The sequence below is a fragment of the Vidua chalybeata genome, chromosome 3, assembly GCF_026979565.1.
Source record: "Vidua chalybeata isolate OUT-0048 chromosome 3, bVidCha1 merged haplotype, whole genome shotgun sequence".
Taxonomy (NCBI): Eukaryota; Metazoa; Chordata; class Aves; order Passeriformes; family Viduidae; genus Vidua; species Vidua chalybeata.
In genome coordinates, this window is record NC_071532.1 from 89540627 (window position 1) to 89800837 (window position 260211).

Below are 260211 nucleotides of genomic sequence, written 5' to 3' on the forward strand. Positions count from 1 at the left end.
ATTTCTGAAATATTACTTACTAAAACATCTTTTTCATAACTTTTTATATTTAGTTTAGTACATTTTAGATGCATTGTCAGAGTTCATTTCCTGCAGCTGTTTTTTGCAATCCATGTAATCCATGCTTTGTCTGTTATAACCCCTCATAACTAGCCTTTGTTTGGTATATTACACATGTAGATATACCAAACAATACTTGGCTCACTATTGTTTACCTTTTCATCAATGACTTGGATAAAAGGGCAGAGGCCTCCTCAGCAAGTTCCCCAAGGACACAAAGGTGTGAGAGCTGGCTGATACCCCAGAGGGCTGTGCAGCCCTTCAGAAGGACTGCAACAGGTTGGAGAGATGGGCAGTGAAGAGCTGTCTGAAACTCAATAAAGGCAAATGCACGATCCTGCACCTGGGGAGGAATAACCCCAGGCACCACACAGGCTTGGGCTGAGCTGCTGGAAGGCAGCTCTGTGGAGAAAGGTCTGGGGGTCCTGGTGGACAACAAACTGTCCCTGAGGCAGCAGCATGCCCAGAGGGTTGGCAGCATCCTGGGGTACATCAGGAAGACCATTGCCAGCAGGTCAACAGAGGTGATCCTGGCCCTCTACTCAGCCCTGGTGAGGCCACATCTGGAGTGCTGTGTCCAGTTCTGGGCTCCTCAGGATGAGAGAGACATGGAGCTCCTGAAGCAGGTCGAGAAGAGGGTGGCAAAATGTTTTAGGGATTGGAGCATTTCTCTTATGAAGAAAGGCTGAGGGAGCTGGGCTTGTTCAGTCTCAAGAGATGACTGAGAGAGGACCTCATCAATCAAAATTCCTGAGTTAACAGGCTTAGAAAAGTATCTGAATATGAAGATAAGACAGTGGAGCCAGGGTCTTGGTGCCAAGCAATAGAACAAGGTGCAATGGCAGAAACTGATGCACAGGAAGTTCCAGCTGAATATGATGATGTCTTTACTGTGCAGGTACAGAGCAACGGCACAAGTTGCCCAGAGAAGTTGTGGAGTCTCCCTCCGTGGAGATATCCAAGAACCATCTGGATACAGTCCTGTGCACTGTGCTCTAGATGATCCACTCTGGTCCATTCCAACCTGGTCTTTTATTCTGTGATATCCTTTGTGATTTATGCTCCTTTAAAATTCAGTTTTTAAAATAGAAAATCTGTTCTTAACTCTACAACTGAGCTCTATACTAGAATTGGGCACTGTGAATCCAAGTCAAAGGCAAATGTTGTGCACTCAGAAGAGATTCTGCTTACTTAGAAGCTGTATAGCAGTGGCTAACAAGTAGTACATACCCTGAAACCATCTGGTTTTCATTCCCACTAGGAGGACCCACCTAGTCATTTCTGTGCTGATGTAACTTCTGAGGTATTAAAACTCATGAGCAGGCCATTAAATAATATTTATTTGCTGGGAAGTCTTTGTGTCTGGAATTTTACTCCTGTGCTGAGATGCAAAAGCATGTCCCAAACTCTTTATTGTCCTGATGATATTCAAATAGCATCCTCTTCACATTTTATATTATTTTTTTCATCAGCTAAGACACCTAGACGAGTGTAAGATGATCCTAGCAGAGCATCTGCTAAAGGCAAACATTTATCTGTTCTTCAAATCTGATGATTTAAATCTGCATCTAAGACTGAGGCTGTATCTTTCTTAACTATGCAGAGATTTTGCTAGTGTCAACTAAGAGAGGTGATTTAGCCAAACTAAAAGGTGTGAATTACTTCCATGGCATCGCCAGCCCTTCGATTCACTTAGAATCAGAAAACTCTGAATGCCACTTAAAGACAGTTGTTCTCTGTTCTCTTGATGTAGCTACACATTCAATACCACTTGGATGATGTGGATGTGTGAGGAAGGAGAGACAGAAGAGGTAGAAAGAGAGAAGGTATTCACTGAAAAAAAGGTGATTACAGAATAAATATTTTCACCCTTCAGTTTCAGAGCAAAATATTGCAGTCTGAGCAACTACTGTGGTATTCTCCAGGGCTCTGTGAAATATATTTACTGTAAAAGTATATAATTGTCCTTTTACTGTATAAAACAAAAGAAATGAAATGAAGCTTCAATTACGTCCTTGGCTAGTGAAGTTCAAAGGGGTCTCCTTTGATGTTCTTGTCATACTTTATGCTACTACTGAGAAGACTCAGGCACTGTCATCTTTGTAGCTACCCTTCAAGTAGTCACCACCTGCTGTAAGAACTTCCCTCACCTTCACTCTGCTGTGCTGAACAAGCTCAGCTGCCTCAGCTTTTCTGTTAGGCAAGGGTTTGTAAAGCAACCAAGACTGTGGAAAAAGACTGTTCCACTTAAAACCACCTGCAGTAGCTGATGAAGAACTGAGCTGGATATGTGTGAGAAAACCATTGACTTAATTACTATAAAAATACAGTAATCCAAAAAGAAAATAAAATTATTATAACCAATGCTATAGTGTCTAAAAGTTTCTATTAGCATCAGACACTTGCTGCTTTTAGCACTATGAAAACTCAAGGTATAGCAATTCCTTATGAAACATTTTTTTTTCAGTCTGTCTCTTTAATGCAACAGTTGTAGGAGTAATTTCCAAATTAATATTTTATAGGAGTTATGGGAAAAGATATCTAGTTTGGTCCTGTTAAAATCCATACAGACAAAAAATTCCTGAGTTAACAGGCTTAGAAAAGTAATGAAGCAAAACCTCCAAACTTCTTTAATCCTTTGTTCATTTTATTAATTCCTGGCCCTTTGGCCCTTTTCCCTTGTCCAGGCCCTTTTCAACTGAGTAAAACTCAATCACATGATATCAACAGTCCATAGGAGACACCATACTACTATAGGTTAAGGTGCTACTCTGCACCATCTTCCTATTTTTCCCTTCTATTTCAACAGAAATATTCCCAGGGAATTAGATGAAGTGGGAAAGGTGTTTTGGTCTGATAAAGATAATTCTGAGTGCCTTTTCTACATGAAAAGGTATGCAGCCATAACTGAAAAGTGGTTTTGCTACTAAACTACCTTTCAAAATCATTTTGCACTTGAGAGGTAGATACCTCCGATTTTTGTGTTTTAGTTAAAGTAATACAGTGTCTTGTGCAGTACAGCTTATATCTTCAAAGCTGAAAGCTGATCAAATGCAAAGTTTTTAAAAGTTAAGAATGCTTAATACGTAACAAAAGTCTCTGTTACTGGAAGAAATTCTAAAGCCCGAAACTTACCCTAAACTGTGAAAAATGTGAGAAATAAATGCAAAGGATAGAAATAGATGGTTACAATTATTTTATTCTGTTTCAGGTTGCAGGAAAAAACAGTATTATCCATTCCCACAAGACCTACTGTCAGCAGGTGCAAACACTGCTGTCCTTCCTGAATATTTTAATTTTTTTCCAAGACACAGGAGCTGGGATTTATTTCTAGTAAGTGCAGCTGAAATAAAATGGAAGGACAGAAATGTCATGACAAGCAATCATTTTGTATCATGGCTGGAAGAAAAAAAAGACATGCTTCATAGTTACAATGTCAACCCTCACAATTCAGCAAGGGAGGTGGGATAATAAATGGGCAGAAAGCAATAGGGCAGAGTAAGAAGAGTGAAATAAATGACTGGAACAAGAATTGGGATAAGAATAACTACATAATTGAGTGAAAGACGTAATACCTTTGTCAAGAAGACTTAACATTCAGATTTGAAGATTTACATCAAATATCTCAATAAGGACTGTAAGAACAGGTAGGTGAAGTGGTAACGTTTTTAAATGGGAATTTCCATTAGGCAGGTGGATATCATATTTAAGCATATGTAATGACAAATATGTATTGAAAATTTTGGGTAGAGGAGGGGAAATGGGGTGAGAACTCTTCTGTAAATACAAAGATTGCATGTGCCCTTTATGTTGCGAACTATGTATAAATTTATTTTGTATTGCATATCAGATATTACAGCAACTCAGAAAGAATATAGGAGTTGACAAAAAATTGGAAAAATAAGACATCTTGGTTAAATTTTGCATTAGGCATGCTGGTTTTTTGTTTCATCACAAAGTCTGTTGTCTTCTACAACAGCATCAGTCTTAGACAAAGAAGAGAAACTGGTAAATACACACTGATTGACAGATTTTGCACTTTTCAGCTTCAAATAGTGGAATTCCCAGGATACCTGAGTATGCACAGCAAGCTTGCTGATTTTCTCTCATATAACCTAGGAAATTCCCTGCAGTGGTCTGGGAAAAGAGTGTGTGAAGAGTTGCATGCTCTGTCCTCCATAGAAGATGTTGCACAAAGAGACAAACAAGTGAATAATGGAACGGTTGCTTCACAACCTGCCACACTTAGCTATTTTTTTATACATAAAAAGTATGTCATAGGTAAATTGGGATGTGACATATAAGAATAAAAGATCTGACTCAGCTGTTAGCAAACTTTTCTCTTTTTTGACTAAAGGTTTCTTCATCAAGGGAAATAATTGGATTGCTATAAGGTGGACTTGGGGAGTGGACTAATGTTCATGCTATGCAAAATGATCATTTGAATCAGCCCCAGAGCAAACAAATCAAACCACCTTGGCAGTAAAGTTGTTTTCAAGAGTAAAGCTGTTTTCAAAAGGTCACTTACATTTAGTTAAAACAAATATTTGCATCAACAGATGACTTATTACTACCTCTAGAAGTGAAAAAAATCTTTCCATTTATTGAATATATGCTGTAAAAAGTACACTTCTCTGATATGCAACATCATGAACATAAAACTCATGTCACGAGAAATATTTGTGGCAGTGAGAGCAGCAACTATCTACCTTAACAAGTATTTATAACTTATATAATAGATGTAATACATTTGACAGTATTCATTTCCTGTACATAACTCAGTATAAAGGACACTGGATGTAGGTCCTGTCCCTACCTTTACTAGTAATCAGCAGTTGGACACAGATCAAATTCTATGGTTAAAAATGATACATTTTGATAACAAAAGTCCTATTTCCATAGGAAGACATCAAATTTTAGAAACGAATACACTTTTTGTATCAACTCTTCAACCTTTGGTTGAAATGGAGAATATCTTTCTTCTCAAAATAAATAGAATTATTTTATTTTCTAAGTCCTTTTTTGTTGAAAATCTTTCTAGTTTTCACTGATACAAATATTCATTCTATTATTCATTTTCTGTGTTTCATCATGTATAGAGAGGAAAATACTTTGAAGTTTTTTGCCTATGCCATTGTATGTGCTTAAAAAATAACTTCCAATCTTTGATTAAATTTATTACAAACAGAATTTGAAGAAAATGTATTTGTCAGTACTTTTCTAACTTGTTGAATTTGTAGTCCCATTTGCAATGCTCTTTCCAATAAACAGGTACATTTTATGTTTATTTTTATAACCATATGTTTATGGGTAAGCAAATCCAGATGGCTTTGTCTTTTCCTCTCCTGAAACATCCAGTTGTACAGAGGAACACATCCTAAGAGAAGGACAGTTACTCACAATTGTGGATGCCCCATTCCTGGCAGTGTTCAAGGCCAGCTTGGATGGGGCTCTGAGCAACCTGATCTAGTGGGAGGTGTCCCTGCCCATGGCAGGGGGTTGGAACAAGATGATCCTTGAGGTCTCTTCCAACCCAAGGCATTCTGTGATTCCAAGCAAGAACCTGAAGCTAGGAGTTATGCCCTCTATTTTTCTTTGGGTACATGGCAGAAATGTCCTAGCAAAGGTTGAGGTCTGGTGACACTATCTGGTAATAACATGCAGTGTGTTGCTGTTTTCAGAAAAGCAGATCAAAACTGATCAAAATATATGAAGCACTGGGTTAGGAGCTGGGAAGAGTCACAGTGTGGTAAGTTAAGTAAAGCATATGTTTGGCTGAAGGACGGAACAATTCCAGCTCCTATGATCCTAATTTTAACTTGATAGTTTACCAGTTAGAAAAGCCTAAATCTGAATCAGTGGCACAAAAATCAAAAAATCTTTCATGAGAATACATTTCTGGATCCTGAATTCTCAAGCAATTACTCAGATGACTGTATTAAACTGATCTGAATTTTCTCAGAGTATGAGCAACATCCTTCCTAAATGCATGCTCAGACCTGGTGATACAGTCCTGAACTGGATTGCTCCATAAGGGTTAGAACCAGCATAGTCACCAAATATTTGCAGTAAAAGCTGTAACCACGATTATTATGGCAATCCTCCCCCCACCCTCACCTTAGAACTAAAAACTCTAAATAGCATGAAACAGGAAATTTCACAATGCACAATGCATTGTTCAGGTAGGTGAAATCTATTCAGGGAGGAATACACAACACATTAATATGTGGGTGTCTTTAATTCACAAGTGCCTTATTTGGTTTAATAAAGTGCATTTCTTCTTCCTTGCTTCCTTTAAGAGCACAGCAACTCATTGCAACTGTAGAGGGAAACACAATAACATAGGACACAATGGTCAATTAAAATTATGTCCATAGACCCTAATTACCTGTATTTGGATTGGCTGACAAGTATAGCAAAAGTACTGAGCTAGGCAGTTTGACAGGAGGAAATATCAACATTTCATAAATTGGCTCCATTACTGTCATATTGCAGAACTCCGGAAAAATATTTTTGCGAGCTCGTAGTGAGTAGGATATTCAACAAGTACAGAAAATAAAAATTAATGTTTCCATAATGAAAATTAATTTGAAGTGTGAGGCCAGAGATACTGGAAAATAGAGGAGTAGGCCTTTAAAAGAGAAATTCTGTTTCCAAGTGAATTACATGCTACACATCAGTTGTTAAGGCCATAGTGGCAAAATGGCAATTTATATGTCTATTTTTATTTTGTTGTTTTGTTTTCTGAGGGGTTTGTGGGGGACTTTTTTATGTCTCCAAAGTGATAAACAGTCCTGATTCAAACCAGTCTTGCCACTTCATTCCCACCTGTGCACAAAACCTAGTGTGAGCATACGTCATGGTGGTAGGATCATATTGATTCAAAACAGGAAATAAGAGTGAGAAAATACCATTTTACTTAGACACCTTTCTTTGTTTCTTCTTAACAGAAAAGAATAAGTTTTTGAACATACCCTGTACCCAGTTCCTTCCAGTGCAAGTTATCTCTAGAAAGACTGAATCCCACTTTGTTCTCGTGTGTCCTACAAGGCTCATCTAAGCCAGCTAGCTCTCCTCAGGGCCCGCTGGGTGGAACCAGGAGACAGGCTGTGCTTTTGTATTCCTTCATGCAGAGAAGAGACCTGAGGCCAGACTTGGAATCAAGGTCATAGAATGGCATGGGTTGGAAGGAAACTTTAAAGATCATCAACCCTCCTGCCATGAACAAGGACATCTTCAACTAACACAGCTTGCTCAGAGACCCATCAAAACCTGACCTTGAATGTTTCCAGGGATGGGGCATCTACCACCTTTCTGGGAAACCTATTCCAGTGCCTCATCACCCACAATGTAAAAAGACTTCTTCCTTATATGTAGTCGGAAGCTATTTTTAGTTTAAAACCATTACCCCTTGTCCTATTGCAACAGGCCCTGCTAAAATGTTTGGCCCCATCTTTGTTTCAAGCCCGTTTCAGTAATGAAGGTTGCTCTAAGGTTTTCCTGGATTCTTCCGTTCTCTGTGCTGAACATCCACAAGTCTTTCAGCCTGTATTCACAGTAGGAAGGACTCCAATTGTCCTTCTGGCTCTGTTCTGTACCTGCTCCAAATGGTCCATGTCTTACCTCTGCTGGGGACCCCAGAGCTGGACACAATACTCCAGGTGGGGTTTCCCCAGAGCAGAGGCACAGAAGCACTTCCCTTAAACTGGTGGCTACCACTGCTTTTGATGTAGCCCAGGATGCAGCTGGGTCTGGATGAACTGGATTAGCAGTTCAGTTGCCCAGCACCCACCAAGGGGCAACTCTGTGAGGAAGTACCAGCGCAAGAGTGGGAAAGGCGCCGTGTCCTGAGTGTAGCAAAGTGCCTTTCTGCAACCAAGAATCAGTTGCTCCTCCAGGTCCTTGTGGAAGGTGAGAGTTACCTGGGTGTCTGTGTAACTTTGCTAAAGGGAAGTTTATAGAACTCTGACCTACAGACTTTTTCCTGGGTTTGAGCCTTGATTATTCTGTCTCAGAGGCATCCTCTCTATCTCTCTCTCCATCTTTTGGGATCATTCCCCCATTACACTTAGACATCGTACTCTGTCCCAAACTTCTATTTTCCCCATATTGGTTTGTGAAATCTGGCAATGTCAGAGTTGTGGCTGGGATGTGAATATTGTCACCTGGCTGTGGACTGGAGGTAGCCTGCCCAGTGGCAAATTGGTGTCAGCACCACATGAGCCACACTGAAACCACACAAAACTGAGCGTATGCTGGCTTTTAATGAGTTTGTTCAAACTGCAATCAAGATGCCTGGCAAATGCCCAGAAATCAAGACTATCCAGGCCAGAGCTACTGATCTAGTAAGGCTGTCACTGGAGTGGTAGAAAGCACATACGCCTACCTTACTCTGAAAAATTTGCAGCTCAGCTTTCTAGCTTAAGCTGCCAGCAGAGACACATATGACCTAAAGAGTCAAAGGCTTTTGTGCTGACATGGGCAGAACCTTTGCGTGGAATGTCAAACACTGAGCTGTGGATTCCAGCACACATGAATGTACCACAATCTTGGACACTGCCCAGCTCCTCTTCAAGTACCTCGCTCTGCACCAGGTATTTGGGATGCAGGAGCCAGGCAGAGCAAAAATAACGGGATTTCCACTGAGTATCAGTGAAAGCTGGCAAATGGTCATGTCAGTAATTGAATTGTTTGCAAACTGAGGAGGAAAGGGAGAAAGTCCAGATAGGATAAAACGTGATCAGAATAACAGCTTGCTGCTAAGCAGCTAAAAACACAGGCTATGACTCCTGGGAAGTGAAAGCTGGAAATACAGCAATTAAGGCCTTTATTTAGAAGTTAACAGGCAAGTACATGCAACACTGTGTGTCTTTGCACAATCAAGTTCTAACAAGTTAAGAGATATCCTTCAAAAAAAGCAGTGGGATGCATGAAAGGAAAGTATTTGTTGTTCCTGTTTTTGAAAAAAGGTCCATGGAATTGCATTTGTTAAATGGGATGTGACACGAGAGGAACCATGACTTGCATGAAGGACTTTTTTAGAGTGACACCCTAAAAACAGTCTTTTATCAGCACAGCATTGTTTTTCATTGTTCAGGTTTTTAATCACTGCTATGGCTGCAAATGTTCATGAAAGAGTGAATCACAGAAATTACACAAATGTTTAGGTTTTCATGCTTATTCACTTCATACTTGTCAGAACAAAAGAAGGGCCGAGTATTTGCCTGCAATGCTTCCCAGCAGCTTTACTGCTGTTGCAGTGCCCATCCTTTCAAAGGAGCAATTTGACCTGTCCCATTATTTCTGTCACTTTTCTTGGTTTAGGATCTGAAAGACAAACAATACTTGTAGCTTCTCAATCCCGTCTTCTTTTAACAAAATAGAAAGACAAAATGGAAAGAATCTCAACTAATTTCATCTCATTAAATCTTCTGGCTTTCCTAATCTCTTTCTATGACACAGAGAATAGAGAAACATTAGGGCCTTAAATTAACGACAGGATGAGTTAAAACCCCCTCAATGTCAAAAGCAAACAAACAAAATGAGGTGACTATAAATGAAAGCAAGAAAAAAACCCAGAACAGTGTAACAGCTGTTGATGTGGTTAGAATAAAGCCAATTATTCTATGAGAAACAATTAAATCAAACAATTAAGCAGGAGGTTGGCATAAGGCAGCTAGGTAAAGCCTAGGAGTATGGGAAAGCAAGCAGGTTAAGCAGGTTTTGCTGCTGTCTCAATATCCCTAAGGTACCTGTGGATAATACTAGGCTTGCCTTGCTCAAGTTTCATTTGAGTTACATCAGAGATGCCAAAAACTGGCGTTGTACTTAACGGAACAGCCCCCTCCCTCCCCAGACTCCTGTTATTGATCATTGTGAAGACAGGGAAGTCTTCAATAAATGTTTTCTTGCTCAGATGACATATATGAGCAATGCCCAAAGAGAATTCAGTGGGAAGACTGATCTGAGGTTCCTTCCCCTCCTGCATTTGGGAGAGAATCTTTACAACTAGCTCGTGTCTACTCACTTACTCATTTGGTTAAAGATTTTCATTACTAATACAATGATTGCTGCTTCCTGCATTTGAGAAGGCAAGGTGACAATATAGTTCAAAATTATTCCACCAGAGTTTAATTTGGATTATCTAACTATGTTTAATATGTATGCATTTGTGAAACAAAAGCAGCCATTCCCATGCTCATTTTAAAGAAGGCCAAACAAGAGGTTTTAAATAAATATAGATAGATATCTAATAAGGAGAATAAAAGAAACAGAATAGTTTTAGAATAGCATTTGCATACTGAATATGCATAGAGATGAAAAATATTGACTGTGTACAGAGGAAAATAGTTCTTTCTCATTATCTCTTCAAGCATTAGATTATCTAAGCATCCACCTCCATTCCTCATTATATGAAAGCAGTTTACTTATTCATTTTATGTTTATAAACCCTTCCGGACTACAGTCTAATGTAGGATAAAGCACCTAATATTTTTCTAGGCTCTTCTGTTCCTTTCCCAATCAATATATTCCTAATAATTTTAAATCTTTTCTGTTCTGTGTCTTATTCAGTGTTTGATTCATATAAATTAGAAGGTTACTTTACACTTACTTCCCATAGCCAGACCTGTAAAAGCTGAATAAGAAAAATAGGCAAAATATGCAATGGGCTAAAATGAAAACAAAATATACAAGCTCTAATTAGTGTCCATGTCCAGTAATTGGCCTACAGCTTTCCTGTTGTAAAATTAGTTGTTTATGCCATTTTATTAGGGATCTATTCATAAGAAGGTGCATTGGGCAAAATTTGCTGATCACAATGTTTTTGCAGTACCATGAGAGACAATCCCTGCTGCAGGTGTGGATCCCTGGTGGTTTTACTTTAGACGGACATTCATGGTGGTCATAAGGGGTCTGGAAAGGCTTGGTATCCAAGAGCCACCTGGAAAAAGAAAAGATAACTGTAATCCCTCTTAGTAGGATGGGGAAAATTTGTCTGTTTTGGGGACTCAAGGGTGCTATTAACAGCTAAACCACAATTTTTGCATAATTTTGATGTGCTAGTTGTGCTGTACACCAATTTTCCCATATTTACAGGTGAGGCAATATTTGCTAAAAGAGAGTGTTCTAGAGATAATGAATTAATGCTTATAAAGAATCAAGATTTTCCAGAAGGTTTACACATGGCAAGTACTTGAGATACATCAGGTATCTCATGACAGTGTATTTAGTTGAAAAATGTATTTTAAAATGAATTTTTTGGGGGGGGCAAAGAAATATTGAATTTTAAGATAAAGCTTTCGATTACAAATCTGCTTCTTTTCCAGGTTTCAAATGCTCCCTTAAAAAAAAAAACGAACAGCCAACCAACAAAAAAACAAACCAAAACAGACAAACAAACAGAACAATTTGAGCAAATGTTTAAAATATTTCTTTGATCTTTTGAGAATGAAGAGCCTCACATATTATACTTGAGTTTGTAGTTCAAGGTAAGTTTGTGATACCATTAGCCTAAGGTTGCTTATGCTTATTAAAAATAAGAATAATTTAAAGACACTATTGCATGGGCATTCAACCTCAATGGTGTATGTAACATACCTTTTTTCTGAGACTAACACTACAGCTGCCTAGACTTCTCCTGACAAATTCTTGCCTAATCTTTCCTTAAAACTTTCCATTTCAATTCAATTCCTTTCAAAACTGTCAGAAATTATCATCCTACATTTGGAAAACTTATTTAAATAATTAAATTTTATAATTTAAAAGAATGGCCTAAGGGTTTGGATGTGTGTGTGGGGAAAACAGAATAAAATCAAATATATTAAAATTTGATAAGAAAGTAGATCATATTTTAGATCTCCATGTCAACCCATTTAAAAATTGGCTTATCAGAAATTTTAGAAACTGCAGCATATAATAAAAAATCCTTTTTTATTAACCATACATATTAACCTTTGACAAAGACAGAAAAGAACTATCATGCACATTATTCTGAAAATATCATAGAATTAAAAAAATTTGGAATATTAATTTGAGTTTAGGTCATATCTTAAACAGTGAAATAACTATTAGGTATGAGGTTCTATAAAATACTTGTCTTTTTCTATTAAGTCTTTATTTTAGAAACAAAAATTTGAGGTTAGAGTAGGGTGAGGATGAGATTTAGAGAAAGAATGCTCTTTTTTCTTGCCCTCCATTCCATTTTTAGCCCTCCATTCCATTTTTATGAATCTGAAAATAGCATTATGGTAGACCCCAGGAAGAGCTGAAATGCAAGTATGATTTTTTTAAAATATAGATTAAGTTGTATTTGCTAAATGTTTGTGCAGAAATGCTAAGTGAGAGATAATTCACACCCTTTTTAAATTCTATGGCTTCTTGTCAGCAGCTGTTAATCTGAGATGAAGCTCACAGGAGGAGTGGAATGTGCAAGCTGTAATGGTTCTGCCAGCATCAAGAGTGTAGGAGGTGTTTAAGAAAGAGCCAGCTCTAGCAGTTTTGGCACAGGGTGCCTCACTTTGTCTGTTTTTCCTTAATGATACTCTTCAAATTACTTGGAAGCTCTTCCCACATGTAATTAACCAGCATGTTCAGGACAATTAGATGAAGAGTTGTCTGTATTACTGTCCCTTACCCAAAACTGTATTTCCAAATTATAAGACTTGCTTCCCGAGCAGGACCTTGACCTTCAAGACATATGTACCCTATGCTCAACATAATGCAAACATATGCCATGCATATTAATGTTGAAAGGCACGTTGCTCGCCTACTAGTCTCTCATGCCACTCAAGGTGTGTCTTACTAGTTCCAGCTTGCAGGAGCAATGAGTTTTCATTGATATGCTACGAGGTGCTAAACCAGTTCTCACTATATCTGCAAATAAACAAGCACAAGTAGAGATATAGATACATATTTTATCCAAGTGGAAGCCATCACAGAATGCTAATCCTCAGAAGTGACAGTCTCACCTTCTCTGTGTGCTGTGCTTTTAGAAAAAGATCCATGTACCTCATTGCGTGTAGTATAGGAATACAGCTTTCATTTCACAATCAAAATGTGGCACAAAACCTTCCAAACATTTACAGGAATGTGAAACCTGGACACTGGGGATTAGTAACTGCTCAGTGAAAACTTCAACTTATCAGTGCCTCAGGAAAATTGTGATTAACTTATTCTCTTTCATATTCTGGTCAAAACAGTAGCATTGTAGAGAAGTACAGAAATACCCTAGGGATTAAATGAGCCCAAATCTGAGGTGAACCATGATCCTAAATTCTCTTTCTATGTCAGTCAACAGAGTTGTATTAACTTCCAAAGAGGTTCACTAATGCTTGTGCTCTCTAGGAATGCTGACAGGAAAAATTTATACTGTGGACTCCATAGCTCCACTGTGATACAGAGCTGTAGACTGGAGGGGATCACTGACATGGAACAAGTTTGTCACTGTAATGCAAGTTATTGATCTTCCACAGATCCTCTTCTGCTCAAGGTCTAATAGAGTTCAGAATCAATACACAGAATTATGTACATAAATCTCTTATAGTAAACTCCTTCCATTCCCATCAACTCTCCATTGTGAGATTTTCTATTACCTTGAAGGCTCCTCAAATTCCTTCTTATTTTTATTCATCATCCTATCATGAGGGCTATGACTTAACAATACCTCCACATCCATTTAATCCAGTATTGGTCTCTCCTTTTTTTTCAGTGGTACAATAATTACAACTTTCCCATTTGCGCAAAGGTGTGCGTTTAGGCCTTTAGACCTTTTGTGAAATGAACTTTTCTCATTAAGCAATGAGTTTTAAGTAGACATAGCCATCATTCAGTTGTCAGGGTAACAGAGGATTTGAAAAAACTAGATAAAACAAAAATACAGATAATAGCAAGGACATTAATTATCCTGCGAGTATGTTTAGTACATTCTCTCCTCATAGCTTCAAAAGTCCTGTTTATCCAGTTTTTGCTCAAGAGATGGGTACTTTTGCATAGCAACAGACAGAGTTCAACCTTTTAGTATCAAGTCCTTTTTATTATGCATTTTACAGAAAGTTCTGTATGTCATATGTCATAATGCATGGGAGAAGAAGGAATGGGAAAGGGGTGGTTAATATGTACAATTTAGTTAACACACAGAAGAATTAAGTTCTGAAACCTCCGGTCACTATATCTCTTCCTTTAGTATTGGTTCTGCTATTTCTAATGTAAAAGTCATGTACATATAGCCAGTTTAAAATTAATATACACCATTTGATTTCATAGGAACTATTTTTTAGCTGTTTGCTACTATGTCTCCCATGAGGAATTCCTGGGAGGCAACTGTGTTGTCATGAGGCATCTGCTCTTCGACCTGTTTGACCATGAGGTGCCGCGTTGCGTTCTTCTCCCCAGTGCCAGGCAGCTCAGGGGAGCCCGGCCAGGCTCTGCCTCTCGGCCGGACCGGGGTTGCCGCGTGTCCGGGCTCTCTGGCTCTGAGCGCACTGGCGTGGGCTGCTGCGTTCTGTAACTGGCGCTGGGAGGAGATAAAGGGGCGAAAGAATGGCACACCTTGCCTTGTGGTTTGCTGGGGGAGGTTTATTGCCACGTGGTTGCCGCAGTGGAGAGCAGCGTCCGCTCCTAGTGCCCGCATGGGCAAGATGGCGGCGAGACAAAGGAACCATGGGGTTTTATAGGGGGCGGGCAGACAGGGGCGGAAGCCCCCCTCGCCCAATGGGGACAGGCATCGGGGGGTGACGTGGACCATGACAGCCAATGGGAACGCAGCAGGGGTGTGTACAGGGTTCCGGGACGAATAGGAATATAGGGATGGGGTAACTGACACAGAACTCTCAGGAGTGAACAGGGGGTGGCCACAAAAATGACATGAGGATGCTCCTACGGCAGACAACCTGGAGCGAACCACTGTGCGGGGAAATGGGGGTACATAGAACTGGCTAACTAACATTATTAAAACCCCTAACTAAACCAATCTGGGATGCAACAATGAGGCGCATGCTCTCATGGTGCTCCTGCTATCTTTCCCCCTGACTCACAGGGTTGCAGTGGTCATGCTTGGATAGTCACATTTTGGGCAGAACATGATGCTCTAGCTCCTCATAGAGAGCTCAGATTTTGAATTACTCATGACTCTCAACCTGCTTCTGACTGCAGTACCTCTGTCTGTCAGTGTTGGTCCTGTGTCAAAGATCAAAACTCCGTCAAGACTGGGTGATTTTATTTCTCTGAAAAATGTAACTACTTCCCTAAGTGTAACTCTGGGTTTCCTCAGCAAAGCCAAGAGTTTTGGCCTGTATTCTATTCATGATTTAGCCTGTTATCATGGATTCCATTAGCTTTAAAAGCTTGTAAGACTGGATCTGCTGCCTTAAAGCAGAGATCAGCATCTTTGTGAGTTTGAGTTTTTGGGTCTTATCTTTTTCAGAAAAATGTCAGTATTTTACACAGAGTGTTGTCCCCTGAACATTTCTGATTTCTCATTTCATGTTAGCACAGATATAGGTAACTGGCTGTGCTTTGTTTAGAGCAAGGCCATTTGTGACAGAAATAAGACCATTTTCTGACAAGCCAGTATTCGTCATTTACAGTTATATCATGGATTGTTCTGTATGTATCCATCAGCCTATGTGTTTCCAAAGAATAACAATGATGCTTTTGACTGATCCACTAAATGGGATTTTAGCTGTCTTTAATCTTTGAGAGAACATGCTTTCAATACAGAGATGCTTAGTATTAGGTGATTTGTATTAATTATATTGTCATCCTGTAACCTTCTGTTAATACAGATTCAGATCCACTCATTTTGTCATTTTACTGACAGTTAATAACTAATTTTCAGGCTTGACATTCTCTGGTGACATAATTCAGTCTTTCAAATAATAGAGCATTATTTTTATTTTATTACCACAGTCCCTTGGTCAATATCTAAATATTTATATAGGTATAAAAGATCTTGTTCCCGTGCTAGATCATCCCCAACTGAGGTTATGACTCAAAATAAAAAGACTCATCATCTCAATAACTACTCAATAAATATTTATTTTCACTTGTATGACTACCAAAACCTTGCCACAGAAACTGAATACAGTAATTGTGATAAAATATACTCCTTCCATTATCAAACCTGCAGTGATCAATTTTAGTGGGGATTTGCTAATGACAACTCCTTGACTTCTCTTTCTCTTCTTCTTAACAGTATGTAAGAGATGAGTTGCAAATCAGAGTTCATTTGTTCAGAGTTAATTTTTTGCAGCAAAATATATGTGAACAAGAGCTGAACATTCATGCAGTTTTGTTGTTTAGGTGGGGCTTCATTCCACAAGTTCTCATTAAAATAAATGCTGCAGAAATATGAGTTGTGCTGTGTGTTACACAGCAGGAGTCTGAACATGAACTGCTCAAATATCAGGAGATCATCTAGTAAGGCTACAGTGACAAATGAAATTTGAATGGGTTTTTTTGTTGTTGTTGTTGGTTGGTTGGTTTGGTTTTTATCTTTTAATTTATATTCACTGTTTCCAGTATCTCCATGTGGCCAGATCTATGTGAAGCCATTCCAGGGATCCATGCTCTGAAAGTTATGGTGAATCCAAGCTGCCCAGTATTTTTGTGTCATTTCTGCAACTAGGCTGCTGGTCTCAAGGGTGCTAGATGCTAGATTAATCGGTTTCTGAAGAAGAGAGTAAGGTATTTCTGACAATGTCTTCTTTCATAATAGAAAAAAAACATAGTGCTTTACTTATCTGGCAGAACGAGAGGATTCATTTCTTCTCTCTCACAATGTCCCAGCCCATTGAAGGGAGCAGGAATTATGTTCTATTTCATTGAAGCAAAAAATTTATTCTAAACTGAAAGAACACATAAAAGTGAGACCAAAGTTCAAGCCTTCATGCTTAGCTACTTTTTTTTCCAATGGCCAAAATAATTAAATTTATTTTAGAAATATTTTTATTGAATTATTTTAATAGAAAAGATATGGTTTAAATTGAACGTAAAGTATTTTATATTTATACTTACTCTGGGTTTTTTGCTTAAGAACTCATTGGTTTCCATTCATCCTAGCATGTATCTTGCAGAACTTCAGACATGCTTTTCTGCTACTATTGCAAAAAGTCAGATGTAAAATCCATCCATGATTTCAGATTGTTGTGCATTTGGAGCTTGATTTTGAGTGCTCAGTGACCTGAATTTTGCAAAGGACTCGTAACTGCCAGGTAGGACACTGACATTTGAAAGAGGATTTGTTGGTCAGTTGACTCCTGAGTGTTTTCACAGCTGTGTTACAGAATAGGTTGTGTAATTGCAGTTTGCAAAGAAGTCTGCTGTTGAAAAGTGGTATTTTTATCCACCAATAGACATTCAAAATGAAAAATAATCAAATCATAACTAAACAGCACTATATGCAAAAAGACAGCAAGATGTCTAAACGTGATTGGCTAAGTGTGGTCATACACACGTGGAGTGATCCACGCCTCTTTTTCAAGCTAAACTAATAAATCTGCCCAAATACATTAAAAGAATTGGACTAACAGCACTCCTAGTCATTATTAGTGTAGAAAGTCATCAAGTTTTCAGTCTGGAAAGATGTACCAAATGTGACATAATTCATAAAATCAGCCTAAATGTTTTTTGGGTTTTTTTTAAAGGAAGGTTCGGAGAGGTTATTTTTCATTTCCATAGAAACTGTTGCCTCCTTTAAGTGTCTTTCTCCACTCCTGGGAATCCTTCAGGGAGACACAGTTAATTAGAGTGGACTCCATGGGGACTTCTGTCACATCCTGTGATATCCCCTGTTGGTTTTGCACCCCACAAGGCAGAATTCCTTAGGTAACTTGAAAAATCAAAGTGTTCTGAATCTTGTAGGAAAATATACCTATTTTTTTAAAATGCCAAAGACATGGAAATAGAGATGAAAGAAAAAAAATAGTTTCATCCTTCTGATGCATGCTATTGTTTCATTGACAACTGCATGATATAGGAAATTAAATTATAATTATTTTAAACTGACTTTAAGTTTCATTTCTGACTCAACAAAAATAATATAGCACTAAGTTTCTTATTTGTAAGAGAGTTTCTTTGCATGTATCTCTCAATTTATATCGCACTTTATCCCTCTTTTAAGTCAGTTTACATTTTTAGAAGGTTTTTCTGAATGGAGTAAAAAAAGTCTATGCCAGCATTTACAAAAACAAAAACAAAAACTTAAATACTGTTTAAATTTTTTTTTAAGTCATATGAAGGATGGTTAAATGTTGTGTATATGTTCTACAGAGTCACTTCCTAGTTTGAAAATGGCTGAATCTTCAATTGTCACTAATTTGTTTAGGGAAGGTAGCAGAAGTGGAGGAGGGAGGAGCACTGAAAGGACCACACTTATATGTGGGTGGTCAAAGAGAGGGCTGGGAGAGAAATGATTTGAGCAGTTTTGAGTGAAGAGAGGGAGAACTGACACAGCAGATCACTCTCTTAAAAGCAGGATGACAGAGGAGACCTGAGGGACGCTGAGCAAGAGTCAGAGTCAGAAAGGTCCAGGAACATCCACATGTCTGGGTAGAAGAGAGGAGTCTGTATAGTTTCAGAGAGAGATTTCTGTGGAAGACTGGTTATATCTGGGGAAGAGGTAAAGGCAGGGAATGCTTTCTTCCCTCTTTTACTCAACAGCTTCTTTCTTTTGTGCTCTTCTAGGGCATAAGAGCAGTGCTCCCCCTTCCTGTCCTCCTTACAGTTCCCATTAGGAACAAACTCAAACCTTCTTCCTGGGCCTCTGGGACGTCTTGGCAAGGTCAGAGCTGTTTCCTTTAAGACCAAAACAGCAGCAGGATCCTGCTGCTTTGAGTGCATTGGGATGAGTGGCATCAGAGGAGCTCTGGCACCAGAGGAGCTGGTTTGTGTCGGGGTCTGCTTTGCTTGGAATGACCCCAAAATCATAAAAGTCCTTGTTCCCTAGCCCGACGCAGCCAAAGAAGGAGCCTGGAATGCGTCCAATTGCGTTTTCAAGGTTGTTTATTTCTTCTTATCTATAATATTCTTTCTCTGACTTGCTGAGGTCCGTCCAGAAAGGAAGCCATGGCTGTCTGCCCCGAGCCTCGGGCGGCTCCCACATTATATACTCAAAACTACGTGTTGTATGTTCACAGATTTGAGCCAATACCCATCACCTATGTTAGATGGTGAATCTCTACCTTAAACCAATAGAAAAGTGTCACCATCACACCAAGACATGGAGGACAAGATGAAGGAGAAGAAGTCTAGGACACGCCCAGATTCCTCCATCTTATACCCCTGAATCACATTCTAAAAACCCCAAAATTCTACTTTTCCATCCTGTATCAATTCAAATATCACACTACTCAAACCCTTGTGGCTTGTAATTCCTCATATAAAATTGACAGCTTTTCGCACAGGCTAAAATCAAAGCCACAGATGTTTTTGACTTCATGCCAGGGTCTCTGAGACCCCTGTCAGGGTCTCGAGACAGCCAGGGCAGCAAGAGGGATGTCCTGGACTCCGACAGGTTTGGACTAGAGAAGGCAGGAGGATGTTTTAAACAGGGCTACCAGAGCCACACTTCCCCGTATCCCAAAGACACTGCTGCTCCCCTTCACTCAGGTGCCTATCAAGCCTGTGATCCAGAAAAAATTCTGGAATGCAAATACCCTATATATAATCAGCCTACAGTCTGATTCCCCCTGGGTCCCAAATTCTTTCTGCACTTATAGCACTTCCCCTCAGAGCCTGGGTCCTTACAGGAGAAGTGGCAGGGCTTCAGGAGGAAGCCTCATCCTGTGCAACTGACAGCTCACACCACAGCAACAGCTGTAACTGGCGAGTGGAAAATGTGGATGTGAATATTTTTGGACCAAGGAGAGAATTCTCATTTCTGGATAATAATTTTAAGGCCATTGTTACTAGGAAAGAGAGTAAGACTTCCTGATACACATCTTGGAAAAAACCCACCAACAATATGTTTTTGATATTTATGAAAGAGAAGATATTTATAGCACTATAAATCCAAAGTGTAGTAGGTACCTTCTATCAGCAGGTGACTGGCCAATAAATGTTGCAAGACAGACTATCTTTGAAATTTCCTGTCTTGACTAATTCCAGACTTCTGTATATACTGGCTACTGAACGCTGCTGCTGCTCTAGACTGGAACCACATATGGATGTCTTTTGATCTATAACAGTCATATAAATAAATCCCTTTGGGGAATTTGGGATGAGGCAGAGAGAAAATTAGTACTTATGAATACATTGTGTGTGTATATATATATATATATATATATACATAGACACATACAAGTAAAATCTGCCTATTTGGGGCTTATTTTAAAAGTTTTTAGGAAAATAAATCCTGAAGATTAGGAGTTCCAATCAGATTGCAGCTATTGTATACAAAGATTCTGAACAAAAGCAAGCAAGATAATTTTATCTACATAGTTTCATTTGCTATGAAAATAAAATTTTATTAAAGAAGAAATACCGTGCTGATCTTAGTATCACTTAGATACTGAGAAAACAACTTCTTACCAGTGGAAGCTGTTACCAGTGAAGATAGCATTTAGCCAGAAAAAGTAATAAGGGCTCAGTCTTGCAAAAACCAGAATGAATCCCAAGTTACTTCAATCTCAGAGCACAAATGCTTCCAAGCAAGTTAGGGCCTATTCCCAGCAGACAGCTATTGCTGAGGAATACTTAGGAGCAGTAAACGGTAACACTCTTTGGTTTGAAGAGGTAGTCTAGCAGAAGGGTCTCATTTTCTCTGTGTTCCGCTTCTTCTTTCTGTAAAAGCATGGTCAGGACATGAGTGCTTTACTCATTATCCCTCATTGCAGCTGGATCTTCTTGTACTGGGAAAGGTAAAGTGACCTCTATTAATTTACAATTCAAATAAGAGGCTATTTGATCTGTTTTGAAATTACAGGCATTAGGAAAGCCTTATTTATGTTAGCTTTTGTTGTGTGAGCCTTAGTTATGTGAGCAGAGAAGACCTGAGGTAGACCCTTCAGAAACTCCCTACCTGCCTGGTTTAGGGCATGTTGATAACTTTACTCTTGGAATAAGTAAATCTTCATCTTTGTTATGATATGAAGACAAATTTTCTTTCTTACAATTTCAATCACCTAGACTATATCCAAAACAACTCACCTCCTTATGCTTCTGGCCCTACAGGAGGTAAGTCTTGGAAATTAAACCCAAAGTTTTAATATAGGCAGATCATGGTTGAGCATCAACATGTTTAGGTTTACCTGTGACATCTATCTTCACAATTTAGCTCCTTCAATGCTGCTTTCATCTGAACCATTGTGGTGGCAAATCAATCAGCTCACTATCCTGGTGTGCTGTGCCTGCGGGACACCTACAGCAACCGGGGTCAGACAGTCCCCAAGAACCCAGACCATAATATTGCAGGAGGTTTTGAATGAAGCATTCTGCAGAACTTGCTGAACTCTTGCAGAAATGCTGAAAGTTAAGGAGTTGAACCACAAATATTAAAATTCATCACAAATTCATAATTATCAATTGTGACACATACCATATGCACATCAACAGAGTTTATAAAATGAAGAAAATACACTGGTAAATTTAAGAATAATTGTTACCAAAATATATCTACTAAATATAATTCAAGGGGTAGTTTCTCTCCATTGTTCCATTGGCTATTGTGTAGTTCTTTGTGAACATGTGAGAGGCAAAGCAAACCATCCAAAAGATTTGCTGCAGGCATTCCTTTCTTCACTCTCTCCACTGTGAAATATTTTCAGCTCTTGGCAGAAAGCATTCTGACATTTGCATACATAGAGAAAGAAAAAAGTTACAATTCAATACATTAAAATATGAAAGGAAAAAAAAAAGGAAAATTTGTGCATGTTAGGTTTCGGCCTTTAATATGTGATGGACGGATGCTACAAGAAAATAGATGCAGTTCACTTTGGAAATAATTTTGTTGGTCCACTTGAGCATTTAAAAAGATAGCAAAGTCAAAAAATTAAACCATTTCAAATCATGCTCAAATGCTATTTTCCAGAATTGTGGTGGTACCTAGGCAGTGAAATCTGAATTTTGTTCTTTACTAAGTAGAGTTCTTCAGGACTATTCCTAAATTACTACAACAAACAACCTTTTTTGAAACACCAAATACTATCAGCTTCAAAAAGCATCTGAGCAAGAGATGACTAAAGATCCCAACAGAACTAAAAACAAAAAAGGAAAATAAAAGAAATCAAAGTAGAACATCATTTAATAATTCCCATGTAAAAAATACAGAACAGAAGTAATTAGAAAGTGATTCTATTCTAGAGGTCAAGTGGAGAAAGATTAAGTCCTCAATAAATATCAAAAACAGTTAAGGTGATTTTCAGGGCTATTAAGAACCGAGAGCAAAACAGAAAGTGCATAATTTTCTGTCAATTTGTGAATGTTCCCACACATTTTAAAGAATCAGTACAATCCTGACCATAGTTACAATATAAATCAAAAGGGCAAAAATAACATCTGAAGATGTGTTTAGTAACTCAAAGAGTTACTAAAAGGATTAAAACTTATTGGTAGAAGGCAACAAAAAGATTGTGATAAAGATCCAGAAAATCACAAGCAGCAGAGATTTGGAGGAGCTGTGTAGGGATGGATAGTTCACTATTTGTCACAGTATCTTGGGGGCAACTAATGAATCTTAGTTTGTGAGAAACAACAGGAGTAAACTAAATGGCTTACAAGAGAAATAGGAAGAATTAAAACGAAAATTGGAGCTTTAAAATAATAAAACTACAGATACATCTCTGCACATATCCTTTCACAAAGGCTTTGAAGCGCTTAATAGTATGGGCCAACCTGGAGGCAAAAGAGAGAAAAGGACCTGCAGGAGACTCAAAAGCATGTGAAAACTGCTAAAAATAACAGGTGTCTGGGACAGCAGCTCAGTACTGTTCCTACCATCCATATCAATTTGTTTCCAGTAATCCTCCAGGCAAGGCAAGGCTACAGCTATCAGAAAATGCCCAGGAAAATCTGAGGAATCGAATGAGCCAGGGATTATTTCCATTATGCAACCTGGACAGATCTGGGCTGTTTGGATAAGGGAAGGAAGTTTAGCTGTGGCAGGCTGTGCTACTCCACTTTCCTTAAGGGTCACATCAGACCCTATTTTTTGTATAGATCTATGTGATCACAGGGATTCCCATTAAGCTTTTGGTAGAGCAGAAGGCATGCTTGGCTTTTACCAAACTGGAAGAAGCTGGACAGGGGATCCCCAAGACTACAAAATCATAAGAGATATAAGATGAAATGTAGAGAAGAATATAGGCAGGACCTCAGTAGAATGTTATAGCAACGTGAAAGGTTTCCCTGTTGCTTGTCCTTGGGGCTGTGTGCAAGTGCCTTGTCACTACAGAAAAGGGAGCTGGAGCATAGAGGGACTCATCACTACTGTCTGAGTGGAAACAAAACCCACACCACTGTTCTTAAGTCAGGTACAAGAAGAATAGATATGAATTGAAAAAAACCCCACATTTTCATGGCTGACGGCCTCTAGCAAGTGGGTTATTCTGCCCCTCCAAAAAACAAGGTTGTGGGGTTTTTCTCTGTCTTAGGTTGCACTTGGTCCTGCAAGTGTCTTAATCATCCCCCTAGGAGAGGAAGTCAAAAGCCTGGGCTGCTTTTGACGTCCTTTTGACACTTTCTGTCCTCCTCTTTAAGATCATGCAAAGACATAATTCTTACTAGAGTCTATACAGAACTCAATCATAACCGTGCAATATTTTTTTAAAGAGTAACCTAAGAAGAGCTCCTTTGACCCACTCATTCATTTTTCTTAGTTTCAAAATTTGTATAAAGGAAGAAAGAAAGTTGCATTTTCAATTACATATACTTGAAGTAGATGAATATTGTTGGATTTTTATTGACTTTATTAAGGATATTAAGAGACATGAAAAGTGTCATATGTGGAGATTGTGCATCCCAAAGCTGGAGGACCTCTTTCTCATATGTCCACCAATTTCAGTAGGTTATCTTTTTAAAAAAAAAAAACCTACCAGCCTAAGAAATAACTGCTTGAACTAACTCAAATTGCATCATTTTAACCTCTTTGGACATCTAAAAAAAAAAAAAAAAAAAAAAAAAAAAAAAAAATGACGCTTCTTCGCAATATGTTTAATGTTCATTTCTACCAATAGGTGTGGAGGAAGTAATGCTCTGAGTACTTTTTATTTTGTGGTGACACAAAACTGCAAGTGCCAAATAACCAAATAACAAGCACACAAAATTTCTGATGAAAGAAGTCAGCAGAGTCCCATGCTACTGAAAGAGAGGAGGTGTTAATTACAGACCTTATGGTTACTACAGACCTGCCAAGAAATAATAAATATAATATTCAACTTCAAATGCATTATTTCCTGATTCTTACACTTTCAGATATTTAGATTAAGGGTAATATTTCATGTTAAATTCTGTTTTATCTGCAAATACAAGGAGAACATAAGGCAGTAAAAAACTAAATTCAGTCTTATCAGAATTAGAACTTATTTAGTTCATATTAGAACCTATTTATTATTAAAATATCCACAGACCTAAAGACAAAAGCAAGCTTGAAGCAGACATGACACACAAAGAGAAGCCAATAGAGCACCAATGAGTAGTATCAATTTTCATTCACGTGCAGCAGCAAGTCCAGCTCTGGTTCAGGTGTAAAGTGCTGGTCCCAGGGTCCCAGTGGCCAGCTGTTGCCCCAGGGATCAAAGGTTCAGGTTAGGGCAGGATTTAAGTGCCAGCCTTCCTTCCCTGTTTTAGAGAAATGCCACTTCATTGTGACAGCAGTTGAAGGCTCCTACATTCCTTTTGAATGATGTGTTTGAGGCCCTAGGCACTGCTAGTGAGTACCTTCAGTAGTGCTCCCTTGTTGGATGCACTTTGCACAGGTAAAGGCTTACTCTACCCAAACCTATTTGGCATTCAGGTGAGGCTCCTAAGTGCTCAAGTCTCTTTGAGATGTCAGTCCTGACTTCGAACATCTCTTACACTAATTATAACAGCCATGTGAAGTTTAGCCAGAATTTGAGTAGACTAAGTCTTGTCACTGAAACTCCCTGGGAATTCCTGTACACAGCCTCTTTATTAACATGGGATTAATTTAAAGTCATTGCAGCAATCTTATAGTTAAAATTCCAATCTAAGTGACATTACCTCAAAGACACTTCCAGAAGATGATTCATGTCATGTACTATGTGCACCTCTCAGATCCTCTTTTCTCTCTCTTGGTCATGGAAGGAGCTTAGGTGCCACACACTGGCTATAATAATAAAAGGAAAAATAGAAGAATTGAATGTTAAAGCTATTTAACTTGACACTTTGGTTTCTTGTAATTTGTTATGTTTTGTGTATTAATTAGGTTCTTTATGGGAAGTGTTGTTTGTTTTGTTACCCATAGTCATTAATGTACTGGGCAAATTGTCATAAGCTCAATACTAAGACAAGTCCCTTTGCATGTGGAAACTTAAACCTGTCATGTCCTACTGGTGCTGGTTTCAAATATTACATCTGGCTGGAAGTAGACTATTTTAAAGCACAGTTTTTAGAAAGAGCAGAGGAAAGCAGCAAGTCAAACCACATGAGAGAGTACAGTGAGGAGAGATACAGCTTTATGCTGATAATTTTATTCTTTCAATGTCTAGTGACTTGCATTATCCTTTCTGCAGCTAAAATTCCATTGGGTTTATATTAGTTAATCAAACAGAAGAAGTCAGTTATTTTCCCAACAGGCAAAGGATTTTTTCTGAAGGCCTTTATGTACAAAAATCTAGATGCATCAAGTTAGCTGTTGATTTTCCTTGAATATTTAAGTACACATGCAAATTACCTCAGAACTTTCTCTATAAGAAAATGGTCATATAAAATAATTAAAAATTAGTTATCAGAGATTCTTTTTGCCAATAGTTTATTCTGTTTTTATTAATAATGATACAGTGGAAGGATTTAATTAATACATTAGTACATTAAATTTATTAAATACATATTTCATAAGTAATGTAATTGAAGCCTGAGGTTGGTTCAGATTCAAAGAGGTACTTGAATTCTATTTTTGCTACCATTTCTTGTGTCCTTCTGCTGTTCTTCAGCATAGTTTTAACATATTATTATGGATACACCAAAAAAAGGGAAGATTCAAAATATTCAAAAAGAAAGGAGAATGATTCCCACTGATTTTTAATAAACTTGGTACTTAACTGTTATTTATGTCTATAAAGTATTTTCTGATATTATTTGAATCAAACAAAAACTAGCATGTTCAAACCCTAACAAATACAAGCAAACTTGGTACCTACAGGTCAGGATTTTAAACCTGCATGCCGTTTTGGTACTTTTATAGTCTGCTTGTACATCATATCCAAGCTTTTAACAATAGATATGCCCTTCTGTCCTCACAAAAGAAAAAATCTTGGGTTAGTTATTTTTTGTTTTCCTGCCCCAGCTCTGAAGTGCATGGAAAACTCGTGCTGAATTTTAGGCTATCCCTATTATCTAGTCCCTAGAACCAGAGGGTGCTCCACTGCCTTGTAAAACTATTTATCACTCCCCTCTGCAGCTGGACAGGAGTGAAAAAATAAAACAAAGGGTTCATGGGCTCATAAGGACCTGGAAATATCACTCATCAAATACTGTCATGAGCAAAACAGACTCAAATTAGAGATATTAGTTGAATTTATTACTAACAAAATCAGAGCAGGATAATAAGAAGTCAAATAAGAGCTTAAAAATACCTTACCCCCACTCCTCCCTTCTTCCCAGCTTGACCTCCTCCCCCAGCAGCACAGTGAGACAGGGAATGGGGGTTATGATCAGTTCATCACAGGTTGTTTCTGCTGCTGCTCAGGGAGAGGAGTCCTTCCCTGCTCCATTATGGGGTGCCTCCCATAGGAAATAGCTCTCCATGAACTTCTCCGATGTGAATCCATCCCACAAGAGACAGTTCTCCACAAACCGCTCCAACATGGGTCACTCCTCCACTGGGTGAAGTCCTCCAGGCACAGCCTGCTCCAGCATGGGTCACAAGTCCTACCAAGAAACCTGCTTCAGTGTGGGCTCCTCTCTCCACAGGTCTACAGGTCCCTGCCAGGAGCCTGCTCCAGCACAGCCTCCCATGGAGTCACAGCCTCCTTTCAGGTATCCACCTGCTCTGGCATGGGTCTCCTCCATGGGCTGCAGGTGGATCTCTGCACCCCCATGGCCCTCCATGGGCTGCAGGGGCACAGCTGCCTCACCACGGGCTGCACCACAGCCTGCAGGGGAATCTCAGCTCTGGCACCTGAAGCACCTCTTGCCCCTCCTTCTCCAGTGACCTTGGTCTCTGCAGAGCTGTTCCTCTACATACTCTCACACTGCTCTTCTCTGGTTGCAATTGCATCTGCGCAATCATTTTATTTCTCTTCTTAACTCTGTTATCACAGAGGCATAACCATAATTTCTGATTGACCCAGCCTTGACCAGCAGCATGCCCATCTTGAAACCAGCTGGGTTTGGCTTTGCTGGACATGGAGGAAGCTTCTGGCAGCATCTCACAGAAGCCACACCTGTAGCCACTCACCACCCAAACCTGGCTGCACAAACTCAATTCACTACCATATGGCTTGAGGTATTTATTCTTTCTCCAGAAGTCATCCCATGCTGTAGTGTCATGAGTTTGGTTGTTATGATTCCAGTGCACTTAGTATTAGAGTCCTGCTAAAATAGATAAATCATACTTGAACTCCCAAAGATCTGCTGGAAGTGTTCAAGTAATATAAGAGACAAAATTTATTTTTTATAGTTTTTTGTGGAAGAGGTTTGGGAAACCAGAGTAACTTCAATACCTAACAGCCTAGATTTTACCTGAAAGCACTTGGGAGATCTCCCATATGCTGCAGGAGTCAGAAAGACTACTGGTTATTAGCAGTCCATAGTCAACAGAATATGCCCACAGTCTCTCTCCTACTCTATTCTGGGGTGCTACATTTCAGACAGAAGACTTCAGGATGTTAGCAGCTGGCTGAGGCAAAAGATTTTTTTTTTATTACTTATTTATATACTAAGATATTGATCATTCTCATTCATTAGAATTCATTGTAGAATTTGCCATCCAAATGGAGGTTGATCTGAGCCAACAATGTATCTTTTTTCGGGTACTTTATATTTCACTAACTATTAAAATCTAGTTTGCATTAATCTATTGATAATTTTAAGTGTAAAACCAATCCTCTCTAAGGTCAAGACATCTGAAATGGTAAGAGAAAAAGAATGGAAAGATGAAGAAGAGTTAGGTTTCTACAGCCTTCAGCTTCCGTAGTAACAAAGGGATTTGTAACTAAAGTTCACATAGTACATTTCAGGAGAGAATATAAAACATCATACAACATTTCAAAGAAAGTTGGAAATGTCAGAAATGCATTATCAGAAGAAACATGATAAAGGTTAATCAATAGATAATTTTTCTTTCTGATGCTTTTAATCTGAGACATTTCTAACAGAAAGTGAGGTATTTTATTCTGTACAACCACATTTCCCTAGCAACAGATTTAGACCCACCTATGCCCAAGTGGGTATTCAGAACCCCTGAGTCATTGTTAAATTTCCCCACTGTGGAGCCTCTCCATTCCGAGGAGGCTGTAATCTGATTTTAAGACTCCACCCATGGGAAATATAAAACCCCACAGCCCTGGGTCTGCTATCTCTCTCTCCTGTCTGCTCTGGGCTCTGGGCTCTCTGGGTTTTGCTCAGGCTCCCGGGCCTCTGCCCCCCTGCTCCCCCTGGCACAGGAGTGGGACGGGGGTTGAATAAAATGGGCTCCCCTGCTAAACAACAGAGACTTGTCTGTTTTCCCTGTTGCTTCAGTGGCAACAGGCTGGATCACAATCGTCACTGTAGCGACATGCTGCTACACCCCATGTGGTATATAAAAAATTCCTTATTTCTTGCAGATACTGCTTTCTCACTATCTATTTATCATGAACCAGTTTCCTGATTTATATTACTCACTTTACGAAAATTATTTTTTCCTGTTAAATTTTGACAAAATAATGAAATCAATCATCATACAATTAATTTTATCCAAAGTCTGCTGGTTTGATTGTATAGTGTTTAATCAAGTAAGGAATGATATCTCATAGGTAGCATTATTTGAAGTTGAGCTGATGAGCAGAGCAACTGGAGAAGCCAGAAAACAGAGCAATAACAGAAAGGTAATTGGGACAAGTAATGCAATGAAGTAAAAGCTGTGATGAAAACTGAGGCAGCAACCCAAAAATGCAAAACTGAATGTTAACACTGAGTAGATATAAACTATTCACACAAGGGCTATCACCTGAAACGTGTTCAATTTCCAAGTGTTCTGAAAAGTAGGGATAGAGCTGAAGAAGAATGGGTATTTGAAGGAAAAGCAGATAAAAAACAAAGTTGCAGGTATAACTGAGCCCCTGCAGATACCTGCTGGAAACAATGCCTGAAAAACAGATATGTGTTCAACAACAAAAGATTTATGAGCAAGACCAAGGTCTGTGGTGGCTGGTAGAGCAAAGAGCTGTTGGCTGTCAGATTAAAGGATTAATCCATGTTATTTCTACTTTGGCACAATCACAATGAGTCACAGAAAGACACCAACTTCAATAAAAATTGAGATGGTATTAATATTTTTAGTGACAAAAAGAAACATTCTGAAATACAACAAACCTTGTGCTGCCTTTTGTTCTACCATATCTGAGAGGATGGAAAGAGAAAATACTACATGGATAAGCATGAAACTGCTCCTAAAGCATACTCTTATTTTATTTGGTTTTTGCACTCCTGTGTGTATCTTCCAAATACATTTGAGGCATTTTATTTTTCTGGGTAAATTTCTTTCATTTTTTTTTTAATTTGTTGTATATTTGATACAACAGTAGGAGGTTTTGTGTTCCTTATTAAAAGGCTTCACCAAGTATACTGTCAAAATACTTGACATCAATCTTCATAAGTATTTTGTAAGAATCCTAGAATTAGCTCTTAAACAGCTTTCAATTCAAAAATCCACATCAAAGTAAGTCTGCTAACACAATATAGATACCTTGTGTCAAACCAGGTAATTTCTTTCCATTAACCATACACTGAACTTCCCAGTTAGATCTATCAAGTGATTAGTTTCTTTTTTTTTTTTTTTTTTTTTAATTGCAATTGATAGCACAAAAGAGAAGATAGCAGAGAAAGCTGGAAAGTAGCATAGGTTTCAGATCAGAAATGAGTGTGCTTCCTTTTAAGATCTGCAGGGAAAAAGCAAACTTGAATGGAGAAAATAAGTCATACACAATAGTATGGCCTTTGAACCCAATTTGACCCAACATAATTCAACAGGAGCTTCAAAGGGTGATTTTAATGATGACCCACTGTTCTGGGAAAAAGTAACATAGTCAGCTGGTTAGTTTGCAGAAGTTATTAGTGGAATATTATTTGAAAGAATTGAGGAGTTTTCAGATAAAATATATTTGCTAGTTACTAATTCACTGGCTGATGACAAAGTAAAGCACACACCAAAGCCATCCACAGACAATTTGGTTTCCTTATGAAACATAGACATGCATAATAGAGAAATAATGAGGGGGAAAGTTCCTTATTTTATATTATAATGAAAGAAAGAAAGCAAATGTTGTTTCTGAATAAAACTGTGCTGGCTGTGGTGTTCAAGAAATCTGTTTTTCGTAAGCAATGTTGAGCTTCACTGCCAAGAGCCTTGGAGGACAGCTGAGAGTGTTGGTAGTATATAACATTTTTACAGAAACATTTGTTTTAACTTGCAATAAAGCTGCAGATATTTAAATTACTTTAAAAGTTAAATTAGTAGCTCATTTTTTGGCTATGACCATGGATCTGCTTTATTTCCATCACCATGGACTTTGCAGGAGCTTCCCACCTCTGTCCTTGTACAAGCTTCTTGCCTTCTCCTGCATATCCTTATATGTTTTCTTTGTTTATATATGGCTTCTGGTTCATTATTTGTCAAAAAAATCCCATGGTTTTCTTCGTCCTAAACTGTCCACTCTGCTAACAGGTACGTTGTCAGTGTTTTTAAAACACCCCTACAGCTATTTGAAACAATGTCCATGGTGCTTAATATTGGTAAAGTCCCAGAGATATCATGTGAAGTTTTCAAGTGAAAGCAAGAATCTCAATTCAGGTATATGCAGCAAGGGAACAAAATATCCAACTAAGTCAATCTCAAAGGTGCAGCTACAATGGCAGCCCATTTGCTTCAAAAGAAGCAAGATATTTGTTTTTTCATTGCTGTTCTGTGAAAACATCATTGTTCTAAAAAAGGTTGTTACAAATTTGACAGAGTGATATTATAACATATGGGGTTTTTACATGTTAACATGAAAACTTTGTGCAGATACTTTGTGCAAAAATGCAGACTTCAGCTTCTGTGGGAATTTTGCCTGGCTGAGTTAGTGTTTCATTTCTTTAACCCAAATTTCCTAATGATTGCCTCTATTTCCAGTTTTCAAACTTCTTCTGCATTTGTCTCGGACCAATACTAATTAGGGTACTCTCTTTAAACTCTCATCTGCTCCACCAAGTGTTTTAGAGGATGCCAAGCACACCATCCAAATTTTGTGTGCAGCTTCTGCCATCTCCTGTATATCTGTTTAATCTCTGGCAGGTTTGCAAAAAGAAGGCAAAGAGGAATAAATTAATGTTTATCAGCAAAGCCAATTAGAAAATCACAATGTTAAAATCAACAGATTCTTCCTTCAGGAAAAAAAAAATCAAAACAAACAAAACCAGAAAACTCCTGTTCATTAAAAACTAATTGTATGGAATATATATTTAGATGACGAAAAAGCTTTTCTTTTTACACTGTGTTATTTTTACAAGTGGCAAGTATTTAACAAAAAAAGCAAAGTGGGAAACGTTTGAAGAATGTCTGGTTTGGGAGATTAATATTTTATTTACTTGGTGCAGTGCATTATGGTAAAGAGATCTCATAAAATTACATGAAAAATGACAAATTTCTTGTTTGCACACCATTTGAAATCAGTATTTACAGTTACTACAGAGATCTGTCTAGAATTTTGTTTCGATTGTTATTATGAGACTTCCCAATCCTATTAAATGAGCTAAATACCAGCTAACCCAAACCCCTCTGAAATTATTGTGTTATTTATCTGCTCAGACAAGAAATCCAGTCTCTCTTTCCTGCACACATTCCAGGTCGCTTACAAATGAGCTTTCTCTTTCTTGTTTACAAGAATTCTCCTGAGCTTATCTAGCAAAAGGTTTCACTCTCAGAGAAGACAACTTTCCCTCACATAAATCATCTTCTCCCTGCGTTGGGCTCATGTACAGCTTCCTTCTAAGATCCCCAAAGAACCAAGAAGAATTTCATGAAAAGTAAGAAGGAGGAATTTGCCAATGCATGGAAGAGATAAAGAACAAATGTTAAACTGCAGTCTCCTTTTCTGCTGCTGATTTCTGAGGACAGGTCATGTTGATTGGCATTAGATCGCAGCCTGTCCTGCTCTTCAGAGAAAAAGCATCTAAGCAATAATTCAAGAAAAAATGGCCAATTGAAGATGCCACTATTTTTTATAATAAGAAAAGACATTTTCAAATGGTTCAGAAGAGCAAAATGATTACTCTACATTGTACATTTCAAGGATTCCAGAGGAAATGAAATTTTTCTACATGAGACCCAAAATCTACAGTAAGTTCATCTTTTAAAACCCAGTTTTTTCAAAAAAGCTATGTGCAAGACTGTGACCCACCAATCCCTAAGTAGTCTAAGAGAAGAAGGTTGAAGTAAACAGCAAAGAAACAAAGACAAACCTAGCGTCTAGCCTCTCACCCACATTTCTGCCTTGCTTCCCATCTTCCCAGGAAAGATGCAGATGATGAAGAATCATAGTCCTAAAAAACTTTAACGAGGCAAACAGAAAAAGCTACTTTGAATTTTTCCAGAGCCCCTTCCCCCTTAAGGTCTTAATTACTGGATAAAAGTTCATCTAGCAGACTAATGGAAAATTAAGCATAGGAGAAATGAAATCTTGCCTTATTTAAGTCAGTGGGAGTCTTATTATCAACACTGACAACAGCAGAATTTCACACAGGATGTTTACTCTTGCCATCGTGGAAAATAGGTCAGCACTTTTTTTTTAATGCTCACTGGGAGCCATTGAAGCAGCCCAGTACACCAAATCTTTCAGCCTGATCCTTGCTGTGTCCTACAGTCAAAGTGAATGTGAGCACATCTGTATAGGCAGAGGGGACAATAGTCACATGTTTCTAAGATTGCTTGGACTTTTACAAATGGGAAGTATTAAGAGACTTACATGAACATTATTACTTATGCCTTGCATATACGTAACCCCAAAATTCTTTGCAGACTTCAGTTCTATGAGAATTTAAAATTCTGTTTTGAGGTGCTCCTTTTTAAAAACCATCATCCATTTGACAGCACAAGGGTCCCTTTAAAGTAAAAAACACAATGCAGACAATTTTGCTGCTTTTTTATATATACGTACTGTAATTTTTATTCAAATAATATTGAAACAAAATTAACATTCTAACTTGAACTGTCAGTTTGATGTTTGCAGCTTTCAAAAGAGAAAAGCTGTAAGCATTAAGATTCAAGAGCACAAAGAAATTGTGACAAAACATTTTGTCAGAAAGTAGGTATTGTTAGGTATTAAAATTCGACAAATCTTTATTAAATAGAAAATATGCTATCTGACTGAAAATGCACTACTTGCTTTTCCTATACAGGTAGATGTTAATGTTCCTATACAGATGTTCTTAAAATCTTCCCCCCTAAACTGGAGTAAGGAGCAGTAACATTATCAGTGTTCAATGAAAACACAAAAATACTGGTGATCTTAAGCAACAACTTTCTCATAAAGGGAAGAGGGAGGGGCAGGCATTGATCTCTTCTCTCTGATGACTACTGGGGGACAGAACATGAGGGAATGGCCTGAAATTGTGTCAGGGAGGTTTAGGCCAGATATCAGGAGAAGGTTCCTCACCCGGAGGGTGGTTGGGAGCTGGAACAGGCCCCCCAGGGCAGTGGTCAAAGCATCAAGCCTGACAGAGTTTGAGAAGCATTTGGACATTGCCCCAGGCACGTGGTGGGATTTTTGGGGTGTCCAGAGCAGGGACAGGAGTCAGACTAGATGGCCCTTGTGAGTCCCTTCAACTCAGGATATTATATGATTCTATGAACAAGGGTATTATTTATACAAATCTTTGTGTCATTTAAAGTTCACAAAAGCTGGGACACAAACATCAATTTCATGGTTTTGATTAAGATAATTATTTTTGTTATTTTATTATTAAGATAATACTTAACTTTTAGCCTGGAAAGCTGAAATATAAGCTTTTCTAGATAAACGTTTCTAGGGTGACTCCAGAAGGGCATTCTTGCAACAGGAATGTACTCTGTAATTGATAGAGAAAAATAAAAAGCAAGACAGGCACAAGGGAACTCTGTGTTCATAGGCTCTGCAGATTGCATTTCCCTCCATCTTTCTCTCTCTCTCTCTCTTTCTCTTCCTACTCTGTTTTTCCATTAATTTCTTCACCCACCTTTCCAGACCAAATCTTTATTGAATAGGAGATGAACTATGCTGTCTAGATTCTCACTACTTGGCAACAGCAGGAACAGCAGAAACCTTGCCCCTCTGAGGTTAGTAACTAAAAGGCATCTGTTCATTTCAGAATGAGACATGATTCAATATATTAATTCAATCTATTAAAAAGGCAGGATATTTTGTTAAGGAAACGTCCCTGCCCATCTCTCCAGGAGCCACTCTGTCAGTCACACTCACACACCTGAGCTGGGACCGAGGCCCCTTCACAGCTACACCCCCACACTCGCACAGTCACACCAGGCTTCAGCAGGCTCAAACCCAGGTTTCCCACAGCAGTCTCAGATGAGCCAATCCTTAAAATCATTTAATCTTGGTGCAGTAACTAAATAACACAAAACCAGCTCAAGCTGGTGCCTCCAAAGAGGGACCTCAACAAAAGGAAACTCTGGGCATCTATTCCCTTACAGTCCTCACAGACACAGCAAAGTCCTAGGCTGCTGCCATGGCTCTGAATGTCTGGTCCCCTGGCCAGGCCACAGGTCCCCAGGCCCTTCGTTGAGCAAAGTGTCAGCAATTCCTAGCCTCTGGCTTTGGGCTTGGGCTCCCAGAGCTCAACCTGCAGCTTCCACTGCAGCTGCTCACGGAGATACCAGCACTGAATGGATCCCTCAACAATCTGACTAGGGGTTTTATTGCTTTATCTTCTCCATTATGATAAATATTTAAATTTTTTTTCAGCATTATCATCTATAATAACACCTGTTAAAACATGTAAATCTAAGTGATGCTTTCTTCAACAGCTAACTAGTTTCTCACTAATGACCATATCAAGTTTTAGGAAGAGAGTTCTTTTAATCTCAGTTTCTCAAAAGCCTTGAAAAGAAATATTGCTGCTATACTTAAAGTTTTTCTGTTTTCTGTCAAAACAGACACCAATGTTTTCAGAAAAACCAAGTAACAGATGTGTTAATCAATTTTTATTTATAAGTATACCAGATTGGAGAAACAAGGGAGTCTTTACTCAGTGTGGGTATGGATGACACTAAATTGTGTTTTATCATGCTTAGTATTGTTTTAACAAACAACACTGTAGTGTTCATCCAGTGGGAATTCATTTCGTTTACTAGGCTCTGTATTTGAAATCCTGTATAAAAGAAAACTTCAAGGGAAATTGTATTTTCATTAATTTATACTTTTTCCTGTGAAGGCAGTGAAATTTATTTGCTATATAGATCACAGCACTTCATTGTGGCAAGACTTCTATAAATGAGGATAAAAGAAATAAACAACAGTTTCCTGAAAGGCAATTCACAAATAAATACCATATATCTTAATGGATATTAAATTAATATATCTTCATATATACAACCCATGGTCATATGTTATCCATTTATTTATTGTGCTAATATAATGGCCATTACAAACTAGAATGCATGTCTGGATAAATGAATATTTAGCCAGTTGTTTGTCTTATAGCAAGATCCAAAGCATTTCAGTGTACAAGGATGGTATCCTAAAAGGAGCCATCACTAAGCTGGACAAGGAGTGGACAAGGACACTCCAGAGGAGTCATTGCCTTTGAAAAATTAGGAATTGTAGCAACTTTTACCAAGATGAGACAATTCCACAAGCATTTTTTGTGTTGTATAATTATACAAGCTCAGCTTGTCCCATTATATTTTTATTCCCTAATGCACTATAAAGCCAGGTGCTCTTCAAAATTTTCTACATTGATGTAGGAATTTAAACAAAGTAGTCCATCTTCAATTCAATTTCTCAAATTTATGGGACAACAGAAAGGTGAATATAGACATCATCTTCCAGTGAGTGTCTACATGATGGGGTCAAAGCAATGAAGGGAAGCAGATTTAGATACTGTCCCACTCCCTTAATGACAAACAATTGAAGCACAGCACATCCCTGATTGAGTTGTCTTGCATTAAAATTAAGACATAGGTAAGAAAGTAGAGAGAGTACTTTAGTTAAATAAAACAGAATACACTAATCTAGGAATTTTATCATAGTGCTAGTAAATAAAACTAGTAATTTATAAATGACAACCTTTCTAGCTACATATGAAGGAGCTAGACTGTTGAAATGTTAAAACTCCGTTTTAAAACTCAACATTGTTTTGGAACCTCTCCCTTCACTTATACCATTCCCTTCAAACAGAAATATTTCTTGGGAAGAGTGAAGATCTCTAAGTTTGCCTATGCATTTGCTGGAGAAAACAGTAAAAGTAATGATGATTATATTATAAAATGTGAACTTTCTGACTGATTTGCTTTTTCTGTGACTATTTTAATATTGGTCTTGAGAATAAATTCACAGTGTATTACTTATTGGACAAATATGGTGAGTGCTAGAGCAGAAGAGACAGATACAAAATACGGAAACTCTTAATTCTTCATAGATCTATATCATACATAGATTTTATCCATTCTAAATACATACAAAAGAATTGAAATTTCTGGCACATTGGCAGCAATATTGCAGAAGGATCTCTTTTTTGGGTTTTTTGGGGTTTTTTTTTGGGGTTTTTTTTTGGTGGGTTTTGGTGGGGGGTTTTTTTTTGTTTGTTTGTTTGTTTGTTTGTTTGTTTTGGTTTGGTTTTGTGGTTTTGTTTTTTGGTTTTTTTTGTAGGAATACACAGAGAAGTTGCCAGGTAATCTTGGTGGAGAACTGGCCACGCAGAGACAAAAAAACGGGAAGAACTGGGGAACTGTCTTCCTGAAGCCACAAGAAGTCAAGTAAAAGAAGGAAAATGAAGCAGGTCTCTCATGGCTTACGTGAATCCCAGCTCAGAGGCAGTTAAGAAACAGAATCCCAGAATCATTTAGGTTGGAAAAGACTTCTAAGATCAAGTCCAGTCATTAACCCAGCACTGCCAAGTCCTTCACTAAACCACATCCCTAACTGCCACATGTCTTAAACACCTTCACAGGTGGTGACTCAACCACTTCCCCATTCCAGTGCCTGATAACCCTTTTGGCCTAACTGTTTTTCCTGCTTACTTTTTCTCCCTTCAAGATATTAGAGCTGTCAAAAGATAATGCAGCAGATGAAGCATTTTGTAAGGCACAGCAGAAAAACAGACAGTGACTACAGCAAGCAAAGGGACATTACTGAAAACCATTACTTGTGGCACAAGCACCCACTTTAGTAGTCAACATATGGCATGTATGTGCCTGCTGGCCCAAAGTATTTCCCTGCTGCTCTTCTTGCTGTGACTAACCACAAGCACTGTTCTAATTCAGGAAGTTATCAAAGGATACAAACTCTTGTTTATACACATACCAGTGCTGCTGGAACAGAGCAGGCCCCAAGGAGAAATTATTTAAGCCAGTACAACTCAATTTCAAAACCTTTTTAAATGTCACCCAAGAAAAACTGATGTTGGAAGCCAGATACATGTGTGTCTGAATAACCTCCCTTCTATTTCAGTCACAAGTGTGACAGTGTTTTGAAAAGTAAAATGGGAAAACTGGGAGTTCATTGAAGAAACTGATACACATGTTTTTGACAAAGGACGAGATACTCAGTGGGTTCCTTTGCAGAAGGTTATGCACAGATGTGTTTATTCCCCATGACTTCCCAAGTGAACACAATTTTGAAACAAGGAAGATAGCTTTGTTTTGTGCCAGTTCTTATTCTCATTAAAAGAAAAGCTCAAGCTTATTGAGCACTATCTCTTCTCTGGCTTCCTCTCTTGTATTTTGGGACGGAATAGGTGACCTCATATCCCAGTTCAACTCATAGAGGAAACTGGTGGGCACAGCAGGGAACCAGTAATAGTTTTATAGTCTTTTCCAAAGGAACAGCTGCCACAATTACCTCTGCCTTAATGCCCTTTAATCATTAATATACATTTATATAGGTATATATGTGAGAGTATATATGTGTGTGTGTATGCATATATATATATATATGCATAGGTATGTGTATATGTCTATATATGTTTATATACACATTCTATTCTATTCTATTCTATTCTATTCTATTCTATTCTATTCTATTCTATTCTATTCTATTCTATTCTGAAGGGCAGATCTCTATACAGGTAGTCCAGGGCAATATGCAGAAAGCAGGGAAAGGAGATTGAAAGGGGAAGGTGGGGTAGCTTCAGGTGAGGCTCTCCCAGCCACAGTGCCAGGAAAGGTTGGAGATGCTGGAGCCAGATGAAGTGCCAGGGAGAGCATCAGGAGAAGCACCATGCCTGGGACACAGAGCACATGAGAGCAGAAAGGCAGCAGCTTGTCATGCAGCTTCAGGAGCGATTCAGCACAAGGCTGAGCAGGGCACGGGTGCAAAGGTGGAAACTCTCATGTGTCCAGAGAGGAGCCTAGGGGAGCAAGGTGCTGCAGACATGATGGGTCTGCCCACAAAACCCTCTCAGAATCTAAGCTCAGTGACATGATGGGAAATAGTAACTACCTGTGTAAAACCTGAGACCAGTCAGGTGTCCTGGGGAGCTCAAAAGGTGAGTGTTCACCTCCACACTGGAGATGTGAACTGAGTATAAAGCATGCCCTAATAATGTGTTATTTTTGTAGAGAGCCTGTGTTTTTCCATCACAGTCTTCTTTCATGGTATAGAATATAATCAGAGAATGCATTCCCAAAGCTCTGAAGTGTCACACTTATCAATGTCTCTTCGAACCCTGACACAAATGGTTGAACTGCAATTTGTAGCCACACAAGCTTATAAAAGATCCTGTTTTGTGAACAGTAATACTCACCCACAGATCTGTTCTCAGCATTGCAGTCAATTGGTACTATTTGCTACTGTGGAGTCATTCACAGAGCCAGTTTCCATTGCTACATGCCTACCTGATGATTCTTTACAATACTGTGATACTTAGGTTGCTGCTAGTAGCTTATATTAGAGGTGATGTATAGCGATTTCAAGCTTTTAAGATGCATATTTCCTAACGAGATTTTTTTTGGTTTATCACATTTAAGTTTGCTTCTAACCTACTGTTTTTGAATGATCTCACACTTCTTTTCTCTCAATTTTTACACACACACAATGGAAACTATACAAGTGTGTGGTAACACTCATTTTTTTTCTCAAAAGTACCTGAGTTTTTAAATGCAATTTGGTTATAAGTCATTATGCCTTGGAGTTTTCTGGTTCACCATAATTTACTTGGATTCTCCACATGTCTTTAACTGTGTAGTATGCATGAATACATTCTGCTTCCCCAGCAGCTCCCTATTTTTGCTTAATCCCAAATTGGTTTCCTTAAGGGTTAGATTATGGACACAAACAGAAGTTTTCTTTACTAGAAGTAGGTTCTACAGACATTCAAGTGTAATTTCTCAAAGCTAACTAGCAAGCAGATATGTGAATTCTTGAAATGCCCTTGCAGACTTGTGCCTGGACTGGGGAACTTCAAATGCTTAAGGACTTTTCCATTTGCTTCTGATTAACTCCACCTGCCATTTATCCACACCCAATCTGAACTATTAATTTATCCCACCGGCATACTTGGCATGAGTAAAATATTCATAATAAAATAATTTTGGTTTTAGGTCTCTTTTGTATTTAAAATTTTAATTCTGAATACCTTTGAAAGCAAGAAACTGATATTTTAGTTGTTATTTCTGTAAGCAATAGAAAAAGAAAACAGAAAGAAAGAAGAAAAAAAAGTGATTTTGCAGGCCTGGATTATGCTTGATACACAGTTTTTGCTTATGCTTAATACACAGTTCTAATATGCCTATCAAGATAAGCTTCTGGGCTGATGTAACCTAGAGTAATGGCCCTTGAAAAAAAATGAACATACAGAAAAGCAAATATTGGTAAAACAAAAGGGTGCTGGCAAAATTATACAAAAAATATATTCAGTACAGTGTTATGCTTTACACAAAACTATGAATCTGTGTAACCAACTAAGGGATAAAAACTTTGATAAATAGTATTTAAGTTCCCACATGAACAATAGTAACTAATATCACATAGCAATTTCAAAATGACTAAAGTTGCATTCTTTGGAAAACATGTTATTTGCTACTCCTACCCCATATGTGGGTCATGCAAACAGGGACAGTTTTGAAAGACCTCTGCCAAATACAGAAATTTTCTCCTAGATTTTCAGATTGCTTGCCTTCTTCTGACAAATTTTAATCTCTTGGTTTTTTTAATATTTGAAGAAAAGTACCGTACTTCTAAGTAGGTCTGTATTTTCCTCCCCATGGACATTTTGACTTTTCAGATATGACTGTAAAAAAAAATTAATGATTCAGTGAACTTAGTCTTCTAGATCAGCCATCAGCCACAGACAGTTCCACTTGTCTGTGTGGAAATGATGCCTTGAAAAGGCTGACCTAGAACAGAGGCTAGACCGAGTTAAAGAATAAAGTAGGTATTTATTAAAAGGCCTCAATGGATACACCTTGGGCAGCACAAGAGCCCAGCCAGGGCTACACCCCAAATAAACCCAAAATGGTCACAAAATGGGCGACCAATCATGAGGTCTCACACATTTATAAGTTTTGGTCCATTTGCATATTGTGTAGTTATGAAGTCCCATCCTTCTTTTTTTTTCTCTCTTCAGTCCACCGCTGTTCACATTCTTGGGTCTGAAATTTGGATTGGTTGTCCTTGGTCCTCATCTAGAGAAGGATTTTTTTGTCTCCCTACTCTGTAAAGACAGCTTACAATCTCTTAATATGAACCTCAGAACTACACACCAGAACAGCACAGAATCTGAAAAATTTAGACACTAAAATTCTAGACATCATTTCCCCCCATGGGCTTGGGCTTGCCTTTTCTCAGGATTGTGGTCATCTTTAGGCTTTTCTAGTGATTTACCAAAAGTATTTTCCACAAGTGCTTTCCACATTGTTGTATTACTTAGCATGGTGTAGAAAACACTGTGGTGACTCTGACACTTCTGCTGCCCACTCCTTGTGATCTCAATTTTCCAACTCTGCACATCAACTACTCTATCACAACAGCCAGGAAAACCTTGCTATCTTGTCAAATAACAACTTTTTCTTTTAAAAATTTTCAAATTATGCTAGTGTTTCAGCTGCTTTCTTTACCCTCACTTTACTGCCATGTACTGTCCTTCTTTCTTCCTTACTTCTACCTGTTTACCTAGGAAGTCATGACCAGTGTGATGGTCAGTACCAGCAACTGGAGCAGGGCTGCAGCCTCGGGAGCGTGCGTGTCTGTGTGTCACCAGCTGGGGAGACTGGGACAGGGGCAGCTCCAGGTCACACTGCATCTCTGAGCCCAGCTGTGCAGGATCTGCCTCTCACATTTGTGCAGTGTGTCCCTGCCTGTGGCACATAGATGACCTCCCAGGCCTCTTGCAACCCAAATCATTCTCTGATTCACTGATCAGATGTCAGAAAAAATTGGATGGAGATTCAGATATTTCGCATGGTTGCTAACATAGCAAAAGCATCACGGAGACCTGATTCAGTGCCTGAACCCTGCAGCTCATCAAGGAATACAGTAGTACAACCTAGGGTCGTAAAACCTCTGCTTATAATCTAGGTTGGGTGTTTTTTGCATAATTCATTTTACTTCATGATACCTGAGATCATTATGTTCATGATGGCACAAACTGCACAAGATTTATGGGAAGGGTGGGATGCCAGCTGAGAGTCTTCCAACAAATTATTTTTACAATGCAGGTTTCATTAACATGAACGGTATGAATCATTATCATGTCAGCTTACAAACAGAATACATGCAAACAGCTAATTTCTTTTGTTTGAATGAAAGACTGTGACAAATTCACAATTAACACAAAACTGTTGGCAGTTACTTATATAAAGCTGATTGCTATGACTATAACAAGTGACACTTGATTCTGTTACAATGTTCACTAAAATTCCATTTAATTTAACACTGAGATTCTCCACCTAGAACATAAATCAGACATCAGATGCTTCAGAAGTAAAGATGATAATGAGGCAGATGTGACAGGACTATTTCTGTTGAATTTCTTTGAATGTGTCTTCTATTCCACCCTCTCACCTACTTCAGTCCAAGGATTATCTCCAATCAGCAGCTAAAAGCAGAAAAAAAAAAAGTCCCTAAATTTGTAAAGTACCTGGGAAAATCTGGCTGCCTTCATTTTGAATCATAATCTCCATTAAATCTTTATCCCAGTAATTTCTTATGGTAATGTAGTGACAATTAGTGAGTCAGTAAAAGCTCCTGCTTAGCGCATTTTTCAGAAAGCTCATAAGTCTTGAGTATAAATAACACTTTTCAGCTCACAATCACTGCTTTGTGCAGATACAAATTTTAATACTCATTGCTCTTTTTTAAAAGGATGCCTGTCAATTTAGAAAGATGGAAGAATAGAATAGAATAGAATAGAATAGAATAGAATAGAATAGAATAGAATAGAATAGAATAGAATAGAATAATAGCTTTCTCTCATCTTTTATGAAGGCCTTTGCTTTCATTCCCCAAATCCCTTTTTAAAAGGCTAATTAGTCAGCTATCAGATCAGTTTTCAGTTAAAGGACATTGCAAGCTTGCCTCTGAATCCTCTTTCTATTTCACAGGCATTGCTGAGAGGTGAAAAGACAGTGTCAGTGGTTCTATCACTTTGCTGCATTGCAGTTCATAAATGATTTGAAGAACCTGAAGAAAGGTATGATGCAAATGTGTGTAGAGAAAAGCAAGTCTTTCTTCATTTCATGTGTTTGTACTGCATTGCTTCCAACTGCTCTCAATTTCACAAGTGTTTTATGTAGGCTGTAATTGTCAAGGTCAGTTTTTACCATGTTTTGGAGACAGAAACAAGAAAATGCTACCCTTTATTTTCAAAAAATCTTCCAAATTGTATCAGGTGGATTTTATCTTTTGATTTAATGTTCTTGTAAGGTCACCTTTAAGGTCATTTTGTGCAAAGCAGTATGTTCACTGACCTGAGTACTGAGAGGAATGAGAAAGGTGAAAAAACTAGAGAAAAGCTTTTTTCCATATTGCAAAATCCTGAAAATCTGTGTCCTTTCATATTAATTGACACTGCTTAAGCTCCTTATTTTATATCTAAATAATTAAATATTCACTGTGGGCTATTAATGACCTGTTAGCACAATTCTCACACAATATGTGGTTTTGCATGGTTTTGCTCTTTCTTTGCTTATTTGTTTAACCTGAGCCATTTCAATTGTAATTTAATGGTGGGGAGGTGGTAATGGACCAGAAGCTTCTTAAGATCTGTTATACATGAGGATGTGCCCTTCTTTCTAAGTGGGTCTGTCCCCACCAGCTGAGTTTAAAACCACTCTGTTTTGTTAAATCACACAAAAACAAACATTACATGAACTACAGGAATAAACAATCATATTAAAAATATTAAAAATATCAATAATATTAATATTAATATACATTGCTATTTTTGTCATTGGTGAGATGGATATGGAGCTAAAGCATTAATTTCAGCAGGCCTGTCTGGTATATAGTGGCTTCAGTATATATATCACAATGAAAAATGGAGATTATTTGTCCAAATTTAAAGTCAATCCTAACTGATAGCTCTTTAAATCATATGGCCATAAGTCCATGAGAAAGATAATAAAGATGACATTCACCCCAATTTGTCTGTATGGCCATAAGATCTCATTTTCCTGAGACAAAGGAGGGGAAGAAAAGCCACACTACTACTGTGGTTTGAAATACTCTATTTCAAAGTCCATTGCTTTCTAACAATTTTTTCCACTTCTGCTTAAGATCTGGGAATTTATCTGGGTTTTTAAGTAAGTGCAAAAACCTCACCCTTGCTCAAAAACAGCGTCAGATCTCTTTAAAGTATGGGAGACTAATGCCAAACCTCTTCCTTGATCGTGCTGACATTCCTGTAGCTAGGAAATGCTCGTCAGCCAAACACCTGAGCTGTTGTTCTGGAGTTCAGTCAAAGAGTGAAGTGTCACCTGCATAAAATCCACGTGAAGTTCATCTCTGGAATTGCCTAAGCCAGTCAAAGCTATAAGTACCATCAGCAACGCTTTGAAAGAACTAGTCAGAGATGCTCCATTTTCCAATTATTGTGTGTAATTAGCTGGATGGGAGAAGAAGAACAGGTCCTCAGCTTTTCCTGCTTTAGTCAGATCTGATTGTCTCCTTCAGCAAATACCCCACAGGAGCAAGAGATGGTGACTCCTGGCTGGGCACCTCGCCCCTCTCTGGGCAAAGGTGTAACATTATGCAGTGCAAAGAGAAAGATTGGTGGTGCTGGGAGGGAGGGATACTGGTTCTGTGAGTGTGCTGGATGAATCTGGGCCCTTGGAATTTAGGTGCATTAAGTTTATGATGTCTAATAAGACAAATTTCTTAAGCCAGACTTGGTCTGAGCATGTGTACATCTATGAACACTAGAGAATTTCAATCACTTTGGTGTAAAAAAATGTACATTCTAAATTAAGCAGCTCATGAGCTATTATTCAGCAATATAATTTTAGACATGAATTCCTATAATATTTTAATTTGTATTTTAATTACTGAAAGCCTCACTTTGGATCTGGCCTCTTGCTTGTTTCAAGTTTCCAGCAAGAATTGCGGCATATTCAATTAACATTGTCTCAGTAGGAAATAAGCCTTCCAGAAAAATTTTAATCAATACTCTGGTCATCAGTATTCAAGCCTCCAGTGCTTATTGCATATTCAGATATTGACTGAAATGCTTTGTTAAGAGAAAGGCTCTGCTTTCAGTGCAACACTAAGATAAGTTTTGATAAAAGCTTCTGATCTGTATTCTGACCACCATATTTAATATGTATCAATTGTTTGTGGTGAAGTCTGGTGGTTAATTGATTGTTCTGAAGACAACAGGAGGACAGTGTTCTGATTACTTTGAGATGGAAAAAAGTTGCATATGTATTGTTTTGTATTTTCAGATGAAAGTTGTCTCAATATTCCCCCCAAACAGGTGAAATTTTGACATTTATGTACTTTTATATATTCTAAGATTTTTTAATTGTTGCCTTTATATATATATATATTATTGCTAAAAAGAAATTATAAACATAAGGTTTTTTTCTAATAAATTTAAGTGACATGAGAAACATTAGAACTACAGAAGAAATTTACGTACCTCAGAAATTCATTAAGTGAGATACTGTAATTTAAATCCCTTATACTGCCTCAAAAGAAAATCTACTATGCATTTTTAAGTCTAGCTCTTTAGTTTTCTGGATGTTGTAGTTGAGACAAGATTATGCATTCATCTTGATACACATCTGTCAAGTAATTTTACAGAAATGAAATACAGGGCAAAGACAAACTAGTGGTTGCCTTACGGCTGTATTAAAAATAAGGCAGAAAACTCCATCTTGCAGAAAAACAGAGCAATATTCAACTGGTCTTTTATCCTTTAGACAGATTTGTGTCTTTGGAAGGGTGTTAAAAAATGATTGTATGCCTAATATATAAAACTAAATTGGATGAGTCTTCAGTTAAATTTGAACTGTCTCTATAGTATTTGTATGTGCATTGTCTACTTGAAGAATGAAGGAAATTATCTATTGTGATTGATACCAGTCTGGTTTCTTTTCAAATGGGCATTTTACAATCTAAACAGCTGTCATTTTCCAGCTACATGACATAGCAGGCTGTGTGTGTAATATGATGTTTTGTCCTTCTCCACAAGGTGTAAAACCATCCCTTACAAATGTAATCCATTTCTATATAAACTTTGCTCTCCTGGCTGGATGATTCAGCCTGCAGAGGGTGCAGGGCAAGCTCAGCATCAGCCTGGCTGGGGACTGTTTTATCTCACTGCTACTCCAATGCCCCTGACTGCAGCCTCCAGGTACCACTGATCACAGAGCCTTAAAAAAGGAAGGTCAATATGTTCCAAAATCCTGTCTCTTATTTCTCTCTCTTGTCTCTCTCCTATTGCTCTTAACAGTGCTCAATACACCCAAACCCAGTGCTCTCGTTGCTGGTGAATCAGGAGAGGTCTGTTGTTGTTTTGGGCTACTTGCAGTTAAACTGAGTTTTGGGGCTACCTCATGGTCTGGTACCTGCCATGTGCTGAGGCCCTCAGGAGTCAGCCCAGTTGATCTCAGCTGATCTCTGCAGTCCCTCCTGCCCCTGCAGTCTCTGAAGTGCTCCATCCATCACAGGTGTAACTGCAGCTGTTTCTTTCAAGGCTTCTCAGACTTCTGAAGTTTATAAACAGCTGAGTAATACCAGCAAAATAAAACCACGAAGTAATACCGTGTGACATCTGTACAGAGTAGTATAAAGGTATGGTTTGAGCAGCTGTGTTGTAAGCAGCTACAGTGAGTGGTAAGTAGCATCTTCCACTGCTGGGACTTTTCTGCCAGGATTTTTTTTTTTCTCATTCAAACACTTTGGAAGAGTCACCCATCTCCTATCTTGGAGCTGCCTAGAAACAGTCTGGCAGTCTGGCATATCCAAAACACTCTGCCTAGAGGCAGCCTTTCAAAGGTGCTTCACTCAGAGGTAACTACTACTGTGTTACTAGTACATTACTGGTTCCTACATTTGAAAGCTATCTCTAGTACTTTTAGACTGCTTATCAACTATCGAACACTAACAATGAGGCTTTAGTGACGAAGCTTTCCACATGATCCGCTGCAGCAGAGCAAATCACTGCCTTGTAAACAAACCACAAAAATGGAGGTGGAATGCAGCTTCCATTGGACTAGACAGACAACATCAAGCAAGATTTGAAAATTAAAAATTGTTACTGTTTTGTGTGACTCTCTGAAGAAAAGGTGGAAGACAGAAATCTCAAAAGATATATTTTTAAATATTCCCATAAACTTTAGTAGTGTGCAATCACTTGCTCCACTATGCTGCAGAGTTTAATTTCTACAGGACCTTTCAGAACAAGAAAATAATCAAATCTTTAGAACCATATTTAGGATTAGATTTTGCCTCTAGGTACATCAATGCTACACAGTTAGATACAAGTTTATTTATATTGCATCCTTTAACCCTGTGAATTTTACATAGGAGTAATTTCCAGTCAAAACTATGGAAACCTAACCTGAATGATGTTAAAATTAACTACATTTAAACAGCTAGATTTCTAAGCAGTCACTGGAAAATCCTTGTCTGTTGTCATCTTTCCCTTTCCCTGCAAGGATGGGGCACTGTTTGCTTTGTGCTTTAAAAGGGTGAACTGCAGTGTAAGAGAGCTGCACCTAAGCCATCTCAGAAACTGTTAGTAACTGAAATGAAAGAGAGATGAAGATATTCAAACCTCATCCAAATTCCTAGCTTTTTGTTTTCCATTTTAACTAGCAGTATCATCTGTCAGTTTTTTTAAGGAGTATATTGGCTAGGGAAGTTCATCTGTATGTTCATACATTTTGGACTTTATCCTGAACCTGTTGCTTGAACAGCCAGACTGAGCCCAAATTTGGTGGTTTGTGAGAGATTGCTTTCAATCTGAGCAGGTGGTGATGTTTTATGGTAGAGGTGGTAGCAGGCAAAATCAGGAAACAAAAAGCAAGTAAATTAATACAAATAATCAAAACACTGAAAAAAAAGAGTTCTTGATAGCTGTCAGACTGCAGAACGGAGGAGACTGAATACAAGGTGACATAATCCAATTCAGAACTCAATACAGAGCGACAATGTAATGACACAGATGCAAAAAAACCACCATAAACCAAAACTCAATTAATGTATTGGAATTCTGGGCAAGGATTTATGAAGAAAGCAAAATTTTAACATTTAAATAAATGGAGAAAAGTCTGCTAAAAATGTGAGCTTTTCATTTGAACAGCAAATTCAAAGTGCTAAAGATTACTGAGAAATTGTGGTAGGAATCACAATAGGGTGTTAGTGCTGAGCAGAGGGAAAGGATCATCCTGTGGACCTGCTGGTGTAGCCCCCAGCTTTTCTTGCAACCCACCAGGACCTCCAACCCTTTCACAGAGCAGCTTCCCAGCTTTCAGTGCTGTGGGACATGGGTCCCTGTCAGCCCATTTCTTCAGCCTCCACTTATTGACTATTCCCTCTAACTTTGTGTTACCCACAAACTTGCCAAGAGAGCAACCCTTTCAGTCATCTAGGCTATTAATTAAAACATTATACAAGTACTGATCCCAGTATTGTTTATTTCTGAAATGGGATAAACCACCTTATGCCCTTTTTCCTTTCTTTTGCAATCTAACAGCCATTTCTACAGCTTTTTCCAGTGCCCTGACTGTGTATAGTAATTATTTGCTTTGTGTTTCCTGATTCAATCTCACACCTCTCCTATAAACCGTGACCATCTGTTTAAATTGAGATTGAGAGATATTATTCACATCCTGGCTTTATTTATCAGTCTTGCAGATCAGAAAAGACACAATTATGATTACGGTTGAAAACCAGCCATCACTGCAGAAAATGCACATTAACCAGCAACCACTGTATCCCCAATACATGGAAGAAAATATTAGTGAACATGGCTCCTAAGAAATACTTATGCCAATGGACTTGCCAGCTTACCCTTAAAGGGACTCAGAATTTCTGTGGGGATCATTTTCAGAGTTATCAAGGCTTACAGAATGCAATGGTTTACAAATGGACATGTTGAATATACAGAAGAATTGAAAGATATGGTCAAGATAATCCTGTGAAGCTATGATGGCATGAGACGTGTTTGAAAGCATTTGATTCCACTGGATATTGGCCAAAATGCTTGTCTACACAATAGTAACAATTTAATCTAATAATACTATAATGTATGGTTTCTGTTTTTCAAATATATTAAAAAGAGATGCGTTTTCATATTACACTTTACAAGGCACGTATTTCAGATACTTGACAAGGAGTAAATTTTTTCCTAAATTACAAATTGATACACATAAGTCATGTGGTATAAAGAACAGTAAGTTACAATGGTAAAAAATGAATTTTCTTTATTCTTAAATATGAAAAGTACACACCTGCTGAAACATTGATAGATCTGTTAAATAATCAGACAGATTTTATTATTTCCTGATAAAACAATTTGATGCCTGTCAAAAAAGCTTCAAAATATTGTGCTGCATTAAGAAGTAATAAATACTTCCACATTTTTTAAAGAATGGTCCTATATTTTCATATAAACCACCATGATTCAAGAAAACATCTACTGAGGAACAGCTAGCCAGGAAATCTGGTGGCTACAGGTGAAAATCATAATGCAGTATAAAGATTGTGTTCATGACTCTAGAGCATAACAACTAAGGTGAGTGCTGTTTTGACATTCTCTCTCTGACAACTCACAGTTTACATTGGCACATCAAACTGGAAGAGTGGAACCACTCAAAAGTACACAAAAAATGTAAACATTAAATTAGTTCTTTTTGAAACACATGCATTGATGAGTATTTCTGCTCAGAGGATGTGTGGCCTGGCAAAGCACTGTCAGTGGTCTACTGTGTCTAGCAGTGCATTTGAATGTGTATTGTGCCTGTGAAACATCAAAAGCTATAATACAGCTTAAAAGCAGATATTTTTCTTGCTGAAGGTGTTTAAAATAACTTCACCAGCTGATTTTAATTAGTGATTATATTTTCTGATCAGCAATACTAGTTTTTTAATTTGTGCTGCTCTTAAACAGCAACAAGAAATTAGTCTGCTCCGGGACTCCACTGCACTGTCCCTATAAAACATCTCCTAGCATTTAATGGATGTTATGGTTAAGAGGAATATTTTTGTCTGAATCCTGCTTGGGCTGTCTATGGTTGACATGTCTGGACAATGCGTCCTTTTAAATATCATTGTTCTGAGCAATCTAACCCAATTTATCATTATATCTCCAATAATATACTATGGCATAATATAATTATTCTTTTTATTTATGAATTTTTTCGAAGCATCTTGGCTAGGTATTTGTCAATACTGCATGAAGGTGGTATTTACTCTGCCTACATTAAGCATTTCAGTTTAGATCCCTAAACTGGCAGCCTGTTTATCCTAAGATCTCCTTTCAGTGAGTAGTAAGATAAAAGCATTTTAGGGAATTTCAAGCATGTCTTCTTAGGGACTGAAGTTAAACATTTCTGTCCATAAATTATATTGACAGAAAGAGAGACTAGACTTATAAATCAGGGGCTTCATGGTACATGGCATGAGTACTCTTCTTATTTCAAAAGAAGTGAAACAAGCACTAAACTTTTTCACTCTAAAAATAAAACAAATCCTCCCCCCAAAAAAGGTTTTGAAAGTTGCTGGTCATGTAATTCATATATTTTCAGTTTATCTTCTTTAGGGTTTTAAAAGCCAAAGTGTTTTCTCACAAGAGCAGAGGAGACAATAAGTTCTAGAAAATCAGTAGTTTCACCAGTTTTAAGTATCAGCTTCCCTTTAAAATTTGAGACATGATAAAGCCCAACAATATTTTTATATTTTTGTGAATTACTACTGATTGATGTGCTATTCTATACTGTCATGAGGAAACAGGTAAAATAATAAAATAGTAATAAATTAAGTGATTTTGAAAGGATAATCCCACTTAAAAGTGTCTTTCTTTAAAATAAAACAATAAATATTTTCATCTCAATGCATGTGTCTAAGAACAGTTTCATTTACAAAAGAAGAATTAAATCAATATTGATTTCTGAAGAACCATTGAATTGATGATAAAAGGTTTAATGAAAATTTTACTACAAGGTTTTGTGTAGATCATCAGTCAGGTTGACAGCCCAAATAAATAATCCTGTTGTTTTTAAGAATGTGAGATCCCAGTCTTTGGAATGACCTACAGTTTTCTTTCCAATATCATGACATTTTAAAAGAATGACATGTTTTTTAGGTTTTATTCAATTTATTTATCTTTCCATTTCCTGATTTTCTGAATGTCAATTCTGTGCAAATTTGTTTTTTGAATACTCTAAAAACCCCCAAAACCCAAACTGTTTATTTTTCCATGTTTGACAGGTTTTATAAATAAATTACCTGGAAAAAATCAGCCCACACACAGATATTTGTTTTGACATAATATAGAGCAACCAGATATACTTAAGGTTCTGGATTTTCTTTTATATATTACTGTAAAATGCAGGGGCTTATTGCAGTCCCAGGAGCACAAACAGGAACAATATGGAGAAGCTGAACTAGGACACAGATATTGGCTTTCCAGTAGTGTGCAACTAAACCATTGGAGATAAAATAGGCTATAGGATTTCCAGGTCACCAGTCATCAAAATATTTGACAGGTCTTGGTCTATTTAAGAATCTGATATAATTGATTTTTATTGCTTGCAATCTTTTTTCCACTTGCTTTTATTACAGTAGGAAATCAGACTTACAAGGTAATACCTGTTTCCCTGAAAAATTGCATTACCTTTGTTTCACATATATTCATTATTAGCTTGTTCTTTTGAGACTTATTTTTCTTTTCTCTAGGGTTACAAAAGAGGGCACAAAGCACTGGTTCTAATACCAAGACACTTGATGACAGACACATCCTTGGTGGAAAACAGACTAGAAGTTTGTCACTATAATGCAATCCTTAAAGTGTGTTCTATAGCCATAAAGGACAAAAATGTAAATGAAATATCTTTAATTTTAATCTGTTTTAGTCAAATGGAAAATCTTGCATTATAAAAAATACTTTAAGTAAAAAGATAGAAAAGCATACTATTGAGAACAGTGAAGAAAATTTAAGGAGTGATCAGAGCATCCCTAGTGGCACATTAGCAATAAAACATTTAAATAACAACTCTTAATAAGACACCAGACTTGACTGAGGAGCACAACGCATGTAAAAATGACTTTCAGTACATGGTGGTGCTTCATTTTGTCTAGAAATTTTAAGAAAGGATTTTGTGAATGAATAAGATATTTCAGAGAAAACCATACAAATTTCCCAGTTGTATATGATTTCCTTAGCCCTTGCTGTTAGGTATGAGACCACAAAGACATTTCAATCCTTAATATTCTCAACAAGTTGAAAATGTGTCCTGTTTGCAACGCTCAGGCATTTGTCTCTGAAGCATATTCAGGGAGTGTACCCTGCAATCCGTGCCCAGCAGATGCTACCTTGTAAGTGTTATTCAGGAGCCTTATTCATGCCCTCATTTGTGCCTTTCTATCTTGTCTTCATGTGCTGTGTTCACCTACTGGATGGTCTGGCAGATGTGAATTATTCCCACCAACTGCCTAGCCATGTCCATCCATCTCCAAATGGAAAGCTGGCGCTCATAACCCTTTTTTCACTGCTCAATCCCCTGTTTGGTGTTTTGATGTTTCATTATGCTTACCAGTCTGCCACAGGAATTTCAGAAAACATGTCATCTTGGCTTTCACGTCACTGCAAACAAACTGAAGTTAAAAGCAAAGATTACTTTGACCTGCCTTCTGCTTCTGCCACTGGAAGTGGATTTTTATGTTGTGGTATAATCTTCTTTCAGTGGAGGTTGCCTCTTCCCACAGTTCTGTGCCCTTTGGCAGAGACACAGACTCAGTCAACACGGCTGCTTTTCAGCTCAGTGCTCTGTGGTGGGTGACCAAATACCAGTGGTGAGTTGCCTTCACGTTGTAAGATTTGAGGTTCTTTTACTGCAAGATTTTGCCTTAAAATGGTGACTCTTTTTGTCATCATTCTTTAGTGAATGAGGCAAACAGTTGTAAATGTGTCATAATGCACGATCTGACAGGTCAGGGCTGTACGAGCTGCATGTCAAGGCACAATTTGGCCTTTGAATGTACAAACATCTGAAATGCAATGCACATGAAGGAAAGGGCAATTGCAGAGGAAAGAGATAATGTATTCATTTTGTTAAGGCAGCAATGACTGGCAGAACCTTAGAAAACAGCAATTTGCCCACGCTCATTGCCTTGCTTAAATCTCTACTAGATTGGGCTTCAGTGTACTCACTGACAAGGATGGGGAGTCTTGGAACTCCAGTTGCAGGAAGAAAAGTGTTCTTATAGAACTGGGCTTGCTTTCAAGATATACCTAATAAAAGAGAGCACTAAAACAGAGTTTTAAAAAGAAGGAGAAGAGAAAAATAAAACAGAGAAATTGGATTGTTATAGACAACCCCAAAAATGCTGGTTTTTGATGAGGAAAATGTTGCATCCTGGGTTTGGGTTCAGATTAGGGGTTCTGATCTTTGTTAGTTTGCTGGTTCTGTGTACCCTCGTGCATCCCCCGTGCTTTCCCCCCTGCCTGCGGTGGTCAGCTCCAGGCTGCCTGCCACTGGAGCTTCCCCCTGTCACTCTTGTAACCACTCCCTGCCTACTCCTGAGGATTCCGTGCCCGTCACCCCATTCCCGCAGTCCCACTTGCCCCAAAGCCCTGTGTCCACCCCCGCCATGTTCCTGTTGGTCGCTGTGGCACATGTCACAGCCACGGCATCTGTGTTCATTGGGCGGAGGGCTCCCATCCTCCCCTATCCCTCCCCCTACATCCTTCCGCAGCTCCCCAGCCTCGGTGCCAGATTCGTCCACGCAAGGTTGGGAGCGGGCTGTGGCTTCTCCATCGCGGCTCTTGCAGCCAATAAAGCATCCAGCCGCCACGCAGACGGATTTGGACATTTTCTCTGCCTTTTCGTTTCTTCCCTCGCACTGACGGCAACGTGCGGCCAGCCCACCCCAAGGTGCAGCCGCAGAAGCGCCCAGAAGTAGGGGCAAGCACCGGCCCCAACGAGAAGCTGAGGCGCCCAAGCTGGGTGCTCAGGAGCCAAACGGGGCTGAGAAAAGGAAAATACTGGAAAATACTTACATTTTGAATACCTATTCAAATTTTGGATACTATGTATATTCCTGTGAAGGTTGCAGAAGATTATGCTCAGATTTCATACATAATATGTTTACACAGTTTACATACATCTGACATAGATCATTTAGAGACCAAACTTCAACTCTTGAATGAACTGGTTACCATGGGTTAAAAGATCAAACCTCTAGGAGATAATATATTCTGCCTCAAAATCTTAAATGTCATCAAGATACAGGAAAATAGGAATCTAAAGATGACGCTTCCAGCTATTTCCAGATCCTGAAGTAATATTTGATTCAGTTCTACTGTCCAACATAGATGAAAGTTGAAGATGGCATTTATAATTTTAGATAGATTCAGACATTTTACAAAGGTTTTGATATAGGTAACTTTTCACCTGAAATGTAAAAACAATAACTCCCATGAAAAATTTGTCTGATCATTATAATGGAGAAAAAAATTGAAAGTGACAGTGCTAAATATTTAATGGCATCAGTTACAGAATGGTAGCCAGCATGTCATGAACATTAAAACAGGACTGTGTTTTTTAATTTAGAAAAAATAAAAGAGAGTAAACACTCTGTCAAGCTTCAAGGATATTTGAGACCCCCCCAGTGAGTGACAATTGTGCCTGTATTTATATATTACATGTGAAAACATAAAAAGTCCCTAATAGTTACTCAAATTTTGGGTCACTTTTTTTTTCTGTGAAAATGTCTAAAATAGCAAACAAAAAAACCACTAGAACATCATAGAGGTCTGGTGTTAGCTCAGAGGGTACAGTCATTTAGAGGGCAAAGTTTCATTCTTTGCAAAAAAAGATAAACTAAATCATCAAAAAAATTTTAAATTATTAGTTTTCTGTTCATTTCAGTACCTGAGAAAATAGAATTTTACAGAAATTTGACCTTTATAATTACTTTTATAATTAATAAGATTTATATTTTTCAGTATATACCAGATGCATGCAGTTGTATCAGAAATGTGTTCAATGGCTGTAGCTCTAGCTGATATCAGTATGTCACCTTGTGTAGTGCTGCAAAATTAAAAGGAAATTAATAAATAGCTGCAAAAAGTCATCAAAGCAAGACCGAATTGACCAGATTTCAGTGGAAATAATACATAGAAAAAGGATTTAAGGCAAAAAAATAAAATAATAAAAAACAGATTGCATCTAGCATCACACTTGAATTCTTGTTTATTGCTGTATCTGGAGCCCTTCAGTTTTGTATTAGAAAACAGAAGTAGAAAAAAGTTTGTTACACTGGAAGGAAAGAAACATTAGTAGAAACACTTGCTGAAAGATGCGTTTGCTCATTTTATACCACATTTGACAAAGCATTCAAATAGAAATTAAGAGGGGATGATATACACTTAGCTTCTTTCAGAGAAAAATAATGTCTGGCAGCAACAGGGGTGAGCACCAAGGAGGCTTGGAGCAAGGCCAGGAGCTGCCCAGGGTCCCTACAAATTTGTCATACAGCTTCAAACAGGTAAATTTCTTGCTTTTGCAAACCTACTGCTGCACAAATGTCAAAGAACTTTTAAAATCTTGATGAAACACCGCTGTATATCTTGTTGGTAATGCTATTAATATCTTTAGTTAATACCATGATAAATGAGCTAAAATATGTCAGATAAAAAAGTAATTTCAAGGTATCCTTTCTCTCCTAAAAGAAATGTGACTTCAGAACCCTAGGCAGAAACAAAAGAAATGTCTGGCATTTCAGTGTGCCTGTTGAACACATCCATAACTTGTGAGTACTAAAGAAATTTTGCAGAAGGCAGAAATGAAGGCCTAGGTAAAATGGTGAAGAGAAAGTTTGGATTTGCTCTGCCGTAACTGCCTGTAGTTTGTATTTGTTTAAAACTTGCATATACTGAGCTTTATGCATTTCATCTACAGTAAAATAGTATTTTAAAAGTGGGAAATAATGCAGCAAATTTTGTTTCAGTCAGTTCAGGCCTGGTCTGTCACTGGATGAGGTGAGAAAAGGGAGCACCATCCTTGCTGCATCAGGAAATAGGGGTACGAGTGTCAGACCAGTATCTCCCCAATTCCAATTCTTATTTATCAGACGAGGTATTTAACATTGTTTGCATCTGACTTGGATAGTTGCTAACAGCAAGGTGATTATAAATGGCTATTTTATAAAATTTTAATATTTATTCTCATACAATTAGGTTATTATAATTAGCTTGTTCCTATACTGACATTCAGATGGTATCAACTGTTTGAATTTTTGATGCTAAGAACTGTTCTGAGAGAGACTATTACTGGGATTTTATTTATTTATTTTATGAGACTACAATTGTATTTTCTGGCTCGTGGTATGTCTTACTCCAATTTGTTTCAAAGGAGTTAATACTCTTGGCCATAAATACTTGCAAATGTATTTATAAAAACTCAAAAAAATAAGGTTTTGTACTTCTCATTTCACCTTACTTTTTCTCTACTGTTTGAGAGTATTTTGTGGGTTACTCAAATTAGTATAGATGTCACTGCAAATTGCAGGGCATTGAAAATGGTTACTTTTACAGTTAGGGACATTTTTTGTTCAGTCATGAACCGACAGCAAGGACATCTCCCAGGACAATGGCACCCTCAAGACATGGTAAGAAGATAAACTTATAAGGATCTGACAAATTATGAAATGTTTTTTTTTTTTTCTTTACTGAGAGATATTAATGAATCATTCATGAGTTTTAGGGTTAGGGCTTCTTCTTTTGTGAGAGTATCAGATGTCAAAATGATAAATTTTAGTCATGCCTTAAGCAATAGCAAGTAAAATTGTAAAAAAACCTTGGCCCATCTGACATTATTTTATAGCTCCAAAGTATTCTGGAATAAAAATATCCTTACTAATTTTAGCTTAAGTGCTAAATCATGGTTCCTTTCAATTATTTACTTTTGAAAAGCATGCATAAACTGATTTCAGGTTCTGTGAAAAAGAAGAAATTAATCAGATTTTAATTTATTTCTATAAATGGCTTACCTATTACTGAACAGTGTCAATAATGGAGTTTTTTTTTAAATAATGTCTCTTTAACACTTGTTTTGATATCATAGGTTCAGGTAAGATCAGTATACTTCTCTCTTTTACAGATTCTCTCAAGTCATCCATAAATAATTCTAAGCAAAATTTCCCAATCCTCACATGATATTTCCCTATCCATATATACGAAAAGAATGGTCACCATTAATTTATCAAATAAATTATTTCAATCCTACTGCAGGAGAGAGCCATCCTAAAGGAATATTCTCCATCAAACTTCTTAAAGCAGAGATGCCAAAATGAGGCTGTAGCCAAACGAGACATCTTTATTATGTACTCTTCCATGCTGGCTCTTCTTGGATTTTCTTTCTTAAACAATAAAATAACTGTGGTCAGTAGCTTCAGTTACTGAGTTTATCAGCAGTGGAGGTGTTATCCATAATTTGATAAGGTTCTCCCTGGGTTAAAAGAGGAGGACTTACTTTGGCAAGAGGATTATATCAATTCACGTTTGCAAAGGTTCATTTCATGTGGAGAAGAGCCACAAAAACGATTGCTATCTAAGCCTTTAGATGAGTCACAATGATTCTTTTTCTTTCCCTCCTGGCTTATGGATTTCTATGCAATTAAAAGCCAGACACTCTGAACTAAATCAAACTGAATCAGTTATATAATAAGTCTGCTATTACAGGCTCTGTGTTCCGGGATCTGGCCCAAAGTCTTTAGATAAAAACCCGGCGCTGGAACTTCCTTTGTAGAATGTTATAAGGCAGGAATAAGCACTAGAGTGCCCAATTTGGAAAAACATTTTAGTTTCTAAGTACAGAGATAAAGTCTTCATCTTTTTTTCTTCTTCAGACAGAATGAAAAAAATTCAGCAAGAATGAAAAAAGAAAATTGAGAGCTGCTACTCAATAGATGCAATCACTGATTAAGGTAACTGACACATTATCGTGTGGACTCACTCATCAGTGACTTTTGAAAGATGCTGGAATTTTCAAGTTTTTTTTTAAAATGTGAATTTTTTAATGAAAATATTTTGATATTTTTGTTGTTACTGCTGCTATTTTTATTTTGGGTTTTTTTGTCCAAACTCCAAATATCTGTCTTTTAATACTGTAAATTTATTAACATATTATGATCTGGAGACCAATCCTGTATTGTGACAAGGTGCCTTTAAAGAATATATATATTCATATGCCATTAACTGTCCCTGTAAAAGCCAGCAGACAGAAAGACCACTGTGAAGAAAAAACGTACCTCTCAGATACATCATTTCAAAAATACTGCAGCTGTGGATTTGTAGCTTCAACTCAGTTGTTTTCCTAGGAGAAAAGTATTTATATGGATAGAGGAATTAGCATTAAGGAAAGGATACTCTCACTAAATTTCAGATAACCTGAAGAGCAACCACTAAACTTTTCACAAGTGCTAGGTACAAGAGCAGCAGTACCAACTAGCAGATGAATGAGGATGTTCTGCAGATAGGATGTAAGGAGCAGGATTATCCAGTTGGGATCTTGCAGCCAATAAATTCATCAGAGAAATCCCTTCCTGCACTGAAAACAGGTTGAGATCTTGTGCATTTTGAGTTTGCAGATTCTTGTGTTTTCACAGGAGAAAAAGATAAGTCAGGTCAGAAGGAACATGTGGTCATTTACTCCACCCCCTACTCCTGTCTTTTTCATTCTTTTTAATTTTCTTTCTAAGTTATCGGATAAGGATTTGGCTTTTTGCTTGCCTCAAGTAAATTTTTTTTTTTTTCTTTGAGCTGCTGCCACTGTACAAAGATGAGACAGTAAGAGGCAGGGCACAGAGTGCAGTTCCTGTCCACACGGGGAGATGTGAGATTACTCAGTGTTAAACTCTTGTAGCTATTGCTGGGGCATATAATGCACAGGCTAATTTCATAGAATCATCTCATCTCACAGCAACAGTTATTTCCAACAGGACTTATGGAATCTCTTCTGCATGCTGTATCCTTCAGCTAAGATGGCAAACAGGAATACCTTTGAGAAAGTATTGCAATTATTGTCCATTCCCTGGCTTTTAGAAGTGCATGATTGCAACTAAATGTTTTGCCAAAGTTCATCTGTTTTCGGTTTTTTTATCTTCTTTTATTGATCATAGACATTTATACTGCTTATTTTTTACTACGTAGTCCCTTTTAAATTAAGCCAAATTTTATTCAGTGGCTAAAGTTGGGTTAGTCTAAGCACTTCAATCAGCAATGAGAAAGTTGTGCTATGATGTTCCAAAAGTGACTATGCATGAGATAAAAACACTTTGCTTTTATCAGCTTTAGATTTTCAACTCTTATTTTCCCAGGATGACCTATTTCTTATAATACAAAAGCTCAGCTCTTACAGTGCATGATTCACAGTGTGATTTGTGACTGTTTTATATACCCATATCCCACGTCCTCTTACTCATCAGCTTTACAAAACCAAGCAGTGAAATCCTGACCTGATTGGACTCAGTGGGAGTTTTGACATTGCCTTCCATAACACTGGGATTTCACCCAGGATCTTTGTAGCCTTTAAATGAAAGAGCCTTTGGTCTTTTCTTTTTGAGGAGGAGGAAGAGCACCGAGACACAGGGTGAGAGTGGTTATGATTTAACTAGATGTATCTCTTCTATTTGTAAGACAAAGCAGTCAGTAAAATCAGACAGGGCATAAACGTGAAGTACTCAGAATTTACTAGGATGGGAACACATTGGCTGGAATCTGCATAAACATTTCTTTTGCCAGAATCTATAAAGACCTGGACTTAGGAAACCACATTGACTCATTTGGCTTGCCAGCTTATTTATAATTTTAGTGTCTATTAAAGAAAAGCCAGGCCTGGTTAATAGAAGTTTTAAATTAATCAGAGGTGAAACACAGTTATCCAGAGTTTTAATTTTAGAATTAAATGAAAGCATTTTCCATTCCCATTCATTCCTTTATGTCCCATGACTGATGGACCACTTTCCTCTCTGTGAGCATGAGCATAAGGAGTGGGAGCCTGTCTCCTGCTGGGTTGCTGTTAGAGAGTTTTCTAATATCCCTCACAATATTTTGTGTACTGGATGGCAATGCAGAGGCAGCAAAATGAATACAGGGTTTCAGAGTAGGAAGTGCACAGGACACAAGACTTGGCCAGTGCAACCATATTCCTAAAACTGATGTCATCACCAGGATCACACTCTAAAACACCCTGCTGGAGCATGCTAACAGGGCAGCTACTCCATTGCCTGTGTGCTGATGGAAAATTGCTGCTTGGCCAGTCCTATGAATGATTCCCTATTTTCACTCCCTTTTCAGTTTGTAAGTCTGTCAAAAAATACACTGAGACTGAACAACAGTGCTTTATTGTTGAGGTGGCACATAGAAGTCACATCTGATGTATCAAAATTGAGCCTTAGAATTAATGCAGCAAAACATGTTTTCAATATTTCTTCCCTCAATTCCTCAAATACAGTCATATATTGATTAAACAATGAGCAGCATTCAGCATGAGGTAAGCAAGGTGCTAGCAGCTCCCTGAGCTGAGTAGGTTGGCCTTTATTGCTTCATCTGTTTTGCTAAATTACATTGCTCTGTGACTCTATCAGCCATCCCATGCTCTCACCTCTCCATTCCATTCCATTCCATTCCATTCCATTCCATTCCATTCCATTCCTTTTGACAATTATCTTCCCTCAAGCACAGACATACATGTAATATGTATATAAATACCTCACCAGCTTTATTAAACTTACAATGCCTCTGAAATGCTAAGGGTTTCCTTATGTTATAGATAGAAATGGAAGTTCACAGATAGCAGGGGTTTTTTTTGGGTTTTTTTTTGTTTTTTTTTTTTTTTTTTTTTTTTTGTTTTTTTTTTGGTTTTTTTTTTTTTTTTTTTTTTTGCTTCCCTTGAGAGCCAGGACAACAATGTGCCAGAATAGAATCAGTTGCCAATGACAGAAATGTCACCAAATAAGATAAATAAAATTTGATTTTGGGGCTGCTTGTTTTTGAATGACTGTTCAGACTGTTACGACCTTTCTCTTACAATGAGGTCAACTTTCCCTGCTCCAGTGGAGATACCACTCAGTTTGTTCTGAGTGCCAGTCCTATGAACGTCTGTAACATGTGTTAGAGCTGCTCTGGCAGCAGCTGAAACTAGTGACCTGGTGGGCCATGGTGGAGAGCCCCTTCTCACAGCTGCAGACAAGGATGAGGGCTGGGATCTGGGCACCCAGATCTCCCTCCTGACCCCTCACTCCTGTCAGCAAAGGCAATAACCAAGTGACCAGAAACAGGCCTTCTGGTGGTTGCTGGTTAAAAAGTTCAGCAGTTTTATTTGACCAAAGAAGTCAGCATTTTTGTCTCATCTAGGTGCCTTCAGGGATCAGCAGCAGCCAAAAAAGACAAGACATTTTCAGGATCAGTTTTGGAGCCTAACTCCAAACTCAGCTGAAATCCTGTACTAATTTTGGTCTCTTGCTTCATTGATTCTTTTCTGTGATGTGGAGAAAAGTCTTCACTCAGCCTTTACAGTTTGGGAAGACACAAGGAAATTGCCACAGATTGTAAGGGCTTGTGGCAAAGCCTTACAGTTAGTTAGAAGGCTTTTTATTGATTGAGCAAACTAAATTCAATTACTTATGCTTCAATGACTTTTAATAACAATTCCGCTCTTTCCCCTAACAGTTTCTTGATTAACATTACTTGTAAAATTGAGATGTTGCCTTTAGAGCTTATAACAAACCAGTGCTTTTCAACTCCCTGCAGTGCATGGACAGCTTCTATATCCAGATTTCCATATTAGGATTCAGGCACTAACACTTCACAATACCTTGTTACCTGGCTTTCCTGGAGTGGAAGCATGTAGGCTTTTTATAGGAAGATGGGCATATTTCATTCTTCTTGTTGGGGTCCCTGGGTAAAGAAGGGAAGAACATTCAGGGGCCTACAGCAAGCCTCAAGAAGTTTCTGGAGTCACACATCTTTCCTCCCAACTGCAGATCCTGTTCAGAAGAGTTAAAAGTAAGTCGCAGTGATAACAGGAGGAGGAAGCAAGAAACAAGGATCCCTGATCCTCTCCTTGGGATATATTTCACATTAGCAGTGGATGAGAAGCAAGAAACAGTAATGACTTTGGGAGCTTGATCTGTATGCAAGACTCAACCTTACCATCTAAAAGATTTAACCACTAATTCACTGATTCATATTCCTTGCTTGTTTTTCCTCTAAGTCTTAAGTATGCTTTTGAGTCTGGCACTTAGATATATAAGACATGCTTATTAATATAACAGCTATCTGAGGGGCTCAAAATGATAATTGTTTTGACCTATCCCACAGTGATGGTAGTAGTAATTCAGAAATCACTTCAATGAGTGGCTGCAGTAATTTTTGCCTGTAATTTTTGATGTTTGCCTGCTGAGCATAGCCCTTATCTTTGACCTTGGCATCAATGAAGCATGGCAGATCCCACAGGTTTTAAGAAATTATTACTTCAGTGACCTCTATTTGCAACAATGGAGCATATTTTCTCTATGCTATAACATCAATGGATGTTCTAGATTGTATTCTTCATCAGTTACAAGCAGCTCTTCTATGCATTTTACTTGGTTATATTCTGTCTTATTGGTTACAACATAAACATTTGCAATCAGTTCTTCTGTGTTATTTAATGCCTTTTCTCTTATTTTGCAATGAGGGGTTGGACACAATCAGACCACAGTTTCTGTTACATTTTGTTTACACCATTTTGTCCTCAATACCAAAATTTACTGCATTTACTTTAATGCATTTGTAATGAAGAAACACTAATCATCCTTCTAATATCAAACTTTATTTGTATAGTTTAAAATTACAGAGAAGTCCTAAAGGTATTTTCCATAAGTTTAGAGACTAAAGCATCCCTCAGAAAACAAAATTAAAATAAATTGTATTTGTTAAAAGTACTTTTCTTGGGGGACTTTTGATGCAAATTATCTCAGTCAGACCTTTCATAATCAGAAAAAAAAAAACCAGAGCAATTATACTCTTTGTAAAGAGGCGGTGTCTCTTATGCCATGAGTTATAACTGATATAACTGATAAAGACTCCAGTCTTCTAGCTGAGAGCAAATCATGGTTAATGGCTATCCATTTCAGTTATTACACATTTGTTGGGTATTCTTGTAATTTGGTTTTCTGTATTTTCAGAAATTAAATCTTATGCATAGGGATTTGAACTGTTGACAAGAATATTGTTTCTAGCACTATTTGGTCTAAAAAAATCATTTAACACTGTGGAACTGGATTCATAATTTTATGAAAAGAAATTATTCTCCCCCTCCAGCCCCATGTACAATACAGACTTTCATTAAAACACTTCCAATGGGGTTCATGATGTTACACACGTGCTTACAAGGCTGCCCCTAACTCCTTTACAGTACTTTTGAGGACACCCATTTAATTTTTTCTGTTTATTGATCCTTACACAATAACACATGAAGCAAGCATTCAAGTCTGCGAAGACTCCAGGAGGAAGAAGCAAATTGGCTGGGTACTGCTGTATGGTCAAAATGGCTTCTGTCTGACAGAGGGAGAATCCTCAGACTGTATCCTAGCCCACATTTCACACAATTTGTCTTCTTTTTTCCTGCCAAGAAAAAATGTCAGGAAGATCATCTGGTGTGATAGATGTGTCCTATAAAACTGATCGAGTGGGAGAACTTGAATGATTGTAGGTTAATAAGTTAATAGGTTAATGAGTTTCAAGGAAGACCAGGAGCTTATCAACATAATGAGCATGCAAATCTCTAGTGAAGGGGGAATTGGTTAGGTAGGAAAAGGTGCAGCAGTATCAGCAAGATTTTAGATGCACCTACACTGAAAAGAGAACTATAACAAAGTAACAAGAACAAAAATGCATATATGTAACACATATAAGAATGTAAGCAACATTATTTCAGCACCAAGACTATCACTCAGTTGATCATTTCTATAGCATGAATGCTGGTGAATAATGCCACTTATTAAGAAGTTTGGGGTAGAATTTTATATATCAAGTTATATGCACTTTCACTAAAACCAAAATATAATGACATTTCGACTCATTAAATCTCTACACAATAATAGAAGGAAAAAAACCCCAAGAATATTGCCGTCCGGCATGGTCTATTGCTGGCTTCTAAATTAACAAGATTGAGTGGAAGAAGCCTTTAGGGAAAAAAAGAAAAAAAGGAAAAAGTGTTAGCACCATCATCTGACAGATAGGCTTTGATGTTAATGGCAGGTTTCTAACTCCCGATTCACTTCTAACTCCTGATTCACTGAAGAAAGAGAGTAAGACTATACAACAGGCAAGCAGGACATGTCTTTAGATCCAGGAAGTTAAGACATAGCCAAAGAATAACGTTTTCTTCAGTTCTGAAAAATTTTGGAAAACTGGCAATATGGCAGACATTAATCACAACATCATGCAGTGGTTTATTCCTAGAGAAAAAGGGAGACAAAACAAGAGGAGAGGCCTAAAAGCTTCTGCAATGGTTGTAACTTCAATTTTCAAAGTATTAGAAAGAAACAACTTGAAAACATTGTCATCTAGAAGACACCAAACTGATAAGTAATAATGTCAAAAAGAAATCCTGATGAACCAATTAAATTTTTTGACATGACAGCAAACCTGAGAGTTGGGTGAAAGCAGATATTTTGAATTGGACTTTTGACCCTGTCCAACAAGATATTCACTTGACTTCCTCCAAAAGCACACTCCTGATTAGCTTCTCACAAAATGGATAAGTAATTGGAGAAAAAAAATTTAATAGGCCAAAAGTTAAAGGATATAAGTATTACAGGGGGATTCTATGGTTCCATATTCTCAAACATTTTTACTTATTTAGGTTCCTATTTCACTAGGAACCTAAACAAAATACAATCATTAAATGTGCAAGCCATGTGTGGTTGTGAGCTTACTGTAAGTGAAATATGAGAATGAAGGATCTTGACAAAAGAAACAAAAGCAAACAGCAACAATCAAAACAAAACTAAAAACAACACAAACAATAGGGAAAAAATCTACAAAAATCCTGTTCTAGACAGGAAATAGTGACAATCAGAATCAAGTATACATAGCAGTCAATGACATGTCATATCAGTGCAAATTAGAATTTAAGTAATTACTGTTTACAAAAAGATATTCAATTGTAATTAAATAATGTTACTGAAATACTGAAAGTTAGAAATGGAATTGTTTAAAATGAATCACAGAAAGTAATCATTCTGCTCTTCTCAGCAATGATATGACCTCCCCAGGACTGCCGTTTCCAATTTGGATGTTACACAATCAAAAAGATGAGCCCTTAAGAATTATTAGACAATAAATGTGGGAACATAAAAATGTGATTTGGTTTTTCAGGAGAAATCTTTGGGGAAACATAATGGCAAGCTAAAAAAACTGCTGAAAAAGAAGGAAGGGGAAAAGCTTTTTTCATGTCTACTGAGAATGAAACAAGTAGTATGGACTAGAATTGCAGCAGTGGAAGTGTACATCAGACAGGTGGAAAAATATCTAATGGGAAAGACAGGTAAGTACCAGAGTAAATTGCTTCGCAATAATGTAATCTTCCTCTGCAGGCTTTAAAAACCTACCAGACAACTGTCAGGACTAGTTTAGATATAGCCAGTCTTGCCCCAAAGTGGGGAGTAAAAATGAGATGGACTTTCTGATTCCCATCTCATTTCCTGTGATTCTGAGAAAAATTAAAAAAAAAAAAAAAAAAAAAAAAAAAAAAAAAAAAAAAAAAGAGCCTACGGGTTAAAAACAGTAGGCTACATTGGATAACTTGTGTCAGTGTCATCAGAGAAAATACTTGTTTCCTGCTAAAATATGTGTGCTTTATTTACATCTTATGCATATTTTAAAATTCAGCATTAATTTCTTGGTCTACAGCATATATTCCAAACTGCTCAGTTCTGTCCTTTTAGCACAACCCAGTTTGTGGTCCTGAAAGTTTGATAACATTTCTCATGCAATAGAGTGTAGGGCTTGTACAGTGTAACTAATCAATCATACTGTCATCCCAAATGTTTTCAAAAAGACTTTTACTTGAATTACATACCTTTGAGGTCTAAAGCGATATTCTCTATTACTGTGAGTCCCACTTGAGCTTCTTCCTGTGCTGGACTAAGGCCATCTATGACTTCCTGGGTTTGACATCATATTTTGCTTTTTTTTTACTGAAAGTACACATAGGCTGGAATGAGCTGTAAATTCTGCTTGCCTAATGGATCTCTATTCTACTAAGAATTATGGTCACTCAGCTGGAAACATATTGCTTTGTTATCTCAATAGCATGCAGGCAGTTATTGCTTTTTGACTGTGAATTCTGTTTCTGTACCTCTAATGTGCTTGTCCTCATGGCAATTTCATTACAGAAACAAAGAGCTTCACATTATTTTGGTTTATAATTAGGAAGAATAGTGTTCCATAATTGTTCAAAACCTCTAGGCTATTACTCATTGGCATAATTTGACTCATGTTCCATGCTGCAGAAAATGGCATAATCCAAGCCAATTGAATTTTCCCTCTCACGTTTCATTCAAAAGAATAATCCAGCCTTCATAGGTGTAAAAAGAAAACAGTGCTCAGGATGAATGTATGTGTTTCTCCTAGCCACAGGAAATGCATAATGGAAGATCACTTAGCAATCCCATATGATTTTTTTCAACATTCTTAATGGATCCAGTAATAATGCCTAATGCATCTTGTCTGGCAGGTTTCAGTACAGGTGCATTAGGAAGAAGCATAAGAAACAGTATATACCCAGTGATTCCTCCTAGTATACTTTCTTCTCTTATTAATTTTATTAATTATATTTCTATTCAGAAATATTCTTTTTTCATATAATTGATTGTCAAACACACCCTTTATAAAGAAATAATATGATTGTTACTAAGCAACAAGTTGGGGGAATGCCCCATGAAAACATTTATCTTTTATATTACTCATTATCGGAAAGGAGAGGAATATTGTCTGCATTAAAGTCAAATTTCTCAGTTTAAGAAGAAAGAACAAAGTTTCCTTTTTTTTTGTGGTTTTAATACAATTAGGGTATTGTAAATGTTGCCTCAGAAATGGGAGCCACCAGCTGAACAAAGAAAGTGCTGCCATCTCCCAGCCAGGTAGATGCCTGTACATAGTTTTTCAACTACATCTTTTATACTTGCCATAAACTGTCTTGCAGGACAATGATTTTGAGACAATCTAAAGGGACAGGTTCTGACAGTACCCAGTAGTACTTTTCAGAGCAGCCAAGGTGTGCTAGCATGCTCAGGTTAGCTTAAGAGCACTTTCCAACAGGTGCTATGTAAAAGAGGGGTCTTCTGCTTACTGTCACCAGCCTGGAGAGTTCCTTGGCAAAAGCAAAAGAGGGAGGAAACTTGGATATTTGGGATCCTTAGGGAACTTGCAACCGATGCAACAGTACAAGTCAGACATCAATGAACAGAAAAGAAGGAAATGCAGTAACTAATAATGTCACTTGGTCATGTCTGTGAGAAGAAACAAACCTCTCTGAAACACCCTCAAAATTCCTTCCAGATACAGCCTGGAAGAGAGACACCTGTACTTTCACACTCATGATTCAGATCTAACTAATGTTCAGATGCAAGAAAAATTGTAAAGAGCTAAATCCAAATAATTTTCAGACCTGACGCAACAGTTTAGGGAGAAGCAGCAGCACTGCTGATGCACACTAGTAAGTTCTTCATCTACACTGACCTGTGCCCACACAGAAACACAGACTAGCCTTACATTTGGAAACCTCACACCCACACATCTGAACAGACTTTATGAACCCCTTCTCTTAGAAGAAAGGTGGAAAAACAGCTCAGAGCACAAGCAATGCGTGATGTTGGTGTTTGAGAAACTGCCACATTAGATTAGGTTCTAACACAGGAATGAACCTTAATAAATACTGTTGCTTACAGTGCAATCAGCAGTTCAATTCACAGGTGCACTTTTTTACTGCACAACTGGAAACTGGACTTCCCAAGCAGAGAGTGATCAACAGCTATGAAGTGAATTTGGAACTAAGGAGAGCTGGGGGGAAAATGCAGTAAGAAGGCTAACTACATGAAAATGGATTAACAGAGCTTGCTAAAGGAGCAATGTGACTGAAGCTGCATGTGGAAAAAGAAAATGACATTTGAGAGAAGTCTCCTGAACATAACTTTGCTCAGGTATCTAAAATGACTGAGATTTTTCTGCAAATGCCTGACCGGTAGGATGGGAAGTGACTGAAACAGTATAATAAGAGGGAGAAAGGCAGCTGGTTGGGCCTCACCTAGCAGTAGACTTGTGTCCACAGAATTACTGTGCCATGGTTTATTATTTAAATGCAAATGCTAACATGCCAGGTAGCACCTTAGTGAGCTGTGTCTTGGCCACACACTCTTTCATTAGAAACTCACAAAAATATCTCTGTGGGTGGACTCAGTGTGAACAACAGAATTAAGGACATTTAATTTTTTTTCTTTGGATTACTTTTTTTTGGAGAGGGGGTTGGCAGTGTGTCATAAATTGTTCTTAAAGTATGTGTGAGGTCCAGCAAACACTCAGTGAAAGGTCTCAGGGTATTTTTATAATTTCCCCCCAGTGTGACCCATTCATTGTGCAATAAGGGGTTCTTCAGCCCTAAAAGGAAGTAAAATAAGGTTGGCTTCTGCTTGCATCTTTATATTAAGTTCTTACATATTTAATTAATATCTTTATGGATCTTCTACCATTAAAAAAAGCTACAGCTGGCAATAAGTTATTAAGGAAGGATTCAAGCTCATCACTTAAAAAGCCAAGGTAAAATCAGTTACAGGAGAATGATGTTTTAGAGAAGTAAGAACTATTTAAGAAAACATAACCCTAATTTAAATTGAGCATTAAAAATTCATTATAATGTATAACTATTTTTCTTTTAAATGCCAGATGAATTCCAGGGGTGTTCTACTGACAGTGTACTTGCCCATATCAATACAGCAGAATCACCTGTTTTCTACCAGACTGCTGGGTAACAGGAAAGTAACTTTTCTTCACTTTTTCCTCCATTTTGAAATAACATTCATGTTTCTGCACCTTATGAAGGTTTACTGATCAAAACTTTTTAATATCTTCAAGATATTTTGAAGATTATACACTTGACACTTGGCAATTTGATATATTTAATAATCAGAATTAAGAAATCCACTTGGGAATATTGAATACTTAGACATCCAACTCTACATCCAAAAATAACAATCAATAAATTCTCAAAAATACATAGCTAAAAAAAATATATAGGTGTATATCTCTCCAAGGCACATAATAATACCTTTCTGAAAGACAAAATCCGTTTGAACCAGTACAAATGTTCCATGCAACATGTTCTCATATTTCAGGACTTTCTATTTATATTCCTAACTAAGAATTTTGGAAGTTAAAGGAAATACATCTTAGTAAGACACTTAGTGCCTTTTGGCAATCCCCTGTTTCGTTCATTTTGATGAATATTTCATAAGTGTGAATTGTAAGACCTTGATGTAAGATGAAACATAAGTGTCAAATGCTTAATATTAAAATACATATTAAACAAGAAACACCTCTCTTTCCTTTATGTCACAGCTGTTGGATTTATATGTTACAGTATTTTTCCTACTTAGTCAAAATTACAATAATGAGAAAAATTATGCTCAATTGGATGACAGCAGAATCATTCAGACCTATATGACCTCTCTCAAATATATCAGGACTGTTATGAGCAAGGATTGCAACCTGGGATATATCTGTGCACTGTGAGGTAAGAGAATAAGTATTTCTTTCTGTATGTGGGAAACGAAAGTGCAGAAGAATGCTGAACCTTCTGCAGGATGACACAAAGAGCACTGACAGAAATGAATTCCGAGGTTTTCAGGCTGGTAACTGTACTATACATTTAGCTTCTAAACTGAAATGTAACTTACCTTGCCACCTAAAGCCAGCTGCCATGGGATCATTTTATTACAGTGAGTTGGGAATGAAACTCCCAACTCTAATTGATTATTATCGTTTTATGGGAAAGTGTTATTATAGTTTTATGGGAAAGTGTTATTATATTTTTATAGGGAAGAGATGATCATGATGATTCAAAAAAGCCCTTTTCTATTTCAGTAAGAAGGCTTCCTCTAGGTCCAAGCATATAAGAACTCCTAGTAGTGGTGCATCACCTTTAATTCGTCTTGAAGAAAGGGCAATGTAGTACCACCCAAAACAGGCAAAAGTATATTTTAAAAATCCTGTTTATTCAATCTTTTAATAATAGAATAAATGGAAATGCCAATAACTATTGACAGAAGTCAACTTGCCACAGCCTACTACATTATTTCCTTATGAGCATACCATGTTCACTTACACTAGGAATACTGTCCTTACTGAATCTAAGAAATAAATATATATATAAGAAATGCACACATCTGGAGTGACACATGCTTTTACATTTTATACTTTACATCCTGGAGATTTAGCAAGAGTTTTATGGTCCTGAAGTGAAGTGTCCTTGGGAGGGTTTTAGATCATTTTTACTATTTTAAAATTTATTACAAATCTCACATATCTAGCAAGAAAGGGTTGAAGTACATGGTCTGTATGTAAACCAAAAGTCTTTTAAAAGTGAAGAAAATCTCCAGCATTTTAAAATTGATGACTCATTTTCATTAATCTCTTGATTCTGTGGGATCTGACTTACAAATATCTAGCTGTTGGATTTTGCAAGACATATCTGGGTAAGAATGCAATGGGTGAATGTTGCTTTTACTTTGAAACTTTGCAGTCATTCTTGTCTTTCCATTGCTGCTATACTGAGTGCAAGCTGCAGTCAAGCTAAATAAAGCCCAACAAACCAGCACCATTTTAAACCACAAACATGCAGAGAAACAGATGAATGGAATGAGTTCATTCACTCAGTTCCATTTAGCTCAGACAGAATGACAGCCAGCCTGGAGAAACTGATAAAGAAACTTAATGCCATTCTAAAAATAGAAACCCCAGCTTGAAATGTAATGCCTGTGCCTCTTGGAGGCTAAAGGAAATGGAAATGTAGCTACAAGGACATTTTGGAAAGACATCAATGTATTATAATGTTTTCTGGCATTAAAAAATTCTATATTAATCATTTTGAAAGACCCTCTATACCTCTCTGTGGTAAGGAGCTTTATCTGTCAGAAAATAGAAAAGGAAGTTAAATCCATATGTCTTGTTATCATTCTGGGATTTGCACATGTAGGCTTTAACATGAGAAATTGCAAAGGGAGGAAAAATATTATCTCTTTTTTTTTTTTTTTTAGTAATTTATTCCATATAAATAATTTTGTGTAAAGTTTCATTTCTCTTGGAAACTGAAATCCTGCATTAAACGATTTTTTTTTCTGAATGGTTATAATCTTAAAAAATTTCTTTTTGTCAGGCTCATGTAATAAATAATTCCAACCTCATAGATCACACTCAAGACCTTGTGATTCACTATGGATTCTGCATGCATGTCTATCTTCTCTCTCAGCCTCACACAGCTTAGGAGAATGCTCACCAAATGTGTGCTGAAATTAATCTCACTCCTTCTCAGGACAAGAATTTCCAAAAGGCACAGTCATAATTTCCAGAAGTATGTATCTGGCAAGTAAAGATCACAAGTAAAGAGGTGGAAGAATCTAAGACATATGGATTTACTATGCCTAGGAATATCAAAGTAGGAATAAAGAAAAACTATATGCCTTGTGTGCACCTGGTAATCCACAAGGAATTTTATATGCACAATAATGTTGATATTATGTGTAAAAGGAAATTAACCCAAATTTCCTTTACTATCCCTCATTTTAACGAGTCCTACACACCACACAGAAATACAAAATAAATGGTTACCTGCCATTGTCTATAGAAGATGACAGTTGTTCTGGTGGATCACAGGAGATCTGAAGTTTGACTCACCAAGTATGGAACAACCCAATCGAAATTTCCACCACTAGTATAAGAACCTGTATGTAAATTCATACAGAAAATTGTGTACTTCTAAGTTTAAATAAGATGCTTAATTATAAGCTGGAAAATGTTTATCAATTTGCAGATATCAAAAGGAAGGACAATGTAAAGTGAAAAGTAAAGAAAATGAGTGATATCACATGATAATTCTAGTGGATGAAGGCTTACATGATGTTATCAGGCAAAACCTCTCAATTCCTTACTCTAGACACTATTTTTTTGCCTTTTGGAAAGCAAAGGCTCTCTTTAGGATAAATGAAATATTGATTTTAGGTTCTAGCTAGACTCCATTAAGATGCTTTTTAAGTTACATTGTGTCTGCAAAGAGTGGAGTTTTATGAACACAAATCAGTTTTCTAATACCCATAAGTGGGCTTTTCATAAGCACTCATAAATAATTCACCCAACTTTCCTGTGCATCAGTAGAACTTGACTTGAAGCTTTCCTAAGCACTTCCAAAAAACCTTAGCTGCATGTCTGGTATTGAATATATCAGCGATGACTGTTATACTACAAACAGCTCATTTGTTTCTAAATACAGAAGTAAGAGAAACAGCATTTTGGGGGGGGGGGGGGGAAGACAATCAGTGACTCACAAAGACTTTCTCTGTGTTAAAAGCAGATGATTTGAAAGTGTACTTGAATAAAAAAAAAAAAGACTGTCTGACCAGTGTGATGATGGTTTGGGTGCCTCTGGGTCTGTTAGCTCTGTCTATACTGCCATATGCACCACTACCCAAATTCCAAAAGGTGTTTTAACACAACTGACCTGGAGTGCAGCCGACCTGGTCAACGCAAAAGAGAGATGGAAATGGGGGTCCCGCCCTTACAACTCAAAGGGGAACTGCAGTGAGGGTCAAGTTGTCCTGGCTCAGGCCCTCAGCAAAGGCAATGCTTCATTTTATTCAGAGTGAATATCAGCCCTGGAAATCAAATTAACAGAAAGAGATTGTGCTTTCTTCCTTACCTCACTCTTGGAATGGTCCAAAGTTTTGCTGCATCTCTGACAATTCTGTTCAATTACCTAACCCTGAGGGGGCAGAGAGGATTACAGGACAGAAGGTCAGCCAAGGAAGGCGTACTGACATCCAGAGAAGCCTACTTGTTCAGAGAAGGGTAAGGAACGGTTTCATTTTTCAACAATTTCAATTTGACATGACTTGTACCATACTGTTATAGTGGGTCCTGGTTTCAGCTGGGACATATTCTTCCTGGTAGCTGGTGTAGTACTGTGTTTTGGATTTATCATGAAAATAATGTTGATAACACATTAACGTTTTAATTGTTGCTGAGCATTGTTGGCATAAAGTCAAGGACTTTTCAGTGTGTTTTGCTCTGCCAGTGAGGAGCTGCACAAAAAGCTGATACAGAGCATAACCACAGTACCTGATCCAAACTGGTCAAAGTGTTATTTCATACCATTGAACATCATGTTCAGTTTATTAACTAAGGAGAGTTATCAGGAGGTACCAGTCACTGCTTGGGGAGCAAATAGGCATTGGTCAGTGGGTAGAGAGCAGTTGCATTTAGCATTGGTTCTCTTTTTTGAATTTTATTCCTCTCTCTCTTTTTGTTATCACCCTTATCATCACTATTGTTATTGTTATTATTGTTGCTGTTGTCATTATTATTTCAATAACTAAACTGTTCTTATCTCAACCCATGGGTTTTACCTTTTTCGGATTCTCCTCCCTATCCCACCAAGGTGGGGGACTGGGAGGGGCAGGGTGAGCGAATGGCTGCATAGTACCCTAATTTCTGTATAATAATTTCGGATTTAAAACATGACACGGTGCTGCTGTATCCTTAGGAGTTTCATCATATTTCAAAGATGCTGTATATATATGGGAAGTTGGTCAATTCCACTCTGATGGATGTACAATTAAAAGATGAAGGTTTGGTTTTGGTTATTTTTCAAAAAAAGTAGACAAAGTCATTAACTTCTTTGATCAGATACTCACATAAACCTTTAAAGCATTCCCCTAGAGATAGCTTTCACATGTGTGGATGTACATGAACTTTAGAGGTGGTTACAGCTGCTTCTGATACAGAGCTTGACCCCTCTGAATAAAGACAAATACTGTTGTCCAGACTGGCACTGTTCTAAGGCACTGCTCTAAGGCAATGTAACTGAATCCTTTCAGAACCATACGAGTACTGAGCAGCACTAATCAAAAGTGTTTCAGGGGATTGAAGAAAAAGATGTTTAAAAAAAAAAGAGAAAGCAATGTTTTTTCTCAGTTCAGCTAGGTCTGAAGTCCTATCATCAGTCTTACTGAAGTCTAGTCAGAGAATAATTTTTGTGCGTGCTCAGTATGTTGGCACTGCTTCTCTGGGTTTCTGCATACATTTCTGGACAGGAAAAGAAGCTGGTGAATAAATTATCACTCCACAAGAGTTCAGTACTTTCTATTTAAGAAGACATATGAAAAAGGAGTGTTTCTTGTCCTATTTTTTTAATATAAATTCACAGGTTTCACATTCATACTCAGCATTCTTCTTTGTTTTAGAAATAAACAATCTCAAGGCATTTCTTACTCCTCGGCAGGCTTTGCAGTTCAGGCGAGGGGTGTGATCCTCCCCCTGTGCTTAGTGCTGGTGAGGCCACACCTGGAGTACTCTGGCCAGTGCTGGGTTCACCAACACAAGAAGAGATGGACATACTGGAGAGCCTCCAGCAAAGGTCCACAAAAACAATGAAGGGACTAGAGCAGCTCCTTTGAGGAAGGGCTCAGGCATGCCTCCAGGCTGGAAGTTGCCTCATGGAAGTTGGTCATCCATGAGATCTCCACATCCTAATTTTTTTCCCTTTAGGGGATTTATTAGTGACTGCACAGACAACTAACAAGCTAAACAAATCTATGGGGGCTGCAATGAGTGAAAAATCTCTCTAAAATCATTGGCTCTGTTACCTCAGCATGCGTTGCAGGTGACCATAGTTTTCCCCGTTGGTTGGCAGGTCACAATTTATAATTGAAGCAAATTGCCGCGCATCAAATCTGCGAGCCAGAAGTTGGGAGCTTGATCTTCATCTGAATTCCTTCACAGCAGCAGCTTAAAGCTTCTGTTCTGTGGTGGTACTAGTCATGGAGTGACACAAGGAGTGGACAAATTAGAGGTCAACTGCAGTTAAATACAAAAATTGAATACAGGGTGGTTTTGTCCAGTAATTAATGTATTGTAACACCTGCCTTTTGAGAAGACTCCTCTTTTTGCTCCAGTATTACTTGAAAGTAGCAGTTCTTGGCACAACACTGATTTTGATGACTTTGGTAGTCTTTGGCTACAGTTTGAAGAGCCTGTAGCCTGTACTGCCACCCTGCACATTAAACCTAAGGCTTTGTACCGGGCATAGCATGGAGGCAAATTTCTCCATGAAGGCTTTGGGGGTTATTTTTAAAGTCTCTAAGGACGCAGGAGAAGAGAAAGCTTTTCAGAGGCTTGCTACCAGGCATTAGATTTAGATCAGCAGTGCGAGACAGAGTAATTGTAAATTGACTTCCCTTTTCACTGCCACCTTGTGAGAATGGTAAAAAAACAGGAAAAGCTATTCTGGGTGATACTTGTAGTGAAGCATGAGAAAATAGGTATGGAAGGACAAAAGCTTTTTCTAATAAGCCATTGGTGTTGTTGATATCAGGACAGAAAGCAGAAAAAGTGGTAATATCTTCAGTTGATAACACTTTGGAAATACAATATAAGGAACAAAGGAGTCCCATACAAAATGTTTGGTACCACATTTTATAGAACAGCATAAAATAGAATGTGATGACAAAACCAGCACTCAAGTTTCATGTTTGCTATATTCTTAACCTAAAAAGGCCTTGCAGGAGTGTCTTTAGCTTTTCAGATGCATTTTTTGGTGGAGAATAGATACTTGGCCAAGGCCTGAGCATTGGATCTGACTTTATTTTTGCAATTGTTAGTAGGGGCTGTTTTTGTCTAAAGTGATATCATTCCTGACACTGGTAGCAGGGCATACAGTAGTTCCCTTGTTGGTAGGGTGTGCTACCAGGGTTATGCCCAGCATGGCTGCAGGACCTCCATGGGGATCAGTTCTTTGCCACCTGTGGTTTAGTGAAAGAAATCCGGCGTCCCCGCTGATGGTCCTCACTCCACACCAAGGAGGTTGGGATGCGCCGTTCGGGTCTTAGAGCTCGTCCCTCATCACGTTCCATCCTCCTTAGCTTCTCCCGCAGTGTTTGGTGCCAGGTGCTGCAGGACCTCTGCGGGGATCGGCTCCTTGACGTCTGCGGTTCGTTGAAAGAAACCCGGCGTCCTCGCTGGCGGCGCGCACTCCTCCCTGATGCTGGGTCATCCTGTTCAGAACTTAGAGCTTGACCCACATTGTGATCCATCCTCCTTAGCTTCTCCTGTGGTGTTTGGTGCCAGGTGCTATGGGATCACCCTGGGGTTTGGCTCCCTGTCCCCTGCAGTTCAATGAAACAAATGTGGCAATGCCACTGATGGTGTTCACTCCTCCCCAAAGAGGCACAGACATGCCCCAGGCCCTGCCAGTGTCCAGAAAATCTTCTCTGCACTCCTAGAAATCACACAGCTGGATGTTTGTCCCTGATGGAGGAGGCCAGGCACTGTGGCCCTTCAGGCCTGCCCTGTAGAACCAAAAGCCTTGCTGTCACAGGTGTCACAATGACTCCCTGGTGACATCAGGGGCCTTTTAGGGACCACACCCAGAAGACACAAGCTCCAGCCTCAGGAACAAAAACTTTGAAGATAGCTCATCTCACATGATGCCCTGCTGTTGAGCATGGAACTCTGTTGTCATGTTTTTTACATAAATTCACAGGTTTTACCTTTCACACCCAGTGCTGTGTTCTATTTTAGAAACAGACCATTCAAGGCCTTTCTTACTCCTCAACTGACTTTTGCAGGAGCAGTTTTGGTGTGAAGTACTGCCATCTGCCATTTCTGACACTAGTTCTCTTTTTGGTAGGGTATGCTACCAGGCCCTGTACCTGGCAGGGCTGTGGGACCTGCACCAGAATTGCCTCCTTGTTGTCTGTTCTTTTTTTCTTGCTGATACTGAAGGGTGTGATGCTTTTGCAGAGCTTTCTGTGTGATAAAAAGAGTTAAAGTTCTTGCCCTTTGGCTACAAATTTATTGTTATATAAAGAGTATTTTAAAAAATTACAAGAAGGAGTTACACAGGCCTATCTTGTCAGTCAGTGCTCTCAGCAAAGGAAATTCTTCTCTTCTGTACAAGTACCTTCATAGTTTGTAAACTGAGCAACGTGCCTTTAAAAAGAAAACTTGCTTCTCTTCCCTGAGATTTGTGCAGTTATGAACACCCTGACTACCTGAATTACCTATCATTTTGATTTGAAGATCTGCAGAAGAGTTCTTGACTTTATCTAGACAGTGCTATGGAGAAAAAAAATCTCTGTATTTATCCAAACACACAGATCTATGCATCCAGAGATGCACGCATGGGCTGCCGCTATTTTCATGCCCATTAGTGTGATCCCAGGTTGTTTCCTCCAGCACTCTCTTCCCAAATATCCTTTAGCTCTCCCTGAAGCTGTACTTACACACGTAACTCGGGAGTATCTCACACAGAGGAAGTTGTAAGTAAGAAGCCACACATGCATGATACTGTTGTGGATCACCAACCTGAACTCTTCAATCACCTTGTTTTACCAACATCAGCATGTGCTTTCAGGCTCAAACCAAAAGCTTTTCTTAACATCTTTTCCTACATGCTGAGTTTTTCAAATTTCTTCCAATGACTAATAATTACCTCATTTCAGGGTGAGACTGTGACAGAAAAGCTTCTGCTGTTGGAGCTATACGCTGAGTGAGCAGAGGACCCTAGGGAGGACTGAACATCACTGCCGTGCATAGAAGGGAAGCTGGCATGCACATTCAGGCTGGAATTCCATGGGCCCTGATGGAATCCACCATGGAGTAATGACAGAACTGGTGAAAGAACTTGCCAAACCACATTCAATCATCTATGACAGTCGTGCTTAACTGGAGACGTTCCAGTTTTCTAGTAATTAGCAAATGTAATTCCCATCAACAAGAAGAGTTGAAGGGATAATCAGGAGAACTACAGACCTGCCAGCCTGACCTCTGTTCCAGGCAAGAGGAAGAGTATGGAAGAGATCCTCCTGACTCCCATCCCACAGCACAGGCAGGACAACTATGGGAGAAAGCCCAGCCAATGTGATTTACAAAGGCAGGTCTTACTTGACCAGCCTGATCTTCTTCTGTGAAAAAGTGGCCCACTTAGATGAAGGAAAGATCTAGAAAACAAAACATGTCTTATGAGGAGTAGCTGAGGGAGCTGGGATTTTTAAGTGTTGAGGAGGCTCATGGGGGACCTCATCGCTCTCTACACTTCCTGAAATGAGGTTGTGGTGAGATGGGGGCTGGTCTCTTCTACTGTGTCTGCAGTGAGAGGACAAGGGGAAATGGCTTTAAACTGAGAGGGGGAAGATTCAGATTAGATATTACAAAAAAAAAAAATTCACTGTTATGTTGCCCTGGGAGGTGGTGGAACCACCAACCCCAGAGGTATTTAGGAAGCATCTGGATCTTGCTGTGGGTGATAAGGTTTAGTGATTTAGGGGTTACAGTGGTGGTGCTGGGTTGACAATTGGACTTGATGATCTTAAAGCTCTCTTCCAACCTTGATGGTTCTATGATTCTATGAAAGAGCAGAACAGAATCAGATTGAAATCAAAGTAGTTTTGCCCATTTATGTTCTTTCCCTTTCTGCTACTAGCACTTGGGCAGTCTGTCCATTGAGAAAATTCAGTACACAGAAATCACATTAAATTTCTTGTTCTTCTGCTCTCTCAAAATAAATTCCAGCAGCCTTTCCAAAATACCATGTAAACTTATGGGAACCCAAGTTCTTAAGTATACACAGATGGCTTGCCTGCAATCTTATTTAAATATCACCTTCAGTGTCCCAAACATTAGCATGTCAGTAACAACAAAGGTAACACAAGAAATGTGAACACATTAAAAGGCAGCACACCATAAGGGACAAAGAAACATCAGAACAGTGAAGGAAAATCCACACTAAAAGTAGCCAATTAGTGAAATGCCATCTGTTCATCCAAACTTCACTCAAAGAAGGAAGGTTTCCTGTTTAATGGAACAATAAATTCTTCAGGACTTGAAAAAATGAGTGATTAGTTGTGGGTTTTCCCTCTTTTTTTTTTTATTGGACGAATCCTTATGCAGTTATTTACCTTGAAAGTGTCACTAGAGCAGCTACCACTGTGGTGCTCTAGTATTTTTTGTTTGCAGCAGTGTTGTATGAAATTTGTCGGGATCTATATTTAGTAGAGACCAAAGATGTGGGGGTTTTTTTGGTTTGTTTTTTTAGTTCTGGTGCATTCCTTCAGTGCAGTTGAGATAATCTCCTGTTACAGTCCATTTTGATTTTGGTTAGTTTTCAAAGAAGGAAATCAGAGTGAAACAGCTGAGTTTCATGCCAGACTCGGTGGAGTGGAACTATAAGATGATGATTCCAGTTGAAACATACTGTTGCTTTAGACTTTGTCAAAGTTTAGCCAAGACTTACTACAAAATCTGTAAAAACTGCCTTATTTTTTGCTTTAGACTGAGCTGAAGCCCTACAAAACTTGCTGAATTTTGTTTCCAAGACAAAACTACAATTACTTTTTGCTTCCATACCTGGTGGAAACCAAAAATAATTATTAAACTACTTCCCCCTCCCTCTTCTTCTACCCTTTTTGCCTTTCTTCTGATGTCAAGACTTTCACAGACTTTAGCAATTTGAGTTCTATTGAGGTCACACTTTTAATACTCTTCTTCACATGTAGTGGATCCTACTAGCTAGCTGCAAATAGTGCTCTTAAAAAACTTCTTCATTAATTAAAAAAAAAAAAGGCATGCAGTTTCTAAAACCTTGATTTTCCAGTTTCGCTGTTTCCAAGTTTCTTGATGAAGAGAAGCCTTTTGGCTGGAGCACAATTCTTACAAGGCTGAGGAAAGTGGACTTGTTTAGCCTGAAGAAAAGGAGGCTGGAGGAGCACCTTATCAAAAAATGGGGCGGGGGGAGGGGGTTAGTCTGTTCTGCCAAGTGACAGGACAAGAGGAAATGGCCTCAAGTTGTGCCCGGGGAGGTTTACATTGGATATTAGGAATACTTTCTAATATTGGATATTAGGAATAATTTCTTCACAGAAAGGGTTTTCAAGACTGGAAAAGTCTGCCCAAAGAAGTGGTTGAGTCCCTATCCCTGGGAGTATTTCAACAAGCTGTAGATGTACCATTTAAAGGTATTTGGGATTTAGGCATTTGGCAGTGCTAGGCTAATGGTTGGACTTGATGACCTTAGAGGTCCGTTCCAGTTATATGATTCTGAGTGAGAACAGTATTGTAACTACATGCAATAGCAACATTGCTGATGAATTTGGACCAACAGCTGAGTACTTCACAGTATGACCGTTGTGGTAGATAGGGACAGGCGAACGGAAGATCTCAGGATGTGACGGAAAGCTAGACCCTTCCCCCCTTCTTCCTGCTATAGTTAATCAATTACCACTAAAGCATGCAGCCCCTCCTAAACTCAGTAGTTTTCCACTCCTTACTAACCCTAGCCAGACCCACCATCCCCTTCTGACGTAGTGAAGCCCCCTTGACTATTTAACCCCATGAGATAAGATAATAAATGCCATTTGACCATCCACCACATTGGTGTCTGTGCACGTCTGTGGCCCGAGTGACCCGGGCGAGGCCGGGTTGCCGTGCTGTGTCTTGAAACCAGGTTGCCCGCCTTCTCATCAGAAGGCGACAGACAGTACAGCACACTAGGGCTAAATATTTGTCTTCTACTCATAAGTTTTCTAAAACTTTTTCTTTGATAACACATTGGGCTGTGTATCATGATTTGATAGACATAATGAACAGTACTTGTGTTTCTATGCTCATTTTGCTGCAGTGAGAAATAAAATATTATAGTCTCCAGAGTTTTGCAATGGAATTGCAGTTGTGCTTATATTAAGGCACTAGTTCACATTAATGAGTTCTTATCTGTGTGTTTGTGTGGCTGTCACTGTTGGAAGAGCTGAACGAAACATCCAGACAAGCCTAAAATATGTCATACAGAGCCTGAGGCAGCCCACAGCTTCAAGATCCCCAAAAACTTTAAAGCACAGAGGATTTCAATGGTGAGCTTAGTCTGACCTCCTGCCTCAGGCTTCTTCTTCAGCTGCCTTCTCCAAGAAAAGCTTTGCGCAGTACTGCTCTGTGATGAAGATTTCCAGACAATAAATTGCTATAGATGAAGCAATAACATTCACTGTATTATGGTGTGTGTATTTGACAGCTAGACTTATAATGAAAAGAGAAAATTTATTCCTTTCATTGCATTCATTCTGTCTCTAATATGCCCTAACTGAGGCAGAGGTGCCTGGTCTGCAGCCCTCTCTCACTGACCTCTGCCACCATCCTTGGTTTGGTGTGACTGCTGAACAACATGGGACCAAGAAAATGTCGAGAGCTGGGAGTCTCCACATTGTCTGGAAACAAACATGACAACTGGATGCAGGTGTATCTTGACTAAGGGGATGTAGGAGAATAAAGCAATGTTTCAATTTGCTGTTAACTGAGGCAAAGACACAACCTCCATCCTGATAAAGGCTTGGTCCTTGCAGTGAGGAATGGGTGCAAAGATGTAAGTTCATATAGGAAACAGTTTCCAAATGGTAGGTATAGCATTAAGTGCCCAAGTGCAAGTTCCTGTCACATCTCTAGTAAAACATTGCGCTGAAAAGATTTACAAACATATCTTTCTATTATTCTGATTTCTAGAAGTGTAGCTCCTCTCTTCAGGATTTCTCTTAGTCTGGCAACTTTCCACGATCCCTGCAACTACAGGAAAACAGTTCCCTTGTAGTTCTCAGGGCTTGTCTCGTCCCTGCTCTAGATGCAAATTCCTTATGTCCATGGGAGTCCTTGTTCCTCTTGTTTCAGGCTGTGTTCCTATAAAACATGTTGCACTAAGCTGCACATAAAGCTTTGCAGCTGTGAGCCCCAGTGGTGGTTGCCAGCTTGAAGCTGTGAAGCCTCCCTAATTTTAGTATGCCTAGGGGAAGCTCTCCTTGAGGAATCTCACTCTGGGCATCCAGGACAAGCAATTATCCTAAATTAGAAGCTTAACATTACAGACCAGATCTTAGGAAGGTCTCATAAGTAAATTGGGAGCAGCAACAGCCACTGGCAAAAGTAAAAGCCACAGCAGTGCAAGCCAATTTGGAGTTGAAATAAATAACCCCCCCTCCCCCGGAGTTTACTGAACATATTTTTACAGTGTCATTCACTTCAAAGTTAAATTATACTCTTCTAAAATCTTGACATTTATGGAATCAATACATACCAAGAGGTTGGGAAATAGGTGTGTAGATGATTCAGTACACTTTCCTCTCAAGTACTGGCTTAACTCACTAAAACTAGAAGAGTTATTTCTCTCAAAGCATTTAGAGCTTCTAAAATTGCTTGTGTTACAATTTGCTACAAATTTCAAGTGATAAAGGTTTTTTGTGTCTAAATTCAGTTTACTATATGACACTAAAGGCTGCAGTATGTGTACTGACATTTGTGCTGCAGTATGGTACTGACATTTTAACAATAGCTCCTTTAAGTGATGCAACATAAATTGTCACCCAGCTTTGGTTTAAGAGAGGTTATTTCAGAGACATGGGCATTTGTCATATACTACTGCCATGAAAAATTCTTGAATGCACTTGCTGATGACATAAGAAAACAGGTTCTTATTCTAGAAAGAATGAACATTATTAAACACACTGAAGGCACACCTGGAAATTCTTTGTTCACTGATATTTCATGGCAGCTTTTTCCCCCCACTTATTTAACATGCCATATTTTCTTTCATAGACAATTTTATTCCAGCTGGCATTTGACCTTTGGATTAATCGAAACTGAAAGGGCTAGAAAGTATTTAATTTCTTCTTATGTCAATAGTTTCAATATTGATATTTTAATTAGCAAATAAGCAAAACAGTCCTCAAACTTGTCAAGATTTGCAGCAATGCTTATAGGAGAGAATGTGGGTCAAAAAGCTGCTTGTTCCAAGAGAAGTAGCTATGGAAGCATTAGGAGTTCTGTGTGGCTCATTTGCACTAGTGATCCTGATCACCAACACCAGGAACTGAGCCTGGATTACAGATTTGTCCATCGAGACAAACAACAGAATATCTTTGCCATATTTTTCTGTTTGCAATAGGCTTTTAGGAATGTTGGCACATGCTTGTTCTCAGATTAAACAGGGAGTGGAAGGCAAGCAGTTCAGGAATTAGTCTAGTCTAGACTGAATTGAGGAGAAATTACAATTTCTTCTTTATTTTCTTTTAATTAAAACATTATTAAAATGATACCATTTTGGTTGTGGTTGCAGGAAAAGGAACACACTCTTTCATTGCAAGCTATTTTTGTATTACACTGAATGCATCAACTTTGTGGGATCTACTAGAAAAAAATTAATTTCCTGGATGACATGTTGATACATAGATACAACTTATCTACTTAGTTTTAAGTAAAGGTGTATAGGAAATAATTCTTCAACTACAGGATCAGACCTACTTACATTTCTTTGGAATTTTTTATCCAGTATGACCATGAGCTGTCTGAGCCAATTTTGTTTGGAAGAGCACATAATATTTCTGAAATAATTTCTGGTCAGAATATATACTGTAAAGAGATTAATGCTAACACTGTAACTCCATTTTTTTTCAGGCATTGTTCAATGAGGAGGGAGCTTCCTGCTCCATGAGACATCAAGGTTTTCAGTAGTCCTGGATATGACATGCTTTTAGTCTAAAGGGTTTTTTGTACCAAGTGAGATCCAAGAGTGCTATGATGTTTGCAGTGTGTTCAAGTCAGGAAGACCTCATGAGGGCTAATAGAAAGGTAACTTAGAGAGAAGACATCATTTTTTCCCCATAAAGACTCAATATAAAACAATGGAAAGAATAGCTACATCAAGCAGAGTATGGTACAGATAAACTATGGCTGTCCCAAAGTAGCTAAAATCAGCTTCTCAATATCACACTCATTTTGTCCACGAAGAATCCTAAAATAACCATTTTCTCCCCAGGATTTTCCCCAGGAATTTGCAGCAATCTAAAAGTAAACAAAACAGAAAAATATTATCTATTTTAATTTTAAAATATTATTTAAAAATGCAGGGTGTAAAATGCAAAATTAATCTTTTGTGTTAGTTTCCTTTTTAAGGAGCAGAGTCTCTCAGACTGGGTGCACTGAGAATTAGCATGTATTTTTTTCTGATTTCTAATATTTTGTTTCTTTTTTGGTTTGATCAAAATTTCACTTCCAAAATCAGGGTTAGTAAAAATGGACTAGTATTTCTACAAGACAGTTTGATACATTGAAGCAGAAATCATTAAATGAATATTCATACTCTTTACTGCTGAAAGAGGTTTTTGAAACAACGGTCAGAATTCCAACTAATCTGTTAAAGACACACCAAAGATATACATATATATATATATAGAAAAGCTGACTTTTAAAGAATGAAGTTTTATTCAGGTAGCTATTGACATATTAAGCTATTTATTTTCTGATTAATTCTCAGTAGTTTCAGTAGGTTTTGCCTTTGATACCAGTGAAACTACCTACCATAAGCCCTGCCATCAGCTATGTAAACACCAAAGTACCTTCAGATGAACACAGGAATAATGGGGTGAGCTGTTAGTCATAATCCAAGTGACAAAATTTGACTTACTCTAAATGGCTTAAAGGAAGTGTTCTTAGTTTGATTTGTTTTAGTTTTGGGGGCTTATTCTGGTGGCTGGATAACAATTTCCAACACTGTTTAAACAGAAAATTTGTCTTTTCCAAATATTTTAACAAATCCTAATGATTAATTTTACTGACTTTCATTTGCAGGCATCAAAAAGAACTGACTCTTCATAGAAATTTTTAATAACATCTGAAAAATTAAATAAGATTTGAAACAGAAAAGGCAGTGTAGGAAAAACCTACAGGTATAGATGAGATGAAACAGGCTTTGAAATTGAGGTAGGTGATGCAATAGTTCAAGGGTCAGCATGATAAAAGTTGCCAGAGAGGGAGTAGAATTATGCAGGACACTTTAAGGTGAAGGAAAAAAATGGATGCAGAGAGAGTGAATGAAAGTAAAGAAGTAGATTTTAGATGATCTGTGTTGTTGAGATCTCTTTTCTTCTGCTTCAAATCACTGTCCTAAGTATTCACTTACCCAAAACTTCTGTTTCTGTCCATTTTTGTCAGGTAATGCTCCCCACCTTTTAGAAAAGAATGGTACTTTGATGAAACAAGCAGTCAGAAAATACAAGCATTAGTTGTAATAATTATCAGTGTCAGAACAAAGCCTGAGTAACAAATTCTGATGATTCAAGTGAGGTTACCTGCTGACTTGCTAACCACAAGTCAAATTGCCATTAGTCATTACAAAAAGTTAACAAAAGTCTAGTTGTAGTTTTTCATTGCAAAAACCTGTTTTCTGTCTGATTTGACAGAATCTCTCTTCTGGAGGGCTTGCCTGCTGAACTGAACTGTGTAGGAATATTGAAACTAATGTGAGCACATTTCTTCAACTCAGCTGAAGATCCCTAGGAACATTTTTGTTAAAAGTCTCATCCAGCACCTTTACAGAAATAGCTGGTGAGTTGGGACTGAAAATATTCCTAGCTTTTCTCAGATCAAATTCAACTGCTGACAGCCTTATCTGTTTCATTGCATGGGGCAGGGGAAGAGTTTGATGTTTTTGTCATCTTTGAGGGCATGCTAACTTTTGTGGAAATTTCTATGAAATCATACAAGAAATTTTCCCCACTGGCCATCCTGCCAAGTGATGGGATTTTCATAGGGCTATAGCTGTAGCTGAACAGCTTAGTACCCTGATTTGTAGGCCTCACTTTATACACAGGGCAGCAGTTCCAACCCAGTCACATGGATGTTCCAGTGAGCAAGGCTTGCACTGCACACCTTAGGTAGTTAAGTACACATGGGTTTTCTGCTGGAGCTTAAAGAGCTCTGTTTTAATTTATACAACGAATGCTTGTCTACTTACTATTCACAGCTCTTGATGCTTGGGTGCCTATGAAAGGGCACAAATAAACAGAAAACCAAAGATGTGAACTTTTAGAGGGTTTTCCCCAGTGTAAAGTTAATCCTAGGATGTATCAAATGCCATTGACAGGGTGTTTACTGGTGTATAGCCCATCAACACTGCCTGTTTGAGCTGTATTTGCAGTGCTCCAGTCATTTTCAAAGGCAACCAGCAAAAATATGATGAGAAATCCCACACTGTGAATGGGGAAACTGGGATTTTTCTGTCACCCTTTTATTTGAACAACAACAGTGAAATCAACTCTCCTTAGTTAACAGTGAACCATCATTTACATGGAATACCTGTGCTTTCAGAGAAAGGGAAAAAGGGCAGGAAGACAAATTGGTGACTAGCACAGAGATTAAGTGTGGATTGTAGTTGCAAGCACAAATTGTAGCTACTGATTATGATTCAAGAAATCATAAAAACAATGTTTGCCATAATGAACTTGGAATGCAATTATTTTTTTAAAGAGGCCTCATGATGCATTCTCTTTTCATTACCACATGAATGTTCAAGGATTATCAATAATTGCCATTTCTTTGCCAAATATTTCCAATACAATCTGTCATGATCATATCTTTTTTTAAAAAAAAAGTTATAGGCTTTTAAATTTCACAGCAGATTCAAATTTACTTCTTTACTTATGGCCATTTTACTAAAAAAATACATCAGCTGTACTGTGAAAGTCCAATATTTACATTAGTCTCAAAGACAGAGAAACATTGCCTTGAATTGATATTCATGTACTCCTGCATTTTGTACTACACATAATTGCTCCTGCTTGCTTGAGTATGATAATGACCAGTTCCCACAGGGTCACATTCCTCTGATTAAATGTTTTTCTAACATTTGTTATTTTTTAAAAGAGTCAACTTATAGTTTCATACATTGATTGGAATTCATTGATTCTTAGAAATGTTTCTACAAAAAAGAAGACTTATAAACCAAGATAGAAAAGGAACTTTTTTTTATCATTGACTATAACGTATCCATGAATTTAGTTTCCCAGGGTTTGTCTCATCATAGATACATAGGCACTTGGGATATGCAGTTTATTTACAGTTTAGAAAGAAGAGCTGCTTTCTCATTAATCAATCCCTATGGGTAATCATCAAATACTCTAAATTAAAGTAAATTAAAATATAGAGTACACCAGCAGGTCAAGAGAAGTGACTGATTTCCTTTTTTTTTGGACTGCCATTCTGTGTCCAGTGCCCAGTCTTGAACTTCCCCATGCAGGAAAGGCATTAACAGGCTGGAACGAGACCAGCAGGAGTCCACTGAGATGTCTGGGGTCTGGAGCATGTGATGTATGAGGAGAGGCTGAGGGAGCTGCCTTTGTTCAGCCCCCAGGAGAGAAGGCTCAGGGCAGATATATTTGTTGTCTTCTTCTCCACAAAGGGTGGGTAAGGAGAAGATAGAACAGACTCTCCAGTGGTGGTCCCCCCACTGCTCGCCTTCCACATCCCCTACTTGAACCTTAACCTCCAGTGGAGGTAGTGATGGCTGCATCCAGCTTACTCTAAGTAGCATTCCAGATCATCTTCCCTGCAGAGTAGCAGCTCAGAGAAAGTGTTGATTGGTCCCTCAAAATCTTCAAAACCAAAATTAAAAAAAAAAAAACCAACATAATCCTGAAGGGGTTTAATGAAGTAACTAAACTCACAGTGGAATTAGTTCCCAAGTGGAATTGACAGAGACTTTAAAGTGACACAGTCTTGGACAACATCCATTAGAGAACAATATTGCATCTTCTGGAAGATGACCAAAATAATCTAATCACACTCTTTTGTTTGCTTTTGATTATTCCAGCTTGATATTTACTCCAAATGAATGCCATTTTAAAAGCAAAGAGATGCTGAATCTTATTGGACTTGGACAGACAGGGAATTTCTCAGGGTTATCTTTGCAAAGCTTTAGATCACTGATGTCCCTACCTTTGGACAATACCTTTGGTATTTTTTGGAAAACCTTTCAACCTTATGTCGTAATTTTCACTAGTAATTTTTTTCTCAGTAGCTGTTACAGTACTGTGATTTAGATTTGGAATGAGAGTGATGTTGATAATACACTGATTTTTTGGGTTTTGCTAAGTAAGGACTTTTTTTCCTTTTGTCTCATGCATTAATGGTGAAGAGGAATGCAAAATAAACTAGGAGGGATCCTAGCTGGGACATGTGGCTGGAAGTAACCAAAAGGATACTCCATACCATAGGACTTATTCCCAGTATATAAACTGGGGGAAGTTACCCAGAAATGTATCCAGTCTGGGTTCAGGAAGGGGGGTTCTGGTGTCAGTCAGCAGGTGGTGAGCAACTGTATTGTACAGCACTTCTTTTTCCCTTTTTATTATCACTTGCCATTATTATTGTATTTACATTATTTTTATTATTAAACTGTTCTTATCTCAATCTAAAAGTTTTACTTTGATTTTATCCCCCATTCCACTGGGGTGTGTGGGGGGAGAGATGAAGTTGGGACAGTGACTGCTTAATTTCCAGCTGGGCTTAAATCATTACTCTATTTCATATCCAAACTTTCCATTTTTATTTAGAAGAAAAAGAAGAGATTTTAAGAAATCATTAAGAAGGTCTATTTATCAATTTCTGAAAATTACTTTTGAAAGGGAGTTTTCTTCTCTCTGGCAAAAATATTCTGTGAGAAATACTCCACTTAACTTTTCCAAAAGAAACTATTATGGTCTTCAATCAAAAATAACCTTGAATAAAAAAAAAGTAATTTCGCTAAACCACATTCAATCCCCTCCAGGAAAAAAAATAAGCAGCGTGTTTCCATTTACTCCAAGGAAACCTGCTCCAAGTGACTCTGTGAAAAGAATTCTGTTGCTCTTTCAGATAAAAGGATGAGTTCTTGTGGTCTTATATAAAATTATTTTCTTAATTTTGTGTCCAATTTCATATAGTAAAGGCACCTTAGCTGTCCTTTTCAGTAACAACTTTCCCTTGACATTATCTCTGTAGGACCAAGCCCTGAATACACAACTCTGCCTGACAGGTAAAAAACTAGAATACAGAGACTTTCAGTAGTGTTACAGAGAATGGAAATTGGTTTTATTTGAACATTTCCCAGTTTGTTTTTCAATAAACTACACCACTAAAATGTAGGTGGACTTCACAAGAAAAGCATAAAGAAAGCTATCAGGAAAAAAGTAAGCTGATAATTAATCATCATATAAAATAATTTAAAAATGGGAAATACAACCTAACACAACAAAAAGGGTTATCAGCAGTGGCTTCAAAACTAAGGTGTTTTGACAGATAACAGAAACTAGGTTCAAGTGTGCTTGCATTCACTTTTGTAGGTAAAATGCTCTTAACAGCAAATACAGTGAAGACTTCTGAGGAGTGTGCTAAATAATATTATACAAACTGTCTCCTTAAGAATGAAGGTATGAACAGAAAACAAATACAGCCTTAAAAATAAAGAGGAATGGCAGGTTTTAGATCTCAAGCTAATTTCTGCAGATTAGTTGTTATTAGTAGAAGTCAATGCTTTACATTAACCAAGGACTTAAACTGCTTTCTGGATACAAATATATGCGGTCCAAGAACTTCTCATGTCAGCTTCTTCCCCGGACTTGGTTGTATAGCTGTTATAATGCTACCAGAGGAAAAAAGGTGCAAGTATTGTGGGTCATGTCCTATTCTTAGTGCTGGATCACAAAAGCCTAGTACACTTCAAAAATTAGCAATTTTATCTACTCAATTAGACAAAAGTTCAATTCTTAATCTTGTATTAAAAATAAGAAGGTTAGGGTCACTGACTTATGTTCACCACAAGAGAAACCTTCTTAAAAAATGGTTGCTGAATTCAAAATTGTAGTTTTGCATAGACTTTTTAACATGAGAGGTGAGTTGAATTGGGTCAGTGAGCCAAGAGTTAAATCACTCCCACAGATCCCACAGATCTACTGTAATGAATTGTTTGGGGTATAGTCTCATGAATTTAACTGCATGAATCATCAGACCCTGTATCTTTTCCCCATTATCTCCTCATGTATTTCTCTTTGCTATAAAATGTTTGAGTGTTGCTGTTTAATTTTTAACTATAATACCTGATGTTGATTGTCTGACAATGAAAAAGTAATTCTTTTTTTCCCCATGAAAGAAAAAAGGAACTCAAGCCCAGGTTTCTTTATTCAGGAACAAAACAGTTTGGATTATGACTTTCGGTGATTTAAGATGTTACTTGTTTATAGTTATCTTGAGTGCAAGATTGAGTGAAGGCAACTAGGAGAAAAACATAGAGAAAAACAGTCCCCAAAGGCAAAACCCCAGATATTATTAACAGTAGTCAAGACTTTGGACTTTGGACTTTGGATAGGTGAATCATTTAATTATGTATTAAATCACAGAATGTTGTTGCTTTGTCTGGCTGTCTCCTCAACATCAAACCACAAGCTCTTTGCCCCACATATCAATTTTATCTCCATTAGTATGGCTTTTTGTGTCAAACATTCAACTAGTGTTTTTCCAGGGCATAGAAGTTTCCGTTTAGTAGTTGCCTAAGCCATTTAATCTGCTGCATTATTCCATTTAAATCTTTCAGTGAATTGCTAAATAGACTGAAAATAGAGGGGAAATGTGTTTCCAGCTAATGTATATCTCAGTGTCTTCTTATTAAAGCCTTTTGTCATTCTGAGCTCCTTCCAAGCGTTGAAAATTTATCTTGTTCATGAAAGATTATCAAGGCTTTTAATAATATTTGTTTGTTTCCTTCAAGCCTTAAAGTGATAGTCCATAGATTTAATTGCAGTCAAAGGCTTGGGCTTTTGAGACCTTCCTGGATTTTTCAGTGTCATGGCCTCAGCAGTTGCAGCTTTTTAGTGAGGTATGGATCATATATTGTAGTTCGGCGCTGTACTAAAGTGATTCAGAAATAAAAGTCAGAGAGATTTGTCTGAACAAGCTGCAAACATTCAGGATGGGTACTTTACTTCACTAACTTTGAAGAGATTTGTTTGAACTAGAACCACAGTTACTCCATCCAACGTACTTCCTTGACTGAACTGTATTTTCCTCACCAAACAGACTATGGCGTTTTATACCAACAAATCTGCCCCAGGTTTTCTTTTCCTATACACATTACATTTCTTTTCCTAGATGGAACTAAGAAAGACAGAAGACTAGAATGAAGAGAAAAAAAATTTAAAAACTCAGCCACCCAACCAATCAACAACAACAACAAAAAAATTGCAGAGAATCTGGTAGAGAACAAATATGACAGGTTTGATCAGAAATCCTAGCTTAAACGTACAGATCTGAAAGAAATCTACCACTGAGTTCATCTTTGATGTGAATTTAGTCTTTTTTTTATTAAGACTTTTTTTTTAGTCTTTTTTGTTAAGATAAAAATGACAGTTTCGTATGTCATTTTTCAGCCATCAATCTTCTTAAAATAGGAGAGTGCCAATGAAAAAATGAAAATTACCAAACTAATAGTTTGTTCTCTTTAGTCCCACTTGCCATTTGCAGTTTCGTTGTGCCTCTTTAACTGATTTTCATTCTGGTGTAATAAAGAGCTGTAATTGTGTATGTATGGATCCATGAATGCATGTATGTACATACACATATACATATGCAAGATTCTTACTATGAATATTACACACCAGTCATTTGGGTTTTAAGCAACTTTAAGATGCCATTGCATGTGGGATTTCTGTAATCTAATCTAAAATTTTTCATTTTAGCTATTTAAGTATGATGTTATCCCACAAACTCTATTATAGTCTACAAGGAGAAATCAGATCCAACAAAGCAATTCAGCTCACCTTTAGATACTTAAGCTAGAGCAGATGAATATCTATAAAAGATAAAGGGAAACATGCAGAGGCATAGGAATTTAACTTTTCTACGTCAAAACCTAGCTGTTATGTATGCCAATCTCCATTATTCACTGTTTCTGCTTATCTCCCTGTGTCTGGAATAGACACAGAAACTGCCTGAGAGATTCTGCTCTCTCTAAGTATCAGTAGGTCAGTCCATCCCGCCTTCAGATTACTGAAATCCCTATTTCACTAGAGAGACTGTGACCAAACCCACTCTGCTACCCGCAACAGTCTCCACCTGGCTGTTCCACACTTTCCTCTCCTCCTTCCATGCTATTCCATTCTTTCCCTGAGTCTGAGGTTACACAGTACCTCACTGGAGATTGACTCCCAGTCTTGTCACAGCTGATTTTATAAATAAGCCTTTGAATGATAGAAAAAAACTTGCAATTTCCCCTTTGCAGAACAAGGGGAGTCAGTCTAAACATTTAAAATCCTTCTGGTACAATGATCAGTTGAGCAGTTTGTATGTGCATTTCTGGTTTTGTACAAATAACTCTTGCAGGCATCACCAAAATATATTTGCATTTTATCACTTCATTGACTTATATGTTGCACAATTCAGGGGCAATTTAAGGCATTTTCAAAAATGTTTCTAAGATATTACAAAATCAGCTTAATAGGATCAGTCATTATTATGGCTGCCTTTTACAAGTATTAAATGTCTTTTATGGAAAGGATTATAAATAAAAATAAGCCTACAATAAAACTCAACCCACAAAAAACTGCATATTTTATCCTACCTATCAGCATATCTCTGCTCCTTTTCATCTCCCTAGGAGCCATCTCAGCTAAGCAAAATGCAAATATACATCAGTATTTTTATCTGAAGTACAATTATGATGACATTCCCATGAGTTTTTTATTGAGGTCAAGGAGTCTAAATTTTCCTTTGCTTCCAAGCTATACATGAGTGACAAAGAACTTACACCCACAACACATATTTTGCATTCAAATTCATTTAAACTAATAAATTATATTAAAAAGTGATGGCTTAATCCTGAAGACATTAAAATATATACAATGAAGTGGTTTAGAGTTCATGATGCAGAATCACATTTTATGGCTGGATTTATCATTGCTAGAAACACCTAGCTTAAGGCTCCAACAGCCTCCAACTTGTCCAGATCTAATTAAATTTTTACAGTTAAACAGGTCTGCAAGTATTTTATATGGCACAACCCTGGAGGCCACAACATTTCAACATTTGTGCCTTAGACAATTCCAGGATTGGTAGTTCTTTATACTGTTGGATCCATTGGATACTTCAGAAATATTCAAATTAAGTAAATGAGTTAGTAAGAAAATGCATTCCCCCATATTAAACTCTGAACAAGTCTGATGTTTCTTATATAATATCATCTTCAGTTTTCTTCTTTTTCCTTCACTTAAGTTCTTTTCCAGTATATCAGATCACTTGTCTTTCCTCCTTCTCAGTGTTTACCAGTGACCATTCAACACAATCCTGTGTCTTTGCCAAGGTGCTCAGATTTTGCTCATAGTGGCCCCTTGCCTAAGGGTTGCTGTCTTTTCTTTGCACAGCCTGTCAATTCCCATTTAAATCAGCATCCACTTCAGCACAGAAATACAGAATCACAGAATATGCTGACTAGCAAGGGAACCACAAGGATCATTGAGTCCAACTCCTGGCCCTGCACAGGACACCCCAAGAGTCACAGCATGTGCCTGAGAGCATTGTCCAAATGCTTCTTGAACTCTGTCAGGCTTGGTGCTGTGACCACTGCCCTGGGGAGCTCTTCCAGTGCCCAACCATCCTCTGGGTAAAGAATCTCTTTTTAATATCCAACATAAACCTCTCCTGGCACAACTTCAGGCCATTCCCTTGGGTCCTGTCACTGTCACCACAGAGAAGAGATCCGTTTCTGCCCCTCCTCCTCCCCTCACAAGAAGCTGTAGCTGCAGTGAGGTCTCCTCTCAGTCTCCTCCAGGCTGAACAGACCAAGTGACATCAGCTGCTTCTCATACAGCTTCCCCTCAAGGCCCTTCACCATTTTTTTTGCCCTCCTTTGGACTCCCTCTAATAGTTTAATATCTTTCTTATATTGCAGCGCCCAAAATTGCCCCCAGCACTCGAGGTGAGGCTGCCCCAGTTCAGAGCAGAGTGGGACAATCCCCTCACTTGCCCAGCTGGCCATGCTGGGCCTGATGCCCCCCAGGGTTGGCCTTCCTGGCTGCCATGGCACTGCTCACTCATATTCAACTTTCAATCAGCCAGGTTCCCCAGGTCCTTTTCTGTGGCACTACTTTCCAGCATGTCATTTCCCAGTCTGTCTGTACATCCAGGGTTGCCCCATCTCAGGTGCAGAATCTGGCACTTCCCCTTGTTGAACTTCATCTGGTACATATGGTTGGCACTTTAGCTATCTCCTCCTCTCTCCCTCCTCAGCCATCACTTTGTCCTCTGGTGCCATTCTTGCATAATCACTCATCTGGGTAGGTTATTCTGCACAAATGTGGAGCAGCTTGTCTTAGGGAAGAGTTGTCATCACCCTATGCTTGCACCAAGCATACTTCACAGCCCTCCCAAACCTGAACTCACAGCTTCACAGCAGCTCATTCCAGAGCTAAAGTATTCAAATTGCACTGCAAATTTTACTGTCTAATGTTATTAGTTTCTCACAGCTGTTACCTTAAATACACATACAAAAACCAACACTTATCATCCGTCCTCCAAAAACATATTTTCCTAATTTAGTGCTCCATTTTTCTACACTAAATTCCAGTTTCTCTTTTTCATTGCTTCACAATATTCTCTACAATCATATGACCGGGAGTTTTCCCTCTATTAGTCTGAGTAAATACTTTTTGCAGCAGTATCAAAGATGATCTTGCATAAGCCTGCTGCTTCTCTTTGCTTCTATGCCACTATCAAGCACACTCTTGTAAACCATAGTGTTCCACAACGTCTTCACTAAGATCACAAGCACAAAATGTCCCTTATTTTGCAATTTTATGTTCTTGAAGTACTTGTTGAAAATACTCTCAGTAATCTTCCTAGCACATATTGAATCATTACTTACTTGATATTCTAGACCATCAATAAAATATTTGCTTGAGATTCTACAGTAATTTTTCTGTGCATTCACTTGCTGATTTAATAAATTCATCCTTGCATATTCCCTCCATGGCAAAGAATAAATCCTTGTGGTATGTTCAGTAATTCAAGCTTATGCATTCTTAGATAATAGTCTTCTTAACATAGTGGCCCTGGTCTACATTTGAGAGGAAATCCACTAATGTACTACACACATGCTTCTGAAGCAGTTTTCCAAAGAAAATCAGCAGCAGCAGTTGGTTTCTATTCAGGGCACAGAGAGCCTAGACTGCTGTGCCAGTAAGCTATGCCATTTAAGTGGGAGGTCGCTGTCAATTTTCATGTTCCTATTTGCATTCTGTTTGGTGGCATATTTGAAGAAAATTATATAAACTTTGTTCACAACTTGATATGTACTTGGAATATTTGTGAATACCCAACCAAGTATTTTTATATGGTGTATATATGTGTGTATATATATATTTCTTAATATGGTGTGTATATGTTTCTACTATATTTATACAGGGTTTAATGGTTTATTCTGTAAACATTATATTTGAAGTTCTTGAACAAATATAAGAGTAGATTAAGAGATGATAGGTCTACACCTCTTTTCAATACTTTCTAAAATTCATAGACAAGCAAAAATGAAACATCAGTCTTATGTTGGGAGCTAGTAGTGTTCCACGTGTGACAGTCAAACCTTTGGGTTACAAACTGGTCATTGATGTTTTATTACACTCATGACTGGCAGAGAAAAAGGGTAAAAGAATGTGCTTTACTCACCCAAGGAGTTTGACTGAATGAGTTTTCCATTTAGATCCTGCTTTCTGGGAGTGTCGATATATTCCCTCTTTGTAAAGGAAAAAATCTTCATACACTTTCATTATAGCTGAAAAACAATAGGAAAAATCACCACAGTCAGAAAACATAACCTCTATTATTCTTTGCTCCTTGCATTTTACCAGCGAAATTCTTGTTGTGTGTTGGACTGCATTAAGTGTACTTTGTAATTCCACTAAAAGCATCAATTTATCAGAAGTGTCCTGCTGTGTGTGAACCAATAGAAATACTTCATCAGAGCTCTCTCTAAGGTCTCTTATCAAGTTTGTTAGTTTTCCTTGTCATGAAAACCCCCTCTCACTGACTTCTTCCAATGCAGTAAGAAACATTGCCTCATGAAGGCCTTACATAAATTTTAAAATCTAATTCAAAAAAATTAATCTCCCCAAGGTTCATATATAAACTACTCAGTTCTGGCTGGCATATGCATATTCAAGAAAAGTATTTAACAGAAAGTATATATCCTGTGAAATATGGTGGAATGACATACCTTTTTCTGAACTTAAAGTTCATCAAATACACAGTAATCTCCTTAAAGAAAATTAGATTGCTTGTATGTGTATAAATTGTGACTGTTAGTTAAAAGTGTGGAAAAAATCACCCCTTTTTTCATAACAGTGAAAATGGTGAACATTCATAACTGATGAACTGAAAATTTTGTGCAAGAGAATAAAGATTACAAGTTGCATTTTATGCCCATTTATTATTTCTTAGGAGCATCATTCATTTGTTTAAGAAACTTGTTCTGGGTTTCTTTTCCACATATGTTCTGCCATCTTAGTACCATTTGCTTTGGGCTACCAGATCCAGAGAAATGAAAATACTATTCAGGTCTGCATTACCTTTAGAGTCCAGTGAATTAGAAGCATTAAACATAAGCTTCATTCCATCTCATTTTTAGGTTGTGATTTTAACTACCACACAGCTTGGAATACGAGAATTAGTGAAATCCAATTTCCTAAAGTCTTGCACCTTGGGAGTCCCATAAAGTACAAGTTTCATTGACCATTTTTAATGTGGTTGGACCATTTATAACATATGTGCCTGGTATAGATCTGCAGTATCCAGTAAGTCGAGCTCATGCTGCCTTTTTTTTTCTGTCTGGCATACTTACAAATTTCTTTTTCCTACATAATATTTTCATAAACTTAAAGGAAATTAACTATCTTTACAACAACCTCTATCATATTTGGCTGAAAATATGAAACAGTCAAAAATTTTAGGGGATGAGAGAGAATTTTCAAAACATGGTGAAATAAGGCCATTTGCTTTGCCATAGGGCAAGCCTGATATTGTGCCCTTCCCCATCACATCTTGGTTGAAGCTCTGGCAATGATACCTGCTGCTCCTGAGCAAAGACTCTCCTTCCTCTCTGAGAAAGGGGAGTCCCATCTGATGCCAGCAGGCCTGGTGCTTAGGCCATTCCATTGTCAAAACCCCCCAACATTTTAGCTGTGACACCAGCCGTGCAGCCATGATCAACAGACTCAGCCCATCTGTTTCTTCCAATGCCTTCAACTGTAAGTGCAGAGGAGAACATAACTTGTGCCCCAAATGAGACACGTTCTTGTCTGTGAAGAGATATCATACCTAAATTTTTTCCACTGAAATGAAGTAGGAATTTTTGGAGTGTATTTCCGGAATAACTTTAGTTTGTGTGATAGAATTTTATCCATTATAATATATTATCTATACATTGCACGCCTGGGCGTGTGTGTACACATTCATTTGTATATGTGTACCTTGCAATCAGGAGCCAAATAATGATATAGTCTGGAGTTAGAGTGATCTGTGTGCATCAAGTACAGGATGGACAAAGATGATGATAATTCTAGATCTAACAATGAGATATTTTTACTTATTCAGTGACTTTGTCCTGATACACACTGTGACTTGGACAGGACAAGGTGATCACAGTCCACCAGCTAATTTTGTTCCTTCTCACATAGGAAAGACTTTGCATTTCCCAAAATGAACAGATTAATTATTAATGAATCAGAAAAGGCAGTGATTTTCATAAGATTTACTATAGTTCATGCATGAGCTACTTCAGTCATGCTGAGCTTGTCAGATCTATGCATACAGATGCAGCAGATTAAAAGATTGATTCCACTATGGATTCCCCTGCATTAAATTCTTAAATAGGAATTTTTGTCTCTTTTTAATCATACAAAGACATGAGACATGAAAACTAGTTGCTACAAAAGGAAACAAAGTTTAGCTCTATACATTAATACAGCCTAGCATCTACAGATCATTTTCTTCATCTTTTTACAGATTCACTTTCTTTAGCAAATATAATTTTTTTCCCAAGATCATAACAGCTGAAATTGTAGAGTTTTGTGGGGTCAAAACTCTGATGTATCGCAAACAATGCATGAACCTTTCTTTTAATAGAGACTGACTAATGTGTCAGAGAGGATAATTTTCCTACATCAGCATTATGATGGTTATCAGAGTATTTCCTAAAGTCCATGAAAAAAAAAAAGGGATGAATGGACAATATTAGGATTGTCCATCTGAATGTTTTCAAATTATTGATGAAATTTCACTATGTTTACTTGAAAATGGATTTCTTTAAAAAAATTAGTATTTAATCATTGAATCAAAAAATGTTAATTGCTCAGTTTCTGTACCATGTAGAGACAATGATGTAGGTCAGAGAGAAATTATCATTCAAACTTGAAAGGTGTATAACATAAAATTTTCAATTACATTTTTAAACCTACTGCTTCACAGTTGTTAAAAAAACCATATTTTTTTCTTAACTTTGAATATGTCCAAAAATCAAAATCCATTCATCATTATATCTTGAAAGAATTGTGAATATTTCCCAGCTATTAAATGTTGCTTAGTATATTAGATAAGACTGTCCCTAAGCAATTTGTAAGTTCTTCAGGAATGACAAGTGAATAAATAATGGAAACCTTCTTCAGTATTTGAAGATCATTTGCAGAAAAAAGTATTATATGGTTTTAAAATTAGACTTTTGCCCTCGCTGCATTTGTAATATGGGAAGGTGGAAGAGAGGATCAGTGACAAATTACACGGTCATAACTGTGATTAATTTAAAAATCATATTATAGTCAAAAGAAAAAACAGCAAGTGACTTCACTCAGTGATGCATACTCTCCGTTATATGTCATTATGTAGATCTTGATTTTTCTATAAACAGCATTACCTTAACCTGATACACAAAAGCATTATTTTTTTTAATTATACGAGTTGTTGAATGGCTGAATCCTAACAAATGGTTGAATATTGATTATTTAATGTATAAAATTTAATGCTAGCAGATTAATCTAGAAAAATGTTTGAGGTTTGAAAATCTGTCTTGAGGATCCTAAATTTTATCATTTTCTAAAACTGGCAGAAAATACTGTCTTTGCATCTAGATCAAATGCAGTGTGGGAAATAATATTTTCCTTGAGCAAGCAAACTTGGACAGAACAAAAAAAAAAAGACTGATGGTATTGATCTTATTAAGTCTGAGCTTCAGATTAATTGCAACTGCCCACATAAAGAGCTTTAAGAAGTAATTTCTACTACATGATGCACTAAAACAAATTCTATTTAATGATCAAAACCATTGGAATAATAAATTGAAGATTATGATAATTCCTTATATAATTAAAGGCAGTAGAAATGCAGAAGTCCCCTGAAGTAAAATTCTTTGATTTTGCATCAGCCAGCTGTCCAAGAGAGGTGGAGATCCTGCACTATGACTTTTCTCCATCATCCCAAGCCCCATATCCATCAATCTCTCTAGTAACACTGGCCTGGGCTGTGAGCAGGAATCTGCATTTTCAGCTGGTGCCAGCACCACACATGGCCACAAATGGACAGTATGCAGGGTAAAAAAAAATGTTCGCAGTTCCCTACTCAATGCTGAAATCTCTTTTTTTCTGACCTCTGAGAGGTCTTCATTGCAGAGCTGAGAGGTCTTCACTGCAGAGCTCAGCAGAAAAATTCAAAACTGGTAGGCATCAACAAGAGCATTTGGTCTCTGAAGTAAGAAATTCTGGGGTATTTCAGTACTGAATGATCTGCTGGAAGGCCCACATAGTTCAGTATTACCTTCAGATGAGAGCAGGTCTGGTGGGCTGGCCTTAGCTGTGGGGTAATCAACCCCAGCCCTACAGAACCAAGTTTGGCTAACATTTAATTCCACCTGCACGGCCACAAATTGCTATTTCACCAATGACCAAAGAACTATCATGAAAAAAGGCACAGATATTTCCTGCACACAGATTTTGCACAAATGTTCAACATATCCAGCACAAGGTCATTTTACTCTTTACAGGCTCTGATGCAGTCATGCTGCCTTCAGAGCCACTATTTACTCACCAAATGTCCCTGGATGAGCTACAGTGCATATGACTGGTTTCTTCACATATAATTTGCATTTTCTAATATTTTGATACAAGGTCATTGCACAGTCTAACTATTTCAATAATGTTATCATCCTTCAAACTTACCATACCTTGCACTGGTCCTCTGTCCTTGATTTCTTTCATTATATCAGTTTCCTGAGAGGAGGTGAGAGAAGCAACAGAGAGCAAGGGAAGATTACATTTATTAAGTAAAATTAAAACTCATACTAATTTAATGTGTGCACATATATATAGTATAAATATACCTTTGTACTCATATTTCTGCTGGAGAATATTTGGTTTACCAATTTAACAAAACCTTCAGAAACATGTTTAAGAAGAACAACTGCAGTGTTATGACTCCATACTTTCTTTTCTATTTCTATGGGACTACAAAGTATCAACTTTAAAGAATTTAGGTACAACTGAGAAACTATAAAGAATTTCAACTCATAGAAAAATTCAAGGGCAACATAAAGGAAAATTCAGAGCTCTAGTCTTGAAGTTAAGTGAACATATTTTAATCAAACCTCAAAGGAGTAAAATCATTGAGACAACAGATGAATTTCATGAACTTACTTTTGAGGACACCCTGTAGTGAGAGGCACACCGGTATAACCGATTGGATTTTTCAAAAGCATTGGGACATGGCCCATTTGTATGGTTTTTTCCATATTCACTTGACACATAACACTGACTTTCAGCTGATGGCCCCAGGTGTTTGTTCCAAAATGATGGATAGCAAGCATATGATACAACCCTGTTCAGGTAGTTAAAAAAAGAGTCGATAAGAAGCTCGCTCAAAAATTTTTGCCATTTTACATCAAACTTTTAATTATTTTGCAACTGTCGTTTTCCATGTAATATTCTTCAGAAATGTGGACGGCATATCTTCAGCTGGATGGCATTTCCATCAATTGATATACATGATATTTATGATTAAGTTTCCATTACAGTAGTCCTCTCCCCACCCTTCTCCAAAGAGAGATGGGGTAAAAAATGTGTTTAGTAATTGTCACCTGGTACATTCATCTTATTAATGATGCATGAAAGTTCACACTGAAAAAGATCAATAAATTACCAATGTTGTCAATGGGCTGGCTTCATTTATCAAAAATAGCTTGTGAAATGGAATACGTGGAATACTGATAGACATTTCTGAAAGAATATACAAATTTCTGAGTTAATGCCATGCAGGCCTACAAGAGGGTTTCTTTTACAGAGCATAATTAAATATTTTACTGAAACAGAATACTTTAAAATAGTCAGTCCTATAAAAAGCATTTGTATTTAAGTAGCTCATCAATTATACTGGACTTTCTGAACCTGAGGAACTCAAAACTATATTTCTACACAATATGGAGTATAACTACTCCAGTGTATACTTAGCTGTCAGGAGTTTTACAAGATAAGCCCGTATAAGCTTCAGCTGTTTTGAATAAGACATAGAATTTTACCATTAACATTTGGTGATAGAAAATCTGAGAATATATTTTTATTTCTGCCCAAAGTAGACCACATACACACAGTAGCACACTGGAGCTGTGTGGTAATCGCAGTAAGATCTCTGAACTGAGTCACAGTCACATCTGAATCTTTTCACCAACCACAGTTTCTGCAGCCTTGATTAACACAATTGAACAGATTTCTGCTGAAGCACAATTTCATATGTGCTGAAGCATAATGTCATATGTGCTGAAGCATCAGCACAACAGTAAACATTAAAAACACTTCAAGGAAAAGAACCTTCCAAAAGAGTCATAGAAGAAAAACAGAATAGGTTTATATGCACAAATATAGATACATATATACAAAAATAATGTTAGAAACAAGCAGGATCCAGGGCCAACCAGGAAAACTCTGTAGTGTGTTCATACATTCTTGACAGAATTCGTTTGAAGCCATGTTTGTGTGTTCAATCTAATGAAATTTTTGTGGATTCATTGCATTTATATATTTGACTTGTGAGATAAGAAAATAATCCTAAACATTAGACTATGTTATTTGCAAGCTGGCTAATAACAATAACATCTTTCTCATACCCTACAGCTGCCAAGAGCCCCAGGTACAAATCAGATTAAGCCCTATTGTGATTGGAAGCACTATTTACATTCATGTCTAACTCCTATACCACCTGAAAATGAAGTGTTTCTTCCTCATTCTTGATGAATATAACCTTTTTGTTTTCCTTATTAGTTAGAATAGATGCTTCCAAGAACACTTATTTCTCCCAAATTATGATTTGTAACTGAAGCACTTTAATGATAATTAGTAATAAATACATATTTATTCTTTAATTAATCGAGGAATACAAAGAGAAAGTGATATTTAAACAGTGTTTCAGCTCCACTTACAGCAGATTTCACTGTTAATTGGGTGTTTAGTGATTCTGAAAAGTCAAATCTCAGCACTGGCCTAGCTTCCTTGAGCTTTATGGAAATCTTTTTCTGTCTTCACTGGGGATAGTTTAGGCCAGCACTTGATTTTTCTGAACATCTGTCAAAAACCTGAGCTGAGCACACTCCAGAAATCAAAACAGCAGAAACTTTAAACAGCATTGAACGCCTGCTGTGATAATTTACAAGGCCCCAGAGAAAATCAATGTGCTTTCTCCCTATTGCAGTGTATGGAGATAATGACACAATGATTGTAATATAACGATTCCTAAAAATAAGTCACCTGAGAGTATATGGAAGCAAAAACTATTTGACAGGGCTCATTCAAAAGACACTTCTAACTTGTAGGCCATACATTTCCATTTTTTTTTTCATTGTCACAGGTAAAAGGTTATGGATTATGGGGTTTAGCTACAAAACTGATTAAATAACTGATTAAATTATGAGTCAAATGAATCAAAATTTTCTTTTGTTTTTTTAATTGTTGTTCTTGATATTATTTTCTCTTGGGTACTGTCAGAGACTTAACATTGGGCTAGATGGACACTTTTCAGACCCAGAGTGCTCTCCATGTGTTCTTCTAGTATCTGTTCTAAAGCTATTTGGATATTTCACTGAATGTGTTTATTTGTGTCTGGAAATGTTGGAATGGGTTTTGAAATCTAATTTGAACTTGAGGAAAGAAAAGCAGAATGTAGAAATGTTTATAAAAATAGGTAAGTAGGAATACTTTTATGTGTAGTACTTTGATGACAAATCAATGATCAGGGATAAAAATGGGTAGCAAGCACAGGTCTCTCATAGCACAATGATGTTGTACGTGTTGGAGCTAGCTCCATGGCAACAAAAAGCATAATAAATGACTAAGAAACTAATTCTGGATTGCTGAGATTTGTTGGATATTTAGATAGTTTCCAAAAATTCATTATGGTTTTCACAACTGCCCTTCAGATTTTTCACTGAGATGATCAGTTCCAAGAGGCTGGTGAATAATACGAGGCTGAGCAATAAGCAAGTACTTGGGAGTGTGGAGGTGAAAAGACAGTTCACAGGTGTGCTGTGTGAACTGAGGTGCTGTGGCTCTATGTTTTCAGGCTCACATCAGTCAGAAATCCTGCTCAGCACACCACTGTCACGCTGCTACTCAGTCAGGTCAAACATAATGTTATTGCATTCACACTAGAACAAGCTCCTGGGAAGGTATAGCTAGGTTGATAATGAAGTGCCTTGTAGAGCTTCAGCCTGCCTTGCTTTTCTTTTAAAAATAAGCTAAGTCTTCTATACTTAAATTGCTTCTGCATAACAGGCCATGTCACTAATCACAGTGCTAAGGTCAAAATAATACTACGTTCTGGCATAGGAAGAATTTTATTATAATGGGGTTCATGGTAGTTGTGCCTGTACAGGGGTAACAGAGGGAATAGAAAACCAGGAGATTGTCCTATTGCTGCATTCTTTACAGCTTTTCCTCTAAAAATAACATGGTCCAACTGTTGTAGAGATAATGCTCATAAAAATTATTCTCACTTCTCATATCTACACCAGCAATTCTTGTGGTCCTGTTTTTAACTGGCAAGAAAACAGTCTAAAGAGAAAGAGTTGCAATTACTCTCCAAAAACATGAGCTACTGAGTAAAATGAGAATGTTCTTCTAGTTACAGAAAAGTATTGCAGTTAAAAAGTGCTTACAATTAAAATGTCCAGTTATAACTTTCGTTTCTTCGTTAATGAAGCTTTTTCCCTTAGCTCCTGAGGTGCTGAGGGGCCTTTGCTAATCACTCAGCTGAAGGATCTCCTTCTTAAAACCTAAATGAAAGCTGGTTTACTGTTGAAACCCTGAGAGAAAAAGATAGAGGAGCACTTGAAGTAAACTCCCCCCATAACAATACAATGTCCTTGTCACATCAGAAATACTTTGACACACTTGCGGAAAGCAGAATTATCACTTGTATGGTGTGACAGGTCTCCTGGATCCCCAGAATGCCATGTCAACTATGACACTATCATGTCTGACATTCTTTTGCTCTTGACATGGTTAGTTTGTTTGTTTGTGTTATAAATAAAATGAAAAGTTGACAGAGAGAACACCTGAGATCACTCCATCAGTCAATTTCAGGTATATCAGAGTAAGGGATGAGATTGCGTGAAAGCAAGACAGGAAATACGATTTTAGTATGGAAGAGAAAGGATAAAAAAAGTCTGGTAATGTGAGAAACAGCACAATTTAATTATATGGTATCTAAAATGCAGTTATTGAACTTTTCCTGGAAACCATTTCCAGGCATACAAACTTCAAGGAGAGGACTGGAAGCAGGATGTGTGGACTTCCCATGACAGGTAATGATGATATGGTGAGACAGTCCGACCACGATGAAATGACTGGCTCCATAGAGAATAAGGAAAGCAGTACCTATCATTTAGCTTGTCTTTAGTGACATTTTCAGCATAGGTTTCTGTGGTGTCCCTCTAGTTTATTAGATTAGGTAAATTGCTTACAAGGTCAATTGTGGACTGGCATGTTGAAAGGTCAACAGACCAAAGTGACTGGTGTCCGTTTATTAATGGCATTCCCCAGGAGACAACACAAAAGCAACACTTCTGTTTCTCTATTAACAATCTGGACAGACAGATGTAAGTCACCTTTAGCAAGTTTGTGAAGAATGTAAAACTTTTAGGGAGTGATTAGTATGCATGGCTGCTGTTCAGAGCAGTGTTAATAGGCTGAAGAAATGAGCCTGACAGAAATATCCTGAATTTCAATAAAAACAGATGGCAAATCCTGCCTCTGAGCCAGAACTGCCCAGGTACTGTCAGGGCACTGCCTGTGTAGAAAGTCATTTAACAGAGAAGGACATGAGATCCTTAGAAACAGAAAGTTGAATGTAGGTGAGCAGTGAACCCTCTTGGCAAATGTGGACGCTCAATACTGGGCTGTGTTACCAAGAACATAACCAAGACATTGTGAAAAATTAATCTCCCCCTCAAATTACAACTCAGCAGATGGAGCTATATTTTCACTTATGTGTTTCCTGGGAAAGACACTGACAAACTGAGTAAATCCATTGGAAGGCACTTAGGGGACTGGAGCTGAGGCAGCTGGACTTTTTCAGTTTAGAGAAGAGAAAGCCAACAGAGTATATCATTCTTGTCTTCAGCTACATAAGAAGAGGCATAGAGAAGACAGAACAAAAGTCTTGGAGATGCACAGTGAAAAGCTGGAAGGAAGGTACCAGTCACAGGTTCTACCAAGGAATATGCTGATATAAGAAAAAGGTGTTTGATCATAAGTCAAAAAAGTGACCTGCTGCAAGAAAGGTTGTGGAAACTCCATCCTTGAAGATACTCAAAATGTGTCCAGGGAAATGGCCTAAATAGCCTGATCTAATTTTAAAGTCATGCTTTGAGCAGAATGTTGGATCAGGTCACCTCCAAAGTTCCAACCAAAACAATTTCATCATTCCATGAATGATTATATCCCATTTTAAAGGTTCTAGGTTTTCATGGGGAATTTGATAGCTCTTAACTCTGCTTAGTGTGATCTGAAGGAAGAGGGATCTAGGTACAGTCTTTAATAGAGTGTTGCACTCTGGAGCCTTGGAATGAGATGAGTACAAGTTGCTTTATAGAGAAAAGACATTTGATTCTTTTGAATATTCACAATGATGTCTCATGTAACTAGCTGCTTACTCAAGGTTGTTTCAAATGAAGAGCCTGTATCTCAAAAAACACAGACGTTTTAAGTACATTTACAGTATCGTCTTATTGCAAATTAAACAACGGTTTCAATTTAAAATAATCTAAACAGACAGATATAATATTTACCCATGTGTTTTCAGATATCTCCAGGCACCATCAATACTTCCACCATTACATCCATGTTGATTCCTGGTATCACAAGAGATCAAGTTCTGAGCAGAAAGGTTGTCTGTGATCTGACCCTTTGAATGAATTGCTATTCTATCTGCTGCAACACCTGTTTGAAAATAAATTTTCTGTTATTAAAATCAAGTAATTACTCACAACTTTGCATTTGTTTTTGTGAAAGAGGGACAGAAATACAACCTCAATATTTTCTGTGTGTGCAGATATCTTCACTAAACAGTATTGATATAATCTGTCCAGACTTTTGTGAGAGAGGATTGTGAAACTCCAAAGCATCATGAGCAACTTTGCTGTTATATGACAAATTCCTAGATTTACTGGCTATTATAAAGTGACAAATATCTAAATATCAGATGAGACATTTGCATAATTGTCTGTATCGTGTTTGTAAATGCATATTCACATCTGGTTGTCTTCAGCAGAAGAAACAAATGCTTCCCAGCTTTCTGCAGCTGAATCCCCAAATCTCTTTACTTTCTTTTCAACCTTTCTTTCATTTATGTGAGGAGAAAGAAAAAAAAAAGAGCAGTCCTATGAAGAAGAAAATTCAAGACTGAAAATATATATTGGTTTTATTACAAAAAATATTTGGAGATGTTCATATTGAAGTGTAAATGTAGGACTCTTTACACCTCATTCCCTTGTTACACAAAATTATTCCTCAGACATAGATACTTTATCTGAATTCAATCAGATAATGATGATTCTTAGTACTTACATATTTGTGAACTGATTTAAAGGCAGACTAGGTTAACTAAGTTATGGGTGAAATTAAGGTGCTTTTACTTTCTTTATCAAATGATAATGCAGCAATCATTAAGTTTCATTGTAAGTCATTACCTATGATTAAATTTTATTTGTATTAATTTTAGCCCCGCATATTTGATTTGTAAAATAATTTTTTTTTTTAAATCTCTTGAAATCTAAATCCCAGTCAAAATCAATACTAACTTTGGTGAACTCTGAGGAAGACTTCAGAAAAGAAAGTTTGCTGATATCAGGTGACAACTATATTTTGTGCTTTTGGGAGTTGTCCTATGATAATGAATTGATTTTCATAGGTATAAAAGCCTTTTATTGTAAAATTCTGGAATACTTACAGAAATTATTCATGATAGGAAAAAATTATTCAGCAGTGCTTGTCTGTTCATTGAGCAACAACTGATCTTGAATACTCAGACTGAAAATGTTAGATGCACCTAAACAACATGTGAAGGCATTTCACACTATATAGCTTTGAAAATAATTATGTGAATTAAAATAAAAATATTTGTTTATGGAAATGAAAAATTAGACACAATATCTGCACAAAGTCTTTCCCTCAGTGATCTCTGTCCATCTCTGTAGTAATCTGTTAAAAGAGCTGTTAAAAGCTCTCCTGGTTTTCTCTTTTTAAAATTGCAGTGGATAAGATACATCAGAAAAAGAGCACATTCAGTCTGTTTTTTTCAGGGAGCTGGGATTAGCTGACCTAAAAGCTCCTTTCCTTCTCTTACTGATGTGATTTAAAGAAGCAGTTGCAGAAAACTGCACCTGTGAGGACCCACTGGCCAAATAAGTCAGAAAGATTGATCGCATGCTTATGTTACACAATTTTATGAAAAGCAAAGTGCTGCAGCTTAGATTGACATTTAAAGATTTTGGGACAATATAGAGGAAAAATTGCAGCAATTTTAAATGTTCCTATTTGGTAATAAAAGGTGAAAAGCAAGTTGATATTATTTTGTAACTAACTACCACAATTTTCATTACACACCTAACATCACTGATACTTTCAAAGGGAGTAAAAAGAAATATTACTTGCGGTTGAAAAAGCCCAGGATGCTCCACAGTTTCGCTGATCCAAAGGATCGTGAATCCACTCAGGCCACTCATAAGTGGCTGAAAAGATTGCAGGAAACTTTTCTTCTGGAAGTGACTTTCCCTAAAACAAAATGTAGAAGATCTGTTTATGCTAAATTTCCTATTTTTATCGTAAATTTTAGTGTAATTTTGTTTGTAAAATTCTTAAGTTTTAGACTAAGGAAACCTAAAGCATTGGCCCCTATGACTTCCTGAGCAACTCTGTGGTGGTTTCCCCATGGCTGTGTGCTGCAGACCCCTGAGAGCAGGAGGGCTCTGGCACTCCATTAGCTGAGCTGAAAAGCTGAGCTTCGAGACTGCCAACGTGAATAACCTGACCAGTTCTTCTCTGATTTTTATCTCAAACAATAATTCACTATGAAATTTGCTAAGTGTGACCCAGCTGGCATTTTTGGAAAGAAAAGCCCTCTGCTACAAATAGCAGTGAAGTTAAATACCTGTTACCCTGTTCTCCTAGACACGTGGCTGTAGGTAAGAAATTTCAGTCACTGTGGGAGAGGAATCAGTACAGTGTATCATTGATTTTTCTTTTACATAGAGGCTATTCAGTCTGAAGCAATTATTCCCTTTCTAGAATAAAAATCAGTGATTTTTCTTCTGCTTTTCAATCTGATAGTGAATTCATGAAAATTCATATCTGCTCCCTAAAGCAATTTGGCCAGCTATTTCTGGCACCTTCATCTCTCAGCCTTAATTTATGTCCCCCTCCAAAGTCCTCCAAGCTTTGAACAAATATTTGCATATACAAGAGCCATCTGGTACAACTGCTAATAATCTGCTCTTTGTTCAACATATCAAAATCATTGACCCATTGACCCATTTGGTTTTTTTTACTGTTGAACTTAATGGAATGATGGATTATGCTGTGCAAGGAAATAGGAATGGCCACAGAAAATTGCAATATTAGGCCATGCAATCAGTCTGTTTCAAAAAATTGTTGATAACCTCAGTTCCAGACGGAAATACAATATACAAAATAAGATAATCTGTTCCTAAGCAAAATACTCACTGATGTTTCTTTCTCATAAGCAAGCTGAAATTGTGAAGCACGACGGCTTCCATCCTGTTTAAATTCTGGGTACCCTTGCTAAAACATTTTTCTAAATTGTTTATGTGATTTATAAGCATAAATCATACCTTTTGCTAAGATAATTTAAACGTTTGAGGCCAGTTCTTTCAAACTATTTTAGGACTCTTTGGAGAACCAAATTTTAGCCCTTTGCCTGTATCAAGATCACTTTGTTGTGTACACTGTGAAACAGCGGCACCTCCATCCAGCTTGTACACTTGGATTTGCCACAGAGAATCCCCAGCTGAGAAAAAGTGGGTGAGGAAAAAAGAAGCTTGTATCTCAGGTCTTTATCTGACATTAGGCTGGGGCACAACTCCAACAGGCAAATTGGTACAGTCTGTGTGTATTCCCAGACCCAGTGGTTCTAGGTTAGGCAGGTTAGATGCAGACTGCGAGTCCTGAATCCATGAAAGAATACTGCAAGCTGTTAGGTCACTTCAATGATTTTGAAAGTCTCACCTCCACCCATACAAGGCCAAAAATTTTTTTAAAACTTGCTAAAATATTAATCTCAGTGTTTTGATTAATCAGTGTCAAAGACTGTTTTTTCAGAGTATTATATACATGGGACTTGCAACATCAAGTGATACTCAGGAAGCAGCAACTAATTTAAATAATAACTTGACAAATTATCATTATGTTCGTTATTAGTGAGTAAGCACTAGCTCAAGATTTACTTTGAAGATGAAACATACAGGAGAAATCCCAGACAAATAGATTTTCTTTTATATGATGAGACTGTTCACTACCAACCAGTAAAAAGCAAAATCTGGCAAATGTTTAGCACAATTACGTGGGTAATGGCTGCTTACAATGCTCATTATGATGCTTCATTACAAATGAGGCCAATGAGAAAAGCAAAATTCCACAAAGATCTCCAGTCTTGACAATGTATTACTTTATGTATTCCTAACCCACTGTCAATGTATTTATTAGCCTCATATTGTAAATCCTGGAGCAAATTCCTCATTAACCCTCAGCCTTGCCATTTAGAAATACAGGACTGATCTATAGCCGGAAACATTGGGGTTTTTTTTTTCTGAAAAAGTTTCTACCCTGATATTGAGAAGTACTACTAGTCTGTGTCAAATACCAAGTCTAGACAACTGTTTCTCAATGTATGCTCCATGGACCAGCATCAGACAGCACAAGGCAATCAGCAAAATGAATGGTGAACTATTTTTAAACCTTTATATGTACTCTCTGCAGTGAAGTTAGCAGTCTGGCCAAAGCAGGAAGGTAAGAGGACATAAAAGAGCACTCAAATTTCAACAATGACTTCTTCAGAAAAGATGACCAATAAGAGAGAAAAGGCCAAAGATAACTGAATTTGCAAATGTGGAAATAGCTTCCCTGAGGGAAAGCAATTTTTTTTTAATGTAGCAGAAAGATCCTGGACATCAATTGCTTTGTGAAGACCAAATGGGCACGAAGGACCTTCAATTTGCAAGAGAAATACAACTGCTGAGGGTTTTTACTGTGAAAAGCCATATACCAGTGGAACAGAGGGTGTACTTTGTCCACTTTCCAATTGTTTTTATGAGTTTATTGATATTTAGAGAAAAAATGGTGCCTTATTACTGAATTATGTATTTCATCTTCTTGTAAGATGGCACTCAGGTGTGTTCCTTTTTGCTGGGGGTGCAGACCTTACCATTGCAATGTACCTCTTGCCAGGACTGGTGCTGACAGAGTACCACCAAAAGCACATCACAATGCTTTTAAAGGTGTTGAAACTATTTTTTGCTACATGGAACTTCAAGAATGATTGCACTGTCTCCTGCAGTGAAAAATGCCTTCTCAGATGGAGGAGCTTCAGCTTTGTCAGGAGTCAAACAGTTTTAGTGGTGCATTTAGCTTTGGTCTATACTCAGGTCTAGCCATACTGTGCAACAAAGGGTCCTCAGTTCAGATTTGGTTCTTGCTCCATATCATTGCCTTTTGGGTGTTCTAATGTACCATCATGACAAACTTCCCTTCCAGACAAAAGTATCACCTTGTTGAGTAGGTAAAGTCTTTTATTAAAAGCAGAACTTTTAGAAGTTCTATGAGCAACTTCAGGAAGTTTGTGACTTCCCTAAGAATTTTGCAGAACCTGAGAAAGTCATACGGAGAGTACTATTTCATATTTTTAGCTTTTTTAAGTAGAAGGATTTCCTAGAATCCTGTGAAAGGTATGTGATTCCATCAACATGTAAGGAAGTCTCATGATGACTAAGTGCATGAATGTGCCAAGTTGAATTTCTGGAGAAAAATGCATTGAATCTCCTTGGGTATCTGTCAGTGCCAAAGGGAGTTGGGTTGTGGCTCACAGACTTCATAAAACAGCAGACAGAGAAAATATGACTGAGAAATGTATCTGTGGAACAAAGGCTGTAAGAAGTGTAGCAGTGAAAGTAACTGCAGGAAGCTTAATAACAATGATTCAATAAGCTGGATGTAATGCAGGACTACTGAGTAAACAGCTACTACAAACTGAATGGAGGAAAGGAAGTATCATAAAGAACTTCTTGAAACCTTCCCTTTCCTGTTTTCCTGGGTGGGGTTTGTCTCACCTAGCTAGATACCTAGCAATAGAAATGTCAATCTCTAGGCTGGGTACGTGACATCCTTTTTTTGCCTGTGCTATATAAGCTTCACACTGTATCCCTCAAGGAAAATGCCAAAAACAACAAATCAATCCAACTCTTTTGAGCCTCAATGCAGTTCGCTGTTAACTTAAGGCAGACACATATTAAATATTAAATTCTTTTATGCCATTGTCTTATTTTGACCTGCCATCTTCAAGTGAAATAATACTTCTTTGTCTGCAAAAAGTAGTCCAGAAAATCCTATGAGGCAAAACTCCAAAGCTTAATTACTGTCCATTTCTTGCTCTGGCAAACCTTCAGAGTGTAATTTTGATTGATTTGGCCAATCTGGGCCCAAGCCCAATGCCTCACCATTCTGGTGCAGGGAGCTGATATTGTGTGTAACCAAGAATGGTCTGAATCAAGCACAAGGGTTAGGACTGCTCAAATTATTGCAGAGGCCATGCCCTCTTTCCCCAAAACCCACTCAAGTGGCAGCTCTCTACTTAGTACACAGGGCCTTCTATCATGTGGAAATCTTTCAGCCACTGATGCCCAAAGTATATCTATATATGCAGCTTTGTAGATTTTTAATATACAGCTGTATAATTTCTCATGTTTTCTCACACTTCAGAATAGTAGATTACCCTTTCTCACATATTTATGCCACCTTCTTGAAATTCTGTTTAAATAAATAGTCTTATTTTTAAGAAAAGCATTCCTAACAAGAACACTATGTTTTGCACCAGCACACAGGAGACATAACAAAATATATAGCTGAGAACCCCTTGGAGAGACTCCAAGGGCCAGGCCCAAAGGTGGTTACCAGGGCAACTGATCTCCTATAGGATGTACTTGCTAGATATATTAATTAATTAAACTTGCAAAATTTGTGGAAATCCCATATTGGGCATGCACAAAGGTATTTTGTGCACCTGAAGGCTTTATTAAAGAACTGCTCTTTATATTACTGCCTTTAATATTGTTTGGAAAGTTTTATTTTGATTGTCGAAACACCACAACACATAAACAAGCATCAAAAATTGACTTCTAATAGATAATGAAATGGCATCACTTGCCTGAGCTATATTGAATGCAAAGATAAACACCTGTTATATTTAACACCTTTGCAAACATTGGATCTATCTATTTATACTTTCACTTCTAATTTCACTCTGGTGAGCTAGTTAGGTAGGAGATTTTTGGTCTGCGAATTCCATAAATTGTGTCCTCTAAGAAAGAAAAAAAGTAACTGATCCAAAGCATTGGAAAAATCACTCTGGATTTGATAACTTCTATTTTTTCTTAAATTGCTTAACCAACGTACATAACTTAAAGTATATTTGCTTTGATGCAGAGCTAATTTCAGCATAAATAAATGATAGGAAATTTAATTTAGCTTGAGAATTGCCATGGCCAAGGGGTTTAGAAAGCTGGTGGTAGAGAACCATTTCATTTTGCAATGATTCCCATAATTTTGCTGTCCATTTGTTCAAAAGCCAAAAAGAGCTTTCACAGCTTCTGTCAAAGATTGCTGTTTAGTCTCAGCTGTTCGCCTGAATGAACTATGCCCAGATGTATTTTTTCTGTGGTTACAGCTGTGTGTGCAATGATTAGCAAATGAAGCTAAATGGAATTAATATGGAGCTCTCTTAAGGAAGTAAACTACAATGATAAGTTAATATTGCTGCAGAGCTTCACAGTGATTAGGATTTTCTTTTGTTCCTTCTTATTTGATTTCTGTCAATAGGGCCAGACATTCTATGACTTACAGAATGTTCCAGGAACATCATATTCAACATGGAAACATTTAGTGAAAAAACCCTGAACCATACTCTTATAATTGTCCACATTTATTTTTGCATGTGACAAAGTTATTTTAAAAAATTAACAAGTGTACATGACACTTACAGGAGCTTCTCTCATATTCAGCAAAGAATGAGATGGAGGGAAGGTGCCCAGGCGCTTTTTGAAACCTTCTTCCACTGTCATTCCCCAGAACTGACTGTAGTTGTCAGCTTTCCATCTTCCTCACAGATGAAAGCCAAAAAGCAAGACCCAGGTTAGAGATAACACTCATATTAACACATTGCTTATTTAAGAGTACAACTAGCAAAAGCTTCAAGAAATAAATTTTTGAAATTGCATTTCAAAAACTTGCATTCAATATGCATGAGAAAATATTTATTATTGGCTTTTCCACTGCAGATAAGTGCAGATGGAGCAACACAGCAGAATATGAATAGTGGTGATTTGGGGCCAGCATCACTTCAGCCTGCAGGACATGAGCATGCAATACTTCAGAGTAGTACTGGCAAACAAGACACTCAGTCAAAACATTGCTGTTCTCTTGAAGTTATGCTCAAATCATGCTCCAGCCCAGATTCCCACAAAGAACTAGCAGTCTTGTGTTGTGAGTTGCAGTGCACCTTCAAGCTCTGGTGCACCAGCAGAGAGATACTGTTGAACCCAGCAAAAAGCCCAGCTGACACCTTCTGCCTGAGTTTTATACCATAACCACTGTGAGAGAAGGGCTCCCCATGGTTCTCTAAGTATTCCCTTGCTACTCTCAGGTGGACTGACTTTGCAATGTGGTCAGTGAAAAGTGCATGCACATGGAGAAGTTGAGTCATATCTCACCCATCACCCTTTGACAAATCTCATTGGTCACCACTGACAATAGACAGGGCCAGGCTCCAGGGGCCTAACTTGGTTGTTTATCCTAATTCAGTTGCTTTAAATGTCTCCCATGAAGTACAAAATGTTTCAGCACTGATGACAGCTTGAAATCTGGGAAGGCTTCATTGGTGAATTTGGCACCCCAGATCCTAGGGAGGCTGCCCCTGCATCCCTGTCTGTAACCAGCCAGCAGGCTCCCAAGGCACAGATCCAGTACCAGGGTCCCCAGTCTCTGTGCACTAGCCAGGGGAATGAGATTGCTAGCAAGAAAAACACCAAGCCCCCCAAGTTCTGATAACTTGATGCCCATTGCACATATCTTCTCCACTTCCAGTGCTACCTAGACTCCTGTTACATGGAACAGTGCTCTCAAGGGAGTAGAAAAAAAAATTACTTTAAATATCTATCCCAAGTAATAAACACAGTGAAGAATAGGGGAAGATGATGCAAATCTTGTTTTGAGAGAAAAGAAATTGTTCTAAATTTGGAGAATATTTTAGATAGATGTTTACAGCAGATGTTCTCTTACCAGCATGAGATGTTCAGTATCTTTCCATTTAAAGCTTTATAATCTGCCAGTGATTTGGAAAGTTTCACAAATGCATACTTACTGTCAAATTGCTGTAATGTATTTGGAGAAAGAAGGGGTGGGGAAGACTGCATACCTTGTTATTTGCACATACACAGAATGAGCAATACTGTGATGCATAACAAAACTTTAAAATAAAAGGGTTCTCACCCAAAATCTCCAGAATTGATGTGCTGAATTAAGTCTTGGCGAACAAGGCATATGTTTGTTGAACATTTCCAGAGACTGTTGAAACATTTGCTGAAAGGACAAGAATATAATTGAACAAAAATAAAAGAATTGTCAAAGGAAAAATATGCACTTTAACAGCAGAAAGCAGATGGAGGCGAAAAAAGTGTGAACAATATAATTGTCACAGAGTGTTTATGAAAACATAGCATCATTTCTTCCTACTTCACCGTCTAATGAGTTGGAACAAGGTGGGAAGGTTTACAGTTTGTGAGAAAGGTCATATCTGAAACATTTTGCTTCCATTTTTGTGAGACCAAACCAAAGAATGCAATGTTGATGATGATGATGCTGAAAAAATATGATATTTTGAGGAAGTTTTACTCTGGCAACTCAGAAAGGGTTTTGTGGCCCCAGACATTGTGCTCCAAGGACCCTGGGCTAAAGTCAGCACAGTGGGAGCTCCAGCCCTATTTGGGTGGGGCTGGAGCCCTGGGATTCCAGTCACTCCAGGGTAGGGTTGGTTTTTGGAGAGGCAAAGCTCAGGCAGCCAACTGCCAGGGCTGACAGCAAAGCTCCCCTGTCTGCACTGTCTGCTTCTGTCACAAGGCAGAGAAAGGGGTGCTCAAACAATTCAACACTTTTCTACATAAATAACTATAACTAAACTATAACTATAACTATAACTATAACTATAACTATAACTATAACTATAACTATAACTATAACTGTAACTGTAACTGTAACTATAACTATGACTATAACTATAACTATAGCTATAACTATAACTATAACTAACTAAAACTATAACTATAACTAACTATAACTATATCCTTTCCTTACAGGTTAATATAAGTTCTCATAACCCATTAGAAAAAAAAAAAAAAAAGAACAAGAGGGAAGGAGTCTATTAAGTTTAATGATATGTGTTATGTTTGTTAGATCTGCATTCAGGACAATGCCCAGGTCTAGACTGAAACCATTTCAATTCAGGTTTGACTGAGCAGGAACAGAATTAGGCCAGTGAGGAAGAGATTTGAATAGTCTAATATTCATATCTTGATTAGAAATTCCAGTTTCCCTCTTGCTGTTCTTCTAAGTTGACTGTAATCTACCTCCACAAAACCTTAATACTTAGCACTACTTTTGCAGCCATTTTGATTTGATTACATGTTTAATATGAATTTAAAGATGCTCTCTACCTTAATTCCTGTTTCATGACATATGCTAGATAAAATTCAATTTGCTGTTCTCTGAAACATTACCAGGAATTGCAGTTGTCTTTAATTATTGTTCCATCTCCGTAATATCGGCCATCTTTATAACAACCTGCCAACATAACATATAGATGTGTGAAAATAAAATAATTCTTCAAGTGAATTACTGAAAACTCTTGCTACTATTGTATTAATTGGTTTTATGCAGTATGCTTGAAAGTCAGCAATACAGTTCAATTATTTAGTTGAAAGTCAGCAATACAGTTCCAGTTTCTTCCAAGTACTGAAGGCAGTTTAATGTATTTTATTTTTTTAGAAAATATATTATCATTCATAGTAAATAAATTCAGCATCAGATTCAAAACACCCACTGAAGAATTACTATTTTACACCTAAGAGCACAGGCTCCTGAAGAGCTTGTGTTCTGTGTGCTGAACTGCAAGCAGCAAGGTTATTGCAAAGAGACAGTTAATTTTAAAAAGTCATAGTAGTCTTTTGTTAATTTTAGGCTTTTGAAATGTTGGTACATTCTCTACATCTTTGGCCAGATTTGGTGTACTGGTAGTAAGAAGCTACATAGTCTTAAAATCGCAATACGAAATTTTCTTCACCATCAGAGATTTGGCCAAGGAAGGGCCAGATGGTTGAATTTTTTTTTTTTTCAATCTTTAGTACTAACTAGTAAGAAACTAAAATACGCCACAAATCCTTGTTCTAAGCACATCCCTTCACCTACTCCTTGTTCTAAGCACATCCCTTCATTTAGTCCTGCACCTGAGCTATCGCCAGAAAAAGTGTCCCACATGAAACCTATGCTAAATCAAAAGCATTGCAGAACATCTCAGGCCACTATCATTCAGGACAACCTTCAGTTTCGTTGATGATTTGTTTGTACTAATAGACACATATATTTAGAGCTTGCTGTTCATCTCATATTAATCTGTGAAACCCTACTGAAATTTTTGAGTTTACACTAATTTTGGCCCAATGAGGTTATTTAAGAAGTTTTAAATAAAACAGAGGTTCTGTCCAAGAGAAATATAATCAAATCAGTGTTGATTGTCCTAATGTCCTAGAGACAAAGAAATAACAACAAGTATAATTCTCACCCCAGTTTCATCCTCAGTGTCTTTGTCCACTATGTTTTTAGGCACATTTTCAGGATTCTATTTCTATGTATATTTTCACTGTGATGCACTAAAGCCAACTGAGCATTTTCTCTCTACTTACCCCCTGCTGGAGGCGGCCAAGGCTCCTCTGACCTGGTGGGCTCCGCGGGGTGGTTGCAGACATCCCAGTAGTCAGTACAGCAGTCTACAGGCCCAGGAGAGCCTGAGGTGCAGTACTGATCACAGTAACATATAGCTGCTCTGGAGACAATGGTAAAGCTGCAGTCATCATCTCTTCCTGTGCAACAGCCTCGTATCCTGCAGGAACTCCCCTGATACAGACTCCTTTTAATCCTGTTCCACTTAGCAGAACCGCTGTCTTGTACAGAGTAAAGTCCTTCAGGGAAATTTCTTCTAGATTTAAGGCGTTTTGCCATTGAAACTTCACTGGCAATGCAATATAAGAGCAGTATCTGAATTTTGAGCTTCATTTTTGTGCCTCTAGAAGCTTTTTTTGAGGCTTTTTGTCTTTCACTTTCTCAGCAAATGTTCATTTACTCTAGATGTAGTACCTCCAGTTAGCAATCAGAAAGAAATCTGAACAGAAAGCTGCAGACTACAGTTTTCCAGGAAGGCTCTGCATGTGTTAATTATTAATCAGATATGTTGTAAAGTGATTTATTTATCCAAGATACAGAGGTAATGGAAACAGACTATGTATTCATCATTATGAAACTTTGGTGTGATCTCTTACAAGTGAGAAAGTTTATAGCAAAGCTTCAGCATATACAAAATATACATGATCCAGTATTTTAGTTCTGTACTTCAGACTTCTAAAATCAAAACAATGTGAGGAATGAGTACCTGGTGTCAAAGGAAGCTCTCTTTCTTTTTGTGTACCTATAAACAGCATGTTCTTCACATGATTAGAAAACCTTTAACATTTAGATTGTATCTCATCTAAATTTTCCTATCTGATAAGCAGGGTGACATCACTGCAGTAAACTTATCCTGCATCCCCCATTTCAATTTTATTTCCAGTGATCTTTCTTAGACTTACTTATATGCTTCACTTTTTTCACTTCTTTTACTATGGACAAATTCAGAAAAAAAATCAGGTGATATTCAGTATAAACCATTACTCAAAGGTATCCTTTTAAAGTTTGCATTTCTGTAGTCAAAATGAGTTTGGCAGTCATTCTAATTAACATAATAAATACCAACAATAAATATCAAGTGCTTATTCCTATGTAAAAAGTAAATGGCTGTATTTATATATTCACCAAAAAAAAAAAAAAACCTGAAAAAAAAGCATATATCAAGGTGTCATGGTTTGACACTGGCGCAATGCCAGCGCCCGCATGAAAATGCACCTTCCCCAAATAAATGCTGTGAGAGGCAATCAGGAACAGAATAGAGCAGTCCCAAGCTCAGAAATAAAGGAGAAAGAACTTTATTAAGCTATTACTATGATAAAAGACACACACTAAATCCAGAATGAAAACCTTCCAAAACGTTCCTCCTCCCCCCACCCAAACTCCAACAAACCACAGTGAGACACAACTTGGACCCTCAGTCAAGTCATCACCCTTCAGATAATCAATACTCAGTCCTCAAGGGAGAGAGGAGCCTCTCTTGCACCATAGACCCCCAGGAAGCACAGTTGTCACCTCTTGTGTTTCCATGTCACACATGGCATTGCCCGGAGAAAATCTGCCAGTGTGACACTCTCCTTTCCATGTCACAGTGCTCTCACCACCGTGCATGGACAGACTGCTCATAGGGCTCCTTTAAGGATGCTTTGCCAAAGACCAAAAGAAACAACAGTTCTGTTTTTTCATATTGGGACCACAGTCCCCAAGCTTTAATTTCTCAGGAAAGGGTTAAAAATCTTGGACTCCCCAGATGGCTGAAATCTTGGCCCAGAACTCCAACTCCCAAGGCTGGGCACCATCCCCCCCTTCTCCTTCTCCTTTGCTGGCAAATTCCAGGTGCCGTTAGGCTCTCTGTCTCTTTCCCTCTGGGTGGGGGGAACAAAGGCATCTCTGTTTCTCTCCACCCTTCCGTCCACAGGGGGCTGGCCCAGTTCCAGTCCCTTCACACCCTGGGCCTACCTCTTCCAGGCCGCATGGCTTCCCCTCTCCCACCCAGCCATGGCTGGGCAGGGGAGAGTCTGCACTCTCCGATGACCGGAACCAAAGAGAGCGTCCCCCGGGGAGTTCTTGCTTTTAACCCCCTAAAGCAAGTGCTACATGCTCACAATGGTAGAAGACACCACGGGATGGTTGGAAACCTACCCTGTGTCTCATGCTACAGCCCATAACACCATCCTGGGCCTTGAAAAGCAGGTCTTTTGGAGGCATGGTACCCCTGAGAGGATTAAATCAGACAATGGGACTCATTTCAAGAACAGCCTTATCAACAACTGGGCTAGGGAACATGGCATTGAGTGGGTGCACCATATCTGCTACCATGCATCAGCTGCAGGCAAGGTAGAGAGGTACAATGGACTGTTAAAAACCACCTTGAAAGCATTGGGTGGGGGATCTTTCAAAAACTGGGAGCAGCATTTAGCAAAAGCCACCTGGTTAGCTAACACCCGAGGTTCCACCAATCGAGCAGGTCCTGCCCAGTCTGAGTCCCTGAATATAGTAGATGGAGATAAAGTCCCAGTGGCACATATCAGAGGTTTGTTAGGGAAGACAGTGTGGATCAATTCTGCCTCGAGTACAAACAAACCCATTTGTGGGATTGTCTTTGCTCAGAGACCAGGTTGTACATGGTGGATAATGCAGAAAGATGGAAGAACACGATGTGTACCTCAGGGAGATCTGATTGTGGGGTGAGGCTCATATGCAAATATCACTGTTTGCTGGATGTTACTGCCATTGTTTGTACATTAAACCACACAGACATGAGACAGAAGGAAATGTGTAGGTGTCAAAGGTTTGAGCAAGTGATATAGAAGGAAATGTGTCTGAGTAAGTGAAAGATGGAAGTTTTTACCTAATGAAGTTTTTACATGATGTTTGGTAGTATGTTGACAATATGGAGATAAGGGGTGGAATGTCCTAGGGTGACATTATGGCGCTTGTATCCCCAGTCGTGTGTTCTGTTTATGCTTGATGTTATGTTTTGTGCCTTCAGGACTGGCTCCAAAAAGTAAAGGTTTGTTTTGTCTTGTTATCAGCTGGCTCACCTCCCACCACGGTCAGTGTCTAGGAGAGAGACTAGGGCTTGCTGGTTTTGCTTGCTTGCTTGCTGGCTTGCTTGCTTCACTTTGCTCTCACTCCTGCTTTTTGCTTTTGCCCTTGCTTTTGCTTGTTAGTTAGTTTAGCTAGGCAGTCCAATTTTTTTCCCTGGACTGTTTTCTTTCCCTTTCCTGAATTCCATCTGAACCTGCTCCGGACTGGGACCTGGGAAACACCAAGAAACACCGAGAGTCTGCACTCTCTGATGACCGGAACCAAAGAGAGTGTCACCCTGGGAGTTCTCTGCTTTTAAACCCCTGTGTTCTCAGAGGCCTGTCCATGCCTTCAGTGGTCACTCCAAGTGCCAATATCCAAACCTGATCACTGATCGGTTTGACCCCAACTTCCTGAGAAAATTCACTTCCGTGTCAAACCACGACAGTCCACACCTTGCCTCTGAGAACACACATTTCTAAAATTATTATCAAAATTACATTCAACACACTTTTACATAAAACAATAACCTACACTAAACCTCTACCTCTGGATTTTCACCATCAATCTACCTTATAACCTGCTACATGCTTTGCTCTTATTCCTTTTTGATCCCATCTCACAGTTTTCATCTTATCATCTTATCATCTTATCACTTGCCCAGAATTGGTTTCCCAGTCAGGGAACCAAAAATGTCATGATTTGATGCTGGCGCAATGCCAGTGCCCCCATGAAAATGCACCTTCCCCAAATAAATGCTGTGAGATGCAATCAGGAACAGAGCAGAGCAGGCCCAAGCTTAGAAATAAAGGAGAAAGAACCGGCAAATCTGAACAAATTTAAGTCTCCACAGCTGAACAAGCAGAGGTAAAAACCAGTCATCCTTCTGTCTCCATTTCTTAGTAAGTGAGAAGAACCTGGAGAAGTTGATGGTAGGTTGTTTTCTAGGGAATTAAGGGGATTTTTCCCTTTGTGACTTCAGCTGGACTGCTTGGGAAGGCACAGCATCAAAGGGCAGCTACTTTGGAAAGCACAGCCAGTGTGGAAGCATTGCCATGAATGGTAGAGATATTAAGAGGCAAAACATGTGTATGTTTATATATTTTGGCTTGTAATCCAAATACTGAAATCTTCAATACAATTTCTTGCCAGCAGTGCTTTTATTGGACCTGCCTCCTACACTGTCCTTGTCACAACTAAGGAGCTGCAGATGAGAGAAAATTACCTCTGACCACACAATTTTATTTTTCTCTCTTGCAGGCAATCTTTTGTGCGAAAGATAACAGAAAGGCCAAGGTCTGCAACAGGCAATTACTGTCCATCACATTAAAGGTACATAAATCTTAACCTTCAAATGTGCTCTGCATTTTTGTTTGTTTGTTTTTGTTTTGTTCCTAGTAGAAAAATTTGGACAACCTTAATTCTGTCACTGATTGCAATGATGCAACAAATATAAGGGAGATGAGAAAGGATATGTTCATGGAAAAAGTGAAGTGCTCTCTGGAAATTATAATTCATTGCTTTTCCTTACGTCTGTGCAGTTCTGTCAGCTCCAAGAAAATGACCTCTGATTTGCACTGACATTAGAAAAATTCAAATCTCCTTTATACAAATCTTGAGAAATACTTTTGTCTAGTTATCTCCTTGCTCTGGAAGCATAAGAAAGAATATGTGGTAAATGTCTGTCAGATTAAATGAACAAGCATATCTCTTTTTAACTTTAAAGACCTGCTGATGATAAACCAGAGGCAAGGAATTTGCTTGGAAATTATTTCAGCTCATTTACACAGGAGTTAGATTTCTTTTAAAGGAACACAAAAATCAACTTGTGTTCTAAGCACCTTTCTTTTGCAACAAAGTTGATATAACCCATTTTTCCCACTTGATGGTTTCTGTTCAAACCTTAAAAAACTCCACAAAACTATTCCATTGTGCTTCATCAAATAGATTTTTTTTTTTTTAGTATTTTGCTCTGTAAGTCAAGCAGCTCTGTGTTCACTGTATGGAACCATGCACTGAATTATCTGTAATAATTTAGAAACAGCTGGACGTGATCCTTTTTCTCTGTTGAAGATTAGCTTGTTCCAAGCATAACAGCTGTCCTAAGATTTTTAGTTGGGGTCCTAATAGTGGTTCTAGTTGGCACAGTTAAGTGCAAAAATGTTTGTCTAGTTCATCTTTCAGCAGTTCTTGATGTTTACGTTTGAGCTTCAGAAAACACCACACATTTGGCAGAAATTCAAATATTAATAGCACTGAATGATTAATGGAGTAACAAATAATAATAAAAAAAGATGTTAAAATGTCCAAGAATCTCTTTAAAGCTGCAACAGGGTTATTTCACAGCCTTTCTTTCAAAAGCCATCCTACTCTGTCTGACTGAGCCTACTGGGCATCATAAAAATCTCATCACCTTCAGAGAAGGGTAGGATAGCAGTGGCTGGAAAGACTCCTGGTGCTGAAGGTGACTCCCAGGATGACAGCTGAACCCACCCCATCAGACAACCATGACACCTTCCCTTCTCCTGGCTGCCACAAGCAGACTGGAGTCAAGCCTTGTGCAGAGGGAATTGCAGTACTATGACCTTATGCCAGGAAAATGAAGGGACACTCAGCCAGTTAAGGAAGAAATCACAATGCCAGACCCTCATTTGCCAGGAGGCACAACTCAATGCATCAGAGAATCCATGTAATTGCTTATCTCCAGTTTAAACTTTGCAATGATACCATCCATCCCCTTCATTGAATTCAAATGGAAATTTAGCTGGTGACTCCTAGCCCAGAATGCATCATGGATTTCTAGTGGCCACAATACTTTATGCTTACTACTCATTTTTATTAATGGTTACAATGCAGTGAAAGTTTTCTAGGCAACATTACTTCAACAAAAGTATTATCCCACAATGTATTGTCTCTACCTTGTACTAATGGCAGAATAGGATTCATCCTCCCAAATTGTGAATGACTAGCTCCTAGACGTGTTTATGCAGAGACAAGTTGTGTGTTAAAGTGATTTTCTCACTGTTGATTCAGTCTTTGTATGTTTTCAGCAGACATAGGAATGGGGGGGGGGCCTTCACCCTGTTTGGCAAGAGCCTGGCAGCTCTCTGCTGTGGGTTGTTGGTGTGGTAGCAAGAAGTGCCACTTCTAATTCAAAAATTCAGGGCTGCCTATCTCAAGTCTTATGATGTTAATCCAAGTTACATGTAACTCAGAATAATGGTCACTTATGTGACAAATTTCATCAGATGTCTGAGTCCTGTACAGTGTGATTTGTTATTCACAGTCTCTGACACCAGTTCTTCAAATTCATCAGACATTTGAATCAACAGATTTAGGGCCAGAGGTAGAGGAAGAGCAACTGACCCTAATTGTGCATGCCAAAGAAATCCCATTCCTCACACACAGAGATGCACACACACGAATGCCCAAGAGTTCAGAGTCAACAACTGCAGGTAAAAGGAAATTACTTTATAGGTGTTACAAATACATATTACATGGTTTACTACTACTACTACTGCTATTATTATTATTATTATTATGTTGTTGTTGTTGTTGTTGTTGTTGTTGTTATAGCCTCACAGCCGTTTCGTGCTCTACCCACCACAGTAATGGACCATGTATATTTCTTGTGCCAGCTGCATCCCTTGGTCAGGCCTGAGGAAGCAGGTGCCATCTCATTCTTCTTGCCAGCCATGCTCTTGCGCTGTGTCAAGGCCAGCCCACTCCAGGCTCACTGCAGTGAAGCCTGTGAAGAGTGGGGAACCCTGTGCATGAACCAGCACATTGTCCATGTAGTCATAAAATTGCAGGCGCTCTCCTAAATGGTGTTTCACTAGGACCTACAGAACAGGTAGCAGAAGTCATTGTGGCTCATACCTGAATAGGATCCTCTCAAGAAACACAATCAGGTGCAGAAATTTTGGCCTCCCAATATAGGATGGACCACATGCCATTTTCATTATGCCATCAGTGCAGACTGTTTTAGTGGTGTGTTGCAACTGGGTTCATTGTGTCCAGGGAGGGCGCAGCTGCCCGCCAGGCATGGGAATAAATGAGACAGGTAACATATTAACCTGTGCATGGCTACATTTAGCTTCAGAGAGGTGATGTTTACTGTGAATTTGCCAGTCCCAAACTCAACCAGTCAGAGATGAAAGAGACAAGCATTATACTGTATTTCATTGACAGTATGAGCTCTCAGAAAGTATTATGCTGGTGTTGCAAGGTGTTGAGTTGCGTTCTTTGGTTTGTTCCTATTCTTTTTGGTTTGTGGTTTCGCCCTCAGTTGACTCCCCCTCCCCAAAGTCAATCTTATCCCCATTCCTCCCATTCCGCTGGAACATTCTCTGTCAGTTCTCAAATCCCCTCCCCAGAACCTTGTCTGTCATCCAGTCGTCCATCCCTTTTCTCTAGAAGCTTCTGGGAGAGGCGTGGAGTGGTTGGATGAGGGCCAGGAGCCCCTCCCATTAAGCCTTGTGAAAAGCTGCCTTAACTGTCAGTTATTTCCCAGTCCCCTCCCTTTTGTTCCCTATTGGTGAATGGTTGAACTTCTCCCTTGTTACCACCCCTGAATAAAAGATGTTGCTCTGATTGTCTCGGAGTCTCTCTGGAGTTATATCTCCTGAGGCTGGGAGCTCCTTGTAGCAACCAATAAAGCATTGGACTAAATGCCCTCTGGAGCGTCCACTCCTTTCCTTCACCATCGTCGACAGCGTCCTCCCGGGGAAAGGGCTAACACCCTTAGCTGCCCTCCTGCACTTCCAAGCGCGGAAGAATGTCCCCCACAGTCTGCAGTGTCGGAGCTAGCAGGGAAGGCAGAGCAGCTGCCCAGTGGAAGTTCTGCACATATTGGTGTTCATCTCAGTTGTCTGCTCGTATCTGATCCCACCAGTGAATGTCAGAATCATAGGATCATTAATTTTGGAAAAGACGTTTAAGATCACTGAGTCTATCGCTGTGTTCTCCACTAAACCATGTATCCAAATGCTACATCCACACACCTATTGAACAGTACCTGGCATGGTGAATCCATGCTAACTTCAGCAGCCTATTTCAATGCTTGACCATCCTTTGAGTGAAAAAATGTTTTCCTAACACCAAATCTAAACCTCCTCTGGTACAAACTGAGGCCATTCTTATCCTATCATTTGCTATGTGGAAGAAGAGACTGATCACCCACCTGGCCACAAACTCCTTTCAGGTATTCATAAAGAGTGATAAGGTCTCCCCGGAGCCTCCTTTTCTCCAGCCTAAACACCCCCAGCTCACTTAGCTGCTTCTAGTAAGACCGTATCATAATTCTTTTAACAGGCTGATCCTCAGTGTGCCTAGCTGCCACTTTCTGATTCTCTACTTTCAATGATTTTTTTATACTTTAAGGTACAGATTTTTTTCATTTTGTATCCCTGAGTTGCTACTCTTACCATGCTAACAAAATCCTTCTCTCTGTGCTTTTACTTTTCTCATTTTGCATAGCTTTAGCTTGTGAACTCCACGAGATTTAAGCAGTTTTCTCATTAAAACTGAGTCCAGACCACAGATCTGTGCCATACCAAACCAGGTTTTGGATGCCAGCCAGTTGAACCCTGGGACCAAGGGCTGTCCTTATTCTGATGCAGCATCTAGATTTTCTCAAGTATGTCACTGTCCAAATACACCTATTGTGTTGGACATATTTCCCTTCTGACCACTTGGGCCAACTTTAATAAATCATTTTATGATAGCTTGAGTTGTAGCAGATACCAACAAAAGAAGCATCACAAGCATGCTCAGAGGGGGGTGAACGTGGCATGTCAGACTGCAAGAGAAGTTGAGGCCAAAAGGGGATCATAAACCCTCGCTAAAGATATGCAGCCATTGTGATCTTGATGGGAATGGGTATTCTACCAGAAAATCATTACTAAAATCAGGGTAAAGGCATCAGAACCTGGACTCAATATATTACACTATTGAATAAGCAGCATCTATTAGTCTTCTAGAACTAGAGAAAAAACAATCACTTGTCATGTTATTTTGCTGTTTATAATGTCTCCTTAAAGATTTTTTTCTTAATATTTTTTCCATTGGTTTCCTAGGACAGAATTTCTAGAAAGTAATTGCCAATATAATCCTATTTTTCATTCATAGATGGAAGCTTTTTGAACAGAGAGGGAAACTCTTTCTTAAAGTGCACACAGATGAACAAAATCACAAACCCAGAGGTAAACAAAAGGATTTCTCCTTTGTCCTTCCTCTAATCCCAGTAGCTCTTTCTCTTGCTTGTGTTTCTCTCACCTACGGGCTTCAGTCTATCTCATGGGTTAATGTAAACTTAAACGCAAGCCATGTGAACAATTGTCTCAGCTAGACATGCTAGAATGGATTTGGGCTCCACTAAAATGAAACTCAAGAGGAAAAGAAATTGGGGGTTGGAACAAATTCAGAACAAAACAACTGCCTTGACAAAAATGAGCAGGAAAGCAGACTAATGCTTTTGAGAATCACACCGATCACAAGGCTTTAAATATTAATTTTTCCCATTTCAGTGCTTTACTGAAACCAAGAAATACTATTGTGTCCTTAGTGGGTAGATCTATTACATCTTCTACAGTACTTTTAACACATATATAGTTATAGATGTTTTTGTATGTATTAATTTTTATTTCTTTTTAAAATTTTTCTATATTTTTTGTTTTATTTGTATGTGTGGATTTCTGTCCCCACAAACTCTTGAACTCACTGAAATGCTTTTTCAGTTTTTTCCATCACCTGGTTAATAGGTATGCCATTCACAAGATCTTCACAAGTTAACTTCTGTTATTTTTCTATTGGGAAAGAAACTAAGAGAAAAAAACACCACCCTTAAATGTGTAGCAATCTTTCCACAATACTCTTAAAAAGGTATATATTACTTATAGAGAGAAAGACTCACTGATTGCTGACCTTTTCTTCTGTTTTCACAGCTTACAACAGAGTCCAACAGCTTAAAAGCAGGCTGGATCAAAGTTCCACCAACTCCAACAGGGCAAAAGGCTGAGTAGCCTGTGGACTATTCCACTTAAGGTGGCTTTAATGTTTTTCCTTATGGCAGTATTTCATAACATAGTTCATCACATTAATTTTAATGAAAACATCAGGGATTCTCATTAAATTATCAGTCTTTATCACAATTCATCATGAGATAAAATGCTCCTGCACTCTGGGACAGAGCTGTGATGCAAAGGTCCTGAGCGTGTTGCCAGCGTCACCTGAGGGGTGACTTGTGGTTCAAAGGACCAAGACACTGGGGAGAACTCATGCAAGCATAGACAACCAGCTTCCCTGCATTTTCATAATGCATTTTGAAAGCAACATTTTTAAGATCCAGGCCTGTACAACATCATGTGGAAGCAGCACAAGATCAAAAACCCAGCAGCATAAACTGGAAAGTGGTGTTTCTTCCTGGTGTGCCAGGAGTGACAACAGTAATTCTGCCTGCACTCAGCAACTGGCAGGGTCAAAGGGGCTATGAATATTGCATGGCAGGGGGAAATCACTGTGCATGGTCACTGCTGACTGCTGTGGGTGCTGACACCAACGTGAATAATCCCTGGACTACTTCACAAAATACAAGTGTCTTTGTGGTGGCAAAATGTGACCAAGTTTAAGCACACAGGAGCATTCCTTTGCCAGCAATGCTGGCATTTGTTCTCAGCTATTTGAAACCCATGGAGCCAGATTTACAGGAGTAAAAAACAAGAATCACAAAAAAACACTTTGCAACAAAAATACAGCTTTATTTTATTTTAACATTTATATTATTTCTAAAGAAAATGCGCTGTGTTATATTGGGCATCTCTTAAATCAGCAAGCACTTCAAGAAATGGCATATTCATGTGTGTATTTCTGGGGTTAATTATGCTAGTACATAAGATTATTTCTTGAAAGAATATTTGATTGTTATTACTGCTTTGCAACTAGCATACCTGAAGCAATATTTTTTTAAATGACGCTTTAAATAAGACTGGTGCTGTGGATTCTTTCTAAATATAGAAACAGGCTTCAAAATTCAGTTTTAGCTCTTGATCCTAATTTGAGGCTGCAAAAGAAGGATTTTTGCATGAACACAATTTGTCAAAAATACAGATTAGTAAGATGCATAACACACACCGAGATCACTTAGTTTTCCTAATTTATACAACCTGGTGATCTGGCTAACAAATAGAATTCATAGTTGCACAGAAAAAAAAAAAAAAAAACCCAACCTAAAAGATATATTCAGCCACCTCCTTTGTCCTATAGTTGTGGGAGAAGATGAAAGCTGGCAGATCAGATTTATCTTGTGAGAAACTTGCCTGTCTTTGCAGCAGCCTGAGGCAAACTGCTTTTAGGACTTAAATTTTCACAAAGCTGTAACTGTTCAAATTCAAACTAAATCTCTCTCCCTGAAATTTAGACCCATTTCTTTTTCTCCTACTCATAGGAAAGATGGAAAAGTGACTAATATCCCTTTATAATAGTCAATTATGAAGAGAGAAACTGCTGTGCCTCTACTCTGTCCTTATTTCTTATCTTCTGTGTGAAGACACTGAAGCCTTTACATCTTTTCTAAATCTCCCATTTGTTTCCCACATCCTGTGCCACTGATTTTGCACTAATAGTGAAAAAAAACAATTATCTTAATCATATTATAAGCATTCCTTTCAACATCCCTGAAAGCATTACCTATTCTACCCAGACTCAGTTTTTCCTCCCCTATAATCCTCAGGTTCTCACCTGCAATATTATTGACATTCTTTTTCTGTCTGAACCCTTCATATTTCTTTGTAATTTTTTTCAATCAATTGTATCTTATTTATTTCAAGCCATTCTTTTAATGTAAGTGATTTTTTCTGAATTAAAATCCTGGCTTCCATGCTGCTTGCAAATACTCCCAAGTGGGCATTATCTGTAAATTGGGTAATCCTATTGTCCATGTCATTGAGAAAGTAATTAATAGCAAAGTTTTATAGTGCTAAAACTATAAGACAGCATTCTGGAAGTCACTGAGATGTTCTCCCACTCAGGCAGCAAATAACTCTTCTCAGAGTCCTGCTTTCCAATCAAGTACCGATCTAGCTTATGTGAATTTAATTTAGTCCATATCTGCTTTGCTTGCTTAGGGATGTCATGTGAGACTACATTGAAGATACACTGTATAAAACACATCCTTGTATCTGCTTTGCTGTCACAGAAGGAAATGAGATCAACTTGATAGGATTTGTTTCTGACGTGTCCCTGTGCAAATAATCTTATCTTCTTACCATTCTCTAGATGCCCACAAATGTGTTGTTTAATACTTTGTTCCAGTGTCTTGGAAATGCTGTTAGGACTGAATTTTCTGTGATTCTTTAGATTTTCCTTTCCTCTTTTGCTTAGATAGAACATTGTGTTTACTATTCTCCAGTTTTCTGGGAACTTGCTCATCCTGCTAATCACTAGTGTTTGAGAAACTGCTTAGGTTAAGTATTTTAAGGGTAAATTTCATTAGGCTGTTCCATCCTGAATACTCCTATTTACCTCAGTATTCCTTCAGGTGTTATTTGCCATTTCTCTTATTCTTAATAATAATGGAAATAAACTTCTAGTCATAATTAATATTTTTTGTTTGTTTGGTTGGTTGGTTTTGGTTTTTTTTGGTGAAGATTGAAACAAGGAAGGAAGAAAAAAAGGCATTGAAGCTTTCAGCCTTTTCAGTATCACCTATTTGCTGGCTTTTCTTGCTAAGTACTACATTAACTCAGCTCTCGAGCATGGTGAATTATTTGCAATGTGGAATTGTTTAACTCTTGCAAGCCATTCATTTAAAAGCAGTATGTGGTTATGTGCTCAAATATTAAAAAATTCATCTTATTTCCCTGACATCGTTTCACAATCTAATTCCAGAATATACCTCAATTTTTCCAACCATTTGATTGAATCCCACTTAAAATTAATTCTATTGTGATTTTATTCTGTCATGCTAAGAATTGGAATTATTCTGCATTGGTAATTATTCATAGAAAATCATTCACCAAATATAGCCATCTTATTATCCAAACACTGAATTGTGTACCTAAAGCATCCTATCATCTTTTCAACTAAAATGATAAAAGTTTGATAAAGTGACACCAAAGTAGTTACATATCCAAATTTTGACTGTAATCATATTTTTAAAAAGTAGTAATACTCACCATCATATCTAAACAGAACCTCTTTCATTGGAAACCTATAGAAAAATGAAAATAAAAAGTGAGAACAAAGTGAAGAGGAAAATAAAAACTGCAGATGTTATGCAGGAATAGTAGTAAAAACTGGTGGAAAATTCCATACAGCACTTCTCTGTTTTTTTTTTTTTTAATCACTGGCTTGCTGCACTCTTAATTTACAGCTCTGCTTATTGAACCAAGAATGATTTTTCATGCATTGACATTCTTGAGGAATTTTTCTGCCCACAGCAAATTTCAACAGACAAGCATCACCTCGATTAATCATACACCAGATTCACACTGGTTTTCCACTTTCCACTTGTTTTTTGAACCTTATTCTTGGAGGACAGAGCATGTGACCACCCTTGCATTCATGTGATACAGATGTTGCTTGCCTCCCCCTTAGCAAGGACTTTGCCAGTCTTCTGTAATAGCCTGGCACCCAAACCAAGGAGTAGGATAGGCTACGGGGTGAACCAATGCAGCCTGTCCCTATCTGGGACAGTGGTCTAAAAAGATAGTACTCAACAGATCAAAATCTCTGCTCCAGGTGGTATTTCAGAGCATGCTAGGGTGATGTCTCCATCAGAGATCTGAAAAGCCTACATGTCCTGCAAGTCTGTAGATGTTCCTAATTTGGAGGATGAAAGAGACTGATATGCCAGGGGTACGACTCCCATTCTGGGGGACTTTGCCAAACTGGAGAAATGCGCTAGCAGAAGATCCATGAACAAAGGCACATACAAGATCTTCCATGGGGCAGGGGACAAGGAGGGATGGAAGGAGGAAATGAATAACCCGTGCAAATGGCATAGGACACTGACTGACTGACTGACTGACTGACTGACTGACTGACAGACTGGGCAGCAGCTCTGCTGAGAGGGTCATGAGGTCTGACACCACACAGAATATGCATCAGTCCAGCCTTGTGATGAAGGATAACCTCACGTACAGTTGCATTAATTAGAGCATAGCCAGCAGGTTGAAGGAAGTTATTCCGCTCTGCGAGGCTGCATCTGGAACGTAATTTCCATTACTGAGCCCTCATGATAAAAATAGTTTTTGCTTTGTCAAGCAAATAGAGGAAACCAATGGATAAGTATCAGGATGGTTACAAGTGTTCATTGATTTCTGGGAAAGTTGTGTGACAGATGAGGGGTGGCTACAGATAGCACTTGTTTCACCTAAAGAGGAGACTAAGTGGTATCTATTTTCCCTTTCCAGACATTTAAGAAAGGTTTAATGACAGCTCAGATTTGCATGGTGAAAAAAACCAAGGCAGTAAGTGGGGAAATTTCAATTAGCCAAAAGGAAAAATATTTTATAACATAAGAGTGGTCAAACACTATAGCTAATTTTAATCTGATTCTATGATACTAATTACTTATGCATTACTTAAGTATTGAATAATTTAAGATAAAAACTCCTTCAGCCTACAACTATGTTCTGACTGGCTATTCATGGCAAGTTCTTTTCCTCTAAAAAGTATTTCTCAGAACTCCTGCCATTCTTTGAAGGAGACCAATAACAACAGCTATTTCTTAATGCCAGGCAGAATTAGACTCAAACTGCAGTTTGAATCACATACTGATATTTCAAACTTTATCATTCTTATATTACTACCCTTTCAGCTTTTAAATGTAAACTTACACAACTAATATATTTACAGTAATTATTTTTATGCAATCACCATACAAATAAAATTCTATAAATGCATATAATGCTTTCTTCTTGCTACAGCATGGTGGTCTAATATGCCCTTTCAAGTCAATAGGCTATAACTGAAAGTTTTTACTTAAAACAAAAAGATATAATTGAAGCTGACTAAAATATTGCCCAAATACCTGTTGCAATATAAATTTACTGTTGAACATATAAAATCTTAAAGAAAATAAAAAAATAAAGCACTGTTCACGTGGAAAGTAACTAGAAAGATTGTCTGCTGATATTTGAAGTTTTTATTTGAGAATTTAGAAGTGTGCATTGTTTGGACCTGCCTTTTTATTTATAAATATCAGAAGGCAACAGTTTACTGTTCCAGTGGCCTATTCAGTTCAGAGGTTTAAGAATTTGTCACCGCTAACACCTGAAAATCCTACTCCTTTAGTAAAAACAGTAGTTATTCCTACATTTAATGTTCATTTTCAGGGTCATTACATTTTCAGCTAAATGAACTGCTGTAAGTCTATGGAGAGAGCTTAGGGTTGCACTCCTTGGCTTGGTCAAAATAAACTAAGGGTAGTAAGACCCCTACTCCAGAGAGGAATGGGCAGCAATGTTCTGCCATACCAGTCTACACCAGCTCTCCACTGTCTGGGGAACAAGGCTGCAAACTTGTGCAAGATTGAAAGGAAAAAGTGAATAGTGCTTCTGTGATGTGACACATGAAGAGCCCATGCTTCTGTCTTCCAGGAAAGCACAAGGAGCAACACTGTCTTTTTTCCCTAACACCTCTAGAAAGATCTCAGTGCTAAATGGAAAAAGTAGGTACTTGCATAAATTTGACCTTTGAGTGGGAGTGTTTCCAGTGGAGTTCCCTCTACTTCCATTAGGCCCGTGCTTTGACAAGCTCGAATCTTCTTTACAAGTTGAAAAGGTATTGAGCAGTATGTAAGAGCTGAATCATTACAGAATAATTCAGGGTCCAGTGAGGAGGGTGTTTAACTGGAAGAATATTGCTTTGCTGTGATAATGCCATGTAGGTTGGAACTTTTGTTTAGAGTAAAACCCTTTACATAAATTCTGTAGTACAAGGACATTTTCATAAAATGGGTACATTTTCCTCTTATATGCAGAATCTATCAATGATTAATACTATTGTTGACTTCTGAGCAGGAACACTCCTTAAGTAAATAAAGACTAAGAGCAATGTATAACAGAACTTTGGACCATATTGACATTTTCATAGAATTTCAAATTTCAAGAACTTTTGTTACTTTGCACAAAAGATAGTTGGTAAAATCCTGTTGCCTCTGAAATCAATAGAATCAGCTTTCTCTCATGGGGTCTTTTTATAAATGTTGACTTTAGAAATACTATTGAATTCTCAAGTAACTATTGCAAATCTTTCATGAACAAACAAAAACATAAAACATGAGTAATTACTTACTCAACTGCAGCAAAAGATTACATGGACCTGAAGTAATTGTATTGGTAACTGTAATTAGTCATTTCTTAGTAATTGTAATTGTAGACTTGGGATTTTATAAATCATAGATGAATAAGGGTAATGAGGACATACTTTTAGGCCCTGCACACAATGTTTTTTTCAGATTATACAGGTACATATGCCCAACAGTCTCTCTAAAGGTTCTGACTCAGTAAAATTCTGAGAATGATTATAACACCATTCACACATCATAGCCTGGGCAAACACTAGCTTTACTTGGAAGGAAGACAGTAGGTATCAGGAATTATTGGCATATTGCTTGGTTATCTTTCAAAGAGTATCCTTCAGACCTCCTCCATTTAAAATGCACTGGTTGAAGAGGAGGATTTCACAAGGAGGAGAGTATCACTTATTTATTTTCTTACTTTCACAGGGAAGTTACAGGTCTTACTTGGTACATGCCATAACAGAATGATGCTAAAATTACATGAATGCTATTCTTCTGAATACAAAGGTACCTCCATTTTGTTTGTTCATTTGTTTTGGTTGGTTTTTTGTTTGTTTGGGGTTTGTTTTTGTTTTTGTTTTTTATTATTATTATTATTTCCAGTGAATACTTTGCTTTGAGGAAAACAATACAAATTACTATGGAGAAACTAGCAGCACATTTCCCTCATTTCCTCTCTCACTCCTTCCTAGAGGTGTTTAAATTTCACAATGGGAAATTTGGGGTTGGGTTTTTTTGGAATTGCACAAATCACACTTACTTTCTCATTCTGAGGGAGGAACATTGCAGGAAAAGTTAAGTATGGGCCTATATACAATTTCAGATAAAGAGGGCAGATGATAATTTAGATAATATAGAAGAATGATCTAAGGGTCTTATGATAGCAGTAAGAGTAATATTGGGCTTATGACTTGGCAGATTTTTCCTAATCAGTTCATCATCCAAACAGAATTCACTGATTAAAAAAAAAAATTAATTAGTTGAGGATTTGTGGCTTATGAAACTTATAAGGTGGAAATTCAGCATAAACTGTTCCTAGAGTAAAGATAGGTTCCCAAATAAAAAGGAACAACACAGGTACCTGAAAGATGTTGTGATTTTAAAAATCATCAACCAAAACCTACCTTGCTTTTTTTAATGCACTAGAAAGGGAAAGCATTATAACATACAATTCTGAAAACCCAACCACATAAAGAGAAAATGGTGAATATGTGTTAGTTTTTCAGAGAAAGCTTGACAACAACTTATCTCCAAGAAGCCACTACCCTCAGGTCAGCTAAGAAGGCTGTCCCAAATAACTTGAGCTGGTCCTAGTTCTGTGTTGCTCTCCTGTCTGTCTCCAAGACAGTATAAATGTTGATCTCCTCTGGGTATTAGTGCTGTATACTTCCATTTCCAGAAATAGATCTCAAGGGAAACAGATGCCTTTGTTCAGTCCTTCTTGACTGAGAATGAAAAAAGGGTCCTTGACTGAGAATGAAATGCATCTCCAGATGCATTTGTGTCTTCTCTGACACCCATTAAACATACAAAGAGGTTGCTCAGCCTTCACATGGCCAGCATGATGTGCCCTGCTCACCTCCTCCTGCTAAAAATGAGATTAAAAATGTGGGAAAATAGTAGATCATTTGCTCTGTACAAGTGAGTTGAACAGTTCTATGAAAAATGTTTTCTTTGATTTGTAATAGAGAAAACAGTAAATGTGTCATCTCTTGATGTTACTTCCTGAGCAGCTTGTGGTGAGCCTGACACAATTCTTCCTGATATTTCTACATGGACTGGAGTCCAGGGAACCAGCACAAATAGTGAGCTTGCTCAGCTGTACAAAATGATATCTGACACTTTTTTTTCAACTTTAAAGCTAATTATTTGTCTCTACCTAACTTTATTGTAAGTCATCCAATAAGACATTAATCAAAGGAAATACAAAGCGTACTGATAACAGCACTCATAAATCTGCTTCTTTCCCATCGATTGTCTTTGGTCCTTATAAATGCAACCACAGTTTCATCAGATATAGTTTTCTATGGGCCACGGTACAAATTCTCCCATTGTTGTACTACATTTAAGCTTTTTTTAAAAATGTAGCTAGAAATTCTGTTCAAAATGCTTGTTTAAAATATAAGGGAACTTTTAGAAGACAGTTTTAATATATTTTACCTGCCTTGGAACAGACCAAGTTGGCCTCTAACCAAGGGAATTTTGCACTTTTTCTGTATCTGCCTTTACTATGTCAGTACAAGATCCTTCACTTTCTGAATTGATCTTAATAATGCATTAGTTAAATTATGTGTCTTGTCTCAGAGAATTCTCTTTGAAAATATCTGTCTTTACATTAGATTTGCAAAATTATTCATTAATGTGCAAATTTTAAAGCAGAAGGATGAGACACAAAGATCTAGCTGTTTGCTTCCCTCTATTTTCAAATACAGGAAAATCATCTGCATCATCAGAGGCTGCAAATATACACACACACACACACACACACAAATACACATGTATGTGTATATATACCTGTTTTAGAGTTCCTGGTGTACTGAAAATCTGCTTAATCTTAAAAACAAATTTATCCTCAGAACTATGTAGTCCCTCTCACTGCCTTCTAATGATACACCATTACTTCAATAATATTTCCAAAACTTTACTGCTGAGATGGAAAAAAAAACAACCTATCTGAGAAGATCTGAAAGGTATTCTTGGTCTAACTTCACTTTGTGAGGGCATTTAGGGTTTTCTTTGAATAGTTCCATAGCACACACTGTAACACCTGCTTTTGAGAGAATCAAGAAGTGGCTCCTGGGAGGCAGAGGAAAGGGGATTGATGGTGTAGAAACAAGCAGAAATGTCAAAGGCAAGGAACAAAGGAGGAGATTTGGAGAGCTGTGATGGAGATTCAAATAAAAAGAGATATGAAGTAGCTCCAAGTCCCTGACACCCTGTGCAGAGAGGCCAGGAATGCACATGGGAACAAGAGGCTATGGTCATGCCTGTGTACTCCTGGTGCAGAACTGCAGTCTGTTGATCCACCCAACCACTAAGATATCAAACTCTTTTCATTTTTTTCCTTTTTCCCCCCTTATTTTTTTTTTTCAAGTGGAAACGGAGATAAACTGTGAGATATAGATATGTTGTCAACAAACTCAGAATTCAGGCAAATTTTCCACTTCCAAAATGTGAAGAGCTTGACCCCAAAACTCCCACAGTATTTTTCAAAACTAAAAGAAAGTTACTCATTTGGTAAAAATGACTGGCAAACGTCCATTTCATTTATTTAAATTATCATGTGGCTGCTTTCAGACAAACTAGAATCTAATTTTAAAATAATAAATTAAAAACAAACTGTTTATAAATATGAAATTATCATTCCTATCTGTATTTTTACACTCATTAAAAAACTAGTGAAATAATTGTGAGAATGCACCTGGTAAAAGAGGTCTTGGTAGTAAAAAATTCATTCTTGTGTCATAAACATTCTCATACTGCTATTATTGGTACTAAATTATGCTTTCATAGGTGAATTTCTAAAATAGTATTGAAAATATCCTATAATGAGCAATGTCCTATTACATTCCAAAGCCAGAGTAACGAGTGTGATAGTTATTTGAATTACATATGTTTATTCCAGCACTGAGGCTATAATTCATCTTCATGCTCATAATTTTGTTGGAAAAAAGGATTTGCCAGTGCCAGCTGAACCTTTTTAATTTTCTATATGCTCTGTCTCAAGAGAAAATTGATAATGACTAATAGATTGCATCTTCTCTCACTGAATGAGTTGTCTAGGGTGGTAACCACTATGGTGTTACAGTTTAGACACATAAATGTAGTAGGGAATTGGCAACTGAATTTAGAATTCAAGAAAGTTTTTTATCCTTCTTCAAAGTAAAAAAAAAAACAAAACAAAAAAAAAAAAAAAAAAAAAAAAAACAAACAAACAAAAAAAACCACCTAGCACTGAATTTTGATACTGGGCAAACTTTAATTACATTTTATGTTTTCTTGACTGTCTTTTATGAAATTCTTCATAATTATCCTAAGTGCTTCTGGTAGCTGTTGTAGTACCTGGTATTTAAAACAGAAGCGATATCAGTGACTGAAAATTGTGGAATGTGTTATTTAAATATGGCTGCATAATTTAACAAACAGCTTAATTTAACCATTCCCACTAGCACATTTTAGGAACCTGAAGCATAAATTTTACTGTTATTTCAGATTCACATAAGCAGCACACTTGGCAAAACAACTCTGGGTTTTCTTTTTTTTTCTTCATTGATCATTAAGAAAAATTAATGTTTACGCAGCCTCTTCACTGGAAAAAAAGCAGGTTTGGAAGCTCAGCACATTTTTACTGATCAACCTTACATGGGCTATGTAAATAGAAGATAAAACTAGCATGCAAATGCTTTAACTCATTAAATGTCAACTGATTACCTCCTTGGAGATGAGCATCTCATTTTCTGGAATAGGCACCATGGAAAGACTGGACTGCTGAGCCAAGATGTCACAGGTTGGACAGAGCATGAGGTTAAACACAGGAAAAAGAAATCCATTATCAGTTCAATTTCTATATAAAATATCACAAAAATTTAAAATTAAAGCCAATACCCTCAGACATACTAAGGATAACAAGGCAGTGAAATCTGTGTTCAGCAGACTCTTACTACTCCTTGTCTGTATTAAAATCTATTTCAAGGTATGGCCTGTTTTCTGTTATATTATAGTCCCATAATTAAAAGGGCGGAGAAGGGATAAATTCCTTTTGAATTTCAAAGAGGCATCTCAAGCAAAAATCACAGCAAAAGTGCCTACTTTATGATATGTTTAGTATGAGATAATGCACTTAAAGTTATTTAAAACTAGAACCATACCAACTTCAATGAGAATTTAATTAGAATGCAGGTAAATCAGCTGGAGTTCATAAAGGCAGTGTTAAGATCATAAGCTTGTGACATTTTCTTATAGAGTGAAACAGAGACATCATGTTTAAAGAAAAGGTTGCTGAAAGTTTTGAGATGTGGGTGCTTAAGAATTCTCCAAAAGATTGGATACAAAAAGAATTCTCCAAAAGATTTGATACACTACTATTTTCAGTGTATCAAAGGCATTAATTTATTTTGGCATTTAGATCAAATAGTAAATCATCAAATTATGTGTTGCTTAAAAATATTGCTCTTCTAAGAAAATTGATTTTTACACTGCTTTTTGAGAAGTAAAACTGATCTGCTAAACTGGCCATGTGCACAAAGAAATATACTGAAGTGGAATATACTCTAGTTTTCTGCAGTCACTTTATGGATGTGTTATATATTTCTCTCTTCCTTTGTAAATTTGCCCTGATATCTTTCCAGAGAAGAAGGAATCTACTTTAGCAACAACAGAAGGTTTGAACCGTTTAACTTTTTTCATGATTATTATTCCCAAAAATGAAAAGGGAAGGGAACAACTTTAGGCAACAAGTTTATTTATTCAGTAGATTTGTATAAAAGAATAAATTTAGGCAAAAGAATGGTAAGGAAGGGGTAAGGTGCCTAGATCCTCTCAGTGGCAACATCCCTCCTTCTGACACTCATGTGGCTCCCAGTGTCAATCAGGCCAAGGCATCCCCCAGACCTTACACCACCCCCTGCTGCCGCACACACAGGAGGTGTTTGATGGTCTGCGTGGAACACGAGTTCTGCTTCCAAACCCAGCATCCCATGATTACCAAGCCTAGGCAATCCTTGATGATACACAGGTACGAAGTTCTAGCAACACCTGGGGCATCTTGGCAAGTGTATTCCATTGAAAGAAATCCTAAAGATGAGATATTCATTGCCTCATCAGAATATGGCACATCTGTATCCCAGGCAAAGTACGAAAGGTCAGCCACAAAGAGAAGAAGGAACGTATTGTTCATGTTCTGTTCACTTTCTGATGTACAGCTAAGCCCTCTGAGAAGAATTCTCCACTGCTCACAAGAAAGAAAAGTTCCCTAGTCAGGCAGTGAACTGAGAATGGAACAGTTTTTTTTCTCAAATTGCACAGACAGAAAATCCATGAAAAATGCACTTCTATTGTGTTATCTCATCCTGCCCTTTCTTGCTGGTAGTCACTGCCTGCACTCTTAACCTGAAATGCCCCTCTGAGTCATGATTCTGCCTTACCTTTTTTCTTGAATATGAGGTCTCAAGTCCATCCTTAGACCTGACAAAAGTAATTACCTTTTTTTGTCCAAGAAATATATTTGCTTCCCTTATTTTTATAGCATCCTCTTTTCAAACTAAAGAGCCAAACTGTGTGACAGTCTCCATAGGGAGGAAAATTATTTCTATTTTCTGGAGAGATACTCTTAATATTAATTGTTTTGGAGAAATTTAATTAAAAGAAGCAAGGAATTCACCAAATAATATTGAAGAAAAATAGTCAACAATATAGAGTCCTCTCTGTTTCCACAAGGCTTCTCTGACCAAAACACCTTGAAGTAATCACAGAAGAGTCTATGCATTCTATGAGTCAGGTGGGTCTAGTCTTAAGGAAGTCACATATGGCTCATTTATAAAGAACTTTAAGTAATACTTTAGTGAATATAGAACACATAAGCCAAGTGCTGCACCCTTTTTCTGCTGAAATAACACTTAGTCTTGCAGGTTTCTGAAAGGAAGGTGTTTGGATCTTGCCTGAAATCATACAATTCTGCCTCTACCATCTGCAAAGGAAATTAATGCCTTGGCCTGGGTGACATCAGCCCAAAGACCCAGAGGCTGATTACCTTTGTTATTTCTATCAAGTGTCAGTGTAAACCAAAATATGTCTGCCTTGCTGTAGAAAATGTCCCATATCTGTAATGAGTTTAAACAAAAGGCTACAGAATCTTGTTCTTTCCTTCCTGATTTTTCCTTAAAAATACGATTTTTTTTTTGTGCTCTTGTCTGCACAGCCAACTTCAAAGTACCAGAATATGAAGTAGGCAGAATGAGGCTGGATTAGCCCTTTCTTAGTAGACATCGTGTGACTATCACTCCTCAGAGTCATACAGGAATGTGCTTGTGTCCACCAGATCAGAGATGTGAATGCAAGTAGGACTTTGTAATTTTTATGGGTGTGTAGTATCAGTGAGACCTCATCAAACTCTGTCATTGGCATTCTTTCATCTTCAGGTCAAAGCAGCTGGCAAGAAGCCCTATCTCCTATGCAAATGTGAAAATATTGTGTCTATTGATGGTGGGAGATGAATATTGCTTTTATAATTACTACTCTTTTTTCCTGTGACAGTTACAGAATTCTGCATTACTCTTACAAGGTTAATCAACAATTTTTAACTTCTCCAGATGTTACTCCGATTTCTCTTAATGTGGCATTTTTTCTTTATTATTTCTAAGAACAGTGAAAGAGCAAACTAGACAAATCTGCATTTGTGGTTGCAAAATTGTACTGAGGAGAGCAGAGTATCTTTACAATATATAAGTAGTTGCAGCATGTCATTTCAAAGAGAAATTATACACCTGCCCAAAATAACCTCTCGCAGACTAAGACAAGGCTTAGAAAGAGGTGGTTATATAATATCTTCATTAGACCTTTGTTCATTTAGTTCTATAATCAGCAAGACATATATGCCTTTAGAAGGTCAGTTGATCTTTATTGTGCTATGAATCACAGCTGCCTCTGAACTAATACAAAGCTTTTTGAATTGTTTTCAGTGTAAGACATTTTTCATAAATCTAAGTTGCTCTCTGGAGGGTCTGCAACTTTTGTTAATTGAGGCACTGGCTTAAAACTGGAAGTGAGAGATAACATACATAGGAAGTAAGACTATTTCAACTGTAGTAACCAGAGAACATTCACATTTACACTACTCTGTTGAGTCTTAAATCCCCTTTGAAAATAAATTAGGTACTCTAAACCCTTATTGAACATAGATACATTCCTTCACAATAGGAAAAACAGCTAATTTGTGAAAGACTAAAAACATTAATTTAAACATGTACAACAAGCAAATATTCTCATAAAACAGTTTTATGTCTCTCCACTTTATCTGAGTGATAATGAACATGAAACACTCTGTACCAATAAATGGTAAACCACCCACAGAAGCAGATAAAGGAATACTTTAAACTAAGGGGAAAGAAAATAATAGGATGTAATGGGTCAATTTATGATTATAAGGTCTCTAGTCTATTTGAAATGACACAGTATAAAATCTATTTCAAAGATTCAGTCCTTAAACACCAAAATCTTTTGCGTTTTGTACCTCTATGAAAAGGAAAAATAAAGTAGAAATAGTGCTTACATTACAGATTTACAATGTGCCTTCAGACTTCTGCAGTAAACCATCCTGACAGACCTGCAGATCCTTATTATACACTACTGTAGCTATGTGCTTTTATTTTGAAGATTTCAAAACCCTCTCCAGGTACTGAAAGTACCTGCAAAAATGAAACAATTCTCACGCATGCATGGTTTCCCTACAGGTTCTTACCAGACACAGGCCCAGAGGTCACCAGAGTGCAGTGAGACTGAGAGATTTGAATCTAAATAGAATGAATCATAAAACCATAGAAAGGTTTGGGTTGGAAGGGACCTTAAAAATCACCTAGTTCCAACCCCTTTGCCATGGGCAGAAGCACCTTCTACTAGACTGGCTTGATCAAATTCCCATCCACCCTGGCCTTGAACACTTCCAGGGACAGAGCACCCACAGCTTCTCTGGACAACATAACACCAGAGAATACCAGAGGCTGGAAGAGTTACAGGGCTTTGCAGTAACATTTCATTATCTATAAGTGGAGTGGGAGGGAGATGCATGCAAGCTCAGCAGTGCACTAATTTTCCTTGGACTGCTTTTTCCCAGATTGAGTTTTACTTCAAATGCAGGGCCAGTCCACGATGGATTTGACTGAGGATTTTCTGCCAAAATTATTTTTTAATGAAAAATACTAGCAACAACAAAAAAAATAAACTTTGTGCAAAATATTTTGATTTCTCTTGCAAATTCTTGCTAGTAATTTAGAAAATTAAAATGAAACATTCAATTGCAAGAAAACCCATCTGCAACTATAATATTGTGTTTTCTGTCTTGGATGTTTCATTTTGGATCACTTCCATAAAATACTAAGATGCATTTCACTATCCACTTTGCAGCAATCACGTTAAGAGCCTCTATTTTCTGCTGTGTGCTAATGAAGCACTGCAATTCCTTGCAGGGCTGATTTCACTATTGGTGATTATGGGAGCTAGTGGCCAGCAAGGATTCCAGACCCACGATGAAGACTTGAGGCATGAGAACCACAACCTACACATCCATAGGGTAAGGCAGCAGAGACAAACCTCTTCTAATCACATGGATTAGAGCTATCTGCTTTGAGTTAGTTCATGTAACCCAAAGGATGCATATTGGTTTCTGGAGTATTCAAATATTTTCAAAATTTAATCTGTATTGGAAAGAAAAATGTCAGAATTTCCAACAACACAAGTGTTTGAAATTTCCCTCAGCATATTGATTGTGAACTATTTATGGACTCATTGAAATACTCATTGTTTAGATGCTTCCTGCCCAAGGAAGGGGCTCATTTCTAGTTGAATGAAAACATCTAAAGTCTAACTGCTTTCCAGGTGACACTGTGAAATGAATTGGATTTAATTTTAAAGAGCTGACTTTCCCCCACATATTTTATTACCAGATCAGCTGCTAAACTGAAAAAATCTCTGTTTTCTGAGCAAGCTTCTGATGCAAGAGATCTTTAACCTTAGCTACTTTAAGTTCAAACCAGAAACTTTTAGTGAATTTTCAAGAGTGCACATCTGTAATTGTCACCTATTATATAAAAATTTGCATTAAGATCATATTCTGCACGTAGTATAACTAGTAAAATTATATCTAGTTTTGACTGAGAAAAAGAAAAAGCTAGTTCACATCATCTCTGTAAATCAGTAAATACTGACTTCTTGAATTCAAGATTTGAGTACATTCTTGGAATTTCACCATAACTAGTTATATTTTATGCTTTTATCTAACAAAGCTGAAATTGAAGTGAATTAAGACTGTATTTCACAGTATACATTATAGAAATACTTTCAAAAAAATGTCTGTATAGCTCTGGGTGCTTTGGGATACTTTCCAATAATTATGATTTTCCTTCAGGCTTTGCTTTTTCACTGTCTTCAATTAGAAGTGCACAAGTATAATTTTTGTTTCTCATTCAGGTTTCATATACACCAAATCTGATTTGGTATTCTTCACTCAGTTACATAATTCTGCTAATGTTGTTAATAAGTGCCTTTACCTCTGGGTTGCTTCTGTTCTCAGAAATGGGTTGTTAGCCAGGACCAGAATTTCTATTATATTTGGGAATGTTTATTGCATAAAAGATGTCTGTCTGAAATCCACTATGCAGAAGACTAGATGCCATCACCCTAGAAAGCCAGATATAAGGATGAACTCACTCAAATTATGTAGAGACTTCTAAGAATGAAGACAAAACATGTTAAAGTGCTATTCGGTGCCTAAGACTGGTTTAATTTGTTCTAGCAGAGACAGCCAGTATAAAGGAAAAGGCAGAAAGAAACAGAAGTGGCTGTAATTATGTTTCAAGAGGAAACTTGAACACTCCTGGGTGTGTTCACTGGGAAGAACGTTTTGGTTTCTAAGCATAGAAAGTGCCTGCTGGGGCTTGATCCCATTGTGTTGTGCGCATGTTTTCTAAATGAACAGAAGCACACCAAAGAAATGCCAGGGTGCTACCATCAGCAGCTTCTCCTACTGGAAACAGGACAGAAATGCTCTCAAACTTGTCTAACTGCCCAGACCAAAAGCAGTGACACAATAATCGTTGGGAGAGCTGTCTCCAAAGAAATGGGTACCTGAGGTTGTTCCAGGTGGAGCCAGACTTAGGACATTAGGGGCATGTTCCTGGATCTTCTGTTGAGCCTAAGATACTTTCAAGTTCTGTTGCTAATTCAATGGCTTTTGAAAGAAAGCAATTGATTATGCTTAGAAAGTTATGATCTTTCTAAAAAGTGTTTCAAGAAACGCCTTTCTTTAAAGATGAGCTGAGCAGGGGCTTTAGACACATTTTATGAAGGCATTATCAAACCAAGTCAAAATGATAGAAATGTCATCTAGATATGATATCATTAAAATAAATAATTAAGAAATGCTATTAAAATAATATATAAAGAAGACACAGAAATATTAATCATTAATATTTTCCCAACGAGGAGGTCCAATTTATAGCTCAGCACTAATGAACTGACTTGTTTACCTCTGATATCTTTTTCTACATCAAAGCAATTTTTCTGGGTCACAGATTGATCAACCACAACACACCTACACAAGTGCAACATTTAAATACCAAAGTCCAAAAGAGAGAAAGCAACTGTCTTCTAGAAAATAAAAGCTGTTGGGATGATGTCTGGGAGAAAAGTGCTTTTCCATGGCAACCTTGAAAGGCTGCTGTATTCACAGAATGTCACTTCCCACCATGCTACTATTAATCAGATACAAACTCCAGTGAGTAGGAGATTGAATGATGAAGTAAACACCACAGATTTCATTTAAAAAGTAATAAAGACTCCCTTTAAATATTCTGCTTACCTATGAGCCTGGAGACCTGCAAGTGATTATGAAAAGTTGACACTTTTGCCATGACTGCATTTAGTGGTTTCAAGAAAATTCCATTTAGACCATTTAGGAAAAAAATTAAATTGGCTTGAGCACAAAGTTGGACATTAAAGAGAACTTGTCCTCTGCTACTGTTATAAGTAATGCCTGACCAGACAGAAATGGTAATTTTTTAACATTTCTCACACTGCTTGCAAAAATGCTGTTTCCTCCAATCCATTTTCAAAGGCTGTGCTGCTAAATATTTAATAAACAGGGAGATTTTCACAGGTGTGTTCATAAATCGTATATTCAGCCCTTGCTGACAGAAAGAAAAGTTTGAAAGCCACTGGGGACTTAGAGGCTGAGGGAGCTACACTCATTCATTTCTTGCCTCTTAGTTTGAGCAGGTCATTCCTTCCTCCTTCAAAAAATAGCTAATTTTCTAAAAGCTAGTGGTCTCAGCCCTGAGAGGTATTTACATCTATTGTGTCTCCTATAAAACATAGAATCTTAGAACAGCACCAATTGGAAGGGCCCAGCCTTTTGAGGGAAATAGAGCCTAGGTGAAGTTACCTAGCACCCTGTCCAAACATCTCAAAAACCACCTGTGGTGGGGATTCTAAACATCCCTACAGAGGTTGTTCCAGTGATTGGTCCCTCTCACAAAAAAAATCTGTTATATAACAAGATTAATTCTCTCCTCCTGCTAGTTGAACCTATTGTACCTTGTCTTCTCCATGTGGCTCCATAAGAAGAGAAAGCCTCTGTCCTCTCCCTAACTGTTTTTAAGTACTAGGATCTTGTGAGGAGGTCCTTCCTGAGCCTTCCCTTATCCAGGAAGAAAAGACCTAACTCCTTATACTCTTTCCTTATAGGATAGGTTCTCCTTTTCAGTCTTTTGATCACTTCTGTGGCCTTTTTTTGGACTCTCACCAGCCTGTCTGCATCTTTTTTAAATTGCAGGGACCAGAATTGGACACAGTATCCCAGGTGTGGGGTTGTGCTCTTCCACCTTACACATTTCTCCCTTAAAGACTGGAGGGATTCCAGTCAGAACCATGCTTTGGAGTAAACCACAGAGCTCCACATTTCCTCAGACTCTCCATCACTGCAACACTTGTATATAATTCCTTTTTCCTGAGTTGTTTTGTTGCAATCGAAAGGAAGAGGAGCTTTCTTAATAATAAAACTTTTAAATCATGTAATTATTCAAGTCCAGGGAGTTTAAACAAGTGCAGCAGCACCTGGTGGCTGGGCAAGAGAGTGGGGAAGGAGAGGACAAGAGAGATAACAAGGCAAGTAAGAACAGAATCAGCTCATGAAGTGGACAACATTTTTATTGCAGAAGTAGCCTGTGGACAGATGTGAGGAGAGATACACAATACCTTGGTTCCCACTGCCTCCTTCTATCAAATCTTAAAACCACATTGTGAAATTATTTGGGACACATGTTATGTATTTCATCACTTTGAACAGTTATAATCCACAAAACCCGGCCGGTCTATCTTTCAGCTTGATCTCTGTAATTTTATCACCTATGTAGATTCAGGTACTTCAAAAAAAAAACCAATCTGGCACCAAGTCAAGCCTGCCTAAGCAACACCACAGTTCCCTTTCAATAAGCACTTCAGATCAATACAGCTGATATTATCTTATACCCCGAGCCAACAAATGATATGATCCTGGCTTTAGGTCCTCACCATATCCAGTCTCCCTAATATAAGACATAGCTAATTGTTTTGGTTGTTTCCATTTCCCATTTCTGAGGGAACACTCGTTTAAGGTAATTTTTTTAACAGTAGTACAGGTGGAGAATAACTTAATTCACTGTGACCTCCTGTCCCTTTTCAATACTGCATTTTTAACATATTTAGAATGGTTATAAGAATTGGGTGGCTGGAGAGACAGCGACTGAGTCACTGCATGTTATTCCTTATCCTAATGGATGAGAAGTGGAAACGGGAAAATCCAGGGAACTAACAGAGAAAATAGTCTAGGTTTAATAGAGAACATAAAGAAATTCCCATGCTGCCGGGATGTTGTTTACAGAATGGGTCTAACTGTTTGAAATTTCAACGCTTTATCTTGTGTCTCCTGTGCTATGTTTTCTGCTACTGCAAGTATTTATGACAATAAATTAAATAATGTCTTTTAAAAAACATTATTACCTTAGATTTTTGCTGGGTGGTACAGGAAATAATAAGCAAATATTGTTATGAATTTTATCAGCATATACTGAATCAAATGTTAAATATTGATTATGAGAACAAAATCAAAATTAATCTTCCTTTGTTTATCAATGAATTTTAATATTACAGACCAAAACAGAAGCATTAAGAAATTCTAACTGATGAATATTTGCTTCTGGGGTGAAAACATCTCTGTTTGTATTAAAATAGCCCAGTATTGACATCTGATTATTCTGTTTGCCAAAGAACAAGTGATATGATATACCAAAAAATTATACTATTTTAGTTACCTTCAGACACCTTTTTCCTGACTTACTCACTTTTCTATTCAAATTTCTGAGTTTTTAGCACTGTTTTCATTAGCAACAGTAAATACCCATTTTCATTCTAAAGAAATGGTTTTATTGGTCATATTAACTATTTATTTGTTCATGTGAATGCCTACAATGAACCAGGAACTTGTCCAAAATATTTGATTGTAAAATCTTTTCTGCCTAAGTAAATATGTCAGCCCAGTTCAGTAAAAATTTCAACAGAACTTTTGTTCTGTTTAAACCAGTCTCTCAGATGGGAAAAGGTGCTTTTGTACAGAATGGAAGGTTGATTTAGTTTTAGTTTTAGTTCTGGTTCATCCTCCTAAGTGGGTAAAATGGTAAAATCTGTAAATCCCATAGGATGGAGGGGCCAATATCAAACACCATGGACATTGCCTATTAACCCAAACTATGAGTCTAGTATGGAGAGAGAAAGGCATTTACAGGTATTTCTTTAGAGTCTGACAGCTGATCAACATATATTCTCTGCAGAGATTGCACATTTTTCCAAAGCAGTCTTGACTCCCTGTCAAGCGTGCCTGAAACTAGTGACACATATTTCACCCTGGTACTTCTCCTGAAGAGGAAACCAGGACACAGCCTAAAGAAACAGCACCCAATGCCTACATTTTAACCTCTTGCATCCCACACAAAGTACATCTCAGAGTGGGACAGACTCTCCTGGAAACAAGATTTGATCATTTGCAGCCAGATTCTTTGTTGGAAAAAGAGGAAGTAGAAGGGATGCATCTGAGAGGTTCCAAACAGCATCTTTTATGAACTTCCACAACTGATGCTTTTCTAGGGCAGGGGCTCTCTTGAGGTACTGTAAATGCCTTGTGTCAGCTGCTCATCAAAAATACTTCAATTTAGGCATAGGACACAATTTTCACCTTACAAAGCTCATTAGCCAGCCCTGTTACCCACACTTGGACTACAGAGATTTTTCTCCAACTTCTCCAGTGCTGTTTCAAAGATAAAAATGTCAGCAATAACATCATTCACTTTGCACTGGCAAGAGAAAACTGCTTGTCAGGATGACAGAGCCACTGCAAAAGTCTGTATTTCTCTCAGATTAGTCTCCCTTTGCTCAATCACCAAGAAAAAATTAAATATCCCATTACTTTAGTGAGGGTAAATGTTAAAACCAACCTGAGCATGAGGCATTAAATAGATTATTACTGCTTTAGAGAAGAAATAGTTTGAATGAAAAGTGGTGGGAGCCTGTCCTAGCTGGTCTAGAGAAAGCCAGACCCAACATGAGCTGTGTCAAGGAAAGGAAAAGCTCTAGTATCTCCAGGGACGTTGGACACAAGGCTCTTCTGAGCTACATCTCCCATAGCTCTTGCCAGCACTGAATCCTAATGACTCAGCTGAATTCTGCCTAGAATTCAAAGGATAACAGCCTACACAGATCTTGAATCACACTATACTTGATGCTCACCTTATTGTACAAAAATAATGTGTCTGTAAGGGCTATAAGGATTCTCATGAACATCACACACAATGGAAGAGAAGTGGCTGAAAGTCCAGGGTTTGGACAGTCAGTGAGGGAGATGGATTGAGGACACAAAGGGGACTTAGTTGGAGGGATCAGTTTAGTTGGATAGAGAGGGTGTAGGAGACAATCTTCTATGAAAAAGAAACCCCACAAGTAAAGAGAAATAAATTAATGGGCGCAAAAAAAAAAACTTTGGGCAGAAAGCAAAGTGCTTGTCTTGCACCGTTTTATGTCTCATAGATCTTGATGGTTAACCAGGAAAGGTACTGAACTTTCATGCCAATACAATTGATCTACACTAAACATTTTCATTGGTATGAAAGTGCACACACAAAAACCTAGAGTAGATGTCCCATTAAACCAGTTATACTTTGACTGGGGTCCAGAGCATCTGCCTCCTGCAGCTCAACAGGTGCTCAAGTGACAGAAAAGAAAATCCCTGAAGGATCCTGTTCTAGGATAAAATGATCATATTTGGGGGATTTAATAAAACAGGAACAAAACCAGTGTAAAAACGGTGTCTGAAAGGTACAAAAGATGGCTGTATTTGTATATGAGCAGGAACACTCCAGGGTTTTTAGCAAGACTTCAACAAGACTTTTGAGACATTTAAGTGTTAAACAAGTGAAGTTGCATACACAATATTTTTTGCTGTTCTGTCAGTAGTTAATAGTGTTTCTGGTTAAGAAAACCCAATATGTATGCTCTTTTTGCACCTAAAGGACAAAATCCTTTATAAAAGAGATTTTCAAAAGATTTGGGATAGAGTCAAGGAGGCATACCCAGGCTTTGGCACACATCTTGTGCTTAGATTTTGTCAAGGCTGTTGACATAATACATCCTGGAGTCTCAGTTAGTTGGCTGGCTGTCTAGACCAGAACCTCCACTGTGCTGTGCCTTTGAGCCAAAGAACCAGAAAATTTGTGACAAGAGCTGTGATTAGTTCCAGCAGAAGCTAATGCATTGCCCACCAAAAGAGAGAGCATGAGCAAACAGAGGATCAGAACCTGGCAGCAGCCCAGCCACTTCACACCAGGCTTGCCTCTTGCCATGCCTCTTCAAAGGCACCAGTCCTGCTTCTATGAATGATAAACCTTTGCAAACTGGTCACACAGGCTCACACCAAATGTAGCTAATATCTCTTTAGTTCATCCTTACCTTTCTTCTTCCATTGCCCAAAGTAATTTATTTTTTAAATGACAAAGGGGTCTGTAAATATTCTTGCTAATAAACATTTGCAAGCACATGAATTGTCTAACACTCCTTATGAGTAATTTTATATAATTATGTAACAAAATGCTTAACCTTCCTCCAAAAAAAAAATTTGTTCCCCCAGTTTCAAATTAAAATCTTCATAAAGCTGTCATATCAGCACCGCTACAGATTTATATCCAGTTCCAGTGTATTTCATGGTTCTTTTTTGAACAAAGTGGAACATACTTAGAAAATTCCTGGAATGCTACTGAAATGTACTAAGAGGAAAAAAAATCTTTCTCATGAGAGGAAAAATACAATCCCCAGTAAAGGTATCTAAAAATTGGGGAAGCTTAATACTGTTGGATGGCAACCTCAAAAATATTACACTCTGTAAAAAGTGTTTGAAGGGTGGATATCCACTAGGTAACAGTAATACCAGTTTTACAGGCCCTCAGGGGGGAAAAAAAAAAGCCAAAATAAATTGGGGGTTTTCCTTGGTTTATAAATTTTATTGGCACATGAGTGTAAATCTATATACACTGTGCCCAGAACACAGATGATGAAAGATACCTGTGAGCTGAGCTACATCCTTTCCAGATGATCTTTGCCAATTTAGATATTTTTTTCTCTGTTAGTTACTTTGGATTATCTGCATGAGATCATCTACCTGTTAAAGGAAAAACTATTTATTTTTAAAGGAAATTGACTTTTCCACATAGCGACATTTCTTAATTAAATGAAAAACAAACAAGCTACTCTCTGGTGTGCAGAACACAGAGTGTGTTCAACAGAGGGATGTGAAGCTGAAGGTCAGCAGTAACAGCTGGCTGCATCATTATGTCTCAAACTGAATGTCACCCACATAGTCACCAGTGCTCAGTGTCACACTGAGAGGTTTGGCAGGGCAGGGATGTACTGCAGAAGTCTAAGAAAAATCAAAAGAGATAAATTAATAAAGCTGATGCCATCTGGAATCACATCTACTCTCTACCCTCCTCAAAGATGCAGTCTGAAAGGGTCCGTCCTTTCAAGATAGGCTACATGAAGGAGAGGCAGCAGCGTTACCTAGAGAGGTTGTTGTTGGCAACAGTATTCGAAAGAAAGGAAAAGAAAACTCAGAAAAAGGGAGAGAACAGAAATGTAAGAGCTGAACCTCCCAGCATGACTGGGAAAATCTTCAAAGAAAAATGGGGAAAATCTGTAACAGTAGGAGCACTTTGGCCCACAGCCACAATTAATGCCTCCTAAGTTCTTATCTGAGGACAGATTAGCACTGGCTCTTCCACAGGGAACAGAATGCCTAACTTCCAGTCTCCTAATTTTAATTCCTCACTCTTATATCCCATGAAAGCAGTAAATTTACCCAATTTGGAGGGAAGATTGGTGGGAAGAACTCTCCCTCTTTGGAAGTCAGCCACCGTGCAGCCAAAAATGCTTTTACTGAGAGCAGGTGAAGGGGAAGAATGAGTCATTAGTCTTTACAGGCTAAAAACCCACAGTTAGAGACAACCAGAGCAATTTTCAAGCTGTTGTCTTGGCACCAAGCCCAGTTCCACAGTCAGTGCTGCAGCCCTCCTACAGTCACTAAAATCCCTCGGGAAAGTTTCACAGGTGCTGAAAGATTATGAATATCCTTACTTGGGCATTCAAGTCCCCTCCACCCACAAGGGATATCAGTGCCATGAGCCTGCTCTGGGAGGCAGGAGCTGAAATTAAGAGCATATGCTGTCTTGTTCAACACTTTAGTGTTTTCCCTAGATCTGCATATTATTATACAATTAATTGTTCTATGAGACCACAGTGAGAATCATATAGCCATTTCTCACACAAACAAAACCAGTTTCTGATTCACCAGTTAAGTGAATCCATCTGAATACAAGTCATTACTTCTTTTTCCAGAACAAAGATGTCTTTATAAACATCTTCTAATATAACACGTATTTTACAGCAACTTGCAATATTACGTAGCTTAGGACAAAAATACCAATTTTTCAGTACTATAAAGCATACAATATAATTTGTTTACATAAAGGAAGCAAAACTGAACCAATAAATTGTGAAATCAACTCTTCCGTCTATTAAAGACAATGCAGTATATTTTTTGTTCATTTTAATGTGTAGCTCTCATATAAATAACTTTGCCTTCTATTATAACAACAACATTAGACTTATTATGCTGTCAGGATTTCAATAATATGTGCCACAAGTAATTTATAAAGTGTAAGTTGATTGGTTTCCACAGTTAGCTTCAAATGTCATAATGCTTCAAGCCCTGGCAATAACCTCAGGTTTGTATTTGTCTGAAAAGAGGAAGTTTGGTGAATTACATTATCCTTTCATCAGTAAAGCTATAGCCAGCATAATCAGTGTCCAGCCCTGATGGAAGGGAGGTCTGAACTGCCCTTGCCTTTACAGGAAGGCTCTGCTGAGGTGGCCTAGGGCAAAAGCTCTATAGTAAAATATCCAGAGAACTCTCCTGCTCTTTCATCCCTGGAAAATGGCAGCGCAGCACCTTGGAATCTGAAGGCTTTCAGTAAGTTAAAGCATGAATAACTCACTATCAACTCACCTGTTGTCACTGAACTCAAATATTCACTGTCAGCCTCAAAAGTTCAAAGTCAAACTGTAAATCACAATTTTTATTAATTTTTCTTATATTTTATATAAACTCTACATTCTATGGAAACCTTCTGATGCCACCCATATGTGTTGCTGGAACCCACTCACACCACAATTATTTTCCTCCGCACTGCTGCAGTGTTCTTGAGGAGTTCTTGGATTTTTCTACATCAAATCAGAGCTATGGAGAGGAATAGAAAGAGCTAAAATTAAATTCTTAATTAAATCCTGTTTTAAAAGGAAGAAGAGAGGGCTTCCATTGCTAAAATGTCTAATGTGAGTATAGATGCAGAGGAGTAAGAGAAATTCAATTAGTAAGGTATTTTATTCACATTGTGTCTGACAAGAGGACAATTGGCTTCATTTTATTTCCCTCCAGATGGAAGATTCAGAGCATACTGGATAGGTTAATAACAAACTCTTACGGGGACATTCAGATTGTGTATCATATTTAAGGGTTTTTTTCCCAATAATGCACACAAACACAAATGCATGAGGAAAGGCTGTCAGAGCCATTTATCTGGAGTTTCTCTGAGATAATGCCTCATACAAATCAGCACAGTCCAAGATGTGTTTTTGCAAAGTGATCCTACAGCTTCATGCAGAGGGCTGTGGGAGAAGACAGCATCTTTGCTGCCCCACCATCACATGTGGTACAACTGTACCCTCAGTCTGTGGATGGACATGGATATGGACCTGGGGGAGTTATGGACCTGGGGGAGTTCTGCTCTGGAAGTGAGACAGAAACACACTGGGGCTCGGCAGTTGCCCTTGGAGAGGAAGTTGTGAACCTTGCCCAGTCCTTGCTGCCATTTCTCCTCAGAGAGGATTCAGGTCTGGGCCCCAGATGAAGGAAGCACTTTCTGGTAGATATGATCTAGGCATCTGTTTGACAGGGAAGCACAGGATTTCAACTCTCTTTTTTACAGTGTTTCTTACAGACATCATAAAAAGGTCCTCTCCTCAACATACAAGTTTTTACATCACCAGAAAAACATGGCCCTGTAGAATGCCCAGCTGCCCATCTCAGCTTGAAGACTTTCTTTTAGGAGCCAGGTGCCCCTTGGGAAATCATCTATGTTTATTCCTTCATCTTTAGGGAAACTAGCTGAGGCTACAAAAATCCTTCAGAGTGAGAGCTACTCACCTGCTCAATAGTTTGATCACTGATTTCTTCAAGGTACTTTTTAAAAGGATTGGGTTGATAGGGCTCCTCCTTTTGCTGTGCACTTTTTCCTTTCACCAGCACGGGACGAATTACACCAGGTTTTGTCTTGACCCATAGCACACCCAGGAGAAAAGAGATGGAAGAAGAATCACATAAAATACCTTACAATTTACAGAATATTTGTTATACAAGTCAATTCTAGTGGGACTGTACTGACTATATTTTAAAAAAATTTCTTAATGATGTGTTTCACCACCAAAATTATTCAGGTGTCATGCCACCTGGACTACTTCTAATACAGATTGTGAGCAAAAGTGCCAAGAGCTGCTTTTAGGCATAGAACTTCATCATTGGCATGTGTTTATTACTGACAAAAAATAGCTACAGAGCTGTCAAACCATGGTTTGTGGGTTTTGCCAGCTGGTTTTTTTTTCTGGCTGTTCAGCTGCAGCATGATAAGTTCAAGTCACACTTTATGCACAGGCACGCATCTGCTTTCACACTGGGCTCCTCAAAACAGTAACTGTGAAGGAAGGAAGGACAACTTGTGATGCTGTTAACTTACACCCAGGCAGAAGCATATTAGGAAAAGTCTTAGTGGGGAATAATACCAGTGCTTACGTGCTGGATTTTACAAAGTCATAGAGTCATTGAATCATATAGGAGTGACTATGACAATCATTGGGTCCACCCATAAACCTACAACTGCCAAGTTCACAACTAAACCAGGTACCTGAGCCCTCCATCTACACATCTTTTAAATACTTGCAGAATATTTTGTCCAACAAGTGAAAATTTTAAGACAGAGTACGAAAAGTGGAGACCTAATATTGATTTAAGGTACTGTAAATTATACATATGTAGAATATAATTTTTTGGATTGGAAAAGGCCTCTAAGATAATAGAGTCCCACCGATGACCTACCACTGTCAAGTCCACTGGTAAATTTTATCACTAAAAGCCACATCCACAATCTTTTAAATTCTTCCAGAGATGGTGATTCAACCATTTCCCTGTGCAGCCTGCAGGCATTTTTCTTAATGCTCACTATAAACCTTCCCTGATATGACTTGAGGCCATTTCTTTTTGTCCTATCACTACGTCACTACAGTCTCCTTTCAGGCACTTGTAGAGAGTGGTAAGGTCTCCCCTGACCTTCCTTTTCTCCTGGCTGAACAACCCCAGCTCCCTTCGTCCCTCCTCACAGGACTTGCTCCAGACCTTCCCCAGCTCCACTGCCTTTCTCTGGACTCACTCCAGCCCCTCAATGTCTTCCTCATTATGAGAGAGATGGACCCAGCACTGGAGGTGTGGCCTCAGCAGTGCAGAGTAGAGAGGGACAATCACTGCCCTGGTCCTGCTGGTCACTCTGTTACTGATACAAGCCAGGATGCCACTGGCCTTCCTGGCCACCTGGGCTCACTGCTGGCTCAGGTCAACTGCTGTTGATCAGCACCCCCAGGTCCTTTCCCACTGGGCCCCATTCCAGCCACTCTGCCCCAGCTTGTACCTCTGCATGGGGTTGTTGTGACCCAAGCACAGGACCCAGCACTTGGCCTCATTGAACCTCATACAATTGGCCTCAGCCCATCCACCCAGCCTGTCCAGATCCCTCTGCACAGAACTCTCCTACCCAGAAGATCAACACCCAACCTGCAAACTGGCTGAAGGTTCATTAAATCCTCTCATACAGATTATCAATAAAGATACTAAGCAGAACGGGCTTCAATACTGAGCCTTGGGGAACACCCCTTGTGACCAGCCACCAGGCAGATCTAACTCGATTCAGCACCACTCTCTGAGCCTGGCCATCCAGCCAGTTCTTCTCTGCAGCTCCCTCTGAGGTTCCCCTGGGGCTCAGGAAGCCCCTCTGTGCACCCTGCTGGAGCACTCCACTGCCAATCATGCCAGCACTAAAGCTATTCACCTCGGTGACACAGTGACAGTTATCTTTAAGAGTTCAGTTGGAAAAGTACAATTTTAGAAAACCTGATCAGCATGGATATGTGATACCCATCATTTCAGACAAATTGGATTATTTCATCAAGAAAAAAGTCCTTGGTTATCAACCAGTCAACCAAAAAATTTGGCTATTAACTTATCAAGGTAGTATATCTGTGATTTTTTTTTTAATTATTTCAGTAAAATCTGACAAGATGGATTGTGGCATAAACTCTAAATGGAGGCTAAGGGATAATTTTAAAATAGATATGTTCAGTGAGCCAAAAAAAGAATGAAAAAGTATACTTTCTCACTGGAATTTTAAAAGTAGCCAAGTCTTCAAATATCTGTGAATTTAAACTTTTAAATTAGTCAGTTGCATTCTCTTCTGTTATGACTAACCCATAGAAAATAAGTGGTCTCTGTGACAACTTATGTAGGTAACAACAGGACTGCTGCTGAGCTCCTCCTGCGGTTGCAGAACAGAGGGGTAGCTTGCCCAGCTGGGACTGAGAAATAAATGTTGTCACAGCTCCCCATCCTCAGTATCCAGCTGGGTATAAAAATGCAGAGAATAAACTTGATTCACTATTAGATTTATATATAAAATAAATATGTATACTCAATAACACCGTGCTGTCTCTTTATAAGAGCAATACACTTCATCAGTCAGTCTGGAAAAAGAGAAGCTTACTATGAAAGCAAGCTGAGATTGCTGGACGTAGCATGTAAACTGAGTCATGGATCACCTTAAAACAAGATCTGCAGGCATCCAGCAAGGACAAGGCAAGTGGGATGTCCATTGGAGGGGAGGGTGCAGAGGGTATTTTGTGCTCTGCTTCTGCCCTGGGAAATGACAGAGCACAGCCCAGGGGCTGAGGTGAAGGCAGTAGAGGCAGGCAGGAGCACAACACTCCCCGGCAGAGCAAGGCCAAGGGAGCAAAATATCTTCCCTTAGATTTGTGTTTGCTACTCTCCCTCCTCTCCACAGATTGGGGCCCTTTCATTTGTCTGATCAAGTAAGAAAAATATTCAGCTGAAAGCAAAAAAATCAGCCATGCAGTGATACTAATTGTTTTAAAGAGTAGTAACTGTCAAGCTGCATCAAAAATGTTTTCATTAGATCAATTTTTTTCAAAGATGCAGTGCTTATTTAATGATTTTCTAGTCCATATTTCATGACTATATCTTTGTAGGATTCACCAAAAGACACTTATTTTTCTATCAGTATTTCTGAAAAGAATCTGTAAAATGTCTGGGTTTCAACATAAAGGTAAATATAAATTTAAAAAGAAAGGTACAGTTGTTATCAAGTCATTATTATGCAGACAAAGGACATGTGGTCTTCTGGCACTCCTCCACACCATGTAAACATGCAATCAAAAGCCCATTGTGGTACCTGAAATCATCAAGGATATGCTACTCTCCTTTTGTAAGAAACCTCTTCACTGTAGAAATGCTTTTAAGGAAGCATTTTCTAAACAACATCATGTACTCAAATGCTGACTGAGTCATATGTTTATGTCTGACTCTGCTAACAGAGTGACAGATATCAGGCAGCAACCAGAATTCTAAACACTTTATTAGCACCCTGACAAACTACATAAAATCTTTGATCCAAAACTAAGAACTTGAACTCTTTCTTTGATGACAAATGTCACAGCTGACATGCTGAGAAACAATCTAAAACTAAGTTTTGCCAAGGAAACTGTTGGTCTTCCTACAACAACATCCAAAAAATGGTAAAGGCTGTTATGGTAGCACTGGGCTGCCACGCTGTACTGGGCTGTACAGAACTTTCAGCAAATTACACAGGGCCAAAGCAGAAGTTCCAGGCTGACCCATAATCAGTGATACTGACCCAATGCCAGGGCGTTCTCTGGCATGTGTTTGGCCCACGTCAGCAAGTGCACAATTAGAAATAAGCTACAGGCTGGGCTGGGTGCCTCTCTATGGGCAGCATGGACAGGGCCACTCTCCCTCAGGATAAGAAGGTATTTTGCATGAAAATGAACCTTGCATAATATCTGTCCAAAAAGTCACAAGACTGAATGTTGGCAGAATATGGGCACGTTCACCTCTAATTTTCTCCCCTGTTATTATGACCCTGGTTGCCCCTGAGATCTTCCTGAAACTGGTGGGTCAGGTCCCAGTTGCAACCCCATTCTATCTGTGACAGAACAAGGGAGATTTGCTTGAAACAGAAAGAGGGCAGGTTTAGATTAGATATTAACAAGAAATTATTTACTGTGAGAATGATGAGGCACTGGAACAGGTTGCCCAGAGAAGTTGTGGATGCCCCAGCCCTGGTCAGGTTGGATGGAGCTCTGAGCAATGGGATCTAATTAAAGGTGTCCCTGCCCACAGCACTAGGGTTGGAACAAGTCACAAACAGAGTTCCTGAGAAATCTGCTTGGGAATCTGGGCTTTGAATTATGGATGCAGATCAGACAGAAAAGATTGTCTGGTAAGGTGACAAAGTTTGCTGGTAATACTAATTAGGGGACTATAAATATTGGTGCAAAGAGTTACAGAGAGATCTTAAAGTACCAAGTAAATGAGTGATAAAAGGCAGGTGAAACATAACTGAATTCAGCACATTTCACAGCAAAGAACTAAACTACATCCCAAATTTGCTCATGCTCATGCACCAATGAACTAATTAGCTGAGAAACCAGCTCTTACTACTCAGGAAATATATCTTGACTTTATTGTGTATAGTTCTGCGTGAACATTGGCTTGCTGCTCAATACAAGTAAGAAAAACTAAATAAAGTACTATAAATTGTTAAGAAAGGAATAGAAATAGCAATAAAGGACCTTATCACATCCTCATTAAAATAGAAAATTCTGTATTCAGAGCTATACAAGAGCAGTTTATGGCTTTAGTCTTCCAATCTTAAAAACAAATATCTGAAAAAGATATAGAAAAGGGCAAGAAGGACCAAGCAATTTTTAATTTTCTACATGAAACAGACATGACTGTTAGTGCTAGGTCTAGATATTATTGCAATACCAAAAAAAAAAAGTTATTTAGAAAGCAAAGAAAGAAAAATTATTTGTTGATTCAGTACAAGAACTGAGGTCAAGTCATAGGTTTAAAACAAAGTAGTATTTTGCACCATGCATAATTTAAAAGTAAAGTCATTGCTAGAGAATGCTATAAAGATCAAAATATAACAAAATTCAAAAAGTAACTGGAAAAATCATGAAAGAAGATTTAGTCAAAGATTGCTAGGAGAAGAAAATGATTCAGGAAGTCCCTAAGATTCCATTAGTTGAAATACAAGGGAAAAAAATTCTCATCCACATCTCCTTTTTTCCCTAAGCATCCATTAGTGATCACTGTCAATTGGGCAGGCTCCATGATTTCTCTTCTGACTCTTCTTCAGAAATTTTGGCTCCAACAAGATGAAATTGTGATCAGAGTTAAAATGAACACCTGATACATAATCTCCCTTTCCAGTTAAAATGAACATCTGATATATAATGTCCCTTTCTTACTTGATCTTATCCTTGCTTTTCACTCATTGAAGCAGCTTTGACATAAAACAGAGTATAAGAAGGAAATAGAGGCTAGAATCTTTTTGCATTTAAACAAAACTGTACAAGTGGAATATTAAAAGAGTCCAAGAACTAGCAGCTGACTCTACTGCTGTCGTACACCTCAAGATTCAGCATGACTCTGTAGTTTGGGATTTGGCCTATGGGTTTACAAGTAGTGTCAGGATCTATAGCTACTTAAAACAGGTGTGTATTCAGCGCAGAAAAAAAAGCCAATACAGCTCTGTAGAAGCAATGCAGCTTTGTAAAAAGATATTGACTGGAGTTTTTTTTTTCAAAGGATTAAGAAAGCAAATTAATAAAATGTTGTACTTGTGCAAATTTTGAAAAACAGTGTATCACAGCTGTGCTCTACATACCAGCTGACTCTCAGTTACTATAGGCACCGATTTGTAAAGGTTGGCCTGCAAAAAAGATGAATATATACAGTATTACATGCAATATCTTTGTGATGATAATGACAAAAAAATTTCAGGTACAGCACTAGGCTTAACTTAGCTATGGTAGGTTTTCCCACTGACACAGTGGAATGAAAGAATATAAAACTTTCTCATTTCCAGTTTATTTCTACATATAGTCAAATTCCATTAAAATTTTAGGAATTCTTTTTTTCAAGTGCAACAAAATTTCTGGTTTTCATCCTGATCTAATCTTGAAATTTAAATATTTTTCTAAGCCTGCCATTTTCTGTTAATTTGCAGCACCAATGTTGTTAACATTATGAATAGTACTGGGTTGAGTACCTTCTCAACCTTTTCTCACTTTATAGCAGGAGAACCAAAACAATCCTACTTAAGCATACATGTCAATAATATGGACATTCATTTTTCAGTTAGTCATGAGAAATTCCTATCTAGAGAATCATTGTATTATTATTAAAAGTCAGCAGTATCATCCCTAAAGCCAACAGAGATGCATTATTATTAAATGGTGAATAGAATCATATCAAACACCATACAGTTTTAAATGTCATTAAATTACAACTGTAGTACTTAGTTGTCAGCTGGTATAAACTGAAGTTAGTTTTTATACTTTTTATACACTTGTGTTTGTACAATCATTTACATCCTTAAAAGGTTCTGAAGTTCATAAGAATATAAAAAGGTAGCTGAGGCCAAGGTAAATTTATGACATTTTAATTGTTAAATGGCAGGCTATTTGAACATACTTTTATAATCTACTACTCTGTATAACCTATTGAAGTAATTAACAATATTACCATGTGTACATATGTATACCTTTACATGTGGCGATTATAAATAATACTTTAGCATTACTCATAAACAAATTTAAGTTCCTCTTTTAACCAAAAATGCCTTCAAAGCAACATTTTGACAAACATCTCAGTATTAGATATCATAAATACAAAAAGAGAACTCTGTGGAAAACTATTTCTGTGTGTCCTTTCTCTAATGGCCAGAGGACAAATCACCGCCTGGATTATTAACTGGGGCAGAAATAGCCTTTTTATATCCTACTAAGGAAGCAGAGTGAGAGAGGAGGAAAGAGCTGTGATGCACCTATGCTATTATAGACACCTAATATATCATTCAGGAGACTGCTGCAGAGTACAGCAATGGCAGAGTACAGGAGAGCCTGGACCCATCAAGTTCAGGCACCACAGCCCAGCCTGGGGACCCCAGTCTGTCTCCTGACATACAAAAAATTCAACACACCTGTACAACTTACAGGAAATATTTGCCTTCCAATAAACCTCTGTGTTATTCCCAAATGTATTTTTAAATATTGTTTTGTTTCATTAATGTAGAAAATTCTGGTGGAAACAGAAAAAAAAAGTGTTTGTAAGGGTGATTCTCCATGCCATCCCCAGGCTTCCCTAACTGGATGCCTGAATTTATGGTATATGTCCATATTTCAGTTTTGGGAGCTGGAGATTTGCACTGGAGTGTTATTAAATACACTCTGTTCTCAAAGACTACCTCTGAAGTACACTCTTTTATTTCATTAAAAAGCTCTCCTCTGATATTCTTCCTAATTAGTATGAGCCAGCACAATCTGTCAAGCAAAAATCACAGTATGCAATAAAATATGCATACTGCCACATTCAGGAAGCAAAATAGAATTGATCAGTCAAGCATTGTGCTGGCATAAAACTGGGAGACCTCTGTTGCTTTGCCAGCACTGCTTTGATTTGAGATTCAATAGAAATGCTGAATGATGAATAGGAAGCTGAGATTTCTCACCACATGACTAAATGAGTTGCAAGTAAAATGTGGAACCTGCAGTAACTGTGTCTGCTAGAGAGAATTAATATGTTAATTGGGTTTAATGTTTCAATAATTTAACAAATTACTCAATATAGATATTTTCAACATATGTTGCACTGTGTGTGTATGTGACAAAACAGCTTCAATTCATCTCAGCTGTGAGTTTTCAGCCAGCTCTGTATCTTGGAAAGGAAAGTTTGGATCAACCCCAGATTCTGAAGGATAAGCAAGAACTGCAGGACTTCTATCAAAACAAGTCCCCTACAGTGCAGGCTGAGTCCAAAGAAATGCACCCTTCAGCACCCATAACAAACAGTATGTTTACCAAACAGCTGAACTCTTGCCCAGGCTTGAAGGAAGCAACAACAAAGAAGTGTGTGAGGAAGTTAATTTTAACATCATATTCACACAGGTAAAATTATCAACAGACAGCAGTGAAGAGACTCCAGCCAGCATGGATTTACTACAGTGGGAAGACATCTCGAGTCTCAAATGTCAGCACTGTAAGATATGTGCTTGTCTATGCTAGTCAACATCCAGTATCACAAGTAGATGCATGTTCAGACTCACCCAGGATTGTTGAGGAGCATAAAAAGCAAGCATTTTTGCATGCAAAATATAGAGGAATTGTAAAAGTACTTACATATCTGGTTTCACGCCCAGCTGCTCTCTGCAGTGTTGTTGACATCTTGTAAAAAACCAAACAGATATATAATCAATATATTGAGTGACTCTGAACAGTAACTCCAAGAGATTTTCAACATTTTGAGAATTTATTAAGTTTTCCAGAAAACTTAAACGTAAGTTTTCCAGAAATATTCACACCATACATGAGACTAAGTCATATTTAAACTTTGCTTGTATGTTTATTGTAGAAAATACTACTTCATTTTACTGCTCAGAAACATTGATCCTGCTCTATTGAGGATGGCATTTAATACGAGAACTCTCATAACAAAATGCTTATTATTAGATAGCCATAGGTATCATTGCGCCATGAAATTGAAGTTACATTTGCTCACAGAATACAAAATATTACCTCTGCATGCTTTCATTTGCAAGAATTTGCTTTAATTTGACTAATCCATATCAAATCTAAGGCACTTACTTATCAGCTCTTTTTTTCTTCCATGTCTATGACCTTCTTTTATCCTCTGTTAAGCACTTTTTGACCTCATTCTGAGATCCTCAACACTTTTAGTTTGGTCCCTATGCTGCATCCTGTTAAGCTCACCTTTTGCCCCTCTTTATTTGATTTCATGACCGCTAAAAGATGCCTTCCATTATCAATTGCCCAAGGAAGTGGTTTTTGGATACTCTAACTCAGCTTGGTACCAGCATTTTAACCACTCCAGATTCTTCAGGCATTGGAAAACACACTCAATTACATTGTCTGCCCATCCTTCTCCTGCTATCACATTTCTGTTTTTCAGCCTCTTGGAATCCAATTCACCACTTCATGCTGATTGACAGAAGTACTTTCAAAAACAGAAATTAAATTTGAATTGTATATTCAGTATAGCCACTGAGAAATGCTGGACCTGTGTCCTATTCTTGCATGGTGAACTGGACATTCAGCATTTTTAGTTGTATTTCTGCCATTTTCACTTTCGTATAGCTGCAACAAGTAACTTTAATTTACCTGGACCAAACTGAATACAAGACCTTCTTCCCTTGGTTAGCCATCCTTCTGAACCCAGAAGGCACATCATCATAACTTAATTAAACCAGAAGTTTAGAAATAGAAAATGAACCTTGCCTCTCACTAGCTATTTCTTAGTTATCCAGGAGAAAGAGATATTTCCGACATCCTCCTTCTGGGAGAGGTGAGACATAAAATGAAATCAGATCTTCAGAACAAGTCCAACTATTAATTTAATACTCCCATTACTTGAAAATAAGTTATGAACTTGAAAAAACCCCTATGTTCTGAAAGATGCTTCCAGCTACCAAAGTTAGAAACATTGGTTGCTTTGTAGTAAGGACACATGGATGGGATGAAGTCTGGGAGAAGGCCAGAGAACCTGCCATATGGCAGGCAAGGTATGAGAAATTTTTATCCCCTGAAGCCTTAACACACTCTTTTTCTTTCATAATATATCTCCTTCTGACTTCAGGAAAGTGTCCTGCAGCAAAGACTGCACTGACTCCAGGGCTACAGTTCTGTCCTTCCATGCTTTTTTAACCACCAAACACTTTTGATTTTGCATTTCTCAGCTGCAGTTCTGAGTTGCCATTGGTTTTACTGTCGCAGCAGTCCCTACTGCCTACTGATTTTGTCTGCCTTTATAATTACTTGAAAAGAGCTCTTGCTGTGGATGTGGGCTTATTCACCTACCTTGCCAGCATCTGACTCTGTGCTCATCTGCAGAAAACTTGGAGAAGACTCACACCGGCGCTGGAAAATTATTTTCAACAGAGAATGGACATATTAATGACAGGAGACAAAAGGAAAGGAAAAGAATAAGTCCATTCCACATGCTGATGGGTTACCATAGTCAAGGGGTCCTGCAGGACTTGATCAATGACAGCACACAACTCTTCTGTTTGTTGTCTGAGCTGGGCAGGGGAGCACATCTGAAAAGGGAGGATGGATCACTCAGTTAAACTTTGCTTTTTGCTTTCAAATATAGACCTGAAAGATAAATAACATCACTACCTCTGAATGAGTGTCCAAAGCAGGGCCTTCAGTCACACCAGCAGGCTTGGTCGGCTCTTCTAATGCCTGCAATTCAAGAGGTATTGGTGTGATACTGAGTTGAAAATTTTGAAAACCAAGCAAACATACACTTTTTCCAGAAAGTACCACAAAGGTGGTGCTTCCTCTTTCACCATGGAAAGATGGAAAAGAAAGAAATTACAGGCCTATTGATATTCTTTAGGTCACCAAAACCTGATTCAGAATGTAGACATGGGTTTACACAGAAGAGAGTATTCAAGCAGGGTGAATCATGTCCATTTTTGGAAAATCAGAAACTACCACTTCTAATTGTCTTCTCCTTCAACAATGCCCCCTCCTTCACAGTAAATGTGCCACGGTGAGTGTGCACTGTGTGCCACAGAGGTGTTGGGTGTGCCAACAGAGAGCTACCACCTGTGAGCAGGTGGACAAGGCAGGGACCCAAACACACAGGAGGCCCCTTCTTCTCCTTCAGTAGATGTTTTCTGTAAAAAAGTGTCTCCTGTTTAAAGAGGATGGTGATTTTACCTTGCAACAAAAATAGTGTATGCCATTCTTGCATTTTAGCCTGAAATCAGAAACGTATGAAGCAAAATATATTTCATACTATATTTGTGACCTCACACTAAGCAGGTATGCAATCTCTTCAAAACAAAACTCCATCTTTCTAGCTTCTTGTGTTTGACTATACCGCTCACTTTCCTATACCAGTACTTGGAGCAGGTTTGAGAACAGTGGAAATCAGTTTGCCAATCCCTTCACTTTATAAGGGTCACAAAACACCCTCAAAAGCCAAAATCCACTGCTCAATTCCCTTTTCATCTTCATCCAGCATCTGTGAAGCACATTCTCCCTGCCATAACCCATTTTTGCTTTGAAGTGATTTTCAAATAGACATCGTGCTGAGACCAAAAATTGCTCTGGAAGCCTGCTGATGTGTCTGCTTAAGCTGGACTACAGAGAAGGGAACTGCAGGGTGTGTGGAGTTTTTTTGTTTAACACATATTTTTGTAAGATTTCATTTTGTTTTTTTTTTTTTTTATTTAAGTATAAGAGGAAAAAAGGGCATTCCAGTAAAGCCCTTTTTCATGCATGTGGGATTCTGCATGAATAGACTGGTCCCACTGAGGTGGGTATGAGAGCTGCCAAATACAGGAGACATATAGATGGAAATGTCAGAATCTTTAAAAAATAACAAACAAAATAAGCATATTTATTTCTGAGTTTTACTTTGCTGACTACAATTGATTTCTTTCCTTGTCCAGCTACTGGTAGCATACATCTGTTTACACCTAAGCAAAAAGTTAATGGCAAATTACTTTTAATATTATTAAAATACCACCCACAAATGATCTTGCACAAAAGCACATTTATGGAACACCATGTCTTCTACTAAAATTAAAAGTGGCTGCTTTCCAAACATTTCTTCCTTTCTGTCTATCTCTTGACAAATGTGTTTGCCTTAGAGTAGTTGCAGCTCAAAAGGTGAAAAGTAAAAGTGATTTACTTTAATATACAGAAATTAATGTAATCTTATTCCAAGACAGACCATGAAAAGATAAATAGTCTTCCTCATCTCTGAAGTCTCATCATTGCCACCTAGTTAGAGTTTCAAAAAGACAGACAGTCCTATTGAAGAGGAGGACTCAGCCAAAGAGAGCTTAGCACTGCACTCAAATACAGTACCCCTGGTTCAATAAGTAATAAAATTAAGTAGAAGAGTCATTTCAGTACATATTAGGGTCAGGATTGACAAAACAGCCTGATGTAGAGGGATGATGAGTTTGAATGTTAGTTAGGAAAAAGGAAAACTTCTAATCAATCATGGATTTTCAATAGGGAATTATCTAAGCCTCTCAAAACCCCCAAGAAACCAGTAAGATAATAAACATAATAAAGGGATTGTTAAGAAAAAAACTACTAGTTTCTATTTCATATTCACTTCACCAGAATAGTGGGTGAACAAAATCCAGGGTAAGAAACAACTACCCTGAAGATTTGGGGGAATCTTTCCAGAGGAATTACAGCTACATCCAGAAGTCTCTATTCAGAACCAAGACTGGCCAATTTAAGAATCTGTTCATTTAAGAAATTGAGTTCCCACATAGCATTCCATTTTGGAGTCTTCAGTGACTAAGGAATTCAGGTGAGCGCAGCACCAAGGTCTGTGCTCTCCACAGTCCCTCTGAGATACAGCCATCATGCAGGAGCCACGCTAGAAAAAGCTGCTGTGTTCTCCCTTTCTGTACCTTTGGGAAAAGAAAATTTTAATCTTCAAACCAATTAATCTAATTTCATTCACTCTTTCACCTCTTTAATTCTTCTTTCTTTCTTTCTTTTTTCTTTTTCCTATTTTTCATTTTTTCTTATTTGAACAGCTGAGTTTTCCAAAGAAAGAATAGAAACAGGAAACTACTCTCTGTAACTATCCCTATCAACTCCACAAAGATAAATGGTTCTGTTTAATCCGTTGTTAGTTTTTCAAAACACATCTCATTTTATTTCCCAGTATGCCTTCTTTCACATTTCCACATAGAAAAAATAAAGAGATAAAAATGTACAACTACATTTTCAAAATTACTGGTGTCATCATGCAAAAATGTTATGATTAATTTCTATCTACATACTGCTGATTAACACTATCAACAGTACTCAAGATTCACTTCCTATGCTGATGGTCTAACAATATTAGAAGTGGAACATTCTTATTTAGACATTCAAATTTTTGATTATATATGAAACCACAGTGGTACCACAATTTAAAAGAACATTGTAATTTAGATAATGAAAATGTAAAGCAATTTAAATTAAAGAACTAGCTGCTGAACCACTTTTTTTTTTTTTCCTTGAAAAGGGCAATTTTGGGGGTGTGATGCATTTGTGCCATTGACATCACTGATGACTACAACCCTTCCCTCCTCATTCTTTCTTTTTGATTGCTAAAACTGTATCAGAGCTGAAAGGATACTGGTAAATGATCCAAACACAATCTCCAGCATTTCATTAGAAGACTGAAAAGTCCAGGCAACATATAGAAAATACAGAATATCATTTTATCCACCAATGGACCACATCAATAGAAAGAGAAAAAAAATAATTTTGTGACCTAGATCTGACATAGCTTTCTTCTTACAGTATTCTGAAAACCCTTGACTGAGCAGATTTTTCCCATCTCTATCTTTTCCTAAGCCCTCAACACATGCAAAAAAATCCCACTGTACTATGGAAATTCACATACCATTATTTCCTTTAACTTCTTTCTTGAAGATTCTAGGGGATTATACTGAAAATTTTACTGAAACTATTTCTACTACTTTCTGTTCTATAAAATAATTAATATTGAAAACTGCAAGGCCTATGAAAAATTAGTGAGCTCCTAGGCTGCTCCTATATTGGCACATTTGATTATTATTACAGACAAACTGGGTCTTTTATTTAGTCCTACAAGTACACAAATTCTTGCCTTTCTTTCTTACCATGAGGTATTTGTCTCTAGCCTTGAGAAACACTTTGATGTGAACACACAATCTGGATGCAAGAAATTCACCTAGTAAGTGCACACCAGAAGTATTTGGGGAAAATCTATTTTTATCATAATATTCTCAACAAAGTCTTGTCAGAAATGCTTTCCAGGTCCAGAAAGTTGTGACATGCCTCATAATAGCCAATTGTCCAGCAGTTAGGTCAGTCATCAGAGAGTGAGAAAAATTGGCTTCCAGGTTCTTGCTGTATGATTTCAAAGAGTAACCTGTATCCGCATTTGCTGTGATCAGTTCCTATAGCAATGGATTTTTGATAATACAGTAACTAAGAGTTTCCTAAAGGCAAGAACGCAAGAAGTTAATCTGGGTCTTCAATGTAGCTGAATGCTGCAACATTTCCTCAGTTGCATTTCTTCCTTTTCATTAAAAAAAAAAAAAAAAAAAAAAAAAAAAACAAACCAATATACCCTCTTTTTTTTCCTTCTGCATGCAGAGGAAAATACCTTTTTCTATTTTTTTCTTCCACAAGGAGAATACGCTGCACTGCCTTTAGTCTGTTTTTGCAGGTGATGGGATGCAATTATCAAATCTTTGAAGTTTTCCAAGAAGTGTAACAAAATATGGAAAGACTTTTACTTTTTCTACATTTTCTTAGAATTGAAATTATTGTTGTCTGCTCATAATCAGTTGATAAATGCAGTCCAAAGGAGACAATACTTGCACCCCTTCCATCCATAGTCAGTCATATCTAGTGTTTTTCAGAAGACTTGGTAAGTGTGGGATAAGCCTCAGCTGTGAAGCAGGTTTGTTTCATGACACATTCCATCCTCCTGGGTTGTAACACATGCGCCACACTTCATCCTCAGTTCAGGTTGAGGCAAGTCTGAGCAGAATATTTGCAGCATCAAGTCTGTATGCCCATGTTTCCTTTCCACCAAAATGATGCTCAGGCAAGGGAAATTCACACCAGAGGGGATGTGTAGCTGGACAAATGCAGAGAACCCATATTCACCTGCATAGAGCTTGCTGTAGACCAAAGATGAGTGAACTGTTAAGAGAACACTTTTTTGGTTTGTAAATCCAAAGCCTACAAAAGTTTTTGGGTTACATATCAAATTCTACATAATCCTGAAGGTGACGCTGTACTTGTTTTAAAAGACTATTTTTCAAGGCCCTTGAAAGAAAGAAAGGAGTTCATAGGCTGCTCCTACATTAGCACACTTGGTTATTATTACAGACAAACAAGTCCTTTTATCATTCTACTACTGCACAAATTATTGCCTTTCTTTCTTAACATGAGGTATTTAAAGTTATGAATTTTGCTGTAGCTCCTGGAAATAAACTCTTCATCTACCCATTTTGACAGAAAGACATTGTAGTTGATATTTGATAAATACAACCTCTAAATAACAGACATATTACTTTTAAATAATACCCAGTTCAGAAGGGAATTTTGAATTAGACTGTGACCACATCCATATAATTGTAGAACTTACACAAGAGTGTCTGTAGAAGTGTGACTCACTGTCTCAGTGTTAATAAGGCCAGAAGGAATGACAGTGCTCACCTAGTATGATGTCTTTAAACCACGGGACTATCTGGAATATGAGAAGCCAGAAAATTGTCCTGTCTTGATTTTTCAATTTTTGTGATAAAAGGCCTATTTCAGTCTCCAGCAATTTTTTCTAATGGTTAATTAATTCTTTCTGTCAAATTTTTGCCTTATGCCTATATTAAACTTGTTCAGCTTCCTCTTCTGGCCAGTGGAGCCTATCATCCACTGGGCTGAAGAGTTCAGTATCACCATCTGTGGTCCTGACCCAAAGCTCTGGATTTGTGTGGCTGTGATGGCACTGCTGAGTGACCCTGGTTATCACCAACTCACTCTCAGTATTTCTGCCATCCCTGCTCAGGCACTGTGGAGCTGTGCCCATGCTGGTGAGGACATTGTCCTGACATCCTTGCTGCCAACTCTGCTCTCTGCAGAGCAGCCCCTCTTGCTGCTCCCTGACAGACCCTGACCATGCTGAGGGTAAGTGCCTTAAAAACAAGTTTTGTTCTTCTGGCTGTGAAGGAAGTTACAGCCCAATCTTCCAAGAGATATCCTGGATGGCACTTTTTCTGAGCAGAGAACAGAAATTATGTGAGAAACATCAGGTTCATACAAACTCAAACAGCTGGGAAGTGTGCCAGTGAGGAGATTTGATGAGATTAAGCCACTTCTGGGTTTCTCAAAGTATACACATATATAGCCAATCAGCCTTTTCTTCTCTACTAATGGGCACATAGTCAAACAGCTCTCTTTGAGTAAGAGTACTGGAGGATAAGAAGAACGTGTTCTAGAAAAAACATCAAGGTGATGACAGACTAATGGTTTCATAAGCAGAAGCTGAAAAACTTTTCCAGTTTAAATTAAAACATCTATACAAATGTAAAAGAAACTTTAGAAAGTTAGACACCAACAGAAAATTTAGAGGCAGTCAAATCATTGCACTTTATATGGCACATGAGGAGCAGTTTTCTGTCATGGGACCCAATTAATACTGCAGATGAATTGTTACTAAGGTCACCCACAACACAATTCTTACTAATTTTATTTCTCATGACCACTTAAATTAAGTAATATAATTACTCAGACAGTGGGAAAAAGTTGACTTCTGATAACATGCATTTCGAATTTAATCATATAGTAAAACACTTTTTTAGCACCTTTGGCTAAAAAGTATATCTAAAATTATGTTGTTTTTCTAATCATATAATAATTATTTGAATGTAAATAAAACATCACTTATGCAGTTAAAAATCTTACTGTCCTAAATCTCACTCTAATTAATGCTGTGTATAAAATGCTTTGTATAAAATGGGAACAACATAACTACTGTTGTTGTACTAGAATGTATCATAAGTCCCCCATCCAATACTTTTGAGGAGAATATTTGGAAATTAGACTTGGTACAATGGGGCCCAAGTGTGCCATGTGACTACTTCATGCTTTCTCATAGGAGTCATACTCTAAACTCTTATCAGCTGACACAACGGGACCAGTTTAGAGCACTACAATTAGCTGCTGCTGCAGATCAATAGGGGAGATTATTATCCATAACTCCTAAGATGGGAGAAAGCATGTACTCAGGCAATGCTGAAACATACACTTACGAAGTTACTTAGTCAAGAGTCTCTCCTGAAGGCAAATCCTATAACAGAGAATTGATTTCTTATTAGTACTACATGACTGCTTTCACTACTGAAGGATACACCATGGCTAAGATTTTCAGTAAATCCATGGATAACTAAAAGTCTATCTAAACACAGATATCTTTTAAGTCATTACTTTTTCCACAGATGCTGGCGTTAGACTGCACAAATCAGTTTTATGTATTTGGGATAAGTAACATGCAGATTGTGAGTCAATGCCCCAGAGAGCACCAGCAAGACCATCAAAGGGAAATCCATTTTTTTTATGAAAAAGTGCAATCAGACAGCTGACATAAACCCACTAGTTCACATCAGGAGTGTGATCTTAGAGTGAATATCCTGCTCAGGGTCACCTACCTGGCTTGGGTTGCAGAGTGGTGCAGTCTCAGAGTGCACAAACAGTGCCTTTCAGGTGAAGTCAACCATGAAGTTCTACTTCAGGAGTCCACCAAATTCTTCCACCCGCTAACAGGCTTTCTGCTCAAATAAAACCCTCCCAAAATACATTCTGTAGGGGTGTAGAATCTCCTGCATCAGCTATTTTCCTTTACAGAGCCGTTTCTATTGCACCACATTGCAAGCTAAAGCAAACATAACCTTCATTAGTGCATTCAAGATTTAAGTAAGGGAAGGATCAGGTTTTATGCAAAAGATTAAGAAAATCATTCAAGATTAAAAGAATATTGGAAAAGAAAGGAATGTCTCTTTTTTTTCTGAAAAGTAATCTGATTTATAGCACTTAACTGATAATTACTAGATCATAATCAGTAAGATTTCAAGGAAAAAATTATCATCTTCAAATATTGTACACAGTTAAGTTCACTCTAACCAATAACTTCATGCTTTGTAAACTACTAGTGAAATCAACTGAGCTGTATATGTGAATAAATATTTAGATGTGTAGTCAGGAATGCTTAAAGGAATTAATCAGAAGCTAAGTTCCTCAACTAGGTCCTGAACAGAAAGCTTTTTCTGATAAATCTACAAACTGAATGTTAGCATGATTAAGCCATACCTTTAAACATGCAAGACACTTAGCTCATTGATCATTAGAGAAAATTTTTGTTAAACTTAGCTATTCTTTTGAGTAAAAATAATTTGGGAAAAATATTTTTTAAATAAATGTCCATGGCTATATTGAACCCTTAATGCAAAGCTTAAATTTTCAATTGACTTTCCAAGTTGAGTTGTCTGAATAAGACTATACAGCCCTGCCTTTGTTGACTGTGACTTTGGTAGTAAATCGATGCACTGAAGTCTGGGGTTTGAATCTATCTGCCTGTCCTACACAAAATGATTGCTACCACAAACTACATACTGGGAATGGCCCACTGGCTAGCTCTCACAGTGTTCAGGAAGAATCGAAGTTAACAGAGGTCAGAACAATGCCCAGGATGGCTCTCAGTTTAACAAGACAGCGGGTCAAAATATCATATTTTTGGTTGTTAAATTTTTGGGTATAAGCACAGCTGTCCAATAATCATTAACTGACCAAGTTCTACTGATTGTCAGGTCCCAGAACAGCAGTGCTTCAGTCACTTTCCAATAACAAAACAGATTTTGAAATATTGCGATAAAAGGCAGTTCCTTTAGGACACTGGGATTTTTTCCTTTTTTATACTAAATTGATTTTCATAAATTCACATTAGTGAAACTGTGATCTTCAGTGAAAGTGCTTGACCCTGTAAAATGGCTGGAATTATAATCCTGAGTAGTTAGTTCCCAGAATTCACATTCTGCAGTATCCCCCAACAGAAATGTCAGAATTTGTACACAAAGTTGAATGGTCTCAAATATACAATGCAATGCCCATGTCTTTGAGTGAACACTAACCTTCTGTTCCATAAGCAATGTGTTTGTAGGGATTGCTGCAAATGCCTTGTAGCTTGTCTTGATCTTGTACTGCTAAAAGGGTAAACCAGAGAGCAGGAAGAGAAGTAAAACAGGGTAGAAGAGAGAGAGGGAAGAGAGGGGAAAGGTACGACAGAATGAAAGACAATTACAATCATCTTGCAGGCATGTTGCAACAAAACAATGCTTATGTATTTCCTAGAAAAACTATTTCTTTTTAAAAATCTAGTGTTTCTGTTAAGGTTTTAAAGTTCGCTAACGTACGTGTTTTGTTCTTAGTACTGAAGTACGACAAAGCAAATTCCCTCTACCTTATAGCTTCCAAAATAAGTTTAACCACTTTCTGCTGACTACCACCCTTAAATGAATATCAGGGGAGGTTGTAAGTTTTTTTTCCAAGTTTTCTTGTGAATTGATATGAAAATGCACAGCTACTTCTGTTGTACATCCACCTGAACAACTGTTGCTGAGTGGTGCGATCCTGAACCATAAAATCAGAGGGGTTTCTGTGATTGGCTCTCATGAGACTGATTATGATCCTTAAATGCTAAATTGCTCGTTTGAGTGGATAGATCATTTAAATCTTCATGCAGCTTTTCATGTCCTGAATAAATAAGTCTACCACCCAAACAAAGTATAGGAACTTTCACACTCTAACAAAACTAACAGAACTGGCAATCTAAACCATACAAAATGTATGGGTTTGGGTACAAAAATTCTAAGATCAACCTTAAAATTTATTATTTTCAAATAATTATATTTTAGACCATATTTGTTTGCCCAGTTATTTTTAAATCTTTACAAATCATATTTTTTACATTTCCTTTGCAAATATAAAGGCTGAATTCAGTAATTTTTAAAAGATTGATGAGATTCTTCTATACTTGTAGGAGTTCAAGAGGTAGGATTCTTAATCACATGACTGCTAGAATTTTTACTATTACTGCTATTATTATTATTATATTAAATAGATATTTGCTACATTGTTCCATTTTAGGCAAAAAATTTTACAAAAAAGTCATAAATTCACACAACAATAGACTTTTAAGTTAGTGATTGATTATTTCTGCGACAGTCAGCCAGAAATAAGGTTATTTGTTAATCAGGTCAGGTTTTTTAATGTACCATTACCTGCAACAGTAAATACTGGTGATCATGAGATAACAGTCTGAAACAGCATGTTGCACTTTGAGTCATTCTTTTGTTTACTTTTTATTTTCTTTATATCTACTAAAGGTCTCAATGACAGTAGAGTGGGCAAAATTTTAACTCAGGAAAGAAATTTATCCACACACCTGTCTTGAAATAGTGTAGGGCACAACCTTTTAATTCTTTCTATATATAATATTGTTTGCTTTTGGCTTCACTCAGTTGGAAACTGGAGAATGAGTCATTCAAGAAGTTAGTAATCACAGCAATCATATTGAATGAACAGTTTGACAAAGCAGATGAATGCAAATGCTGGAACAGAACTTTCTTCTATTTTTCGGTGGGAGGGGCTTTAGAGCTTGGGATAGTCATTCATATGAGGTTTAGTGATTCTAACTTGGATGTCTACCATTCAGTTTCTTCAGTCAACACTAATGCTTTTTATAATCACAGGCATTTCTATAAAATTAATCTAATCCCAAAGTAGGCAAATCGAAAGGTAAAATAAAATCATCCTCTAAATAGACCATATTCTCTCCACTAACTAATAGAATCATCTAAATTGTGCTTGGATATGCAACTTTCAAATGTCAAAAGTCATGTGAGTTGAATCCTGCCCTTTGAACATTTAGACAGCAACACTGCATAGCTCCATAGATATATTTATTCATATACAAAAACTATAAGCAAAAGTTTAGTTATGGATAACTAAACTTACGTTTAGTTCTTTTTAAACTAAAATAAAACACTGATCACTGATATGGAAGACCAAATTCCAAATATTAAAATAGGTATATTCACAAAATGTATTCTTGTTTGATTATAATTGAAATCCAACTAAAATTGTATCATTGAACATGTGAAATACAATGTCTTCACTAGCTCCTAGGCTTTCACAAATGATGAAATGTGCAGCATATATGAAAAGAGAACTATGGTCACTTTGAGGTTAGTTGTACTATTATATTAACTAAACAAAGACATAACAGACTCTTAAAATCTAAAAGTTTCTATGCTGCTTTCATGTGCTTCATGATTTCCAAATACTGTAGAACCTGTGAGAAACGTGCTATTTTGCAAGTCTGAGATGAGTGGAAAGTCTGTAATTCAGTTTCTCATCTATATAAATATGTTTCTTTACACATTATTTCATGGTTTTTAAAATTATTTTTTCAATGCCTAAATACATTTAATTATCTGCTTCATAGGAATCTAGCAGTAATTTTAAACAGCCATGGACAGTTAGGTCTGCTGGTCTACACCATGGAACAGCCAAAAGCAAACCAATTCCAACATCAGAGCTTGGGCAAATGTCAGTGTGGGGAGTTTGAGGGAAAATGTCCCAGCTTTTTTTGTTCAAATGATCATCTAGGGCACCCACGGGGCACTGCAAAAGTGCTAGATGTGCTATAAAGGCTTAAAATCAGTGACCAACCTTGGTACCACAGAGCTCCTCATGAATAATCTTTCCTGCATTATGGTAGGTTTTGCAGCTGTGCTGAGCTCCATGTTGCTAAAGTCAGTTTGTTCCCCAACTGTTTTGGGTAGATCTATATGCATTCTTGAGCTACATTCAAACAGGAAAAATCAAAGACTATGGAAGCATGATACCCCATGAAACCATTACAAAGTTTTTTCAAAACAGAAAGCTAGAAGTTGTTATTCTAACAACTGTTTCTGCAGAATTACATGTCCCTACTCTGTTTCACTGTCCAGATTGCTATATTGCTATGAGGACATTATCAAAGGATCTACAAAGTCTAGGGAGAGGGCTTTTATTTCCTGTGGTCCCCCAAAGCTGACACTTCACACTGATCTGTGGATTTATGTTTATATTCACTTTGCAAAGCATTCCCATTTTTAAATCATTAACAAATATAAACCAAGGGAGAACACATGCTTTTGTGTATATATATATATATATATATATACAAACAGTTAAACAAATGAATAGGTTATCCTTTCATTTGCATTATTTGGTTCATGTCCAAATTCTGGTTTAATAGATGTTGGATGTTGGTTTAATGTGTGTCTTAATGTTGCTGCAATGACTGTTGAAGCAACATTAAGGTTGGAAAATTACACACACCAAAGGCAAGCACTTCTAGATGCTGTCTTTTTCTCCTGATGTTCAGTTAACATTTTTATACATTAAAACCTTTTGTCATGCATCAACAGTAGTCAGATAAAGCAATCTGCTTTTTGTCTAGTTATAAAGTTGAGCTTATTAGTACTAAAGAGACCTAAATGCTGCTTAAGATATTAAAGTTGTCTTTCCTCAAAACTTTTCTTTTTTTCTGTGGAAAAAGAGATTTTTGAGATTTGAGGCTGAAGTATCACTGCACAGCCTGCTACCATTAACACATCAGCAAAGTTCATTGAGCTATACCATAATCTAGGGATGGAAATACATGAGAGCAGAAGGGGGGTTGTATGGACAGTATTATTAACAGTAGATGAAGTCTCCGACTCACATTTTAAAGCCATGAGAGACCTCTCTTGCTCTGAACACCCTGCTGCATTAGACTTAGATATTTTAGGTCTTCCACATCTCCAGCTGAGTCAGCTTTGTCTACATGATTAAAAATTAGACTGGACTAATGGTCCAAGTCTGTTATACTGGTGGACACTCTCCCAGTCTTCATGGGATGGTGGCGCAGTTTCAAAATTGCCACTATATTGCATGATAAAGCAGAATTAGTAGGAAAAGGGACAGAAGGAAAAACAGAAATATAACAACCTCTGCAAATATAAACCCAGGCAATAGCTCTGTGTCACAAGCAGAGAATTTCTTTATTGCCAGAGACCTCACAGTGCTTGATGCACCAGCTAGCAGGAACAGCAACTGTTTTGCAATCTGAAGGCTTGGTCATGTGTTACAGTTTGGTCTCAGGGGCTTTTTTCTTGGAATTTCTACAATTTCATATCTCTTTTTGTTTCATTAACTAATACTGACAGGGTATAACAACACTGTACAGCTTTGCTCAGCACAATGGCTCCTCTTGGCTCATTTGGATTTTAAAAGGATCATTCATGACAATTGCTACTTTGTGCTGATTTTAACCTCTCATTTCCAATTAACATTTTTTTAAGCCACCCCTGTCATGACCAAACTGTTAGGAGTACACCTGACACAACTTGATCTGACGACCAGGCTGTAATTTTGTGCTGTGAGGCAATATATCAGTAAACTATGATAGACTTTGTGTGATGGACAGAGCTAAGATATGAGTTGGAGGCAGGGAACACAGCACAAGGAAAGCACAGAGTGCAAAGATAAGATAAAAGAGGATGGGAAGCCTTCTGCAGCTCTGGTGCCTTCTGCAACAAACTCCTCCTTTTTGCATAGCAGTTCCTCTTGTTTTCACCTACCTGCTGCATGGTTTTGGATACCCTTCCCTTTCCTTCTTTTTCTTGAGATACACCTTTAAATCCACAGTGTGACTGGTTCCCAAGCCCTCCTGCAGCAATTGCCATCGTTGCTCATTCTCACTCTGCAATGGCTCTCCCGCCTTTGGGTGGATGACAAACAGCAGGAGCATGGCTGATCTGCCAGGTGTGAGACTTTGGTATTTGCAGTAGTTCAGGCTGTAGGAAGCTTGGCTTTTCTTTCCCCCTCATCCTCTGTCTAGCACAACAAGATCAGAGGAGTACAAGAGAAAGGAAAGAAGCAGGAGACTGTCCTTGTCTTGCCTTGCTGGCCCTTGGCCACAAAGTCTTTGCTCAGGCTGAGTTCATTATTGCCTCTGGACTAGTCCCAGGGTGGCTAGGGTGAGGAAAACCTCCTGGGAAGTGAGGAGGACAGAGGCAGGATGGGATGCTTGGGAATCATTTATCAGTGGAACAGCTAGTTCACATCAATTAGATTAAACTGCTTCTTGCTCAGCCCTGCACCTCAGATCACCATACTTCTATTACTTTCCCTGGGAATACATAAGGATTTACTTTAGAGTGGGGTAAATAGAACATGCTTCAAAGTTGATTTTTGATACACCAGGATTTTAGGCAAACTTCATAAATATGTGTACCAAATGTACATCAGAGCCACTGCACATATACTCCATCTTTAGTAGTAAATCATCATACTCAAGAATAAAGTATCTTCTTTTTTATGCTAAAGGATTCCTACAACATCTCCATAATACAGAACACAGTGCTAGCAATTTGAAGGGTAGGATTTCATTTTCACTATCTTCACTATTGATATAAAACCTGTTCCTTTTCCACATTTTTTCCACATCCTATTTATTTTACTAGTATTCTGCAACATGGATGTGATTTTTTCCTACAGGGACAAAGAAATATTATAAAATAAGCATGCACCAAGAGTACCTTGGGTTTGATGTTTTCATGGTCAGGAGTCAGGGAAAAAGACAGTGGTGAAGTCAGCTCTCTGGGTCTTGATGGCAGTGTGCCTGGTAACTTGTCTGAGATGGGAGATCTGCACTTTAACACTGATGAGGTGGTAGAACGTTCAGGTCTCGGAGAGGAGGAGTTAGACCTAAAATTTGCTTGCACCAATGAAGAATTAAATTGTAGTGGATGGGAATTAATATTACCAGTTTGTGGAAACAGTGGGGTAGAGTGAGGCCGTGGGAGAGACCACTGCTTTGAGATGCTAGAAGGGGTAGGAAAGGAGGCACTGATCTCCTGAACAGATGTTTGGGATGAATCTGATCTAGATCTAGAAGGTGAGTGCAAAAGACTTGGGGAAGGAAATGAGTGTTTTTCTGGGGGAGGAGACAATGCACCACTAGGACTGGTAGAAGCAAGCAAAGGATATGACCGGCAAGTAAAGATGGGCGAGTAAGTGTGTATTCTCTGAGACTTCTGAGGTGCGCGGGACCTGGAGGCAGAATAGCCCAGCCCTTCTGGAGAAGGAGAGGTGGGGTATGCAAAGGAAGAGGGAGTTGGGGCACAAGGAGGATGCAGTGAAGACTGTAAATCTGGAGAGGCAACTGATCTTCTATGGGGGGAGAGAGGGGATGACAAAGAATTTCGGCAGTCTGGAGAAAGTGACTGAATGGGAGGGTGCTTTTTAGGAGAAAAGGACCTTGTTTGAGGGGTGGGATCAGGCTTGGAAGGTAAAGGCAGATGCTGAGCCCATCCTGAAAGCCAATAATCCTCTTTGCTGGGGGAATCTGGCCTTATGGGAGGGCTTGAAAGAGATTTCTTGGGGGTTGGGGGAGTTGTTTTGAACTTTTGATCTATTGCAAGTGTTGAGGAACTAAGAGAGCTAGGGGAAAATGTGGGACAAGAAGCAGGAGAAAGCGGCCTCCGCTGAGAGGAGCCTGATCTCAGAATAGCAGTCAAGAGAGTCAGTCTGGTTGGCAGAGGGGATTTGACTCCTGACTTGGCTGAATTTCCTCTGGATAATGTTTGTGTGCAAGGCTCATTTATACTACATATGGTCGAAGAGGACCCGTAACGAGAGGGTGGAGACAAAGGTTTAGGGCTAGGAGATAATGAATGTGTTTTTATATGTACAGGGAGAGGAGACAGAGCATCCCATTTCATGGAAGAACTCCAAGATATAGACTGAGCTAAAGATCCTTGAATTTCAGGAGGATTGGAGGAAGGATTTGGATTCCTTGCCGGAACAGAGGATGTGGTGAAGCCTCCCATTTTGCAAATACAGTCAGGGCTATAGAGACTTGGTGTTTGTAGGTTATCAGATAATCGAGGAGTGGAGTACCAACTCTTTGATGCAGAAGAAGATATTTTAGACATTGAGGGAGATGAACTATGGGAAGCAGACTGCAAGTAGAGAGATGAGTCTTGCTTAGAAAACCTGGTTGCTGACTGCCAGTTGTTACAGGAATCTTCCAACGAAGAGGCTTGATTCATGTTAACCATGGCACCACACGCTACTTTCTGATTAATTGGAGAAATTAAGTGGACAGCAGGTGGTTTAGAGGAAAGATGATCAGAGGTGGAAAGAGTAGAAATTAACTGGAGAGAAAAAAAAAAAAAAAAACAGAATTGTTAAAATAGGTGGAACTTGTGGAACTGTTAACCACCCCACATTTCAGTCCTGTGGTCATGCATGTAGGGTTTCCATTAGTATTGCTGTGTAGGTTAAAAGCATAGGGCTGTTTTAAGCTTGGACATTGAGCCTGATGGATAAGGTATTTATGGGTAGGTGACTTACACAGACAAGCTATATGGTACTTTGGGTTTATGACACTTCAGTTTTGTTGACGTAAACAAGGTTGAAGGCTACAGTATTTTTCCTTTTAGGTAAAATACAAGACAGTAGTGCCATGAGTGTCTGGAATCATGTGATGCCATCCACATTATGTAAACACAATGGAAGGTAAGAAAATTGCAATAGTGTCCCTTCTCACTTTGCCTGTTCACTGGAAAGCAGCCTTTTTGAAAATAGGATTCAAGTCCAGTGTTCTTTTTCTCATTCAGTAAACAACCGAACTGCCCTTCTGCAGCGCTGTGATATCAGAATGAGAAATTTGCTTGGAACGACTTCAATCAGACATCCAGTCTGCTTTTCACTTCTCCTGTCATTCACAGAGCAGAGCATTTGACAGTTCACAGGCATGTGAGAGTCCTTATCCCCTTCTCCACAGTCTTTCGATACACTAATAAAACAGTAATGAGCTCTTTCATGAGTGTCCTTTTTCTTGGGTCTATTCTAATTAGGATTTGTCAAAACTAATTAGAGCATACAAGTATATTATCAACCTGTTATACAGTTTCATGCTTCTAAAGAAAGAAATTCTCTCAAAATCTTCCAAGTTATTATAATGCTGAAATTAAAAACTGAGGTATATACAATATGAATAAAACAGATCAGTATGAAATCATGATTAAAGTCAACTGTAAAACCAAAAGGATACAAATTGTCACCTAACATTTGACTGAGCAATTTGAAAGCAGGGAAATTTACTCCAATTTCATCAAACTTGATGTAAATATAAGAACACCTATTTAACTACTGTTAGATACCCTGAAAATATTATGCAGCTCCATGAAAGACTATTATACTATTCAGTTTCAACACACGCCCTGCTCATGGCTGTGGCTCAGCCTATGAATTATATTTTTAAAGCATATGTCTTACCCATAATAGAGACAAATTATTATGATTATGATTATGATTATGTAATATAGTATTGATGTATCACAAAACAAAAATAAGAACAAAACAACTAATTTTCAAGTGAGAGCACATGCTGGAAGAAGCTGCAACAGAAAAGCGAGATTTAAAAGCTTTCAAAGGCAAAAATATGCCTAAATACAGGCTAAATACACACTTCAATTAGCCCTTATAACTTAAAATCAGTGAGCTCATCCTGCTAAATGATACCATACAAATAGCAAGCTTTTTAAACCAAAGACTCTTTCTCTATAAGGTAACCTCAGAAAAGCTAGGCCAATGCTTGATTCATAGGAATAAACACATAATCTCTGAATACCTTTACAACAGCACTAACTTCCCCAGTTTTATACATGTGTTAAGGTGTCCCATTTCAAAGTGGAAAGTCAATGGATGTATACAGGGCAAATATTGGATATAAAAATTAATGTTGTTTATATCCTTGTATATATATTCTATTCAACTGAGAAATTAGGACTCTTGTTGAAAATGCTGCTAATTAAGAAGCAAAAATACTGGAAATTGACAGTAATTTGCCAGCATTTAATCACTATGAAAAACTATTATTAAAAAGATAAAATTATTTAATGAGTTGAAAAGCAGTGTGGTAATAAATCTGATAACTTGGAGCAGCCTCGTGAATTTAATAATGAATTCTGGAAGTTAATCAACTACCAAAACAGAGCTGGGGTATGTAATCTCTGTATTTCAAAATAGAATAGATAAATTTCCCTTACAAAGACAACAGATTAAAAGAAAGTGAGGAACAAATACGAAACTTCATAATAAAAGACCATGATGTACATGGACTTCTAATTAGTTAAAACCTAATAAGATTTATAAGCAGCTACAAAAATGTTCATCGTAACAGATGACAAATATGCTCCTGCAAGTAAGATAAAGACATTTTGCAGTACTCTTCTGTTTAAATACCACTGAACATTTACATGCTGAGCTAATTGAGCCATTAATCAAATCTTCAGAAATTATTTTGCTATTGCAACACAGAATTAATAACCACATCTATAGATGATCAACCTCCTATTTACAGGATCAGGGAATCATAATCAAAGTGGGCTGGAAGTGACTTCCAGAGGTCATCCAGTCCAGCCTCCTACTCAAAGCAGGGCTCTCACCAGCACCAGTGGCTCAGGTCAGCTGTGGCAGTGTCTCCTCAGTCTCCAGAGCTCTGATGGAGCTCCAGCACCCCCAGGCAGCCTGTGCCAGTGCTGCACCACCTCCCACTGAGGAAGCTGCTTCTGATCTCCCACGCTGCAATTTGCAGCCATTGCTGCCTCAGCTGCCCCTGCAGAGAAGAGTTTGGCTCTGTTGTGTCCATAACTGCCCTGTAAGGGGTTCTGGGCACTTCCCAGATGCCTCCTTAGCTATCTCTTGGTGGGAGTCAACAAAGCCAGCTTCTTCAGCCTCAGCTCACATATGCCCCAGACATATTTACACTTTTGTGCTGGACCCCATTCCCTTCCTCACATCTCTCTTGAATTTAAGGGTTGCTGGCCACCAAACTGAGCATGGCTTTACAGTTGCAGCCTCAACAGTGCCAGGTGAGATAGAATAACTTCTCTCAATCAGTGGAATTCTTTTTTATGTTCTGGGTCTCTACTGGATTAAAACCCTCCTGTAGGTGAATTGGATTAGTGAGAAGAAGTGAGTGACCAAAGTTGATTTGTGGTTTTTTGGTCTGTGATTCAACTGCAAGCCTTTTTCTCTTCTCCTGAGTACCTATACATGTCCCAAAAATGTATAAAGAAAGTTGAAATGGGTGGCAAGGTTATGTTAGCACAAAGGGATAAAGGCACTTGAAAAAGATCTTGATGCCTTGTAGTTAATCATTCTGGAATTTTCAAAGTGGACATAATACTAGTATTGAGCCTTGCCCAGAAGACCTTTAGCACATTTGAAATGGCAGAACTGAGCTAGAGATAAGGCAAATGGTCATTCTGGTGAGGTCACACTGTTCTGGAAGGGCACAAAAAATGTGGTTAGTTATACCAGCAAGACCCTGAAAGATGTGCTGGTCAAACAGGAGAAGGGAAAGAGTGTGCAAACTGACACCCCAAAAGGCAGAAATCATGTCTGAGTGAATCATGTCTTCAATTTAGACCTGATCCTGGGCCCAGTTAACCATGCTTTGACCTCAGTAGAATCTCCTTTTAGATAGGAAAAAATAAAAACAAATTACCTACAAAGACTGCAAGCTGAGAAGCAGAAAGTCAGGAGGAAACACCAGAAATTGTGGAAAACTTGAAAAAATCCCTAGAGACAACACAGTAAATCAGACTGTGAGCTGAGACTCAATTAATATAAATGGTATTTAGTCCAGTTTCTCCCAACAAGAAAGGTGCATTATCCAAGCAATGGCATGAGTTTGTAGGGACCCTTGACTCATTTGGAAAAGCCAAACAGATGGCACTGAATGGACAGAGGAACATCAAGTGACTTCAAGTAACTAAAAATCCTTCCCATTACTGATCCCCCACAGCAAGTCAAGAAATAAGTTGAGCTCATGCCCTGACATTCGGGGAAGCAGATATCCCACTCAACCCAAAGGGCAAATTCCCAAAGGCAGGAGTCAGTCTGACTCTCTTGCATGGCTAGACTCACTCTAACATTAAAAAAAAAAAAAAAAAAATTAAAAAGGCAAAAAAATGCCACACACAATATATAAACATTAAACTATTACCAAAAAGTTCCAAATGTGACCAGAATAACAGATTATATTTCTCAGACTTTGAATATAGCATGGCATTTTCCTACATCAGTCATGACCTCTATGTCTCACAAAACAGAAATTACCATTTTTTTTAATGCTTTCCTTTTTTCCTTTTGTTTAAACAAAGTCAGAAATTAAGCTGAATGAGGCCTTCTGCAACACAATGGTCCCCAGTATTTGTTTTTTTCACATTTGACAGGAAATTAATTGACTAATTACGCTTTTAAGTTAATGTCATGTTATATGCAATAACTCTTAAAAGTGACATGATACTGCCCTTATAATCCAAGAACTGAAAAGGTAGCCCATATATGGACTCCTTTGTAAAAAGGAAATGGATCAACAGATAAACCATGCATCTCTTTAATCTTTTCATAGTTTTTCCTTCATTTCAGAAGTGATGATCCTACATTAGATAAGTCAGAAAGAGTGCCTAAGGAAGCGCCTTAGAACCAGAACAGTAGTGAAAGGCAGCTTAGTAGAAACATCTTTTTTATGAAGCAATAGAGATGGCTAAAGATACAGAGATAATGAAGACTGAGGAAGTACAGTCTTGAAAACCTGTGACTAAAGAATAATGACAAGATATGCAATTACCCATATTACATACTGCTTCTCTTCCTGTTCAGGTGAACAGTTAGCAAAGCTGGACTTAATTTCTTGTTCTGTGCAATCTTTAACTTCTGTTACCTCACCAGCCAGACCCCTCTTTACTTCTGAAGTCACCAGAAGCTTAGGAAAGATCCAACATAGGATCCTCTGTATAGTATTCCAAAATTCACCCAATTTCTGTAAAAGCTTTTTTAAAACATACCCAAGTAAGCCTGAACATTGCTAAAGTAAATTTGTATTTCCTCAGAACAAGTATTCTGTTACAGCCTACTTCCTCTATGTATGCTTACCTATGACTTTAACCTTCCTCATGGAAAATTCTCAGTGACTTTACTGGGAGTTTCTCAGAAGAAATGAACATTTGATACTGCTGTGAATCCCAAACCAGAGTGGATTTCTTATCCACTTGTCTTCAAGCATAAATTGACTCTGAATTTTTATGAAAAATTGAGTAGCAAAAGTCTTTCAACACAAGATAGTAAATCATGGAAATCATTTTCAGAAACAAAGTAGCCATGCTTAACATTTGTTTTTAAATTATCAATGAAGAATTGCATTTTCAAGTGATGGTAACCCAGTCAAGGTCAAAGGAAATGCCTGAATTTATTTCATGTGACATGGACATTGCTATTTTGCTAAAGGTGGAATTTTCCATTGCATATACACCCTCAATATGTATCAGTGTTCTTCCAAAGATGGGAGACATTAACTTTTCATGCAGTACTTTGAAGTGATGTATTTTGTAAATGAAACAATTCAAAGAGTTTTTGGAAATGCCCCAGGGAGAATTGAAAATTTAACACGTCAATAAATGCACCTATAAAGATACACATAAAATAGAAATTTCATCTTCATTAGTTCTTTACACCTGTGCAAAGTCAGGTGTACCAACCAACAATCAGAATAATAGGATTTTTACAGCTTCTTTCTCTTGCATAAAGGACTGGAAGAGGTGCTGAGGAGAAAAAAGAATATAGGTCTGGGAAGTCTGATGCTAATAATTCAAATGATCTCGAGGCTCCATTGATTTTGACGACCTTACCCAATTTAGACTAGCTAGGAATCTAACATCTCCTGATTAACTTCCTGTCATGATGAGCTGCTCTTAAAGGAAAGCATAGATCTGCCTCATCTGCTCCACACACACATGCCAGAACCACATGGAAAGGCAGCAAGTCAGAAGGGTTGGGCCACCTCCTTAAGGTCCAAACATTACAGAAATGGCCAATGAAAATGCTAATTAAAGAACAAATTGACCCAGCTGTTGTACAAACTGGCTTCATATGCTGAAAGGTTTAGAAAGCAAAGGTTATCTCTAGAATCTAAAGAGCTCGTTACCTGATTTTTTTGGGGATCAGTAGTACTGTGGGAAAGTGCAACACCTGGAAGGTGCCCATCGCCAGGAGGTTTCCCTGTCTCGGTGCCAGGGGAAACATGGGATGTGGTCAGCAGCTGAGCACTGATGGGACTGTAGCCATTGGAAGGCTGATGAATGTTGCTTGAGGCAGCAGCTTCTTCATCTTCCTCACCGGAGTCCGTAATCAGGATAAACTCAGCTTTAAAAAGGTCATTCTCCTGCATTTCTCCTTTGCTTGAATTACACCTCAGGGACTGGAAAGCTGTTCGGGCGCTCTCTGTACAGACAGTGGATGCACAGTCTTGTTTGGCCCCACTCTTTAAGACCAGCTCATCAGAGACTGCGTCAGACTGCAAAAGATACAAGGAAAAAGTTGCCAATTAACTGCATTTTATTTGTGTTCCCCAAAATGTGAAGCAATTTTTACTTTAGGTAGTGATTGTCTCTGCACTACCAAAAGTGCAGTAGGCAAATGAAGAGTTTAGGCATGAGTACACAGCAGAAGCCACTTCCCCAGGGAGTCCCAGCTTCCAGCCCCCAGCCAGTGCTGTGGGGGCTGCATTCCCAGCAACTCACAGAGCAACAGGGGCTCTGAGCACAGCGATGGCCTGAGACACGGCCGGCACGGGAACTGGGAAGGAGGGTGCAGTCGAGCCGAATGAGCTGTCAGACCACACTACACCAGACACGATGGGAAGGCACCCCAACCGCGGGATCCACGGAGCAGACAATGCTCCCCAGAGGAGTCTGACAGACAAATCTGGGACAAAACCTATACATATTAATGAAGAAACAAAGGCCCTTAAGACAAGGCATTCTTCTAAGAGAGACTCAGAGGTCAGAGAGCTTTACTGTATGTTCAAGCTTCGCAGCACAGACCACAATTGTTCCTTGTATTTTCTGCAATTTCCACATCCAGTATGTCACTTCTCAAGCATGCTTCGGATGAAAGCAGGAATAGTGCAGACTACACACATGACACACATATCATTAAAGCATTCAATATCGAAACTGCTATTGTAAATCATGTTTCCCTCAGAGGAGGAATCAGGTAAATGAATAGATGTATTGTGTTCTGCAAGAGGAAGCCTCCAGATGGGGCTCATATTTGACTGCTGCTTGAGGAACATGGTAATTACAAATTTCCACTTCACTGGCAGTTCCATGAGTCCTGGAATTCAGTTCTTAGAAAAAATATTGGACCACAAAGGGGCATATCACCACTATGAGTCTGACAGTGTTATTTTGATTATCTGATGTTGGTTGTTGAAATAATGTTCAGGTTCTAGGTATTTTAGAAGAAGGACTAATCTGTGCTATGAAGGCCTCACAACTGCATCAACTGACAGAAAATTTCCTCTGTCTACAGAGAAACACATGGGGATGGATGACAGCAAGACCTGATTCTGCTTTACCCTGGGCATTACCTATAACAAAACCAATACTGAGCAGCTGTAAATGTAACTAATGAGTTAAACCACCTGGGGATAATATTCCAGTGAATGTCTCTTCAAATACATCCATCCTTTTCCCAGACCTAACCCCTTTTTCGGCAGACAGGACACTGAAATGCTGGAACATGTTCAGGTCAGAGGGCTGTGAACTCCTGTGAAAAGTTTATTACATGGAAAACCACCCAGAACTGCAGCCCCAGAAATGTCCCAGGGAAAGAGCTTTTAGACAAAAGCAGAATTGCCATAAACACTAATATTAACCTGAGGGTTGTGGTCGACTTTCAAGCAGCATGGAATAAAATAACACATTAAATGTTGTGAGGCAGGAAAGGAATAAACAAACAAAGGGTTGACTAAAGGAAGGAGAGCCAGGAATGTTGTGCTGCTGACTTCACTGGTGCAGGAAATTACAGGGACAAGTTTTCCAAAATCAAAAGCTTGCTTCCACTTTGATGCATTACTATGCAGCTATGAAAGGAACTGGCACCTTTCTGGAAGCCACAGCACCGGCATTTGCTGAAACCAGGACCAGTGATTCTGGTCAATTTCCATGTGATAACACTCCTTGCACACCATCCTTGCTGTCATGAAAATATAGAAGGAATCCCCCTCATCTGCCATTGCATGACTGGCAGAGCACAGAATTGAGATGATCAAGGGTTTCCTTCCAATATAATGTCTGCCAAAGGCAAAGCAAACTGTTGAGCTGACACTCGCCTTCTCCTGAACAATGATTCCACATCTTGGTAATTAAACAAAGCACAAGCCAAGAAACCATTCAAGGGAAAGAGCTTCAGTTCAGCAATGCTCAGAATAAAATTTTCTTTATCTTTTGAAGAAGTGAAAAAAGTAATGCAAACAAAAATCTACCTTATTTACAATTTTTTGATTGCTCAGATCCTTTGGTTCCTCTGGAATTGTCACAAGGAACTTCGAGATATCCACAACCTCAAAATGAGTTGGAAGCTGTCCAATGGATGGTATGAATGTGAAGGTCAATGGTTTGGTCCCAGATTCTTGAGAAGAGACCTACAAAACACAAAATTAAATCAACTTCTTTATCCAAATAAAGATGATTTTTATCAGAGTTGAGATAATATGAATAACATTAAATAATTAATCTACATAACTTACATGTCTGTTATTAACTCTGCTGGTCACTGCTTTGGTGGGATTTTTTAATTGGCTAATTGTGTACTAAAGCCTTATTTAACAGACAAAATACTGCCTTGGTTATACTCATCAACATTCTCTATATTCTAGTGGTGTGGCACAGCAGACAGGAAAACTTTTGTTTGATAGCTTGCTATTCTTTCAATTTTCCATAACAAAACCAGAAAACCATATTCAATCAATTTCAAGGCTGTTTTTATCTTTGTTTAACTCTACTTTAGTAGGAAAAAAAATTCAATTATACCGGTGTATCTGGGCAAATTATAGCCCCTAGAGTATTTGCTTAACAAAAAACAAATTGGGAAAACTTGCAAATACAGCTAATTCTGAGCAATATGAGAAACAAATTGTGATTTAAGTATCTTCTCAGTTTTTTGGGGGGCTTTCCAGCCACATACACCAACTAGTTGCTTGTTTCTCCCTTTCCCTGTTGCCCTCTCAGTAGGACTGTGCATATACAGCCTGAATCCACCAAAGACAAGAGAGACTAAATGAAGGCAATTTCACCTAAATGTTCCATTTTATCACAGTGCTCTCCGATCACTTGAATCCCCTTCACAGGAAAGTCCACATCATCATAAAACTCTCAGTTGCTTTGCCAGATATCAGGAAGAGGAACTGTACATGCCTTCACTAGATAAATAGAGGGAACCACACCCCAAACCATGGAACCTGACATGCTGACTTTCCCACTATTGTTGGTGTAAAAAAAATTCTTCTTTTTAATTCAAAACTATGGAGTACATTGATATTCCTTTGTTATATAACCTGATGTAAACCTTATGATGGTTAATTGTCTTTTCAATGAACTCTAATATGCAGAGGGTTGAACTGTATTGAATCATACAGGAAAACAGGATTATTGCTTCATCTCCTTTTGTTTTTTGTTTTTTTTTTTTTTGCTTGCTTGCTTGCTTGCTTGTTTAAAGTGAAATAAATTGAAGAGCTATGACTCTCATTATGCTTCTTTGTAATTTGCATCCTTAAGTAAATAGCAATTATAGAACAGAGTGGAATTATGGTTTACATTTCTTGATCATCTTGTGGCTGGAACATTAAAATGATGGACACAGATTTCCAGTTTTTAAAAACTCTAGGCAAATATTAGTTACTTCTACTAACAGCTGCCTCCTGGAGTGCTTGGGCAAAACAGAGGCAGGCTATTTGTAGAAATGCTGTCAACTACTCTTTCCTCTACAGTTTGGAAAACTGTGCTCTCTCAGACAAATGCAGGTGTGCAGGTACAAGGTGCTCTCCTACTTTTACTTCCCCTTCCATTTCACACAAGTGACACATTTCACACAAGCACTGGAATATATAATGCCCGTCCTGAATCAACAGCGAGAGTAACAGCTAAATGCTGCACCATGCCAGGAGCTCGGGTTGTTATTTTGTGTGGAGGAGAAACAACAGCTCTGTCCTTCTCTCAGGAGCTAAGGTACTTGAGTCTGATAATTTCTTTTCATAAAAGACCAACACAATTTTTAAAAATTAGCCAGCACAATAAACACTTAGTCCTTGCACCTGATGGAAGCCAGCCGAGTCCCATCAGTACTCAAGGATGCACTTGCTAGCGAGCAGCTGCCAGTCCCTAAGACACAGCCAGGGATGCAGCCTCCAGCCCAGCCCCTCCTGCACCCAAAGGTGCCTGCAAGGTGCAAGATTATCTGCACACAGGCAGGAGCATCACATAAGCATTAGTGATTTCTGTACAGCTGTCACAATTCACTGCAGTCTTACACTGTACCTGGGTCTACACTAAAATCAGCTAGAGATGGCCTTTGCTTTCCTGAAGACTTGTAGTTTCACTTTCATCTTCTCTTCTCTAATTAGGAAGTGCAGCTGATGACTTTGGCTACCTTGGTTGTCTTTAAAAACATTTTCCCCTTCTACCTCTCCCTCTAGTCATGCTCTTGCTTTGACACTTGACAGCAGCTGTCCTGTATCACTGGACATTCTTGAGTCAGAGAGCAAAATATTCCTTATAAAAGGAAGAGAGGGAATAAGTGTGCAAATAGAAAGCCCAAACACAAACAGACTTATGGCAAATTCCAATATAATGTGTCAGCATTGCTAAACTCCCAATATTTTATCTGCATATTTGTAACAAGGAAATACAAACAAGAAATTAGACTAGAAGCTCCAGGCTGTTGCATAGTAATGCAGACATCTTAATATCACCTTATTTTGTATGTGTCTTACCCTGCACTTCCAATTTTATTGCTTTGGTGGAACAATTACAGAACACACAGAGAAAACCTTGCTGTCTTTGGCCTAAAGACATTGTGGAAATAATCACCAAAATTGCTTGCAAGCTAAAACTATGGTTGGAAAATACATAAAAATAGACAAACAAGATTTTTTTTTCAGGTGGGAGATGCCATTAAATCATGACATTATTTCTATTCCCCCAGTGTATATTATTTTCTTAAAGTTTAGAAAGCATACACAAGCAAATACAATTACTGCATTTCAGACAGTTTCAAGTTGCTAGATACTGCAGTAAGCAGTGACAGGACTGTGCTCCTCTTAGTTTCACTCTTAGCAATTGAGAAACAGGTACTTCCAGCTGGTAAAACTGGTCATGCAATCTAAGCTGCTTCACAGAAACCTAGACAAATATCACATGACTAGCCAGAAAACACAAACATTGCCACTGAGGGAAAACAAAAGAGAAATATTTGTTGCTTTAGATTATTTTTAGTGCTTATTTCCATTTATGTATTTTTTAAAAATGGATAAAAATACTTTGACATTTTAAAATTTAAATTTTTATTGAACAATGCAAAGCAGAAGGAACTATTACATACTATTTCCTTCTTTAAGGTAGAAAAAAAGATGTTTGCACCTTTTTTATATACTTATACTTTTATATACTTATTATATCTTATTTTCCATCTCTCTCTCTGGCTGATGTTTCTAACCTTGAAGAACTGAAAAGAAATGAACAGGCTGGACTTCCAGCACTTCATTACATCTATTAATTACATCTATTAATATCCACTCTGATATGTAGAGGTAAACAGTAAAGAAAAAAGTTTAAAATTCAAATATATATTAAAAATATATTAAACGTCTTATCATCTTTTCTCTGTAATCAGTAGTAACAGCAGAGGTAATTCAATATCATACATTCCCTGCTGCTGGAATTCACTTGAATCAATACAGTTACAGTGACAGAAAAATACCAAATGTGACATCTATTGAATTCAATACTAAGGAATTCTAGTTTATATTATATAACCAATCCTATGCACAGGAAATAACTGATTGTTTATAATTGCAGCCTTCACATTAATTAGTTTTTTAAAGAATACAAATTATGGAGTTTAATATTAATAACCTTTGAATATCCACTGGTGTTTATTGGCAGCTGCATAATATATTGACAAAAAGCTTCAAAACAAAAAAATTCTAGATGACTTCCATGAGCTCCTATGTCATCAATTTACAAACAGGTTTGTTGCATAATTAATACGATCAATTTACAGCTGCCCTGGGGATAGTAACTTAAATTATATTAATTATTGTTTTCATTACCACAGCTTCTGTAGTCCTTAGTTGTTAAGCCCATTTTTATTGTCTTAGTTACCTTATGAACACAAACAAACACTTTTATTTAACCTCTCATATACACTATATGCATTCAGCATACTGCCTATTTTGTAATTGAAATAGAGGTTCTATTGTAAGTGATTGCTTCTCAGGACTTCCTTCTGGAATACAGATTGCTAAAGTGAAATTCAATATGCTGGTTCACGTTACCACTTCTTCCACTTATTTGTTAAAATAAAACAACACCCTGAGAAAACCTTAGTCTTGAAAGATCTAGTTCTTCCTTTGAAGATATTTATTTGTTTAAAGGACAGAAAAGGAAATTATAAGTAAATAATAGCAAAATTGTTGCGTGTACATCATGAAATAGAAATATGTTGACTGAAGCACTGTTTTGGTCAGAGCACTAATTCACATGCCCACAATTCCTGAGTGATAAATATAGCTCTGACACTCAGAGAGAGCACAGCTAACACCATTCACCCAGCCGGGGAGAGGGGCCATCCAAAAACACAGGCTGAGTTCTGTAATCTCTCCTTAAACTCCTTTTCTATGTTCAGACTAAAGTCAAACCATAAAGAGACATTTTCTCCTCCTCGAGACAGAGAAAAATCTAGTCAGATGGAATTATCAGTGAATGAGATGTAAGAATCTTCAGCCTATCTTCATATCCTGACTCATTACAGCTATCACAATAACCTAATATGGATTAGCAGTTTATTGTGTAATATGAGCTGTGGCTTTTCTAAAACCTTTTACAAACCGCAGCAGATGACCATATGAACACCAACTTTCTCTCTGTAAAACTTCAGAGGAAAATGCTAAACCCATTCCAAAAGTCCAGAATGAAGTTATAGTCAAGATGAAGTTTGTGCCGAAGTTCCCAAGGACAGCTGTGGTCCAGAAGCTTCCCCAGGCTTTATGATGTGCCCATTTTATCACCTTCAGCAAATCATTTGTGCTTCTTTCATTACATCAACACACACTCAAATGCAGACAAGTATCTTTTGAAAATGAATGTGTGATGTGTGTAAAGCACTAGAAAGAGCAAATGAATAATAGTAGAAAATTTTAATCTATTATTCAAAATGCAAGAGCTCATTCAGATTAAGTGGTTTTTTTCAGACATCATTTTAATTAGCTCTTCAGCCCAGCAGACTTTATACAACTGTAATTGCTCTTTGACACTGCTCTACTCATATGCAGCTAAATTTGATGAAAGTAAGTAAAAATAACATTTCATTTCCTCCTTTTGCTAAGGGCAAGTAAAATACCTTGCCTGTTATACTTACTTGACTTCATTAAATGCAGTACAACTAAATGGTCATAAAATATTAGACCTTAAGATGACCTGGGTCTTTAAATCATATTTATGTTATCACTGAACCCTTAAATGGCTTATTTGTTTCCAGTCTCCAAAACTTCTTAAGAAGCAACATCTCCCAAGTTAAAACACTGCGTTGTACCATCACCCATGCACCAAACCACAGCTAGGTTGTCCCAGACCCAGACTGCCCCTAGCTTCTCCCTCAGCAGGTAATCACCACTTCCTTCTGGCTGTCCTGTGTTCATGTTATTTTGTGCATCAATCAGAAATTAAGCTGAAATATTGTTGCTGATTTTGCACTAGCGTGGCCAGGCTTGCCATCGGGCCTTCCATAGAAGGCAGTCAAGGACTGACAAAAGTAGACTGGAAAAGTTTGAAGGCAAAAGAAAATGTTTAAAAATCAAAACAAAACAAAAAACTGGTGCTGTCTAAAATGCACATGGACTGTTTATCAAGTATTTTTATATTGTTCATTGTCAGAAGACTTCTTGGGAAATGTGAGACTTCAGATTAAATCCAGTGCCTGCAGATAAAGAAAAATATCTGCCTCGAAACTGGAGTCCTTACAAGGTCATAGGACTTACGCCTTCATATGTAGAGCACATTAACAGATACATTTAGAAACTGATATACATAATATATGCTTATGCAATGTCATGATGTCTCTGACCAACAAAAAAGGCTGCACACTGGTTAGTCACATTAATATAGCAGTAAGGCAAAACAGATCCCGATTTTCCAGTCCATTTTTGAACAATTCCAACTTGATTACTCAGTAAGAAACTGAAAGTTATAATTTATTCTTTTTTCCTGTAAGTTTCTTGCAATTTCAGCCCTGTAAGAGAGTCCCAAAATGTTGCTCTTACCCTCACAGCAACCTTAAAGCATGTTCTCATTAATCTATATGACATAATTCCCCTCATTGTGTTTTCCCAAAAGCTATGCCTATCAATAAGAGGGTGCTGTTTTCAAATCAAGCACGGGGAGGATAAACAAATCCCTACTTACATCTGTCAGAGTTGAAAGATCAGTCTTGTGGGATGATGCTAGCATGGAACTTCAATTTTATAGTATCACACATCAGCCATTCGCCTTTGGTGTCACAAAATGTCTGAGCAGCTGAGGGCCAGAGGGGTTTCAGCCAGAGCAGCTCCCTCCCCACAGAGCTGAGGCCACCACACACTGAGCACTGCCAGCCCTGCCCATGACACCAGAGGAGATTCAAGCCTAGAGGTGCAGCCACCATGGGTGAGCATCTCCACTGTTCTCCTTTCAAAAACACGTTGCAGAGCAAGTTTAGTAACACACCAGTGACAGTGTTGCAAGCAATGCATTTTGGAAGCAGGTGGTACCCAGCATCACAGCTGTGCCTGCACATACCCCTGCATGTGTTGAAAACTTATTGATAGAATGACAGAATAGTCTGAGTTGGAAAGGACCCATAAGGATCAATGAGTCCAACTCATTTTTTGTGTTGTGAGTGGCCAGGGATTGAACCCACAACCTTGGCATTCTTAGCATATGCTTTAACCAGTTGAGCTAATCTCCTAGCAGAGCATTAATTTTGTACAATGGATTACCTACAGAGTGACTCCAGAAAAAGGGTCTGTATGTGCTAATACTACATGTCATGCTTTCATAGCTTGAAGGCTGTTGAAGAAAAACAAGGTATTTTAAAAGATGCTTCCAAAAGTACAAGGACAAGATAACAGCAGAAGCCTTGAAAGTGCAAGTGTGGAATAGGAGCCTTAGGGTTACAAGCACAAATCATTAATAATAAGTTGTTAGTCACTACAGGAATGTAATCTTGTGTGCTGGTATTAAGGATAACAGAGCAAGCAAAGAACCAGTATCTGGCATACATAAAACATATCAAACACCATCAAATTTAGATATAGGATGTGCTGGCTGATGAAGGAGGAACAAGTAAACTGTTAACAAAGACAGTAACTTCAAGTGGGCACAAAGCACAGGGTAAGCCCCACCATCAACATCATCCACCTTCCTGCAAACCCCTGGAGATGCTGGCAGCTTCCATAAAAATGCATAGAAAATAAAAGTGATAGAAATGTCTAGGTTGCTTTCAACTGTGAGACCATTGGGAATGAGCTGCAATAATAGGACCATTTGGACTTTAAGTGTGAGTATGTCTGTACGTAGACTACATCATAATATAAATCCCATGTATGTGAGAGTTTGTGTGCACTTGGGTAAACAGTACAATGAGGAGGTGCTAAGAGAAAACAGATTGAAGAGAGGGTAAAGTGTGAGAGGTAGTGCACTAAAGTCTTTCCCAAATGGATAAACTCAGGGGATTAGTGGTCCAGTTGAATACAAAATAAATGACAAATTCAGAACACCAAGCATCAGCCCAAGACCACCAGGACACACTGGAACCAGCAATGAACAAGTTGAACCCCCTCCCTGTATCTGCTGTGCACAGACAAAGACTGCAGGATTATACATACAGGTCACTTTCCTAGAAGCCAAAGGCATACTAGTAAAGCCTTCTGCTTCTGCACAGAGGGCTGTGGCTCCAGCTGGGCATGAGTTAGTGCATGAGGGTTTGAGAAAGCTGCTTGGGTAAACAAACACACCCTGTGAAAAATTATCTCCTTTAATAACAACAGCCTCATTCTCTTAATATCTTGACTACCAAAAGGGTTTGTATAAATGTTGTTTTTGAGAAGTGTTTCCTTCAACATGTTCCTGTCAGGGAAAAGGGAATTAATAACATTATAACTCTGAGATTAGACTGCTAATTTTCTAATTAGAGTAACTAGAAATTTTTGCATCTCTATATGTGCTTCTCTAGCTTGCATGAGTTGCACAAGGTATCTGGTCTTACCACCCTTGAGGTTTGGTAGTGATTTGGATACAGCAGATGAGAGTGAGCATTTCTCACCCGTGCAAAGTTACTGCTCAGTTTTGAAGCACTGCTTTGCTGATTTGCTTAGATGCAACTGAAGGAGGACTGGTACAGCCTCACTTTAGCAGATGAGTTACACTTCAAACTTCTCCAGGTTAACAGCTGTGTGTGAAATCCCTCATGGACCCTTATGAGGATATGCTGGATATCAGGGCTCTCAGTGCTTCAGGGAAAACCTGCTGTTAGCAAGAGCACTGCAGCAATATTTGGCAAATACAACATCATTTGTTTCACAACAGCATTTTCTCTGTGTTTCCCCAGATAAAAGTCTATCCAAAACACTTCAACACAGTGTGAACACCCCAGTCATCCAAGTCTGACAGGAAGAAATGAAAAACCATGGCCCTTTGTACCATGGTCACCTGTTAATTGTAACATTTACTCTAAGGAAAATTGTCCTCAAACCCAAAGGACTACAGCTTCAGGTTCAAATTCATTCTCACTCCCAGCACTTTCAGCAAAGAAAATTCTTTCCAGGAGAGGATACAAGATGGTTTCCAACACTCCCCCCTCAGAGACTGCAGCTACCTCTGTAAGATTTAATGCTCCCATTCCCATGCCCCAGGTTAACAGATCCTGTCATTACCTCCTGCCCCGATACAACCAACAAGCTCCACCTGCTCTCATCAGAACATCAAAATGCAGTGATATGCTCACACACAACCTGCAGCTACTACATGCATGTCTCCACTGACAGCTGTCTCCTCATTTTGATCTTCTGATTTCCTAAAAGTTTCCTTTTCTTCTAATATTCTTCTTTTATTACTGCTGTCTGTTCTCAGCTAAAGAAAACTTTTTAAAGGTATATTTAAGTTTTTTGATGGCTTTTTCAGTTTAGTTTATTAAAATATTTTCATTTTGTAAAACAGTAGAAAAGTAAGGGATTTTGAGAGTTAAAATGTTTTGGACAAGTTTTATTTAATTGGAAAGTAGATATTCATTTAAAAATAGTTGATCTGGCAGGAGGAAAGTAAAGGCTGGCGTGATTTGCTTCTGGCAGCACAGATTCTTTCCTGTGTTTGGACTCTGCTATTACTATTATTTTAAAATAAGAATCACATTTTCAATAGGTATCTCCTTTCCCAAACTGCTACAACTTGTATCTGGGCACTGGTACTCCTGAGGAGCTATATTTTTGGAGCAGGGATCCAAAGAATATTAAGAGTTGTATTAAATTTTCAAAAGGCCATACAGCTGCCACCCACATGCCAATGACAGATAACAGCACATCTTTCATGCTTTGGTGTTATCTCACTAAATGATCATGACACACTCTCAAATATGTTTTCCAAGATTCAAAAAGCCATCTGGCATCTGGATTTAACAAGCTTTTTTATCAATCAGAAAAGGGTATTTTGAAAAAAAGAACAGCAACGCTGTCATAGATTTCAACACAGGCAAATTAAAACCTTAGTCTTTATTTACTCATATATGACCAGACTGAGGGCTTCCAGTTAATCTGACATCATTTTTTTTTCTACTGTCATTTCAGCAGGCAGCAATGAAAGTCTTGTAATACCAGCTAACCCATATTCCTCAGCTCCCTTCCATAAAGAAGAGAACAGAGTTCTCATTGATGGTACATTAGGGATACACAGAATCCTTTGGGAATATCTGCAGCTAAATTTTCAGCCATTAAACAAAGCACACATAGGGGAAGGCAGTTAATATTTTAATCTCTAAGAAATGGGTTATTTCATCTTGTATTATCAGCAATAGGCTTCCCATCAGAAGCTGCACCCTTTACAGTCATCTGTGCCAGGCATTTAATGAATAATCAATACAAGCTCATCTACAAGCATTCTTACCTGTCCCCTACTAATAAAACTCAGAGGGTTGATAATTCAGATGCCTCCTTCTGCAGTCTGCTGCCTGTAGTATGTAGAGCACAGTTGGAAGATAAATAAAAAATGAACATTAAGAAAGCAGCAACAAAATGTCTGTGATAAAACTGAAGAAGAGGTCATATTTTCCCCTTCTCAGCAAGGATTTTCAGAGGTCCTTTTAATGAGCTATTTTCTGAGTAGGTCTGTGTGGGCCCAGAAGAATGTTGGCTACAAAGAGTAATTATTCTGGCACTCAGCTACTAGCAAACAATAAGGTAAAGCTGAATGGCTGTTGGCTTCTTCTGCACGTTCACAGGAGGGCATGATAATAAACTTAAAATCTTGTTTTCTTCTCTGTGTTAATCATTTAAAAGCAGCTGTCTTTTAACTTGAGCTTTCCCAAGATAACAAGAATACTGCATGTTTGACAGTGCTAGGGTCATTTTCATATTACTTTATCTGTTGGGAAGAATAGTTATACTTGTTCCAATTAAATAACTTTATTTTTACTTATTAAATAATTTTACATTATATATATACAAACTTGACTTTGTCTCATTAAAAAAAAAATTGTTATTTTTCCACTTTGGCATAATAATTCACTAAATACAGTCGTGTACCATTCCTCAGATATTTTGGAGTGTAGGAGAAAGAATAGAAGAACTGTAGGAGAACAGCAGACTGTACATTTTGCACCAAGAACAAGCATAATTTCTTTAGACAACAAATCTGGGAAGTGAGAAAACAATTCATGATCAAGTATGGTACTAATGTCAGGGTTCTAAAGAAGAGTCTCCCAAATTTAAGCAAAACCCTGTCAGTGTTATAAAGAATACTTTGGAGTTTCAGTTGAAAATGTGTAAATAGCACTCTTTCCATAGATGCTATGAACTAACTAAAAGGATCAGAGGCTCAAAGGATTATAAAAAAGGGGAGGGGACTTAATTGAAATTAACAAAAATCTACATGCTGTCTACAGATACTTTCTTCAGAAGTTCCCAGTATTAGAATACAGGTGACAAAGCAATGGAAAACACTTTTGCATGTAGTAAGAAACAATGTAGGCTCAGCACTTAATTCCTATGTGTTTGTACAGTCATGATGTATCTTCTTTCTAGGAAATTGGAGGAAGGCATGAATGTAATAATCATAGGTTTAGATTAAAGAAGCAATTGAATTAATTTACTGACAGAACTACAATATCAGAGATTTTATAAATATTTTTGCCACCTTAAAATAGTTCAAAGCCTATATTTCCTATAATAGCCCAAAATAAACTCAGTACAATCAAGGTTGACCCTGGCAGTAATTCCAGTATATTTCATACAGATTCTTAAACCACCCTCATCACCAGGGTGATTACCCTTGATTACCCTCAAGTTGTGCATTAAGTGACATTCCTGACATACGTTACATGGGGTGGATTCTGTCCCTCCTCCTGTAAAGGATGTTCAGCATTTTGATTATAGGAGCGTTCATGAGTCAAGGTTCTCGTGTGCTGTGATTTCTGTTAGCTAAAGACACGTGCCCTCTTCTTCCAACTCTAGGTTTTAGAGTCCAAAATTTTGTAGCCATTCAGAGACCTTTGCTCCTTTTGCCTTAGTGGGAGATGAATCTGCAATCTCCTAAAAGCCGAGCAGATTCAGGGAAAACATCCCTTGCTTACTGCAGTGTTCTGAAATAAGTGGATTGAGGAGAATTGTGCAAGATTTCAGAAGAAATGGTGATTTTTAAATTTTTTTTTAATAATTTTGGACCATTTTTTCTTAAGAAAGTCAAATTTCACCCAATAATTGAGTGAAAATGAGTATGATTCTGAACTTCTGAACTTGGTCTTTGCTTTGAAAAGGGAAGAAATATATCTTGGATGAAGATTGAAACTGAAATTCAAATTAAGTAAAATAGGAGGTTAATATAAAGTTTTAAAAAGTGAAAACATTTCAGTTATCAGTTTGTTAGTTTGAGATATCAGTCACAGTTTTAATTTTCAAGAGCAGGGATCATTAAACGAGATATCAAATATATATCCTTCATTTAAATTCAACAGAAAAGACTTATAACTCATGCATTACTTTTTCATCCGATGTTTTGACAAGTTAGAAGATTTATAGATAATAAACAGATTTGGACTTAATAAAAGTCCTTGTTCTGCATCAGCAAATGACTCTTGCAAGTATTCTTTATCCCAGAGATTACATGTCCTGTGAACAATATTAAGAAATGACAAGAATTTTTAATGATGCTCTCCTATCTGCCTGCACAAGGCACCATGCAAGCTGTAAAAGATTCATAATCAATGTCTTTTGAACAGCTTAATTAGTTTACATAACACAGAAGCATATCTAGTCTCAAATTAAAAAAAAAAATTAAAACCCCTAAAACTCTAGATCAAATATCAAAAGAATCATAATAACAATTTATTGGCAATCCAATAAAATTTTAATTATGCAGACTTTTCAATAAATCTTTGGATTATTTTAAAGTATTCTAAACTCAATTTTTACAAAAAAGGCACTGCTGAACTATTTATGTCAAATTCCATTTCATAGTGTTAGACTTTATGTTGCTATTGACTACAGCTCTTTCTTCATGAAAAAAGTGATGAGGAGCTCAGTCTTGCCACAGCTGTCCAGGTGAGGTCTTGATTACAGCAGAGACTACAGGTCAAGGGGAGAGCTCAGGTGCCCAACAAAAGCCAAAGGCAGATATACCCACAAGCCCAGTCCTCTTCCCTAAACCATCCATTCTCTGACTCCTAAAGTGTAATCACTGACATGTTCTCCCAAAAACCTGTATCCTTGTATGTAGTATTTGTCTCACAGCTCCAGTCTCTGACTTTGCATCTGCCCTGTCTATTAGGTCTTGTTTGTTAACTAGCCAGAAATCGGCATGAAGAAAAGAATTTAACAGTTAAAGAAATTAATGAAGGTATTTTTTGAAGCAACTTAAAAGACCTCTTGGTCCAAAAAAATTACTTTTACTCTGCTTTCCAAGAAAGATTCTTTTAGAAAATTACCAAATATACTAGTAGATTATGAAATTCTATTAATTTAAAAGGTTGCCTTTAATTTCACTAGAAGTCAGATGCTTTTGTCATATTTTGTTGCATGTTGCCTTGTACATAGGAAATCCCATCTCCTTTGCAATTCTGCCGTGGACCAGGGATTTTTCATTTAAGTATTTTCTTCCACACTAAAAAAGTCAGTTTGCTTGAACAAAACCTTTTAACAGAACATATTTGGCTTCATTCATTTTATCTGGATGATGCCTTGAATACAGGAGGGAATGATTAGTGGAAGCACCAAAATGGAGAGACAGAAGTGCTTTTGAATATGTCTCTCTTTGAATGACAAGAATAAACTCACCCCACGTTTCCTACAGTGCTGATGAATGACCCAGCTACCAGACTATTTTCAGATGTCTCTCTCTCAGATGTGTTTTTCAGCATAAGATCTGAAAGAGGCCATTAGTATCAGAAAACAGATTGCCAAAGCTTGAAACCTTCCTTCCGATAATGTCTTTTCCTAGTCACAGTTGTCAGACACAGTTATTGAATGTTATAATGGTGTTACAACCTTCTGGAGTTGGAGAAACATTTAACTCAAAAATCCTGACACTAAGGCCTTGGAAGACGGATTTGTGGAGCAAGAAAGGAGCTCTAGGTAACTGTGAGGTGACAGGTTTTGTTTTGCAGCACTTACTGGAACCTGCCTTTTGCCTGCAAGCAGCCAAGAGCCACTGCAGCACCTGATAGTCACAAACAAGCCAGAAGGCTGCAGGTGAAGGATCTGCACATCTGATCTGTCATCAGCCTTTATTCTTCTTCCAAAACAATGCATATGAGAAATGCACATGGTCACAGATTTGAAGCAATTGGCAGACATTTTTGTTTGGCTCCTCACTAATGCTAAATAAACGTAAGATTTAAGGCTGTACTGACCCACAGCTGTTCTTGGCAAAATTCAATAGCAAAAAAGGTTTATAGAGAGTGATTTGTGCTACAAAAACAAAATCAGGTCTGCTTAAGAGCTCCTTGTCTGCTACATAGGACACAAACTATCTCTTAGTCATTGCATTTTCACTCCAATTTACTAGAACCTCAAAATTCAATAGAGCATTCAGGATTAAGAGGCTCTGGCATGGTTTCTGTAGAAAGTGCGTGTCTTTGTGCGTGTGTGTGCTCAAACGAAAGACAGGAGAATGTTATGTGGGTGGAGGTGAAGTGTCAAGAATTTGGGATTTGCTTTTGCAAATAGCTAAATCAGCAGACTATATACTTCTCCTATCACAATACACTAGGCCTTGCTCACATGAAACTCTACAGTTTAATGGATTTTTTTTAATTAAAAAATTTGACTGAAGCAAGATTTTATGATGTTTTTGAGATTGCATCAAAATAGAAATAAAATAGGCTTTCATACATTTGCACCTGCTACTTAAAAATACTCTTCATTCCATGAAGATTAATGAAAGGAACAGTTCCATAAGAATAATGCTGTATCACTTCAGAAGACCAAAGTCTAAACTATCAGCTTGTTTTAACCCTAATTACCCATGTGACACACTTCAGAAGTTGTTTTCTCATCCAAACTTAGTTTATCTCTCTTGGAACATATGCATCTGATTGCAAGACTATTTTTAAAGGTTATTATCTGTCAGAGGAGGTACAGATAGTGAATTATTCATCTAGGGACTGCTGGACATCCACAACTGCAAAATAAAAAAAAAAAATACTGTGCAGCAAATAGATTTATATAAATAGCCTACCATTACTTCTTCCCTGGATAGCATGAGAATGTGTTTCTGCTAATAGGGGTTAACTTATTTGAATGTGTTAGTCAAGCATTTGCAGCCATGTGGCCTTTCATATCTGGTAAAACAAGACTGAGACATCCTGAAAAACTCTTTTGCAGTATTTCTTATTCAGCAACATTGAATTCTACATCACTTCTAAGATATTTATCTTCTTTTTTTGTTTCTTTTTTTTTTCTTTGCTGTTTGTCACCATTTTAAAACATCTGCTACACAAATACACACTTAGAAAGTATATTCTGGGAAAGAATTCTTATACACTGCATCCATCATTGCAACTGATCCATTAGATAAACCCTCTGGTAAAGCTTCATGTTTCTTCTCTGTTCACATTGACTGCACACTTTTCTAGGAATTTTAAAAATGCACTCGCTAAAGTATCAAACACAACTTCTGAGAGCCTAATGAGAGCTAGTTCAATGCAAAAGCTTTTTTCATTATTATTAATATCATAAAATGACAATATAATTATTGAAAAATGAAATATAAAATCGAATAAAATAGAGGCATGACATCTTTGAAGAATATGCGAAGAATGTAATTTACTCATGTAGCAGCAAAGAAGATGCACAAAAAAGTCACCAAGAATTGTTAGGTTTTGACATCAAATGTAAGAGATTTTCAAACACTCAAATTCTGTTCAGAATGCAGGGAACCATTAAAAGCTTCTTGAAATTTTCTGAGTAAAATTGAATCATTGGGGGTGGAGGAAGCCAATAATTAGAATATTTAAGGGAAAAAAAAGTTAAAATATTAGGTTAGCAAAAAGTAACAAAGAGAGATTCATTTAACAAATACATAGAAATTCCACCAAAAAATTCATATAAATAATTAATATTTAGGGCAATGTAGAAGCAGCTAAGGATTAGCTGTTGATCAGGACATGGGAATGGAAAGGACAATTTAGGTCCCTTGCTCTGGCCCAGTGAATATTCAATTAGTTAAACAACATGAAAGACTTTCATTAGGAGAAACTCACTGACATACTCTGTGCCTAATGATGAAGTATTGTAATTGCCTCGCAAATGGAGAGATGTGGGCTCAGCTCCTCATGCTGGCCCCTCTCTCACGCTGCTCTCTAGGTGTCAGCTCTCAGACACAGCCTGAGAGCCTGAGACAGCACGCTGCACAACTGGCACTCTGGCTGATCCAGCGTGGCAGTTTTCATAGTCTCATTCTCACAAGAAACTGATACCTGGTTTAGAGGCCTAAATTTGGAAAGAAGTCACAGCTGAGAATGCCGAGCAAGGCGAGCTGCTCACCCGTGGCTCCGTGTCAGATCCTTACTGCTTCCAAGGGCCGGGGCTTGGGTGCTTTTCTACAGCTGGCTTTTCCTGATGGCTCCCCGAGGCAGCGTCACAACTCTGGGGTCACAACTTTCTTGGGTGATTACTACAGATAGATCCAAATTATCCCTTCCTAAGCTCCAGAGCTCAAGAGACCTGAGCCAGTCTGGGTCACCAGCCGCACAAATACAGGCTAATTGTGTGACACGTCACCTAATTTAATAAGCAGAGCACAGCTCTATGCTAGCCAAATGACTCATCCTCCACACCAAAGTGGCTCCCATCCAGATGGTCACAGCAGGGTGGTGCCTCCTTTCCTTTAAACATGGCCCTCCAAGCTTTAGAGAGGATGTGTCTGTGTGCATGGACAAAACACTGCACAGCACCTGCAGATGAGTTGCAAAGGCAGCACGGGGCTAAGAGCCATTGTGGTCCCACCTCTCATGTCTCACAGGTTCCAGCAAGCAACTCTCAGTTCTGACAAAAGATCTTTTTGGCCCAAATGTGCACTGCTGAGCTCTTTGTGCCCTAGACAAAGCCCCACACTTTCTGTGCCCTTCCATAGTACCTACATGGTGAAAATAAAAGTCTATGGCCAAATCAACTCCAGTGAGATCTAGAATGCTAAGCATCATGAACTTGTGCATGCAAATGACTCACAGCTCAGATTCCCACCACCTATTCAGGGTCCATAGCAGTTATATCACCCTAAAATTCCTGTACTTTGGAGGATTATGCAATTTGCAGCACAAAGTTTTCCAGAGTACCTCCACTAGATCAGCCTAGTGTTTTGATACCAGTCATTCACATTCAGAAGTTAGCAACCTCTAATCAACTTTAAATTGCAATCAAATGATCGACACATCTTAAAGATGCATTAATCATTACATAAGTAATAGTAAAACTCTATTTTAACAGAAAAAGTATGCTGTTCCAGACATCAAATTTTGATGGAAATCACAAAAATGGATTTTTATGCTGAAAAAAAAAAAAATCTTTGAATCACATTGAATCTGTTCACTACTTGAATTGCTGGCAATGAAATTAATTGTATGACAGCCTTTCATACAAAAATGTTTCTCTATAAGCATTTCATATCCAAACCAATAAGTACTATCTTTGTTGCTAGGGGGGGGAAAAGGCACAAAAATAACTACTGCCTTCTGAAGGAGATATTAAGGGCAACGCTTACAAGTAAACTGAACTAATAGACAATTGTCTTACTCCTGCCAAGGAATGACATGACAAAATCAATGTGATATATATGTCAATACATGCCAATGTTATTTTAACATCAAATCAGAGTCCTAGGTCAATGTTTTGCATAGGTGGTGATAAAAGTGACACTGGTAATAGCAGTGTTACTTATCAAGATGTGTTATGTCAGCTTCCTTCTGTTCCTGTCAACACTGAAAACGTATAGTGATAATGCACTACATATGCTACCCACCTCTCTCTGCCAGCATCAACCTAACTTATGCCAAATCTTTCTAGAAACACTAATCAACATGCCTTGCTACAGAGAGCTGAGATACTGAGGCTGCCTAATTTAAGATGCTGATGAATAAGTAATTAACTTTCAAGCATTACAAGCAAACTAAGGTTCTGCCAATGTAGATACTATAAAAGGCTGGCAGTGATTGCAGTTGAATATTCTAATAGCTTTTATATTATAAAAATACCTCATTTTTTTACTACCATATATACCATCTACTAATACAATAATGGCAGTATAATAGAAATGTCTGATTACCTACAGAAGACCTAGAAATAATTTTTATATGTCTTCTCCCAGTGAAGATTTTATTAAAGACCACAGCACACATATGCAAGAGATACAGTGCATTTTCCACTGTCAATAAAGGAGACAAAAAACATCATTTTAGCCTAACTACTGTTTTCCATCTGTGACAGCCTTCATAAAATAAAAATACCCCTTAGAAACACTCATATGCATGACAGTAACTTTTCTGGGCCCAAGTATCACCTTCAGGAAAGACTAGTCCCTAAATCTATAGCAATTTGGGAGTAGTCCTTTGTAGCTCATTCCCACTTGCACAGGCTCTGGTGAACACTGCCTGCAGTGGTGGCAGCAGGTGCTCAGGTCACAGCCACTGACCAGCGTGTCCATGGCTCACTGAGACCAAAGGGGGACAATGCAGTGTTGTATCTGCCCAAACCAAACCAATTAAGGAGTTCTGAGGAGAGATGGGATGGAAATTCTGGGACCAGAGGGGCCTCTGAGATTTCACTCTGAGATTTTAATTTATTTCAGTGAAGAAACATCATCAATTTTCTTTCAGAGTATTTTAATGAAAATGCTTATGTGAGGTCAGATGTGCTGCTCTTACTTTCTCTATTGAGAAAAGAAAGCACAGGGTGGACTTGGATTATATTGTCACAGAAACCTCGTCTAATCCTGCATTAGATCCTCCCAAAACATGAGACAGAAGACCACACCATTAACAATGCTAGATATTATTACTGTCCTAAATTCAGAACTAAATGTAAAATATATCTTATATCTTATTCCTTATATGAATCTCCAGAGTAACAATCTTTTTTGTTATTATTCTTTTTGGCTTAAATATCCATCTCATTAAGCAAGACACATGACAGGGACTAAGATATTTGAAGAATCACTTACAAAAATGCTAACAATATTATTACTTCACAAATTTGATGCTTTAAAGGGTTTAAATGCTATCAATTTGGAAGATATTTCCTCTTTTCTGTCCAAATTCAGGAGCAGTATATCTGGTATGACAGGAAGTGCACCATAAATATTATAGATAGTCAGAAATAATGTATTAGTTTGTCAGATTTTACAATGGCTTCTAAACTACTTAAAAAACCTTATTGTTTATATGAACAAATTACATCAGTAATCTTTGTAGTAAGCACCACCTGAGTTTTACATTTATAGTTATTAGCATGAGGTTAATCTCCATCAGTCAACTGCAACTGTAATAAAATACATCCTTGAGCTCATGGTGTGCAATTCTATAAAAGCAATTACATTTCTTTGCCTACTATGGAAGTGAAGTTTTTTTGTGACAGCCAGCCAAGTTCATTCCCAGTTATAGAGAAAACCAATATAATAGTCTCAGGATCTGTCTGTTATCTCCAAAAAGAATCCATTGCATGCTTCAATGCACATAAATGTGTATAAATATCACTGCACCTTGTCAAACCCTAATTCTCTAAAAGCATTCCCAAAAAAACATACTTGATCCATGCAGTAAGTACTGCCATGAAAGACAATTTTAAATTAAACCAAATAGCCTTAAATTGAAAAGGATATGACACTGAGGAAAAGGAAAGCTAATGAGACCACATTCTTTAATACAGGCCCCACAACTTCTAGACAAATCCTAAACTATAGCTCAAATGTGACAAAGTAGCAAGTACCTTTCTAACCACAAAATTACAATGATATTTGTTCCTTTGGGGTGGAGAATCTCTTAAGAAAAACAAAGCTTTGTTCATTAACACAGGTCTTGCTTAAATCAGAGAACACCTAGTGATCAACTTCAGACTTCTTATCATCTATACTGTCTGTTGATGCATAATTCCATACAGCACTACATACCATATGGCACTTCAACATCATATAAACCATTGCAGGTCTCTTCTTTTTCTTTAAAGCCATCTAGATATGTTTGTAACAGTAAGCAAAATAAAAAAAAAAAAAAATTGACACCACTGTGCCTATGAGAAAGCATTACAGTAATGATGGAGCAAAGTTTATATGGAGCTAAAATTGTGCAATAGTAAAGAATGAATCCTGCAGCTTCAGGAATGCATAAAAAATCTGAAGTATCTGAGGAGGAGTTCATTAGAGAGGTAAAACTCATCTGAGGGTATATTAAGGGATTGTGGGTTTCTTCTTTAGCTGATGTGAACTGCCAGCACTCCTTGTATCTCCCTTTGGCTTCACTGGTCCACAGCACAGAACCAGTGGGGAAAAAAGACAGACCAGGAAGATGCATTCAGGTGGGGATCAGGAAACATCTTCCAGTGCCATCTAGCACTCTGAAACAACCCATCAGGACAGTAAGGCAAATTCTGGGCCAAACTTCAGTGATCAGGCTTTTAGTAGCACAGGAAAACAAAGACTCAAAGTATTCCTTGCATAAAACATTATCTAATATTATGAATCTATCGTAAGGACTATAATTTATTTGTTAGAATGTTTTTCATTAGCATATAACCCATTTCTAAATACCTTCCTAAACATTGTTTAGCATCTAATTCATATCCATCATAAGCTATTTATAAGTTGTTTGATTTTGTAAGTTGCTTGTTTCAATTTCAAATATTCTTTCTATTACACTAGGAAGAGGCTGGCAATATAGAGATGGTTACACTACCAAACAAGTACAGGTGTGTAATATAGGCAGTTGTTTTTCCTTTTCAAACCAGCTTTCTGAATAAAGTCTGCCTGAAGAAACTTACACCTATGTATTCCCCAACCAGCAGGCAAGATGTCACTCTTGCAAGAGGTAATGCTCATTCCCTCTTCTATTACACTGCTTTATATTCAGAAAATATTCAGTATTTATGATTGCTTATTTCCCAGCAATAATTAAGGGACATTATTACTAGAGAGTGAGATTTGGGGGCTGGGATGCATCTTAAGGTTGGTTTAAATTATTTAAAGCACCCACATTCCCCTGCCCCACTCCAGGAGGATGCCTTTTAAAAAGGGACAATTATTATTCTTTTCCCTTTCCTTTTGTATTAAACAGAAATCACCATCCTGTGGATCTCTGTTCTGTGAGGGAGGCTCAGATCAAATTCATAGGATCAAAGGACTTAACAAAAAAACTTCTGCTTTCTACATTTGTGATAGAGATATGGTTTCAGACAGGCACCAAAATACTCAGAATATACTGTAAAATGAAGCCACTGAAGCTGAAATGGATGTGCTTGGTAAATTTTCATATAAGAAAACCTTAGATGACCATGACTTGAAGGGAACTAAAAATAGTTTTTTCCAGAATTTCGACGGAGATATTTGAATTATGTCTGAATCTTATTCTGGGTGGGAAAAGCTTTTCATCTCAGGTCCTGGAAAAGGAGACTTCTTCCTTGCCCTGCACCATAGTAAGCTAACTGGCAAATATGGTCAGCAAGAGCCATTTAATTTTTGTCTTCTGTCATCTCTAACTCAAGAATTGTGGTATAAATCTGGAAAATAAATAGGAAGAGACCAGATTTGTTTTAGACTAAATGGACTGAAAATAATCTACATGTCATAAAATTGCACTGTCTCTTGGACTAATCTACATGCCAGAATATTGGAGTGCTCTGTCTCAGTGCTGATATGTTACCTTCTGTCTTAAGACTTACAGTGTCTTTAGAATAGTGGGCTTGGTGGTGGGAAGGGAGATAAAACTTAAGACGTCCTTCCAAGACACCCCTCTGGGTCTGTAAATTAAGCAAATGTGAACATCTTTTTACAAATGCAGGGGAGGGGCCCACAACAAAAAGAAGGCAGCCAGCTCCATGGTTACATGCATGTGTGGGGTCAGGTGGAGGTACAGAACCTTCTAGAGAGCCTGGCATAGCTCCACATCAAGTTTCAGTAAACTCACTTCTTTTTCTTCTTTTTATTTCTTCTTTTTTTTTTGGTAGTAAAGTCTGATCAAAGCAGACTGAAGCTAACAGTTTTATATATACTTATTTCCACTTCATACTACTCAACTTCAGGCAATTGCTGTGTTAAGCCAGCTTGATTTGAAGAGGCTGCAATCCAGTGAGCAATATGACTGAGAAAAAGAGCAGCAGCTCTTTTCCAGCTCTCCTCCAGCCCAACTCCTTGTCTGCAAGTGATGTTCTTTGTCTCCTTAGTCCAACTGTCCAGATTTTTGCTTTACCTTAGGCAATGTAGAATTTTTTCCTAGAGAATTACATTTTCTCTGTACAAAACAGCCCAAGAAAAATTTTTAAAAACTACTGCCAATGACATCTGATTTCAGCTCAATGAATGCAAGCACAAAGGAAATTAGGTTAATCTGACACCAGGGGCAATGAGTCAGAGTATCTGGTTTAGTCATACAGGTACAAAGTGGGTTCACCTGCTATAGGTACCATGGTCAGTACCTTTGATAAGTACCATGGATTTAATTTCTGTCTGTGTCACTACATTTCTATAGTACATATATATCACTCCAACAACAACCCTCTCTCTTCCTACAAATGTCCTTCTTTATTTGTAGACAGAGTGTCCTTTGTAAAGTTACTCTTGTTTAAATGAGAAAACCTGTTTTGTCTGTAAAGATTTTATATTGCAAGGCCTTTTTTCCCTAGAACTGAATTTTTTTGCATTATGATTTTCTAACAGAAATGGAAAGCTATATGAGGACAATCAACTGGTTCATCTGTTGCTATAATTTCAGTTAATTCTTGCAAGAATTGTTGCAGAGTTCCTGCATAATTTTACTGCTTTAATTCATACGCAACAGAGTATTTACACTCTGAAATTATGCAAAATTCAAGCAATGGAAGTGGGATATTTCCACATATTTCTGTCTTGCACTTTCATGACAAAGACATAGAAAACTTTTCTGCAGCCTAAGTGAAGCTTTCATTGATTATTTGAAGGCAGATACACTGACTGCATCTGTGATGATCAGTGAATACATAGTAGTTAAATAATTTCCATCTCCTTCTGACAAATGAATACCAGGTGAAGAACATTTATTAAGTATATGCAAATCATCCCATTAGCAGATTTTTTTTCTCCACATTTCTTAATTCTATTTTCCCAAAACACAATAGAGTTGCCAAGGAAAATACAGATAATTACCTTTATCCTACAGCCCCTTTTTTTTTTTTTTTTTTTTTTTAAGGTGTGATTGCCCTCTCTCAGGGCATGTTACGTCTCTTCACAATTTTTTTCTTTCCTGACTAGTAACTACTAAATCAGAGACTGTCCTGAATTCACAAACACGGCAAGGAGAGTAACCTCCCAGGAGTATTTGACAATTCAATAAAGGAATCACCAAGCCTTGTGGATCAATGCCACTGCAGTGGTGATGTCTAAATGGCAGCATTCCCTATGAGGAAGGAGTTGTGGTTATTACAACCTGGAGACTGCTGTACTTAAACTCACATAATTAACAGTACAAATTGAATGTTCTTCTGACCATTTGATCCTTTATTGTTCAAGAGAGAAACACAAGCAGAGCCTTGCCCGATGTACCAGAAAGAATATATAGGGTGTAATAGAATATTAAAAGAGGTTGTGGGAAAAAATAGCTTCAGAAAACATGAAGAAAAGACAAGAGTGTGTAAGATAATAAATGCCTGACATACTTAACATGCTGAAAATACTCTTCCAGACTGGAATCCTCTCTGCTATCGATCAAAAACAGCGGTTCTTAATATAGCCTAACACTTTCCAGAGGAGTAGGAATGACAATGGTTGCTTCTTGGGGCTGTGCCCAGATTTCAGTCTACATTTTCACTTGTCTATATCTTGAAATTCACATCTATAATTTTAGTGTGCCTGCTGATACCTCTGTTTCACATCAAATATAACTCTGAGCAATGAATTAAATGAATTGACAGACAAAAAAATAGCATTGCAATACTATGAAAAGCCAAAGTTTCTGCAAACTTAAAGGGACATTTCCTATACAGACAGTTAAGGAAACATAGGTATTTACCAAATCTACATGTGAGATTGTTCAAGGCTCCATTATAGCCAAAGGAGAGATATCAGACACTTATTAGAGTGAAGAAGGCATCTAAACTACATCAGAGAATAATGCCCAAGAAGTCCCTACTTCCTTCTGCCGACTGCAACAGGAGCCTCAACAACCTCTTCAGATGTAAATGCAGCTGTCTAAATTCAGGAGAGATGAATGACAGCCTATTGATTAACCCTGTTAGCTAAAATAAGAATTTCTAAATTACAGATTTTAGGGAATGAAAACCAGGTATTTGAGGCAAGGTTAGACTCTGAATTAGTAGGAGAAAAATGACTGTAACTTGGGGTCTACCCATTCTCTCTTCTTCTGAAGACTAGCAAGTAAAATATTGAAATCATCCGTAGGTCTCAAACATCTAGAGCCTACCTTCCACATCCAAAGTTCATAGCATAGGTCTTGAATAAATTTTAAACAGTAGTCTGATACTTTCTTTACAATTTCTGCATTGAAATATCATGCTGACACCTGGAATTTTAGTGGGAATGAATGCTGAAATGCCAGCACTATCATGAAATAGGTCCAAAGGTCTTTTTTTGTTTGTTTGTTTGTTTTTTGAAGAAAGCTTAATGCTAGAATGCCAGAAAGCACAATTAGGAACTAAACATCATTTGCTGTTAGTTACTGAAACTGCATAACCAGGATAAGTCAAATGCTAGAGGTTCTTGAAGCTTACTTAGGCGGCTCAGTCTAGGGTTGTTTACATCTTTGAATAAATTTTTCTCTCATATTTGCCTATTAGAAAATTGTAAAAATCAAAATACAGTTTCCAATTACATAGTGGAATCAAACTCAATGGATTTGGCATCAGGAGCAGGAAAGACTTGACATCAGAAGGGCAACATCAAACACAAGGCAGCATGTTTGTGCCAATGTTCAGTGTGGCAGCAATAGATTCCTCAGCCATCGGGGACATCAAATGTTTGGAATTGATTTAAGATGGCAAGCTCTCAATTAAAGGCACACCACCAAGGCACCTGCAAGCTGAGGCCCACTATCTCCCAGGTGCAGAGACCAGCTCTCCTCTTCCCTTGGTCCTGGGATCATCTCTTATTCCTCAACATGGCACACCATGTGCTTGTGATGATAACATTTACCTGCCACCTTGCTTTAGTTAAAGGAGCAAAGTGTTTTTTTTCACATTGCCTTGTTTTTTTTGTCTGTTCTCTTTTCCTCCCATTTGCTAGCTGCCAAACAGACACAAGGTAGCATTAATCAAAATGTTCTGGGTGACCTTTGGAGAGACACTGTGCTGGGAGCCCTCTTCACAATCTAAATGAAACACATCATCCAAGGAATGGGCTCTATTGAGGTTACAGACAATTTCACAAAAAAAAAAAAATTGTGGGCACACCATGATGTCAGGCATTAAGGAAAAAAGCCCTTTTTTCCTTAAGAGTATTAATTGCATAAAACCTCCTTGCCATTTCCATCTGTACTGCAAAAGCACCTTAGCTAGTGCCCAAAGGGTTTGGCTACCATCTGCCCTAAGAGTGTCTGAGGAAGGACAGCAAGTAAAATGCATTTTACCAGCCTATTATATGATGAATAATTCATAAAGCAGTTTTTTCCCAGGATAATGTATATTTCCATTCACTTTTTCTACAGTGAATGACCTCCCCAAAAGCAATATTCATCCGACCAAATGCAGAGGTGTCCAGAACAGAAATCTACATCTAAGCCATGTTCTCTTTCCATGCAATAGAGAGGAATTGGCACTTCTGAGATGCAGTCCATCCTACTCAAAGGTAAATGTTTAATATAGTTCAGATTAATCATAGTCTCTTTTTTTTAACTGATATAAAAAAATCAATTAGTTTCTCACTCAGATGCACATTATAGACATCTCAAAGAGGAGATATCATTCCTGTCTAAGCAACATTAGTTGGACCATTCATGCACAAGATTCCCTGTAAATATGAGCTAGTGGGTACCTAGAACAAGACTATTACTACTGTAATAGTGAATAGAAAAAACAGATCTGTATAAAGCTAAGTTTCTACTACAATGTCATGGATTTTTGGGATAAGAACAAAATTGCCATGAGGCACCACATGAATTTATCATACAAACAAAAGTGGCAGTTTTAATAAAATATACATAATTATTATGAAACATGAACCTCAAGTAACAGTCAAAGACAGAGCTCTGAGATAGATGGACTGGATCTCCAATTCAGCCATCCATTCTTGTTTTCTGACCTCATATTGCCAACACTGTTCTCACAGCAGTGAACCAAGCAAGGAATATTATAGTCCTACCTCACACATACCATTTTTTTCCAGGATTAACAAATGCAGGTTAAGCCTCAGTTTTACACCAGGAGCACCCAAAGCACAAACAAAAAATGCAAGCCATGACCTTACCTGCTTTCACAATATTACTTCAAAACATTTGTGCTTGGTCCAATCCTCCATTCCTGATACATTATTTCACTAGAGATATTTACTGGTGAGAAGACTTAGTGTTGGAGCCAAACACCTACTTGATATTATCCATTCTGTCATCAACATGTCTCATCAGCAGTAGTCTCATCTTCCATTCTTTTGAGCAAAGTTGAAAAAGTGCTTTAAAAAGCAGCAGAATTTGACTGTAGAGTGTTTTTCTGGGGAACTCAAATCTTAGCCTGTGACCAATGCTGCTAATTGAATTTTTACCTCCATCTTTTTAGGGGAGAACCCAAACAGTAAGAGACGAAGTTGCTTTTTGTTTCTTCTTACTACATTGTACCTTGTTCCTTTTTTTTTTCATAGCAGTGAAACACCAAACTATGGCTCAAAACCCTCTTCTTAAGCATTTTAACTATTTTCTGAAGGATCAGACACATGGGGATTTCCCAATAATATTTTGGAGCTCAGTAGTGAACTATCATTGCAATACAAAATAAGCTCTGACCTGTTTGTGATAAAAAATATTTTACATATGACATTCTTTTTCCTTCTGTCCAAACATTCCATTTTCCTTTTACTTTTAAATTAGCCATCAGGCTAACTACTGTATTTCAGCAATCACTGCTGCTATGCATTACCAAATATGAACTCTTATGCCAAGCTGAAGGAGACACATATCCGTTATATTAAATACATCTCCTTCGTGACTGAAAGAATTATGTTAGGGAAGAAAAACTGTCATATAATGAAATGCTAACTCAATTTCTTTTGAGCACTTTCAAATCCACACTGCAGAAAAGAAAAATTTAAAAATCCAAGTAACGACAGGAATCATACATATTTTCTGCACTAAGTAACTACCATTCCCTTCATCCCATTCTACTCCAGAGAAAAATGAATTACTATTATCTTCCAGTACAATTAGCGTAAATTAGTTATTTCAAAACTGTCTTGAAATAGACAGACATACGCACACACACATACCCTAACAGGAATATTAAAATGCTGCTAAAACCAGGAAATAGTTACAAGTGTTTTCAAGAAAATGCTTTTAAAAAAAAGGTTTGTGTGTGTTTGAGGGCTTTCCCCCAAATTTTACCTGTTTCTTGCAGCCAAGTCTGTATAGAGAGCCCATAATAACAGGCAGGAATAGGGACTATATCAGTATGCAAGCCAGCTGTCTGGATAAACCTGCATTCTCTGGTGGTAAGCTTTAAAAAAAATCTGTAATGTTTGGGGCCTTGTTGCATTTTTTTTTTCAATCAAAACAAAATGGTATATAATCAAAACTGGCTGCATTTGTAGAAAAGGAGCCACATAAAGCTGAGCATTGGCAATTAACAGTGCAAGTGCTTTTCCTAAAGGGACATACAGTCAGTGTTTACACTCATCTCAGTATTAGCAGCCAGACACACAGTGCTTAAAACAATCATTTTCATGGAGTTATCAAAATTTTCAACTGCAAACTCTAGTCCCTATGGATACGAAATCACAGAAGCAATCCAAACAAAATCAGTGGAGCAGTGCTGCTAATGAAGTGTGTGCACAGATCTACACAAAGTCGTAGTCCTAAGTATTTATCAGAGAGAAACAGGTGCCAACCAGATGCCAAAAAAAAAAAAAATAATATGTCAGAAATTAATAGCAGTCAGTCTGTTGTTCCTGCAAGTGACAGAAGACAACCAAAATGAAAATAAAGGAACCAAAACTTTGTAAGAGCCCACAAGCCACAAGGGCAACCACACAATCTAATTTATGTTATCTGATATTACTTCAGGCTTCCTAATGCTGAAAAAATACAAGGTTATCTCTACACTCAAATAAAGAACCAACCATGGGACTGCAGAACACTGCAAAGCTGTAAAAGGACAATTCTTGTTATAATGCCCAAAGCTCCTGCCAGGCTGGAGCACAGCAGCTGCCTCACGTGCCTGGAGTGCCGCGAGCAGGAGTGCCACAAATCCTGTAAACACTTCAGAAAATACAGGAGAACAAGAGGTCAACCAAAGATGTGACACACTGCCTAGTGCTGTCGAGTGAGAAGGGAACCACGTCACTGAAAGAGTAGCAGCAAAGGAGGATTGTCTGCAACGCTGGAGAGATATTAACCATAGAAATATGGTTAGCAAAATAAATCAAGAAAAGAGCTGAAGCATTCTCACTTTAAGATATGATGCAAAGTATCACTCCCGGATTTCTGAGTAGAAATATATCTTCTAGTTATACAGCAGATGCAGGATATAAAATCTTCTGTATACCCATCTACATTTATTTCTATGGATCAGGACAAAAACAATTTATTAAGACTGAGTTACGAGTGCAGTCGAGTGTTTTATATAAAGTGCCGGAGGGAAAGGAGAGAAATCTTGTTTACAGTTCAGCTAGGCTCAGGTATGAAAATCAATGGCAAAACGTGTTTGTACAGAAGGAAAAGAGGGTTTTTCCCCTAGTATCAGCATCAACCCACGTGGAAAACTGTGCTGATGAAGCCAGCAAGAAAAATGCAATAAGTTTTAGTCTCCCTACTGAAAGCCTTTATCCTGTAATATGTGAAAAAACGCAACTAAACTTTTTCATGGAAGAAGCTTGTAAGTGTCTAGTGGGGAATTAACAGATGTTGGGAGAATCACTTTACCAATGCAAAGGGTTGCTATAAACACATTAGCAGAGGGAGTTTCTGCTGTTGAGCCATAACTTAGAAGATATTTACAGGTGTTCTCACTCACAAGTAATCTGTGAATTCTACACAGTTATTTACCAAAAGTGTGAGGAAACTTAATAGTAGGTACAAATGATGGAATTATTACATTGACAAATAAAATACAGCTAGTCACACATTAATTATTAAAAGATAAGCTTGCTGAAAATTCAGCCCAACACATCCCCTATTTTTCATTCTCCATCTCTATTTCCATGTTTCTTGAACTTTTTTAATTCACACATATCTATTTAATTCTCACTGTCACCATCTTGTAGTCTTTTTTAACTCCATTTTTCAAAAGTAATTACCTTTTTTTCCCCTTTTCTTTAATTTCTCCCATTTCAGGGAGAATTACTTTTATTACTTTTTTTCCACATTCTTTTATTAATTTTTAGGACTCCCTGCCTCTCCTGTCTTATTATCAGCTTTCTTCTCAAATCTTGTCTAATGTTTGTATTACAACCATGTCTATGGTGCGCAGGACTAAAAAGGTTTGTGGCGCATGCCACACTTTGCCATAGCAGCAGTGAGTGCAAAGAGCCCCCCAGACTCACCCCATTTCTTACTTCACCAGTACTTTTCCCTGCAGCACTGATTTTACTGACATATGCAGCAAAGAGTAAAATGCTTTTGTTAAGTCCCATTGCTTCAGGAAACAATGAAGTGATGAAGCTCCCTACCAAAACCAATTTAGTAACTCAAAATAGCACTTATGCTTCTCCCAGGTTCAACTTTGCAACCCTTACTCCCTCTCCATTAAATATTTATCCCTCTTCCACACCTGTAAACTCACATGTGCCTAAATATGGGGATAAAACATCCTTAGGTACCCATGCTACCACTGCTGCTTATCCAAAGCTGTTACTGCCTTGGCTCAGCTCAACATCCACCTGGATGCTCATCTCACACCCAAAGCCAGACTGGGATTTTTTACTCAGGTAGCAGAGCCCACATCTCCTGACAGGCAGCAGCCATGCTTGGGAAAAGCAGCATTATGAAAGCCAGAGGTGTTTCTGCCAGGGGAGTGCTGCTGTTCAGCTGGAGGACGACAGGAAGGGATTACACACCACAATAAAGGACCAAAAAATGTGCAATTAAGAGGTGATAACATAATCAAACAAATTTGAAAAGTAACTGGCTGGTGCAAATAAACTTCACTGAGATATAATTCATTGTCCTGTGTCTATTTTAAAAGTTAAAAAGTGCCTTTCAATTTCTCTGTGGGTTAATAGTCCCAAAAACCTCGAGTACTTGCCATTCCACAAAATACCTAGCCAGTCACTTCAGTGGAATTCTAAAGAACTGATTTCAGCACACAGCTAAGAGACATAAATATACTTTCTGATTATTTTTCTGTCAGGTATGTTCATTCCTCTGAAATGGAAGTAACAGCACAGAAAACATTTTAAACTTATTATATAATTATGGTTTTAAAACTTCATTAGAACTGCTTTAAAGCATGCTTCATTTTCCAGCACAAAAACATTGCAAATTATGGAAATAACTTTCTGTTCATGAAATCTGCGTATTTTTAATTACACACATTTAATTAGAGAAGTATTTGTTGAATTCAAGAATATAACAGTTTGGGATGTTTATTCATGCATCAGATGGGAAAAAATAAGTTGGTCATAGTCTTCTGAAGATTGCTTCAAGATCACTTGAATTCATGCCTTTTCCACATATTCAATAGCAGCTTAAAGCAAACATCTGAACTGGAAAAACATTTACAAAGAACTCATATGAAGAATTTAGTACACAATAGCATGTGCAGTGTGTTCTGCAGATAAATAGTCATTGGTTACTCCTAACCTTGAGCTAAAAGGCCCTGATTTGGATGATTCATGGGTGAAATTGCAACATACATAGAAAATTACAATATTTGTAATGCTAATGATGATGCAAATATTATTAATATTTATGCAATGATTTTGATTCTCCACTGGTTTCCACAACAATCATTTGGAATTCAAGTATTATCTGATTCCTTTTATGTTCGCTAAGTTGGAGTACTGAAATCCTTCTCACAATTTCCTCCACTTCCCAGATAAAAAAAGAATATTTGGCTAGGATACTTCCCAGAATGGCCCGATTTTCTCAGAAGCAGGCACAGTCACACTGAACAAGTTCTGGTCTCTTCTTTTGAAAGGAAAAGTTGGTGCACTGAACTCAGAAGCATCCAATAATGCTAAAAATACCTTTGCATTCTGCTTCAAAAGCGAAAGCTGGTTTTACAAAACAGCTTATCAACTCCCTTCACACTTTTTGCTGCAAATTCTGTCCCATACCTGCATGTCCCACACCTGAAAATACAAAACCACTGCTCTTCATTGTTTGGAATCTCTTCTGTAGGGCATGTTTCAGATATGCCACACTGATCATCACTTTTCATATAATATACTCTGTTTGCAAGTAGACATACACACATTAATAACAGATTTACTGGAAAATCACCATCTGCTCACTCACACATTGATTAAAAGTGGCTATCTGTTTATATATAAATAAATATTAATTTATTTTATATATAATATCTTTTATGTCAGTGAGTAGCCCTCTAAATCATTTGTATGTGATGAAAATTTGATAAATTCTTGGACTACACATGTTAGCTGCTGGATATCCATTTAGAATTGCACCCTCTCACAGACATCAAAAATAGGGTAGCTACAATATAAGATAATCTCTGCACTTACAAAGGAAGACAAACAGCTATCAAACTGAATCATTGCCACCCTGAGATAGCTCAGTGAGATAACTACTGTAACTATTTATGTTTTATACAAAAGGCATTATTTCAAATATAATTCCATTATTGGAACAAATTGTTCCCATTTAAGGAATCTGAAAGAAGGCAACTATCTCCTGCATTAAAGAAGGAACATCTAAACCTGTAAGATCTTGCATGAGAAATAGTAAAAAACCCAGAACAAAAAGAACATTAATTGGAAAATTCTAATATACCATTTCATAGACAAATAATGTTTACAAGAAATCTACAATACACAATGAATATAACAGAATATAAGTAATTCTGTTCTTAATAGAGTTTCCTATCAAGAAACTCCAACATAGGAACAGTAAAAAGATTCCTTCAGAATATGGGGGTCAACATTTCAAATAAGATTTGAATTTTGAGGAATATGTAATATTGCTACATCAAAAGATATGCTGAAAGTCTTCATCAGCACATGTCAAAGCATATCCTAATTCTGCAATGCCCAATCTCACACTCCTCCCAAGACATACACTGCCCAGAGCATCATGAAAATTATTTCCATACTTTTACATGACACTCATATCTGCAGTACTTGAGCACTTCATAGAGGCAGTGCTCCTAGAAGTCATGCAGTCTGACCAATCACTTCTTAAAAATTACTAATATCGACAAATTTAGCTGCTTTTAAGAAACTAGTTTAAGTTGTCCCTAGTAATTTGCAGAGTGTTACCCACACACTTGCTGGCAGGGGGTAACTTCCGAGAGCACTTTGCAGTATGCAGAACCATTTTATGGACACATCCCTTTGATTGTCATTACGTGGAAGGGTGAAAATGACAACTTTCCCTTTCTTTGGACATCTCAACCATTTGACTTAGATTTTCTACAGATGTCAAGAAGCACATGTTCTGAAAAAAACGCAAAAATATTCAATTGGAAACAGAAGGATGAAATATTAGGGTTTGTTTTACCACATTTTACTTACACTACCATGGTGGATAACTACTCTTTTTATATAAAAGAGTATACTGTATACTAATCTAGTTGGTCATGGTGATTCCTAAGCAAAATCACCATTGGAGAACAAAGAAATAGCCTGTAATCCTGTTATTGACACTTTTATGATAACACTTATGAATAAAAAAAAGCAAATAAAACAACGTGAAAATCAAATTTACTCTGATAATCCTATTTCCCAAACTTTAAAGTGCACTGGAGCCTCTGAAAGCCCCAGGCAATCCATCATACGATGCAGCCCTGTGTCACCACAAGTCATTGGAGGCGCACAGCCCTGACTTCTAAGACTTAAAAACTGGGAAGGAACTGAAAGTCATTACAGAAATCATTTATCGTTATAATCCTTCAGCACATACACTTTATTTCACAGAAAAAGACATTGTAAACTAGAACATATTGTTATTAAGAATAAAATTAAATGAAGAAAGGAAAATCTTTCTTGTTAGATTTAGCTACTTCTCTCCCGACAAAAAAAAAAAATTACTTTTTAAAATTTTTTTTAATATGTAAATATCAGTGTCAATTCACCTAAAAGATTGTAAATAAGATTTCTGTAAGGAAAGCTGCTGTATTTTTAACTGAAATCTGTTCCATTACATTGGTGAAAACATGCTATATTAAAGAAAAGCAGAGAGAAAAACAAATCATGTCCTTTCCTCTGCCGGAATTTCAAACACAAAAACTTTGCATTTTGATTTTGTTGTCTCAGACTGAAAGAACTGAGTTTTGACTCAGGAGCTTTGCTAAGAATTACTCTTTGTCTGATTATCACTTAACTCAGTTGATGTTTCAAGTTTGATCTGGATATATTTCAAAGTGTGTTTACTAAAGAAGTACATTAAACCATTTAATTCTTGTTTGAGGCTGAAAAATCTAATGATGTTTTTCAAACATTCATTTTTTACAAAATCATCACAAACAGGTGTATTTCTAAGAAGGAGTAAAATGGTGATAAATGTACTGTCAGTAACATTTTATGAGATACATGGAGTTTCAATAAAAACAATTTAAAATCTATTCAACAGAGGAAAAATTTTTGATGGTTCTTCCCTGAATCTTCAGTTTTAAATGTTTAAAGCAAATCCTGTTGGTTCATTTCACAGCATTTAAAAACATATTTATAAAACACTATCATTTTCCCAAGTTTGGTTTCCAAATGTTCTTCAAAAACAAGAAACATGATACAGCAAAGAGAGAATGGCAGTGATTCAATTTCTGTCTCATAGAGAAAAATGTGAAATTGCTTTGGGGATTTCTGTCAGTTCTGGGGTAGGAATACATTCATTTGTGTACAATTCCAAGATATGGAAAGCTTCAACCAGTTACTTTCTACTTTTGAGAATGCTGAAAAAATTGAAAGTTGTTGAGCAAAATTAATTTTTCACCTACATTCAGCAAATTTGCTTTTGTTCCTTTTCCTCAAGAATGGATCTTTGTGACCAGGAAGGTACTAATATAGTAAAATTTCCATAAAAAATTATTTTGCAATATGTACTACAGGTCACCATCAGTTCTTTCAAAAAAGGTAACTGTTAACTCTCAAAAATTAAATATGAAATGCAGAAAGGTTTCCTGCATGACCTTCATGTTCAATCAAGAGTTGAAGCTCTGCTCCCTTAAAACAGAGAATTTAGAGCTGAGGGTAGTGCATCCCTCTAAAGGAGAAGCAACAGGAAGGAAAGGTTTTGAGTTCTAGAAACTAAGGACCACCAGACATTGCTCCATTTTCCATCCTGTTAGGAAGTAGCAGGTACTCACCGGTGCCTCATCATCAGTGTGTGGCACAAACTCATTCCACACAGTTTGTGTTTCTTCAGCCCACCTTTGCTAACCTCAGTGCAGCAGACTATATACTTAAAAAGTGAAATATAGGCTACCCTGCTCCAGCTTCTCCTCATCCAGTGGAATCTTCTTCTCAAGGAGAGATGAAAATAAGCCATCATCACTTGAGGGAGGCTTGATGCCTCCCTTAATGTGACTAGAGAAGCAGGCCATACAGAGGTAGGGCAGCACTTTTGTGAGATAAACATCCTTGTTCTGGTTTCTGGAGACAAGCAAACATAGCACAGTAAAAGTGTCAGAATGAGGTCTAGAAGCAGGAATGGACTGCCAACAAAAGGCCGACCCAGTAGAGAGGGATCAAGACCACCAAAGACCTCCAAATGCCCTCCAACCTGTTTCCAGAAGGATCTAGAAGAATGAACTGCATATGACAACTAACTTGCACAGAAAGTGAGACACAGCTCCAGAACAAAAACTTATCAATAAAAACTTATCAATAAAAACATACGCCAACAAAACCCAGGCACACATGTGATCCAGAACCCTGGACACCCCTGTTGCATCATGGGCTGCATTTAGTTAGGAATTTTAATAATGTTAGTTAGTCGGTTCTGTGTACCCCCATGTTTCCCCCCGCGATGGTTTGCTCCAGGTCACTCACCATTGGAGCTTCCCATGTCAGTCTTGGAACCACCCCCTGTTCATTCCTGAAACTTCCATGCTGGTCATCCCATCCCCACAATCCCAGAACCCTCTATCCACCCCTGTCGTGTTCCCATTGGTTGCCATGATCCACGTCACTCCCCCATTGCCTGTCCCCATTGGGCGAGCGGGGCTTCCGCCCCTGTCTGCCCGCCCCCTATAAAACTCCATGCGCTCCTTTGTTCTGCCACCATCTTGTCCATATGGGTGCCAGGAACAGACGCTGCTCTCCACTGCAGCCACCACGCGGCAATAAGAGTTCTCCAGCCAACCGCAGGGCAGGGTGGTCATTCCTTCGCCTCTTTACCTCCTCCCAGCATCGGTTACACAATGCGGCAGCCCACGCGGAGGCTCAGCATTGGAGCCTCCGAACCAGCGGCTGCCCCGGACTCCTGGACGTTACGCAGAGCCTAGCCGGGCTTCCCGAGCCACCCGGGACCGGGAAAAAGAACGCAACGCCGCAGACCCCATCAGCAAGATTGAAGCTGGAGCCAGGACTGGTGATCTTTCTTTCTTTCCTTCTTTCTCTGTCTCTTTAATCTCTCTCTCCTCTTGCACCCTACTCCTTACTCAAAATCCACTGCAGTGTGTTTATACCATAAGGGACTAACACTCCAATTTCCATGCCATGTGTATAATTTACAAGTAAAACTTTGTAAGTTTTTGTAGACCCTCTGACTTTTGTAGTTCCTTTTCAACCACAGGCATCTGAGAATCTTGGGTGCCTCTTTCCCCTTAAGGAGAAATGTGGGACACCACATGCATGTTGTCCTCCAAGCCCAGCTTCATTAACATCCGCCTTCTTTATCCCTTCCATTAACCACTTCTCTCTTTTTATTCTGTACATCATCAAGTAGTTTGTCCTGGTTTCAGCTGGGATACAGTTCTTAGTAACACACTGATGTTTCAGTTTTTCCTAACTAGTGTTTACTCTAAATCAAGGACTTGTCAGTTTCCCTTGCTTTGCCAGGGAGCAGGTACCCAAGAAGCTGGGAGTGAGCACAGTCACAAGACCTGACCTGAACCAGCCAAAGCTATGAGCCATATCATGGAACACCATGCTCAGTACATGAACTGGGAGGAGTTGGTCAGGAGGAGCTGATTGCTGTTCAGGTGCAGGCTGGGCATTGGTCAGCAGGTGATGAGCAATTGTATCGTGCATCACGTGTCTTTGTTAGCTTTCATTCCTCTCTATTTCTCTGTTTCATTAATGTCATTATAATCACCATTTCACTTTGTTTCAATTATTAAACTTGTTAAACAGATAAACTTATTAAACAGATAAAAAATGTATTTATCTCAACCCACAAGTTTTACAGTTTTTTTATTCTCCTCCACAATGTGGAGTGGGAAAGGGGAAGGAGGGTGCAACTGTGTGGTACGTAATTGCTGTCTGGGGTTAAACCACAAAAATCTCTATTTTCAGGAATTCATACAAAAGCAAAAGATTTAATGCTGCCACTCTATTATTGAGTGCTTTCAGAATTCAAAGAACAGTGAATTGAAAACATTAGGCTTAAAATGCTGGAATGAGGATGCCTTAATGACAAGCACAGTCTCATTGTGTATCCGTACTAAATGTGTTAAAAGAGATTTGCTATAAGCATGTTTCATGACAAATGCTGTAGTGTAGTTCAAAATTAAAGAAATGCTTGGAAGGGACCTCCAAAAATCATTCACTCCAGCATATGGTTTCAACTTCAGACTACTGCCAAAGCAAGGCCATGATTTCATATGGTTAAGTCCTGAAAATTTCCCAGAGTGGATAGTCCACAAATTCCTTGGTTGTTCCGGTGCTGCACTGTATTTCTAATGAAAGAGCTTTTCCTAAAATTTATTCTGAATTTCAGTGTGAGCAGTGGACAGTGAACATCTTCACAAGTATCACCCATAACTTACACATTCCTGAGGAATATCTTTGGAAAAAATACTTTTTTTCTAAATAACAGTCTCCATAGCCAAACTTATTTCTGGAAATGGTCTGTCACTCATTATAACTGTCAGGTTATACCTGAGTATCACTCAGGGAAGTCTCAAACCAATACCACAGAAAAAAATTTCCATTTACCTGATTTCTAGAGAGTTTCATATGTAGAACTGTTTCCCAGAACTGCTTTAATTAATCAACATGGGCTCTCTCTCCATACTTACACTCTTTTTCTTGATGCCTCACCCAAAATTCAAGCACTTGAAATGCCCTGAGTGACTTTGTGGCAGCAATTGATGCAACTGTTACAGGGGTTCCTATCTTTCCTCACCCCAAAACATTAAAATGGACAATTGCTACTTGTTCATGAAAAGCCTCTTTTACCACAACATTCAAGACCATGCTGCACTCTTCTTCTGAACCCCTGTGTAATATTGTATGGTATTGTTTCACAAAATCTCCAACCAAAAATCACTGATGACACCTCTCCAAGATAGCTCTTTTCCCACGGATACAACCAAAGCCTACCTTAAATGTTCCAGCAGTGCCTCTGTAAGACTGGCATCAGCCTAAAGAAAAGGCAGCTCTTGCCTCATTGCATTTCTGTTCAGTGACAGTATTAGAAAGAAAGGCAGATTCAGTGCTTTCCACTTTCTTTTGTCCTGTTTAATGTCACATCAACAGTGCTAAAAATATGCTGCTACGTGCAGGCTCCAATTTATTCCCTCCTCCTCCTCCTTCTGGGTGATTGCTTGCTGACGTAATCCATGCCTCCACACAGGCAGGAATGCAGCTCCAGGTATGCAAGAGGAAATGCTGATCTTCTGGCTGGAGCTCTGCCTTGATCACTTTCCTACACCTGTATAGCAAGATGCAATTGCCACCATGTTACGGTCTTATTGCTGCAGCAACTACAAAGCCTGAGTCCTGATCTACAGAGCTCTAGGTTATTTGAAAGTTGCTCTTCTGAAGCAACTCTTTTTTGCCAAAGCTGCTGTAATTTGGGACAAAGTAGCACAAAATGCCTTAAGTGTGTCAACTCACCCACCTGAATTCAGCTACATGACAAAATCTGCCAGAGGAGGTCACACAGATACTCCACAGCAAGAACTAAAACCTTTCTCTTAGATAAACAGGAATAATTTAAATATATACTCATATAAAGCCTTCTCTGACCCTATACTTTTGTGTTTATTTAATTTTATATGTCATGAGATGAGCACAATACTCAAACTTCAGCACCGAATTATCAAATTGAGGAAAAGATTCAGTCCTATTTTTAGGACTTTCTTTCATGGGTAGGTGTGTTATTGCAGGACACAGAAGTAGAAAAGTCAAGGTGCAAAAAAAAAACTGTGAAGAAACTAAAACAAAAACTCACTTTACCTCTCATGTGTACTCTCTCACCTGAATGTAAATTGGCAGTCCAGCAGCCACCTTTGCTAGGGGAGAGAACAGGCAGAGAGGAGGAGGGGTTTCTGTTGGGCCTCTGTGTATGTGCCACCAGCTTCCTCATGGTGTGTAACCGGCTGAGGCACCTGAATGTTCTGCACTCTGGGCTGTACTGCTGTGCTTCTCCCCTCGGAATCCCTGCCATCCTCACATGCAGTGATTATCGCTGCCTCCCTCCCAGAAGAAAGACATGACCTTAGCAGTGCAGTTCCGTGCTCCCACACCACCGTCCTGGCTGGACGCGTACAAGGGTGGACGCCCTGAGCTCGGCACGGACACAGATACCTGATATAAGGAACCTACGGACCTGCCCCTCTCAGAGACTCCACGTTTCTTCCGTGGAGCAGCAAGAGCATCGCCCCCACCTCGACCTTTCCAGGCTCGCTCACCCCACCAGGAGGAGCGGCCCAGGGGCTGGTGTGTCACACGGGCTCGGCTCTTCTCCATGAGCAGACCCAGCTGTTCTTTGTTCCTCAGACACGGAGATTTCTGCTGTGCCAAAGATGATCCCGTTGTCCAGGGCTTTGACTCCCTGTATCTGCACAAACATTTGTTCTTCCCTCGGCTCCTTGTCCCTCCTTGTGGTCATCCACAGAGGCCTTAGCACAGGCCACAGCAGGACCTGCCTGGTGCACACCCAGAGGGAGCATGTCAGAGCACTGACCATGGGGTCCTGCTCCTGGCAAAGAAGCGACAGCCAAAGCCCAGGAGGAGTGCTGCCATCTCTGACACCAGCCCCCATGGCACAACAGGGAGGGTGACCTGGCAGAAGAGCTTCCATGGAGGCATGGCTGCACCCTGCGCTTCCTGCCCTGCCCACTCCCACCAGCCTCCACCCAGCTCTCTTATCTTCTGCTTTTCAAACAACCCTTCCCGTCACATACTCACTTCTCACCTGGTTTACACATTGTTAAATCAACAACAAAACCTGCAAGCAGGACCTGCCACCACCTCATTAGCCACCATCCTCATTCTGTCTGGGCTCCCTTAGGTGGCAAACTTCAGGAAACAGGCTGCCTTCTTCAAGGAATCTCTACTTCCCACATTTACCATGGAGAAAACTTGATATTAACAGGTCTTGTGATGTTGCTACCAGAGTACGAAGAATAACCATTGTTTCACTTCGGTGGGCTTGATCCAAACTGCCTTGCTCTGTATAAGCTCTAACCACAAAGTGTTTGTGAAAAGCAAATGCTAATTCTCTGAATGAAGTCCTGCAACCCTGTCATTCAAAACCTAACCTTAGTGCCTTTCCAAGGAGTGCAAGGCATCCTTTCTGATTCATATATCCATTTGGTTGATTTATTTTCTCTATAGAACTGTTCTTTATTGCTACTCCATGTAAGAAGAAAGTAAAGAGAAAAACCCTTATAATGCAAACTAAAGTACAAAGATTAAATGCTCCCCGTTAAACATACCAATGTAAACATTATTTTAAATGCAATAGTTTATGTGCTGCTGTTCATGGGGAGAGAACAGATCAAATAGGAAAGAGACAAGTGTGAAATATAATTAAAATAAATTTAAATAAGGCAATATGCATTAAGGCATCAGGACTTCAGAATGAAAAGAGACTGTTTTGAGGTGAGCCATTGTTTCAGTAGGGAAACTTTGGAATTACTGAGTCCTTCTGAGCTATCAAAGCTATGAAAAGGGAAAGTATGTCCATCTACTTAGTCCAATCTATTTTATAGTGAGTCATTCTATTTTCCCTTCACAAAATGGGCCCTCCATTATCTTCCATTCTCACAGTCAGCTCCACACAAAGACTCTCTTCAGGATTCTAGCTGCTGAGTCTTCCTCCAGGAAGCAAGGATAAGAATTCTTTAACAATAAATTTCACAAATATTACATGAAATAGCCTGAAGTGGTAGAGAATTTTATATTATTTATCTCATGCACAGTAAGCAGTGACTGTAAAGGTACAATACCACTTCATAAAACTGTGATGTTGTCTTCTATGTTAGATTCTGAGCATGAGCTGGTCTCTATTTGATTGACATGCTACAATCAGAGTATTTTCAGGATGACATAGACTTTGTTCTTTTGAAAATAGCTAGAAAATATTTGTAACAAGGCATACAGATCCAAGATTGGTTTTACACACACAAATACATATAGGTCATAGAACTACAACATTACAGAAATAACAGATATGGTGGGATAGCTCACATGGCTATAGTGCTGCAAGGGACACAGGCTCTTCAGAAAGGCAGAGAAAAGACAATCTCTGTGTGAAGCAGCAGCTAAAATGTGAAGAGCATTTGTACAGGTTTAACAGGGGTGGGTGAGTGCTTGTGGGTCAGGATCAGAGGAGGGGGCGGTGAGGGTGACATCGCAGTGGGACAGGGCTACAGACAGCATGGAAGGGGTGAGGAAGTGAAGAGTGCTCCTCACAACAATTTCCTTAAACAACTCAGGGAAGTATCTGGACTGCACACCCTGTTTGTTTGGTTTTTTTCACATGAGACTTAAGCTTTTGTGACACCTGCAGAGAACAAAATGGCATGGCACAAGCAATGCAGACAATATGTGCAGGGTGTCAAGGACTGCTTCTTGATGCAGGCACAGGATGGGCCAAGCAGTGTCATACACAGCTGGATCTGTTATTCACAAAAAAGGAAGAAAAGGCTGTGGATGGATTTACTCAGTGGCAGGCTTGGCTGTAGTGACGATGAAATAGTGAGGCCTAAGGCCTTGTGGGGAACTGAGGAAGGCAAGTGCCAAAACACACAACCTGGGCTTTAGGAAAACTGACCTCAGCCTATCCAGGAGCTGGTAAGTAGGATACTGTAGAAGGCAGCTCGGAAACACAGGGAATTTGGGAAAGCCATCATATCCTTGAAAAAAAATCTCTTCCACATGCAAGGCTGTTCATGATTCAGGAATACAAGCAGACTTATCAGGACACCAGCACAGCAAAACAGAGAGCTTGCAACTGAGGTGAAGTACAAAAAGGCAGCACAGGAGGTGGAAGCAGAATATGAAATAGTGCATGTATTTGCTCTACTGAAGTTAAATATGTGAACAGACACTCAAAACAGCATGTAGAAATAGTATCTGTACCACAGATTGACACTGCTCCCATGCAGTCAGTTGACCTGACCTGCATGTAACAAACAGTAAAGGATAGAATCAATAAAAATCCAGGAGATACAAAACTAGGGAAAAAATGTGGGGGCAAAGGGAAATCAATCTAGCAAACAGAAAGAAAGGCATTAAGACTAAACAGGCAGAGACAGTTTGAGGTGGAGCGTACAGGAGGCTGGGGCTCAGCTGGAAGGGGACAGGGAAGGGGCTGGGAGGACCAACCAGAGGCATTCCTCCGCTGTCAACAGAGTGCTGTGAAACCCCCTGAGCCTCTATCCCCTCATCTGAGCACCCACAGGAATGTGACCTGTCATTGCTAAGGGACATTCTCAGCTCAACGTGTTGGAAGGATTTAGTTTTGAAACTACTGAACAGTGTGTGACCTGACATGGGCGTTAGCATGGCTCCCATCAGCTGGGTCCCTGTGTGCTCCAATTTGCTGTTTTTAAAATTAGTAAATGATGCACACAAAGAAGGTCAACAGCAGATCATTAGTGTTCCAAATGAAGCACTCTGCATTTTAGAAAAGCCTTACTTAAGGTTGGCTGCTCAATTCTTTGTGCATGAGGGTATGGTCTGCAATTAGATAACCATACAGGCTGATTACATTGCTATGTATATTCTTTTTGCATGAGCTAGAACAAAATGTCAAAGGTTTTCTTTGAAACCTTCCCTGAAGATAAAGTGGATTTTATACTTATTTTTATGCTTTCCTTATATTTTATATATCAACCACAAATTGAAAATTAGGTCACTAATTAATTCTAAAAAATTAATTCATTAATTAATGAGAAAATGAACAATTAAAACAATAAATAATATTCCCATTAGAACTTAAGCAGTAAAGCTTTAGCAATGCTCTTTCAGATATTACTCTTTAGATAAATACTGCTTTTTTTAATAAAAAGTACTATAAGACCAAGTCATTATTTTCACTTTCAGTGCTTTCCTTATTTCCTACGCAATGCACCTTGCCTTGGTGAAGTGGTATTGAAAACTGTTAACTAACACACAAGCTTGCCAAAACTAATTTAACTGAGGCTGGTAGATGCCAACAACGTGATTAAACAGGAGTAAAAGTCAGCCCACTACAAAACCAAATCAATGCAAGACCAGCATTTTTAGCACCACAAGTGCTAAAAAATTCAGTGCTAATTTGTTTCTTAGTAAGAGTGATGACCACTTTTCAAAGCCAAGAATAAACTGCCCTTTTTGTGATATCAAGGAAAAAAAACCTCATTAGTGCAAGGCAAATTATAAATTGCATTGCAAGCCTCAGCTAATTAGGAATAAGCTGTGTTTTGACTGTTTTCACTTTCTCTTAATTTGTTTTGGTCACACCTTTTTTCAGTAAGTTTCAGACCCATTCCAGATACAAACAATTTCTTCTGCCATTTACTGATCTAAAGTTATGGAACATAATGTGCAAAGATATAGCCCCTTAAGAAAAATACAAAAAACCCCATTGATATTAGCTATCAGTTTGGCTTATGACAACAAAGTTTAACCAGATTTCAGTTTTTGCATTTCACATGCACACAAAATGAATTCACAAATTTCCATAATTTCCACAGAAATGCACTGTCTTAATTAATTTAATATACATTAATGAAGTTTTAATCTTCAAGGTCAGTGGTTAAAGGAAGCCAGGAAATACTCCTATAAAGTACAATGGATTATTTATTTTCCTGCTTATAACTACGCTTGAAAAGATTTAAAATATCAACATTTCTCAACATATCTTACCATTTGCTTTTCCTCTAAAGTTTCTCTTCCTGAGGCTTTGCTTTCATGTTTTCCTAGCTCCATTTCCCAGAGGAATAAAAATCACCTAATATCCTGAGCAGAAGTGATTCAACCTGACTACATGTTAGATATCCCTGTACTTTTGGAGTCAGGTCAGAAAAGTATCAGGAGCACTACACTGATTTCTGGTCAGCATGTGTTTCCATTTATAGCCATCGAAAATCCCCAAATAGAAGTGTGGAGAGAGGGCAGACAGCTGCCTCTGATAACAATAAACATTGGTTTGGTATCACAGCAGATTGTTCGGGATGGATTTTGGTTACTAGCCCCATTCACTCTCTCCTTTTTCCCCTCTATCCCAAAAGCTCATATGAAAAAAGCCCATGAACATTAATAGCTATGTCTCAGTAGCACTAACTTCAGTTCACAGAGATTATTAAGCAAGCAAAATAATGAATGTAATTCACTGGCACCACATGTGCTATGTCAAGACAAAAGTGTAGAGAAAAGCACTTTAAAACAGTGCTTTACCATAACTATTGGTCTTTCTCCTGTTGAGTGTTTGGGATGGAGCTATCCCCACATTCCCTCAAGTGGAGAGTACTCTCCTATCCTAATATCAGAATGACACCTTGCACTTTTGAAATGCAGGAGGAATTGCTAAACTTACAGGCAAGCACTGTGAAGAAATGACCAGTGAACAACTAACATGGAGCTGACAGCCGTACCAGGGTGGTTGTGGAGTTTGTTAGTTGACTGTTGAAGAATAACCTGGCTCTGGTTCACAGTGATAAAGTCAGGAGGCCAATATTAGAAACTGCAGGGCTGGAGGAACCTCTCAGCAGCTCTGCTGAGGATGCCAAGGTTTACAACACACCCTTCTGCTGCCACATCAACTGGGCTCGTGTTGCCTAGGGTGCGATTCACACACAAGGCTGGCTCTGCATGTGAAGGGGAAGCATGAAGACACAGAAACACAGAAAATGTTTCCTACTGTTAAACAAGAATGTGCTCTCTGGTAATCTGTGGTTCATTAGACATGCTCTAAAGCTGGCTGTTTAAGCATCTCACTAATTCCCCAGTAAACACACATCCTTTCCACCTCTTCCTGTCAACACACTGACAAAAGAAGACTCCCATAAAGTAGATAAGCAGATAGGATAAATGAATAATTAAATATTGAACCATTTTTCATCTATCATTTTTCAAGAGCGCTAACTAGGCACACTCCTTTCTGCATGTTTCTTTAGAGATGCTATTCTCATGTGATCTTTAGAGCCTTGAATAGGAAGAAAAGGTAGCCAGTCATCTCCCAACAGTCTATATACCTTATATATGAAAAGCTAATAAAACCTTAGACTGTTCCTATTCTGAAACATTCTTCAGAACAAACAAAAAGTTACTTCAGTGACAATTGTTTTCTTTAGCCTTTCTTTTACCTGTGTTTTTAGAAGTGTAATACAGCCATCAGAAGAGTAAATATGGCAAGGCAGATGCAAAGAACCAGTCAAATCTGCAAGGGCAAATGTAGCAGAGGGAATAAATACGAGCTTGATGTCATGACGTAAAAATACACCCCACTGTGTCTCCTGGGACAAAAGGAGCAACAGTAAGTGACATAATGCCCAGAAGAAAGCTGCAGTTCTCCACTCTTCAGTGGGAAGGCAAACAGTAAGAAGTTTGTATCTCCATAATCTTTTTTGTGAAGCTGAGACTTATCCCTGTGGCAAGGGACTTCATAATGGCTTTGCACCACTTAAAGACCTCAAAGGAGGTCTTCAGTGGGCTCCAAACAGCAGCTTGAACTATGCTGCTGCTTACATTACTGACCATTCCTGCGGTGCAGGTGAAGAAGTTGAAGTCCCTCCAGTGCCCTTAATCTGTCCATCTGCAATGGTTTTAATTGACAGTCAAGGACAGGAGCACCTCAGTTGGGCTCATTCAGCTGCATGGCTCGGTGCCCTCCCAGCCCTGTCCCTCTGATAGCTGGGAGACTCTGGATGTCTGCAGGCTTCCAAATAGTGGCTTCCAGGGGAGTCACCTCCTCCTTGGGCTGGGGAACAGATATCCTTGTCAGTAAGAGAGCAGGCTCTCAGTGGTGCAAGAAACAAGCAATGCAGGACTCAAGATGTATACAAGCAAGCAATGGCAGATTTTTATCTGGTGTTTATGTTACATGTAACTTAGCACTCATCCTAACTACCCTAAAACTTAATATTCAAATATGTTTATAGTCTTTACTTGCAGGGTCTAACTAATACTGTTTTCATGTGTCAGCTCACCCTTTGATATCAAAAACAATCACTACAGAAAGACACAAGGAATTGATCACGGAGTGAATTGTACTTAATAATTTTAACATAAGAGAGTAATAAGAGTATGTAGTTTCACAAGTGGGTTTCCCATTAACATTCTTGTAACAGCATCTAAAGCATTCACTTGAGAATCTCCACTTCTCATTAATGGAAATTTACATTCTCAATGCATCATGCTGCTGACTGTGCAACTGCAAGGCACTTGGAGCAAACTGCATTGGAGATGGCAACGTGAAAAAGAGGCTATGAATTCAAGAGAATATGACACCAAACTTTATGCCATCACACTAAAATCAATGAGCCCAGGAAATACTGGATGCAGAGCTCTTCTGTAGCCTGAATGCTATTATATAAGGACCCTGGAGATAGCACAGAAAAGCTGACATCACCTTATTATCTACCACACCTTGCTCAGCCTGGCATTTCATCATCAAACCTGAGGAAAGACCATGATCCTAACCATCTAAGAATTTGGTTTTATAAAATCATGACTGTACATTTCTTATTCCTACAGAGAAATAATGGTTATTCTACTCCAAGAACTTTCTGAGACACTGTTAGTAACTGTATATTTCCTGTTTTGTTTCACAAGGGGAAACAGAGCAAATAGGTGCTAAGTAAAAAGCATGTTCTAGACATCGCCTAAATTACTGTGCTATTTCCAATTGCTTCTTTTTATTATAGTTACTCATCTCTTGACACCAGTTTCTCTTCTCAGAGCAGAAGAGAAACAAGAGGCCAAGAGAAGAAGCTGATGGAGGAGAGGGCTGTGGGCTTTCTTGTAAGATACAAGTGCTGAATAACCCAAATAACAGTATTGTGTAAATAAGGCACTTCAACAGATGTGTGTTCTGTGCTCATTTGATCTGCTGTTCCTGGAGAAGGAAGCAAGTGAATACTTGTGATGCAATCATGAAGTCTGTGTGTCACTCTCAGCTGTGTTTTCATTCTTGTGGCTCCTGCAATTTTTTAAATTTGCACATTTTCAGCCTGGCTCAGCAGTAGCCCAGGGCTGCCAGCCAGTGGCTGCACCACACGTCACACATCTGCACTACTGCTCTCCTAAGCCTGTAGCTTTTATTTGCTCAGCATCAGACACATCATAAGAATTCAACAGAAGTATTAATTCCGCCCCTGATGTGGTCAATGAGAATGTACTCGGTTGAAAATCATCTACTTAAGTCACATTTACCAGTTAAAAATCCTAATACAGAAATTACTCTCACAGTGATTTTTAAAGCTCTAACATGGAGAGCATTTCTGTCCCATACTTGAATCAAAAAGTTGAAAGGAACAACAAGCACCAAATTCAGTAGAGTGTCTCTCTAACTGCCAGTCCAGCAGATGGCACAAGCTGAGCTTTCCAGGTTATTTCTGGCGCTCACCCTTCTCTCAGCCTCATCATGCCCTACCAGCAAGCATTCCCTGTGTTACCCCAGGTCACATGCACCCAAGGTCACATGCACATGCCTGGAAACGACAGAACCCCAGCAGCATTTCTAGTTGGTATTCCATGGCAGGATCCCTGCAGAAACGAAGAGCATGACAGAGCTACAGAGACAGCGTATGAAGCAGGCTTACCTTCCAGGCAGCCAGGAGCCAAGGGTGGGAAGCTGATCCTTAGGAGAGATGGGTCCACATTCCTGCTGCAGCGCCCGACAGCTGCTGCTGTCACTCCCTGGTCCACCCCGCTGGCTCTGCAAACACTCACAGAGCAGGAGATAGCAGGTGTGGAAAAAGGAAAACAGCACAGGCACCACAAGTCTCTGCCTTGTGTGTGAGGAAGCAGAGTCCTACATGTCATGTACAGAGAGCAGAAGGCTTCTTGATAAATTTTCTCCAAAGGGAGAAGTTTGTTTAAGTATGAGGATGAAAACAAGGAAGGTTGTTTCAACATTACAGTAAATTGATTCCAAGAGCTCAGGTCCTTTTCTGACATGGCAGTTCATGGAAGCTGTACATGCATTCTTCTCTTTGCAGGTCTTTTAAGTTAATTGTTTTAAAGTGGACTATCCTTGTGCTGGCAAGGTCCTACATCTACTGTCCTCCAGGAGTACCCAGATAGGAATGGAACAACAGACTTCTTTTCTGTCAGATATCCATTGTTTTAGCTGTATACATGATGTCCCTGAATATTACCTCTACATCCCAACAAACCAAATTATCCTGGGCTGTAAAATATACATCAATAGATTAGTTACACAAAGAAAAAAATCTTCCCTCCTATATTGATTTGTACTGTTTGCCATGCCTTCCTCCACAATGATGGACACAACAATAATGAGATGGGGCTAATTAAATACATTAATAAATCATTATATACCTACATAGCTATCTTTTATATGATGTGGCAACTGAGAATGAGGAGACGCCCGTTCCCCACAGAAAACAAGTAGTCCATAGCCAGGCAGTAGCTTTTTCTAGTCACCTCCCAGGTCAGCAGGAAATGAGGATACAGGATATGAGCTGTCATTAACAGACCAACTCCCACTGAGCCTCTCCACCTTCTGTCTGCCCATTCTTATCAAACAGCCAAACATCAAGAGACTTTACTCAGTGCTGATAAGGACACCAGCATGTGACCTTTACCTCTGCCCCTCTTATGCAGAGCAAGGACAAAACACAATGAACTGCCACTGAGTTTTTTTCTTAATGAAAGCTTGAATAAGAATAGGCTTTCATTTGTTTTGTAGAGCAGCATGTCCATAGAGAGTGTTACCACCGTAAGTTTATACTCACAGCAAAATTTTCAACACTGCAATATGAAATTTGCCTTGAAAATCAGTGAAGAAGGACAGATAAAAATCTCAGTGTTTAAATTTACCTGAATGGTGAAAGCATTTGGTTAAAAGTTTGTCATTTTGATAGCAAATGTTTTGATTTCCAAGATCTAATGGAAAATCTAAAACAAACACTTGTGCATGTGAAGTAATAAGTAAGAAAATACCAACTTCTCAAAAGAACTCTTATTTTACTAGCTTTCAACTACAACTTGTTCTGCAATCCAAGGCTGATTTATAACAGCTGAGGGTCTGTGGGTTTTTTTGCAGTCTAGTAAGACACAAAGTAGTAGTAAATGGTACATTGCTTGCTAGAGTGCCAAAGCATTTGTGGATTCTGAGATTGATATTTTTGCAACATGCATTGATCAAACATTAAGTCATGGTGGAAGAGCCCTGTATATTTTGGAGGAAGAAAAGAGATGGGAAACAAGTTTTTTAAATAAAATTTCATTTATCAATATCATTTAAGCCTATGTTTATGCACATTATACAGTCTTTAATATTACAGTCATAGCAGATTCTAAGATAATATTCATTTTGCAAATGAATGTAGTTAGCTTAATATTCCTATTGCTGTCATCAATTAAAATGCAGATGTACAAGATAATAAAGAAACAAAAGTGGATGCCATTGACTTGATATCATACTGTTAGCGCAAATCCAACTTTTCAAAATAAAATATCCCTTTTGTTAGCCGGAGATGTTCTTTTTGTGACAGCCATACCCTCCTGGGAACTTTCTAATTCTGTAAAAGCATTCATTGAAGTTATATATGAATGATCACCTGAGAAATCTTTCTCAAGAATGTGAATATAATATGAGCATTTACTAGGTTATTGAGTTTTGCTATATTACATTCACAGGAAATTAAACTGTATAAACACCATAAAAACCATCAATGCACACTTAATGTACATGAAAAGAAAGTCATGGCATTCAAGTCTAGCAGGGCCAGACCCCATCTCTGAGTTAAGGCAGCACCATGGAACACCAAAAAAAGAACAGTCCCAAATGGTTCTTCTTAAACAACTTAAAATGCATTAGAAAGCAGTGCACTGAATAGTAGTGAGGGAATTAAGTGATTGAAAACTGTTGTACAAGACAATTTGCTCTTAAATGCTTACCTCACACACACACACACACACACACGAAATACAGGCATACTGCAGTAAGGCAAATTAGAAGTGTTCTGCTTATATGCAAGTCAGGGGAAACAAATACATTTCAGACAGTTCCTCATGCATAAGAAATTGCTTCTCACTTCCCTCTCAGGTACGTGGTTGCATAAGGTGCCTCCTGCATTTGGATTTAATAAAATACAACTTACAGATCCTGTTCCAATCTGATATACATTCACATTACTGATATAACTGGAGAAACTGTTCTTTATTACAATAGAATGAGATACAGAATTCCAACACGGATAACATTTCTCAGTGGATAAAAAAAATGCAGGACTATTTAAAGACAGATTTTTTTTTTTTAATTCTCATAGAAAATGACATTAAACTGGACAAATCAAAGGAACCTGGGGGAAGATAGAAGGATGAGCTGTATAGACAGAACATGGACACAAGAGTTAAAAAATCCCCCACAACTATACAATTCTTTTCAGTCTGTTTCCAAATGGGTAAAGTACCTTCTGAATAAAAATCACCTGCTTTTTTCTCCATTACATTTAGGTGCTGCAGGGTACCTTTACAAGTGGCTACTGAAACATGTGGTAACATTCACATAACTTGACCCAGTGCATTTCATTCCAGGTTCACAAGTTCTTGCCGAAGGAAGTTCAAGGCAAAGAAATACAAACAGGGTTCTCCTCACCAATCTGTCCTCCATGTAATGGTTTTCACTATAAATAAGGCATAGTGGTTCAAGTACTACATTAAATGTAATCAAACAATGGGAAAGAAAACCACCCATGAACTCCTGCCAGAAAAGTACTCTATTAGGGAGGATAAAAAGCACTGCTCAGACAGTCTGAATAGGCATGGCCTTCTGTGCTGTCAGGCTCCTCGGGCTCAACGTCTTCAGGGTCTGGGGGCAACTGGTCAGCATCTTCATCAGAAGTGGAAGGGCGTGTGAGGATTATCCGAGGTATCTTCAGCAAGATGTGAAAGATTTCAGAGAAAAGAAACAAATCAAGAGCAGGGAAACGTTTAATGGGAATATTTTAAAGGGACCGGGGAAACAGGTCATGAGAAAAAATATGTGAGAGGTGTAACACCATAGAGAATCATAGAATCATTTAGGTTGGAAAAGACCTTTAACACCATCAAGTCCAACTACTAACCCAGCAGTGCCAAGTCCACCACTAAACCATGTCCCTAAGCGCCACAACTACATGTATTTTAAATACCTCCAGGGATGGTGACTCAGCCACTTCCCTGGCCAGTGTGTTCCAATGCTTGAACACCCTTTCTATAGAAACATTTTTTCTAATCCAGTATATACCTACCCTGGCATAACTTCAGATAATTTCCTCTTGTCCTGTCACTTGTTACATGGCAGAAGAGACTAAACCTCATCTTTCTACAACCTCCTTTCAGGCAGTTGTAGACAGCAATGAGGTCTCCTCTGGGCCTCTTCTTCTCCAGGCTAAACACCCCCAGCTCCCTCAGCTGCTCCTCAGCTTGTGCTCCAGACCTTCCCCAGATCCACTGCCCTTCCCTGGACTCACTCCAGCCTCTCAACTTCTTTCTCATAGTGAGGGGCCCAGAACTGGACCCAGCACTGGAGGTGTGGCCCCAGCAATGTTGAGTACAGGGGGACAATCACTGTCCTGGTCCTGCTGGTCACACTATTGCTGATACAGGCCAGGATGCCACTGGCCTTCCCGGCCACCTGGGCACACACTGGCTCATAATCAGTCAGCTGAAGTCCAACACCCCGAGGTCCTTTTCTACTGGGCAGCCAGCCCCCAGCCCCTCCTTTTCCACTCTGCCCCCAGCCTGTAGCTCTGCATGGGGCTGTCGTGACTGAAGGGCAGAACCTGACACTTGGCCTCATTGAACTTCACACAAGTGGCCTTGGACCATCAATCCAGCCTGTCCAAATCCCTCTGCAGAGCCTTCCTGCCCTCCAGCAGATGAGCCCTCCCACCCAGCCTGGTGTCACCAGCAAACCTATTGAGGGTGCACTCAGTCCCCTCATCCAGATCATTGATAAAGACATTAAAGAGGACTGGCCCCAGTACTGAGTCCTGCGAAACACCACCAGTGACCAGCCACCAGCTGAATGTAGCACCATTCATCACCATCCTCTGGGCCTGGCCATTCAGCCAGTTTTTCACCCAGTAACAGTGCCCCTGTCCAAACCATCAGCAGCCAGGTTCTCCAGGAGAATGCTCTCAGAAATTAAGTCAAAGGCTTTACTAAATTCTGGGTAGACAACATCTAAGTGGGTCACTTTGTCATAGAAGATTAGGCCAGCCAAGTTGAAGTTTCTTGGATCCTCTTTCCAGCCCCTCTTCTAGATGGGGATCACATTTGCCAACTTCCAATCAACTGGGACCTTCCCAGGTAGCCAGGACTGCCAAGAGACGATGAAAGACGCTCGGTGAGCACTTCACCGGCTCTCTCAGTACCCCTGGGTGGATTCCATCTGGCCCCATTGGACTTGTGTGTGTCTAAGTTGTACAGCAGGTGTTGAACAGTTCCCCTTGACAATGGGGCTTTCATTCTACTCTCTATCCTTGTGTTACAGCTTAGGGGACTGGCACCCAGAGAATAACTGGTCTTGCTATTAAAGACTGAGGCAAAGAAGTACCTCAGACTTTTCCTTATCCTTTGTCTCTGTTTCTTACCACTTCCAACAAAGGATGATTCCCCTTGGTCCTCCTTTCATTTTTTGTTTTATGCCAAAAAGCCATTGATAAAGCAAAATTTGGATAAATTGTCCTTTCCTCTCATTAGCTAATCTTTTAAAAAAACCTTCTCTAGGTAAAAAAAAAAGATTAAGATATTTTTTAAAAATAAAGACAAGTAAATATGAAAAATTAATTTAACTTCATTATTCATTCAGTTCATCCCCCTGAAAGCAATAAAGGATTAATTAAGAACCATAAATCATATCAATTATTGATCTTTGAAAAACTGCATATTTTAGCTTCTTTACTGACAAAACTTACTGACAAAAAATATTATAGGGAAACATTAAGAGAAAATATAAATGTTTAAATTTGTCAGTAAAATATACATACATGGATTTGATTCGTAATTTTTTTTAGATAAAACTTTGTGTTCTTTGAGAATCATATTGCAATGTTTTAAAATTAATTTTAATGCTGTAACTGAGGGGAAAAAAACAGTGTCAGGCTCCTGATGTGTAGTCATATAATATATCAGTAATTGTTCTTATCAATGAATGGTTTATTACAAATTTCACTCTGATGCACAAAATCATCCTCCTTTTTATGCTTTCCAAGAAAGGTTTAGCATGTAATGAAAACATATAAGGGTGAGCCAATATATCTAATAAACGGTAGGATGATAATGTGTAATAAATAAAGTGGCTATCTTACTAGCAGTATGAAAATTTTCAGGAAAGTTAGAGCTTCTTATTTATTGGCTACTTTATGAGAACATTTAATGTTGACATCACACAATTCAATTGTTTATATATTATTTTCTCACTGTACATTATTTGATTTAGGAAATTGCACAAGCATATAGATGCTTTGTGGCTGTTGCACTTTCAGCCAGGAGGTTTCTGCATTGAAGTAAAATGAATTATTCCCCAGACTCCCCTGACATTAGGTCCAATTCCCTTTGGCTCACAGCACACTACACATAGACACCAAAGTGCAGGTGTCTGTCCAGAGCTGAATCTTACCCCTGGTAGGTGTAAACTAATTTTAAAACCATGTGTAAATTTAGTGTATAGCCTGGTGTACTGAGTGCCCAATTATATACCTTTTATTTTTCCCCATTCTTTTTCTTCTGTTTAAGTTAAGAAGGGCACATTTCTGGAAGCTTTTAATAACCTATATAAGATCCTAAGCACTGGCAAAGCTGCAACTCCTGGGAAGATGTGCTTTTGTCATGCACACATGACATCCTTTATAAGCTTTCCTTGCACTGGATGGTTCCGTTCTTTGCTGAAAGATGCTTCTTGCTTAACAACAGCCAGTAGCTGTTTGCAGTACAGCAAATGCACATCTATACATGCAGGTGGTTTACTAGGTCACATAATGAAATTCTGACATATCGAGAACTACTGAAGAAGTCCATGCTCTAAGTTACCTACAGTCATATCCAGGACCAGGCCTTGCATTTCATTGAGCTGTCAGTTGAAAGCTTAGAGAAGACCTTTCTTTGTGTACTGTGCTATCAAAAATAGATATGTGCACACCTTCCCATGACTGACATGTATTTAATTAGCAATGCAGAGTCACCAGTACCTATTTGTCATTTTGAAGAAAAAACCTTAGCCATTTTGAAAGTCAGTTTTTTTAAGTACTCTTTTTCAGTATGGTTCCTACTCCCCAGTTTCCAAAGAACCAAAAATAATTCTCAGAAGAGATTTTCTTCAAACATTTCATGACTGCTTGCATATTATCTTTCAAATGTTATGATGGAACTAGGTCTGAAAATTATAAAATAAATTTAATTGATGAAAAGTGCTCCTTCAATATTTCTGAGGTGATTGTGTTAACTGCTCCACAAAACAGATGGTGTTGGGGAAGTCTTACATCTAATCTTTCATGTTGCTGCAGGTAAAGAGGAAGCAGCACTAAAGGAACAACCGATTTTCTACAGCAGAGGCTGAACAGTGTCTCAGCCCAGAAGTGCTGCAAAGGCTGGAAACCCGCACTCCCAAGAGAAGAGTGGGCTCAGGTCTGACCTACAGCAGCCCCTCTGTGCCCTCTCCAGGCAGGTGAAAGCTCACACAGACGCTGACTCACACTGATTTGGAGACATTCTGTTGAGTCCTTCTAACAAATCAAATGTCCTGGTCCAAGTGCAGCTGTATCTCTGCCCCTCTGCTTTCTGCACGTCTCCCTGCCCACTCTCCCTCTGAAACCCCAGGGGAACCTATACCACTACTGTCCCTAAACCATGGCTGCTCCTTCCCCTGCAGCCAGTCATCCTCCCCTGCGCCTCTGTCCATGACAGGGTGCTGAGGAGCCCATTTCCTCAAATCCAAATCATAGGTACCAATGAAAAAACAACTCTCAGCTGAGGATGCTGCCAATTATGCAATTGCAAATGCAACTAAGTATTGAGCATGCATTTGTACAAGGTCTAAGTCAACGAAAAGAGGCTCAGGCCTCTGGTCTCTCTCTCCTTGCAGCAAAAGTTAGCAATTAATCTCCTCTATAAGCCAAAACCACCACAGAATGGATGTAAGAAACACACATCACATTTCTAACCACAGTGGCCTAACTATCTTCACCTAACCCTCCCCTAAGAACCCAGCACTCTCTATCACTGCCTTCACATTCACCCAAGCTCCAGGAACATCACAATATAAGCTTTATCAGCTTCCTTTACTCTTTCAGTTTTGTTAAAACAAAACACAACAAACAACAACAACAACAAAAACAAAACAAACCACAAACAAAAGAAAGTAACAAAACTCAACAACTCTAAACTTGCATTATATTTTGTTATATCCTTTTCTCAAACCCAGTGCTTCTCTTCCCAGAATCCCGGAGGGATTTTACCTCCACTCTTACCTCAGCATTACCCTATTAAATAGGCAAGCTTTGCTCTTGGAGCTTTTCTTTACTATTTGTATTTGTACATTTCCTGGGGCAGCATGATTGAGGGAAGATAGGAGAACAGATTTCCTATGTGAAAAAATGGCACAGCAAATAGGAAGCACACTATTTCCACTGCCCATTAGGCAGGGCAACACAGAGACATTTAGGATGGCAATAAGGAAAACCCTTCCAGTACAGGCACCTGAGTTGCTTGTCTAAGGCATGTGGGAAGGTGTGAAACTTCCATCATCTGCAAATAATTCTGCAAGAAAAATTGATGCCAGTGTAGGAGGACAAATTATCTAGATTTTCTGCTATTCCATTGTTTTCTCCACTAGTAGTTACTCAGCAGTGTTTGAACTTGCTTAAAATTCTTCTGTTGAAATTGTAAAGTCCTCCTACTCACTTTCCATCGTCATGCTTTAAATATCATTATTTAAATAATATTTTTAACTACTATTCAATCTAAAATTGTCAAAATACATAGAATACTTTTTCAGAAAAATGCATCATTAATTACCTGAAACAAGTTACTATTTTTCCATTTTCCCCTGAAATTGTATTTTCAGTGCCTAAAAAGTAAACTTCAAAATGGACATGTCCTGTAGCAAAACCACTGGGCTCACTGTGGAACTTCTTCCATTAACCTTGTTTGTGCCACTTTTTTTAATATAACCACTAAGACTTTCTAGACTAAAAAAAAAAATCAGTTTTGTTTGAATCATACGTAACTAAAAATCAAATTATTTCAGACACTCTCATTTAACGGGATTAGCAGCCTACATTGAAACTTGGAGTCCTTCAACTGGAGCACAGACAGGGGGCTGCCTGTGCACTCCTGGTCCTCTGCAAGAAGAAGTAAAATAAAGCCATGTAAACAACTTGGGGCAATTCAGCTGCAGTGTTGGCTGCAAAAATTCTTTCATACTGAAACAGGATAGGGACAATCCCACAACTAGCTATGACACTTGAAAACAGTTTTTAAAATAAAATGTCATAAATTAGATGTCTTGCCAACAGGTTAACATCCAATAATTTTTAACGTCCAGATGCGCACATGTGCTTTCCTTATCTACTTCTAATCAAAATGTCTGTCCAAAATGTTGCAGAACAGTCCATAAAAGACAGTTCATTATGTCTTTTTATAATTTTTTTCAAAACTAAAACGGAACAGAACAAACCCCATCATTTTGTTTTTCTTTTGGATGCCTTTCCCTTCCCCTGGCCTCTGTTAGCCCACAGGTCCATACTCCAATATTAGCCAGAGAGGGAAGTTCTCAAGGCAGCAGTCACAGTTACAAACCAAGCTTCTCATCAAAGGCATAGCCAGCAGCAACAGGGCAAATCACAGCTGCAGCAAGGCCAGCTGCTGGGGACAGAGGCTACAAATCAGAAAGTGAAACGACACATGAAAGGCCAAAGTTTGATGGAATAAGGGCAGGAAAAAAGAATTTGGATTGACCTTTTCTAGGAAGAAAGCCAGACATACTTTTAACTCTAGTTCAAACAGGTAAATTTTAAAAGAAAATATTCCCAGCTAGAAAACACCTGTAATACAAATGCCTGCCTAGCTCCGTTCGTATTGAAATTTGTATTTAAATAATGAATATTTTTAAAATTTGACTTTACTGCTGATCTGCACTGGCTCCAGTGCTAAGGATGGTACCCTTAACTGAGGAAAATTGGGGAAAACAAAATTATCAACACAGTGCATGTGCAGGGGTTTATGTAAGCCTAATGAATAATGTTATGATTTTATATTTAGTCTTACCTGTTTTGTCATCCCTGGGGATGGAAGTAGTTTTTTAGACCTGAACAGGAAATTTAGAGTTCTCACTAAACAATGAAAACAGTCCTTTGCTAGATGCAAAAGATCACATTTGATAATGACTGTATTCACAGAAGAAACTGTCTAAATCAAATTTAGTAAAGTAGGGCATTTACTTATAACTAAAAAATATTACATAGTTGGACTTTTAAATAAAAATTTTTAAAAGAAGATGCAAAAATGCATCCAACAGAACAGCAGAGAAGGAACAGATCTGAGCTGCACACTTCACAACAAATCCAATGGCATTCTTAACTGAAGTAATGTCAGCAGCAATAGAAAAAAACAACCTTCCTCCCAAAAAGAAACAATGAAATACAAGTGAAAGAGAGAGAAAGAGATCCAATTAGCTCCCTGTGAGTTCATTACTCACAAGCAATCCCACCTCCAGGCGGAAGCGGGCACAGCAGCTGGACACAGCTGGGGCAGGGTCGAGGGGCATGGGGCAGAAACCAGCTGATGCACAGCTGTGTATGAAACCACATGAATGTGGAAACCCCATCTAGGTGTTCAACACAGCTCCCCTTTCACAGCCTACCAGGGATGTTTCAATAAGATGTGTTTTATGGTGTACCCTCAACTTCCTGGTCATAGAAACCCTGGCTGTATCCTTTTCCCCAGCACTTTACAATGCTATTTTACTGCTGTGTTCAACCTCTGGCCAAACCCCAGAAATCATAAATTCGATTGGGGAGAGAGGTATAAACCTCTCCTGTACTCTGGAGAAGATAAATCTTTGGTGAGCCATGGATGAAGCACCTCATTACACTTGGCTACAGAAGACCTCTGCACAAGGAAGTCTGTGTGACCTATGTTGCTGCACTCAGGGAGCAACCAGCTCATGACAACACCTTTTGTTGCTTGGGGCTGGGAGAGGGCAGCACATAATTTAGTTCATCCTTGGAGCAGCCACACCACTCTCAAGCTCCAAGAGAGGAGCTTGGGCACCAAGCTTTTGGAAGTACTGCCTCAGTTTTGTGTGCAGCAGCCTGGTGAGAGCCCTGAGAAAGGGCTACCCCACCAGCCCATCCCTCCTCCCTGTTGCTGTTGCAACACTGTGCACAGTGATTTACTCCAAAATCTAATTCAGCTCAGTGTGATTTCCTGGAAGTCAATGAACCTGGCAAGCAGTAAAACACTAGAACAGGTTGCTCAGAGAGGTGTGGATTCCCCATTCCTGGAAATATTCAAGGACAGGTTGGACACCTTCTAGTGGAAAATGTCCCTGGTCACTACAAGTGGGGTACAAGATGGCCTTTAAAGGTACATTCCTACCCAAACCATTCTATGGTTCTATGGAAATTTCCTCTGTGTGAATTTTCTAGATATTGATATGTTTTACAGCCCAGTTTTAAAACTGAGTATTTTCTCTACTTCTTGGAATAGCAAGAGAACATCTTGCATGTTTCATCTATCTTCCAGCATGCAGTTTATACAACATTTGGTCATGTCACATTTAGAGCAAAGCTCCTTTCTGTTTTTGCTCTCTGCCAAATGCCTCCCAAGAGCAATGCACAAGGCAAGAAAGATGGAGCTCTGTCAACTCATAACAAAAATGGAAGATCAATCCACATCATGTCATATCTGCAATGCTGTCAAACACAAAAGGCATGATGATTCAAATTGTGTATGAAAAATTGTCCTTGCTCCATTTCTTTCATCTTCGAATGTACCACTGGATAGTGACTTCCCTGACACTGGAACCTGACTTAGAGATTTTCATATAAGTGCTTTCATAGAAGCGTGTAATCATTTATGGCCTGATGCTATGAAAACATTAAAGAAAATGCATTGCTCTGATCACATCAGGAGACTTAAAAGGCATTGCCTCCATAAGCAGTGCTACCTGTGGTCCAAGTTGCCAACCCTTTGATTTTTTGAAGAAAACTCATCACCCCTGTGAAAGGCAGTGGCTGTCTGAAAGCCTGCAGGAACTCAGTGCAGTATCTTCCCGTGCAGTACTCCCAGAGTCCATGAGGATGCCTTTCACAAGGGAGGACATTGCTTATCATTTGTGGAGCTCTTTAAATACTTATCCTCTTTTATTCTCAAATAATATTCTATCCTACAGCATAGTTCAATGTGCCTTGCTTGAGTCTGTTTGTCTTTTGTATGTTTTTGCTTATATTGTCTGCAGTGCTTATATTGTCTACCATATGATGGGCTCATTTTGTAGATTTTCTCCAACTTGGAGGTATTTTAAGGTAACTTGAAAAGATCAATTAATGTCCTGTCCTTTTAAAAGGTTTTTCCTATTCAGCATTGTTAATTACAAGCTTTGTAAAATCCAAGAACTTAAAGTTTGAAATGAGTCAGTTTTGACTGAGTGTGTGAGAAAAACACTTAAAAGGAAGAGAGGAAAAAGATACACTGTGCAAACAGAAGCATTTGTTGGGAGCAGGAACTTAATTTCAAATTCACAAAATAAGTTCCCTAACCACTACACTATGGAGGCAAACACAGTGTCTACAACATATACCTTTTATCTTCCATCTTTCATCACAACTCAGAAATACTCAGTTGCTTAGATAAAAGCAGAAGCAAACTAGGAGATGAAATGGAGGAGGCAATCACACAGCACATGGGTGCTCACACTCCACTGGAGTTCACACGATGACTAAGGTGAGCTAAACCAACAAGGCTCACAAGTTTGTCTGCAAACACATGTAAACCTGCACAAGATGCAAGGCAGTGGAGAGTTAGATTCCTGACTTCTAAAACAAACTTAGCTTGTCAGAATAGGAAAAAAAAAAACCATAAAAACACCAACACCTTTACCTGACAAGATTAAAAGAGCCATGAAAATGTTTTGGAGAAGAGATAAAGCAGTTCCTCATAAGAAACTTAAAGTAGTAGACTTTATGGTGCTATAGGTCATTCAAACACTGTATGTGATGTGAGCAAGGTCTTTACTGTTCGAAACAAGCTTAAGAAGAAACATGGCTTTGTTCATTATAAAGACATTCTGAATCTCACTTTAGTTGTCTCCTTTTATACTGCTTCTCTGACCTGAGTACTCCACTGGCTTTGCCTTTAAAATTCAACAAAGTAAGACAATGATTAAAGATACAGAAGTTTTATGTTGTATGATTTTAACTTTCTGATATGTTTAGAACATGCTCAGATGAATAAAGAAAGGGTTTGATAATTAGACTTTCGAAGATTTTTAACTAATGTAAGTGGATCAAGGTTTTTTCCTGAAAAGTCTATCAGCTGGAAATGAAGAAGGTGAATCTGCTGGGATTCTCATCCATGTGAGATTTCTCACAACTTGCATATGAACAATATGAGACAAAGGCAGAAGACCAGCAACTGCATACTGTGGGAGATGGTGTATCTGCTTGTGCACTTTCTGCAGGCACAGGAGGATTCCATTTTGATACATGTTACAGGTTATAGCACACTTGTCTGGTTGGATTTTGTTGCAGATTTAGGAACGTTTGGTATCTCTGCATTTTTAACAGAGCAGCCAAAAACTTTGGCTTTTTTAGTGTTCCAAAGAAGTTCTTCAGATTTTTTCAGTACTATAAGCTTCATCTTTTATTAATTTATTTATTTATTCACACAATCATTTTTAATTGGTATCTCTTACTTTAACCTTCCTTGAAAATCTTAGTATCAGTGACACTTGTACTTCTGGTGAGCTACATGAAAAGACATTACTGAGGAAATTCCCAGGGCAAAGGCATAAAATTAAATGAAAGAATATGCTAACAATTTAAGTTAAATACTAAAGTATCTTGAAGACTTGATATTAATTACAAACTATCTAATATCCTTATTATGTTAATAGCCCCAAAATGAGTCAAAGAAGATAGCATGATGATGCATATTATGAAATTATAGAAGATGCTGAAACCTGTCAACACTCTCCATTCAGTCAGACAAAATCCTCTGGGAATTTCAGTCAGAGGTTGAATAAAAATATTTATCATAGAGAAAGATTGTGAAGAGCTGGCGCTATATTTGAGAGGATGGATAGGAAACAATAACAAAAATGAAATGAAGACTCCAGAATCCAAGTTAAAGTTCCTCCTGTTAAAGTCAGCATGGGCATTTGTTTATATCCATGATTTTTTTTTTTAAATTTAAGTTCAATTCAAATATATATATAAAATAAAGTAAAATATGTTTTCATATTTTTGAGGTGTGATTAGCATAACTGAGGCAAGTCTATAAAATACTGTATGCAAAAACTATCTACTTGTAATTAAAGTTCTGAGCCCTCTATCTACATGTCAGCAAAATACTCAATTATAATTAAAACCAAGGAAGAGTCTCATTTTTCCTTTGCAAAACAATGACTCACTGTGAAAGAACATTTCGTTTGTCCAATTAATTACTGGTCATTCACACTGTCATGAAATCTTAAAGCTGACACAAAGGGGTTGAAATTGAGTTTGGCTGGATGAGTTAACAATTGCATGAGCCTTTTAGAAGCAGTTAGAGCAACCAAGCCTGTGGAAAACAGAAAGGAAACCTGAACCTGGCAGCAGCATTGCCTGTTTTAATGCCAGAGCAGCTGGCTCAGAGATGGGGTGGGCTGTGGCTAGCAAGAATGAGACAAATATTATCACAGAGAGCATATGCAAAGAGGATGTTTATTAAAATACAATAAAAACAAACAGATGAAGACAGTATCTGCTGGAAGGCAGGATGATGACATGGAAGAGAGGGAGAAGAAAAATCACACCATCTGGCACATACTCAGTTTTTACAGAATAGTAATAGGAGTCTCTGGTGTCTCTGCCATTATGCTTCAATCCTTCCCTCCCTTGACGTAGACACAACATCTTCTATTGCAACCTGATCAGAAACACAAAGGAAATGAACCTTCCTATATTCCTAGCACAGAAGAAGATTCTGCATTAAGGTCCTACTGCCACCTGCTTATCTGAACATGCAAAGCAAGTCCTCCATAAGAAGCCAGGCTCTATAAACATTTTTCAGATAATAAGATTTCCTTCAGTTACTAAGGAATAAGAGGGACTTCAAAGTGAGAACAGATGAGGAACTGAGCAGCCCCAAGGTAGCAGGATACTCCCCACAAGCCCATAATCCCTAAAATTGATGAATGCTGCTCCAGGTCACAGGCAATAACATCTATCATTTGCTACAGCACAAAGATTTTAATTTCAAAAGAAACTAAACCAGAAATACAAATGCTTCTTCACAAAAGAACTTGCACATTGGTTACATTTGACACTCTGAACATATTCAGCCAGTTGACTCCCTCTGAGTACTCTGCTCTAAGTTAAGTATCTCAGTCTAATCTGCCTCCTCCCCCCACTACACTTGAAGAACTTTAAAGGCAGGCATACAACATAAAAATACAGCAATTTCTCCTTTTTGAATGAAAATACTAAAAGCCAGATACTACAGCAACAGATCCAGGCCACTGCCAATGTATGAATAAACTCTTGCAACAGTGGTTCCTCTAACAGGAACCTCATGCTTCCTGCGATGCTGATAAAGACTAAGAAACAGCTACCAGGTAAAACTGAACAAAAGAAATCCAAATTGATGAAAGTGTTTTAAGCTGGAAAATAAAACTGGTCTAAATCATGATCTCAAGATGATGTTGGAGGCCAGAGGCCTCAAAATAAGTTTCTTTAAGCAGCTAATAGAAGGGAAAACATTTCTTAGTCTATCTCATGGACAAGAACTGTAGCTCAACATGTCAAACAGTGACTAACAGAGGAAACCAGAGAAAAACAGTTGCATGATCTATTTGCTCACTTTTTCAGTCAACTAACAAATCATGCTAGTTATCTAAAAGGTTAATAAAAACTAATATGGTCTTTGATCACAGTCTTTTATATAATATACATACTTTCACTTTTGGCCATTAGCTGGGTTGTCAATGATATTAATGGAGAAAGATTTTAACAAAAACTTAAAGAAGAGGAATCAAACAAAGCATTCCTCTGGCATTTGCTGTAGGAGAAACAGTTGTTGCTTCCTGGTATTTCAAGCTCCATACAAGTAAGATGCTTTTTGACCTTAATTATTCAGATACCTTGATCTTATTGTATTTCCTCGTAAAGCCATAGTTTCAGTGGTGCACAGAGATGACCAAGATTAGGGTAGGTCTTCAGAGAGTTGAACTTGCTAGAGAAGTTAAAAAAAGTGGATTTCTAAAAGCCACCCTGCAGGCTTAGCTGTTGCCTTCTGTGACATGTGCAGTAGGCTTTCTCTCACCAGTCACCTAAAATACAGGCATGTCTTAGCCTGTGACATAAGTTCCCCCTCCTGTCAGAAGATGAAAATGGTCACCTCCAGGTAGCAGTTCACCCTCTCCCTCCTGAAAGAGGGACCCTGGAAATGCTGCTCCTTCCATTAGCTAGAGACAGAGTCCAGACAACAGAATGATGACTCAGACTGGGGGGAATGGACGCCACCCTTAATTCCCCAAACCAGAGTGCTTCAAAAGCTCTGCTCTGCTGTGTGGGTGCTCACCCAGGAGCTGAGCTCCTCCAGAAGCCATGTCCCAGCTGCAGTGACAGCCATCTAAATGCTTGGTATGGTATCTGATCTTTGATACGTGTTGAGTTCTGTGCCAGTCTTTACTAACATTAATACAAAGACAACACAAACATTAAGACAACACAAATTTCTTAGGTAAGAGTGACTTGTTATTTACTGGGGCCATCCTACTTACTGTTATGACATGGTTGACTGTCGGGGAAGGGCTGCCCTTGGGGGAAGCTTCAGTAGGACCAGCATCAAGGGCAGCAGGCTCTGAAACAAAGGTTGCCTTTAAAAGAAAACACCAGAAACATATTTTTATTCTGAATGCGGTTTAAGAAGAGGGGTTCCCTCCCTCTCAAGTTAGTATACAAACACCTGGCCCTATTGCTACATGTGGTTGTACAACAAAAGCAAAAAAAATGCAATTCTTGCTGTTTCCCATTTTTGGTGAATTTTGTATTTGAACTGTTGAAATTTCCAGTTCAAGAAGAAGTTGTTACACATAGTGTCAAGAGAAAAGTGCTTGTTATTTGTACACAGATTAGTCCTGTGGTCAAAACAGCAGTATTTCTATACCACACCTCATTAATTCCTTCTCGTCACACACACACACACAAAAAGCAGAGAGTTGTTTTCTATGTTCTTTAAACAGACGAATGATTCTGCCATCTTGTGGGAGATGGAGAAATCCTAACTATTTGTACAATAACAGCAGGGTAGAACACAAAGGAACAGAAATTTCTTCCTTTTTACTTGTCTCACTATTGATTAAGTGAACAGACATTAACACCCAGTATATTCCAAATAGTCCCCAAAATAAATAATTAATTATAGCCTCATGGAGGAACCTGAGCAACGGGCTTGATTTTAAGATACTAACTTGACCAGAAACTCTGCTCAGAAGGTAAAGGTACAGCAACTAAAAATCCTGGTTTTTTTCCCCAATCATCTGATAATGTGAAATATGTAGAGAATTATTTCATTCTCTCCCATTTGTTACAATACCTTTCATAAAAGAAAAAATGTAAAATTAGACAGATTTTTTATCTACAATTAACCTTTTAAGAACTGTCAAACCAACACAATATTTACATATTATGGAACACCACCCTCTATTCATAACTCCATAGCATAGTTTTACAAAATCATTAGATGAATTTATCATTAAAGTCTTTGGCTGATACAGATTGTATCATTATTCCTGACAATTTAATAGACATACAATATTGCTTGCTCTATCCCACCTTAATTCAACATGGACCATGCTAGAATAAAAACTATTAATCTAACCAAGTATAAATGACAGTTTAAGAGAACAAGAGCTGAAAAAATATGGACCAGTTTCACCTTAAAGTAATTTTGTAGAGATTCTCTTCCTACTCCATCATTCTCAGCAGGTAGAAATCAAATGGTATAACAAAAGTATTTAACACAAAACTGTATGGGACCATTTTTCCCCATTGTTGTTGGGAAATTCTGAAGCTCATGAATGTGGCTTCTGCTAGGAAAGATGAGGCTTGAGGTGGAGCAGCCTGAGAAGCACATTTATCCCTTGGCACTGCAAGCCTCCATCGGGGGACTTACTTTAAGCTGTTCTTATCCCACCAAAAATTACCTTGGGGAAAAAAAGTTCATCTAGTTTATAATTCTTGGTTGCAATTGCAATCAATTTATCTAGTAAATCTAATACCATATCACAAGAAAGCTTCTGGGATCAAATATTGCATTTATACTTATATAACCACTTACTAAGACCATTATTTTCCTTTGTAAATCATTCATTTAAGTGAATAATATTTTGTTAAGCACTATGAACATAAAGATCTGACAACTACAACATAATAAGAAGGAATACAACAATTTAATGTTATTATCATTTCTTATAATGACAAGCATCTAAAAAGCTAAGGCAAGCCTAGATCTGGATGTCAAGTTCCCCAACTCTAAGTGATTTGATTTAAACACAACAACAAGAGAACACATTCCACAGTGACAAACAACCCATCTACCTCAGCCACTCTGTCTCCTGCTTGTACACCAGCCAAGTCTGGTGGACCATCTTTTGGCAGCCGTGCAATCAGGATCCCCTGGTAACACAAAACATAGGTTTCAGAAGTGACAGTTTCTCCCACTGTACTCCCAATGATAAAAAGCAAATAGGAAGTAATTAATTTTCAAGACTTATTGTTTTGTTGCCTCCATAAAATTAAAAACTAAATGCCTTAGCCCATTAGCAAGACAAAAAAAAATGCCTCCATGGCTGACACATACAACAATGAACAAAAGTCAGTAATTGTTTACACTGGGCCATGGGGAACACACTGGAAAACAAAGATTTATTTAAAAGATCAGTCAGTGAGAAGATGTGTGAAATATTTCTCTCAAATCAAGTTAGCCCTGGGAATGAGCAAATGAGATGGGAGAGGCATGTGAATTGCCAAGGAAGTGACCCCAAATTGAGGCAGAAAATGAGATTTAGACGACAGTGTTTCAGCCATCAGGTTGCCTTTGCAAAATCATTGGTTTACATTCAGGTACCTCTCCCAAATCATCCTTTCTGGAGCTGTCCATCAAAATCTAATGCCAGATCCTACTCTGGGAAATAAGCTACCTATGTTTACCCTTGTTAGCTTTAGAAAAACGGAAATGTTACATGAAGGACAATCTCAGAAAGCAAACAACAAAACACAATAACTCAAGGAACTACTCATAAGTCTATTCCTAACAATCACTAGATAAGTTTTTAATATTGAAATGCACCTCATCGTTTTCTTTACATGAAGATGAGCCCTTTCCACCAGCAATGCTAATACCAAGACTCCCCATCTGACTGCACACAGTAATGGTTACCTGGAAAAGAATTATAATGGTTAAGTGACCTGATTTATCAAAAATATTGCCTATAAATTATGTGAGCACTGAAAATCTACCTCCCACTCTGAACACCAGCAGACACACCCCTGGAGAGCCCAGCCTAGAGAAAAATGGTGCTACACTTCAACACTGGCACATGCAAGACTTATCAGCACTGCTTTGAAACCATGGACTGAACGAAGACTCAGCTCAGTGCCCACCTGCACATACCTTTGGCTTAGCCTCACAATACCAAAGCTGCATGTATAAAGTGAGATACATGACTACAAGGAAAGTAGGCTTTATTGGGGTTTTTTAATGGGAAATTCTTTTTCCATGTACGCCATGGGGAGCAAGGACAACACTCAGCTTACTCTCTTTAAGGTAAGCCTCATGATATCTGCCATGCAATGTCCCCCCTTCTTTGCATCTTTCACAAACTGCCTCACCCACGAGGAGTTCCCCACAGACATAAAGAGCCCCCAGCAGCAGCAAGCCCAGCCCATGCAGCAGTTCCAAACCTTCAGCGGGGGCTGTGGCACATCCAGCACCCGCAGCTCCTCCGTGGTCCGGCCGCTCTCACTGGGGAAGCTGCCTGCTGCTGGCACAGGTGGCTGCACCCTGGTGTTAGATCCTGGAAGAGTCTTCCCTTTCATTGCCAACTTGTGCTTTTCTTGTGTTGTTCTGGTATTTCTTTGATCTCGCATGCTTTCGTTGCTATCAAAAAGGCTGCCGGAAAACTTGGAAATAGGTTCCTGAGGGTTAAAGATAAAAAAGGTAAACACAGCAACAGCAAGGAGAATCTGAAATACAGACCTTACCTGTGCTAGCATGAACTTGTTCTGCACTCTCACATTGCTGTATGATAGAATTTATTTCACTGAAGACAAAACTGGAACTTTACAGCAAACATACAAAGATTTCTTTTACCATTATTTCTCTGGGCATGTTTTGCCCTCAACACTGGGGTTGAAACTGAGGGAACAGGGAGAGGACTGGGATTTTGTATAGCCTTTCACTAGATTCCCACAAGCACATGTAACACACACACATCCATATGTGCATAAATCCTGCAATGCCCTGTGAAAGTGGCAGAGCATGAGAACAAAAGTATTTTGGGCAGCCTCTGGCAGCTCTGTAGCACTGAATCCACTGTTCTGGGGGAAAGAACCACACACACAAGGGAAAGGAAAGATATTTCCACACAGAAAATAAAACACTTCTTACAGTTCCTCAAAACTCACATTCCATTCTTGGGAGCATAGGTGTGAGAGGGAAGGCAAGCCCCTGCCTTGCATCTACGTATCTAAGACTTTGTTTCAGTCACTGGATTGACTTCAGTTGCAAATGGCAGTGAGTGGAGACCTGCAAACTTAAATGATTTAGGAGCCCTCTGGAAATGGAACCTCAAAGGTGGTGCATACTAAAGCCTACTCTGAAGCCTGGCCCTAGGGTTAACCTACACTGAGATGCAGTGAGGAGCTCACAATGTCACCCTATGTTTAGCTAAACCACAAGGGCTTGAAGAGAGAAATACACAATTAAAATACATCCACCAAACAATTAAAACTTCAGATAACTTTGACTGCAAAATATAGTGAAGTTTTCCAGCTATCAGTTATTCCTGGCAAAGGGTTAAATTAAATTCAGACGCAATGCTCAAATTCTGTTCACATTTTAGGAATGCTTTACTTATATGTAGCTGGTTTTTGCTCCTTGATTTGATGGGTTCATGTCAAATCAGATCTTCATATTGCCCAAATCCTTCTATCTTCTGTTGGCAGTAAAATGATGCAGCAAACACACATCAACACCTCTGAAAATAAACCCCACAAGTGTTTTTCTAAGCTTAGAAGTTTAATACCAAAATAAAAAGCAGTGGCATTACCTCAAGCAGCTGTGCAGAACCCCACTGGACAGTTTATTTTTCAATCTATATTGGCACTTTCCCACAATCTCTTTTTGGTTGGGATGAAAAGAAGTATTGCCAACCCCAGGGAAAGCACACAAGGCATGATTGCTTCCCATTTTCACTTAAAAGGGGATTTGCTTCACTTTGACTCACATAAAACATTCATTACCTTTCTTCTCTTGAGAGAGATTTCTCCTAAGAGTGCCAGGCTGACTAACCCAGACACGTCTGCAGTGCTGTGGTGCTGTGGGTGCCGGGGAAGGAGGCCATGAGCAAGAGCCAGGACTAGGGGCTGCAGGAGGGGGCACACCAGCAGCACTCACAGGGGCTAGGAAGGAAGAAGAGGTCCTGGAAGAGGAGCAGTTAGCTGCCTCATCCCCCAGCTAACATCAGGAAGAATGGCAAGCAATGCCCTGAAAGGGAAAGGCTGCAAAAGTGCAACCACCACCTCCTTTTCCCAGGCTAGGAACAAGAGGACAGCCAGGCTGCAGCACAGGTGACAGACACCTGGCAGGCACAGGCTGGAGAAATTACAGCAGGCAGGGGCTTACAGACATCAGCATCCTGGAAGAGCATCACCCAAAATTAACACACAGTGGAGGAGCACTGCAACCTCACTTTTCTACCATCCAAGCCTAAGGGAGATGCTGAGCCCCAAGTGCTGCCAGCAACCTACTTACCTGAAAGAGATGGAGGGAGCTTGGTAACTGGGGGTATAAGTAGGAGTAAAGTAAAAAACGTGTCTCATCACTGCTCAGGTTACTCATCTTAACCTGCAGGTCAAACTGCACTCTTGAGGGTTGGATGAATTAATTGCAAGCAAGGTGAAGGAATAAAACATTGAACATAGCTCTGTACCCTCTGCACAAGCAAGGGCATGAGAGTATAAGCAGTGCAGGTCCCACAAACCCAAAGTGCTCTGCTGCACAGCAGTGTGAGCAGCTACAGCCTCTTCACAGGCACACATTGTTTTTCCCAATTTCAAGACTACTTACATCATCAGGATCTTCGAGTTCCTCTGCTTCTTGCTCGGGACTGATCCTTCCTTCTCTCCATTTTCCATTAGCAGAGCTGAATTTGTACTGGTTACCACCATGAAAACCTTCCTTCCCTTTCAACGAGGCCCAGCGAGAGCCCTGGGAGCTCCAGTTATGGCCACTGTACAGTTTAGGAGACTTGGGAAGCCACTTAATAGAGTCCTGAAGGAAAGAAGACGTTAAAAAAAAGGGCAATGAATAGATTTTAAGAAAGTAATTGAGGTATATAAGTGCAGAAACTGCCTGGCAAGTTCTGCAAGGTATTTTAGATTCTTGCAAATACTGCATTTCCCTTTTTTACCCTTAGAAGTACCTTCAGTCCCACAAAGACACCAGTAATGCCAGTTAATGGGCATTACTGGTGATACAAAGAGCAAGCAGAGGCTGCTGAAAATAGTGGAAGCCTTTAAGGACTTATAAGAGCATGGTTGACCAAGCCTACCTTCAGCATTGCAAAGAAGAATTAATGATCGACAACAGTCTTCAGTAAAGTGTACTACTGAGAAAACAAACAAGAGTACTTAGACCTTCAGTGACATCTCATCTCATGACCTGAGTTTAAAAAAACTATTGTCATTCCCCTCTTCATTATTCATTAAATAAAATATTTGTTGAATGGTACCAACAGAAAGCACAACATTTAATTGATCTTTTAAGGATTGCTGATTTACAAAGTGATTATAGTTCAGTTATCCCAAAATGCCCATTACTTATTTGCATCCAAAATACTCAACCTTTCTTGCTCAAAAGTTTATACATGACAAGTTGTGTCAAGGTTGCTTACATACCTAAATTTCACTGAATTTTAGAAGTAATTTTTCAAAGTAACCTTTATCTTTATTTGAAGCTTTCTTTAAATCTTCACTTTTGCATTTTCTTACAGTGATACAAATCCAATGGCAAAAAGCAGCCTGATGCCAAACAAATAAGATACATCAATGAAGAAAACAAACTAACGAAAATAATTTTCCGCAAACTTGTGGTGAGGCAATCAGAAGGACATGGTGACTTTCTGAATCAAATACCTGCTAAAACATGTGATTTAACAATTCTGTAAGTTTCAATTTTCCTATTTAAATGCACAATAGTTATGTTCACACACACACACACAGATACACTACTGCTAGCAGCAACCCAGATGTCACTATCTCTATTAGATCTAAGGTGGAAAAAGACAAGGAAATAGAACAAGACTGTTCATGCTGGACACACTGATTCATCTTCAGCTGCCAAAGAAGGTTGTCCCCTTGGGATTCTTCATTTCTCTCAGTTTTAGGATGGCTGGAAATACTAGGAAATGGAAATGGACAGTATCGCAGCATCTTGCGTAGACCTTTCTGTAAGTCTTGAAAAGATGATAACCCCATCACAGGATTATTTGTATTGTACAAGGAAGGCATGATTGGCCTTTTCCTGCAAGAAATTTGCTGTTAAATCACATTTTGAACTGCCCTGACACTCAGTGATATTGTTATTTGCTGGTAAATAGCCCTTATTTCTGGTTATTCTAAACCACATTGCTCAGGACAGTGAAGCTGATTGTCAATTTAGTTGTTCAATGGAAAAGCAGCACAAACAATCTCAATACAGCAGTGGCTCCCTTTCCTCCTGACAATTCAAAATGCAAGGTAGGATATCTCCTGATATTTCTTCCCACTCGCCTCGA

At 38.2% G+C, this 260211-nt stretch overlaps 2 protein-coding genes across 3 annotated transcripts; both read right to left on the minus strand.

Moving 5' to 3' along the window:
- Positions 1-83613: 83613 nt before the first annotated feature.
- On the minus strand, positions 83614-118645 carry TINAG (tubulointerstitial nephritis antigen). Its single transcript, XM_053938579.1, has 11 exons — positions 118199-118645; positions 117017-117080; positions 115734-115823; positions 114227-114341; positions 108611-108734; positions 106751-106901; positions 101112-101292; positions 100643-100688; positions 96103-96208; positions 85538-85583; positions 83614-84420 (listed from the first exon to the last, which is right to left on the minus strand). Exons 1-11 carry the CDS (start codon positions 118566-118568, stop codon positions 84304-84306), a joined length of 1410 nt encoding a protein of 469 aa, XP_053794554.1. The 5' UTR covers positions 118569-118645; the 3' UTR covers positions 83614-84303.
- A 10381-nt stretch (positions 118646-129026) lies between these two features.
- MLIP (muscular LMNA interacting protein) lies at positions 129027-232703 on the minus strand. 2 transcript variants are annotated; one of them, XM_053938475.1, is made up of 14 exons: positions 232641-232703; positions 189359-189517; positions 187016-187384; positions 179553-181172; positions 174054-174125; positions 165523-165588; positions 165357-165440; positions 165202-165261; positions 163507-163551; positions 160995-161039; positions 155111-155236; positions 138997-139053; positions 131435-131469; positions 129027-129321 (listed from the first exon to the last, which is right to left on the minus strand). In XM_053938475.1, the coding sequence occupies exons 1-13, from the start codon at positions 232701-232703 to the stop codon at positions 131443-131445; spliced, it is 2793 nt and encodes a 930-aa protein (XP_053794450.1). In that variant the 3' UTR covers positions 129027-129321; positions 131435-131442. The 2 variants fall into 2 exon arrangements, with proteins under 2 accessions (XP_053794450.1, XP_053794451.1); XM_053938476.1 differs by lacking the exons at positions 179553-181172; positions 232641-232703 and adding an exon at positions 224385-224445.
- Between the last annotated feature and the right edge of the window lie 27508 nt (positions 232704-260211).

What these genes read in the sequence shown, in the direction of transcription:
- TINAG (XM_053938579.1), bottom strand. Translation starts at nt 118,568, where the DNA reads ATGAAGCTCAAAATTCAGATACTGCTCTTATATTGCATTGCCAGTGAA. An exon ending in AGATATCTGAAAACACATGG is followed by an intron (nt 101,293 to 106,750) that starts GTAAATATTATA and finishes CTACCTGAACAG; the next exon opens with GGTTGTATCATATGCTTGCT. An exon ending in ACTACAGGGTGTCCTCAAAA is followed by an intron (nt 100,689 to 101,111) that starts GTAAGTTCATGA and finishes ACCTCCTCTCAG; the next exon opens with GAAACTGATATAATGAAAGA.
- MLIP (XM_053938475.1), bottom strand. Translation starts at nt 232,703, where the DNA reads ATGGAGCTAGGAAAACATGAAAGCAAAGCCTCAGGAAGAGAAACTTTA. An exon ending in ATCAAAAAATTGTAAATAAG is followed by an intron (nt 187,385 to 189,358) that starts GTAGATTTTTGT and finishes TATCTTTTGCAG; the next exon opens with TCTGACGCAGTCTCTGATGA. An exon ending in ATGAAAACATCAAACCCAAG is followed by an intron (nt 174,126 to 179,552) that starts GTACTCTTGGTG and finishes TTACCCTTTTAG; the next exon opens with CAGTACAAGATCAAGACAAG.